The sequence below is a fragment of the Carettochelys insculpta genome, chromosome 11 (assembly GCF_033958435.1).
Source record: "Carettochelys insculpta isolate YL-2023 chromosome 11, ASM3395843v1, whole genome shotgun sequence".
In the NCBI taxonomy this organism is placed as follows: domain Eukaryota; kingdom Metazoa; phylum Chordata; order Testudines; family Carettochelyidae; genus Carettochelys; species Carettochelys insculpta.
Genome location: NC_134147.1, coordinates 26,100,103 through 26,347,379, shown reverse-complemented (window position 1 = coordinate 26,347,379; position 247,277 = coordinate 26,100,103). Strand labels below are relative to the sequence as shown.

The window sequence follows — 247,277 nt, the reverse complement described above, 5'->3', positions numbered from 1 at the left end:
CTTCAGTCTCCTCCATCCCTGCCAGGCTCCCCAACTTGCACCCCCCCCCATCCAAACTCCCTCCCACAGCCTACCTCCATCAACCCCTACTCCTCCAGCTGCACATAATGCCCTAGACTCCTACCCCTTATCCATACCACATCTGTGATACGTTGTCTCAACTATACTGTGGTCCTCCCTCCCCCACAAAATAAACTGCACGGCCTGTCATTCACGTGCCTCTTTAATTCAATAAGGAAGTCAATTCGTGCCTTATCTGACTGCTGGGTAATGGTGCAGTCAGCCATTCCTGCCCTCTTCTGCTTTCTCCACTGGAGAAACTTTCTTGGTGTGGACTACTTAGCAAACCTTCTGCCTTCAGCTTTTAAGCACAGCTTTGCACACCTGGGAAATAATTAAACTGTGGCCTAGATCCCCTTCCAGGTCTGTTGCTGCTGTGGGAAGGGAGCACACCCCGAGGCTAAGCAGAGGTCTGAGTGGACATAACTTCTTATCCTTGTAGCTCAGCCAGAGGCTTTTTCCTCAAGTAGGATTTTGTAACTGTAACACAGCAAAATGAGCAGAGACTTGTGCTCTCAGGTGCCAGGCACCCACCCCCCACACATGGAGCACACTATTTACCTATGTGTTCCCATCAAACAAATAGAACTGACTGTAGTGCAACTTTACTAGTTCTTACAGAACATGGTCTTCAGGGACTGTTTTACAACTTAGGGCACCTCTTCACTGCCTCTTGATCCAGCTTGTGGGTATCAGACCAGTGGGGTTGATCTATCATCTCTCGTGTAGATGGACTAAATTCACCCCCCCTACTCTCCCTTCAACTCTGGTACTCTACCAGAAACAGAGAAAGCACCTCACTTCTCAAATCTTATGTCCAATGCTCACAAATTTGGGGTTAAATCTCTGCCCCACCAGGCATATAATCTGGTCTAGGAAAGGAGTGTAAGAGAGCAAAAATGAAGAGACTTAATAGTAGGCAGCAGAAGGAAAGTCACTTACTTCGTCGAAGGGCTGTAAGTATGAGGGAAGTAATCATTAGGTGAAGGGGGAAAACGTGTCAGCAGTCAGAAGTTGTATGAAAGCGTAACAAGCTTTCTGGATTGAAGGGTCCTGCCAGGATCAGTTTTATGAATGACTGTGGGATTAACACAAAAAAAAAAAAAAAAAAAAAAAAGGTCAGCTCCTGCAGCCCAATGTTCCTGGCAATTAGCAGTACACAATTCTTTTGATTCTCTGTAAGTAACAAAGGTAGACATTTTCATTAGAAATTCTACTCCTTTCTAAGACAGAAGACTCTGGTGACCAGAGCACAACTACAAGAGAACAGAGGGATTTTTAGATAAACAATTGAAAGTTTCATGCTGCCTCACAGCCAGCAGCTAAATTGCAAGTACAGAATCCATAAAGGCTATGCAGAAGAGCATAGCTTGATTTTCAAATCACAGGTGGAGTCGTAGCCATGGTGGATAGAAACCCTGCAGAGATTTGCTCATTTTAGTCACTAACTTCAGTCCATTCTCCTAATGCAGCTCACTTTAATATATCACCGACCCAGCTTATGGTGGTGCTGTAGAACCACCACCTTTAGAAACAGGTCATTGATAGTTGTTTCCTTAGTCACTAGGGTCTAAATCCCCAAAGGTGTTCAGGCACCCAACTCCTGCTGTAAATCAGTAGGAGGTAGGCATGTAAATACCTTAGAGAATCTCAAAAAGGCAGCTAACTGATCCTCAGTTATTGGGCTATGATCAAATACTCAAGTATTCCAGCAAGAATGCCCTGATGTGGGCAGCAGCCTGTTTCTGACTGCATCATGATGCTGTTCTCTCATTTCTAGAATCGAACTGTTTTGCTTTTGGAGTTAAAATAGCTACGTTTACTTACTAGGCATGACTAGAGCTACTGGACACCATAAAAGTCTTGTTGTTTTAATAAGTTTGTGCTTTGAAATTTGATCAATATTTGACTTGTCACCTGGACCCAAATCTTGGCCCAGATGACAATGTACATTTTTGTAGCATTAAAAGAACACAGTTGGAAATTAATCTGTTTTAGAAGCAGTAGCCAATTCCCACCTGATAATTCCACCCCTTCCCTACCCCCTCTTAATGGAATTTCTCTTCTCCCATGCTGCTTCACAAAACGCTTCCTGCATATATGTGTGGGTACCCGGGTATAAAATGCTGCCAAACGCACAAGGTAGATTACAGGAAACTGAGGGAAAAGATTCTCTTCCCCCTTTAAGCAATAACCTTACAAGTTACTTGTATGGCTATGTAGCGCTCATAGATTCCAAGACCAGAAGGAAACGTGAACCTAATTCCACCACCTGTATATAATCAAGCATAGAACTTCCCCATAATGATTCTGAAAGCAGAAATTAAGTTTAAAAATTGTTAGTGATGGAGGATCCACCACATCCCCAAGGGTAAGTTGGTCCAATGGTTAAATTATTCTCACCCTATTTCCAGTCTGTCTGCCTGCCTAGCTTCAATAGCCAACCAAAGGATTGTGCAATACCCTTCTCCCTTCAGCTGAGTCGCACTTTTACAAAATATCCGATTCCTATATAAGAATTTATAGGCTAAGTCACTCCTTCACTTTGTGTGAAAGTAGCTAGATAATGATCAACTCAAAGAAATCAGTCAGGAATCTTTTTACATCCTTCAGTCATTATCTTGTGGTTCTTCTCTGAGCCCCCTCCCAATTGTCAGCATCCTTTATGAAACGGTTGACACCACACCTGGACACAGTATTATTGCCATGATAGCAAGTCAGAAGTGTAGAATTTCTCTCCTCCTACTCAGGATTTCATTTTTGCATCCCAGGATCACAGCTGTTTTGGTTAGAGCCACGCTGATGCTCAGCTTCTGAGAATTACTGCCCACCAACATTGTCAAACTTTTTAGTCACTGTTTTCCCATTCCATCTGGTCTAAATTCTTCGTTTCCGAGACAGACACTGATAAAACAAATTGCATGCTTGCACCCAGGTTATCAACTGACCCAGACTCTTCTGGATCAGTGACCCGTCATCTTATTATTTATTACTCCCTATTTTGGGGCCCACTCAAAAACTTCCTGTGGTGATTGTTTGGCACAGATCAAAGACCTGGAAGAAAATGGACGCTCAATAGCATATGGCCAAGAATCAAATTCCTACAGGACCCCATTCAAAATACTCCCATAAAGTACAGAAGGATGATTATGCTGATGTGGTTAAACACTTATTTAGTAAGTAAGGGAGGTGGCTAGAAAGAAAGCGACCCCTTGCTGATAAGGCTTTCAGCAGCAAACGTAATTGAGCTGCATAGAAGAGGCAGGTGGGTGGGCACGAATCAGCCTAAAATTACTTCACCAAGGGAGAGAACTACAATGTGCTCCTCAATTCCCAGAGGCCCTGAAAAGACCTGGTGCCACAAGCAACCCTTAGTCAGGGGCATTTACTACCTTACATTCTGGGATACTATTTTCATTGACAGCATTTACATTTGGCCCAAGCTTTTTGAGAACTTGGGCCTCAGAAACACTCTGGAGCACTTGAAATCCAGACAATAAGTACAATTAGGAATGTTTTCACCATCATTTCCCAATCAGACAAATGCAGCAAACTACTGGGCACCCCCCTCCCAACACACACAAAAATTTTCACTCTTAATAGCCTAAGGTGCCTACACAAACATTTACATTACTAACCCTAACAGCCCTTGCTTTAAGAGTGGGACACTGTCTTGCTGTTTCAGCTCTTAAACATAAGAAATTTCATGATGAAGAGTGCTAGGGTAACAGCCCTGAAAGCCATTGCACAGAGGAGCAGAACATGGATTAGCTCTTCATACCAGCCAGCCTTAACAGACCTCTCCTCCCTCCCTGCCAACACTTGGGATCCTCCAGTCTGCTTAGACCTTGGGAAATTGACCTGAGATCGGCTTCACGGCAACAAGAAGCATTAGCGAAAGGACCAAGAGACCAGCAATTTGGTTCACAGAAACCATTGAATAGAAAGTGGGGGTGGGACTAACATCTTTGCAGCAACCTCAAGTCTGCAAACCCATAGGTTATCCATTTCTTTGGAATCATTAATCCTCAGAAGCACCCAGATGCCACCACTCCAGCCATTTTCAGCAAGAGACACAGGTGGGAAGGTGGGCGGGGGGGGAAGAGGGCATAGTCTAACTTGAAGCTTCAGTTGTAACATCAAGCCCAATTTGACTCATGCACCTTAAGGATAAGAAGTGTGTGTGAGCATCTTTTTGAGGGGGTGGTTTCAGTTCAGATGGTCAGAGGTGCCATAAGAGGACTTCAGGGTAAATTACCACCTGTTGCACCTTACACTGTTACAGAGCAGCACAAGTGAAATTCATTCTGAGTACCACAGGCTACCAGTTAGAGTCATAATATTGGAAGATGGACAGATAAGATAGTAGCTTAAGTAGATTTGGAATAAAAGGTTGTAATAAAGTCATATTAATTAAATTATTTGACTAGTAGGGACAGATGGAATTTAAGTATATCTACAAAAATATATCCACAGTATACGGATGTCAAAACCCAGCTAATAAAGTCACCTTCTCTTATCAGATGTATGTTAAGAACACCGTGCCATCCACTGGATGTGAGACACAAGATAAACCAAGACTCTTTCCCAAACTGAAAACAGCCAACTAGGAGTCTAGTCTGGAACTTCTGACACTTATCTTGAATTTAAGAGACTTACGATCCTGCAGTGGGGTTCTGCTTTAATTGTTACCCACTCCCTTCATTGCCTGGTTTCCAAGTCTCATTCCTTCAACTGTTTGCCACAAATCTGTCACATTCTTTTGTGAGTGCCTTAAAACAGGGCCAGTTTAATTGGTGTTTGTATAGAGCCCACAATGATGGGGATCCTGACTGATGTTAGTGGAATTCAAATAATGGACTTGCCTAATATCTGCTAGTTACCAGGAGACTGCTTTCCCTCACAAGCATCCTCTCCAAGAGTGCTGGAACAATCTGCACAGAGACTCTGAACCAAACTGTGACCCCTGTATGTGACGGAAACCAAGGGGTACAGCAACTATGGTTCCCTTCCATGGCCCCACTTCTTTCTATTTCCTAACAACCCATGGATAAGAAATTCAGATTTACAAGCCCTGGCTTTCCTAGCTTTGCAGCATAATATTCTAGATATCTCCTGGCATATATACTGTGAGCTCTCCAAAAAAGTGTCAGAGGAAGAGGGTATATGAAACTTAAGTCTGTGGAGGAGCTGAATTTCCAGGGGAACTATGAGGATTGGGGGGGCGGGGGGGAGAAGGGGAGGAAAGGGGTCTCAGGACTCATGTGTTTCAGTCTAGCTTTGCTTGGTTTCCTTGCAGGTCACACCTTTGAGGGAAATTCAGTATTTTCCCCAGCAGCAGGGAGAAAAAAAAAATCTGGAGAAGTTTTACCTTGGTTCACAGACAGGTTGGGGGGGGGGGGGTGTCAGTCTGGGTGAAAAAGAGTAAATGTAAGTGCCCAAGGCTACAGGCAGGGATTGCTAGACTAGATCAGATCTCGCTCACCGCCCCCTGCCTTACTCTCTCTCCATGTCTTCCAGAAAGACAGGGTCTAAATATTGTACAAAGTTATATTAAAATATATTGGCCTGCTCCCTCAGATCTGACAGTTCCAATGCAAGCAAGGATTAGGAGATAACAAATGGCAAGTTTGACATGCATTCAATACAGAACCAGTTTAATCAGGTTTTGGGTTTGCATCGTTCTTTTCAGTATGACAAGTTCTGCATTTTCTAAGAAATACAAAGCAATCTCCTTTGAGTTGTACAGAATGCTGGTCCTAGAGAAACAAAAGAACACACAACACTAAGATTCACAGAGACATTTTAGAATCTCCATTCTCTAGACAGTAGTTTGTATGTAAAGAAAAATAATTCCCTCCCCATCCACCTTAGCATGACACAATGCTCACTTTACAGAAGGAAAAAAATCCAAGTTGGTCCAGTGCAACAGCAGTTAAGATACAGCTGCCCAGAAACAAGAGGTTTTCCCCTAGGCCTGCACTGAGAAGGGGTGAAACCACAGAACTGCCCAGACAGTACCATATCAAGTTTACCTCTCCATTATCACTAATCAGTACGTTAGTAACACACCTTTTCCACATTCTACAATGGAGTGAAAAAACCCTTCATAAAACCACTAACAGGCATCCAAATTCATCTACTCTAGATAATTACATAAATTGAGTTGGAGCCAGAGCAAGTTACTTCATCTACAAAATTAAGGGCTGATTCAATAGGTGGAACACATGCTACGTACAGCACAGACAACTGTCCATTGCACTTTGAGAAGATTATGAAATTCTACTGTCCAGCAGCCTAGACACTGCTGCATGCACATGATTCTATCAGCCTTCCACATAAACACGCTGTCCTCACAATAGGGAACAAGGTTGCTCTTCAAATTGATTTCTATAAGATAACAGCTACTACGTGTCACAGGGACTGGCGGGCTGACTTTCATGCTCATACGTTATCCAAATAGCCATTTAATAAACCACTACATTGACTATATATTTGTTTTCTGTAAATTATAGGTTTAAAAACATTAATCCATTAAGGAGGATTACAGTTAACAGAAGTATAATTAGCATTTTATTTTAAGAACCGGAAGTAGTGATGAACAAAAACACTGCATGTCATTATAAAGTGCAATTAAGATACAAGTGCTAAATCTTAATAAAAATAAGAGGTTCTGCAACAAAGGTATTGATCTGACGGGGGAGGAAAGAAGGGGAGAAAAAACAGAAGCTTCCAATCCTTGCCAATAGTAAACTCATTGTAATGCTCTTTTAGAATATTTTTGAGTGCACACTTTGCACAAAACTAAACAGGACCCATACTAGTGAGAAATGACTAAACGCTGCTAGCTCACTGAGCTCCTGAGCACAGCCAGGCAACTACAGTAAGGTGACTTCTCAAGAAGTGATTCAAAAGGTAATAAGGGAATCAAGTTAGAGCTCTGGCCACTGATATCTTAGCTTACATCACTAAAGACAAAAATTTTGCATCTGAATTACTAGTTTTGCCCCAGAAATGGCTCTTTTCACATTTGCAAAGATTCCTGGCTTGTTCATCCTCCTTGCACTTATAAGTCCATTTGTTGTTATCACATTTAAGGGGATGTGCAGCAAACAGCACGTATAACTGTCACCATCCTGAACTTCCCTACCTTCTACGTAGAGCAAGGTGAGAAATTTAGGTAGGTCATTCGTGCAAAAGTTAAGCAATCAGGAGAGACCACCTCTCACTCCCCAAACAACATCCAGGTACGATTCAAAGGAAAGGCATTGGGATAGTCCATTACATCCACAAACACAACATAAATAAGAGGAGCACTGCCTGACTGCAGTCGCCTCCTGCTTCAAGTGGGAGCTTCCACTGCGCAGAACCTTTGCGCCTAGTTACATTTTCCAGGAGGGAGAGGGGGGAAAAAATTATAAGAACCAATTCTTCTTCTTTCTCCAGAATGCTTCTGCCAAGGGACTGTGAGCAGGTCCGGAAAAACAAGCCACCCAACCCACAGATGATCTGAGACCAGAGCTGTTGACCAGCAACCCAGGAAGGACAGCTTTCCAGCTGAACAGCCCAAAAAGCAACCCAAGAGCACCAAGGACAGTGCTAGCATCGCGGCAAAGGGCTTTTTATATTTCAAATTCTGTTTCTTTCCATGCCTCTCCCCGGCGCTGGAGAGGAAAGGAAAGACGCACAGGCTCGTTATCATTTTGTAAGGAGACCCGTGAGCTCCCCGGCTGCAGCACTGCGAAGCTAGCAAGGGGGAGCAGAAGGGCAAGACCACCCTGGAGCAAAGAGGGGAAGGCGGGGGCCCGGAGTGGGAGAGCGGGACAGGGAGAGGATACCAGGGAAAGCCGGCCTTGGCTGCAGCGCACCGCGGCCGAGCGCCTTCCTGGGAACGCGGGCGGGTCGGGGGGGCTCATTTCTTGGAGCTCTGCGTCTTCTTGGGCAGCAGCACGGCCTGGATGTTGGGCAAGACGCCGCCCTGGGCGATGGTCACCCCGCCCAGCAGCTTGTTGAGCTCCTCGTCGTTGCGGATGGCGAGCTGCAAGTGCCGGGGGATGATCCGCGTCTTCTTGTTGTCCCGGGCAGCGTTACCGGCCAGCTCCAATATCTCCGCCGAGAGGTACTCGAGCACGGCGGCCAGGTAGACGGGGGCGCCGGCCCCAACGCGCTCCGCGTAGTTGCCCTTCCGCAGCAGCCGGTGCACCCGGCCCACCGGGAACTGCAGGCCGGCCCGGGAGGAGCGCGACTTGGCTTTGGCTCGCGCCTTGCCGCCGGATTTCCCTCGGCCGGACATGGCGAGGTGACGCGGGGAGGAAGGGCCGATCCCGGCACTGCCGCCCGGGAGGAGAGGCGCCGAGCCGGGGCCTGGAGGACACAACAGCGTTATCACGCGCAGCCCGAGCGGCTGGGGCCGCCACTGCACCGAGCCGAGCGGTGCCACCCGCTCCTAAGGGCCCCCCAGAGAGCCGCCCGCCAGGGCCCCAGCGTGCCCGGCCCCGGGGCTGCAGCGCCCAAAGAGGCCCAGCGAGCTAGGCCAGGCGCGGCCGTTACATGCCCTCAACCCGCGCCTGCCATTAAAGGGGACCCCACGAAATCCCAGCTACAGCCCGAGCGCTCACCGCCGCGCTGCGCCCGATCCGCCCTGCCAGACGCCCGTAGCTGCAATGACAATGATCACCTCAACCGCTAGCGGATATAAATCGAAGACCAGGCCGCCGGCCGCTTCCCATTGGCGGCCGAGAGCGGCGACCAGGCTCCCATTGGCGGGTATTCCGATCCCTGATTTGCATAGGCCTCGCAACGCCCTACGCTCGGATTCGGATGCAGTGGCAGCCGAGACGCTAGCCGGGCCGCCTGCAAAGGGAGTTGCTGGTGAAGCATATTAATGTGCAGCGACAGCGGTTGTGGGAGACGGGATCTGTGGCTGCCTCACAAAGCAAAGCGATGCACCAGCGAAAGGATATTTCTTCCCCTGCTTCGGCTATAGCTCTTTAAGCAGTCACGCAAGGCTTCTTTGGCCTCAGATCTGCTCGGGGAAGATCCTTAATGCTTGAGTTCACCTTCCGGTCCCTCTCCATAGGCCACTTCTTTGCTCGAGACTGCACGCTGCTCCAACTGCTCCGTAGCTCATTGCGGTGCAGTATTCATTATGTACAGTATTCCTTTTTTTACTCACAGATGAACCAAATATCTCTGGTATCAGAAGAGGGTGGGGATGCCACAGGCAAGAATTTTTTCCCTTCTATAATTACAGACAAGTGGCAGCGTAAATGACAGCTCCCGATTTTCACAACAGAGCTCCCTCTCTCCTCAAGCCAGAACCTAAGGAGGAAGTCACAGATTCTAATTGCAAATCTAATGCTCCCCCACTTTCTCTTTTTGAACACCAGGTTCCATAGCTTTAAAACTTTCACCAGGGCTACCATGAAGGGGAATTATGGATACAGCCTTGCAAACTTGCTTTATAGCCAGGGCTATTTGCAAGTGGACGTGAATAGCTGCTGATCGTTCTTCTAGATGCAGATCTGTATACACATTTTATATCTATGCAGGGATCTAAAGATGAACATTAGGACACACAAATGTGAAACACTTAAACTTGAACAAAATGTTTATAGAAATTTGCAAGAGTTGTGTCAGTGTTAAATACTCTAGGAATAAATACCACACCTACCTGGCTGTATGAGCCAAAGTCTGCCTCTCTTCTTCAACTGAGCTATTTTCATCCATCATGAATTCTGAATGGCTCTAAACTCCAGGCTTATACGCATGCTGAGCAGTAGAAGCACTAAAGTGGGTTGAAGCAAACCCAATGGTAGGCGAGGCAACTGGCGATCAGATTCCTTTATTAAAGTGACGAGAGGAATGCTTATGTTACCAGTCTTATCTGTAAGTACCATAGGTACTTGTCTTGCTGGTGCTGGAGGGATGAAGATCTTCTGTCTGCAAAGCAGGACTAGAAAATTGAGTTGTGGGTTGTTTTTTTTTCCCTAAAGATATGACAACATACTGATGCTGAAGACCACAAATAAAAGGGCATCCAGTAGATCACCGTCTACCTACTTTCTGAAAGCTGTACTCCACCCCAGGCCTCAGAGAAGCAAGTAGTCTCACCCTCTCAAATATTCTCAAGGACGATTAGCAAAATGCAGAGGATTCCATCTCTCTTGTTGGAGACCCCAGTTTTGGCAAGACAGGTCTGCTATCCAATAACCCTTGGGCTGTGCTTTACCCAAGCCCTTTTTCTGTAATTGTATCCCACCATTTCTAACAGATGTAAATTCATCACTGGGAGCCCTACTGTTCAGCAGCCCAACATCACATAGATGAACATGACACAATTAGTGGTTAAAATCCTACTTGCTACTGCTGCCACCACTTTTTCTCAGTCTAGGGCTCCCATTTTGCTACCATGAGTGGGGGAGCATGAAACTTCAGAAAAAGGCTAGTGGGGACATGACAAGCTGTCAGTCTTTGATTAAACCAGTGTCTGCCCTTCTAAAAAAAGGTTTTGTGTCTAACCATGCACATGCACAGAAAATCGCATTTGATTTCAATCTCCTGCCACTTTAATAAGATGAACTTTTTTTTCTCCCAAAACTAATTAGCTTTCTGGGCTCTCAGCAAAGAGTTTGCAAGCTAGGTTTTTATTTACATGTAAAAAGAAAAAAATCCTCCTCCCTGAGACACTAACACTAATAAAAACAATACATGTTTTCTGAGGTAACTGACAAAGATTCTGAGAATAGGATGGATGCAGAAGGTCACCAATGAGGAATTATATAGGAAGATACAGCCAAAAGAGAACCTGCTGCAGAAGGTTGTAAAACGGAAGCTACAACTATTTGGACCTATTTGCAGAATGAACGATGAACGAAAAAGCAAGACCCTAGTATTGACATAATGGACGGTTCGAATAGGAGACGCAGACCCCAAAGAGAATGGATAGATGATGTAGTAGATTGGTGTGGAGCTAGTCTACAGAAACTAAGCCACTCTGCACTGGATAGGGAAAGATGGAAGGAAATAGTGACAGAGGCATCAGACACCAACGGGCACTGAGCCCACGGTTATTGATGATGATGATAAACAGGAGTCGGAGAATTTGGGCCTGGAGAACTGGCATTTGGCTTGCAACACAAGTGCTTCATTTGAAGCACGTAGATGAGCTTCAGGGATCAGATGCTGGTACCAAGCATGGTCATTTAAACAAACTGATATCTCAATGGAAACACATTTGATTTGGAAACAGACAAGTTAAAAGGTGTTATTCAGTGATGACGTCATATACAAATACTAAGGAGAGTTATTTAGTGGTAACGCTTCCAGTGCTTTCCATCCACAAAATGTCCCACACATAATCAGCCCCTATGAATTTTAGGGGGAAGGATTATGCCCTGTTTTACAGTGAGGAAAACTGAGATAGAGGGATTTTGACTGGCCCAAGGCAATAAAGGAGTGAATATTAGGAGGAAGAATAAAATACAGAATTCCTGATTGCTCAGGACTATATTCATCTCATGCCCCCCACCATTAATAGCAACAGCAAATTTTAAAACAATTATTAAATTAATGCTTGTGACATTTTGCATAATCTCTTCTGTAATGCTTGCTGTCTACAGTCAACGCACTGAACAGGGGCAGCAAAGTCTTTCTACTAGAGAAGAAATCTACTTCTCACTTTCTACAGGTTGCTTGCTGAAGCCCAGATGGCCTAAAGGCAACAGTTCAAAGAATCACAAATGAAGTCCTCTGATTCTGCAATGATCTGGAATAGGTCTGAAAGTAAACAATTTTTTTTTTTTTTTAATCTTGAGAGACTTATGATGACAGTGATACGGAAATAGACTGCAGAACTGACTAGTTTACATTAAGCGTAGACAAGGTGAAACCCTGAATCCACTCAAACTACTAATCAGCCAACAGAAAACATTCCCTAGCTCCTCAAAGATGTTAGAAATGGGGCCCCAATACATTTCCTGGGAAAATGCACCAATGTAACAATAAGAATTTGATATATCTTGGATCCAGTTTGACAAGGACTCATTTTCTTGCGGGATGGATTTGGTTATCAATTTAATGGTATCTCACCCCACTCCTGTTCCATGTTCCAACGGCTGCTGCTCAACCACCCCTCCTTCCCCCAAGACTCTCCACAGCAGCTATGAAGCATCTGTGAAGCTCCCTTAGAACAAGGCAGTTCTGAGTGATGTCATCAATCTGCTTGCTGAGAATTTTTTAATTTGCAAATAAACTCTTACTTTTACAGAAACTTTATACAGTTAGAGTCTTACAGCTCAGTATACTCCTAGAAGTCTCTTTTTTCCCCAATGGTGAGGAAGACAAGCTACTCATAATACTTATGGAGTGGAGGATTATGAATAACAGGTAGAGAGACAGACAGACACCCACAAAGACACATCACAAGCCAAGTGTTCACTCTTTATTGTCTGGAAACTATTTCCAACACAGGTAAGTGATACTCTTCAAAGAGCTCCCAAGTGCTAAGATCTAACATTTGACTTTCACTTGTTCAAGTCCCAGACCAAAGACAAAAAATTAATTTTAGTACTTTAGAAGTACTTTACTGACACTCCAGTGAGCTACCTACTCAAAACAGTGATTGTTCCCTCTCTGGATCAAGGATTCAGAAAATACTCTTTTAATCTTAAAATCCTGTTAAGACAAAGATTGCACAAACAGTAGGGCCAAGACAAGTTTTTGCACACCACTCCCCACCAAAAATAAAGCTAGGTGTTATGGCTGCCACAGAAGACACATTAAATCCAGTAATTCCCAGAGACCTGCAGTCAAAGGTCATGCCAACAAATTACATCTCGTTTTTTCTGTGATACTGAGTACCTGCAGCTCTATTGATTTGACTTAAAGCTATGGGTGCTCAGTACTTCTGCAGTTTTTCTCTTTAAATTCACCAGTGTTGCTACTGCCAATGCGAGGTCTAATGCAGACCATGTGGTGCCATTTTTAGCACTGTTTCATGTTATACTGCTCAGAGCAAGGTTAGACAACACAGTTGCAAATACTGGTTCGTACCTACAATACAACTGGGGAATAGTTTTCAAAGAGCCCTTGACAATAGCACACTGACCCCATAAAGGCAGAAATGGGACAATGGGCATGGAAAAGGATTTAATGCTAAGGACACTTTTTACTTTCACCAGCAAAGCTGTAATAGTAATAAGGTGTTTTTCTCTTATACCCCACCCCACCCTGCACTGCCATAGTAGAATGCTTCCTCAGTTTTAAAAGGCACCTGGTTCATATGGCACTTGCTTCCAGAATCCTGAACATCCTCCTTTCCACATATGACAGGATCCCACTGTTCTGGAACTCTTATGCACAGGCCCATAAATGTTGCCATGATGACACAAAACAAGATGTTAGCCCAGAATTTCCTGGCCTTGGGAAAATGGGGCTATGTCTCTGATTTACTAACTAGTTTAAGACAGGTACTTCAGTTCATTTTTCAGCTGCAGAAGTTCGTGAGCATCAACACATCAAAAATGTTGGAAATAACCTGTACAAAACAGACACTATCTAGGAATTAACATGAAGGAGAACTATCTGAATACCACTGCAGAAAAGAATTCCATGTTGTTTTTCTGTTCTTCACCCAACAGGAGGAGCGTGGATTTGGTTTAAATGACTCTCTCACATGTATTTGATCCATAAGTGCTCCCAAGGCAAGTCAGTGCCAACCATGGCTACTGTGAAAAAGCTGGTGGAAAAAGCATTGCACTTTATATCCATCTTCCAGCTAGCGGAAGACAACACAAAGTTTTAAAAAAAACAAGCACTGCTCTCCTGAGTCAGTAAACCATCAGCATGAGGACAAGCAAAAAAACAAACAAAATATCACATCAGTGCTAGAGTTCAAATTTAAATGCTCAATGCAACAAAATCAGAGATGTCTCAGTACCAGTCTGCAGACTTTGACAAGCTAACATTGTGCTTGTACTGAGAACTGAAAAAAATCACTGAGTTTTGGGTTTCTTTGCACAAGGATCCCCCTCTTCTTGCTTCAGCCACTGGTGCATTAAGCCTGCACTGGTTCTCTTGGGAGTAGCAATCTGGATGAACTGGCTGGACCATCTGGGCATATCAACTTCCTCTTTTTTGGGGGACTTGTTTTTTAACCAGTCCAAAATCATCTTGCTGCTAGTACTGGCTTTGGTTTCCTGGGAGGGCAAATTAAATTGAAAAAAAAAAAATAAGAAGCACAGAAATAGCTGGTCATATAGACAAGACACATCAGAAAACGTCTACATGGGGTACCAATTCAATGCGCTGGATCGTTTCAGAATGGAGAAAGTGCACCAACCCCTATAGTAACACAGCCTTGCAGAGTGTTACCATGGAAGTCCCAGTTAGGTTAATCTAAATGCCATTCAGGATAGAATATACCATATTAAGCAGGGTGATCCTGGCACTTTGTTTATTTCTGGAAGAGCAAGAAAAAGAATGGGAATTCTTGAGGGGCCTTCAAACACTGCAGTGACCCTGTCCAGCTGGGGATGGATGGTTGCCTGCAGCCCCTTTTGGAGTTTCTCAGAACCATCCTGAATCAGTTAGAACAGGTAGCTCAAGAAAGTTACAAGACACACTACCTCATATGCTTAGGCACTGAGTGAGCTGCCAGCCCCAAATGAACAGCTAAAAGAAACATAGTTTATTCCTGGGCAAGAAATCAACCTGCAGTTAGAGACGGCTACCCGCTCCAACCTCCCATCATGGTGGTACTTCCCATACCCTTCCACTGGAGATCCCAGCCTTCCCCCTCCCATTCTTGAAATCCAACAAAGCCCAGAGAACTAGGTGCTACTGTCCCACCCCACTCCCCCATGTCAGCACCTGCACCATCCCTCCAAACCTCAGTCAAAAAGCAGCGGGCATGCAGTGCAGCCAGGGTGCTCATGACTTCAGCGCCAAAGCATGAGGCGGAGAGCACCGTGGCAGCACCCCCAAACCCAGCCACAGAACATGAGCTGGGCAGCACTGTTGCAGTGTCCCTGACTTCAGCCCCAGAGTGCAAGCTAGGAAATGCAACCACACTACTGTCAACCCCAACCCTGGACTGCAAGGTGGGCAGCATGGCCACAGCACCCACCAGCCCCAGTCCCGGAACGAGTGCCCCCAGCTCTAGCTCCAGAGCAGTAGGCAGGTAGTCCTGCTGCAGCACTCCCAATTGGAGTGCTAAGTGGGATGCCAGCTCTTGCCTCCAAAAGTCCTGGTGGTAGGTGATCCGGCCCCAACCCAGTCCAAGGATGTCAAAGGCCACAAAAACACCAAGCACTCACAAGCACTCTTGGAGTTGTGTACAGGGAGAGCCATGTAGCCCCTTGCCTGATACCCACTGCCCACAGATTTGTTCTCTTATATGCTATGCAAGGCTGGCTCTGGACCAATGGGACCTCATGTGGGCGGTTTTTGGCACCCTCCCTTCCATTTGTTAAACTTTTGAATACTGTGGTTTTTATTGCATTTTAGCCCTTTTGCAAATGTATCAGCATTGTGAAAAGGATACATCTGCATTCTAGGACCTGTAAATCTGCATTTACATTTTACATCTACTTTCCCTTTTGTCTCTAACAAAAGAAACCGCACCCCAAGTCTGGTGATCACTAAGTCCTGTATGCCAGGTGGTTGCCTGAGTCACCTGTTCCTAAGTCAGGCCTTCACCCATTCTACAGCCCCATTTTTTCCTCTGTAAAAGGCCCTTCTGGCCTGAACAATCTATGCAATTATGAAAATGGGGATAAGCTGTCTATACCTCAATGGCAGGATCAACTCATTAATGTTGGACATACGAGCATGGAATTTATTAATGGTTGTAACGAGCTGTGAAACCCTCAGCTAAAGAGGTAGACAAAAGACAAAGTACGATTCTATTTATTATTATTAAGTAGTATTTATGGTAGGGAATCCTGATTTGTGTTCATTCACCAGATCTCACCTTCTTCAGTTCCAAGTCAATGGGAGTGAGGCATTCTGGTGTATTGTTTCTGGAGTTGTTTACTATAGTGGAAACTGGGTGGAAAGCAACATTCTCTGTGGGGTGGATAAGCCTAAGGGCTTCCTGTGTTGATACCTCTGTAAAGTCCAACCATTTCCTGATGGCTTCATCCCCATCCAAGATAGCTGGCATCCTAAACATTGAAAGAGATTCAGACATCTTAAGACCATCTTAAGACACACAATTTATCTGCCATGTGACAGGACTGAATGATTTGGGTGCAAGCCAAACTAAGATCCAGAATTAACATAATCCTGACTTTAGCTAGATGGGAATTGAATGCATTGGCACTAACTCTTAGAATGTTAAGAACTGGCTAGAAGGCACATAGACCTAATATCTGAAGCCATTGGGAGGGACTAAGCAATACAATGAAGCAAAGTGTGTGCTACCTTCACCAAAGCAGCCTGCTTCCCTGGAGAAGGCAAAGGGTTCTGTCAATCACTTGGCAGGCCTCTGAGCAACTTAACTCTTTTTGCCACCATCTAGGAGGCAAACACAGTGATCTATGGCAAGAGCAAGATTCAATGACACGAAACAAGTAAGTAATGTTCTAATTTACTTGTCTAGGTAGAAAGAGCATGGACAAATTCCTGGCTTGCATGTTGTTACGCCTGCGCCAACAGGTGGCCAAAGGGAAGGTTTTCTGCCTTGCATTCCCCACTAATCTCTGACAACCTGAACTTTACAATCCACAACTACTCATTCTCACTTGCCTATTATGGATGGCACTTAAGCCTTTAGAAGCATCTACTGTGATGATGGTATAGGTGTACAATGCATCCCCTCCATCAGGGGGCTCCCAGCAATCAAAAATCCCAGCCATGGTGAGTAACCGCCAGCCTTTCCACTCTTCATCATCATCCTTCCTCTCTGCCTGGAAAAGAAATATACAGAATTATTACAATCTTGCCTAACCACCTTCCTCTGCTAGGTAATTTCAATACAAAGATATTTAAAGGCACAAAACACTGAAAATCAGAGTAGGTCAGCTACCCATGCCTTAATTGCTATTTTAATTACGTTTATTTCTAGGGATGGTTATTGTAAAACTTTATTAAGAGCTTTGTCTTACATTGCTATACTCTCATCCGCCTCCACACCACAGTCAATAAAAAACCCTCCACCAGTGCATTGCAAACTGTTACTTTGAAAAGTATTGTGAGGTCAGAGGAGAGGAGAACGGATAAGCAACAGAGCTGGGTAGGACCTTCCATGTAACCGATTACATTTCCATGAAAAAAATAAACAATGAGGGAAGAAATCACAACAGGCAGAAGAGTTTGAGACTATTCAGAACTGGGTTCTGTGAAATTTTGTGAAGGACCATTCAGTGGGAGCTCTGTGCATTCAGAACCTCTCAGGATCAAGCCTTAAGTCAGAAGAGTGATGGGAATCATACTATAGATCAAAAAGCCATGTGCAGCCTGCAGCTTTGGATGCACCATCACACTTTACAGTATTGGTTCCAAACACCAGAGAAGCTCATCTTTCTGCATTTCAGAACTTTATTACGTAGATGATGATTACATAACAGCACAACATCTTCCAGCACTACAGACACTGTCTTGCATCCTCTCTTTCCTCCTGCCTGGAAGTTAGACCTCACCAGCTATTCCAGATGCCCTGCCTCCAATATCCTATGCCTGAACCTCAATCATGAACACAACTAGTTTGAGCAGGAATTTATAAAATAAATGTTATTCTTCAGTATAAGCTAATTAATATTTTTAAATACTTCTAACTTGGCCTTTTCAAGCCAAAAAGTGCTATATCTTACTGCTGTGAATTAAAACAACATTGTTGCTGGAAATCCAGTACCATTTCTTGCTTGGGCTGTGGGAAGTAAATGAAATAGGGTTGCTTCTTTCCATTGTGCTGCTGCCATTCATAGAATCCATCTGCCACCACTACACAGCGCCTGCCCTTTACCAGAGGTCCCTTTGGGAAGAGAAGATTTGATCATGTCACAAATCAAAGCAGATGACAGCATGGAAGGTATTAAAAGAAACACGTTTGTTAGGGTGAGAGAAGGAGGGGAGGACACCGTCATCGTTGAAGTGTATGGAACATTTCTTTATAACCCTTTTCGTATGCTGTAACTGGCCCTCATATGCACAGTCCACAATGGGCTTCTGATCATATGAAACTCAGCTTTCAAGGTTCATGCTACAAAAAAAAGCTCTCAATGAAGTTAGAACATTATTATGTAGTTAATTACTGCATATGTGGCTTATGCATTGGAATCTGATAGTATCCCCTAATCACCATGGAATAAAAATGCAGTAATACATGGTGGTGGCAATATGACACATCCATACTAGCACATGATGTAATTATGGTAATTCCATTACATTCAAAAAGTATCAGTTAGTTTAACATACATTACTGTAGCACTCTGCCTATTCCCTTTCCTTAATATCAATGGGAGATAAGCACCACTCCACCAAAATTAAGTTGGGGGTGTTCTGCAAGTAATGCTCAAGGCAATTTTGGGAGTCTCTACATCCATGAAGGTTATAACTAGTAAGAAAGCAGTCCTTCACATTCTCACGTTCCATCCTTTAGAATTTGATAGTACCAAACAGCAAACCCACATTCCAGCTAAGGAGGACAGGATAAATGTGCCTATAGAGCTCCGTGTACTGCAGTTCAGCTGGCGTAACAGACAAGCTTTTTATTAATGCCAAGTACAATAAACACTCGAAATACATGGCTTCAAGTTGCTCTGTGGCCCCTTCCCCCTGCCTTCCCCCAGCAGCGTGGCCATCAGCCTGACAGCTGCCCCACTGGAGGGAGGCAGGGAGAAGGCTTTTAGCTCGCCTAGCTGCCTGCAGCTGGGAGCAGCTAGGCAAGCTAAAAGCCTTCCCCCTGTTTGACTCCAGTGGCACAGCTGTCAGGCTGACAGCCGTGCAGCTGGAGAAAGATGGGGGAAGGGGTTTTTAGCATGCCTAGCCTTCTCCCTGCCTTCCCCAGCCACATGGCTGTCAGGTCGACAGCCATACTAATGGAGGAAGACAGGGAAAAGCAGCCAGGAAACTGACCAGCCCTGGTAAGCTGGTCAGTTGCCTGGTCCCACAAGCAGAGGGGAGCTGGGAACCAAGTGGCAGCCTGGTTCCCGGATGCCCTATGCTGGTGGAACTGGGAAACTGACCAGCCATGTCTTCTGGCTCCTGCAAGCCCACAACTCGCACAAAACTTAGAGTTATGTGGGGGTTGCAAGAACTCAACCCCCACATAACTCGAGGGTTTACTGTAGTATTTTATTCCCAAAGCTTTCTTACTATAGAAAGAATGCCTTTGTTTTCTCCAGCCCGAAGCATATTTGAACCAACCAGCAGGTTATCTTCAGTACAAATACAGTAGGCCAAAATCTGTCTCCTGTTGGGTTCCTCCATTTCAATGAAACAGAGGCTAGACTGTTCAACGTGTCATCCAGAAAGATTTTATTTTCTATGCAACAGGATGCTGGTAGCTAATTCTTGTTAGAAAGAGGCTTCTGTCTGGTTCAAAAGTTATAAATAGCACTGTTTGGAGCTGATGATTAGAAAAATCTTTGTTCTTTCAAGTCTCATCAAATGCAAGATTATAAACTTACCTTGTAGGAAAGTTTCTCCATCATGGTATCGCTGCGACAGTTGGAGGTTTTATACTGCATTTTGGAAGGGTCAGCTTCTCTAAACCAGGATGGGACCAGTCCCCAGCGCATAGCCGCAAGGACACGCTCAGATGAATCAGCATCCTTTCACATAAGATAGAAAAAGCACCTCATGACAGTATAGGAGAAGACACCAAATTACTAAGCAAATCAAGCATTTTGTAGATTTGTGCCTTCTCCATTATATTTTGGAGACTAGAAACAGCAAACTCATCACTACAACTACTGGCAGAGAGCCTAACAAGAAAAAAGGAGCTTACAGATAACTTATTAAAGTAACACCTTACATTTTAAGAAGAATGGTTACTTTCTGATAAGAAAAACTTTTAGTTGCTGTTCTGCTAGTTCCTTTTCTTGACAATTCTGTCACTTCTATTTTGTACAAGTGTGAGAATATACTCAATGCTGACACAAGACTGCAAATGAAAAATTATCCAAAGGTAATCAGTAATTACAACTACGATGAGGAAGTAATTGAAAATATGCACGATATTATGCAAAAATGCTATTTTGAAAAAAAAAAAACACCACTGGGTATCAGAATCTTCACTATAAAATACAGTACTTGCATTTAATAATTTATTTTTCATTTTTATTGAACAATTTTATTCAGGGGGTCTACCATTCCAAGCATATTATAGAGTCTATCCTCCCAAAAAAAGTCCCAGCAACGTCATCATTTTAGGACTTTCTCAAGTGCAGTGAATAGATTCTTTAACTGTTTTATTTTAAAAAAAACTTTTAAAAGCTTACAAAAATAAGTTTGTTTGAATAATCAGAGCGCACTTAAAATCTAACCTACTTTCACTGTTCACATTTTTGCATTTTTTCTCAGTTTGGACAATGGAAACAGCCTGTGGGTTTCACTTCTGCTTCTAGTCAAATTCACTTTCTGATTTACAGGTGCTAGCCAAAATCTGTAATATTTGGGTGGCTAACACCACAGGGAAATGGTTTGTTAAAAAAACATTCCCAATGATCAAAACATTTCTATTGGCCTTCAGTTTTGAAAAGCCTTTCAGACCTACAAGCAGAACAGAAAAAAAGCAAAGAAAACCACAAACCTAACTGTTTCTGCTTCAGCCTTGCAGCTAACGTGTGTCATACTCTCCCCAAATAGAGAATAAGCATGGCAAGTAGCTTAATAAAGATGACTGAACAATGAGATGTTTACCCGTGTTCATAGTTAGGCTGCTGGTACGGCTGAGACCACTACCTATCAAACTGACCAATACTATCTTACTGTTTCCCTGTACTCCTAAAGCAGTCTGTAAATCCATCTGTTATCTCTGATCTGTAAGTTCCTTGTGACAACGACCAACCTGTTTTGTTACATATTTGTGCAATGCCTAGCATAATGGGGTCCTGATCCACAAATGGCCTCCTAAGCAATACAATAATACAGACTGAGGAGGAAACTAAAGACATTGGGTTGTTTATTCCACTGGAGGATCAAGATGGTGAGGAAGGTGAGAGAAGGAAGAAGAAGAGGAATGCAACCAAACATAAACATGAAGAGAGAGGCCAAGAAGAGGTGTCCTTGGCTTGTGACATCAAACTAGATGACATGCTTGATCACACCTTAGAAGATGGAGCAAAACAGCACTACTTGACTTTTGTCAATATGTGAAATACATTCAGTGGAAATCTCACAAATAATCAATATACATCATAATTTCAAGCATCATCTTTTTCTGCTTTGTGATCTCATCAGCTCTTTCCATAGAATTGTGGAATTTTGAGCTGAGTATTTAAGCAGAAAAGCAAAGAAGGAAGTAGTTTTCAAATGCTACACAGGTGTGTTGGTTAGCATAGCAAAGTGTAGATATTTTTAAACTTCATCGTTTAGCATTAACCTCTGATTGTCAGAGGCTAGAGATGGATGGCAGAAGACAAATTGCTTGATCATTGTCTTCAGTCCACCCCCTCTGGGGTACCTGGCACTGGCCACTGTCAGCAGACAGGCTACTGGGCTGGATGGACCTTTGGTCTGATCCAGTATGGCCATTCTTATGCTTTTAAGCATTTCTGGTTCTACAAATTTAACCCCTTGTAACAAAAACTAATTTCTGACATTTCAGCAGAAGTTAAAAGTTTTGTATCAAATTTGTCAAGTACAGTTGTGAAATATAGAGTTACCCTCCTTCAAACTACTAGTCATCGTACATGATGCACTATACTATACGCTGCGTATTTTGTTTTGCTTGATGGGTACCTTCTCAAAGTGTTGTCGGGAAACCAACACAGGACAGTTGGACTGGGGACTCTTGTTGTAAGAAGGGCTGTATTTATCAGCATCTCTCCATTCAGGGTGCCTTGTTCTTCCATGGCTATCCCGGTATGCACAGGCCCGACGGATGCCATCTGCACCCAGAGCGCAGGCTGTGCGCCCACACATTCTTCACGAGTTTCCTAGAGGAGGAGGTTATAACATGTTATGGTACAATAACCTCACATCTGACTCCAGGTGACAAACCATGATCACATTCCTCCTTCACACTGGATAAAAAGTAACAGCAAGGAAGCCCTGCTAGTCTATACACTATCAAAACAAAAAGCAGTCAAGTAGCACTTTAATAAACTATTTTGCTAGTCTTTAAAGTGCTAGTTGACTGCTTTTTGTTTTGATAGTGGCTAAAAAGGAGTGATTAACTATTAACACGTATTCCTCTAAGACTCAGTCCTTGTCCACTCTATGGCAAGGTCTCAGGACATACTAGAGTCCAAAGTGTGCTGGATATTGTGTAGACAAGCCCCTAAAACTTTTATAGTCTACATATACAATGAACAGATGAGCGAATAAGAGGCAAGTGACTGAATTGTCATATTTAATGCAGACTGCATAGTTCCACTGGGATTTTTAATGCTTGATTCTCCCATACCCTTTCCCCTGTTGTTCTTTCCCCCTCCCCTTTCCACTTGTTTCCCTGGGATTACTAAAGACTTCAGCAGTTAAATAACACTGAGTGGCACAAGGAAGGCTGCAAGGACATAAGCTCAAAACTACCTATAACTGTTACAAGGTGCTCTGATAATAGGAATTGGCTCCCGGAGGGGTGGTAGGGACAGACTGGTGTTGCTGCCCACTATATCCACTGAAACAGACCCTGGGGTACAGGCTGGCAGGAGAGGAGGCTCCTTTATTTCCTTGTAGGTACTGTAACTGTATTTAAACCTACAGAAATCAGTAAGATGTTGGGGCCCCAGTCAGCACAGCTCTGGGAAACATGACTGGGTCACTAGGTGGTCAGACTGGAGACTGGCACCAGGAGGAGTGATTTGAGGGCCTGTCCAGAGGAAGGAAAAGGGGGTCCCCCACTTGGGCTGAGAGAGATCGTGGAGCCCTGCCCAGAGAGAGGAGGTCAGGAGTGCTGAGCAGGGGTACTGTGCGGGGAAGGGAGCTGCCTGGCTACTTGCAGGGGAGCTGGGGGGAAGAGTCAGGGAGAGCTCCCTGCCCCGAGGCTGAGGGGCGTCTCCAGAGGGGCGGGCGCTCCTGAGGGGCACTGCCTAGGGGGCCCCATGGGAGGCTGCAGAGGGGCCCCTGCCTGGGGGTCCCCAGTGGTGGCATGGGGTGCAGGGCTCCACTTCCAGGGAATGGGGGGCGCCCCTCAGAGAAGTGCTGAGGCTCCGGCCCAGGAGGGCTCGCGGGAGAATGGGGGGTACTGGGAGGGTGGGCGCCGTCCGTGCCCGCCCGCGTGGAGCCCCGGAGGCAGAGGAGGCTGCGGGGAGCCCCGCCCGGGGTACGCTGGTCCCACGGCGGGTCTCCACCGGGCTCACCTGAGTCTCCCGCAGGCCGCTCCGCCGCTCGCCCGCCCAGGCCCCGCTCACCTCAGCCAGACCGCGGCTGCCGCCAAGAGCCGGGCGGGGGCGGGGGCGGGATCGAGGCGCCGCCTGTGAGTGGGCGACGAGGGGCACGTGACGGGGGTGCTGGCGGGCCCCGCTGCCGGGCACCGGAGGGCTGGGCTGGGCTGGGCTTCGCCGGCCCTGCGCAGAGCCGGTCCGCTCCTCCGAGCGTGGGCCCGTCCCTGGCAAACCCGGTTGTTGCGTGGGGGAGGGGCAGGCGTGGCACCCGAGGGAGACGGGACGGACGGAGACACCTGGCGCACCGCGCTGCCTGCTGCCGCCCGTCTCCCCGCCTGGCCGCACCTCCCCGCAACGTCCCCGGGTTTCGGCTCACTGCAGCCCCCCCTTTCCCCTCGCTGTATCACCCAGCCCCTGGAGGCTCAGGCCCGTCACAGACCTCGTCTCCCTCCGCTCGTGGCCCCCCGAGGGCTGGAGCCTATTGCAAACCCAGGCACCCCAGCACTGCCCCGTCAGCTGCTGGACTGGTGAGCGTTACAAAGCCTGCTTCGCTATAGGAGCTCCTGGCCCTGTGAACTGAGGCCCATTGCAATTCCACCTCCCTCTAATAAATAGCACAGCATCCCAAGGGTGGATTGCAGGGCACAGAGGTGACTAGCAGTGAATCAATCAAGTGGAAAAAAGAGGAACAAAGAACCAAAGTAATACATACTGAAATACACTCGAAAACCCATCCACAGCACTGACTGCCAGAGAGCCAGGCTGGAGCTGGGAATGGCCATAGCTGGGCTCTGGGCAGGGCAGGGAGGGAAAGCTGGCTGCTCTGCTGTAGGGCTTAATGGGCACAGCCCAGATGCACCCCCAGGAGCACTCTGTACTCATCACATAGTGCAGTGCACCATGTAATCCTGCATCAGCCTGGGGCAGTGAGCTCGTATCAAGAGCATCAGAGCAGGGGGGCCAGCCCAAGCTGGTGGGACAGGCATTCCGTCAGCTACACGTCAGGCAAAGCCCTTCTCAAATCCTCCCTTCGCAGCCAGGGTCCATGCCCGCAGGATGCACAGTCAGCTGCCCACTCAGCTGTGTGTTTTGCTGCAATTCCCCTCATGCTGCTGCAGGTGCAGCAAAAGGGGAACTAGGTGCACTCTGGTCTGGAAACACAGAATTCAATCTTCTAGCTGCCAGACTGTTGCAGAAGGTTCAGGCTAGCACCCGGCGTAGCGCAGGTGTGCATGCTGCCCTACAGTGCCCAAAGGCTCAGGACAAGGAGAGACACAGTTTGCTTTAAAGCAAAGGAAGAAAACCGCAATTGGAGACTCATGGAAAAAGCATGAGTAAGGGAGCAGGATTCTGAGTATTAGCAAGGGGTATGGTGAGTTCCTACCCCCACCCTCAGCCCCAATAAGGCAGTGGGAGCCATGAACAGAAGGGACAATGACATATTGGTGCTGCCCTCTATAATCGGTATGCTTTCTCTATAAAGCATGCAAGAGCCGCACTATGACAATTTCCCTGCCAGTTGCACGTGCCTTGTCAGTGTTACAGAAACTAGTTGCTGCAATGTCCCTTTAGGTCAATAATAAATAATTATGGAAATTCCAACAGCATCTTTTAATATTTTGTTTAATGTTACATTAGATGGTGACTTTTCCATTAAAAATATGGGCAGAATATACAGGTGCTAAAACCCGATATCTCTTCTGGATTCCCCTTGTCTGGCATAACTAAACCTCACAAGTTAACTAAAACAATTGCTCTAGAGAGGAATGACAATAGCTCTGGTTGGTAAATCACACAGTCTGATGTTCCATTTCACCATATAGCTTCTTCCATACTCAACACTCTAACTGGTCGCTTTTTGCAGGATACTACACCACACCAAACTCACGTAATCCTCCACCACTTACACAGTAGGCCTCCAGCGTTAGCTCTAAGAACAGTAAAGAACTCAATTACTGATAACTAGATGAATGTGAACAGCCAAACCAATTACACACCGTATGTTCAACTGATTTGCATGTTATGGAGACTGTCCATCTGACACAGTTGTGGAAATCTAGATGTAGACACTTACTTCCCATTCTTTGAATATCACTGCAAGCCAGCCATTCCCAATCTATTGTATTGAGGGGTAAATACTCTTGGAGATCAACCTGTCATTTTCCACCAAGATGGCAAAGGGAGGCAGCCAAGTTCTGTAGCCTGCTGGACAGGAAATTTTATTCTTTTGTTTATTTACCACACCCTGTTTATAGGGATCTTTTAAAGACACTAAAATATTAGCAAAATTGGTGATAATTAAAAACACACTAATTTCAGATTCCAAGTGACCATTTAATGGGTTTGATACACTATCACCATGATAGGAATTGTTTAAAAAAGGCTTCATTGGAAACAGAAGACCCCCTAGGTTGGACTGATTCTTCAGAGGAGTTTAAGTGAAACAATGCTTCCTAAAACCTCCTATCAAGGCTTACAAACAACACAATTTTAGTTAGAAAAACCCAGATAACTGCCCTAATTCTACTACTAATAAAAAACTGCTGAAGTGAATGTGATTCCAATTCAATGTCCAGAACAGAGGGCAGCAGAGAACCAAGAATATGTTCCCGTTGTGGACCTGTTGTCAGAAAGCAGTTTCAGAAAGTCAATTTAGCCAACTGAGGCCATGATTACATCCACAGGAAGCTCTTCTCCACTGCGGGCTGTGACCTGCATTGTTACAGTGTCTGTCAGGACAAGACGAGAACGCACCAAGAGGTCATGGCCGCCCCGAAACACACCTGGAACAGTGAAGAGGGAAGAGAATAAGGTGTCTGAATGCCATTAGTTCATCCATTAACTTCTAATGACAATCATGTGGCTAGAACACGGTCCACTCTGCAAACAGCATCAGTTGAACATTGTCCAAAAAATCTCCAATGCAGCTGAATAGTTGTACACACCACAGCAGTGCATTAAGACACCCAGATGAGTTAGTCACAAGTATAAATCCTTCAAAACCTCACCAAAGCAAATTAAATGCATACTTGAGACTCAGAAGGGGAGATACAAACATTTCTGATATCACCAGCAGTTACTCACCCAGTGTGCATCTTAGTTTAACATCTATAAATTACACTGAGTTTGTTACTCAAGTCTGCTTTACATCTCCCATAAGACAGAATCAGAAGAAGGAGCCTCAGGAAGTCATCAAATCCAGTCCCCTGCCCCCATGGGAGGACCAAGCACCATGTAAATAATTCCCTACAGGTGTCAGTCTAACTTGGTCTTAAAAATCTCCAGTGATGTAGATTCCACAACCTCCCTAGGTAATATATTCTAGTGGGTAACCATCCTGACAGTCAGGAAGCTTTTCCTAATGTCCAACCTAAATCCTCCCTTGCTGCAATTAAAGCCCACTGCTTCTTGTCCTATCATCAGAGGTTAAGCAGAATATTTTTTTCTCCCTCCTCCTTTAACTAATTTTTGGTACTTAAAAGCTGTTATGTCCCCTCTCTGTTTTCTCTTTTTCAGACTAAACAAACCCAGTTCTTTCACATTTCCATGATAGGTCATGTTTTCTAAACTTTTAATAATTTTTATTGCTCGTCTCTGGACTGTCACCCATTCCCTGAAATGGACACAATACTCCAGCTGAGGCCTAACAAACATGGAATAGAGTTGAAGAATGACTTCTTGTTTCTTACTTATATCTGTTGAAGCACAAGACTTCTCTGAGTTTAACCAGGCTGAGACCACACTTATCAAAGGAAGTATAGTTAAGTACTGTCAGGAACTTATGAAGTGTGTGCAGTCCTATCATTGACAGGTCAAGGATGCTCTCCTGGAGGCCTCGACTGAACTGTGCCATAAGCTGCACCCAGGAGATTGGGTCTATGTAAAGGTCCACCAGCGAAAGACTGCCCTAGAGCCAAGGTGGAAGGGCCCGTACCAAGTCCTTTTGACCACCTATACCACTGTGAAGTGCAAGGGACTGCTCACCTAGATCCACACATCCCAATGCAAACCAGTTCCAGCCCCTAGAGAGGTGGGTTCTGAAGAGGAGCACCACAGACCTGATACCGGAAACCCAGGTCCAGAAGTAGACAGGGATCAGCGCAGGCCTGGTACTGGCAATCCAGGCCCAGATGCAGACGAACCTGAGGGACCAAGACTATGGTACCGGCTGTGGCCCAGGAAATCTGCCAGCAATAGGTGAAGAAAGCTACAAAGTCCTGAAGAACGGCCCAATGGGGCTGGCCAAACAAATCCTGCAGAACTTATGTTTAGTTTTGTTTTTAATACCTAGTAGCTATAGTCTATATGGCTCAAATATGTTTATGCTTTTAACGAACCAAGTTTCCCTAGAATTTAACACCACAGATTGCTGGATATGTGCTCATAGCCCTGTACATTCAGAAGGAGGTGTCCCAATGATTCCAGTCCCACTAAATAAGACTCAGATGAATGTCACGTGGTTTGATGAATTGGGCCAGAATGACACATGGTATGATAAAGGGTTTCATGGCCTAGGATATGTCTGTTTAACTCCAGTTGGAGAATATTGTTGGACGTGCAATGGCACAGGAGCCTGGGTGGAGAAAAGCAAGTGCGAGATAAGCATTGTCCGAAATGGGGATTGGTATATAAATAACACCTGGGAAAAAGATAAAAGCCCTTTCAACTTTGGTATCTTTGGGTACTACATGCAGTGGATGATGAAACCCCAATGCAGTAAAGCCTTAACAGCTAAGGTCAGCCATTATTTCATATGTGGCTGAAGGGCATATAAAACACTGCCCTTAAATTGGAGTGGAACCTGCTATATTGGGGCGGCCTTCCCAGCCATTCGGATAGTAGACCGTCTTCCTGGTGGAAGGGTCCGTAACTAATACAGAATGGTATTGGGGAGTCACAACCCCAGGTTTGGGTGTGGCCTTTGCAATGAAAGAAGTACGGAGGCTGGAAGAAGCCTTTGAAAAAGTAGCTAATGCTACAGCCAAAGCCCACCAACCCATTGATAAGGAATTAGGAGAAGTGAGGCAAATGGTCCTCCAAAACCAGATAGCCCTAGATTATGTCCTAGCACGCAAGGGTAGAGTATGCGCTTTGGTGGGAAAGGAATGCTGCGTGTATATTACAGACACCAGCATGGAAATAGAGGAAGACGCCTCAGAAATTGAAAAAGCTGTGGTGAGGCTTAAGCAGGAGGAAAATTGGACCCTATGGGGTTGGTTGGGAAGTTGGGTTGGACACGTGGGAACTTGGATTCTGCACGGAATAGTATTAGTATTAGCAATAATCCTTTGCGTTTATTTTTGTTTCTTGTTAATCAAATGTTGTATTTCCTGTGCTCTAAAAGAAACAGAACAGGCTCTTACCAGCAGGGAAGCAGAGCTAATGATTTTAAGGCATGATGAGCAAAGAAAAGAAAAAGAGATGTATGTAAATACTTTAATGGACATGTATCCATGACATGGCTTCCCAGTTAGGCTTTTTAAGGCTAAAAGTGGGGAGTTGTGGAAGCCATCTTGTATAGAAGCCATTTCACATCCCTTACTTCTGCATGCACACAAGAGCCTGTCCTTTCCTTGACCTGTTTGGGAATGGCTGGGAGGATGAGCTCTAAGGAATGTGTTAACGAACTGTTTGGAGTTGGGGATCCAGCTCCCTTGTACCTGTTTTTCCTTGCTGATACTGGTTTCTCTTTGGAAAGTGATTTACGATTCTCTACCTAATTGCCTCTGACACTGGGCTTGTTTGTGTAAGGGTATAAAATACTAGAGTTAGCTGCATCAAGCAGCCTTGCTGGACCTGGTTTTACTAGTGCCCAGTTTGGCTCGTCTGTTGCCTTATTGAATTGAATAAAGCTGAATGCTAGCCACCTAAACTCAAAGAAGTCTTGTGCTTCAACATATCTCAGTTCATCCCATTCTGCAATCCAGAGACTCCCAAAAAAGCTGGGGTAAGAGCTCTCAGAAGATCACGCAGGGCAGTTCTGAAGTCAGTTCAAACCATATCAAAGAACTGGTTTGTCCCCAACCCCTACTCCCAGATAATTCTTCTGATCCCAAACAGTATCAGCTGCCCTGAATTTGGAGGGCTGAGAAGCACAACAGGCTAATACAGGGGTCAGCAACCTAAGGCGGAGTACCAAAATTTGAAGTTTTGACCTCTTTGTATGATGTAAGTGCCAGTGATACTTTCTGAAGTCCCAAATAGTCCTACTTACAACAGCTTCATTAATAAATAAGTTAAGATGAAGAGCTTTACCATTTAGGTGGTGGTTGGTAGTATTAGCTGGTATTTTGTTAAACAACAGGCAGCCTGGCTTTCAGCAAGGTCCTGGTTACATGGGGGGAGAGGGTGGAGCTGAGCTCCCACCTCACCTGGTGATGAAAATCAGCTTGCGAGCCGCTCTTGGTACCCCCACAGGGCGTTGCTGGCCCCTGAGCTAATGACAGTTACATGAAACTGTGACAACTGAGCAATAGGCTGTGCATCCTGAGCACTACTGTTCAGTCTCAAAACAGACAAATCCCTGTTCACGTCAAAAGCTGCCAAAAGTGCCACATAAACCGTGGGCACAGGTCTCGACAGAGAATCTCAACAGCTTACCTGCCAGGTACAACGTGTGAGAGTTCTTGTTGTCTGGCACTTTATCCGATCGCTCACAGGGCTGCATCCCCAGGAACTTCACAATATTACTGACTGCCTCTGTTAGTAAAAAATAACAGAAGGTCAGTTTTGTGGGTTTATTTAACATCACTAACAGCATCCAGCAGTACAGTAAAGCCCTTCCAATACAGATAAGAGATGTGGTCTTTGCCACCAGGGGCTTATAGAGTAGCTCTTCAGCACAGACAATGCCTCTGCAGGTGCTCAGACAGAACCCAGGTCTGTGAGGCCATGGTCCTGAAAGATCTTTGGACGTTAATACAATTCAAATAATAAATAATAATTCTGGATATGACAAAGAAAGGATGCGTGGGTAACAAAAAGGTGAGCAAGGAGGATGACCATGGACAGCATCAAGATGACGGCCCAGTAATTCAGCAAAGCTAGTGCACAATAGTGGCATAACTTACCTGAGGAGATAAAAGATGAAGGAGGAGACAGTGATTTAGTTTTAGCCTTGCAGGAGACATAAGTCTTCAGGAGGGATTTAAAATAGAAGGTTGTGACTTTGAGGAAGAGCTCAGGGAGGGTATTGCATGCGTTAGGTTGCATGGAAGGAAGCACAAGAATAGCCAAAGAGGAGAGACAAGGTGCAACAAAATTAAGCACTAATTCCCATCAGGAAGTGCCAATTAAAGGGAACAACATAAAACTGGGCCAAATACCAAAATTACCCCAGAAGCTGTCACCGCAGCAGACTTCAATGGGCTTTGAAAGAGGCCCAGATCAAGTATTTAAACATAAACAAGCTGAGTGTGAGGATGAGAAGAAGAGTCATTTCGGGATTCCTCCTCCCCATCTTCATTTTACCTCTGTGGTTTACTTCTCCTTCCGACCTTTGGGCCCTATGGCACAGCCTACCTCTCCTGTGCAAGCACAGCTAGAGTTAAGCCTGAGCCAAATTCTAGCTTACTGAAAAGTGTCTTGTGAAACACCTTCCTTCCTCACCATACGGCATTCCAGGTTCCCAGACAGTCAGGACACTCAGAACTGCAGATGCTTTTCCATCACCACAATGATCAAACCAACATGATTTCTTTTGACATTAAAAGCAGCTTTTTGTCATTAAAAGCCAATACAGTGCTCAATGGGCCAAACCCAGTTCTGTAGTGTTACAACAGATGCATTTGACCTTTTACAATCTTGCTCAAAAAGAGGTCTGTATTGGGTCTCAGGCATGAACTGTGACTCCAACTTCAAGGTGTACAACAGGAGGCCCAAAGGAGCCGCCAGCAGCCCAAAGGGAGCCATGGCTCTAAGGGTATGTCTACACTGTAACAGCGAGGTGCCACTCCCTGCATGGGCAGCCAGACTTTTGCTACTGCAGCTCTAGTTAGAACACAAAAAAACAACAGTATGGATGCTGCAGCGGCGGCCAGCCTCCCAAGCTGAGACGCAGGGGAGCAGGTGGATGTGGACTTGGGCAGCTAGCTCAAGTCACCGCTAGCACTGGAACACGTGCATTGCTCGCTTCAGCATGCCAACTTGAGCTGAGCTACTGCAAGTCTGTCTACCTGATGCAGTGCAGACATACTCTTAAAAAGTCAGAGTTCAGACTGGGCCAGTTGCAAGCAGGAAAATGCTATGAGTTTTGTGAGGGTCAGGCACATCCTTACCTTCCAATGTTTTAATGGTGGATAAAGTGAAGGTCTCTTCTTTTTCAAACTCATCACCCACTTCGTCCCAGGCTGCCCCGAAGTTTGGCTTCAGAACCCTCTGGATGTGATCAGCTACTGTTACCTCAATGTCTTCAAGCTGATAGGGAAAGGAAATTTCACAGAAATAAAGCTGTTCTTGCTGGGGGAGAGCTATCAACTTGGCTCATCACATTTACTTTTGATCACAGATTTTCTCAGAATTAGCTTCCTCTCCTCCTCCTGATTTACTTGAGCAATGTTATTTTGGTACAATCTGTTTTGATTGGGTATTGAAGCTGGGACAGCCATCTGCTCTTCCATGCCCAGGATTTTATGATGGGCTTTCCCATTCTGAACACAGCTTTCAACCCCTCAAAAGATCAAAATGCCTGAGAAAGAGGCAAAAGAAGGAAAAACACAAAAATAAACGTTAAACTGGAGACGTGGGCTTAGACTAATACAGGCTTTACATTTCTGGAATACTGAGAACGTTCTCTATATTCTATATTCTCCCCTGTGGGCCCCCCCGACTCCCCAAAAGTCAAGGGACTTACCATTGCCCCCTGGAGGAGCTAGAGCTGCCACACGCTCCTCTCACTAGGGGTGGGGCGCATACACAGACAGACGGCACCTGCATAGGCACCCCACCCTGGTAGGAGGAGCATGTGGCAGCTCTGGCAGTGGTTCCTCCAGCTGCGTGTGGCAAGGTGCTGCCAGCCATGCACAGCAAGGTCCCTCCAGCCAGATGCAGCATGCACGGTAGGGTCCCAGGGATGTTGCAGGTTCCAGCAGTTCCAGCTCCAGCTGCTGCAGTCTGGTGAGTTCCCAGCTTTTTTGGGGGGTGGGGGGCGCGATGCGGGGGGGGGGGCACTGGGACTGGGGGAAACTAGCAGGGGTGGGGGGTGGGTAGTAAACCCTCAGATTTAACGGACTTTTGGGATTAACAGACATCCCTCCCCTCATTAGTCCGGTAAATCAAGGCTTTACTGTACAGTGAGAGCCCCAGGTCCAAGGACTGACGCTGGAGTCATAACGGAGAAGGGCACATGCCTGCATTTGAGACTGTTGTGGTCTCATGTTTGGGAGGTGGAACTTGCCTTGCTGGATAAACTCATCTCTTCAGTGCATATACAGTGGAAACACTCAGGGGTATAATCAAAATATCTGCAGGGGTATAATCAAAATCTCTTCATACTTCTAGTTTAATTAATGGATGGACCATGGCTGCTATTTAAAATTGCTCAAATGCCAGAGCAAAAAGGGATGAGTGTGTCATATAACCTGGCACAGAGGAAGGTCAAGCTGTCTGCTCCTAGGATTCTCCTGCTGGTTGTGCAGAGGGGGAGAAGAGAGGAGAGGGTAGTGCTAAAGTCAGAGTCTTTCCCTGTTTCTGCACCCATTTCTGTAGAGCAGGGACTGTGGGGGAGAGGGAGACACACAGTGGAGCTGCTCCAATCTAAAGCATGGGTGGTAAGTGACACTCAGGAGTGCAGAGCAGTGTTGCGGGGGAGACAACAGAGCAGGACAGGTTTCCCTTAAACAGACAGAGGGTGGCTTCTCTCAAAAACTTGCCCAGCAGCAGACAACACACACACACTGTCACTGCACACATACGCAGTCTGTGCTACACACACAGTCAATATCACATATACACTGCAGCACACACTCAATCTGTGTCACAAAGTTTGTCTCACACACAAAATGTTTCTTTTTGATATTCACACACTCTTTGTAGGCCTCAGCCCCGACCTTTCTGCCTGAGGCACTGCCCCTTCTGGGAGCTCAGAGCCGGCCCACAACCAATACCGAAATCCATGGACTAGCCCCTTTGTGAAAATTATTGCCCATCCTGGTCTAGCTACCCTGCGTCCTTTGGAAAATCCTCACTGTTCCCTCTGCTTGGTTTCTGCAATCAGATTCTCAGCAATGTCTGGCAAGCAAGGGGCAGGGAAATGGAAGATCCAACAGAACTGGTTACAGTTCAGCCATCCTATCTTGTACTCCAACAGGCAAACAGAGCTACCCTGTGTGAAGTGACCAAAGCTTTTGGCTAAGCCCAAGGTAACTTCTTGCTCCCAATAAGCAAGAGAGACCTCAGCAAGATTGATTTTGTGCTCAAAAGCTCTATTGGATATAACTATTGGCCCAGACAGGAGCCCTTACACAGACTACTAATACAGCCCTTGTCTCACTGCCAAAAGGAAGGAGCCACAGTTCCCTTGCAAGTTCAAGGGCCAACAATGGAATTTTCCTGGTATTACAGTCAGGCTCTGGCCTATGAAGTTAAACTCATTCAGTGCAGGAGCTGGCCAAAACAAGCGTGCACTGATGAAAGCAGCTACTGTGTTCGTGGAGCCCACTGTCCTGTTTTAAGCACAGACGAGTTATCTTTAAAATCAAAAGCACTGTTTAAGAACAAAAGGAGATTTATTTACCCTCCTAAAGAGAGTTCTAGTTCATAAGAAGGCTACCCAGGTAGGCTAAGGTGTGGGTAACAACCATGCTGGCTTTTCCTGTGCCCTTCATTCTTGACGTGTGACACAGCATGCCAGCTCAGGACAACCCAACCTGAAGGAAACACCGCAGCCTTCATAAAGACAGAGGTCCAGTGTACCCAGCTGTGTGCATGACAAACACTTACAGGAAGATACTTCAGGCTACGTAGAGTAACCCGCCTGCCCATGCTGAGATTTTATACCTTTTTAGCTCAAAGTTTTATTAAATGTGTGTCTTGGTTCCAATAATCTGAAGGGCAGCAGCAGAGACCAGGGAAACTCTTGACAAGGAATTTGTGTCTCTGCATGGGAGGAGCTCCACACCCTTCTTCACAGGAAGTGCCTAAGCTTCTGCAGCCAGATAACATTTCAGAGGAATGGCCTATTGGTACACAAAAAACACAAAAGGAACAAAATCCCCTGGACCTCCTGCTGAAGGTCCACTTATCAGATCCTTACCACATACTCATCCTCATAGCCCTCATCATCCACTTCGCCGGTGTTCGGGTCACAATCCTTGACGGTGAATTTCATCATGCAGCTGAACGTACAGGCCACTGGGGAGGGGATGGCAAAGGAAAGGCTCACATTGGATTGCTCTTCATGTGTGAGACCATGGTACAGCATTCAAAACAGGAGACTGGACAAGTCCTGGATTCTATCCTCAGTTCTGCCACTGACTTGCTGTGTGAAGCTGAGCAAGTCACTTCCCTGCTCTGTGCTTTAGTCTCCCAGATGTGAAATGTATACGTTCTATTTATTTAGAAGAGTAAAGGGCTATTGATGCAGAGGGTTGTGAGAACTGTTTGTCAAACACTGAAATCCTCAGATTAAGTTCTATTATTCTCTATGGGACAATTTCAAACAACTTTAGGAATCCTCATTAAATAAGCCTCACTTCCCCTGTGAGATCCTAAGATACTACCTAGGAGTCACTTCGCCTATCACTGAAATGCTGTTGCCTTTGCATTGCAACACAGCAGCTGAGGAATATTCTCTTACAAATTCAGACAGGCAGTGATAAAAATGCCAGAACAAAGCAACTACCCAGTGAACAAAACAGGAGGTTTAGCGGTCATCAGTTGTGCTACTACACAGAAAACCAAATGAGACTGTGGCATGGAGAGAGGCTACTTTACCTGCTGATTGTTGAGGGCATAAGTGAGCTGAAGACAGCTTTACCCACTCTAGTAGACACTGCAAGTTCTATCTGTCTATTGTAGGCACTTATGTGACCCCTGGTTACTACAGTGTCCTAGTGCACCACAAACATCTCATAACAGCCTCAGGAGGTAGAACAGTATCATTATCCCCATTTCACACATGGAAAACTGAAGCAGCGACGCATTAAGTGGTTTGCCAGAGTCACATTAGAAGTCTGTGGCAGAGCAGGGGACTAAACTCCAGGCCAATGTCCTCACTACCACACCATTCTTCCTCTCTTTACAAGATGCCTGAGCACTCCCATCTTTCAGTCATAAAATCCATTAAAATCCATTAATGACTTAAAAGTTTGCGTCTTACTGAAGAGGAATTTTCACAACAGTCTTGAAAGAGAGGCTGCTGAACTCTCTTTTATATTCAAATTCAACACATTAACACATGGTTTGAAATGGGATGGGAATTTTCTGGGTCATTATAGGGGCTCTTTTGCATACATGGCTTAATCTAATTCTTAGACTCCCTCCCCCCGCCCTTCCCCCCGCCGCCCCTCTACTCTCCGATTTGCTCACCTTGATTATTTTTTTCTGATTGTCAACCTTTGAAAGGACCCTTCTTCCTAAACTAAATTAGGAAGAAAGGCGCTTTCGAAAGTGGGGTTTCCTTTGGAAGCAACCCTGTCTACAAAGCTATTTTGCACTTTGAAAGCAGCCCTTGAGATGCTGCGAGAGGCTGCCATTATGCAAATGAGACATTGAATATTTATATCAGTGCCTCATTAGCATTTTCAATCTGCTGTATTTACATGCCCCTTCCAAAAGGGAGGGGCCGTGTGGACACAGTCAAGCAGTCTTACTGGTGTCTGAGAAGAAGGGAAACAAAGGGCTGTGCAGAGCCTCACTCTGAAATGCTTTGGAGCAAGTTAACCTAGAAGAATCAAGAAGAATTCTTTAGGGCTGGGGACCCTTCAGAGGCCATACTGCACGGAGCAGTGAAGAAACACTGTACTTGGTGCTGTTGGATGATGTCTTCAATTACCAATGATAGTACATGGCTTGGAAATGGGCAGAGGATGTGGGGAATGGGAATAACAGCATGGTTATTTCAGGGGAATGGGAATTTGAGAACAAGTCCCTTACCGGCAGTGGGGTCCTCTTCAGGCAGTGCCACCAGTGTGTAGCAGATACCAGGCTGGTTATACAGCAGGCTTTTGGCAGGTATATAGCCAATGACCTCATAGCCCTCTGTGGGATCCATCTGTACTGTGACGTTCTCCAGGATTTGATCATTCAGTGTATTCGTACAATCGAACTACACCAGGAAGGAAAGAGAAGCAACAGCTTGAAGCCATTAATGATGGACACAATAGCATATCGCATTTCAGGCAGAGCACTTAGTCTGAGTTTTAAGGCTGACCCCCTTTTGAAATAACTGCTGCTTAAATGTCAAACTCTGTTCTGATGGATATTGTGTAGTCAAAGGTTTAGTTACAGCAGTGCTTCCCAAAATAATCTGGCCACGCAACACTTTTGGGCTTGAAATATATTGATGGAACACGCAAATGCTGGTGCAGGGGTGTTTCACATCAAAAAAACTGCCACACATAATGCTTAAAAGTTGATTTAAAAAGAGTTGGTTTTTTAAGTCTTCATTTTACAAGAACAAAAAACAACATGAGAAAATCATCTGAATGAACAACTTATGTCCTTCTGATAGAAAAAATGGTTAGCAACCCTATAACAAAGTATAAAAATTAAAAATTAAGTACAAACCCAAACCAAAACAAATATAACAGACAAAATAAGGACGGTTAGTTTTGTTCTTTTGTGCAGAAACAGAAAGGACAATGTTGTTCAACAAATGACTGTCCCTCCTTAAATCTTAAAAAAAAAAAAAAAAAAAAAATTATGAAAAGAAAAAATAAATTAGGTATGGGAAAATATTTTTAATTTTTATGTTTTTATATATTTGTTATTTTAAAGGAAACTAAAACAACTAACATTTGAGTTTTTTTAATGGGAAGAAAGTTTTTGCATCTGTTTTGGCATCACACATAACTATACTATTATAAATGTGTTATAAATATTAATATACCTACAAATGAACTCCTATTCAAAAACCTCAGTATTTTTGATAAACGCATAATTTTTATTTAATATTTAAGGAGGAAAAATATCACTAGCACCGAAATTTTTTCATGGAACATCTCTTCACATCGTGTGGAACACCACTGTTTCACGGAACACAGTTTGGGAAACGCTGAGTTAGAGACGTACCACATGGAAGCTGGCATTTCCGCTTTTTCAACTAAGAAGTTAAAAACTCCATGGGATTCAGATACCTCTGTAAACATTTAGTAGGAAAGGAAATTTAAAATAAGTAAGGGACAATGGCCTAGTGGCTCACTCGTAGCCATATGCTTGAGAGGAATCAGAGCTGGAACAGATTTATGAGGTCACATGTAGTCCATCTCTGGTACTGCAGTATTGTGTCTTAGTGCTTCATACAGTGCAGTCTGAAATGTCTCCGGAAAGACAACTTTCCATCACTTCCCCTGGGAAAGTATTCCAAGATCTTCTGGAAGGAAAGTTGGTTTGATATAGATATAAAATGGATGATGATAATGCACGTGTGTCTCTGTGAAGAGTTTTAGGAGCCTCCGGGGGAAAAACCTCTCAAAACCATTCACCTCTACTGCATATTACGAACTCAACAAGAACACACGACTAGGAAAAGACAGCCCAGAGGGTAATTAACATTAAGGAGATCATTTTTACAATCCTGTAGCAGCAGCCAACGCACCTGGAACACCATGTGGTTGACAAATGTATGCTTGGTGCAGCGGATCACATACTCAGTCTCTGATTCTGTAAGAGCCACAGGCTCTGGAGAGGACTTGAAGAGCGGGCCCAGACCTCTGAACTCTGGGACAGCTGCCAGTTGTTCTAAAACACAGTTAACAGAAAGAAACATTTATTTTTCAGAACTCACAAGAGCCAGGTAGCAAGCCTCATTCAAAAGTCAGAAGCAGCATTGTTTACCCTGCAAATTTGGAATCCCCTCCAGATGAGTAACATAGGAATTGCCATATTGGGTAAGTTTAGTAGAATATTTAGTCCCATATCTTATCAATGGCTAGTAACAAAAACTTAAGGAGCTATACTAGAAAAACCTGTTGAGAGCATTTGAGAGATAATCTGCCATCAGACCATCCCCTAATAGTAACTCCACTAGTCAGAAGTTGGCTTGAAGCACACTGGTGTATTCCTCTTTCATTAGAGTCACTTCAGATGGTGAAAGGCTACAGGATTTAGGCAGACCATCACTTCTCTCTGCAGTGGGTTAATGAGTGATGCCACATGTTCTACTTACCTTGGAATATTTCTTGCCTTGTCGCTGCCACTTTATCTGGCTGTTTGACTACAGTGACAGGAATACTTTCTGTACAGGCAGAAGAAAACCAGGACAGAGGAATTAACTGAGAGGATCACTAGCTCTCAGGCATCAGACATATTGATAAGGACTCTTTTAGAGTATGAAGAAACCCCATGTTTTATCTTCTTACAGACTTCTTTACTCTTACCCCAAGTAATATATTCTATTGTACTCAAAATCCTAACCTTAGAACAACAGTAGTTTCAATGACGATTATGCATGATTATTATTATTAGCAAGTGGATTAAAACAAAATCCTAATCTACGAGCAACTTAATTTACCAGGATGGATTTTACAGGAAATAAACACCCCAAAATTCAAACAAGATGGATCTGAACTATTCACTGCATCACAAAAGCTGGAGACAGAGATGTCCTGGAGGTCCCATCCACCCCATTCCCTGAGAGGATGATGCAATCAAAAAGCTTTAATATGGGAGAGAATTGCCCCTATTATTCCATGAGTACCTGTTCTTTGTTCTGAGATGGGAGCAGTTGCCAAAGGAACAGATTTCAGGTCAAAGGGTTTCTCAGAAGGTTCCAGGGTATACTGCTGCAGTGCTCTCTCCAGGCCAGGGATGGATACTGTCAAGCCTGAGGAAAGAAAGGAGAGATCACTGAAGTCACAGCAAACATCAACGCTGTTAGCTACTGAGCCAGATTCCAACTAAACCGCCTCCACAGCTCTCCTTTATTGGCTAGTGCAGTAAAACGCATAGATACCAAGAGCTCATGCACCTGACACACTGAATCCAGGCCTGCATTTCTGAAAATACTGTGAGGACATTTATGCAAATAATTATCATCCCCAGAGCAAACCTGGATTGCATTTGACAGTTCTATTGTAACCACATTCCTCAGGGACTGAACACAAGCCTCTCATGCACAGTCATCACTGTACTGCAGCCTGAGCAGTCAGCCACCCTACTAAAGATGTCTGAGCACATTTGGAAGGGATGGCTGAAATACATGTGTCCTTCACATCAAGAGAAAACCTACCAAATGTCTTCACCTGCCTTAACCATTCATCCAATTATAGGCCAATATTGACAGATTTATGACACTCTGCAGTCAGTCTGTTCTCTAGTAACCTTAGGCAATAAATTCAGCTTTAATTCTGAAAAGCTTCCACATTACCATTCAGGATATAGCCAGCATTGAGAGCTTTCTGCTTCTGCTCCAAGACACTTAGGTAAAACGTGGCTCTGTCTCTCACTTCATTATCATCATCCATCACACATCTGAAGGCAAGACAAAACCCAGCTGTGAGCACTGTGAACACATGCAGATAACTGAGATACCTTGGTGGCCTAAGAAACCAAAAATATGCACTGCAGAATAGTGCTAGTTGTGGCTCTAGTGATTATACTAATAGGACACTCAATTAATCAATAGTTCACATCCTTCTGACAGCCATTCTGGGCCTCTCCAATTAGTTTTGGACACTGAAAGCAACAGCAATATTATAATCTGCTATGGGAGGCAATGTTCTATATACACCCAGTAATGACTCTAGCATTCTGCACCCAAAATACTGTGCAAGTCCAGAGGTGTCATTATGTTCCCGCAAGTGGGTCAGGAGCTCCCATAGGTCAGGAAAATCCCATGTTTCTCCAAACATTCAAAGTTCTTAGGCAGAATCTCTGAAATGTTTGCTGGAACAGAGGGTAGACAGAGCAGCTCACCTTTTCAACAACACTAAGATGCTGGGTAACATATCCTCGTTCTGGGCTCCAAATTTAGCCAGAGCACTTACTGCACCTGTAGCAGTAGCAAGGAAAATGGGATCAGCTAGCAAAGAAAAACAACTGGAAATTCCATCCGTTCCGTGTTCTTACTTTAAGGCAATTGTTTTAGAGACAAAGGCTAATCTAATAGCAAAACACATTTTAGCTAATCAGAACCAGGAAGCCTGCTAACCAAACAGATGAAAATTACTCAAGGTAGTTAAATCCAAAGCAGACTGTGAAGAGTTACAATCAGATCTCACAAACCTAGGAGAGGACAAGAAGTAATGCATACTGTAAATCATAATACTAATTATGCATTGCTAATTTGCACCCCATAATTTTGTGTTATCATTAGGAAAGGTCTTGGACTCATTATGCACAGTTCTCAAAAAACACCTGCTCAGTGTGCAACAGTCAAAAAGCTAAATGTTATTATTTATCCCTGTCCTAATGGCTCATAAGACAGAAAATACTGTAATGCTACAGGTTGAACCTCTCTAATCCGGCAATTTATAGTCTGGCAACATCTATAGTCCAGCCTGATTTCAGTTAGCCAAATGTCCGTTTACCATGGGTATGGACAACTTTCCCACGGTCCCATATTTTGTTTACAGACATCAGACCTGGGTCTCAAGTGTTCTGTGCTGTTCCTTAGCTCTAATTACCCCAAATATCTTCTAACAGCCCAGTAGGCCGTGGAAGTCTGATCATGGTGCTAGACAATACTGACCTCCCAAATACTGACCCTCGGCAAATTCTCTCATTCAGCACCTGTCAGATCCTGAGGACGCCAAACTAGAGAAGTTCAACCTGTACTATATAAACCCATGCTATGCCCACATCTCAAACATTGACTATGTGCAGTTCTGGTCTTCCCATCTCAAAAAAGATATGTTAAAATCAGAAAAAGTATAGAGAAGAGCAACAGAGTGATTATATGAGGAACGATTAAAGAGACTAAAACTGTTCAGGTTGCAAAAGAGACGACAAAGGCGGGACATGAAAGAAGTCTACAAAATCATGAACATGGTGGAAAAAGAAATAGGAAGCGTTATTTACCCCTTCGTGGTACAAGAACCAGTGGTAACCCATGGAAATTAATATGCAGTAAGTTCAACAAACAAAAGGAAGTACTTCTTCACACAATGAACAATCAACCTGTTGCCAGGGGATGCTGTATAAGCCAAAAGTATAAGCAGGTTAAAAAAAAAAGAATTAAGTAAGTTCACGGAACCCCATGCTTTGGGTATCTCTAAGCCCCTTATTACTAGAAAATGGGATATATCACTGGCGAAACTGGCCTTTTCTGTTCACTGCCTCTGAAGCACCTGGCACCACACACTGTCAGAAGACAGGGTATTGGGCTAAGGTGGACCATTTGTTTGATCGACTGTAGTCATTCCTACACAGGACATACAGCCGGGGTGGCAAATCTTCCTCCACCCATTTCAACCAAAACATCAAAATCTGGCTCCTGTGTATTCCTCTCCATGGAGACCAGCATTCTAGCCAAGCGCTTACGGAGTTTTTCTTACTATGTACACAGGGTTGTTAGTGACTAAGCCAAGTGCCAAGTCATATTTGAACCCAGTCCACAGAGGTAGAAAGCAAGTGGATTAGCCCACTAAGATACCTTTATTTGAAGCTCAGTCACAGAAATGTATTCAACACGCATCTTTCTAGGCCTGCACTTTACCTGCACGGACCTCCTCGTGTTCCAAGACGACCCTGTTGTAGATGAAGCGAATGTATTTTGAAGGGTTATTGGTCTTGGGTCCTTCCTGCCCCAGTAGGTGGAGGATACGGGTGGCCAGGACAGTGAACTCGCAGTCCTCAATGAACTCGCACAGGTGAGACAGGCCAGTCTCTTTGCTCTCCGAGTTTTCCTCAATGATGCTGATGATGCAGTCCACGATGGCTCGCTTGTACTCAAAACCACCCTACACAGCAAAGGCCAGAGAGGAAATTCAAAGGAGGCCAGAAGTTTCTGGGAATGTTAATCAGCCAGGGAGGAATTCAGCTAGAGACAGACATCCATGACTACTGACTTTTAACCAGCATTTGAAAGGAACTGGGTAATAATACTTCTCAGCGCACAGGGCTGCTTTCAGCTACTTCCATACATGTACCATGCCCTGAAAATATTGCACTGATGGAACCATACTGGGGCCCAGCTCTTACAAATACGAAGGGGATGGAAGGCACACTGCAACCCTTAGTTTTTCAACGGCACATTGGTGTTACCTCTGTGCTTACTCAAGAAATGCTAATGTTGAAGGTCCCTGGGAAGCTCACTCCAGAGTACAATCACAAACACACCGATGAAAAAGCAAGCTTTAGAGAAGAACTGCAGCCACCAGCCTGAAGAGTTGACATCTTTTAAGAAAGAACCCATTTTCAGCAGCTCTGCTGGTTGATTCACTACATAAAACAATCGTAGCAGGAGAAAAACAATCCCTCCTCCCAAACCAGACATCCAAACATGAATCACAAAAGCAGTACATTAGGTATCAAATCCACCCCTGTAGGGCCAATAAAATGCAGTACATTAGGGTAGGAAGATAAAAGATCAATATTTCCCCTGACATGCCCTGCAACTGGTTACTACATACACATAAGATCACCTTCAGATGTAATTTATTCATGTTCACTTTGAACATCAGGGAATTAAACCGAGTTATGTCCTCTTCTAATTTATGTGCACAACTGTGGGTGCTCTGAATATATTAAGAGCTACAGGGGGTGAAAGAGTCATAAAACTGAGTGGTCCGAACTCAAACTATATTTCACAATTATACCAGCCACCCATGCACAATCTGTGCAAATGGAACATTTAATTTTCAAAGCACATAAGATGATTTGGTATGATCCAAAATGAGAGGCTTTAATAAGTGGAATATGATGTCATAACTGACAATGTTAATGCCAGCTGGGTAGCAGGCATATATGGAGTTCTGATTATTCAGAAAGGGTTTCAGAAAATCTCTGTAACAGTGCCTTCATGGAACTGTGTCTCTGAAGGCACACAGAGAACAGCTTCAGGAATGATCTCTTGTTGCAACAGCAGAGGGAGCAGAACTAAAATAGTTTTAGGTCATCTGACAATGGCTTTTTGACACAAGAGAAGGCTTCTTAGAATTTAATGTCAAAATACAATGGACAGAAAATGTTTGTTTAATGTTCACAGCCGTGTATTGCCAGCCGATCTCCTGTTACATGCATTTGCTTTGAAAGTCAATAAAGCCCAGCAGCAGAATCCCACTCATGCTGCAAATCAGATCATGGAAACACTGACAGTTTTTGATGTTACTTTGTAGAGAACTGTCACATATCAAGATTGTAATTTCTACTAACCATGCTTAGATTGGGATTGTAAGTTTTTCACCTGCTACACAGTACTTATTATATGGCATGCAGCACTACAGGGCCTCATTCTGATGGGGTTCTCTATGTGCGACTGCACTATTACTAAACAATAACCATACAAAGTAGATGGCAAGGAGCCTTACCTCTTCCCGGAGCATAGTGAAAAGGAAATTCATGAGGACAGCATGTTTACGTGGGTACTTCTGACACAAGGCACTGATGGCCTGCACCACCACAACCTGTACAGGTTTAGAAACACTGCATTTAGCAAGAAGAATTCTGACATATTTCAATTTGGTTTTTTTCTCCCCTCCACATCAGTTTTAAGATTGTGAAAGATATCGGACTGAGAAGCCCAGGAGACCACAGTTCTCCCTTACATCTACAAGACTGGTAGCATGCACTCGAGAAGCAGTCATAGTGATAAGAAGGGGCTCCTATCTCTGTGCACTGTTACTCCCTGGAGAAGGCTGGTAATGGGGCCCATCGGAATAGGGACTTAATTACAATGGGTGATCTCAGGAACAAAACCTACTAGTGGTGCCAAGTTATACAGACGGTGGGACAGTTTGGAGACAAGTCAATACCATCATCCCCTTGTACTCATGTCTCCAGCAGATCTGAAGCCAAAGCTCTGGAATTGAAAGTGTGGTGTAACCTGATGCGGATTTCAGAAGGCAAGTGTACACAGAGAAAGGCAAAGGCCCAGAACTGTCCCACCAGGAAACACCTTCCATACTTTGAACTCATCTGAGATTTCTGACATGAAGGAGGAGATCTGCTTCATGAGCCGGTCAATGCTGCTCTCACTACCAGTTTTCAGCAATGTGGTGATAGCCAGAGTAGCAATGCTGCGGTTGGAATCAGTCACTAGGTTCTCCAGGTCCAGGTTACAGGCAGTTACAGCAGATGGGTGCTTCATGGCAACCTAGTGAGGAGAAACAATGGAATTCACCGAATACACGGAAAGGGCTTGGCTGACAGAACAAACTGCTGTCTCCACCAATACAAAATATGTACGGTAGACAGTCACCCTCCAGGGGAGGTGAAAGCTAAATAAACTCCTAGAACACTGAGTCCTACCTTATTGAGGGTACGGACAGCTGCATATCTAAGAGCCGCCTTTGGGGAGCTGCAGAACAACTGAAGCACTGAAACACAGCATCGAACATGGAATTTAGAAACTGATGAACCAGGCATGCTCTACATAAAAGATTCTGATTCACGGTTAAGAGCAACAAGGAAGAGAAAATAATTGGAATCTCTCTGGATTTACCCTCTCAGAATCATAGGGACCCATAGAAGCGTAAGCTAGTCCAGTGGTTTTTCACATGTCTGCAGACAGGTAGGGGCCCACCGCTTATGTGTAAAGGGTCCATGAAAGGTTGTTGTTCCCATAGAAGAGTAGTGTTCAATGTGTGTTCCATGGACTATGTTTAAGATTTCCAAAGGGGACTACACTTCCATTTTAAATTTTTTAGGGGCCCCAATTAAAAAAAATAGGTGGAAATACATTAAGCTAGACCATGTCCCTCCTTTTCCTAACATCACTAGAAGGTGCTCAACAAGCCAAGATTTGGAAATATCTATCTCCATCTTCTAACTGATCTTCCCATTGGGCCTTTATTTCCACTGCCACTTAAATCCATTCTTTCTTGTTTCAATTTAAATCCCATTCTATTCCACGTGTTGTTGGCCAACAGAGAGAGCTGTTCTTGCAGATGGCGGTCGCCTACACACACCTTCCTCGGAATCCAAATCAGAATCCAGGTCTCTCTCAGAGCTGCTGGCACTCACAATGCAAAAGGATTTTTTGTTGCTGCTAATTAAAATGGACTGCATTGTAGAGACATGGAGCCTGGAACCATCCACACTGAATGCAATAGGGAAATAAATACTTTCTATAAACAGCAAAGATATACACAGACAACAGTGACATCTCAAAAAGCCCGAGTACTGACAAAGTCAGCAAATGCTGTTGCCATAGGACCACAACCCCTTTTCCCCCATGCCCCCCCGTTACACCCTTAAATAGCACTAGAATTACCAGACACAGCAGGTGCCAGCTCCTTGGCAGTGCAGGTAGGCAAATTAACAATGGCTGAAGCAGCTTCATAAACCACCATCTCATGTTTATTCCTTAAGCAGCTCTCAATGAAATCGAACAAGGGGCTGTCATGGCTAGGTGATAAAGACAAGAAATTAAGAGAAATGAAAAGGAACCTTAGGCACTCAGAGGACAGAATGGGCTGGCAGAGAAGAAATGGCTCGCAGAGCTGCTGGAGGTTGCATTTTATGAAAAAAATATAATTGCAATCAATCTGCAGGTAGATGGTTGTCATTATGCTGCACTAATTTGCATGGCAAGGGTAGAACTACGAACCCTCCTAGTTCGAAGCACAAACCTTCTCCGCAGTGAATGAAAGGGGAATTTCCATCAGCTGTTAGACAAACTGTATAGGACTCATGACAATCGACAGTGCAGTTCTGGCACTATCCAGCAGAGGGTGATGGCACCTACACTGTAGTCACTTATTTGCTATGGGACATAGTGGACCCCCTCCTGCCCCCGAGATATGCGCACTCAAGCTGCGCATATCGGGTTAATGCGACTCTCAGTGGGGAGGAAATGGCACCTAGCTGCTACGCTGGTCAGTTTCCTGGCTGACGCCCCTGACAGGAGCCAAGAGTCAGACAGCCGCCCCTGAGACCAGTGGGGATACTGCTCCGGACAACAACAGCAGCCAGACTCTCCTGAGAGGACCTGGGAGGCAGAACCAAGAGTCAGGCTGCTGCCCCTGACAGGAGTAGGGAAACTGACCAGCACATCAGCACTGGTCAGTTTTCCCTACCCTGTGAGCAGTGGGAGCCCAGAGCGAAGCTCTTGGCTGCCAGCCACTCACAGGAGACAGGAAACTGACCAGCGCTGCTGCACTGGCCAACTTCCTGGCTCCCCCGGCCAGCTTCCTGGCTCCCCCGAGTTGCATTAAGTTTGACTTATGTGGGGTTGAGCAAGAACGCAACCCCCTGGTAAGTTGGGGGTCTAATGTATGGAAAAATCACATGAAAGCTTTCAATGAAATGCAAGAACCATGCACAAGGGGGGCAGCATAAACATGGAAGCTAAAAGCCAGATCATCACACATCTGAATCAGGCACATAGTGTAGTTACAAAAGAAATGTGACAGGGAAATCACCTCTCCCTCCCTTTTTTGTGCTATCTTGTTACAATTAATAAAAGGAAAAAAGTTGCATGCTGTACGTTATTTTTAAGGTTTAAACCAAAACAGATAACAGGACAAGCCTGAAAAAGGACATTCCTCAGATCCCTCTTGTAAATCTTCTAGTGCCACAAAACAACTTCTTTACCTTCCTGCTTCTTCCTCCAGCAATTTGCTGGCCACTCGGATCATCATGCAGTAGGCAAAAGGCGACTTCAGGCCATGACGCATGAACTTGCTGAGCATCTTGTTGACTGCCAGACGGTCATTCTTACGCACATGGTAGAGTAAGCCAAGGGCATGATACTACATAGATTAACAAAGAAGGAAAGAAATGGATTCACAAACTATATGCTATGTTATTTATTAATTTATTCATCTATGGCTCAGAGACGTACAACCAAGCTTGAAGAACCCCAAATCCCCTGGCAGGGGAGATATCACAATCATAAAGTGGTTTTCTCAGGCTCATACATTGTAGTGCAGGTGTGCTGACCCCTGCAATTTGCCCAAATGCAGGAAACTGAAGTGCATAATTTGTGGTAGTGGGGGACTGCATTCACACCTTCCCCTGGAAAAACAACAATCTAGCACATATGTCTGAGAGTTTCTTACCTGCACCATGATATTGTCACTGGAAGCTGCTTCCTGAGCCTCGTTCACCCAGCGTTTTACCACATCAAAGCTGGTCTTCAGTAGGTGCTGTGGGCACAGAGTAACCATAAGAAAGGAACCCATCACGGTACAGGATACGCTTTGGGATTCACTGAGTCACTTTAAACAGCAGCAACCCCTACCTTCTCCTTGCTGGGTTCTGGAGAGAATGATATAGACCTACCTTGTAGGGGTGTTGTAAGCACTATTCCTCAACATGAATACACAAGGGAGAAAGGGAGAATCTTGATAGTGATGAGTTTATATTCCATAATAATGTCCTGAGGCCCAAATCAGGGTTGGAGCCCCACTGTGTGGAGTGTCCCACACTACCCCCACAACAAGGACTCAGAACTTGCCATCTAATTCCAACATTGTCTCAGTTAAGCAGTTTCAAATCTACCTTTACAGAAATGCAAATCATCAAACCAATTGGCATTTCTGCTTTCCCCAGTTCCAATCTCTCAGCTGTCATTAACAAGAGGAGGAAATATACACACACCATATTGGAAGAGAGACCATATGTCTAACGTCATGACCCCTCCACAAAGCTCCATATAAGCTTTCTGCCATGTGATCGCAAATAGGAGATTTCCAGGCAGCCAGGCTATTCCTACACAAACACTGTTGCTTAGTAGTTTCTGAACCATGACTAAATTTTGCAGACTGACATTCATGCTGTCCACAGGAGAAGTGAGCATTACAAGGTGCGTGAGTCAAAAAGCTAGTCCAGCGTGAATGGGCTCTGTAAGCTTCCTCCTCCCATCATGTCTGTTTCACAAATGGACCAATGCAGGCCTCCAGAGGATATGACTCCGCACTGTCGAGTGTGTCCTAATTAATTACATTTCATATTTAAAGAAAAAATTTCTCTTCTGAAAAGACAACTCACACCTGAACATATGAAAACACTGGAGAGCAGAGAACATGCTGCTCAGCTCCCAACACAGATATTTGCTTCCTGATTTAACTGGCCCGCACGCGAATCCCTGCAAGTGCATACACACCAGTGATGACACCAGAGCAGAGCTGGAAACGCTGGGCACCTTGTCCACAATTGCCTGCTTCATGTAGCGCTCAATGGCTTGCAGCATGGTACTCTGCAGAGAGGGAGAAATGAGAACCAAATCCTTTGAGCAGATATGAGGAAAGCTTCTGCAAGGGTTGCAGAGAGAGAGGGAGAGAGAAGCTGGAGGTGGGCTGCAAGGACATGTTGGGAAGGACAGACAGACATGGCCAAGAAGATAAGAGCCCAGCAACAGGAAGTCACCTGAGTGGCAGATGATACTTACGTCAGTGATTTGGCAGAGTGCTCTCACAGCAGGGCCTCGGTAATTGTCATCCTTCCCAGTCATGTCTTTGGTTAAACTGTATAAAGATAATGGACATTTTTAGCATTGCGCATTGTACCCTGTAGTTGAGCTATGAGAAGCACACATACAATGTGTGCACATCGCAACAGAGGGTCACTGGCTTTCAGAGCCAAAATACACAATAGGAGGGTAAGAGGATATGACAATGTTACTTTCAGCTTAGTCCTGCTCTGGTCAGGAAAGTTTGGGCACAAAAGGAAAGACAGAAGCCCTTATGCAATTGAGCCCACCCCAAGAGACCAAAACACCAGTGAGGCTACTTAACAGTTAAGAAATGAAGCATCTGGATTTCTTCCCTAACCATCCTGTCACTGCTCAAGGCAATGAGCTGTGTTTGGCACTAAACTGTGTATGGAGGTGGGGGGACTAACAGTCCCTATATACAGGGGCTGATTTCCAAATGCTGCAAGGGGGATGTACATTTGTAATTCCCACTGGGCAATCACTGGATCAGAGATGGTGTGTCAGAGAAGGCTTGGGCCTTACTAGAAAGGTATGTTAAGCAGCATCCAATTAGGCTAGAACAATAAAAGTCACATGGCTAAATCCCTGCCTCCCTATTTGGCAATGTAGTCCCCAGAGAACACTTCAAGACCTGAGTAATGTTAAAGTGCTCAGACAGAAAAACAAGAACTAAAAACAGCCCTTTACGAGAGAAGTTGATCAGACACCTTGGGGTGGGCACAGCTTAGGAACCCAGAGAGCCAAACCAATCACACAAGGGTCTGGCATACGGCATCTACTGCACTCTACAGTTCCCTTATATTATTAGGATTTCAATAGCCCCCTTTTAAAGCAAAAGCATTTCCTCAGCTTCATAACTGCCTGCAGGGAACACAGCTATCTCTAAGGTCGGGGAGAAGAGTTGTTGGAGGAACATGCAAATAGCAGTGAGAAGGAAGGCGCACTCCAGTGAGAACTCACCTACTGGTCACAATGATGACATCCTCTGCGATGCAGGACATCTCTTTGATGGTCAGGTAACACATCCTGCGAAGAGTGGGCTGGTAGGGAAAACAGGCAAAAGACCTCACACCCACCCTAGCAGGGTACTCAGAGTTGTCAACTCTTGTGATTTTATTGCAAATCTGACAGTGTTTGTCATTTTCCTTTAAGTCCCTGCTACTGGCACCAAGTGATTATGTGAGAATCTCAACTTTCATTTGGAAAAAAAAACAAAAACAAAAACGGAAGGAAGGGTGCTACCCTGACCCTAGTGAAGTCAATGGGGAAATTCTGACATTGACTTCAGTGGGGCCAGGATTTCAGCCTGTGCTTTGTAGTGTTCATGGTTATACAGAAAAGCTCGAAAGCATGACCTGAGGAAGCTCTCAGGGCTCAGAAACCAGAAGGCCTATAACAAGACTTGAACAACTTTTTTTTTTAAATCATCACATTTTTAAGCCAAATTTCATAATTTTTGAAGCCTGACTCACGATTTTTGAACACAACAGGGCTGGCAATACAGGTGCTCTGCTGACAATTACACCTTGTAGGGAGGCAACAAGTGTTTGCTACTGGACTGCTCAGAGCTGCAGCATCACTTGTCCAGTTGGCTATTGGGCTGGTGCTAGTTCTTCCCCACCCTTCAGGCTCTACTGCAGGCTGAAGTGCCTCAGCAGGGTGGAGGTTCATTTTATCATGGAGTGCACAGTGAGGCAGATTTATACAGAGTTTAGCACAGAGGCCCAAGCTGGTCATAGCCTTTAGGGTCTCCAACTGTATAAATGTTAAATATTAGAGGCAGTTAAGACGGAAGAGCCCAATGGCTGGTGAAGCCCAATGAGTCTGTCTTATCAGATGGTTTGGTTACACAGTTAGAACACATTTCATAAGGAAGAGCTGGGAATGAAGGGATGAGTAAGAAAGTCATGTTAGACCTGGTGACTCTCTGAATACTTTATGTGAGAGCACTAGCCCTTGAAAAGTTCATTTGCCCCCTTCCCCACCCCGCCCCCCCGGATGGGAAGGTTCCCAGCCAGGAAATGGAGTTGCCCTTTCCCTTCAATATATTTGTCTGTAGGTTGTACTAGCATTAGCTAAGGTGCTGTCTACCTCAATATGTAGCCTCAGGACCTTTATATGTGTTTCCCCTCTCACAGGAATCTCCCAAAGAAGTGCTTCTCTACATGCAGACTTTGTCAAAGCACACAATGGAACTTTTAATGCACTGCAGCAGAGTCCAGAGGGCAATGCATGTGCAGCAAGCTTGTATGCTCTAGAGTCACACCCCCTCCTGCCACACACATCTCCATGCAGAAAAGCCCCTAGTCACCAAAGAACAACAGGGAAAAACAGGGCACTGCTGAGATGACAGTAGCTAGGAACAGATGCACTTCATAGTACTCATACGCACGTGGGGAGCATGGACCAGGTGGTTCTACCCGGAGGAGAGCAGCTTGTCCACAAAGAGATAGCTCAGGGCTGAAAGTGAGGCTCTCACCAGCTTCACATCATGGTTGACAGTTGTACAAAATTCGCACATATAGGACTTACATCATTGGACTGGAACAGCTTGGTCATGGCAAAGAAGGATTCCGTAGCTTCCATCACACCCAGATGTTCCCCCTAGAATTGGCAAAGCCAGAACAGACATTCTTATTTATTAGAAAGCAGCTTTTGTACAGGCTACAGGTACCACAACAGTACACTATCCACAACAATACAGCTTAGGTCATCATGAAGTGAGTTGTTATCTTCCCCTGCTACACACACACAGTGTGCCTCAACTCTGACAGGGAAGGACCACCTCCAGTGCCCATCAATGCTAGAAATTGGCCTGTGTGGTCCCTGATGGGCTGCTGAAAGTGCTTTAAGTGCTGGCGTAGGTGGAAGACGACTTTACTCACCACTGTTACAGAAGCATGACAACAATTGTTAGCAACAAGCCAATTTCCAAAAGGGTGCGAAGGGACTCCACAGCCCATTCAGTATTCCATCTCAGATAACATGGCTAAAGGGCCAGTTAAGTCCAGACTTTTAAAACTAGTTATGTCTCTAACAACGCAAAATCCCACTAGACACCCACCTGTTTCTTCAGGTGCCTAAATACCTTTAAAAATCTGGCTCTTAGTACCCACTGCTATATGGATATCAGACCAGTAGGAACTGGATTTAGAACCGAGGTGGTCATCAAATAGCTATAAGTCACTAATTTCCAGATGCCACGAATCTGTGCATTTGCTTTTTCATATTGTCCATTCGCCAAAACTCTCTGGCCCTGGAGAAAGCGATAACTTACTTGACTTGAAGTAACATTTTATAAGGTACCAGTTAAAATTAGTAGGTCAGACTACTTTATAAAATAAAAATGTTTATAATCTAAAGCATTCCTAGCTTACATTCTCTCCATTACCTGGTTTATGAGATACAGAATCTTGGTGAGGATATGAGCGCATTTCCGAGGGTTAATGGGCGTCTCATTAAACACCCGAGCCTAGAAACAAACAAAAGCCAGAATAAGAGCTCCGATAGACATTCTCTGTGATTTATGTAACACATAACACATAGTATGAATTGAGTCATTGATGCAAGTTACAGACCAGATATTTTAGGACTCTTGCAGTGACATCAGACTTTTTTAGTTTACATTAAAAGAGATGCCCCCACTTTCTCAACAACAATCTAACTCATCCTGGATCTGAAAGCCAAGATTTGATAAAGGATCTGATGGGTCAAATTTCAATCTCACTAACACTCATGAAACCTCATTGTAAGTGGAAAATCAATTCTGTTGATGATGCCATGTACCAGAATAGAATCTGGTTTTCCCTCTCAGAGTGGAGTTCTTTCTGCAAGACTAATGAGAGCAACCAATCTTTTACTATTTTTATCACTGAAGTGAATAGCTATAACTCTGATTATGCAAGAACAGGTCTGCAAACTAAAAAAAGGCCTTAAAAACAGACTTTTTTCAGAGAAGAACCACACTTCATAGGCAAAGATTATCCAACAGTCAACCATAACCCCGCTTATTAATTTCCCCATCCTACTAGAATTTTAGTGCACCCCAGGCAGAATTCCCCTTTATGAGAAGAACTGAGATAAACTGGGAAAATCTATTCTTCCTAGTGACAAAAAAAAAAAACAACACATTTACAGTTTAACTCTTTTCATTATTATACAAACAGAATCCATTGTACACGCTACTCCTGCCCCAAACCAATGAGAGCTTTACCACAGATTTCAGTGGTAGCAGGATTGCTGTTTTCTAAAGATCTCTAACTTCCTACTTCAGAGAAGAGACTCTACCCCCAAGTATGTGCATATAAGATATGTGATTTTAAAAACTTACCTCTTGCAACACTGCACTTTTCTCCAGGTGCTGGAATGGATTGGAACCACCCCCTATAAAATAAGCAACAAAGGTGATCCTAGGAATTGTAGTGTGTAATAAGACACTAAAAAGCCTCCCTTTTGATCACGCCTTTCACACCTGCAGCTTAAAATAGCTTAAACATGAACTCACTTTTCAGAGACTTTTCCAAGAGAATTGTTCTTGGCATTACTTACTGGTCAACCTGATCCCCAAATCCATCTCACTGGGGGCTTCTCAGAGCTTCTCCCCACTTTGCAGCAGTTATCCATCAGTTGAGGAAGACTGTACAAGACTTCCTTCAGAACTAATCAAAGTTATTCCTATATGGGCCAAAGAGGGGTGCTGAATACAAAGAGTATACTGCTAGCTCTGGGAGCAAAGGAATGGGCCAAAAAATTAAATCCAGTGTACTAACTGCCACAGAAAACACTAAACACCATTATAAAACAATCAGACTTTGTCAGTAAACTATATTTTTGGATACACTGCTAATTAAAAGAAAAATCAGGCAGTGGAACTGGAAAGCCCAGAAAAAGTGTATTTAATTGTCTGATTTAATAAACGGCACGCTAATTTCTATAGAAAACCAAAATGGGCCTGGAATGATCAGAAGGCAAGAATACAATTTTAATCAATAGCTAGCCCTCATTAAGTGTTCATTAGTGAGCTACAGTCTTTCACAAGCTGACTGCTATTTATAAGCAAATTTAGGGATGTTTCTTACAAAGACTACTGGTCCCAACTTGGAATACTTCAAGTCCAGATGAAAATAGAGTAACGCACTCTGCTGCTTCTTATGTAAATAAGATGCATCATTCGTTAGGTTCAGAATAAGCGACAAAAACAGTACCTTCTGGGGAAAACCTTGAGGACGCTTACATGTTGGAGGGGAAAATAAGAATGAGACGTGAATATACTAGCATAAAATTCCAGTGTGGGCACGTGCACATCTTCCAAAGCAGGATCTGAAAAATCACTTAATTTTACTGGCAACTACACACAACTGACAGCCACTCCAGCCTTCTCTAGTTGTGATTCTAAAGTCTGCCACTCACAACAAAAATCACCATCAGCTACTTCACCTTTCCCTAGCCCATTTCATATAAGTATCTCAAAGCACTTTACATTCTTTGAGCTAAATAATTATCCCTATTTTAGAGATGGTGAAAACTGAGGCACAAATACATTAGGGGCTACACTTTCAAACATGGCCTCTGTTTTCGGGTGACCAACTTGATATGCCTTGAGTCTCATTTTCAGAGGTGCTCTGAATTTACTTCACTTTGTGTTGGCGGTGTTCAGAACCTTTATATGTCTAAAGCTGAGCACTCAAAATTAAGGAGAAGTCCTGTGGCACCTTATAGATTAACAGATTTTTTGGAGCACAAGCTTCCATGGGAAAAGACCCACTTCGACAGATGCACGTGGGTCTTTGCCCACAAAAGCTTATGCTCCAGTAAATCTGTTAGTCCATAAGGTACCACAGGACTTCTAGTTGTTTTTGCAGATACAGACTAACACAGCAACATTTCTGATACCTGTCACTCAAAATCAGAGTCCAATTTTGAAAATATACTCAGAAGTCACTTGACCCAGACCACATAAATCTGTAGAAGAATTGGTAGAGAACTCAAATACCCTGACTTCCAGTCCCAGGCCTGAGTCACAGAAATATCTTTTAATGATTTCAGGATTCCACATAGAATAGTAATCTATTGGGTCAATAAATCAAGGGATGAGCTATTGGATGTAAGGTTGAAAATGGCAATGTGCTCAGTGGAGTGTCATAACTATTAGCTTTAGGACTGTCGACTTGTGCACATGCAGAGAACTTGAATGGAAGAAGAAATGTGTCAGGATTCTAGAAATCTTCATTCACCACAGAAAAAGGGGATGAGGAATGACCAAAAAGGAGCAAAACAATTCAGAAGGCCTTGCAAACTGTCCAAGCAGCAAAGACAGGGTGAGTAAATGAGGACTATTATTAATCAGAGGGAAGCAAGGTGAGGTAGTAGAGCCAATGCCAGAAAATAAAGGACCACATCTTCAACCAACTTCAGCTATGTCTGTAAAGTTTGCATGGGCAACCAGATGCCCTGACAATGGCTGAGGATGCAATTAAAGAGACTCCTCTGAAGATATGGCCTCCTGAACAGTCATACCTTAACAAATTACTGGAGAAAAGATGCAGAGGAATCCTGAGACAAGGCCAAAATCTGAGCAAAGGGTTTAACATACATTAAAATAATAATAAATAATAATATAGTAATAAAAGACAATCTTGGGAGCTGCAGACATGCAGAGATACATCCCGGAGGCCAATCATTGGGATTATTTTACAATTGAATTACTAACATTATGAGAGAAACAACTTATATTATATTAACTACCCACCAGATAAAGGTTACATAATCACCTGAAGAAGTTGCTATGAGATACAAGTGAAAACCCAAATGTTTATCCAGATAGACTCCTGTCCAACACACTCAGTATTCAGCAGTGATTCTGTGTGGATCATGCAGCAAAGATGATACAGCCCTCTCCCTTTATCCAGACACTGTTTCTTTGCTGAAGAGAAGCAGCAGAAGGAAGAACTGAATAATTTGATGAAGCTGCTCCAAAACACCTAGAAGCTGCACCTGCGCTGCTCATTACAATGATCTGCAAGGGCCTGCAATGTACCCTTGAAAAGAACATTTTAAGTCACTTTGGGCATTTCAGAGCCACTGCTGCATCAGTCTTCCTACGAAAAGCCAAGATATGGGACACAAACACTACTGGCGAGTGCATAAGTCAGTTTCTAGGCTGCTTTGTGACACTTGGGTTGACAATCAAGAGACTTTTTTCTCATACATATGTTAAATAGTCACAGTTTTTTTACTGTAAGTCCCACACTAATATACAGAACACCTGGGGTTGCTGTGTCAAGTACAGGTAGTGCAGCTCCCTGGACTACTTCACTATCCTGAACTGTCCTCCTCTAATGGAAGCCTAATAAGACGTTTTTTTCCATTTCCAGATTCTTTGGTCCAGTCTCCTGTATGGTTTGGCACTGTGCAAATGACATAGATCAAGTTTGCCCAATAATCATTTTCACAATGCTTCCCCAACTCCACCCTTCTTTTTAGATTGCATCCATCTTCATGCCCCTAGAGCGCCAACCTCCCTCTTTTGTATGAGTGCATCAATATTTTACTCTACAGCAACTATCAGGACACCAATACTGTACACCACAGCAAACACCATCTCCTTAACTAACCACCTGCTTCACATTTACCCCAAACATCTTGAACAGCAATCTATGCATATGCATATGCACACACGCACAAACTAAATGCAACTCTAGGCAGAGATGCTGCCAATAAAAGGACACAGAGATGACTCCATAAACTTCCAATTGGTACATCAATCAGCTAGATCGGCCCTATATTTTTTAAAGCTCCAGGCATAAACGCCAGGTGGACCAGTGACTGATCTGGGGGGGACAGAGACAGGAGACAGGGAAGCGGAAGTTCCTCTAGAAGTGTATCTTTCCAGGTGCAGCTGTTTCCTCACCGCCCAGTGCAGCTGGCGTTGGGGTGGCAGTGCAGTGGGGGGTGGGGCGGATAAGTGCTGCTACAAATCAGGGGAAAGCAAGGTGCGGTGAAAATAAAGGCTCCCCACACCTTCAGCGGGCCTCCCACACGGCGCCAGCAGCCAGTGCCACGGAGGAGCGCTGTGGGCAGAGTTAAGGGGAACGCCTGGCGGCGCCTCACGAGCCCAGATGTGGGGGCAGCCCCGGAAGGGGACGAGCCCCGCGGCAAAGGGCCGAAGGGGGAACCAGAGCCCGGCGGCTCCGCGGGGAGGTTCCTGCAGAGCTCGGCCCCGCCGCGGAGGGAGGCGGGCAGCGGAGCCCCTGGGCTGGGCTCGACTCGGCCGCCCCCTGCCAGCCACGCACTCACCGGCCTCCTCATCCTTCTTATCAAACTTCTTCAGCATCCTGCCGGGCGGACGGGGGCGCGAGCCGGGGGTCTCTAGCCCAACACCTCCACTTCCGGCCGCAGCGCCGCTTCCTGCCAGCCTGTCACCGGGACAGCTCAGCCGGACAGCGCCGCGCACGCGCGTCCCGGCGGGAGGCTGGTCGGGCTGACGTGGCTGCCTGGCCTGCGGCCGGCCCAGGGCGGGAGGCGACAGTGCGGCGGGGCGGGGCTAGGGGAGGCCCGAAGACTGGGGACAGTGACTGAGGGGGCGGGGCAGTGACTGGGGGACACAGCCTGTGGGGTAGTGACTGAGGGGGGCAGGGCAGTGACTGGGATCGAGGCAGTGACTGAGGGAGGCACCGCCTGAATGGGGTCGTGACTGAGCCGGCCGTAGCGACTGCGAGGCAGTGGCTGAGGAGGGCGCCGTCAGTCGGGCCGCAGCCTCGGTAGTTAGCATTTCTCTGGGTGCAGGGTGTTTCCTGTGTTTTACTCTCCTGTCCATGCGGGGTGTGGGCCACAGGAGCACTGTTCCCTGTGAAGCTCAGCGCTATTAGAGGAAGAGTAGCTCCTTCCAGGTGTGGCACCTGGGGTCAGGTCAAGGCATCTGGTCTTCCCCTGGCAGCAAGGCTGAAAGCGGGTGACGTTTTCAGCTTGCAGCGAAGGATGTGAGAGACCTTTAAGATGTACACTGAAACTCAGGCTGTTGTGAAATGTTACCCCTCATCCTTTCTGCCCAACTCTAGAGGGGTCTGTTGGAGGAAAATGTTAAAGATTGGGGACATTATATGAAAATCCAGTGGGATTAATGAAAGCGCTTTAGGTCCCGCTCTCTTCTGTGGTAATAACACTGTGGGCTGTCTACTGCCACATGGCAGTTATCACTGAGAATAAGGTGTCTGCTGGGGTCATTTTTGCAGACCCATTGTGCCCAGTTCCTATTTTTTTTCCTATATGGACCAGTTAGCACCCCAGAGTGTTCTTTACAATCATATTCTGTTCTATGACAGTATTCCAGAATTAAAATCCAGCTGCTGCTGTCACAGTTAGATCTAAAGACATTTCATGGGGTGCAGTTCCCTTCTGAGTAAAGTTTACATTCCCAGTCAAGGTTTACATGAGGAAGAATAAATGTTTCCCACTCAGGATGTTAAATGGTTAACTGGTAAGCACACCAGTAAGTAAGAGGCTTATCATTACGCTTACTGGTTAACCAACCCTTTCTGGTGAACCCCACCCTTGGCTAGCCATGCCTGGGTGGAACGGTTGGGGCTCTGGAGGGCCTGAGTTGTGGGACCTGACCACTGTGCCTGGGCCCCATAGCTATGCCCAGGCAGGAGGCCCTAAGTTAAATGGTTAACCAGTTGTGTTGAACTGGTTAACTGTTTTAACATCCCTATATCCCACCTTTGTGTATTATAAAAAAATGCTTCCCTCCTCATGCTGAAAGTTGTAATCCAGGGCATGAGCCACATCAAAGCAGTAATTGCTTACTGCCCTGCAGCACTCCCAATAACTCTATGAGTGAGTACAACACAGAAAAATTGAACACCCAACAAAGACAGCATTGCAGCTGGTGCTATAGCTGGAATATTTTAGCTAAACCCTTCAAAGTGGAAATTAAATGCCATTTTTTAAAAAGTGAGAGTAATTAAGTATTGAAAGAATGTGTCGGGGATGTGGTGGATTTCCATCATTTGAACTTTTTTAATCAGAGCTGGATGTCTTTCTAAAACCATGCTCTAATTCAACCCCAACTAAGAGCTTTTCCAGTCCTGTCTTGTTCCCAGAAATACCACAGCTATTTCTTGGCATAATGAACCCGTCTACTGCCCACCCCCAAAATAGCAGTATGCATCCTACAGAAGGCTTTGCTCCTCCTATCTACCTTTTGAATAGCTCTAACAGTCTTCTGGGTTTTATCAGGATGGTTGCAGGCAAACAAGGAATAACTAGTAATATCTCACAAATTCATTTATATTATTCCTTTCCCCAAAAGGCAGTTTTCTGTGTTGTATACAGGGATCATTTCATCCATCACTAGGGTGCAACATGACAACTGTTGAAGAGAGCACAGAAACATTTAGCGATTTAGGAATACGATGAAGCATGCTGTGTCCCATGTAAACTACATGGGAAATTAATGAAAGTACAATGGAGCCCAGTTTGGCCTGGTCACCAGGCTTAACATACTCTCTTGTTTTTTTTACCTTGTGATCATTAATAACCAAATGATGTATTGACTTAAGTTTTACATTACATTTGAATGTATGGCACCTCTCTCCACACAGCGCAGTACCTGCTATCACCATTGTGGCATATTTGTTCAGTACTGACTCAAAGAGAAGGACATTACTCACTGAACCACTAAAACTCTACAGTGCCCTTTGCAGGTGTGCCACCAGGGACTAGTTCTGATCTAGTCCAGCCCTGCCTACTTGTGACATTCAAGATTTCTGAGTAGGGTCATTTTATTTTTTAACCAATGAGGGTGGTCATCCTGCAGTAACAATGAGCTGTGGATTGCTTTGTCATCTTTTGCAATCATCCTAACTTGGATTCAAAAAGCTTGCAGCAAGAGACTTGGTATATTATGAGTCTAACGACAGATCTATTTACTGTGTAAGTTAGTGGTGTGCTACCTAAAGTTGTCTGCTAGCGGTGTACTGTTTTGTTCTCCCACCTGATTCCCTAAGTCAGAAAGTGCCTAGGCAAAGGCATGTAGCTTGACACTAGCTCTGCTTTAATACCTGCTGGAAAAATATGTAATGAGAAATGTACTTACCGTAGAATAAGTAGTCCTCATAGAACATGGCAATGTCTGGGCTGAGCTCCAACTAGTTTGAGAACGGCTTCTCTTTCCAAATGAACTGTGCACTTTGTACCAGCCTCTCAACCCCAGCTCTCTGCTGTTATCTCAAAACCTCGCTGAAGACGTTGGAGTCAAGGTCCAGCAGGGAAACCTGACGTTTCACACTTACCCTCAACAGCATCTATGTCTTGTAAAAGTCAGCACTTCTGCTAGGTTTCCAGTCAGTGAGGGTACCCAGACAAGAAGATATCAGATGCAGGGAGCAGACCAATTGCTACTGTAAACTGGTACAGCTTTATTTCTTTCAGTGGACCAGTGTTTAGTTCTCTCACACTGGAGGTGTTATCCGTGAATTACCATGGCTTACCTTTTTATTTCCATACACAGATCTTGAATCTGGGCAAAGGTACCTCTAGAACCTGTCAGTGCTATACCTGGGTCAGTCCGAGAACAATAGTTCAAAGGCTTAGCACATTTTATCGTTTTGGAATGAAAACAAACTCCATGGGACCATGCGGTAACCTTAGCAACTCCTTGCCCTCTTCCTCCCACCTGACTCCTGGTCCATCAGTAAAACACCAAAGCCAATTTCCCTCTCCAGGTGGCTGATCTCAGAGATGACCTTCAGGCAACTTCATTTTCTTAAGGTCTTATAAATGTAAGGTGTTCTGTGTTTGGAAGGGTTGGCTTGCTTGTATAAAAATGCATGACTCCGTAGAGTGGAAGGGTCTTTCAGCATACTAAAGGTGTGCTGAGATGTGATGAGACAGGATCATCCAAAATGTTGTAAAGCAGGCGTGTCCAACCTGCGGCCTGCAGGCTGCATGCGGCCCTGGACAGCTAGTAATGCAGCCCCACAAGATCGTAAACTTTTAACATTATTATGTGATTTATATACATTAACTATATTATATATTTTGTATGCGGCCCAAGACTATCTTCACTCAATGCGGCCCAGGCAAGCCAAAAGTTTGGACACCCATGTTGTAAAGAAAATATATTTTAAAATGCTATTTTTTTTAACATATCAAATCTTTCTGCACATTCTTTACAGGATTGCGCAGCTGGTAAATAAAACTTTAAAGAAAAACATAATTGTATTTACTGTATTTATCAGAGACACAAATAGAGAGCAGTCTTTGGGGATTTTTGCAGTGTTGCTATGTCTTCAAATGAAACAATTGCCAAATTCCTCCAGGATGAAGAGAGGGAGAGGGAAATACATTAAAAGAAGTTTCATTTCCAATTTCCTGAAGATGTTACCTTTAAAACTTATCACCACTTTGCTGTATTGTCTGGAAAAAGCCAGATGTAGTGGGGCCACAAGAAATCATGCTATCCTTGCAGCTTGGGGTCTCACTGTAAAGAGAAATCTGTATGGACTGATTTCTGATAGAACACTGGTGTAAATCAGGAGTGACTCCACTGAACTTAATGGAGACACTCCAGTAGAAAACAAGAGAAAAATCAGGCTCCATCTATTTAAAAACACACATTCATTTTCCCACAACCCTAATAATATAGAAGATTATTAAAACAAACAATTCATTGTTACTGTTTGCTAACTTTTAGACTGTCACTTAGATTGGCGCAGTAAAACTCACCTCGCCAGTTTCACTTTCTGGTTCTGCAAATTCCTCCACTCACCTGGACTGCTGAGCTTGTGTTTCCAACACTATGGGGAGAATGTTTGTAAAAATAACTAATTCTCATTGAAATAGAGAGATAAAAACATTTCTGTGCATACCAGTATATGTGAAATTTATTGTTTTTAATAGGGGGACCAAACTACCTGTCAGTGATGTTTTTATGTTTGCAGTTATTATTTTGTTGACTGGAAGGGACAAAGTATTTACTGTAGCTCTTTGCCTATAACACTGATGCATCCCACACGTTTCATGTTCCAACAGAAGCCAAGATAATTATACAGAAGAGATACCTGCAGGAAGTTTTGGATTTGAAAAATGCTCTGTACGACACTAGCAAAAACTACACCAGAGACCCAGTTCCTTCATTTGTTTTTTTTTTATTCTTTGCCTTTTCTTTGGCCCCCCAACACTATAGCCTCTAACTGAATCAAACATGAATAATGTTATCCTCACACACAGGTAGGGAAGTAGTACTATTGGAAGCGAGACAAAGAAAAGGGATTGAGAGTCTTTTCCAAGGTTGCCGTTGGAGTCTGTAGAACAGCTGGGAACAGATGCCAGGACTGGTTTCCTGACTTCCCGTGTACAGCCACAGTTACAAGACCTTTCTTCCTCTGGATGGAGCTAACTTAGCTCAGCACAACATGTGGTCACTAGTATACAGTAAATTTATAAATAAGTCAAATTCTGAGACCCTTACACAGTTTTTAAATGAGTTTTCCTGAACAAGAACTGAATAAAAGCCTCAGTGTTTGGCACATTATAAATGTGACAGAGAAAGGATGCAGCTTGCCCAAGGTCAAACTGCATGGACAAGTAAAATTAGAATGTATGTGTATTTTACGAGTCCTACTTGTGGCTTGAGTTCTTGAATGTGACTCCCATTTCCTTGCATTTGCATCTACCTCTTATGTAGTAGTGGCAACTAATAGCGGTAGCAAAGCTATGCAGCAGAGACCTTGGATAGCTGTAAAAGTGGCTGAACATAAAGAGGCAGAGCTGGCTCCATCTGGATAACCAGGTTTCTGTGGACCACCTACCACAAGTGGCAAACCCATGCACTAGATCACATCTGTGCAATGGGGATTTCCAAATTCTGATGAAGCTGAGGATGGTAGTCTTTCTGAAATGGAACTAGATTCATTTTTTGCGTCCAATTTGTGCCATGAGCTTTGCATTGGCTGCTGCTTTGGCCTGCATCTGCTTAGCTTTGGCCAGCTCTATCAGGATTTTCAGGATATGTGTGGGGACATCAAGTGATAGGAAGAACTTAGTCCCAGGGATTCTCTTTTTGACACTAGTGGCTTTCTTGTGGCTGAGTGAAGGCAACAAGGAAAGCGTCCTCTTGGCTGACTCCTCCAGTAACGCCCAACATACTTCCTTGTGGCTGGCCTCATCACCTCTGCCATGGCGACTTCTGTTTGCTGCTGAAAGGCCCTTATCAGCTGCCAACTTCAGGATCTTGCTGTTCTCCGCGGTGTCGCTGGTTACTAAGTTGTCTCTCTCCTCATGGCTAGTTTGGGGAAAGTTTGCTTCAGTATCATAGATAGTCTGAAGTATCTCACTCCCCATTTCCTCAGAGGTTCTTGCTGGAGCCCAGGACAGAATCAGGAAGCTTAGTAACGCTAAGATTCTGTGGTAGGGCATCATCTAGGAAATCTGCAAATGAACATGCAGTGCACTGTCAGTAATGAACACGAGATATTCCATGGGAAAAAAAAATCAACTGGCTGTACACAGAAAGGGTCTTTGCACCTGTGATAGCCACATATCCTTGTCCCATATCTGCCTTGTGACATTCTGCAAAAGGGTGCTTTTCTTTTAACTTATGTTCCAACTCTGGACATCTGGGGATGCAACCAAGATGTTTAGTAGCACAGCAACCACATTCTATGTGCAAGCAGCTGGCAGGTGAATACTGCCAGGATATGCTCACAGATGTCTTCTTGTTAGTGGTGAGGGAAGTGATTTCTGTGTTTCCAATATGCCTTGGTAAAGTGCGTTGGGACCTTAGGAATGAAGGCATTAGAGTAATGTAAGATAACATGCGTATAAGATACAGAGAGCCAAGGAGTTAGTGAAGCATCATGTATTATATTCCTTCCTCACTTGGTCCCATTTCTGACAAGCCCCCTGCACAAGCGCTGCAGGTGGAGAAAGCCTCTCTGTCATTGGGGGGAACACACAGAAGGTGGGGCTCTTGAAGGTAGCTCCCATCTGGGATTTTGTCAGTTCATGACCTCCTGCGGAAAAGTAATGTAGCCTGGGGCTAGCCTCATAAATGCCGATCCTATGGGAGACTTGTACAGCACCTCCCCCAGGCCCCAAAGACAAGCATTTTACCCATTTCATACTTATTTTACCACTTTTATTTTCACCACAATCTTTCGAAAGCTTAGTGGCTTATTGGTGGAGGAGATTATTCCTGATTGGTTTTGCTCAGGTCATTTAGGCTGTTAGTTCCTTCACCCATTTATAACGTCTCCTTGTCTGACAAAAACCTGAAAGCAGAAAACGTGCCCCCTCGCAACCTCCAAACAGTCCTTCTTTTCCTATAAACCCTCAGAGAATTTGCATCATTTATTTCAAGGGTGAAAGGCAGAAAAGCCTCATCCCCATGTCCAAACTGCCACCTGATTCTAAATGCCCTGTAGTTCCCCTCCCTGACAGTGTATTGCTTACTTTGTAATTATTGTGCAAGATGCTATTGAGCCAAGTCTGTCTCCAACCTTTCATAACCTCTTCCCATCAGCAATTTCATAGTGACGTCCATGGCATTTCTAGCCAAAGAGGGTTAGAAGTTTGATTCTTGGCAACACTACAGATGATAGCGCTGGGAAGCTCTTTGGTGAGCATGGGAAGGTTCTTTACCTTTGGGCGCTGAATTCTGAGGAATGCAATTAGTCTGGGCAAGACTTCTGGGAGATTATGGGTTTGGGCTGCAATGGCTAGTAAGGTAACACTTGCATGGATTAGGCATTCTGGTTACCTTGTCCATTTCTTTGTGAGGATATTGCTAACTGATCTTCATGATACTGCTGCATTTTTTCCTGGTTAAAATGTTAGTTTCCTTTTCCGTTCATGCCCTTTATCTATTCAATTACCCAAAGAAATAAGCTTGAAAAACCTTGTCAGATTGGATCATGTGAATTTAGGGAACTTATCTTACTGGCAGAGTAACAAGCTGAATGAGATATTAGCTTTTTCCCATGTCTTAAAACTGATGATATTTGCTTTGAACAATAAATTGGAAATTAAAAATGTAAAGCTAACCATTTTTAGGCCCTCTCACCTCCTTGTAATTCATTCTTGATACCAGTTTCTCTATAATGCCATAGCATTTTACTTTTATTTTTTTCTCGGACAAAAGATAGTAAACTAAGGCACTGAGAACCTGAGTAATGTATCTAGAATCACAGGAGTGCTTGGCAGAGGTAGGACTAGAACTCAAATCCTGATTTCTAGGCACCTGCTATAGCTACCAGACTTCAGTGCTTCCTGCAGCCAAGCACAGAACATGGGTCTTGTTCCAGTCTCTTATGCTCTAACCACCACACCCCCCACTCCATACAGGTTAGCCACTTGCATTTTACAAGCTTGAACTTCAGATGATCCTCCACAACTGTAGCTATCCTCACCTTGAGCTTCTCTGGTCATTGGCCCAGGACCATGCGCAGCAGTCACCACCTATCCTCAAACTCAAGTTTGAAAAAGAATTGAAGCGACCTCATGCTATGGAAGCAGCCATGACCACAATCCATTGTATAAATGATTGCATCAGGAAAGATTCTGAAAAAGGTGGTTCCCTTACAAACATCTCATTAGGGAAAGGTTCCCTATCAGACCAGTATCAGAGGGGTAGCCGTGTTAGTCTGGATCTGCAAAAGTAATGAGGGGTCCTGTGGCACCTTAAAGGCTAACAGAAATGGTAAGAGGAGAATTCAAGACCTGCATCTGACGAAGTGGGTCTTTGCCCATGAAAGCTTATGCTCATACATTTCTGAATGCTAACAGAGAGGGGGCCGTGCTAGTCTGTACACTATCAAAACAAAAAGCAGTCAAGTAGCACTTTAAAGACTAGCAAAATAGTTTATTAGGTGAGCTTTCATGGGACAGACCCACTTCTTCAGACCATAGCCATTCTTCAGACCAGGTCTGTTCTGGTACGGCTATGGTCTGAAGAAGTGGGTCTGTCCCATGAAAGCTCACCTAACAAACTATTTTGCTAGTCTTTAAAGTACTACTTGACTGCTTTTTGTTTTCATACATTTCTGTTAGTCTATAAGGTGCCACAGGAACCCTCGTTGCTCTATCAGACCAGCTTTCTCATCAAGACCTTTTCCTAATATCAGGGTTGCATTAGTTCTTCTTTTAATTCTTTCTTTATTCTTCAGTTTAACAAACAGGGGCCAGTGGGATTAAATCTTCTTTGTACTAGATTGTAATGCTGCAGGCATATTTGTAGCTGTAAATATGTCACATTTTACATCATTGGTTGTGCAGCCTGAGCTCTCTCAATGGCTCCTGCTCAGACAGACACTCAAGACCGAGCACTCTTTCACTGAGGCAAGATGACTTGCTCAATAGTTAATCACAAGAATTCCTTCAAGGTGGATCTCCAGGCTAGACTGAAAGAAGAGATTAGATATAAGATTTCTATTTTCTGCCTGGTCTTACGAGTATGTTTGCCCAACATCGCGGGGCCAGAGCTAAAAATCACATCTGCTGATTATGGAAAACCAAACTTCTTATAATCGTTCTCCATTGAATCTTAAGCATTTTAAATACATGGCAGGAGCCAGGTGCCAGAGACACAAATTAAAAGCATACATTCTCTCCCAGCAGATCACACGCTACCACTTAAATTAGATCCTTAATTTATTGTAAAGTTTGAAATATCACCTTTTGCAGCAGAACCTCCTCCTGTCAGCTGTCTCCTCTTCAAATACAACCTCAGCAAACAAGCCACACTCCACTGAAGTTAGCAAGGAGAATGGGTGAGTTAGGAGCCTCTTGCAACAGCTGCCTCTGTTGTGGCCTGAGTCAGGGCAGCTTGCTGTTTTCATTCAGCACAGGACTCCTGGCTTTTCTTATCACCCCAGTGCTGCCCCCTCCTCCTCTGCTGAGGCTGGGAGTGACACAGCATGAAGAGGGTGTGAAGGAAAATTTTGCCTTAGTACAGATGAGATCATCTGTGGGGGGGGGGGGGTGCTTGTCCCCCTCCCCTGACTCCCAGCAGCACAAAGAGTGTTTCAGGGTATTCTGGGCCTGTGATGCAGCAGTGCATTAATTATTTCATATTTGACTATCAAAATGATTATGCCATTTAATTGAGTACTCCTGCTCCTGTCACCCTTGTTTAATCAGCTGGGAGTGGGGGAACCCATGCTAAACCCTCAGGGACATCTCAGTGCCACTTCTGGATGAGCAACATTCTCAGAAACCAAGTAGCTCATGCTGTAAAAGGGTTTCTGACTTTTACATGGTCTACTTTGGAGCAAGCAGCCTGGATCCTCCTGGCTGGGGAGATGTTGTGATAACGCACTGCTTGCCAGTATATCACACCTTTGGGTGCTTATCCCTCAGAAGGAACAGTAGATCACATGGCTCTAGCCCCTGCCATCATCACATCTCAATGGGTACAGAGTAAGCACTGCATGGAGGCAAAGGAATGGCCAGCCTGGGGGAACTGTGGGGGGTAAGAGATTAAACCAAAATCTTGTGCTGCTCTTATATGAGTAAAAGGCTTGCTAGAACCCCAGGGCAAGGGATGGATTCTTTTTTAGTGTGTCCACAAACTGTTATGGACCCTGCTTCAGCCTTTGCTCAAGAGGAGCTGAGTGTTCAGGCAGTGGGGCCGACAGCCACTGCAGGCCTGGGGGCAAAGTGGAAGGAGAGGCCAGGAGCTGGGAGGAGCTGTATTTGGGACAGAGAGATCTGGTTACTCTACTCACCTGGGCAGATTTCTGTGTGAGGCTCAGCACGGAGAGATGGAGGTAGTCTGTACACAGGCCCACTGGTGGGAGGGCAAAGGGGACTGTTGCCCTGGGCCCCTTTGAAATGCTGTGGAAGCACTCGGCCGCCGGGCTGTGCATGGCTCTGCGGGAGTGAGGTGGTGACCCAGAGCTGACTGCCTTTTTCCCTTGGCCTCACCCTTTCCAGGGTGGGGAGCTGGGCCCCCCCTCCCACTTTGCTCCAGGTCTGTGGGGGCTGTCAGCCCCCCTACAGAGTGAGATTTTGGTTTAATCTCTCACCCCCACAATTCCCCCAGTCTGGCCACTCCTTTGGCTCTATGCAGTGCTGACTCTGTCCCCACGTGTTGGGCTACACAAGAACTAACGTCACAGCACTTTACAGACATGAACAAATTTCTCCTAATACCCAGCTGTGAGGCATCCACAGGTGGCTGCTGTCCCCATGTTCTAGAAGCAGAAACAAAGCCGTAGGACAGGAAAGTGATGTGCCCAGAGCCACAGCAGGAGGCAGTGTCAGAGCTGGCAGTACACACAGGAGTCCCTTGATGCTTTGCTCGGAGCACTTTGCACTTACCCATAAAGGGAGACTCATAGTTTGCTGCTTTAGTACTTGCTAAAGGACCTGCCTGTCCTATTAGCCTCAAGCTTCTGGCAGCACTGAAGCAGCCATCACTGCCCTACTCTGCTGCCATGCCAGGCATGCCTCCATGCAACAAAACATGAGCTATATCCAAAAACACCTAAAAATAGCCCATCTCTGCCCAGCGTGGTCTACTGTGTGACTCTGGTGGCTGGGAAGCTGAGCCTGGCCCACACCCAGCCTGACCTGGGTGAGAGCTGGCACAGCTCAACCACATGCATCATTGCAACCATATCACTCAGCTCCTGAGCCCCTGCTCAGGAGCCACAGGGCCATTCCAAGATTCCTAAACACAACCCACAGTCCTCCAGGCCTAAGCCGCAGCACACGATTATTCACAGTCTCTGACAATGACCCCCAGCGAACACATGGCAGGAGGAACTGGCCAGGCAAAGCAGAGCCAGGCAGTCAGTCAGCTTTGTCTCACTGTGTATGACTGTGACTGTGACTGCTGTCACTGGCCACCTTTCAGAATTGCTGCCCTGGAGCTAGACTGACCCTCTGGTGGGCTCTGGATATGCTCAGTGTTCATTAGCTGGCCTCAGTGGCAGCAGGGCCGCCGGCTGGAACAAGTTTGGGGTGGAGGGAATGTGAATTTCTGCTGGTGAATGCTGCTGGCTTGATGGCAATAGAGAGTCATGTTTCCAAAGACCAGCTTACATCAGCAGGGCAAACGTCCTGTATCTACTCCCACTGGGGCTCAGCCCAGACCCTAGCAGGGCTCCCTCTACTGGTAAGTAGAGAATTCAGTCACACTGTCTCCTTGGGGCTGACAGGTGGCTGAACCTGCCAAGTGAGGTGCCAGTTCATGCCCAGTTGGTGGAAGTGGGTCTGACACCTGTCCACAACAGTCTTAAGACTCACCAATGCATTTGACTTAAGAAGCCAGAAGATGGCACCCAGCCACTGTCTGTCATTGCCAGACTGTGGTGGTACTGTTTGAAACTTGCCCACCTGAAGCCCATACAGTGACTGGCAGAGAGGAGCCCAGGTGCCCCACCCAGCCATAGTCCAGCAGTGAAAGAGGCTGCTCTGAGGCTGTCTCCTCACTGAAGCTGACAAAAGGCGCATTGTTTAGGGGGCTAAAGAACTCACCTTGCACTTGGGCTGACCCAAAAGGCTGCCTAGGAGAGGTTAGGGCTTCCTAGGCCTAAGGGCTAGATGAGGGTATGGCAGACCCAAGCTTTCTGATGGGCTCTAAGTCAATTCTGTGTCTGCTGCTGGTCCTTCTCTCTGGAGTCCTGGTGGGCTGTACCCTGACTCAGAAACCACCTCTCCTGACATGTCTGGCTGTGAGATCATCAATGTCTGGGGGGGTGGCATGTGGCTGATCAAGTGGAAGTCTTATCTCAAGGGAGCTAGGTGGTTTTGGTGGAGGCTCTTGGCTGTGAGCCACTGTCACAAATAATCAAGCTGAACATGAGTGTTCCAGTCATCATGGACTTATTTGTTGGGCTTTCAGAAAGAAATAACCCATGGAAGGGCCCAAGCACCACAGGTGCTTCAATTAACAATGCCAACTAAATGTCGCAGGAACTAGTATTAAGTGCAAGCTGTGGAGAAGTGACAGGAATTGATTATTGTCCTTGCAAGCACTGTTGTTCTAGTGATATCCATAATGGTGCCTATGTATTATAGAGACAGATGTCTTAGAAATGCGTACATAACCAGAGAAGCACTAGAAACATCCTGTTGGATTAGCCGGTCCATCTCCTGCCCACTGAACTAATCATTTGACTTAAGCATTAGATGAGGGAACTGGGATTTATGACTCCTGCATCCTCATGCCCCACTCAGCAAGCCACTTCACCTCTCTGGGCCTCAGTCTTCCCCTCAGAAACCCAAGGGCAGGACTTAAGGGAGTCAGCCCTGCACCCCCACTCCCTCACAGCCATACACAGTGCAGCCGCTCAGCATTGCCACAGCATTTCAAAAGGGCCCAAGGAAACAGTCCTCCCACCAGTGGGCCTGTGTACAGACTACCTCCACCTATCCTTCCATTCTCAGTGCTGAGCCTCATACAGAAACCTGCCCAGTTTATTAGGGTGACCATATCTCCCTGTTCCAAACACAGCTCCTCCCAGCGGGCATAGCCTGCGCAGTAGAAACTTAAAGGGCCATGCCCTAGTAGGCTGTGTTTAAAGTTAAGTGATCTCTCCAGAGCATGTCCACGCACAAAAAAGCCAATCAAAAGTGATCTGCTCTTTTAATACAGAGCAGCCACAGAGCCCCCTACTCCTTCAAAAGCACAAGCCAGAGATTGAAACATCTGGTGCCCTGAGGACAGCTCTTTTGAAAGAAGGGCCCTATGGTGCAGGTACACACAGCTCAGCCCAACTTGGATCAGCCCAGCAATGAAAAGATTTTAAATGATCTTCCAAAAGAAAATGTTTAGAGTCTCCTCAGGGCCCTTCTTTCAAAAGGGTTCTCCTCATAGCACAGCTGGCCTGGCCAGGCCAGAGTAGGCTGTCTAAAGTTAAGATCATTTGAGAAGACAATGCGTGTAGATGCTCCTCGGGGCCCTTCTTTCAAGAGATGCCCTCACAGCAACCTGATTTTTCAGTCCCTTGCCCATTCTTTTGAAGGAGCGGGTGTTATGTGGACACCCTGTGTTACAAGAGCAGGTCACTCTTTTGGTTCAGGTGTGGGCACACTCTTTCAAAAGAAGTTTTCAAAAGACTTCTTTCGGAAGGCCTTCTTTCCAGATTTCTGCAGTGTAGACATAACCTAAGTCGATGTCTTTACTACACTTTAAGTATCCCCATCTAAAGCAATTTAAGATTAGTTTCAGGCATAGAGAAGCCATAGCTGTAATATCTCCAAGGGAAGGAATGTACAGTAAACTCATATCCAGCAGCCCCACAACCAGCAGGTTGCCAGATATTAAAATATTCTGGATAATAAAGAGGTATACCTAGCAAGGCATAAAGAAAAACAAGATTAGATATTAACAAACATGTATCCAGAGTACTTTATATACTATCTGTAGCATTTTACTCTAAACTTATACTATATTTATTTCTGTTTACTTTCACTATACTGTACTTGAGAAAATGTAACTAAAATTTACTTAGTTAAAATGCCAGTTATTTCAGAGTTCTGGATGAGAGAGTTCATTTTACAAGCACACAGTGAAAAATACTGTAAACAGCAGGAAGCCCTCATCTACAAAGAAGCTTGGTAGAATCTGCGTTTTTTGTAAGATTTCAACAGTTTAGTATTCACATTTGTTCTTGAGCATTTCCCCTCTCACCCACCAATTTCTTGAATTTAAATTTAAATTTTCCCAGGTGCAGAGAGTAACCAGGGGAGGTCAGACCATAATTAAGGACAGTACATGTTGACATGCAAGAGCTTATAACCAGTAGCAAACATGGATGGTCAACATAATTGTCACAGTATTGAAGGAAACAATGCTGTCCAGCAGTATTTTGCTTCTTTTGCCTGGCTTCAGGCTTTGATCATCATGGATGGAAATTTCTTCTGTGAGTTTGGGGAAAATTGACACATTTAATGAAAAAACTGAACTCTTCTCAGACCAGCCATGACTAGGACTCTAGGACCTGACCCATTACACATATGGAAAAGCCAGAGCGGGGGAGGCATTTTGCATTTAATGACATCACCGCCACCAAAAAAGCATCCTATCCATGTACAACTCCCTAAAAGCCACAGACAGAGAGGGAGAACACCCTTCCAAGTCTATTAGAGATCAGACCTTGCCATGTTGATCTACTAATCCAGTGGTTCTTAACTTGGGGTGCATGTACCCCTTGGAGGTGCATGTCATGCCAGATTTTTTTAGAAGGTAAAATGTCAAAAACACAAAATCAGCACAGGCATGTAAGTACTACTACTTTGTTTTGTTTATTAATAAAAATAGAGATACATACCTCCTAAGGGAGAAAGGGACCTTGGGAGGTCATCTAATCCAGTCCCCTGCCCTCTTGGCAGGAGCAAGCATCATCCCTGGCATCTATTTGCCCCCTTCCCTAAATGGCCTCCTCAAGGATTGAGCTCACAATACTCAGGTTAGCAGACCAATACTCAAGCCACTGAGCTATCCCTTTCCTACCCCCATGTTGTTTAACATTTTACATTTTTTAAACCATTACTCTAATATACAAACATTTATTTTCAAGTTTTTAAGCTAATTGTAGTGAAGTTACCTTGCTACAAAAATACAGCATACTGCCACACCGCAGGGTATTTCTTGATGCATGTGCAGATGATCATATGGCAGTGCAGCAGCTTTGTTTGAATTCAGTTAGCCACCAGCTGTTAGCGCATTGGTTACAGTTGCCTTCCACAGCCAAACTCTGCAATGTCTCTGGGTAGTACCTGCATGTTTTTGGATGCCTACTGTACTATTGTGGCAAGTAATAAAACTTCTACATATATTTAATGTGCATTTAAAGTGTATAACCACCCCCTCATCCATTTTTGATAAGGGGTATGAGAACGTTTTGAGAACCAAAGGGGTGCAGGCTGCAGTAAAGGTTAAGAACCACTGTACTAACCTGAGGGACAGGTACCTTGGGTGGTAATATTTATATCTAATAATGGGGAGTAGGAGGAGACCCTCACTCTCTAGAGATGGGCACCATCTCCAAACCAAAGACAGGCACAAAGACACTGCAGCAACAGTAGGGTGCAAATGGAGTTACAGGACATTCACAGAGAGCCCAAGTCAAAGCTGTAGCCAGCAAATGCTGTGGGCCATGTCCAAACTACATTCCCTCATGGCATTGCTGGGGCAGTGAACAGCAGTGGCACACCCACACCCCCATGGGGAGAGACCAGTTGGTGCCTCACTGGTTGAGTGGCAGTGAAGAACTCAAAGAGTGGGCCTGAGACATCCTCATCCTGGAGCACAGAGAGCATGATGAAATCATCATCATGCTTCCCACCATTGTCCACATGACCATTATGTTCACCAAAGTCATCTTCATGGTCATCACTGGCATTCTCAAACCTGCACAGGGTGGGGGGGTTGGAAAGAATGATTAAGTCTCCCCTTCCAACATCCAGAGGTTTCTGTGCCTTCCCACCACATGGGTCCGCTCTCCCTCCCAACACAGGGCTACACCCTCTGGCACACAGGGTCGTCTATACCTTTTCCCTAGGCCTCTGCCCAGCACCAGCCCTCTTGCCCACAACTCCACATTCCCTGCACCCACACGCCCAAGAGCTCCCATCTCTTTGCCCTACAACCCCCCACCAGGACCACGCCCCCAGTCACTGCTGACCAACAGTCCCACCCCACCCCCAATGAGGTCCCCCAGCCTCCCCTACCGACGTAGGTGCTGGATCTAGGGGTGCATGGGAATGCTGCAGTACCCACTGCCTTGAAGTGGTTTCCAGCCGGGTTCAACAGCTCTCAGCTCCCCCGCTCTAAGAGCTGTTCCAGCCCCACTCCCTGCCCTGGACAACCCCCCAGGCCGCCCTACCACTCCCCACCTTCGGGCATCCGCCGCCCCCTCCCCCCCATCTTGGCCGACACCCCCACCGCCCGACCCCAGCTCTCAGCTCCCCCGCTAAAAATTGTTCCAGCCCCGCCACCTGCCCTGCCAGCCCCGCCTGGACATTCCCCCGTCAGCCTCGGACATCACCTCAACCCCCGCCCGCAGACCGCCCCCCCGCCGGTCTCCCGTCCTTTAGTCCCGGCAGCCGCTCCGCACTCACCGCGCCAACTCCCCACAGCCGCTCCCACCCACCTCAACGAACTGGGCCCGGCCGAGGGATTTAAAAGGCGGGAGGGGGCGGGATCAACGCGGCACAGCCGGTCTCCCATTGGCCTATTTATGCGGCACGTGATTCTCCGGGTCCAATCCAGACTCTGTAACTGCCCCCGCCTTCTCTTGTGATCTCAGCTGCCCCCCCACATAGTCAGCGGCGGGGCTGGGACAGGTGCCGGGCAATGCGGGGGCTCCTGTGGGGCAGGTGATGAGTCGGGCGATCAAGTACGGGACAGGGAGATACGGGCGAGCGGGGCGGCTCCTCCCGACTCCACCAACCCCCGGGGAGCCGGGAAAGGGGAAGCGGCAGGGACATGGCAGCCGCCCACGCTCCCCCCGCTTCCCGGAGGCGCCGGGAAGTGACTCCCGCCAGCAGCTGCGCCTGCACAGCTGCTGGGGGAAAAGGTCAGGGGAGGTTGGGCTCAAATACGGAACAACTAGTCCCTTTAAAAGTAAGGAGGGACGCCGGCATCCCTAGTACGGGCGGAGGGTCACCCTACGGCTGTCGCCTCCCCTCTTTGCAGAGCACGGAGAGTCTTGCATTGCTGCTTACAGGGCCTGTCGTGCTCCCCTGGCTTCCGCTGCTGGGTGTCTGGCCTTCAGCCAGGCTTGGATTCGTTTATGTGCCATGAAGAGTCTGTCCTGCTCTGCTAGCTGAAGCCACAAAGAGGGAGGGAGAAGGAAATGCAGGAAACAGAGGCCTTCCTCATTGAGTGCAACGGGCCTGGCAGAGCAGCTAAAATTAGCCTGAGGGCACTGATTCATATGAAGCATTGGAACTCTTGTACACAGCCACAGTTGCAGTGACACGGCATGTGCAGAGCCCCTTAGCATTGTAGCTCTCCTGTCCTGACTGATGGCTCAGTGGCTGATTTGTGGGCCCCGTAAGTCACATGCTTGGTGATACACACATCTCCAAGAGCTGGAAGGGACCTCAGAAGTCATCTAGTCCAGTCCCCTGCCAAGATGGCAGGACCAAGCACCACCCCTGACATCTATTTACCCCAATCCCTAAATGGCCTCCTCAAGGATTGAGCTCACAACACCAGCTTTAGCAAGCCAATACTCAAACCACTGAGCTATCCCTCATATGAGCAAGAAGTACTGCAGTGAGGAGTGGGCCCATGGTGCAGTGCTGGCTGGTTAGCTGGCTGCAACTGTAAAGACACTCCAAATGCGTAGCAAAGACGCCTCCACTTGGTAGTTTTCTGGGTGCAGAGCCATACTGTTCAAAAGATGAGGTGGGGCAGCTGCCCCAGGCCTGGTACTTTTGGGGGCCCCACGCTGGCCACCCCAGCTGTCCTATGGACGAGAGGGGGAAGGATTAGCTGGGGCAGGGCACTGCTGGTGGGGGCAGGTGGCAGCAGTAGCAGGGGGCACCTCCCTTCATCCTACCCCCACCAAGTGGTGCTAGCAGCTGCCTGCTCCACTCTACTGTGGCCTCCCAGCCTGCTGAGTGCTGCTTCTCCGTGGCAATGGAAAGGGGCCTGCCTGAGTGCAGAGGGGAGGCAGGAGACTGAAGGGAAGCAACCCTCTGCTGCTGCCATCTGCCAATGGGACATGCTCCAGGTAATCTCCAGCCCGGTTGATTGAGGAAGGGAATCAGGGTGAGGGCAGGGCCTGTGGCACAGGGGGTTGCCCAGGGCCCCACACCCAGGGCACTGGCCAGGAGGGCATTTGGGCCTGGGGCACTGTTGTTTGGGATGGCACCCTCTCTGGCTTTCTCTGCAAGAAACCCAGGACAACAAGGGTAGTGTTCTTACAGCCTGGGGGCTGAAGCCTGTGTGCAGGGAGGAGGTTACGAAGTGCAGGCTTGTTGGAGGAGCAGGGAAAGTCCTTGCTTGTGCTCCAAAGATAAGGCTGCACCAGTCTCAATTCTGACCTCACCTTGGGCCCCACGAAATGAAAGGAGGGAGCTTACCTAGTTCTTTGTTATTGGAGCATTGCTCTCAAATGCAAGATTGAATTCATTAGTTAGCTACTGAAAGGCAAGTTCCAAGAGCTGGCTCATGTTAGAGTAGAATGTGAGCACCACACATTTACAGGGGTGTGCTGTCATCATGGCACTAGGAAGCTGGGGCTTTTTATATGATAAAGAAAAATAAATTTAAGTTTGTGTTTGTCAAAACAAAGCGAAAAAGATTTAGACGGATTTTGTAAACAGCCTGAAGAACAAAGGTTAGTTGTACTTCAGGCCAACAGACATCGACGGTTACCCTTTAAAGAACCCCGGCCTTCCAGTCCTTTGGTGTCAGCAGCCCCTTTCCCCCAAGAACCCTGCCACTTCAGGACATTGGCTCCTGCCTCCCATCTACTCAGGAGTGTTAAGTATGTAGGACATTTTATTTATGCACTTGGGCTTTGCTTTTTCCTTTATAAATAACGTCAAACCATATTTTTGTCACCTCTGTTTTAAGAGCAGCACACACACAATGATTTGTATAAGTTAGCAAGTTGTTATCCCCATCTCCAAGCTTTACCTGCCTCAGCCCCCAAATCCACCCCCCCATCCTGCAAACCCACCCCATCCCCGGACTTAGCCCCTCTCAGCCCCAAACCTGCTCCCCATCCCTAGGATTAACCCCTCTCAGCCCCAAATGCACCTTCCTGTCCTCAGGCTTAACCCCTTTCAGCCCCAAACCATCCCCTGCCCCAACCCGCCTCAGCTGCCGTGCCCCAACCTGCCTACTGCTCCTGGATCTTTCTTGCCCACTTACTGATGACTTTCACTTTCACTTGCTACCCTCCACCTACACATTCTCAAACAGCTTTTCCCTATTTGTCAAAATCAAATCTAGAACAGCCTCTCCCCAGTAGCTTTCTCCACCTTCTGAAATAAAGTATTATCTCCAATACATTCCAAGAATTTGTTGGATAATCTGTGCCTTGCTGTGTTATTTTCCAAGCAGATGTTGGGATAGTTGGAGTGGAAAATAATTATTTCAGCTTGGTGAAAGGCTGTGAAGAAAAGTAGATCCTCTCCCACTTATCTTAAAATGGGGATGCTCACCAGTTAAAGGGACAATTGTCATTTGATTTTGCTGCTGTAAGGCCCAGTCCCTGGTCTGGCTGTAATCCATTGAATTCTGAACGATGATAGGCTTTGTCGGCTATTTCGCTGCTGCTGACTGAGGACGAGCGCCTGCTCCTAATCCCAGACAGAGGGCTTTCACTACTTTTCAGCCAGTCATAATAGCAAGCTCAGGCTTCCGCATCAAATTGGGAACACCTTCTTGGGACTCTTTAATGGCAGCTGGGAGTCTTGGCACGTCCTTGTTCCTGTCTGTTACAGGTCAAACCCCAAAAGGGCTGGACAGAGCAAGAGGCTCTGTGGCAGGGAGGGAGAGCTCTGCGCTGACAGACTGGTGAGCCCAACAGGAATGAGATACCACAAACTTTTATTTGCCAGATTTTGAGTTTTTGCACCATATGTCATGAGAGGCACTTGACAACATGAAAATAACCCACAATATCTTGCATCTAGATTCTGCATGAGCACCTCAACAGCAGGCATAACAACCAGCCTTGTACAGTGTGCACCTGAGCAAGTGGAGCGATAGACAGTAACAAACTCTGGAGGGTGCTACTGACCTGCCGGCTTTGTTTCCATAGCTAGCAGACTGAGCAGCTGCCAAAGCAAGAGAGGGCAGGAGGCTGGGACCCTTCTTTGAATCTAGGCAGGCAACCTTCCTATTGTCACTCTCACACAGGCCCGTCAATGAGGGGGGAGAGGGGTAAAGGGGCCTGGAGCTCCAGCTGCCATTGCCTAAGTACCTGCGGTGGCAGCTGGAGCTCTGGGTCCCTTTGGAACACCACAGAGCACTGTGCTGCCACTCCGCATGCAGCTCTGAAGCAGCATGGAGGGGCAGAGTTAACTGCCTTAAATCCCACCCCTTTCTCTCTTGGCCCCACCCCTTTCAGGGGCAGGGAGCTGGGCCTCCCTCCCACCTTGCCCCCGGCAGCTGCCGGTGCTGCTGCTGTCAGGCAGGGTGGGAATTTTGCCTCTCTCACAACTGTGGCAACGTGACACTGAAGTGAAATTCACCCCGGCTGTTGACAAACACGACCCCAAGAAAGATGCAAGGAACATGCTGGCAAGGCAGGTTCACCTTTAGCAACGACCCACAGCAGGGTCAGGCAGGCTCAGAGGTAAGGAGAATGGTGGCTTGCTGTTTCTAGGCGACCTTTATGGAAAAGCTGAAAGGTCCTAGAAGAGCGTCAATGGAACGCGGCAGTGTGCTGGATACCCGTGAAAGCACTGGGCATTGCCCCAGGCACGCCAGCGGAGTGAGCAATCCGTGCAGGCTGACAGTAGGTCTGCCCTCAGCTGGGTAGGAGAAAGATCTGATTAACAAGGTTCTTGTACTATGGCCCATCACCGGAACAGGGCTTCTCACTCACACCCACGCTTTGGGGATCTAAGCCTGACAAATTCAGAGGTGGTTGCTGAAGGCATTACCGCACCGTTCCAGCCGGCTGGGCCGGGGACATGGCACATCTGCAACTCCAGTATATTGCAGGTTCCTGAGGCCTGTGGCAGAGCAAAGACCTCAGAACTATGCTCTCTTTTGGAAAGAATATCACAAGTAATGGCTCAGCCCATCCAACTGCCATCAGCGTTACTACGTATATGGGCCATTCCCAGAAAATACAGTGGTAGACACGAGTCTTCCAGAGTCGGAACTGTAGTCAAAATGGAGATCCACAGTAAATGCAGTGAGATCACGACGGCGCTGCATAGACATGTCACTTCCTCTGCATAGTTCTGATTCTGCGCTCTCCAGCCAGGCAGCCTTTCAATAGCGAGTCGGCCACACAAAGCCAGGCACTTTGTATCCAGACTGGTAACACCAGGTGCAAGTCACTCCACAGGAACATGACCAGATGACTATAGAAACAATCTTAGAGAGCCACCGAGGGGCTCCCTCATTTCTGTCCAGTCAGTGAAATCTGACTACCGATGTTTCAGCCCAGGGTGTTCCCTTGTTAGTGATCATCTGCATCAGATTCTAATTACTGCAGCTGTAAATGACACCTCTCTTGCATTCAGACACGTTGTATACATATACACACACAAAGTGCAGCAATATATAGGTATTCTATATTCACCCCCCACTGGCGTGGTTTCAGGTGGGACTGTTGTCCACGCTTCCCTTCTCAGAAGAGCTGTGTAAAGACAATGGGAGGTTTGTATCATCACTTTACACAACTGAAAGCGCCCGTGCATATCCAACAGTGGCACGGTGATTTTTTGCAGGGGAAGGGTGATGGTATAAAACCAGCATTGCAAACAGACTTCACAAAGCTTTTTAAACACTGTACGATGGCAGGAACGTACAATAGCATAGCACCATCCTCAATAGTTCCCTGATAATTCTCATAATATGGTTCAGCACCGCTAGGTTAAATAAAAGCTTTGTTAAAATGGGTGTGGATCAATGTGCAGTACTCAGCCAGCTCCACACCCGTGCACACATATACACTTAAGCATGCTCTGGCCTTTGTTTAGGTTTCTTCCAATGCTCTTGCCATTGCTTGAGACTATTGATTACTGTTCAGGATTAAGGTGAAACTTCTTCAACTGATTTTTTTTTTTTTTTGGAGGGGGTGGGGGGATGTAGAGAATGTTTCTCTTAACAGGTTTGTTGCTCTTTCTCAGCTGTATTTACCCCACTCAGTGGCACAACAAGTACAAATGTTACAGCCTTACTCCCGATCAAGCCCCAGGCATGGAACTTGAGAGGTTAATTCAATTAATAACTAAATAAAAAATCCTGATTTTCCAAACCCCAAGTCCCTACATGATGTGAAATTTGAAAGTGATCCTGACCTGAGTTTGTCTGGAATCCAAAATTAATATTTACAACACCCTGATTTCTTTTCTTTAATCCGAGGTCCAGGATATTCCCAGAGACATCTGTAAAACTGCCTTTGCCTGGGCAGCCCAGGGGGCCAGGTGTTAATGTAATTCCCAGCTGCTTTTTGCTGACTGTAGGTTTGCAGCCATCAAATATATGGAGCTATACCTATCTCATAGAGCTGGAAGGGACCTTCAGAGGTCATCAAGGCCAGTCCCCTTTCCTCACAGCAGGACCTATCACCATCCCTGACAGTTTTTTTTTTTAATCTTATTTACCCCAGATCCCTAAATAGCCCCCTCCAGGGCAGGACTCACAACTGCAGTTTTAGCAGGCCAGTGCTCAAACCCCTAAGCTATCCCTCCCGCAGCACATGGGAGATGTAGCTAACCCCAGCATTTGGTGGAGGCCAGTGGGAAAGTGCCTTTAACGACTCCCTCCCACCACCCTTAGTTACTATAAAATGGCATGTTTGAAAAAAAGACAGAGATGATGACAAATGGAGCATGGAAGTTTGAGATACCAGCCAGAATCCTTCCTTTGGCAAATGCCATTTTGGAGCAGAACAGACTTCTTAGTAGTCCAGAGGGAAATGCGTGGGCCATCAGAAAGAGGCTGGTCTCCACTGCCAAAACAGTAAGGCCATATTTTGCTATTTGACACGATTGTCTCAGAGGGCTTCTGGACACATAGCTAAGAGAAGAGTTCAGCTGAGAATGGAGGAATTGCTTCTAGAGAAGAGAGTTTCCACATCTGGCTCTGGATCTTCCTCGAACCCGAGAACTGACATCTGGTCACTCTCTTTCGAGCTGTGAGGTTGCATGGCTAAGATGGATGGACTGCCCAAATGAGTTATGTTTCCTCCTCTCCGATATAGGTGAGGAAAGCACAGCCTGTATGTTCTATCACTCTGGCAGCCCCAAGGTGGAACAGCCACCAGCCCGACGAGTCCCCCACAAAACACAAATAGCAAGAGAAGTGAAAGCACTGCACTAAAGGAGCATTTCTTGGGCCTGGGGAAGGGGGAGGGGGCAGCTTGTACCAGGAAGCCAAGGTTCTCCCCTCTGGAGAATTACCATCATACGAAGTTTGGCCCTGAGCCCAGGGGCTTTGTGCATTTATGCTGCCAGTCACCACTCTGATCCCTGAGGGAGGGGGTTGCCAGTTCCACAGGAGCACTTTGGTGAGGTGACATTCCGGCTGGCTAGTCCATTTCACAAGCAGAGGCCCACAGGCCCAGGAACCAGAAACAAAGCGAGTAGCAATCAGAACTGCCTTGATCCAGCATATGCATTGTGTGTGTTTGTAGTCAGCATCAGTAAGATAAAAAGCTCTAATTCCAAGCCGTTGGATTTTTAGAGAGGTTCTAGGTTCCCCCCATTTGATAAAAATTTCACCTTAATTTAAAAACAACAATAACATAAAATAGAACCAAGAGGAGCACAACTACTCCTTACAAAATAGCACCACGGCTCTGCCCCGGGCAAGTTGGCACGGGGAGCAGCACAGCAGGGAGCAAAGATGGCAGTGCCGAGAGTCTCAGAGCAAATGCACCATCCACAGCTGGGACCTGGGGCAGGCCTAGGGTTGGTTCCCCTGTAGAGCCTGTCAGTGTCTTTCACTCAAAGGGCAGGTGGGGTCTTCTCTCCCTTTGGCCAGTTCCCCCTTGGACATGGAAACCCCACTAAACCAGGGCAGTTTACACATTCGTCTTCCCAGCTGATGTGTTGTCAGCAGCAGTTTGGACATCTGAAGAGAGGAAAGAGCAGTGAAATCAGACAAGTGGGAGTCAGGACCCCTTTGCCCCAGCATCTAAACACACTGCTGCTCCAGCCTGCTCCTCTTTTCACTACTTCCTGGGCTGAAGCAGCACCAAGAGACATTTACTTTCCTAGCTCTGCTGGCAATGGAGTAGGAACAACCTGGAGTGCAGCACTGCTGGTCCCCTACCTGCATCTGCCTGGTGCCTGCATTGGAGATCACAGTCCTCCTTGGTGTAGAAACGGTTGAGGTTCCCCCTGCAGCCGCTGTAGATGAAAGGCCGGCACTCTTCAACTTTTTGGTTATAGTACCACCTGAGTGTGAATCTGTTGCAATCTCCCTCGTCTAGGGGCAAGCTGCACGGGTCGGCTGGGAGAAAAAAAGAGAACAGACCAACTGATTAGGTTCCCTGGGGCTGAGAGAGAAAAAGAGATTGGGGCTTAGAAATCTGCTCTGACATCCTACCTCCCAAAACATCCATCAGAACACATTAGAATGTCTCTTGCCCTTCAGAATCCAGGGCGACCACCCAATAAAGAACAGCTAGAGAGGGACGGAAAGGAGCCAGCCGAGGCTGGCAGTTTATATGTGAACAGCAGACACAAACATTTTGCATTCATCACACCTCTGTGGAAAGGGGAAATTGGGGCATTCTTCCTCAGTAATTTAATGGTTGAATGCCAAGCTGATTCAGCTCTGGAAAGCATTGATATCTGCAGTGTATTTATGCCAGTGGAAAGGGATGAAGTGTTGGGTGTGCTGCACAACCATGTTTTCGAAAAAGCCAGGGAAGACACACTTGGCTGACTCACACAATCATTACAGAAAGACCACAGCCATCTCCCAGTAGACCCTATGGGGACCCACTCTCAAGACGGAGGAACAAATTTGTATAGAAATACAAAGCATGTTAGACCTGGGGGGCAAAGAGTTTGACACTTTTGGGCATCCCCTCTGGTCTTGGTCCCTAAAAAGAGATACCACGGTAAAGTTTTGTGCTGATTATAGATGACTTCCTGTGATCACAGTACCACATGCTTACTCTACACCTAGAAGAGACGATATACTCAGTAACTTAAGCAGAGCTAAATATCTCAAATATTTTTGATTTGGTAGAGATGGTTGGCAGATTCCTATAGATGAGGCTGCACAGAAGAAGTCTGCTTTCATCACTGACATAGCGCTCAGTTCACAATGTTTGGGTTCATTAATGCACGGGTCACCCCTCAGAGGCTTGTCAAACAAGTGTTATATGGTTCACAGGAGTGTGCAAGGCAAGGGCCTATGTCAATGAAATTGCAGTGTTTGGCTACAGTGTGCTGAACACAGATAGATCCCCTTAGAAATGGGCTGTCAAGGCTCAGAAAGACAGGCCTACTCAGAAAAGCCTCTACGTATCAAACTGGAACATCCAGAGTTCCTTATCTGGAACCCAGGTAGGGGGAGTTCAAATATCCTTGGAACCTTTGAAAGTTGAAACCACAGTAAATTGGCTTGTGCCCCAAACAAAAAGGCAGATCCAATCATTTATTGGTCTGACAAACTATTATAGGGTGGGGAAGGGGAATTCAGTGACATTGTATTGGCAACCACAGGTCTATGTAAAAAGACAAAGTCTAACACAGTTGTATGGACAAAGGCATGAAAAGAGGGTTCTAATAAGATGAAGAAAATCTTGTCTGAAAAGCCTCTTCTAGATCGTCCAGGTTTTGATAAAGGGTTTGAACTGTGAACAGATGCATCAGACCCTGGGTTAGAAGCTACACAGATACAGAGAGGGAAAAAAACAAGTAACAACCTATTGCTTTCTTGAGCAAGAAATTGACACCACTGAACAAAATTATTCTGCCATAAAGAATGGTACATGCAGTCGTGTGGACCATCAAGCAAGTTGAGCCACATCTTTTTAACAGGAAGTTCAGAGTTTTAAGAGTTAAGAATGTTCCTCTGTTGATTCAGTTAAACAAAATTAAGGCTCAGATTCCAAGCTTTTGCACCAGAGATTTATAGGAGAACTTTACATGGAGATGGTGTGCGTATAACAAGGGAGGGAAAAACACGGTAGCAGAGAACCTGTCTGGGAAAGTGGGCTCTGACCTGCTGCTTTCAGGTCAGCCATCCTATGGTGGCTTTGAAAGGGGAGAGGTCTGATGGAATATACTCCTATATTCCCAACCTGTGCATTATTATAATAATCTTTGAACAAAACATGCCTTGTAAGGTATAATTTGAAAACTCAATTTGCCAGTCAGTACTGTCCAGATAAAATGTGTTTGGCAACACAGTTTATGTGAAGTTATAAGCATGACACTACACACCCCATGCATCGCAGTAATACTGTGATGTGACTGCCATATAATTATGGCTGTTTCTGAGTAGCCGAGGTGGGAGCTACTTCAGAAGGGCATTGTAGGGCAACTTGCGTGGGGACATATGGGGACATAAAGGCAGCCAAGTTTCTGGGAGCTTTGGGCCCCTTTGAAATGCCACAGAAGTGTTGCTCCATCTCTCTGCACAACTTGTGAGGGCTGTGGTTGTATCTGGTGGGTGCCCGTCCACTAAGAAATGGACAGATGCCCAGCCACTCATTTCATCGAGGCTAACAAACATCCTTCAGATAGTGACAACTCCACTGGGCCAGGCTGGGCCTAGAACCAGAAGTGAGAGGCTGTGTAGCCTCACGTGCCAGCCAGTCCCCTGCAAGAATCACTCAAACAGCCTGACTTTATCAGATCCTGACCACCAGGTTAGCAAGGCAGAAGACCACATGAACCCAAGGCTGCCTCTTTTTCTCTGCTCCCCTTCCTCCCCTGCTCCCCACACCATCACCACTGAATGCGTGGGCAGGTCTTGTTTTCCTCAGAGCTCTCAGACAGAAACTCACCATCGCTTGGCATGCTGCTCTCTGTCCCATCAGCTTCCAGGCCCGCTTCGTAGTCCTCCATGGCGTAGACGTGCTCATACTCAGGGTCATGAACCTCATGCCCTGGAAAACAACCCCAGCCACATGAGAAGGGCCACAGGAAAAGGCAGGGCCGGGCGATAAGGCCAGGAGGATGGGGTCACTGGCAGTGTTCCAATTTTTTACATCCATGGGTGGAATAAATTTTGTTATATGCACCAAGACTTCTGCAGATGTGCACCCCGAATAGAAACACATGCTGCCTGCTGTGGGTGGCTGTAGGCACTCAGCTAATCAGCTGGGTGGCACCTGATTCCCTCCTGAGCGGCCACCCAAACGCTCAGCTTACAGGGTACACCGATCACTGGGCTTGCTGACCAAGCTGCATGAGACTAGGTCCCTGGTCATTTCTAGGATGACACTGGACCTTCAGCTTTGATTCTTGGAGCAGCTGATGAAAATGGCACCAGCCTAGTCAACGTGACACTGAGCTGCCCAGCTGGTGCATTGGCTTGTTTGCACAAAGGAAGCCAGGGCAGGTGAGCTGGCTGCACTGCCCAGTGCACCATGGGATCCCTTGCCTGAAGGTGCAGTGCCACTGCACAGGGGCCTGTGTGGCAGCAGCTGCACTAGAAAACAGGGTGCTCGTTTTACTGGAATGGATGCTGGGGCTGGAAAACAGATCCAAAATGTTCTAGAGCAGACACAGGGTGTGGGGCACAGGAGAAACAAAGAGTCTGTCACCCAAAAAGCTAACAAATAAACGGGGAAAGAACATGCTTTCTGGAGACATCCCTGCAAATCTCTCTGTGCCCTACTTCAGTGGGCCATCAGAGAAGCTGGGGAAGGAGCTAGAGGGAGGTTTGTGCCACCTTCATTGGATTCAATTCCAGTTTAGCTGATATTTACCCACCAACCTTTACAGTTTGCTGTAAAGCCACTGTGCTGTGACAGCCAGTCATTCAACCCTTCTACACACTGACCTGCACATTCCCATCATTCTCCAGACACAGGTGCCCTCTCTCCTTATCTTTCCAGCCCTGCACCTCTGAAACCACCCAGCCACCCTCCATCCAGTCACACATCATCCTGCACATTGACACAACTATTACATTCCCATACTCCTCCATGAGCCTTGTGACCTTCCTGCAGTGCCTATCCAAGCCATACACTTACTCATCAGCTCAGTCACTGTATATTGTTCCAGGAGCCTATCCACTCCTCCTGAGCACCACGTGCACCCCCAGCTGTTAGACAATCATGCCCTTTATTCTGCACATCACTCCCACTTGTCTGTCCCATCAATCAGCTGATCCCAAGGATATGGTGGGGTTTACCGACACAGCAAAGACATCCCTATATTTTCTGTGCCATTGCAAGAATTCAACAAGTAACAACACAATGGCCCGGTCACAGGTGTATTTTTGCATAAAGGTGGGAATAGATAACAACCTGCAGTTTCTGAGTTACTGCTACAGAAGGTGGTTATTGCAATCACATGGTGCTTGCAAGCGTAGGACTTGCAAGAGTTTCCATGGAGGACTCATGAAGACAGTGCTGGAAAACAAATACAATAACCAGACAAAGAGAGACAAGACTCACCGCCCTCTTCTTCAGCATGTGACAACTTAAGCACGGGGACTAGATCAGTGTTGGCAGATGGGAATGGCAGGGTGGATGGATAGTTGGGGAGAAGACCTAAGAGAGTTAAGGACAGTGCAGCCATCAAACAGGACAAAAGAATGACTCACACGGCTCCCCCTCCCTCTCGTAAGCCACAGGCCAATGGCTCTCTCAGAGCAGCACTGGCGATGTCCACTTCCAAGGCTGCGAACACAGCAGCTAGTCAAGGTGCAAAACCTAGCATTGCACGTGCAATGTAGGGGAGGGAATAGCCATTGAGAAAAGCACCACAGCTGGTCTGGTCTGGACCACCCTGAGGCCCCACCATTGGACACTGAACAACAGCACTTTGTCTACACCAGCCCTGTTCGGTGACAATCAATATAGGTGTATCCTCCTGCATCTGTGAGACACGACCTCCTGGAACATGGGCTGTGCAGAGAAAGTTGCCCTTCCTATTTCACTGCAAGGTAATGGCAAACCAGGTGGTAGACATGCCAGGAGGAGATCTGCAGGCAGGGGGCAATGCACAAAGGGAAACGTATTCTCTTCAAATTCCCTTCATCCTAACCACCCCTTCTCCTCTGTAGAACTGGACTTCCTTTGGGGTGTAGACATGCTCTTGAACACAGCCCTTGGTGGGTTAGGGTTTGAACCACATATGAAAACAACAAGGCAGCTGTTAGTCAAACACCAAGGGAGGACAAGACAGCACACAGATGAGCACAGCACAGGTCTTCCCAGATATGCGTCAGGCTCGCCCGTGGCTCTGGATGAGGAATGTAGTCACAGATTCTACACACAAATAGGAAGAAAACAAAACAAGCAGTCCTGTAGCACTTTAAAAAATAACAACATAATTTATTAAGCGATGAGCTTTCGTGGGACAGACCCACGTCTTCAGAGCTGGAAAATTCTGAACTTCCACCAAAGCTCATCACATAATAAATTATTCTGTTAGTCTTTTAAGTGCTACAGGACTGCTGTGTTGTTTTGTGAAGATACAAACTAACATGGCTGCCTCTCTGCGACAAATAGGAAGGTAACATAGGAATGCTGAGAAGTCTCTGAACACTACGCCTTGTATGAATGGCGCCTCTGTTACTCAGCTGATACTTTCTCCAGCTTGGTACAGGCTACTGCGTCTGGCTGGAAACAATGTGGAATTATCTACTGGATGATAATCTGTCTCTCTCCATTTGAGGACAGAGCCTGCCTGTCTCTGCTAGGAGTGTGTTTGGCCTGGATGGTTTAGAAAGATGCTCTGCTTTCTCAATCACCTGTTCTGCCGTGATCCTGATTTCCTCTGGCATTTCTTCCTCCTCTCCTGGAAGATTTAAGTCTGTTCCTTGCATGTGTCCCCCATCCTCCTTGGAGAACAATCAGGCATATAATTCATTTTGTGCTTGCCCCAGCACTACCTGCCTCTGCTTCACAGCTCTCCCTTGCCAAGCTTACGTGTCTGGCTGTTCCACTGGCCTCCCCTTCAGCTAGTTTGGGAGTCTCCATTTTTGTTTTTTTCTGCTGTTTCTGGGAACCTGCTGTGAAACCCTCTTTCTTCCCCTTTGCTTTCCCCACCAGCCTTCTCTTCCCCAACTCATCTCATCTCCCCTCAGCTCCTGAGCCAGACCTGACTTAGCCCTTGTGCAGGAAGGAATCTCTCCCTGGACGAGTCTGTCAATGTTTTTGTGCCGTCTTAATTCTCCTTGTTCTAGTGTATTTGCTACAGTGACCCCTTAGGCCTGAGTTGCATGGGTATTGTTCTTTTACAGACTTGTCACCACATATTCAGTGCCTCAGTATCACAAGTATTGGGTTCTCCAGGCACAACTACTCACAAGTTACTCTGCCCACCTGGCAGCCTGTTCCAAGCGAGCTGGGGAGAACCTCGCCAGACCCTGGGCCCAGAGAGAGGATGGGTGCTGAGACTTTGTTTGCTGTTCTTGGCAGATCATGTCAGAAGCCCTGTCTCAGGTGTGTGTGCGTGGGGGGTGGGGGCAGTTCTGCACTCTCCTTTTGCTGTTAGATGCCTGGCCACACCTTCCAGGAGCTCAGCTTCCAGACTGCACTACTGGCAGTTCTCAGCTTGGAGTCTGAGTGCTCCTTGCTGACAGGGATTTGCTCCATGGTGCTAACCCCACCGCCCCTGACTCACCCCTGACACCCTGAGTGCCACCAGGCTCCAGATCTTGCTGGAGGATGTTGCAAACTGCCCCATGTCACTCATCCCCTCTTCTGACCTTGCTGCCCCAGCTTCCATTATTTCCTGTCTAGCTCCATGACAGCTCCCCTATCACCACAGTCTCCAAGGGCTCACTGCCAAACCAGCATCTCCATAGGTCTGCCTCTTCTCTTCCAGAGGGGCAATGGCAATCTGCCAATCTGGCCAGTGCTACAGGGCTGCGATACCTGTGTGTGACTGTCCAGCAGCCAGGGCCATGCCTGCTACATATCTGGGAGAATGGGCTCAGCTCTGCAAGCTGGAATGACAGGGGTGTGCAAGGGGGTGCAAGAGCCAAGCAATTAGTACTCACGTGGTTCGGAAGAGAACTCCCCTCCGCAAGCTGTGTGGAGAGAAAGGGAGAAGAGAGGAGGTTACTCCAGGGAGAAAGCCTTCTCCAGCATCCCGGCACTGGGCACAGACCTGCCTGCCACCGAGTCAGGGAGGGTCAGAGTGGACTGAGAAGCCCCTAACACTTGCATGAAGCTGACACATACCTATTCTGAACACCTCCAGATTGGGTTGGGGGTGTTTCATGGCACATGCAACTTCCCCAAAAGAAGGGAAGGGGTGATGTTATTGGATTTTTAAATGAACAGGAAAAACACTATTGCAACCACTGTTCTAGGTTTGCACCAAATCTTGTGCCAAGTGAGGTGTCTATTGGAAGCCGGTGAGTCACTGGATCTGTTTATGATGCTTATATGATTGTATCAGTTTTATACGGAGAGTTCTAAGTACTTGTAGTTGAAGTTGTAGTCTCTGAGGCTATGTCTACACAGTGGGAGCTATTCCGGGATACCATGCCATCCCGAAATAGCTGCCTCGTGTCTATGCAATGTGCCTGTCATTTCAAAATATTATTTGAAATAACCGCCACACTATTCAATATCCCTGTACACCTCATCGCAGGAGGAGTAAGGGATGCCTCAAAATAGCGTTTTATATCAACATAAGATAATTGTGTAGCTTATTTCGCATTTAGGCTGTCGTGTAGACATAGCCTGGGAGATGACAATCAGAGACGTGGCACCAGGTAAAACACCACTCAACTCCAACGTACATCTGAGGAATTTGGCTGTAGATGTGCAGTCCAGGAGATGGCCAATGGCAGAACGCCCAATAAAGAATATGGACAGGTGACCTGCTCATGGACTGGCTCCACTTCCCCACACAGGGAGCAACAACGGATTTCCCTGCAGATGGGCAAGTGTATAAAGAGAACCCTGAAGCTCCTCCATTTTGTCTTCAGTCTTCAATTGAGCTCATCACTTCCGCAACATCTCTGCTATGAACTGAGCCTGGAAGGATTGCTGACCCATCCTAACAAAGGACATATTCCAGAGACTTTTAAGATAGCAGCCTATTGCATCTGCTGCAGCCTGCACCAAGCACTTTGTGATCGGTATATGTAATTTGATTGCTTTAACGATTTTGACACTCACCCCAATCGTTCTTTTTTTTTTTTTAAATTAATAAATCTTCAGATTTTTAGATTCTAAAGGATTGGCACAGCATGCTCTTTTGGTGAGATCGAAGTATATATTGACCTGGGGATGTGGCTGGTCCTTTGGGAATGGAAGAACTTGTGTGGTTTTGGTGAGATTGGTTTTCATAACCTCTCTCCCAGGTAAGGAGGAATACTGGTTGTGGCACAAAAGAAGCTAAAGTGTCTAAGGGAATTGCATGTGCGACTTCTTGCTGGCCCGAGTGGCAACAGAAGAGCCCTTTGTGACTGGCTTGATGTGCCTTGTAGTGGGGGAACCACAGTCTTGGGCTGCAAACAGCCTAGTTTTAGGCAATTTACCCTGGTTTGGCTTTCTTAGCTGTGCCCAGAGAAACCTCTTATATTACAGAAGGGGCAAAGGGACAGAGGGCTGAGGAGACAGCGAAGGGGACGATATGTTCTCCCAGGATCTGCTCAAGGAGTGTTGGCAGTGATAAGGAAGTCAGTCAGCTCAAAGTGGAAGGTGAAGCCTTGCTTACCGCAATGCTGACTCATCTCCTGTCTGACAAAAGCCCGGATCTCTTGTTCCTGCGGAGAAAACCAAGGGAATGAAGGGAGAGAGGGGAGACCATCTCTTGGCCAGCCCCCACCCCCAGTCTGCTTCAGCTGCTCTGGGGACTCCCCCATGTCCCCCAACAGTCCAACCCTTGAGCCAGACCTGGAGGGAAAGAGGCCTCCAGCCTGCCATGCAGGAAGCCGGGATTTGAGGGCCAGCCCCAGCCTCTGACTCCCATGGCCAGGGAACCATCCCCCTGCTCTGGCTGCCTGTGCGGTAGCACTGATGGGTCAGGACTTTAGAAGGTCTCTTCTCACCGTCATGCCAGGGTCCCCCTTCTCTCCTCTCAAGCCTTCGGGTCCTGGACTCCCCTGAGAACAAGACAAATAGGGAATCAGGAGATGCACTACACAGTCAGCAACTCCCCGCTCTCTGCAGAACCCCGTCAGCCCCAGGGAAGCTCTCCTCTTTGCCCAGCAGGGTGGGTTCAAGGTGCAGCAAATACCTCCAGGCAGAGTCCCGCCTTTCACCAGGCAATGCACATCCAGAGGGTCAGAAACATGCTTACGCACCTGATCTCCTCTCTCTCCTGGAATCCCAGGGACACCTCGGGCCCCTACAGTCGACTCTCCTGGGGGACCTCTTTCACCCTGCAGCAGGAACATATGCATTGAGACACAGGCTGGCAAGGGGAGTTCTAGAGTTGGGTCTCCCAGAGAAGGGTTGTATGCCAGAGAGGGATAGCTCAGTAGCTTGAGCACTGGCCTGCTAAACTCAGGGCTGTGAGCTCAGTCCTTGAGGAGGCCATTTAGGGATCTGGGGCAAATAGATTTAAACAAAAAAGGGCTATGGTGCTTGGTCCTGCCAGGAGAGCGGACTTGATGACCTCCGGAGGTCCCTTCCAGCTCTGTGAGAGGTGTATCTCCATATAGTTCCTGTTATTTTTTTGTAACTGATCTAACCTTCCCACCCACCCAAACATGCACATGCCCCAAAGGTCACATCCCAAGAGGCGGCTCTGAACAAGCCGGTACGCGAGACAGTCCGACTTAGAAAGATTTCTCAGCCAACTCCAAAATGTGAGACTCTTCTGCTTTCAGCTCCTATCCCCAGCAAGAAGGTCCCTGTGCCCTGGTCCGTGAGCACTGCACTCTGCATGAGCAATCCGACCTAACCAAAGATGCAGCACTGGAGAGAGACACCATGCACGGTGCCCTTGGGCTGGGTTTATGGCAGCCCTGAAGCTGATTGTGTGGGTGAAGGGAGGCTGTGAAATCACAGTGATCCACAGTACAGCCAGAACAAACTCATTTCTCCCCTGCATGGCGCTTTCCAGCTCAGGGTTAGCAGCACACCACAAGCACTAGTGACCCCACAGCCCGAGGTGAAGACATTCTCCCAGAGACACAGAGTGAGGCCACAAGACTGACCCAAGTCAAAGCGTGAGCCAGTGGCAGAGCTGGGAATGGACCTCAGAATCTGGCTCCCAGCTGCCTGCTCCAACCAGTGAGAAACACTGCCTGTCGCTCCCACCACCTCCATGCATCCCTCATGAAGCACCTTTCCCATAGATTCAGCTGATCCTGCTAACTCCCCTCTCCTCACTGCCTGCAAACGGCAGCCAGGTCCAGGCCCTCCTCACTGCCCTGGCAGAACTGCAATAGACAGGAGACAGCAGGAACTGCCTCCTCCACCCTGCACCTGCCAAGGGACTCCCGTGAGCTCACTCTCGCCCTTCAGAGGGGCTCACTTCTGAACGGTGCAGAGAAAAGAGGACCCCCTCCGGGGCTGGGAGCGCACTGGACTCGGGGTCCACTTTTGGTTTCCTTGTGGAATTCCAGAGGCAGCAGGAGACAGGAGCTCGCCACCTGCTGGCCATTCCGGGGGCAGCGCCGCACGGGTCAGGAGAGGTGGTTAGAAGCTGTAGGGAGACGGTCATGCACCCAGGGGAAGAAGTTCTTACCTTCTGCCCTTGCACCCCCTCAGGCCCCTTAGGGCCAATGCTGCCTGGTGGGCCGGGTGAGCCAGGTGCTCCATCATTGCCCCTAGGGCCTGGGGCGCCCATAATGCCTGGGGCTCCCTGAGAAAAGAGGCAGCAGTTAAGGAGGACACGACCCACGTAGGGCACTGCAACCTGGGAGCAGGAGAGACGGGCCCCTTGGTTTGTGAATACCTGGGGTTGCCAATACGGCACAGAGGCTCTTCCTGCCCTTCTGCGGGGAAGGTGCACGGGCACAGGTCAGCAGGAGAATGGCAGGTATTCTCCATTGGGCCTGCAGGGATGCAACTGCTGGGAGCTCTAACAGGGAGGGGCCCTCACTCCCATCAGTCCAGCACACCAGCTCTGCTGCGCCAGTCAGTGGGCAGGGATGGTGCTGAGGGGTTTCAAGTCAGTGCCAGGACCCAGGTCCTAGTTAGAAAATGACGGTTCTCCAGCTGGCTGGGCAGAGCCTTATGCTCGATAGGACACATCAGCTTCCAGTTCTGCTACCAGCCCAGCAGTCAACAACTCGGAGCGCCCATGCTCTGTCGTAACTGCAGCACGGTGTGGGGGAGTTGCCCAGCTCCTAGGCACTGAGGGACTAGCCCTGATCCCGCTAGCATGAGCTTTGAGGGCACCGGAGTCTGGCCATTCGCGCAGCACAACTCACCCGGTCTCCTTTCTCTCCCTGGTCTCCCTGGGCGCCCTGCTGACCATTAAACCCCCTGTCACCCTGGAAGGCAAAGCACAAGGTGGTTGCACTACGGAGATCTGGAGGAGGGGCACTGGCCGATTCTGGCTTTGGGGGGCTCAAAGCCAGAGCGCAGGGCCCGTCCTCACCCTTCTTCTGGCAGCCCCCTCACTCCCCACCCGGCACCCCTGCTGGAGAGCAAGGTCAGGGCACGGGGGCCTGCTCCACTCCACAGGCACGCCAGGCGGATGGAGCCAGTTGGGAGGCAGGGATGCCCATTTTCTGGGGCCTCCCAATTGGCCAGACCCCGCTGGCCCAGTTTGGCCACGTCACCACCGGGTAGGGGAGTCACTGTCAGGTGAGCTTAGGCCCCAGCTTTCAGGTTTGTACAGAGTCTAACAGCAGCTGGAGCAGAAACAAGTCCCACCACCTAGTTACCTCCCAGCACGCAGGACCCTGCAGGGTGAAAGTAACTTACATTTCATACAGGTGCTGCTGCATTGCAACACTCCCCCAGGGGAGGGTCTCAGTGCAGGGTTGGGGGCATTGCAGTACCACAGCCCTGGGGGCTCAGCACAGGGTGTTGGGGGGCATGTGGGGGAGTTCAGGGCAGGGGATGGGGATGTAGGGAGAGTGCAGGAGTCAGGGAAGAGGGGTGTGTGGGGGTGCTTGGGCTGGCTGGAGAAGTGGGGACTATGCCGCCCAGACACTAGCTCCCCCAGGGCTGGCCAAGGTCCATGCCACCCAAGCACTGGGACTGGAACCTGGGTGCACTCTGGCTGCACCGCTCAGGAGCTGTGGGTCCTGGCTGGAGCTCACAGGCGTACGGTGGCTGGCAGCACCCACATCCCGCCTCCAGCCAGCCAGTCTCTTACCAGTGCGCTGCACTGGCTCGCTTGCACCTTAGGATGGGTGCCACTGGCCCACTGGAAAGGGCTATCGGGTCATTTTAATGAGGCGGCTCTGGCAGCTCCAGTGTCACTGCAGAAATCCCATTGTCTGCACGGCACATAGGCACATGCCCTGGTGAGCTATTACGCAGCAGTCAGTGGGGCAGCGCCAGCCCAGGATTGGAAAGGGGCGACCAGCAATCTCATCCACTCCAAAGCATTATTGCTCCTTCGTCCCTACCTTGGGTCCCATGAGCCCTTCTTTCCCGGGGAGTCCTGGCGTTCCAGGCATGCCCAGCTCTCCCTGGGAAAACAAACCTGCTGTTCAGGCTGGCCAGTCCGGCAGTGCTCCCCACACATTGCCCCGCAGCCAGCGGGGCGCACTTACCGGCTCACCCTTCCTTCCTGGAAGTCCCATGCGGCCTGGAATCCCCGGCTCTCCCTACAGCGGATGGAAGGAGGTGTGGGTCAGCAGCAGACAGCAGGGCAATAGCAGAACCAGCCTGGACACTGATCTGACCCCTCCGTGCCAAGCTCCCACCCTCCTCCACACGCTGCTTTGCTGCTGGAGTGGTAGCTGGCCCTAGGCTTCCCAGCCCTGCTCCATGCCAAAGGAAGCCAGTCCCTGAGCAGTGCTCCAGCGACACCACCCAGCTCTGCCTGCCCTGGGACTCACCCTCCTAGGTCAGCACCAGGGGTCAGCTGCTCCGACAGCCCAGCAGCTCCAAAGGGGAGGGGTTGGGTCTCTCCCTGCCTTCCTCAGTCTCCTGTCCTGTCCACAGCTTGGGGCTTCTCACAGGCCTCCCCTCCCCTACACAAACCTTGCTGTGGCTCATAGGGCGGGTGCTGGTCTAACACGGCCCAGTTCCACAGCCCCACAGCCCCACAGACAAGGGCCAATTGGCTGCCCTGGGGGCAAGACTGGGCCCAGAGTTCGCTCCATTGGCTTCTACCAGATGGGGACTGAACCATCCCTATGTGCCATAAGGCTCTTCCCCAACCCCCCAGGCAGCCTTGGTTCCTGCTGAAGTTCCTAAGCATCAGCCATTTCCCCAGGGACCCGTTCAGCTCTGTGGGGAGCAGGGGGCTCATCCCTCAAAGGTGGCTCCACTGGCACATCCCAATGCACGGCAGTCCCACCTCCCGCTCGCCTGGGGGCTCTGCCCCTCAAGGTTCAAACACTGCTGCCACCTCTGCTGACTGGCTGGAGGTGGTGGGTGCAACTGTGCAGCCCCTGTGAGCACTCACCTTCTCCCCCCTATCTCCGTCCTGGCCACAGGCGCCTTTCGGTCCCCGATCCCCCTGCAGCAAAGAGAGGAGTTGCAACACAGCTCCGCGACCAGGGAGGCGGCGCTTGCCCGCGTCCGCGCAAACCCTGGGCAGGAGGCGGGTTTTACCAGCAGGGTCTCTGCTGGGTGTTGGGGTCAAGGGGGGGAAATTCAGGCCATCAAGACCATCGGTGTCCTGTAGCTGAGCGAACGGCCCCCTTGGAAAGACTCTACCAGGTCTGAGCTCATTCCCAAGGGCCAGTACGTGGCTTGGGGTTCCCCTGGGCCTGATCCTGAATTAAGATGGAGGAGGGAGGTTTCCTCTCTCCCCGAGGTGCTTGGCTTGAGTAGGCTGATCTGCCCGAGGGCCATGTCTGGCCCAGGCAGGCTCTCTGGGGGTGACAGACCACCAAGGGAAACGCCCACCTTAGGCCCTCGTATTCCAAACGGCCCCACGGCCCCTTTATCCCCTTTGGCTCCTGGGATTCCATCCTTCCCTGGCAGGCCCTGGAGAAAGAGGGAACAGCAGAGTGACCCTCAGCTTTGCTCCTGGGCCAGAGGCGAGAAACAGCAGCAAGGGGCAGTTCCTCACCGACTCTCCGGGGTCTCCCGATTCGCCAACTTCACCCTGGGAAGACAAACAGCTGGGGTCAGAGTGGGGCGCCCGCGGGACATGCGCACGCCTGTGCCAGCAGGAAGGGCCGCAGATGCCATGGCAAGCCAGTGAGCGCAGATGCTTATAGGCACACCCGCCTGTGTGCATGACCAACCTGGGCAGGGCAGTGCGCACCTGGAGTTATTCTTACCTTCTGCCCGCTGGGGCCACGTGCTCCTGGGAAGCCTGTGGAGCCCTTCTCCCCTTGCTCGCCCTTTCCTCCCTGCGGGTGGAAGCACGTGTCACTGCACAGCCTGGTCCGGGGGAGGCGGGGGGGCGGGGTGCAGAACCAGCCTTGAAATTATATTAAAAGGTCCCCAAATGGGAGACAGAAAACCTCCCTGATTTGCTGCCTCCACAGCAGTGACTCACTAGCCAGCTCTGCTGTAGGACAGGCTGATGCACCAGGTGCACCAGGAAAGGAGGTGTCCGGGGACCACTCTGCTGAGTGTTAGCATCCATTGCCAGTGGGACGGGAGGCTGGTGCGGGGCAGGACCAGGTGCCCCAAGCCACCAGCAGAGCACAACAGTGTTTCTTAGCCACTTGTTGATAAAGCACCCCTTTTTAAAACAAGCAGGAGAAGTACCCCCAGAACTTGTCATTTTCAGACGCACACATTTTTTCTACTATTGCAACACATTTGTTTAAACAACTTAATGGCAACTGCTTGGCTGGAAGAAATTGCCTCTAGGCAATAAACTCACCCTTGTACTTCTGATTGTGCAAAAAGGATAAATAAAAATAACTAGATGAACATAAAATAAATTGAAAAACCCTGAGCTAACGCACCCCCGGAAGAGCCCTACATGCCCCAGGGGTATACGAACCCCTGGCTGAGAACCACTAGAGTATAACACTGGTTGGGACCAAGCCTGTTTTGTCCCATCTCAGCCTGGTCCCTTGCAGCCTCCAGAGTGACCTGCTCCCCCCGCTGTGCCATCACCAGGCCCTGCAGCTCCAGCCTACATCCCTCCTCCTCCTCTCTCAAAGGCAGCACTCACAGCAAGCCAAGGGCACAAAGTGTCTATCTCCTATCTCCTCTGGCCAGCTGTGCTCCACAGTGCCCAGTCATCACAGCTCCTGAAAGCCTCCAGCGCACGAGACGTCTCCCAAGCTGCCGGGCGCTCCCATGCCCACCTGCCAGCTGCTCACTCACGTACCTTCTCTCCTGGGAAGCCTGGGTCCCCCTTGTCGCCTTTCTCCCCTTCCATCCCCTTCAGGCCACGGTCTCCCTGGGCAGGGTAAGAGCAGAGGATGCAATGTAGAGGGAGACTGACCCAGGGGCTGGGGTTCAGAGAAGAGCAGGACAGGAAAGCAGCCTAGAGGGGAGACTCCTGGAGTGGAGCCAGGTCTGTTTGGCTAAAGGGGTGAAGGGACTAGGGGGAGGAGGTATGCGGGAGAAGTGTCTGTCAGAATCGGGGGTGTGAACCCCAAGACCAAAGGAGGGGTCACATGGAGTGTGGACTGACCGCCAAAGCAGGAGGGGGTCATGCGGGGGCCCCAAGGCTGGAAATGGCAGCTAAAGGCTCAATAGCAGGAAACACTCCAGGCTGATAAATCGCCTCAAAGCTCCCTGAGAGCAGCTCACAGGGAGCACCTGTCTCCGGCCCCTTTTGGGGCTGAGCCGCTGCTTTGGGTTATAACTTTTGGTGTGGGCCTCCCCTTCTCCCGCACAGAAAGAGACACCATACCTGGCCCTCCCCTCAGGTTTTCAGGGTGGAGGAGGGCACGCGATGGTCCCTGGTGTGCAGCCAGCACTAGGGCGTGCAAATGGCCAGGAGCAGAAATCTGAGCAGCCACAGTAGATGTTAATGCTGACCCACAGGGCGAGTAGCTGGCTGAGGTGAGGCAGGGGTTGGAAGTGGCGTGGGACTGGCTTGAGCCCCTCTGTGTGTAGCTGGCCCAAGCTGCCTGAGATCACTGCTCAGCCCCCCTGAACATTCTTCCACGCTGCCGGGAGGGTGCACCCCACAGTCTGGAAACCTCTGCTCTACAGGGTGGGGCTCTTACCGGCTCCCCCTTGCTCCCCCGGACTCCAGCTGGCCCCTCTACAATGACGGTATCACCCTGGACATGGGTGGGGGGGAAAAAAAACACACACAGCAGCCAATCAGGACTCAGAATAAACCACCGCCCCATGCTGCAGTTGAGCAATCCCATTGGTTGAAGCAAGGTCATGTGCCCGAGAACCGTGTGCTGCTGCCCACAAGCCAGTCACAAGTCCAGCATCCCCTCCCCTGCCACGGCTGCATGGTTGACCGCTTCCCCATACTGCAGGGTAGCGAGAGCAGGTCCAGGGACCTACACAGCCCAGCGGGGAGAACTGCTGGGGCAGCCACTCTGGGCCACAAGAAGGGGTTACTGGTGCAGCCCCGGGGCTGGTGTGTGTCCGGTCTGGGCAAAGCTGATGCTGGCCGCTAGCATGGAAGGGTTCACGTGGGGACAGTGGAATCAGGCCTGAGCACCTGTGGCACAGGGGCAAATGGGGCTGCTCTGTGTGCTGGGGCTTTGCCAGCGCAGAATTCCTTTTCCTCCTTCCTCTCGGGACCGTGGCCCAGACGGTCCAGGGTCGCAAGGCAAATGGGCCTTTCTGGTGTGGCAGTGGGGGCTAGAGGGCAGCATGCGAGCCCCTGGCAGGGGGTGAATGGGAACTCACCTTGTCTCCTTTGGGCCCCATAGCGCCAATGTCTCCCTGAAAGGGAAGGGAGAGCGAGTCAGAAACGTGCCATGCACTGGGGCACATGGAGCTCACAACTGTCAGGCCCCATTCCCGTTACAGCCCATCAGGCCACTGCCAGGCCTGAGGGCCCCCTCAGAGCAGCAAGGAGACCAGCCAGAACCCTGCCCCCCCAAGGGGAAGAGAGTTTTGGAAGGAGAGCCAAGGGGACCACAAACCTAGGGCCCAGAGAGGCATAAGCAGGGGACTCAGGATCAGAGAGAAATGGGTTCACACCTGACTTTGTTTGAACTAGGAACTGGGAGAAAGGAGCGCTAGACGAACAGGCTCTGAGGCAGCTCCTGGTCCGGCAGCAGCCCAAGCAGACTGGGGGGTAAATCCAAGCCAGCTCTGGGCAATCCCCAGCCTGGTCCCACCCCAGTCAGAGTGGGTCTGTACCCTGCAGGCAGGTACTTACACTTCAATTGCAGCTGAGTGGAGTGGGGAGTGGGACAAGGTTCCCTGCCCGCACCCCGAGCCCCAGCCCCTCACCAGCAGGTGGCTTACCTTGTCACCTCGCTCCCCGCGGTTCCCGGGAGGCCCCTAAAGTGAAAAGAGAAGGACAGTCACTGGCGCCTCAGACATTCCCAGCCCCAATCAAAAGGCAAGGCGGGGGGAGGAGGAAGGCACTTACCGCAGGCCCACGATCTCCCTCCAGTCCCGGGCGGCCATCTTCTCCCTGCCGAGGAGGGAAAGGGCAGTGAGACAGAAAGCTAGGCTGGGGACAGGAGAGCTGGGCCCCGAGGGCCTGGCAGGCCGATTCCTTGTGCTGCCATCCTGATCCAGGGCGAGGGGCTGGGAGGCAAGGCCCCAGAGCAGCGACCTTGGCCTTGAGGAGGGTCCTGGGCATGGGATGCTTCCAAGGCCCAGCTGTGGGCTTTCCTCAGCCTCAGCCAGCACGTGTGCCACAGGGAACTCTGCCCAGGGGCTCAAAGGGTCTTCTCCATCTCTAACCTCCGAGACTGCTCCATGCCCACGCAGAGCGTGCAGTGTCCCAAAGCCAGCAGGCCTGGCAGAGCCACAGGGGCACTGGCTGTGCTCCCCACGCTGCGCTGCAGGCTGCACAGCCTTCTGGCCCCGTGGGATCAACCTGCACGTCCCCTGACGCACAGCAGTGCTGGTGAAGGGGTGGGTGAGTGGGGTCTGCACGCCGCAGCTGGGGGGAGGAAATAGGGGAGATACGTACCCGAGGCCCCGTGTCTCCTCGTTCACCTCTGGGGCCCGGCTGTCCAACCCGCACATCCCCCTGCAGGGCAGAGACACAGCATAGCTAAAGGCAGCGTTCTGCAAGCCATGGTCAGCGCTCATCCTGCCGACCTTGCACACGCTGCCTTCGTCGGGCACTACCCAGGCCCACCTGGACCAGCTGCCCCAGCCCCTGCCTGCTCGCTGGGACCCAGCTCCAGGAATCACTAAGGTCACGCTCCAGGGGACATGGCCCTGCACAAGCTGGCAAGCTGATGCGGTGAAGCCAGAGATGTGGCCTCTCCTTGCTGCTCTCTCTGCAGTCAGAGGTTTCCACATGGGGGCAGGATCTGCCTGCCACCTGCACCCCAGGGCGCTGCTGTCTGTTGGCTGCCTGCACAGGCCCTGGCTCTGCCTGCACATGCCCTCACACTGGGCAGCCAGAGCAGGAGCTTGCTTGCTCCTCAATACTGGCACTGTCTGCTCACCACAGTCAGCCCCCCACTCAGCCCATGGTGCCTGGCTCCTCAAAGCAGGCGGGCCCAGAAACAAGCGACTGTCCCAGAGGCATGAGGAAGGGAGCAGAGCAACCTCTGCAAATGAGTCAGACACACACAGCCGCATGTTGGGTAGCTCGGAGACATCCCTGGACTTTTGTCTGGCCACAATGCTAGCCCCAAAGCTGCACAGGGGCAAAACAGCCTGGACTCCTCCAGAGACCCACCCACAATGATGTTACTCAAAGGCAGCAGGGAACACCCACTGAGCAGGAAAAGATACTCTAGCTGGGGCCCTGGGAGCACATGCCTTTTACCCCCACTCCACAAGCCACAGGAGGGTGGCACAACAGGGGTTAAACCAGCACCTACCTTGTCACCCTTCGGTCCTGGAATGCCTTGTGCCCCCTAAAAGGAGAGAGACAGATCAGTGTGCCAGGCCCAGTGATGGGGCTTGGAAGGGATCCTTGGGGGTGGCTGTACCACAGGATACAGAGGTCAGTGCTACCCTGGTCACAGCTACCCCAGGGAGAGGGGTCAGACTTCAGCCATGTCCCTGTCTTACGCCCCTTGTTTCCCTTTCACTTGTCTAGCTCTGGGTAGCACCATGGCATAAGGTTAACCCAAGGGAAGGAGCAGGTATGCATCTGCCCAGACACCCCATCTTCACCCAGCACTCAAGGGAATAGTTCAAAGATACTCCACTGCCAGCCTCCCACCCGGCACTGACTCTGGATGCAAAGGCCAGCCGGCTCCAGTCCATGGCATAAGGGCGCCGGCACTGGCAGAAGCAAGAGGTTTGCCCATCGCCCAAAGGTGAACCCTGGGCTGGGGGTGGGGAGGCTGGATAATCTCACACAAACCCTGGGGGCTGTGTCCAAGTGATAAGCAAGAGTCACAGCTGTGTGCACAAGTGGCCAACGTGCCCCTGCTGGGGCAATGGCCAAGATGCGCTAGACACCAGCCTGCTGCTTCTGGGCCCGTGACTTTGGAAATCCCTCCCTTTGGAGCTGTTCGACATGGTATTGCCTTGGGTTTTCACAGCCTCTTCCCTGGCCCAGAGCAGCTGCCCACCACCCCCTGCCCTGTTCGTTTGCACTGCGCAGAGCCGGGCAGTCTGACTTCTCTTGCACAGTCAGGGAAGAGGCTCCTCCCAGCACTTTGCCCAAGGCTGTGCAGGGCGCTACCAAGAGACACGTTAGAGCAAGTAACAGCTGCATCTCCTGGAAACCACCCCCCACTTCCTCCTCCCACCAGGCTGCAACTAGCCCTGGCTCCCTCCCAGCTCTCTGTGCCTCAGGGGCCCAACACTCACTGCTGGCCCTGGGGGCCCCGGCGGCCCCGGTAATCCGGAACTGCCATCTCTTCCAGGGAAGCCAATCAAACCCTGGCAGGAAAAACAGCTGTCAGTCAAGGAAGGCTGCGGCCGCACCCCAGCAAAGGCCCAGGAGTGGCCGGGGCTGGAAAGGGAGCACAGATGAGGCCTCCCCGGGGCAAAGACGAAGCAGAGCCCTGGGGCATCTCCACCGAGCTCCACCACGGCAGAGCTCACACTCAGGGCACCAGGCGGAGGCAAGTGCCAGAGCTCTCAGGGACAGTGCAGCTCAGAGTGAGCTCCTGGGGGAGCCCGGGCAGGGAGTGGGGAAAGGACATTTCCCTGCGGGTGGGGGTCAGGGGTACTGCAGGGTCTCTGCATGGCCCAGGGCAGGAGCCCATAGGAACTATTTTGCTGGAGCACACCCAGCCTGGTCTGGAGAAAGCCCTGCTGGGGTGTGTATGGCAGGAGATGGGGGGACAGAACCAGATGGTCCTGCCTGGTCTTTGCCCTTGCTCCTTTCATTGATCCTTTGCACTCCCACAGCAGGAGGCCCTGTCTGCTGGCACCAGAGTCCATGGACAGGGGGCCTCAGGGCTCTGGCATGTGGCCGAGTGGACTCCCTGTGCAATCCGACTCCCCTGCACGCACCTCCAGGCCAGAAGCTGCCGGCCCTGCAGTCGTGCTGCTGAACCAGTCCAGAGGCTGAGCTGTAAGTGCTGTGGGGGTGTGAGAAGACAAGTCCACATAGCTACGCCTGAGCTGGGCCGGTTAATAACTGCACCTCTTACCCTCTCACCCGGAGGTCCTGGTGGGCCTGGCTGGCCATTCTCTGCCCTCAGACCCGGCTGGCCGGGGGTCCCTGCAACACCTGGCAAGCCCGGAGGTCCTGGTAAGCCAGGTAAGCCAGGGTCACCCTGCAGGGAAAACAGAAGGAGCCAGAGCTGCTGAACCTGCTGCTGGGGAAGGACCCCTCTGAGCCAGCTTCATGCCAGACTGCTGGGTAAGGAGCAGGGGCGAGGCTGCACACCCCTCCGGGGACTTCCATTTCAGCCTGGAGGGAAAGGCTGTGCTCCAGCAGGGCAGAGCTGGGCCCCAGTGGAGTAGTGACAGGAGGTGGGCTCAGTCAAACGCCCACATGCTGAGCATGGGCAGAAGCAGAGCACGGGATCTCAGGCCTGTACAAGAAGGCAGCCCAGAGGAGAGAGACTCAGGCTGTATGCAGAGGCTGGCTAGTGTGTCAGGGTTATGGCTGGCGTTGGAATGGCTAGTTCCTGCTGCTGGGATTTTGCTAACACTGAGGGCTGGGGGCTCTCCCTGCTGCGCATGAGGGTGGGGGATTTCCACTGGCAACTGGACGCTGAAGATCTCAGCTGGGAGACTGGTTGGAACCAGGAGCTGTGAGTCCCAGCTGCTCAGGGGACGCTCCCCTCTCAGCAGGAGCTGTCCAGCACCAGTGGTGCTGATGCCACGGGAGTTCTGTAAGCACAGGTCAGCCCGGAAGCAGTGAGGGGTGGGGTAGGTGGGGGACAGGGAAGGAAGAAAGGGAAATCCAACCCTTCCTGTCCTGCTTCTAGAGGCAGCTTCCCCCTTCCCATGTAGGGCTGCCCTGGGACTCAGAGAAGCTACCAACTAATGCACAGTATTCCTTGCCCTGGTAACAGGACTCTGCACTGGACATGTCCCACGCAGCAGGAGGCAGCAACACTGGTGGGGTCTCATATCATGTTTTAAGCGGATAATATGACCCTTCCAAGCAAGTGTCAACAACAGTGAGCAAGTGTCATTCGCCCCATTACACAAACTGGGAGACAGGCAGAGAGCCAGAGGCAGGAAGCAAACCCAGGAGTTCTGGTTCTCAGACACCTCCTCCCCACACCAATACTGCTGCAGAGAGGTGCTCTGTGCTCATGCAGTCTTAGCAGATGTTACCTTCAAACCTGGAGGCCCATCTTTTCCCGGGGGTCCCTGCAGGCCAATTCCAAGTGAACCCTGAATGGGGCAGATGGAACAGAAATGGTAAGTCACGTGGAGGGGCAGAGGGCTGGAAATGCGGGACTCAGAGGCACTGGGAGCGGACAGCAGTGAGAGACAAGCCCTTGCTAGCTACGTCCCAGCTGGCGACTGAGTGCAGTTCGTCTGTTCACGCCAAGCCTCCGCCAGTCCCTAGTGAGAAAGTGGCCACACCACGCGTGCCAACCCTCCAGCTGGCCCTGCTTATTGGCAGTCTGACAGAGCCCTGGGGCTACAGCCGCACTAAGGTAGAATGTCAATTTCTGATACGCAATTCTAGCTACGCCACCAGCTAGCCATTAGCGCAGCTAGAATCGATGCATCAGAATCGACTTTCTGACCCTGTGTAGATCGGGGCTCTTCAGGCTCATGCGGGCCCCCCTTACTCCATGCAATAGTGAGGAGTACCAGGAATGATGACCGAGCCCAGAGAGATTGATTGTGCTTCATCTTAACACACGCAGCAAAAATCAAACTCCAGAAGATGGACCACAGTGCAGTCTATCTGCTGGTGAGTGTAAATTCACCATGGGACACCTTAGGTCACTGCCACAGCCAGGAGCAGCGCAGTCTGTTACATTGCAAGCAGGGCCCGAATTGGCCCCTTCACACCAGCCTTTCCCCAGCTGGGGCAGGCCAGCCCGTCCCAGGAACCCCAGAGATACAGCTGGCAGGTGCTCCGGCTCCCAAGGGCTCCCCAGTGACCCTCCCTTCTTATTGCTACCACAAGCTTCCCTGCACCTCAGGCCCAGCACATGCACATGAGATGCCTGAGGGACACAAACCCGAGTGCAACAGAGAAGGGAATGAGCGCTGGGTCGGTGCTGGAGCCACCCAGGGCTGCCAACCCCTCCCCATTCTGTGCCTGACAGTGCATCTTGGGGATGCTCAGGCTCAGAACCCTGGAGCCCAAGTACTGGGGCTGCTACTTACCTTTTCTCCTTTGATTCCAGGGGCTCCTTTGGCTCCCTGTTAAAATGCAAGCACAGGAAACCCTGAGGGAAAGCGACGGCTGCACACACTCACCTGCACACCCGAGGGCACAGGCACAGTGTTGTGGCTTCTCAGAACTAGATTACAATGCCCCTTCGCTTGGAGCCACAACGCAGACATGCTGAGCTGCCCCGTGCTCAGAAGTTTACTAGGGCACAAGCCATTAGGGAACAATTCAAACCCGGAGTGGACATTGTGCCCAAGACAAGAAGCTGAACAGTACCCAGAAGGGCTGAATTTTCCCCAGCCTCTAACGTGGGCCTGCACTGCAGAGTCCTACCGTGGGGCTCCCAGTCTCTCCCAGCACCCCATCTCCATGGTACTTACATCTTCCCCAGGGTCTCCGGGCTCCCCTTGTCTTCCAGGCTCCCCCTGGCGGGAAGGAAGTGTGAGACTCACTGATGGGGAGTGATATGGGTCAGGTCACAAAGGCACCCTGACCCATCCCGGGGAGGTGGGCCAGGGCAGAGAGCAGGGGTGGGGTGCAGTTCCTTACCTTCTCTCCCCGGGGGCCTGGTAAGCCTCGCTCGCCCTTGGCACCCTGCAGGCAGAGAGCAGTGTTAGTGCTTGGTTTTGGGCACAGGGTCTGAACCAGGCCAGAGGAAGGGACGTGAAAAGCCAACTTACCGGTTCCCCCAGCAGCTTCCCATCCATCCCTCCAGGGGCGCCCTAGACAGTGGCACACAAGGGGTCAGCACCTCAGACACTCCCCTTGTGCCCCTCTGTGCCCTCACACAGCGAGCACCAGGCCTCCCCACCCCCTCCCACCACTCCTGGTCACCACAAACCATCGCTCCAGGTACTGCCTGGGACCCTGAGCCTCAGCTCAGATACTGGAATGGCTGAAGAGACACCAGGTAAACGGGCACTGGGCCAGCCAGAGCAGATGCAGCTCCTGGCACCGGAGCAAACACTGGCACATGGGCAGACTGGCATTGAGGAAGCCCTACAGCAATGGGCTGATTACTCACTCCTGTCTGTGCTGGCACCACCCTCTCCTTCCCAGGCTTTTAGTGGGCTCAGACACCAGTATTGTTGACACATTTGCAGGGCCAGAGCTGGGAAAAGGACCCCAGAGTCCTGGCTCCCAGTCCCCACACTGCCCCTCTGAAGCTTTCTGTGAAGATTTCTCCTGAGGTAACCCCAAGGTTCTACTTACCTTCTCGCCTTTCATCCCCGGAGGGCCCACAATGGCCTAGAGACAGGCAGGGGGAATACATATTTTTAACAGAAGAGTCAGACCAGAGCTGGGGGAGGGTTCACACTTCAAGGGCTGGGGTAGGAAATGAGTGAATCCCAGGAAGGAGGACACCAAGAAAGCACAATGCTAAGCTCCTTGGTTGGTCCATGGCACAGGCAGGGGGGATACTCACACCCCACCCCATGTGACAGGCTGAACCCCAGCTGTTGTCACTATTTTCTCACTGGGCGAGTGATTAAATGATCAAAGGCCCACCCCACAGGAGACCTGCATTCAGAACCCCTGCAGCAGACAACCTGGGGGCAGCGAGGGGTATGTGTACTCACCCCCTCCCAATCCACACCTCAGTCCTAGGTTATCCCACACACTCAGAGGGGAGCAGTGCAACCTTCCAGCACAGGCTGAAGGGTCCCGGCTACATCAGAGCTGGGTCCCGGGGGCAGGGAAGGAGAGCTACACCAGGTAGTCAGGGCTGTGAAGGAAACACTCACTCCACAGCCCAGGAGAAAATCAGTCCACCTGACCTCACCCGGCAAGACTGGCCTGAGCATGAGTCAGTCCCACTTTCAGAAGGAAACAGGAGAACTTCACACACACCTGTCCTGGGAGCCCAGCGTCGCCTGGCTCTCCTTTGGGTCCAGCAGGGCCTGAGGGTCCTGGCACACCCTGTCATACAATCAACACAACCATCAGGCTTGGGCTGAGACGGTCATGATGGGTGATGCTCTGCCTCAGATCCACACTCCCCACCCAGGACCCTTTGCCACCAGCAGCTCTCTTTCAGTAGTGGGGGAGAGGCCACAACAGGTAACCTGGCCAGTCACGCACGGCTGCTGACAGTCTGTTTGCGCACTGCATCCTGCACTCTTCCACACCGCATGCTGCCATGGAAAACCTAAACCGTGCGGGATTCCAAACCCAGCTTCCAGCGCCATTTTTAAATGGGAGGCACAGCACCCCCTGGGCTTCGCAGGAGATCTCCTGCGGCGCTCCCACCGGGCTAGAGTCACAGGGCAGCCAGCTGCACAGACAGATGCAGAACAACTCCTGAGCCACATGGTCTCCAGTGGCAGACACCACAGGAGCCAGGGAGGCTCAGTGCAGCAGGCGTGTGGCATTTCCAGCTGCTCTGGGGAACGCTCCCATCCCCCTTCCCACTGGAGCGCACTGTCCCAGAGGCACGTGCCCTGCTGGAATGTGTGCGGGACATACCATTTTCCCAGGCAGCCCCGGTTCTCCCTCCTTCCCTGGCACTCCATCTCTTCCCGGCACACCAGGCTTTCCCGTCTCCCCCTGGAAAACAGGAACGGAACAGCTGGAATCATCAGAGGTCGAGAGAAACACTCAGCACAGCCAGCAAGCACCTCCACAGCTGCCATCTCCAGCAGACTCCCCCCATCATGCCTAGCCCCCAGGAAAGGGAAACAAGCGCATCAGCTGTGCAAGGGGTAACGTGGCTCCTGCCCTCTCAGGCCCAGTTCTACCAAATGGACTCATACCCAAAGGCAAAGGTTGCCAAGAGGAGAGATGCCAGTGGCTGGGTATTGGAACAGCCATGAACAAAGCCAGGTGAGTACCCCCGCCCCCCCAATCCCATGGCAGCTGGGGCAATGTGCACAAGCAAGGCTCACCACTTGTCCTGGCACTCCAGGGGGGCCCTGTGGTCCCTGATGGGAAACAAACACAAAGGGATCAAAGGCAATGAAGGAGGAACTGCAAATCTCCCACCCTGGGCAGCAGTGCAGATGTTCCAACTCCGCCCCCTGGCGGCACCCAAATCAGAGACCTGCCCCAGCTACCTACCACAAGGCCAGGGGGGCCCGGGGGGCCCGGGAGGCCGATGCTCCCCTGGGGCCCAGGCAAACCCTGCAACAGAACAAAAGAGGCACGTGTTAGGGAGCAGGGGAAGCCTCTCCCTAGGGTAGAGCATCCCCCAATGACAGCATCTCCCCTCAGGCAGAGTCACTCTGCAGGGCTCCCAGGCATTGGCCTGTCTCAGGATCAGGACACACCAGCTGTCCCCAAAGGGAGGGGCCCAGCACCCCCATATGGGTGGCTGTGTACTCACTGGGTAAGGTCCCAGGTGTGCCTACGAGCAGGCCAGAGCCGCCCTGCACGGGGCTGCGCTCTGGGAGCAGGGCATGGCAGAGCTACTCACCCGAATGCTGGAGCCAGGCTCACCCGGGTCTCCCTGCAATAAAAGAGAGTCTGTTACAAACTCCTCCCAGCAGGGACAGCAATCCCAGACCCAGCTGCTGGCGCCCAGGATATTCTTAGGAATCAGACCCCCCACTTCCAAGGCAACGCCAGCCCCGACGGTCCAGAAGCCTGCACAAGACTGGAGCACAGACAGGCTTCCCCAATACCAGCTACTACAGGGCTGAGTACAGCAAATACTCATGGGCCTCTCAGGGCTGTGTGCCAGCAAGTGCTCCTGCTGGACAGCGAGCCAGGGCACAGGGTTGGCGAGAGACCAAGGAACGCCAATCAGGCCTGTGGAACGCCAACCATTTGCAGCTGGGTGTTCCCACCCGCCTGGCTATGGGGGAAGAGAGGGTGGTTTGGGGAGCTGCACATGGTAGTGCTCATGGTGGGATTTGCATTGATCCCCCCCGGTTCTGGTTTCCACCCTGGAAGCTCCAGCTATTCCTCTGGGAACTGAGCTGACTGGGGCTCCCAGGAGATACCAGAAAGCCTCCCCCTCAGTCTCCATAACATGGGACAATGCCACGTTGGGCTAAGGACACAGCCTGCCCCTCACACGCTGTGGCTACATTGGCCGGGGGTGGTGGAACTCCTAGGTGCACAGTACTGATGGGAGGGGAATCAGACCCTTGAAATCCTGGATCCAAGCAGGGCACTGGAGTGCTCCTGCTAGCACAGGAGTCTGCATACTCTGCAGTTCCACGGCCTCTGGCTGCTCAGGGGTGTGCTGGTCACCCATGTCTCATGTCTGGCCCTCCCTCAGCCCACATGCTCTGCCTGGACCTGGAGGCCTTCCCCAGGGGCACACCAGCCACAGCGACAGGCTCTGTATGTTTCACTGATCGGCAGTGCTTCCTCCAGCTAACACAGCTGCCGGGTGTGCCTATGGCCAGCACGGCTTCCTCTGGCCTGAGGTTCCAGCCTCCAGCGGATGGGAAGAAGCTGCTGTCCAGGACGTACCTTTATTCCTGATGGGCCCTGAGCGCCCGGTGGCCCAGCAAGCCCCTGCAAGGAAAGAAGAGACTTATTCCCACATACAGCTAGAAGCTGGCAGCGCCGCTGACCTGGATCTGGAGCACAGACACCGCAGATACATTCTCTGTTTGGGATCTGCTGCAGGCACAAAGCCCAGTTACCGCTCTGCGCTCCACATCGCCTGGCCCTGCTAAGAACACAGGGGACTGGGCCTCCAGCTGTGCAGGACGTCACTGCTGGCAGGCCCCATGGGGAGAGAGGGTGGGGAGGGGAGTGCTGAACAGAAATGTAGGTGCGCCTTTGGCAGCTCTGATGGATGCTGCTGGAATCTGGTTTTTGTGCCCTGTTTCCACTGTAAGCACGGTGCAGGGCCAGCATCTCCCTGCAGCAGGTTTCAGCCTTCTAGGCCCCGCTGAACACCACATTCCTGTCCACTGCCAGGAGAGAAACAGCTCTGACACTCACATGGCCAAGTGAAAGAAGAGGCAAAGGAAGCTGGAGGTACTTACAGCTGGGCCTGGCGGCCCTGGATCTCCCTGGTTGCCCTGCAGGAAAGGAGAGAGACCATCAGTGCTGGATGGGAGCTAGGAGAGTCTGATCCCCTCTTGCCACTGCAGAGGCCAGATGGGCCGACCAGCTTCTGAGTTTAAGAGTTTTGGTTGGATCCATATTCTTGCCAAAGGGCTGAACTTGGGACTCTGAGTTAGCCTCGTGTAACACCCCTGCCACCGTGCCACAGCCCCCTCTCACGGCCCTGCAGAGGGAGGGAAGTCGCACTCGGCAGGGTTGCACCCACACTCCCCACGTGGTGTTGCACATGACACGCCATATCTGGGTCAGCATGAGCAGCAGTGCAAACCCAGCCTGCTCTAGGGGGATTTACAGCGTGACCAGGCCCAGACAGTGTTTTAATTCTCTCACTTTCTGCACCATCAGCACTTCTTAACCAGCTCTGTACTGCACAGTCAGTCATTTTGGGCCCAGCTCTGGCACTGGTATCCAAAGTCTCTGAGTGCTTGACGCTTGCGCAGCGTTATTAGCCCCATTTTTCAGCTGGGAAAACTGAGGCCCAGGAACACATCAGTGACTTGTGTAAAGTTGTGAGCTAGCACTGGGATTACAACCCGGATCTCTGGATTGCCAGTCCCTGCTCCGACCTCCGGATGCACAAACTGTGAAAGGGTTACAATGCAGACTGCTGCCGAAAGCGGAAAGCCCCAGACTCTGTGCAGCAGGAGGATGGCTTTGCCACATGCAGAAGAGGCACAGGAGAGAGGGAGGCATCACCTACCGGTCGGCCTAGCACTCCAGGGAAGCCTGGCATACCCTGCAAAGAGGTAATTCAGAGCAAGCAAATTAGCAAGACCCCAGCCGCCCCTGAAGCAGCTGGTTCAGGCCCAGCCCCCCACACACACACAACATGATGCCAAGACAGAGCTGCTGCACAGTAGAGAGAGAGAGCTGGGGAAGCCAACCTCTGGAAGGGCCCAGCACAAATGACTACCATGGAGGGTTACTTACAGCCGGGCCGGGTGGCCCCCTAATACCCTGCGGGCCCTGGGTGGAAAGGAAGGACACAAAATGACAACACATGAGCTGGGAGCACAACGTCATCATGGGGTGTGCAGGGGCTGGAACCGGGTGTGGAGTGGGGGTGTTACAGCACAGGTAGTGCCCCCTGCAGGTTACTGCAGGTGGCCGTGTTCCCTAGAGCAAACGGGGGCTGTCTGGGGAGCCCCCCAGCTGTCTCAGTCAGCACTGGGCGCCTGTTCCAAGCACTCCTGGAACACAAAGGTACAGCACAACTAACAGAGCAAAGGCCACTGGCTCAAGGGCCCTTAGTCACATGCTGAAGTCCAGTCCCTCCTCCCTGCCCGGATCACATCTTGTCCTCCTGTGCCAGTGAAGAGCACATTGCCCGCCCACACATGGGCTGGAGATGCTCTCAGCCACGCCTGCTCAGCACCCTGAACCCCTGCCAGCCCTGGGAACTGTCCCTGCCCACCCCCGCCCCTGAGCGGCCAGCACCTTTCCAGAGAGCCCAGCTGTGGTCCTGGGGAACCCTGGGGGCTGGCATGGCTCAGGGGAGCCGCCCTGACTCGGTGGCTGAGAAGTGATGACCCTACACCGAACCCCACACCACAGGGACTCTGGCTCCTGGGACATTGCATGTAAGTAACTCACCTCTCCAAGGAAACTCCCACTGCTCCAGCCACCCCAAGCCCCTGTGCTCCCTTCCCACCCCCGCACACCCCCCACCCCCCGGACTCACCGGTTTCCCCTCTGGCCCAGCAAGGCCTCTTTCTCCTGGGAGGCCCTAAAGCAAACAAGGCAAGGGACAGACAGTCAACCACAGGCCCCAAGGGGTTAACGGCTCTTCTAAAGCACTGAAGCACCTCACTCGAGTCCCTGTGAATCCAGCCTTGAGCCCCATGTCAGTCCTGCAACGTGCCCCAGCCCCTTCATCAGTCCAGCCTCACCCCCTCAGCTCTGCCAATGTGCCCCAGCCCCCCCACCGCTAGCCCAGGTTCACTCCCCAGCTTTGCCCACACACCCCAGCCCCTGGGGTCAGTCCAGCCTCACCCCCAGCTCTGCCCACACACCCCAGCTCTGCCAACCAACCTCCGTCCCAAGCACAGCCTGCTGCTGTTCCAGATGTTTTGGTCCCCCCAGCTGTACTCACCGGGCTGCCGTCTCTCCCTTTTGCACCAGCTTCTCCTTGCTCCCCCTTCTGCCCAGCTTCACCCTACAGTTGGGACACGCAGCACGTCAGAAAACCCAGCAGGAAATCAACAAGACGTACCCTCCCCCTAGACTCTCTCCCACCCCTGGCCCAGGTTCACCTGCTAGGGTACCAGCCTGTGAGCTCCCTGAGTGGAGGCCAGAGTCCCTGTACCCCCTAGCGCCACCCAGCTCTTTGGGGAGGGGGACATCACATGGGCAACAGGAGGTCTTATCTCGGCCCAGCCCAGCCCAGGACTTTACTGGAAATCGGTAGGGGAACCGGCTCCCAGAGCTGCACATGGAGCAGGGCACATGCCACAGGACAGCCCAGAGAGCAGGTGCGCTCACTTGCTGCTGGGTTTCCGGGTAGGACCTACAGTATAACAGAGGCTTCTCCTTTTAGAAGGAATAACTCCAGCGCGATTGCGTGTGGAAGCTGTGGGCGTGACAGCCCTGGGACGGAGGTCCCCTCTTTAAATACCCAACAGGCAGGGGCCAGGTAAGCTCCCCACACACCCCATCACCTGCTGACGTGCTTCATACTAGCCCTGGAGGGTGTCTCTCAGGGATGCAAGTTCCCTGTCCTTGCACCACTCAGACCTTAGCCTGAGGATCTGCCATTGCCAGAAACAAACCATCCTAAGGGGTTACCAGCCAGCAGGAGGGCCCTGGGAGGGTGCCAGAGCCTGGATCCAGCCCAGGAGGACCAGCCCCAGAGACGTGAGCACTGGCTTGCTGAGCAGTGGTGCAGCCAGACAGAAGGACAGCGGGAGAGAGGCTGAGGGATCAGAAAGAGAGTCAAGTGGCCCAGGCAGGAGAGATCCCCCTAGTGCGCAAGACAGAATCAGAGAGGAAGCTGCTGAAGTGCAGGTGCCAGAAGACTTACTACACTCAGACCTTATCTCCTTTGGGTCCTCTCTCGCCATCCCCGCCAGGCTCTCCCTGCACAGGAGGGGAAGAAAAAGGGAGTGTCAGAAAGCCCAGGCTCACACCACAGTCAGCCGGTTATCCTGCTCTAACCATTGGACATGCTCCCTCCTAGAGCAGGCAAGGGAACCCAGGAGTTCTGGGAAGAACCTCCAGACCACGCTCCAAGCCACCCCTGTCCCCAGTCCAAGCAGACAGCCTTGCTGCCCCTGCGCCAGGCCAGAGCCCAGCTCCCGCCGTGGGTTCCATTCCAGCCTGCTGCTTTTCACCCTGGCAAGTGCACGGACTGTTGGGGCAACGAGACGTCACCGAGCGGGCGGAGTTGGCCGTATCAGTGTCTGTTCCCATGCTGGGCTGAAGGGACACACGGGGCTGAAAGGGGGACTCCTACGAATGCTCCCGACAGGAACCCTTTCACTTGCCTTGCACACTGCACCTTGCCAGGAGACTCTCTGAGCCTGCTGGAAGCACAGCAGGAATCTAGGCACATCCTGCTCCAGGCAAGAGTCTGGCCAGGACTCCCGGCTCACACCCCGGCTCGTGCGGCATGCGCCTTTAGCTCTCTGCTGACCTCAAAGGGCCTGGCACATCCCACGTGAAACAGCCTCTCCTAGCACACGCTGGTTACTGGGAGAGGAAAGAGTTACCAGCTCGCTTTCTGCAGCTCCCAGGGAGAGCTGGCGAGATGGGTTCAGTGTGCAGCGCTAGGCCAGACTATGCTCTCAAGGTCCCTTCAGGCCTTATGCTCGGAGACATGGGGGTACAGACAGGGCTCCTCACCCCTCCTCAGCACTAACCTTGGCTCCCCTGGGTCCTGTGGGTCCACGCTCCCCTGGAGGCCCCGGAAGGATCCCTTCCGCCACATGCACCTGGAGACACAAGAACACAGTGAGAGGCAGCAGCCCAGGGCCAGCAGCTCTGCCTCCAACAGCCCTGGGAGCCCCTCAGATCTCAGGGACTTTCCATTCTGTGTCCCACAGCAAGTGCTGGGCTCTGCTCCCGTCCTGGGTCTTCTACAGCGCACCTGCCCACTGCCCCCACACGCCCTGGGTCCGGTGTCTGTTCACCCCCTGGAGCCATAGGCACTGCCAGACCAGATCTGACTGACAGGTCCCTCTTCCCTGGGCCCAATGGACAAACCCAATGAGACATGGTGGGCAGCTGTGGAAGAACTGGTCCAGCCCCCTCCAGCCCTGGGCATGGAGACGCTGAGGCTGTGGAGCTGCAGGGCTTGGACCCCGCTGTTGTGTACCAGATCTAACAGAGCTGGGAGCCTCTTGCGCCGGCTGGGCCTGGAAAGCCCCTTTCGAGGTCACACCCAGAGTGCGGAGCTGAGCGTTGCTGGTGGCAGTTACAGGCCCAAGGGGAGGGACTTCCCGAGGCCCAGGCAGAGTTGCAGTGATCCTGTTCGACACAGTGGAGCGGGGAGCAACCCTGACCGGCCTCAGGGTCCTCCCACGGCACCTGCTAGCTCCTGGGCAATCTGCCCCAGCTGCTGTGCCTGGATCGACGGGGGCTGCACAGCGGCGCGCGCCTGCTGTCCTGAGTGGCTTTGGTCACCTGGCCGCTGCCTGCAGCAGCTTCACGATGCCCTGTGCCTGAGCTACCCGCAGAGCTGGAACTCACAAGAGCACTGGGCAGGAGGGGCTCACAGGCCCCAGGGCTGAGGGATGTGGTGTGTGGAGATGCGTGTGTAGGACTGGCCCTGTGTCATGCTAGCGCAGCCCTGGCCAAAGCAGAGTGGAAAAGGCTGTGTAAATCCAAGCGCCTCCCGGAGGCAGGAGACTGGGAAGCATGGTGCACTCCCTCCCTCATCAGCTCAGCACATGGCCTTCACGCCTCTCCCGGCCCTGGGGAGCAGGGGACTTGGACCCTTTGCAGATGGTCCCCAGCCAAACAAATCTAGAGCTCCATGTGCCACACCAACCTCCACATCAAACCCCTCTGGTCTCAATGGGCTGACCTGGGCCACACTGCCAGGGGCTGGGGGGCGACTCACTCACCTTGGGCCCTGGGGGCCCTGGAGGACCCTGCACGCCATCTCTGCCCTAAGACAAACAGGACATGGATCAAAGATGCAGACAATCCCCAAGATGCTATCCCAAGAGGGGAGACAACCCTGCCCCCCGGGGCGCCAGGAGAAGGCAGCCCAGGCCCACTGACCTGCAGCAGTACCCAAGGGGGCAACACTGGGAGGAGGGGAGCGACTGTCCTTTACGTGACTCTTGGTCTGTTCACGCCACCCGACTTTGGGCTGCAGATCACAGGGACTTTCCATTCTGTGCCCCACAGTAAGTGCTGGGGTCTCCTCCTTTCATGGCTGTGGGCACTGCCTCGGATCCCAGCCCTCCACCTGCCAGCCCGGCGCGCAGCACGGCGCAGATGGACAATGTACTGCCAGCACCCCCACGCCCCCTTTCCGCTGAGGCACATGTCAGCCAGCTGGGAGCTTCGCCATGTGCCCTGGGCAGTCCTGCTGGACCTCGGGTGGGACTACAAGAGGAACCACTGGACCCTGAATCATCAGTGACAAGCCTGGGGACGCAGGAGACAGAGCCCCTGCCCCGGCTCTTTGGAATCTAGCCCCAGAGCTGCAGGCTACATGCAACTGGCAGCTCCTGCACCCATGGAGCAACCCTGAGCCCCCTAGGTCAGAAGGCCCATTTCCCCCACTGGCCATCTCGGATGCATGCACAGGCACGGGCAACAAGAACTGCCTCAGATCCCACTGAGATCCAGCGCACAGCTGGTTTCTCCACTGCACAGCAGCGTTTCTCAGCCTTATTTTTTTTTATAAAGTTCCACTTCTCAAAAACCAATGTGAGTGCCCCCACCCGGACGTCTCTCATGCACCCGCAGGCACGTGTGCCACCGGCTGAGAAACACGGCCCTAAGGTAACCTGAGGTCTGGGGACAAGTACCATTCAGCCATTCCAGATTGCTGTCCCCTTCTCAGCATGCCACCCAGCTACACCTCACTTAAAAGCTACTTACAAAAACATGCACACACATCACAGAAGACGACTGCTGAAAACGTGCCGTCTTTCTACCATCTTATTGTCTAATGAATGAACTGGAATAGAAATATTGTACTCACGTGGCAGTGCAAGGCAGATGGAGCAGTCATTGTCTGAATGGACTTTTCGATTGCACTGACTTTGCGAGTGGGTTTTTTATGTAGTAAAACTAGGCCAATAGCTAGATGAGTCGATGTGCCCCTGGAGGACCTCAGTGTACCCCCTCACCCCCGGGCACACGTACCCCTGCTTGAGAATTGATATCACTGCTGCAGAGTGTAAGACATGGAAAAATGCAGCAGGCTGGAGGCCTCACTCACCGGCTCTCCCCGGTCGCCCTTCTCACCCCGATCCCCCTGCAAAGCAAAGAGCAGAGCTGTCTCAGGGGCTCGGCTCCGTTCCCACCCCACCGCCCACCAACAGGGCTCAGGAAATGCCAGTGAACAGGCCTGAAGGGGCCCCAAGCAGCTGGGAGCCAGGAGTCTGGTCACCATGCAGGAACTTTTCTCCACACAACCTTCTCAAAAAGGCCCATAATCCCCCGACTGCTCCCGCTCACACAAGCACCAGCTGGGCCATGGCAGGCAGGTACCACTACATCCTGGGGGTTGGCCCCCTCCATCCCCCTCACATCCCCTAGCAGCACCACGCCCCAGGACAGCAGCACAACTGGCCCCCACTGACCTTCCAGTCCTTGTTTCCTCTTTCCCAGGTCTCACTCACCTTCTCACCAGGCCTGCCAGCCTCACCGAGCTCCCCAGCCCGGCCCGGCATGCCAGGAATTCCAGGCTTGCCGGGTTCCCCTGCCTGGCCAGGCGGCCCCTGCGGCCCCTGCTCTCCGATAGCACGTCCCACCGGGCCCTGGGGGCCTGCAGGCCCTTGGTCTCCTTTGTCACCTTTGGGCCCTCTCTCTCCAGGGAAGCCCATCACGCCCTGCAGGAAGGACACAACTCAGCTAGTGCCAGGGCTGGTGCTGGCAGGTCAGGAGAAGCCATCAGGGAGCTCGTGCTTCAGGGTTGCATGCACAGGGCTGGAGATCGTGTGCTGCTAGCAGAGGGGAAGGCTTCCTTCAAGTACTGCCCCTGTCGGCAGGATTCAGCCCTGGCTGAGAGGGAGCCCTTTGTGGCCAGTGTGGAGTTCGGTCTCCAGCCAGATGGAGGAACAGGAGGCAGGAAAGTCTCGCTTGGCCTGGGGCAGCACCCACAGGCTCATGCTGCACTTGGTAACAAAGGGAGATATTGGCACAGGCCCTGTCTCAGGGCCTGGTGGGCAGCCCAGTCAGAGAACCCCAAGGCTCCTGTGCATGCAGAGACAAGGTTAACCAGCAGGGCCCCAGAAGAAAGCAGCCGGGACCAGACCTATGCACTGGACGGCCCCAGGGAGGGAGGCAGCTCCCCAGAGGGGAGATTCTCTCTGCCTCTGAGCTTGGAGAGACAGGGAACCAGCTGGATTTACTCCCAGTGTCCCCTGGAGACAGGCAGGGCTGCCAATGGGGTGGGGGGTTGGGGAGAAAGAGGGCAGCTGACCTGGGGCCCGGTGATTTAAAAGGGTCCTGGGCTCCCACCTGCCACTGCCTCAGCAGTGGCCAGAGATCACCACCGAAGCCCCAGACTCCCTGCTCCTGTCCTCAGCCCTGGAGACAGGAGACTCCAAAGCTGTGTGTGCAGCTCCTGAGTTGGGGCTGGGGCTGAGGGCCGGGGGCCTGCTGAGCTCAGGTTCAGGGCAACCCCAAAGCAGGGCAGGATTTTATTTCCTTGGGTGCTGGGTAAAGCAGGCCTCGCCCCCAAGAGGCAGCAGAGAGGCCCCAGGGGAACCCACCCCTCCACTCTGTTCCTGCCTCTGTTGCTGGTTCCACCTCACCTCTTTGCCTGGAGGTCCCCTGTCGCCTGGGTCCCCCCTGTCACCCTTCAGGCCTCTCCGGCGATCAGGGTAGGGCAGGAATGTATCTGCACTTCCATCATAGGCACCAGTGATCTCTCTGAGAGTGGCCATCTGAGAGAGACGGAGCACGGCCATCACCACAGCAGGCAAAGGAGGGACCTCCCAGACCCTGCGCTGAGGGCGGGTCAGTCTATCCAGGCCCTGAGGCCCCTGACAGAGGGACGACTGGGAAAGTCCCACCCCTGTGGTCGCACTAGAAGGGGATCCCCAACAAAGGCTGACACAGACACGCTGGGAGGCAGGATTTGCTGAGTGACAACCAGCAACAGGAGAAGGTCCATAGCAGGGACAGAGAACAGGAGGTCTGACCTCCACACTCAGGCGGCTTCTCCCCCGGCACGCAGAGCGCACGGGCTGCACAGAGCCTCCAGGAGTGCAGGGAGCTGCCGGCCAGAGCTCCTGGCCTCCTCCATCATTACTCCATGGCCCAGCAGCTGAGGGACCTGGGTCTTCTCTCTATCACCCCTCCCCAGGGGCACCAGCCAGGTTCTCAGCCTCCCCCCACAACGTGCTCTATGGCTCTGGCTTTCCTCTTGGTTATCCGTCCACTGCATCCTAGTGTCCCCCGCCCAAGAGTCTGTTAGCCCGGGCTCTGGTGTCCCCCATCTCAGTCTCCCCTGGCTCCCCACCCCCTGACCAGGCTCCTGCTGTTTTCCCAATGGCCAGGGACAGCATCTCCACCCCAAGCCCCAGGCTTCCCCTTCCCCCTTCGAGATGCCCTGTGAGCAGAGCTGGCTGGTGCTGTGCTTTGTACCTTAATCCCGTAGACTTCCAGGGCACGTTCGACATTCTACGAACAGCAAGGGAAAGACAATGAGAAACACAACAGCGGGCCAGAAAATGGGACACCCCCAGCCAAGGCTGTCGACCCCGGCTTCCCTCGCTGCCAGCTTCCAGACCACAGGGCCTGAACCCTCGTCCATCTCCTGCAGGGCTGAACTGGTCATCCCAGCAGATGCCTGGGTTATGCTGTGGTGGTAAGTGGTTCCCCCACTCTAGATCAGTGGGACTGGCCCCACAGCAACTTACCGAGACCGTCCCGGGTTCACCTCGCTGTCCAGGATCGCCAGGTCTGCCCTAGTCACCATCAGAAGAAACAGAACAGCACCGGATGAGCAGAGTTCTGCCCCCTGCCCCAGGGCCGGGTCACAGGGAAGGGCGCAGCAGCAGGAGTTGGGGGACTGTTGTGATGGCTGTGGGGGGTGGGGCAGAGCGCTCGCTTGCCGGTTAGTGTGAGAACACTGCTCACAGGTCACTACCACGCCCTCCCTAGGACGGCAGGTCACCCAGAGACCCAGGACAACCGCCTTCTTAACAGGGCCAGGCGCTTGCATGACCTCTGTGCATCCTGCCGCAGGCAGGTCCTCTCTGCAGCAGCCAGTCTCCTAACCCTGCAGCAGCATCACACTCAGAGGCAGCACGTGGCTGAACTACCCGACGGACTGAATTAGCCAGAGGGACGGCACTGGCATAACTTCTCCCCGCCGGGAGGCAGGAGAGCCCCAACACACCAGCTTAGCTGCCCACGTGTTCACTGGGCTGCCAGCTGACCTGCTAATGCAGAACCACCTAAGCAAAACTGTGGGGGAAGCCGGCACAGCCGGGGCAACTGGCATTGCCGGGGAAGGGGTTGGAACGGTGCAGCAGCGAGAGCGCCAGCTGGGCTGGGCTGCTGACAGGATCGGCAGGGGAAGCGCTGCTACTACAAGTGGCCTTGCTGGGTTGCAGAGCGGACGCAGGACCGAGAGGCGTGCAGCAGAGCTCCTTGGGGCTGGCGTGGCTGCATCGGCACCTCTCGGGGCACACCGCCTAGCAGTCCTCTGCAGCCGCCTGGGTGGGGAGGAGGCTCTCTTGGCAACGAGAGCGAAGGCTGCAGGGCACCTCTCTGCAGGGGACACGGCAGGCCCCAAATCACAGAGCACAGGGGGCCCTTTTCTGCCTGCCTGCTCCCGAGGGGCAGTGACTGGCAAGGGTCTGTCTACCTCAGCTGGGGAGCCGCTCCAGAGCCCAGGCGCCGCATTCAGAGGGGTACAGCGGGGCTGGCCAAGCTCTGGGTTCTTCCCGCACCCAAAGTGAACAGCAGCCAGGGAGGGCAGGACCTGGGGCTGGTGGATTGCCCAGGCAGGGCTGGGTACTCACCTGTTCTCCTTTAGATCCTGGCTCTCCTCGGTCGCCCTGGAACAGAGCCAGAGGAGTCAGGCGCCCCCTCTCCCCAGCACTGCACAGGAAGAAGAGTTCAGCCCCACCCCAGCTGGAGGAGCCCCCCTAGGTGGGGCTGGAGGGATACAGCTGGGGAGGGCCCCGGGGAGGAACAGTGCCAAGGTGTTGGGGGAAGGGCAACTCCCCCCCATGTTCCCTTCCCAGGCAGGCAGCTGAACAGGTGAGCCAGCGCTCCAGCCTCACAGGCTGCACAGCCTCAGCAAGCTTCCACTGTGAACCAAGCCTGGACCAGACCCAGCTCAGAGCTGGGCCCCCCCCGGCCTACTGCAAAGCCCATGGCAGCCCAGAGCAGGAGGGCAGAGCTCCCATGCCAGCCGCAGGTGGGCCTCGCTGCTCTCCATACAAATCTCTGGCGGAAGCTCCCAGCTCCTCCAAAGAAGACAGCCCAGAAGAGGACCGGAGCCATGCCCACCACTAGGCACAGGGGATGCAAGCTCAGTGAACTCCCAGGATTAACCCCGGACGGTTTAGAGGTCTGTGTTTGGGGCCTGCAAGCCGGCCCTGCTCCCAGTGGAGCCTGCCAGGAGGGGCTGTTCTCACGGGGCTGCGGAAACACTCACCTTTTGTCCAGCAGCCCCGGGGAGACCTGGAACCCCCTGGAAGGCACAGAAAGAATGTGAGTAGACCCTGCACTGGGCCAGCCAGGGGAGAGAGCAGCTTCACTGCCAGTGGGAGCCGGGGCCAGGGGGTGGGCACAGGCACGCCCAGGCCTGGGGTGTCGGTCAGCACTGAGACTGGGAGGAGAAGCCCACTCGAGATGGGAGGCTTCCTCTGGCCAGGGCCTTCCTGCGACAGGGAACAGGCTGTATGGTCAGCAGTCCAGTCCCAAGTCCTGCGGGGCTGTAAGGAGTTTGGAGCTGCAGCTGGAGAGGAACAGGATTTCCCCAGGGAATCTGAGAGGGGCCCGGGGCAGCCATGTCCTGGCATAGTGAGCCTTTACTCTGCTGTTCAGAGCCTGGTAGCTCTGAGCTTGGCCAGGTCTGTATTCCTAGCGCAGGCATGGCCAGGCCACCTAGTGGCTAGAGAGGGTCTGGGAGACAAGAGCCCGAGGCTCTGAGCTCAGTGTGATCTTGGGCAAGGGTTGTCTTCTTTCTGTCTGTCACCTGTAAACAGCCCTGGTGCGCTCCCTGCCCCAGCCCCAGCCTCAAATGACGGCAGGCACAGGGGGTCCTGACACACAGCTGGTGTTCGGAGAACTACTCAAGGTTACGCACCTGTCCTGGGGGGCCAACCTGCCCAGGCAGACCAGGGACACCAGGAGGTCCCCCGGCACCTGGCGCCCCACGATCCCCTCGCTCACCCTTGGGGCCTTCTCGACCCTGCCAAAGAAGAACAGACACATCGCCGTCTGGTGCTGCTTGGCATCAGCCTCAAGCTGCGGGGCTGCAGACAGGCCCATTAGCCAGACGACCGCAGAAAGGCCCAGCACCGCAAAAGAGTGCCAGCGGCCTGGTTTGTCAGCGGGGCCCCCGCCCCCGGCACCAGGTGATACCAGCTGGCAGCAAGCCAGCATCTTTTAGTGCTGCTTTAATGGAGGTGCCAGAAAGGAAGCCCCAGGAACAACCAGGCCCCATAAGCAGTGGAGTCCCTGAGGCCCAAGTCCCAACCTGACCGACCAGCATCTCATTATCAGGAGCTGGGGCTCCCTCTGCCCTTTCTGGCTCAGCTGAGCCTTCCACCTGAAGCCACAACTCAGACGGTGGGCACAGTTCCCCTCATACTGTGCATGGGGGGGAGGCCAGAGGCAGCCGCCTGCACCCCCCTGGTCTGCCACAGGGTACGAGGCCCCAAAGCACCGGAGAGCGATGTTGCACCGGGTCACTACCGGCCGCCCCTGCCCGCCTGTGGTCAGCAAGTTGGGAGACCCAACAGTCACCCCCAGGCGTGCTGGACGGGGTCTCTGCCACTGGCGCCATCCAGCAGGGCCGGGCTCCAGTGTGCTGGAGTAGTGGACAGAGGGAGGGGAGGTCCGAGCCTGTGCAGGCAGCACATGGGAGAGTCAGCCACCAGACTTAGACACAGGCAGCCCCTCCGTGTGTGCCAAGGTCCACCCAGGGCAGGCGGGGAAAGGGGTGAATCGCAGGTACTTACATCTCTGCCAGGGGCTCCAGCCTCTCCTTTGTCCCCCTGAACAGGAAAAGCCAAGAGAAGATGGCTACCTCACAGCCTCATTCCTTACCAAATGAGACAGCCAGGGCCTCGGGCAGGGCACAGCCACACTGGGCCCCTGCTCCACCCTCGTAGGGCAGGGACCGTCCCCTGGGCCCAGGTCTGTCTTCCCAATGGCCCTTCTACTGGAGCCAGCCAGGGCTGAGGCTGAAGTAGCATCAGGCCTCCCCTCCTCTGCCCACTGGGTGAGCAGAGCCACATGCTGGCATCACAAGGCAGCTGCCCCTCCCACAGCCAGACAGGCACAATGGAGCAGCACGTCAGCAGCAGGGGACTCTGTCCCCAGGGGCTCCCCGCAGCTAGGCCGCTCACAGGCCTAGCTAGCTTGGGGGAAAGGAGCCCTATAGCTCGTTACCTTCTTCCCATCTTCTCCTGGGGTCCCATCTTCTCCCTAGGAGGACAGAAAACAATAGTAAGGACCAGTCCCACACAGGCCACGCACAATGGGGACTGGGCACTGGTCAGGGGATGGGAGAGATCCCAGATCAGAGCATCACCTCCACGCTGGGGAGCACAATATGCCCCCTCGGGCCACCCAGCCCTCAGATGAGCCAGGGAGCCAGACTCCTGCAGGGCTTGTGGAGTTTGGGAAGCCCTTTGCTACGCCCCCTTTGACAGCCTGCCCCCGGAAGGGCCTGGCACATGAGCACTTACTACAGGGTTTGCCTGGGTTTGATCTGTCTGGGCACCAGGGCCTGCCCATGCTCAGGAAACCCTCTGCCTGCATCTCCAGTGCTCTACATCGTCCCATCCCCATCCCACTGCCAGGGCAGCAGCCTCTCGCCCAGGCCGGGCTGTGCATGTCAGCCCTAGCGAGCTGCCCTTTTCCAGCAGGGGCGGGACCCCTCACTCACATTCCTGCCATTCAGGCCGGGTTTCCCGTCGTCTCCGGGTTTGCCCTGGAAGGAAGCACAGGCTGTTAGCTGAGTGATGAGCCCTCCACAAACCTGAGTCAGTGGAAGGGCCCTGCCAGGCCCACCCCACCCCGCCCCACCCCACAAGGTGGCTGGAGCCTGATGCTGCAGCACCACAGGGCAGCAGCTCCTACAGGAAGCTGGGTCAGGTTTCCCGCCCCAGCTGGGAGCCCTGCCAGACAGCAATTAGCTGGGGCATCACACCCAATGGGGCAGGCAGATGCCTGCCACACAGCCAGATGTGGGGTAGCAGGCTGGGCTGAGGCAGTGGAAAAGTGAGCCTAAGGGAGCTGCTGGGAGCCAAGGGCTGCCCCAAACTCACCTGGGACGTCAGGGCGCTCTGGGTGAGCAGCCCCAGGCCTGAACGTCTCCCAGCTGACTTGAGACAGGCTGCCCATGGCAAAAGGAGGGGCCAAGGGGACAGTCAGCGCCCTGGGAACAGGCCACATGGGACACCGTGCAGAGAAGCCCCGACAGCGCCCACTGCTACTCGAAGCTGTCTAGGGAGCCCACGGACACTGCCCAGAGGAACTCTGCTGCGTGCGTGACACGAGGAAGGGACGGAAGTAGAACCCACAGTCGAAGAACAACCCCCAGTCCAGCATCCTCCCCCTGGTACTGTAAACAGCCACTTTGGCGACGGCCAGGAGGAGGCTGACGAGGAGGTCTCGGTGTGACCTCCTACAAAGGCAAGGTGGAGGTGGGCTATATGGGGCCCTGCCAGAGCAGGGGGTTGTTGCCAGAGAAGCTGCAGGGAACAGCCATCAGGGATGGCCAACAAATAGCTAAACTACTTACAGTCAAGCCTGGTGGTCCTGGGGGGCCAACAGCTCCGGGGGGCCCTGGCTCCCCTCGAGGGCCGGGCAGACCCTGCAACAATATGTCCGGTGAGAGGCAGAGCCCAGCTGAGTCAGACAGCCCCCACCTTGCTCACAGCAGACATGGAGGCAGCGGCTCAGCAATGAAGGGAGAAGAGGACTGGTGACTGCTGGGACAGGCAGTGCCCCCAGGCCAGGGACTCTGCAGGCTTAGAAGGCTCCCAGGACTGCTCAGGATTTCACCACACAGCTCCAGTCCTGGGGCCCTTGGGGTAAAGCATCAACAAGGGTCAGGGAAAGGATACAGGAATGGATGGACCCAGCGACAGGGAGGTGAGATGCATAGCTCGCCCAACCACTGCTTTGTTCTGGTGACTCCTGGGCCCATTGCTGCAGGGCTGCTCAGATACTGGCCTTGTGCCCAAGACTTGGAGGTACCCCAGGAAAAGTGGGGAGCAGATAAGTCCCTGGCTTGGTGCAACCCAATACCCCTTAGGATCAGGGGCTCTGTACTTACATCTCGGCCAGGGTCACCCTGCTTGCCTGGGTCACCCTAGAAAAACAAAAGAACATGGCTGCGATCTGTGGGGCTGGGCTCAGCCTGATGTTAGGGCCTGGCCGCCCTGGAGGGGTGCTGCCCGGCGGGCTCCAGAGAGGCCTGGCTCACCTCAAAGCATGAAAGCAGGAGAGGTCACCACCCCACAGGCACCTCTGCTAACAGCGCTACTAGACTCACCTTGAAGGGAGAGCAGCCAGCCAGGGACAGCCTGCAGCACCCCTGAGAGAGCCGGCAGTGGGCACAGGCAGGAAGGAGCACAGAGCACGGCACAGCTCAGGGACACGGAGCCTCCCCATGGGCACTGGCTCAAACCCAGCCCAGGCTCCCTCATCTGGGCTGGGCTGAAGTGAATGAGCTGATGGATCTTCCACCCAGCTCCTCAAGGGTGGGTGCCCACACTTCTGAGCCACCGTTACCACTGGCGTTAAGTGGTGCCCTGGTTTGGCACCTCTGCAGAGAGGCCGAGGACTGGGTGGGTCACCACAGAGACGGCACCTCTCCCCCTTTGTGGGGTAGTTGGGCAGCTGTAGGCCCACATACAGAGAGCCCCCGAGGGCCCTGCGAGGCAGTGCAGGCTCCTCCCTTCCTACCACAGCCCTCACCACTCAGACAGCTGGGCTGCTGGAGCCTGGGGCGGGTCTCCCAGGGACCTGCCCTGGCTGCTGTTGGGTGGTGGTTCTGGCAGGGGCAGGTCGCGCTGCCGGGGGATGTTACTTGGGTAGCAGGGCCTGGCGATACACCAGTTACCAACCCCCCTTGTGGGGAGCAGAGCCTCTCCTAGGCCCTCTGAGGGGCAGCCTCGTGCATGGGGGGTGGGATTCCCCCAGCCAGGCCACACCTACCCTTTGTCCTGCAGGGCCCATTTGCCCAGGTTTGCCGTCCTGCCCATTCCGGCCGTCCAGCCCCGCTGGGCCTCGGTCTCCCTGCAAGAGAACCAGGCCGTGAAAGCCTGGCACCAAAGCTCCCCCCATACCAACCTCCCCGAGAGCTGGCAGTGGAGGGCCCAGGGCACTGGGGATGGGGAGGCAGAGGGGCACCTCGCAGCGGCAGGAGCCCGGGCAGCTCCCTCCTTTCTCAGCCCAGCTCCTCCCTTGGTATTTTCAGTCCCACGCAAAAGGGACTGGTGCCAGGGGGTGGGAACACACACAGCCATACCCGTGACCAAACACCTCCCCGAGCCAGAACTGCAGCTGCGCTGCCCCCAGGAACGGGACAAACCCCCTCCACGCCCAGCTGCCTGGCCACTTCATCACCCAGCCCAACTTCTCTGCCCCCAAGGAACCTCCTTGGGCCTCTTCCCATGGCTGCCGGACTGGCAACGCTCTCCCCCACCAGGGCTCTGCTCCCCTCCACACTGCCTCTGAGCCAACCCAACCCCCCAGGCCTCATGCTCTGGTTTCCAGACCTCTCTTCTCCCCAGCCTGGGGCTCCCACCCCTGCTGCAAGAGCGACCACATGCCCCCACTCTGCTCCATGCAGATGGGCGTGCTGCACCCTGTACCCCTTACGCAGGGCTGCAGCCACAGGCATCCCTCCTCCATCCGTGGCATGTCCTGGGGGCAGCTCCACTTACTCGTGTGCTAGGACCCCAGGGCTCCCCTCCCCGGCTCCCCCCTCCCACCTGCCCCAGCTGGGCATGGGCAGATCAGGTACGTCACATGGAATTGAGGCTCTCACCTTCTCTCCTGCTGGGCCTCGGTCTCCAGGGTCCCCCTGCAGGGTACGAAACAGCAGAGAACACAGCTGGTCACAAAGCAAGCGGCAGAGCCAGCCAAAGCTCCCCAGTACTGGGGAACAGCAGGAGATCGGGAAGTGCTGCATCCCTCCAGGGCAGCAGAGGGAAGGGACCCAGCACTCACCCGCACTCCAGGGGGGCCTCTGGGGCCTTCGATCCCCTGCAAGAGAAGGGAGGCAGTTGTGCTCCACGGGTGTCAGGTGCAGATGGCTGGGCCCACTGCCCCCCACACAGGCCCCCCCCAACCGCCCTGCACCACAAGAATACCTGAGACATGGCTGTTATACCTGCATGAACTCTCCCCACACGCGTGCGCTCCCTAGAGGCACCACCCCCATGCTCCCAGCCATGCACCCTCCTTCTGCACCCCGGTCCCAGCGCCACAGGTTCCTCAGACCTCCCTCCCTAGGCAGCTTCCCCACACTCACAGCCCCCGGCAGGTACGTTCCCCTGCGGGACAGCCACTCTTACAAGGTGCTCCCAGAGCTACACCCAGCCCCCAGCTCCCTGCCAGCTCGGCTTGCAGAGGCTTTCCGCTCCAGGGCACTTCACATCCAAGCAGCACCTCCTGAGGCAGATACTCCCAGGCCCTGGCACCTACCCTCTCTCCAGGCGGTCCAGGTAACCCGGCCTCGCCCTTTGCACCCTTCATCCCATCCTCGCCGGGATCCCCTGGCTCCCCCTGAAATGGAAACGGCCCATCAGAGCAGACGCAACACGGGGCCACAGATGTTCCATGTTTTCAGGCCAGTGGACCTGCCGTGCAGCTCCCTTTCGACGGGACTGTCCCGTAGGCACATGCCAGGAGCCAGGCCCCAGGGAGCGGTGCCCCTGCCAGGCAGGGAGGAAGCAGTTCCACGCCGGGATGATTCTACTGTGCAAGCCTGGTCCATGTGGCAGAGCCCCAAACAGTATCAGAGGAGGCGGAGTGCGGGGCTACCGCCCGACCTGAGGCTTGGGTCCCTCAGCTGGGCTGTCCCACTCCTGCAGAGAGAGGGCAGCTTCACAGCTCCCATCCCACCACAGCTGAGCGCAGCAGGGTTACCTTCTCGCCTCTCTCGCCTATTCCTCCTCCTGCTCCCGAATCAACCTGTGGGGCAGAGAGAAGGGTCAGGCCCGAGGCACAAACCCAGCACAGCCAGGGCAGGGCAAAGAAACACTGAGCTTACAGTTCGTCCTGGGGGTCCGGCCGGCCCCTGTGGAGAAGGAGAGAGAGCAGCGTTAACGGAAGCCTACAGGACATCTGCACAGACAGAACCCATGACATGGCAGCACACTCTGGAGGAGCTGGGGCACCAAGCCCCCTAAACAAGCCCTGCCAGTCTCCAGACCTCCTCAGACATACTGCAGAACAAGAGCTTTGGGGGCCCCGCCCAGCAGAGAGCGCAAGCTCCCCTGCAGGGCTCCCCTAGCCAGGGCCAGCTGCTCAGGGAAGGCCTGGTGCGAACTCCCCACAGCTGCTGCTTTGCCCTGAGCTGACCCATCTCTGGTTCTGCTGAAACGTTGGCTTAGCTGCCAGCCATGACGGCCTGGGCTGGCTCCAGAGGCCCCCAAGGAAAGGTCAGACCCAGCTACCATCGCCTGAGCTTGGGAGACTTGTGCAGGGTCAGGGCAAGCACGAGAGAGGACAGGCCCAAGCAGCAGGAGCGCCGCGTGGGCCAGGGCAGATCAGCACCCGTACCGGTAAGCCTGTGTCCGTGTGGGGGGAGTGTGTCACAGGCACCAGAGAGCGTGCTCAGAGCGTACAATAGACACCCTGGGCCTGCAGCGGTGCCTCTTGGAGGATGACTGCGTCCCTATATGCCTGGATTTCTACTGCAGGTGGATTCTGGGGCTGCCCTGTGCCCTGATTGAAGCCCCCTGGGTATGACCTCAGGGGTTCCAGCCTCACCTTACTGCCATGCTAAGGGGAAGCGTCTGTGGTGGGGGTGCATGAAACGCCTCACTCGAAGCGGGGTGGAAGAGGGCGCGATTACTCACCGGTTCCCCACGGTCGCCCTTGGCCCCTGGCACTCCTGGGCTGCCCTGCCAGGAGAGAAGGGACACAGTGAGGGGAGGCGAGGGCCAGGCTGCTGGGGAAGGAGTGGGCTGCAAGCCAGGCACTTACGTTTCTGCCATCTTCGCCTGGGTCTCCCTGGTCACCCTTCTCCCCAGGGAGGCCACGGGTTCCTGGTTGGCCCTAGTGGAGAGACAGCAGGCCCATAGCACCACAGTAACCCCCAGGCTGGTGTGAGAGGCTGGCGGAGCCAGACCAAAGGGACAGGGCCGTGGAGAAGCTGGAGCACACAGGTCTCAGGGGTTACAGAGCAGGGGCCAAGCAGAGGCCCCTCCTAGAAGCCCACCAAACACGCAGTGATGGTTTGCTGCTGCCCCTACAGAACCAGGCTCCCCAGGAGCAGAGGGTACCCAGCTGCCAGGAGGTGGGCAAGGGATGGACGCCTTTCCAAACCCCACTGAAATGCCATTCCCCAGGCTCCACCTCAGTGGGCCTGCCTGCTGCTCGCTCTCCCCAGGCAGCTCACTGGGCTCAGTGGGGCCCGTTCTGCAGCTCCCCACTCACGTGTGCTCAGGGGAGCACGACAGCGAGAGCTCCCCCAGGGGGCAAGACTTTGTCCGACTCCATGTCCCCACTCTGGCTCAACAACCCCAGCTGTCTGTGCATCTCACATGCAGCCCCTCCACCCCCTCCCATCCCATGGGAAAAGCCCCTTCCCTCCCCTCCCCTCCCCGACTTACCCGGGGGCCCCTCTCTCCAGATTTGCCAGGCTGACCCGGCTCTCCCTGAGGGGAAAGAGAGGGAAGTGAGAGAACGGCAGGAGAAGCCAAGCGCAGCCATGTAAGGACAAGGCTCTTTTCTTCAACCGTACTGTAAGACTGGCAGCCAGGTGGGGAGGTCTTTGGCCTTCATCCACATCCAGATTAAAAGAGCAGCAGCCATTAGCTGCGAAGCTGGAAGTCACAGCCTCACATTCCGTCTAAATTACGTTAAAATGGTGTAATCTAGCAGGCTGTTAAGAAGCAGACCCTGTCCTACTGGCACCGGCGAAACGCACAGAGGTTAGGCTGTTAAAAAAAAGTTTCACAGCATTCTGTCTGACAAGAAGTTACTTATCAATAGCTGCTGCTGTGAAACCCTCCTTTCTTTATTGTTCTGTCATTACAGTCCCCACATCCCTACTGTCTGTATGAGCACTCTCTGGATCTCGAGTTGCTTCTGGCCGCTGTGTAATTTTGGGAGGTTACGGCAGTGTCAGTTACGGCACTGGGCTGTAAGCGGTTAGAGAATTCTGCTACAATATACTCAGGACTAGTTAGTAACATTTCCGTAAAATAACTGGCTCAAGTACGGCTCACCAGGACTGGATGAACTGGGGTCCCAAAGGAAGTTTTTAGGGAAACAACTCCAGGACACAGCTCCAAGATCAGAGCAACCAAACTTCAACCCTGTGCCACCGGAGTCCAGGAGAGGGACCTCCCCGGCCACTGTCTGCTTAGCCTTTGCCTTCTGGGTTTGGTGATTTTTAATAAGCGGAGGTGAAGTTGGTGTTACAACATGAGGTTCTTTCACTGGTAAAAGACCCTGCAAACCTGCAGAGCGAGGTTACACCGGAGCCCTAGGAATGGGTAAGGGTGGGTGCCCGAGAGTGTGTGAAGTGAGAGAGAGTTTTGTGCAGGTAACAGCCAAGTGAAGGCAGGGACCTGCCACAAAGTGACAGACGACCACTTACCGGGGGCCCCTCGTTCCCTTTCTCACCATGTTCACCCTGCAGCACACACGAGCCGGGCCCACAGGGAGAAAAGAGCGACCAGTTATCCTCCTTGGCCAACAATGTACAGCGCCACCCACGCAGCACCCTAAACACCTCGTATCCACAAGCCCCGTCTCCCAGCACACAGATCCAGTCCACCCCACTCCCACCACCCCCAGAACAGACCTCCCCGAACACACCTCCCCTCGATACAGACCTCCTGCATACCACCCCTCGACACAGCCCCCTGTACACACCTCCCCTCGACACAGCCCCCCCAAACACACCTCCCCTCAACACAGCCCTCTGAACACACCTCCACTCGATACAGCCCCCCACAGACCTCCCCTCGATACACCCCATGAACACGCCTCCACTCGATACAGCCCCCCACAGACCTCCCCTCGATACACCCCATGAACACGCCTCCACTCAATACAGCCCCCCCGAATGCACCTCCCCTCAGCAAAGCCCCCTGAAGTACCTCTTGGAACCCCCTGATAAAAACAGCCTGTTGATGTTGTCATGACAACCTGGCAGAGGGTCTCCATGGAAACCCCTGGATTTTGTAAAATCCCTGGGGCAAGAAACAGGCAGCAGGAAATGTCTGAGGCAACACCCAGAACTCTGGGCCCCAGAGCCCCGTCCGCCTGCTCCTGAGCACCTGCCACACGCCCCAGAGCACTGTCACATTACCTCCTTCCCTCGCAGGCCCATCTGCCCTGGAGCTCCTGGTCTCCCCGTCTCTCCCTTCTCCCCAGGCTCCCCAGGGTCTCCCTAGGCAAGAGGAAAACAGCCAGGCAGGGAGAAGCTGAGCAGGTGTCCAGCTGGCTCGTTACACCCCAGTCCCAGCCCTGAGAGCCCCACCCCAGCACCCACGTGAACAGCTCAGTACAAGGAGGGGCACCCCGCACTTACCCCACAGCAGCCAGCCAGTCGCCCCGCCCCACCCATATAAACAGTGAGTGCCCAGCAGGGCCTTCCCTGCCCCACACATAACACAGCCCAGCACCCCCGCCCAGAGAGCAGGCAGGCCTCCCCCACAGAGCCTCCATGCAAGTGGAGCAAGAAGAAGGGAACCCCTCCCACAGGGCCAGTCCTGAGGAGAGGGGCCCAGTGCACCCATCACAACCCCCAGGCAGAGGAGCCCCTCCCCCAACCCCACAGAGCCATTACCTTCGGGCCATTCTTGCCAGCGAGGCCAGCAGTCCCCTGGGGGTGCGGGAAGAGAGAGGCGGTTACAGCTCAGCTGGCTCCCTGTGGGGTCTGTGCCACCCCCCACGGGACGTGGCCTCGTTTTGTGGGGGAGGCTGCGGGACGGGGCCTTGGGGGTGGGGGGGGGAGGCTGGGGACGGGGTCTCAGGGGTCGGGGGAAAGGCTGCAGGACAGGGTCTCGGGGGTTGGGGGGGGAGGCTGGGGACGGGGTCTCGAGGGGAAAGGCTGCGGGACGGGGTCTCGGGGGGAGGCTGGCGCCATGGTACAGCACTCGCAGGGCCTTTGGGACTGCTCCTGGGCCTTCTCATGGTCAGCAGCAATAGGAACAGCCCCAGGGCCCCTCAGGGAGCCCCAGACAAGGCCGTTTCTTGCACACGGGCAGTGGAGTACAAATCCCAAGTCCCCCCCATCCTGCATAGGGCTGAGCCAGGCCCCCACGCGGATGGGCTCACGCCAGCTGCTTTCACGTCTCCCAGCAGCTCTCTGGCCCTTCACCCACCACTGCGAGGGAGAGAGGGGTACGGCCCTGGGGTGACAGGTGCCAGCCCACCAATCCTGGCCGAAAGGGCAGAGACTGAGCCACTCCCTCCCCAGAGCGCGATGAGTCCCAGGGACGGAGCCGAGTGGGAGCCCAGCCCCGTGGCCCTGTCGGAGATGCTGGGCATGGCCAGCTGGGGGTGCAGCCGCAACGCAGGCAAAGAGACTCACCCTGTCGCCCTGTTCTCCTTTGGGGCCAGGTGGGCCAGGGACACTGAATCCGGGGGGGCCCTGTGACAGAAAGCAAAGCAGCTCAGAGCGAGGCGGACAGGACAAGGCCTTTCCAGGCTGCTCACCCAGCCACACTGCGGTGCTCCCAGCCTGCCCCACAGCCATGTTACACCAGCCCCGGAAGGAAGGTGGCCCCTGAACTGCCCTTGGGGAGGGACGGATTCCATCTCCCAGAGCAGTGAGCTACACAGGTGTGCCGGGGAGAGCCCCAAGCACAGGCCCAGAGTTCAGACTCCCGAAGAGCCCCCAGGCCACGGCGCACTGAGCCACTTCCTCAGAGCAGCGGTTGGGCTGGAGGCTGTCAAGGATCTCGCAGCTCTGGGGGCAGAGACCTGCTCTGGTACTCGGCTACAAGAGCTGCTCCTCCTTGTCCCAGAGCGGTCAACCCTCCCCAGCACCCAGAGCTACGCTGTCTCCGCCCCAGCCGCACCCTGGCCCCTCCTGAGCAGGCTGCCAGCTGTGTGGGAAGCTGAGCCCCAAGCTGCTGCCAGTGAGCTGACCCTGAGCCCAGGCCCCAGAGGGGACAGGAGATGCTTTCATGCCCTGGGCCCCTGCTGTGCTGCCAGCCTCTGCCAGAGCTCCTGGAGCCTGGGCGCTGCCATGACGCCTCTGACAGCCTGAACCATACTCACGCGGTCTCCTTTGTCTCCTGCATCTCCCCGGGGGCCTGGGGCCCCCTCTGCTCCTGCAAGGCCTCTGTCACCCTAGAGTGGAGGAAACACCATCAGCCAAGTGGAGCTGATCCCCTCTGGACCGCAACACAGGCATCCCCCCGGGGGAGAGACAGACCTGCCCCCCTGCTTGCCAGGGCACAGGCGCCAGGCTGAGCTGAGGACAGGATGACGCTGAAAGGAGCCAGCTGGACACACCCCTGTGACCTGGAGCCCAGGGCGGAGGGGGTGGTAGGAATATGCCCGGGGTGCTGACAGAGCCACAGCAGAGCTGGTGAAGTTCCCACGCTGCTCCCAGCAAACCTAAAGCCCCCCTGACCCCAAGCAAGGGGGCTCCAGCCTGTTTGGGCCAGCTGCCTGTGTCTGCAGAGAGACGGCCCCACGGGGTGAGCTCCCCTGCCCATCAACCGGAGCAGCAACTCAGAAGCTCCATCCCATCCCGCGAGCGCCAGCTCCAGCTCTGTCACTGCTTCTGCTTTTAGCAGGCAGAAGGGGACAGCAGGCGTGAACCCCAAGCCCCTGAGGCCTGGCAGGTGCTGCAGGGAAGGCAAAGCCAGGCAGAGGGAAGAAGAGGCACTGAACGGAGTTGTGGAGTGGGGGAACGTAGGGCCTGACTCCTGCTATAAGGCAGTGATCAGATAACAGACCAAACCTAAGCTACCATGCAGAGGCCTCTCCCCTCCACCTCTGCGGCACCCCCTGGGTCTGGGGAGCACGTGCCTCCCTAACCTGAAACCCTGCCCCATGGAGCGTAACCAACGTGCAGCCTCCTCCCGCCCCTCCAAGAGCTCTCGCCAGCCTGCTCGCTTCCTGGGTCGCATCAGTCGCCATCACACTGCAGGCCCCAGCCCCGGGGCTGCATTCTGCCCTCACACACAGGGCCACTGGCGGAAGCGTGCGCATGTGCCAAGGGAGAGAGGCCCCTGGCATGCCAGCGCCCCGCACCCAGGCACAGGGCCGTTCTCAGTCACCTTCTCTCCTTTGATTCCGGCGATGCTGGAAGCCTGGAGGAGAAACGCAAGGAGAGAAACTGCTGAGACCCACGCACGGCTCCCCAAGGGCCAGGTCACCCCGAGAGAGCCCTGCCTTCCTTCATAGGCACTGCTACCTCCTGCCGCCACCGGGGGCAGCACTTCCGCTTGGCCCCCAGCGTCCACAGGCAGAGCTTTTCGCCCACCCCCCCGCAGAGGGCAGCACTCAGAAAACTGAAGGGGTACAGGAGATCCCTACCCAGAGCTGGGGGGTCCAGTAGGCAACACCCTACCCCCTGCAATGACCTATCTCTGCCCCAGTCTTCCCACAGCACCAAGGCTGGGGGTCACTGTCCCAGCAGAATACAGTGTCTTTCCCACTCCTGCGAAGTCCAGTCCCATCCTGGGGGCCAGGTAACATCCTCCTTGGGCCCGGAGAATGCAGCGACTGCCTGGCAGAGAGGAGGCCACTTACCGGCTTTCCAGGTTCCCCAGGAGCACCTCGATCCCCCTATGGGAGAGAACAACAAAGGCCAAGGGTCAGCCCCTGCACCCAGGGGACAGAGCCTTCCCCACAGGGGCTGCAGCCCACCCCACCCTGGGGATCACGAGGATGCCACCAAGGAGCCCCATGAGCTGAGGATCTCTCGGAAGTAGGTGTCTCTCAAAGGAAATCAAACTCCTTTCAGCTCATCCCCACGGTGAGCACACCAGCCCCTGCTCCTGTCTGAGCGCTGCCAGCCACGGGCCCCACCGGCCAGCAAGGGAGCCAGCTGCCACTCCTGGGGCATTACCATGAAGGGGGCGATTCCCAAGGGCACGGCACCAGACTGGAGGGTGCATTATTGATCTCTGTCGCCCCAGGTCACAAAGACTTTAAACACACAGATCCCCCTCCCCAGCAGCGCTGGGCACCCAGCGGCTAGTGCCAGAGTCGCAGACAGTGACACCAGCCAGCAGAGTGCTGTCACCCAGAGGAGTGGCAGAGCATCAGTGGTGCCGTTCTTTGTGCCCAGCTAGTGCAGACAGCACGTCACAGGGGGAAGACCCCTGTCTTCCGCCCTACCAGCCTCCCCAGTTGGCAGGGTGACAGGCTGGCATTGGTGCCATAAGCCCAGCACGTCACGCAACCTCCCTCTGCAGAGCAATCCCAGAACAGCTCCTCCTAGAAAGAGCCGCCGGGGAACATAGGGATTTTGCTAAGACCCAACAGCTCTGCCCACCCCCTCACCATCAGCAGGGATTCCCAGGACTTCTCTCCCTGAGGCCACAGCTCTGCCCTGGCTCCCTGGACTCCTCCTCCACCCTGCCCTTGCTGCCCCCAAGCCTCCACCAAACACCAGGGATGAATGTGGAGGGACAGCCGGGACGGGAAGCTGATCCCTGGTCTGTTGCATTAAGGACACTCCCAGTGTTTTCTGCCCTTCGGGCCAGACCTGGGAGAGGGCCATGGACAAAGGCAGCCAAGGGGTGGGCAGGCCCAGAGAAGATGCAGAGGGGAAGAACTCTGCGAGGTAGGGGCATTGCTGGGGGACGGGGAACATATCAGTGCAGCTCGGGGGCGGGCACTGTCAGCTCTCCTGCCGGGATGCCCCCCAAATGCTCAGCTCCGGGGCAGGACGCAGGCTGGGCCAAAGGGTCCCTACCTTCTCCCCTCGCGGGCCGGACGGTCCTGGCAAGCCCTGCTCCAGAGATTGGAGAGACAAGAGAAGCCTGTGAGAGAGCAGGTGGTGCCCTCCTCTGTCCAAGCAGGGGGTGCCCACCACCCCCCAGATTCGTGCCCCAGGCCACAGGCTGCCCCAGGACCATGCATGGGAAGTCCAGCCCAAGTCGCGCTCTTTGCTTAGGAGTGGGAGGGAGGACCCTTGCCCGCTGCACTCCCCCACTGACTCGGTGAGCTAAACCGAGCCAAGGCAGGGCAGCTACAGGAGGATCCAACAGTCGTTTCCACCCCTGTGTCCTCTCCAGGCATCCCCTGGGCCTGTCAGGCGCCGCAGAGGGGTAGAGGAGAAAAACGCCGCTCTGGGGCAGCCGGGGGCACTGACGCAGACAGCTCAGCACAGGAGCACTCCTGCCAGGCTCTCCCGCAGCGGGGCTGGCACTGCCCACTCACCTCTCTGCCGGCTGGGCCCATGCGGCCGGGGGCTCCCAGCTCCCCCTGCAACAGGAGAAAGCGCAGGGCTGAGCGCACACTTGGGATCACCACACACCTGCACAGCCCAGCAGGAGCCCCCGCCCCCACCATAGTCCCCTTGCTCAGCCTCCCCACCTCTCCTTGCGCTCTGCCCCAGCCCTGGCCATTCCCAGGCTGGACTCACACGCACTGCTTGGTCTAAGCCTCCAGCCAGCCCTCCCGCTCCCCGGAGCTGCGGCGCCTGGGTGGGTTTGGAGGAAGGGGACCTACCAGTTGTACAGAAGCTCCTGGCGCTGTGAGGGAAGCCTGGCAAGCAAGGATGCTGACCTGCTGCATGGGCGCCAAAGAAAAGCCACCCCCTGCCCCCAGCCAGCTGCCGTCCCACAAGGCTGAACAGAATGAGACAGGGTCATGAGTGGGGCTGACCCAGCTGCCCTGGCCAGGGCTGTCCTGCCTCCTGCCCAGACCCCAGTGATCGCAGGCTCTGGGCCTTGAGCCGAGCTCCGAGCAAACCTACCTTCGGCCCTTCCGGCCCAGGAGAGCCACGCTCGCCCTGCAGAGGAAATGGGAAGAAGACAGAGCATTTCAGCAGGGCTCCTGCTTGCCCGGGCCCCTCAGATAGCGCTGCCCCTCTCAAAACACACTAGGGCAGAGCACCCACCTCCTAGACAGTCCCCTGCAGGTGTCTGTACTACTGGCCCAGAGCGCTGAGAGCAGTCCCGCCCCTCCAGGCCAGACTGCATCTTTAGCACACCTGCAGACTGTGCGCCAGTCCCACCAGAGCAGCAACTGGCAGGCAGTGATGGTCACAGGGAAATCCCAGCCTGGGACAAGCTGCTCTCCCCTGTTCGGGGCTCCAGTTTTCCCTGTCTCTTCTGGGGCAGAGCTTTGGCTTGGAGCAGTGGGAACGGGCAGGGGCGGGAAAGACCCGGGTGCAGAGTGCCGACCAACGTTCCCTGCGAGCTGAGCGCTGGGGCAGCTGCCCAGGAGAGATTCAGGCACTGCCACAGCTGCCCACGGCCAGCAGCTTGCTCCTATTGGCGGTGCACATCAGCGCACGCCTCAGTGGGCACAGCGACATGTATTCCGCACGTGGATGTTAAAGATATGGGGGAACCCTGCTGCAGACCCGGGCCCTGTTCCAAGGGAGCCCCCTGGGGAGGCGGGAGCAGCCGCCAACTGCTCTCAGCTCAGGAGCCTTGCGCGTGGGGCCTGTCCCAACAGCGACAGGTCACCTGCTTGGTGCCGGGCTCTCCTCCGACTCAGACGGAATGTGGGGACTTGGCTGCCCTGCCTGAGGGCAAAGATGGGCCCTGGCCTATGCTCGGGCCGCACAGTACAACCCTGGGCCCCCGCCGGCTCTCACCTTCTCCCCGGTGGCGCCGAGCTCTCCCGGCTGCCCACGCTCACCCTGGCACAGAAGAGAAACGCACATCAGTGCTGGTGGGCAGGGGGACCACACCAGGGGTGGGACCCAGCTGTGGGGTGGGGGCAGCAGAGGCTTTGGCTCATTTCAGCCCAGTATTCCCAGGAGGCAGGCCCAGGGGGCGAGCAGCTGGCAGAGGCCTCCTGGGGAGCCCCCCCAGGCAGAGTGGATTGGAGCAGCTCCCCACTGGTGCCTTTGCTCCCTGGCACAGGAGCACAGAACCAGCTCGTGGCCTCAGCAGTGCATTGCCTCTTGCGGACTTCCCTCATGTGAGGCTGCAATGAGCCATCGACGACTGTCCTGCAGCCATTGCAGGCAGAGGGTTTCCAGCCAGGAGCCCATGCACCAAAGAGCAGGGCATGGGAGTGATGCCCCATCACACCCAGCTCCCCGAGAGAGCCCAGAGGTCCTGGGGCCAGCTTGGGCTGCTTGCATTATAACAATTCACACTCAGCGCCTGCTTCAGGGGCCTCCAGGCATGTTATCCCCACAGCCTCAGGACACAGACGCCTCCCCGCTTCACAGATCAGGAAGCAGAAGGCAGGAGAAGGAGATGGCCAAGGTCACGGAGCACATGACTGGCAGAACTGGGGGGCCTCATCCACCAAGCCCGACTCTGCCTTCACCGCCAGCAGGGAGCTCTCCCATGACCCACCTTGCTTCCTTGTTCACCTGGAGGTCCTCTGGGGCCCTAGGAAAGGAAAGCAAGAAAGTTACATCTCTGCGCCATCAAGCCCCTGGCAAAACCTGCTGAGATGTGCTGCCCTGGAAGCCTGGACAGCTCTCGGTGCTTGACCAGAGCAAGGCCTGAGCAGGGCTGTCTGGGGGGGCAGATCAGTGGCTGCAGAGGCTGGAATCCGGGACCCATCAACCAGCCAGTCCCTGGCTCAGCCTCGGAGCTCCTCGGGACTCCTGTGCACACAGGACTATTTCCAGCCCTGCTGTCTGAGCCAGGGCTTGAGCAGCCCCCAGCCCTGCGCCGGCTCTGTGCACTCCCAGCTGGAAGATGCCTGGCTGAGTGGGTTTTTAGGGCTGCCTCAGGAGCAGCCAGCTGAGTACCTGAGCTCCTCCTCCGGGGGCAGGACCTTGCATCCAGCCGGGGAGAGGCAGGGCTGGCTCTAAGGGAGACAGCCAGCAGAGGAGAGGCTGGCCCAGTGGGTCTCATGCAGGCTCTGACCCAGAGGCTCTGGGCTTTGGCCCACAGGTCTAACAGGCCTTTCCCAGCTCTGAGCACAGAGCCCTAGAGCAGTGCACTGTTCCCCACTCACAGGGCGAGCTGTTTGAGGCTCCCCGGGCCTGCAGGGCTCACCTCCTCTTAGGGGACTCACCCGATCTCCTGGGTCCCCTGGGCGACCCGGTGGCCCTGGAAAACCTTCTTCCCCTTCACCCTGAGGACAAAGAGCAAAGGAAGTGCCCAGCACAGGCAAAGGCAGCGTATCTCCGGGGAGCTCGTGGGGATCGGAGTCAGCGAGAAGGGCTCTCTGCGACCACACTGCTCACGGGCCCCTGTTCCGCCAGCCTAGCCGGGGGGATCCAGGGAAACTAAGCAAGTACAGGCCGCAGCAAAACCTCCGACCATGTGTGCATTGCTCTGGCTCAGGGCCTCCAGAGCAGAGGGGAGACCAGAGCCTGACCCCACAGTGGGTTGAGGGGTGGGGAAAGCAGCAGACCCCTCCTGCCTCCCACCTCAGCCCCTCCTCTTACCTTGTCTCCTTTCTGGCCTGGGGGCCCAGCTGGTCCCCGGGGCCCAGGGTCGCCGGGCAAGCCCTGGAGAACAAGAAAGAGAAAGAGCTGAGATCAACCTGAGCAGCACGGAGACCAGCCCTGACTGAAGCAGAAGCAGGGGCAGGTATCGTGCCCGCCCGGGCAGGGCCGGCACGCGAAGCCAGCTGCAGCGCCGGGGCTACGCTTCTCCCGCCCGGCAAGGGCCATTTCCCTGTCTGCGGCACTTGTTCTGCCCCTTCCCGACTCATGCCTCCCTCCTCACCCCGTCCCCCACCATGCTCCCCAGCCACCACGCGCCCCCGCCCGGGCATGGCAGCGGGGTACTCACCGGGGCGCCAGGCTCTCCTCGGGGAGGTACCCCATTGATCAGCCCCGGGGGGCCCTAGAGAGGCAGACACAGGGAGCTCTGATACCACATCACACGCCTCCTACCCCTCTCGCCCAGCTGTGCCCCCTGTGGCTCCACCCGCCTCGGGGAGTGCTCCTCGTCGCAGCTCCCTGGCTGCAGCGCCGCTGTCCTGGCACCACGGCACAGGACTGACTCACTGGCCTGTCGGCTCCACCGCCCCAGCCCCGGAGCCAGGTCACTTACCCGCTCCCCTCGCTCGCCTTTCGCCCCCTGCAAGAGGAAACATGCAGAGTTCAAGGGAGGCCTCCCAGTGCCCCTTGGGCAGCCCTGGGCACACAATGTTCAGGATACTAGGGGCACTCACAGCCCAGGGCTCCAGGCAGGGAAACCACATGCACAGACCCGATGCCCGCCCGCCCGCCCGCCCACCAGCAGCCAGCTCCAGGCGTCTGGCTTTTGTGTGCTCACCTGGCTGGGGGTGTGCGTGGCCGAGAGGCCACAGCAACACCGTGTGCAGATGGGAGAGGGGGAGAATGAGGCACAACCTGCTGGAGACAGTGGAACTGGGGGGCTGCTCAATTCCACTGTGGGGCCTGATACTCTGCCGCTGGGGAGGGTGTGCAATGGAGCTGCCGGGGGGAGGGAACACCGGGAGCCACATTGGGTGGGGAAAGGGCGGCCAGGCAGGGCCCCACCCTTTACAGGCTGGAGAAGGGCTGTCTTCCCTCCAGGACTGGGCCCATCAGCACTGGGGTGGCCAACCCACGGCTTGCGCCGCAGAGGCTCTGTGCTCGGCGAGATGCACCAGACTGCTCACCGCCACCCTGAGCGCACAGCCCAACGCCTGCAGCGAAGCATCTGGCTGCAGCAGCGGCAGCTCCAGTGAGACTCAGGCAGGGGGGTGGGGAGGGGATGAGAGGGGAGGGGAGGACGGAGGGTGCCTGCCTCTAGGGGATGGGTTGGAGCAGGGGGCCGGGGGCGCCTGGCCCTGGGGGATGGGTTGGAGCAGGGGGCCGGGGGCGCCTGGCCCTGGGGGATGGGTTGGAGCAGGGGGCCGGGGGCGCCTGGCCCTGGGGGATGGCCGGGGGATTGAGTCAGAGTAGAAGGGAATGCCCGGCTCTGGGGAAACGGGAGGGCATCGAGCCACACATTATGTATCTGCCACAGCTACTTTGGCTCGGCGTCTCTAAGTGCCTGGCTGCCACTGCACTAGCAGCTACTTCAGAGCAGCAGCCAGGAAGGGGAGCGAAGTGCCAGGCAGGTGGCTATGCTGGGCACCAAGGGCTGTGCTGCTCCCTCAGCCTGCCATGTGCCCCTGACACCAAGGGGACAGCCTCCCCCAGCCTGCCCCAGGCACTGCCGGAGGTTCCTGTGCAGACCAGACTCCTCCGTGCGCAGTCCTAACCTGAGACCTCGGTCCCCACAAGCCAGGGGAGTGGCCCAGAGGCAGGCATGGTTGCTGCGTGCAGGAGGAGGGCCTGGCAGGCACTGCAGGGTTGCATGGGGGCTGCTGTGCAGGAGGCTGTTTGGCTGCATGCACGGGGAGCGGGCAGGGTGTGCCTCTTATCTAGCTGCCCAAGCAGAGCCGCCAAACAGCCCCTCCCATCCAAGAGGGGAACGTACCTTGACAAACTCTCCGGCTGGTCCTGGTGGCCCTGGAGGTCCGATGGGCCCAAGAGGTCCCGGGTCCCCGACAGCTCCTCTAAGCCCAGGGTTCCCGGGCAGCCCAGGACTTCCCTAGGGAGTCGGAAAGGCTCCCTTGGTACTCTGTGCAGGGGAGCCAGGGCACCAAGGGCCGGGAGCTCTGGATTCCAGGGTGAGCCCTGCAGCAAGACTGTCAAACCCAAGTGGGCGCAGTCGGCGCTCAGACAGGGGGTCCATTGGGTGCCCACACAGCCCAGCGTGCTGCATGCAGACTCCGCTGCAGCATGAATGCGGGGCCCCCCAACCTCTGTGTAACGAGATCCCGGCAGACGGCCGGCTCACACCATGTGAGTGCAGCGCCTGAGCTGGAGGGCACCTGCAAGGAGTCCAAGAACCTCCGTGCAAGGCCTGGAGGGTGACGGAGCCAGGCAGGGCTGTGAGAGGGCTGGATTCCTGCTCATCTAGCACCGGGCAGCCTGTGAGCCCCTCAGACCTGCACAGCCCTAGGTGGAGGCAGAGCGGCCCTGGAAGCAGAGGGGTAGTTTGATTTTTAGACTCCTAAATCCAGGAAGACTCGGGGTGGCTTGGGGGCCAACTCTGTGCCTGCCCAAGGCCTGCACTTTGGCACAGCCACACCCCCAGCCCTCCCAAACTACGCACGTGCTGAGGAGGCCTGAGAGGGCTGAGCCAGCTGGGTAAGAACTCAGCCTGGATCCCCTCAGCGCAAGAGGGCCCCAATCCTTGTGCAATCAGAGAGTAACTCAGCTGCTCTCAGAGCCACTGAAGGGCTCCCAGAGGCTCACACCACGTGGGATGGGGACAGGCAAAGCCCCCCCCCCCTCGCAGTCCTGTTGTGGGAGCTGGGGCGCTTGCTCCTGTACCCCATAGGATGCCACAATCCAAACCCGCTTTCCACTACATACCGGACTCCCAGGCTCCCCTTTCCGTCCAGGCAGCCGTCCTCCTCCATTCACAATCGCTCCTGGCTCGCCCTGCACACAAGAGCAAGCCAAAACTCAGGGCATCAGCCCAGGCCCATACACGCGTGCCTCGGTTTCTCCAGGAGAGGACATGGCATGGTCCCAGCACAGTGACGAAAGAAGAGGGGAAGGCAGCCCAGAGTTATCAGAGTTGGACTCTAGCCAGGACGTGGGGGCAAACGAGCCAGGGAATGGCTAATGCTCACTACTGGCCAAGGACTCAGTTTTCAGACTTCTCTAGCAGCACAGCACCTGGCACCAGAAGGGGCACAGAGGTCACTGCAGAGCGACGCCTACTGAGGTGCTCACAGCACTCCAAAGCCCACGGAGACGCCAGGCCCTGGGCCGGCCCTGGCTCTGCTCCGGTGGGGGGGGTGGGGGCTGTGAGCCTGGGGTGAAGTGCATGTGATTTACAGGGAGGTGTTGAAGATGCCAGAACCGGCTCGTGGCAGCACGGGCAGGGCTGCAGGACCCAGAGCTCAGCAGGATCCCATTCACACGAGGTGGGAGGGATTGTGAGCCCCACACGCTTTCCATACAGCCCCCAGCTTGCCACCTCGGGACAGCCCAGCTTCGTGGGGAATCCAAACCAGCAGCACACTGGGCTGCCCCAGACAGGGAGCCCTTCCACCTACCGGCTCGCCTTTCTCTCCCCGCAGCCCAGGAGGCCCCACTGGGCCCTGCTCCCCCTGGAAGGCAAAGGCTGCAGTGAGCAGGGGCACACCAGAGCAGGGAGCAAGTCTGAAGGGGAAGCCGGAGCATTACGTACCGGGGCCCCTCGGAGGCCGGGAAGGCCTCGTCCGCCCTGGAAAAAAAACAAAACAAAGTCACACCTGGCACAGCAAGAGGCAGCCCTCAGCCAAGGGAACAGAGCTCTGCAGCCCAGAGCCAGCAGGCACGCGCCCTGCAGCCGTGCACGCACAGCAGGGTCACAGCGAGCGTCCGCCCCCACAGTGGGCCAAGGCCTGCAAGGGGATCCACGTGGGGCACAACAGGGGTAACGGGGGGCCCATTTCATCAGGCCTTCTGCAGCCCCCTCAACTGGGATGTGTCAGGCACTCGCTCCCTGTTGCAAAGCATCATGGGAAAGGGCGAGTGGGCGCGAATCACCCGGGGTAAAGCCTCAGTAGGGCCCAAGAGGAAGAACGAGGAGGAATTTCTTACCGGCTGGCCAGGGGAGCCAGGGTTGCCAGGGCGACCAGGGCTTCCTGGGATCCCATCCACTCCGGGGAATCCCTGGGAATGGAGAGGGGAATAAACCAGCAGGCCCCAGCTCTGCCGTGCTCCGGGTCCCCACCGCTCCCAGCCAGGCTCTACCCCAGATGGAAAATCCACCGATGGTCAAAGCCACCCAGAGTGCTGGCCGTGCCGGGGGCGCCGGGGAGGGCACCGGGACACAGCTCTGCCAGCTGGGGCCTGGGAGCTTGGCTAGTGGGCCCCCTCTGCCAGGCTCTGCCCCAAGCTCTCCTGGCAGAGCCCCACCCGGGCTTGCTTCTAGCCCCCCAGGAGATTCCCTGGGGCCGGGATCCCTCCTCGGTCCCAGTGCCAGAGCAACCCCAGAGCAAAGGGAGCTGTGACTGTTACAATCCCAGCTGTGCCGACGAGCCTGGCGCCCAGAGCCTTTTGCCCAGGGCTGTCGGTGCCACCAACATCCCTCTCACGCCTTACGCAGCACTGTCCCTGCCCCCAGAGCCTCCAAGAGCTGTACTACCCCTGACTCAGCACTGTCCGTCCCCCCGCACCGCCAACGGCCCTAGTGCGCTTGCCCAGGGTGGTCTCTGAGCTGCTACGCAGCACGCCCAAAGCACCAGGTGCTCGGTGCTGCGTGTTACTGGCACCCCGCACCGCCAGTGGCTCTAGAGTCTTGTGCCCCTAGTGCCCAGCACGGCCAAGAGACACACAGGCACGCCTGCCACAAGCTGCAACCAAGGGGCTCCGCAGCGGACATGGGACCCTCAGGGCGCCGGTGCCGAAGGAGATCCCAGTGGAACCAAGTGGATGTTCTGTCCCTACAGAGCAGTGCCCGGGCCCCTCCCCGCCGCGTGGGGCACAAAGGGCACTCACTCACCCGGTCCCCCTTCTCGCCGGGCCGCTCGATCTCACCAGGGGCACCCCGTGGTCCCATTGGTCCAGGGGGGCCCGGGAGCCCGTTGAGCCCCTAGAAAGAACAGAGCAGAGGACAATGATCTGGGGCCCTCCTGGGGGGCGGCACTCACAGTGGTAAGGGCACAGTCGGGGTCAGGGGGTCCCTCTGTGCCCAGCCCCTTGCAGCCACTCCTTGTCCTGCTCTCTGAGCCTCCCTAGGGAAGGGGCAGGACAACTAGCTGCCCCCAGCAGCTCTCCCAGGGCAGGCCAGTGAGGGCCCGGAGGATCTCGGCACAGCAGGAGGCTCAGGGTGGGTCCCTTGATCCCCTCCTGCCTGCTCACTGGCGAGGCACCGGGGATTGGCAGTAAAGCCCCAGGCCCCTCACACCAGCCCCCACTGCTCAGAGCCCCTGGGGCTGCCAGCACCCTAAGCCCAGCCCGTTCCAGGCACTCAGCGCCTGAGTGCAGCAGGAGCTCAGCACCCCCAGCCCCAGGGCCCAGCCCCAGAGGAAGGAGAGGGGGGTGTTACCGGTTGCCCAGGGGGGCCAGGCTGCCCCACGCTTCCTTTCTGCCCCTGCACAGAGAGACAAAGACAGGAATTAACGGCTGTTCCTGCTCCCACCGCGCAGAGCTTCTAAGTCCATCAGCGCAGCCACTCAACCAGAGCGCCCGGGCAGCCCCTGGGTGCGGCGCAGACCCCTCCCCCCAGCCCCGCCCCGCCCCCAGCAAATCCCCCAGTACTCACAGGCTGGCCGGCCTCCCCCTTCTCACCCTGCAGCAAAACAGCAAAGAGGCCAGTTGGAGCAACGCCGCAAGGGGCAGCAGGAGCATCTCTGCCTCCCGCCCCGAGGCCCAGCCGTTGCCTGGGGCAGCACAGCCCGCCAAGGAAAAGCCCTCCCCCAAGCCGCCCCCTCCCCCACCTGCCGGTGCCCCCTGGCTGGAAGCAGCCCCCAGCCTCTGCACTTACAGCTGGGGTGGACTCCGCTCCCAAGGACACCACCATGTCTCCCACCCCCCATTTACCAGAGCCCGGAGTCCTGTTTGCTGTCCCCCCTCTGGCACGCTCCCAGTGCCCTCCCCAGCTCTGCCCCCCACCCAGCTCACCCCGCCCACACCCCCCCAGCTCCACGCCCCTGTCCTGTCTGCAGTGGCTCTCCCGCCGCCCCGCCTGGCGCTGGCCCCCTCGGGGGAGGGAGCTGCCATGGTGCTGGCTGGCGCGGGGCTCACCTTGGAGCACTGCACCGTGCAGGGGTCTGGCTGCGGGAAGAAAGGGCTGCATTAGCTGAGGCAGCTTGAGACCCCGCAGAGCCCCGGGAAGCAGCACCCCACACCGTGCAGGGGGACCTTGTACGCCTGGCTCATGGACGTGCTGCCTGTTCTGGGGAGTGGAGAGCTGCCCCAGGCTTCAGCCACCCGCAGCTCCCTCTGACCCTCCCCACATAGCTCCCACCTGGGGCAGCCCCCGCAACCTCCCGCAGCTGCTCTCTCCTCTTACCTGGTCCCAGACAGTCACCCGGCAGAGGGCGCTGGACAGCCCGTCCTCCAGCTTGGCCAGGCCAGCACTCGAGTCCTCAGCGTAGAACAGCACGCGGGGGTCTTCTCCGGTGACAACACGGCGCAGCTGCTCGCGATCCGCCCCGTCCATGCCCACCGCCAGCACCTGGATCCCTGCGCAGAGCGGACGGGAGCCTCAGGGCAGCCAGGCACGAGCCCCTTGGGCCCGGCGCCAGAGGGAGGGGGAGCCCCACAGCCCCTCCCTGACGGCCACTCCCCAGCCCTCCCCCCATGGCCCCTCCCTTCCCACCCCTGTCTGCTCCTGCCCTGCCAGTGTGCCCTTCCCCCGCCCCAGCTGTTACCGGATGGGATAAGGGGAACGCTTGGGGATCCCTTTACAAGCCCGAACTGAATTCCCCTTCCACACTACGAATGCAGCGCCTGTCCCGGGGCAGGCTGCCGCAGGCCTGTGTGGCGCCTAGCCCTGTGGGCCTGAGGCCTCACAGCAACAACGCATCCAGGACAGTGGCAAGTGCCAGACGCTGGCACTGAGCAGCCAGCGACCCCACGGGGCAGGGATTCCCCATCTCGCGCTAGGATGGGAGAGCAGCGCTCCCCCAGAGAGCACAAAGGGCCGGGAAGGGGTGAGGCGGGGGACCAGAGCTGGCTGCTGGAAGGCACCTGGGTTTCATCTGCAGGCTGCTGGAGAGGGGTGACAGAGGGAGATAGATTGAGCCAAGGGGTCACCACAGCTTGGCTGGGCTCTGGACCACCGGAACGGCTTTGAACTCCAGCCCCCACCTGCTGCGCTCCAGTCAGACAACTGCCCTGCGGCGGGTGTGCCCCTCAAAGGCTCACAAGCGGCCAGGGCCAGGCAGGTCTCCATGGGGTGGGTCTCAGCTGGACTCACCAAGCAGAGCTCGTGGGTGAAACAGAGGCAGGCCCAGCCGACAGAGGGGGAGGCAGAGGGGCTAGCCCTGGGGAAGAGACCCCTGGGGGTTTGGCACACTGAGGGGCTTGCGCCTAGACACCGTTCCAAAGCTGGGGCGCAGCCCAGGGCTGTGGGTCCGGGGCACCCGTCTCACCCCTCCACCAGGGTCACACGTCACATCCCAGCTCCTGGGATCTGGCTCTCACCTGCCGCCTTGGCCTCCCTGGCTGGCCCAAGGACATCGTCGCCGGAGGGGCTGTCTGCCAGCACCACCAGCACCCCCGGCACACCAGGCCGGTGCCCTGCCCCGGGGCTCAGCATGTAGCTCCTGGCAAAGCTGATGGCAGCTCCTGCAGAGAGACAGGGTATCGTGACCAAGCAGGTTTGGTGCCTCCTCCATCAACCCCACCCAAGGCCCCGCCACCTGCATCTGCTCCCCTATCCCCACTTTCCCTACGCAAGGTTAAGTCCAGAGCAGGACCCAGCCCACCCAGTTCCCCTGGCCTGGAGGTGCAGAGTTCTTACAGTGGGTGGGGGGGCACCAGGCCCTGCTCCCCAGCTGCAGGAGAGGGGACGCTCATTCAGAGAGGAGAACAGAAGCTTTCTTAGTCACCAGGGGGTGTCAGCACAGAACCAGGAGCTGCCAGGGCAACCCAGCCCGGGGAGAGGGGCCCAGAGGGGGTCAGAGCCAGGGCCTTGCGCCTGTGTCCCTCCTCTCCCGCCAGCCGAGACTGCCCCAATTCCAGCTGCCCAGTTACAATTCAAACCAGCCAGACGCCTCCTCCCGCCTTTGTCCTGTTTCCCAGGCCAAAGGTGTCACCTGGTTGCCGAGGTTACGAAGGGCCTGGCGTACTATTGAGTAGCATGAGAAGCCATCACACCAAAAACAACAGGAAGTCCTGTGGCACCTTATAGACTAACAGTCCATCGGTCTATTAGCCCGTAAGTCTGTGAGGTGCCGCAGGACTCCTTGTTGTGTTTGAAGATACAGACTAACACGGCCACCTCTCGGAGACTCATCACAACAAAACTCCCATCGCCAGCTACGCAATGGCACTGTGCCAAGGGAAACTGAGGCACATATGAGGCGCTACTGCGGGACGGTGGGAAACAACTGCAACCTAAGAAGGGGAACAAAATCCCCACACTCCCCACTGTGTTACAAGAGTCTAATCCGCCGCTGCCCAGGGCTCTGGAGGTACAGGGTCGCCTCCGTCCCTGGGCCTCCCCCACAGCATTCTGCCCGCACCCCTTGGCACCCGTCCCCGGAGTCATGACCTCTCGAAGAAGCACGACTTCCAAAGCCGGAGCTGGCCCCCCACAGCCAGTAGTGGGGGTGGCCCCGGCTGCTGGTATGGTGCCCCTTACCCAGAGCGTTGCCGCTGGGCTCCTGGTAACTCATGCTGCGGATCCGCTCCAGCACAGTGCTCAGGTCACTGGAGTGATTCAGCAGGAGCCATGGGAGGCTGCGGTAGCTGTAGATCACCAGGCCCACCTGGGGCAGAAGGGGAGAGGTCAGCCAGGCCCCCGACATCACAGCCGTGAGGCAGTCCCAGGATAGGGAGGGGCCAGCCCCAGGGGAGGGGAAGGGGAGGGACAGGCTGGCCTGAGGCAGCCTCCATCAGGTGGGGAAACACAGGGTAGGTGAGCAGGCACGTGTCCCCCCACTCAGCGGGGAGAACCAGAGCCCTGCCCTCGGGTACCTGCGTGGCATCGGGGCCCAGCCGGCCCAGCCTGGAGACGGTGCTGGAGAGCAGGGCACGGACGGCCTCGGCGCTGTAGGCGCTGTCTCGGGTGCCATGCACCAGGAAGATGATGTCACCGCGAGCGTCCCTGCAAACTGCGCAGGAGGAGGCGCTGAGGGAGGCCACGAGGGGCCTGGGGCAAGAAGCAAAGCCCAGCCCAGCCCCCTCCTGGCGGGGTGGGTCCTCTGTCAGCCCCACCCAGGACCTCTGCTCTGTGAGGCCTTCCCCTGTGTGCAGGCTCCCACCCACTGCCCCACAGCCAGAGCTGGGGAAGCCTCTGCAGCTGCCAAATAGACCCAGCATGAGCTGGCATCTGGCTAGCCAGAGCCCCAGTCCCAGTAGGGCCCCACAGGGCAAGGTCCCAGAGCCCCGACTCCAACGCTCCCCATCAAACCAGGGGCTGGACTGGCCTGGGAGCCAGCCACGCTGGCCCTCACCTGTGCGGGTGGTGAGGGACGCCGCCGCGCCCCTGCTGCTCCCGAACAGTGGCTGGATGGTGAAGAGGTATCTGTGCCCCAGCCGCAGCCCCGACACCCAGTGGGAAGTGGCCGACCCCGGCAGTGTCCTCTGCATCTCGCCTCCCTCTGACCCGAACAGGGACAAAGGGCCTCAGCAGAGGGTCCGAGAGAGCCAGCCCCAGCGTGAGCCCTGCTGCCCATCCCCTCTGCCCAGCGCCATCTCCCTCGGAAGGGGGACTGGAACTGGGGCGGGGGGTCAAGGATCCCACAGCAGCGGAGACAGAGCCCTGTTTCCAGAACCCCAGGCTGGGCTCAGCCCTGCGCTCCACCTCCTCCACCCTGCCCAGACCCCCTGGACAGTCTCCACTCCCCCCAGGGCTTCGCACAGCTTGAGCCGGGACTTTGGCAGAGCTGGCCCTGGGCAACAAGGGCCCCAGGGCAGGTGTAGTTGTGGCCCAGCATGGAAGGGGGATTCCTGCCTCTTTAGGCAGCCATGGGGCACAGCTCCACCCTGGCTCGAGGGGTCCCCGCCATTGCTTGCAGCCCGGAGGCGGCGGTGCTGGAGACCTGTTCGTTACCTTGGGGCAGCTGCCAGGTGAGGAGGTAGCCGCTGGCCCCAGGAGCCGGAGTCCAGGCCAGGCTCACTGCATCCTCCCGCGTCTCCGTCACCCGGAAGTCAGTGACTTGGCCGAGAGGCACTGGAAGGGCGGGAAAGGAGCAGGGGGTGTAGCGTGTGCCTCCACGAGGTGCCCACCGAGCCCCACCAGCAGCAGAGGAGGGCAGCACGGGACAAACCCAGCTAGCCGGGCAACAGCACCGCTCCACACTTCACCCCAGGGCGGGCCCTGGCTCCAGGCGCAGCTCAGCCAGGCGGCAGGACTGGGCTCCCCTCAAGAGAGGCTCAGACTCGAGTTCAAACCCCCTCCCATGCCCGGCCAGCCCGCAGCGGTGCTCAGAGGCTCCCTCAGGCCCTGGGCAGGCTCCACGTACCAGTGCTGGCAGTGATGCCCACAGCCTCGCTCTCCCGGCTGCCCACCAGGCTGGTGATCCGGATCTCGTAGCGCCCGCCCGCCTCCAGGCCCTCAATGTCGTAGGCGTTCACGCTGGGGGCGAGCAGCTGGCTCCTGTCCGGCCCGCCTGCCCCCGGGAGAGGTGGGGTTAGACGGGGAAGGGCGCGCCAGGAGCGCTGCAGGGCGGGAGGGGAAGGAACTCACCATCTGCCGGCCTCCAGCTCAGGCGGTACCCAGTGCTGCCCGGCACCGGGCTCCAGGTGAGGCGAATGCGCTGCTCCGAGGAGTCTCGCACCTGCAGGTTCCCCACGGGAAGGACGGGGGGCCCCTGCGCTGTGGGGTGGGGGCAGCGACATGGAGGAGTTGCCTCAGAGAGGGAGAGGCCGGGCTGCGGCTGCCAGGCCGGGTGCGCACAGCGGGTCCCCATTGGGATCTGGGTGTCCTGGCCCAAGGAGGGGAGCGCGGGGTTGGGTTCCTCAGCTTCCCCTCAGGGCTTGGAGCGGTCCTGGAGGGGCCGGAGCTCGGCCACGGACGGGGCCTCTCTAGACCATGCTTCCCGGGACAGGCTGGCTCCTCGTCCCCCGACACAGGCTTCCTCACCCCCAGATCCCAAAGGGCCTGCCCCCCAGCTCAGGCCACAGCCCGGAGAGCATGGAGCAGATGGGTGCTCCAGATCCCTGCTCACACCCTGCTGAGAGGATACTGCCCAGGCCCAGGACCCCCTGGCAATGGCACCTCCCCCAGGCCCAGACTGGGCCCAATGGGGATCCCGGCACCTACGCGTGGTGACGACGATGGAGACAGGGTCACCCTCGCGGCTGTCGATCAGTGCTGTGACCTGCACGGTGTAGCTGACCCCACCCTCCAGGCTGGGGATGTCAAAGGAGCTCGTGTCACCAGAAACCAACTTGCTGGACTCGGTGCCCCCTGCAAAGGAGCAGAGGGTTAATGTGGGCCCTGGAGGGGGCAGGGAGGCCAGCCCTGGTGCCTGGGGGTGAGGAGGGCACGGCCAGGCCAGAGGTGCTACAATAATTTCTCTAGCGAGGGCACCAAATGCCACTGCCCCGAACTGCAAACCCCATATAATGTGGAAACCCCGACAAGACTGGGGTGCTGCAGCACCCTCAGCACCACTTGTTCCAGCTCCTATGGGCAGAGAGGCCAGCCTCGCCCCAGAGCCAAGGGCAGGGCCAGCTGCCGGCAGGGAGGCCTCACCCCTAGCACCTGGATGTGGAGCAGGGCCAGGCCTTCCACCAGCTGGTGATGACAAGCGACCCCATCTCTTCGGAGAAGGGAGCGACTGATGTCGTGAGGCCCAGCTCCATGGAGCGTGTGGCTGAGAGAACAGCAGAGAGAGGAGGTGCCAGGGCTGGAGGCAAAGGCCCTCTGTCTTTCGAACACAGCAGGAGCGGGGTGATGGGAGGTGCAGGCCAACACAACCAGGGGGCCCCCAGAACTCCCGCCACAGCCAGGACAGAGGTTTGGGGCTGTGGGCACTGCAGGGATCTGGCTGGTAACGTTACCATCGTGCCGGCTCCACGCCACCCTGTAAGCTGTCGCCCCAGGCACGCCGACCCAGCTGACCCGGACGACGTTGCTCCTGGACGAGAGGACCCTGAGGCTGGAGACCATCCCCACCCGCTCGGGAGCTGTGACAGAGGGCAGACAGGACGCCTGGGTTATCAGCACCGCACAGAGCCACCAGGGACAGGGGGAGCTGCACCCGGGCTAGGCCAGGCCTCACCTGTTCTGGCAGGGACAGTGACAGGGCTGCCTTCCCTGTCGCCAATGAGAGCCGAGACCCCCACGACATAGACGGCCCCAGCCTGCAGCCCCTCAATGGTGAAGGAGGTCCTGTCGGTTGGCAGGACCCGGGAGAGCTCCCGACCTGGGGGCAAGAAGCAGGAGCTGCAGGCGTTGGAGTTCACGGGCTGGGCAAATGTGGGAAGCCAGGGCCCAGCTAAGCTCTGCGACCGGGACACCTCAGGCCAAGATGCTGGGGCAGCCAGGGAGGACCACAGCCAGCTTGTCCTGGCTGCACATCGTCCCATGGAGTGGACACTTCAGCAGCTGCCATCTGAGAGACCCACCAGCCTGGGGGCAGTGGGGACCAGGATTCCAGTCTGTGCAGCAGGACAGTGGCGACACGTACAGAGAATGATGGGTCAGCCAAGCACCAGCCATTGACTGTGGCACAGCTGGACCATGCCCCACCCTGCCTGCAGCAGACTCTGGGCTGCAAACCTCTGGCTGCAGGATCTGCTCTGTGGGGTGCAGCTTATTCCCAGCTGCGGCACCGCCAGCCTAGCTGGCCTGAGAACGGGATGGGACAGCTGCTCACCCCATTCCAAAGGCCCTGCAAGCTCTGGGCTGCCAATGAGCAAAGGGGACCCTGTCGCCGGCTCTAAGCAAGAAGCCCAGTCTAGACACCGCCCACCCTGCTCTAACCACTAGGCCATGCTGCAGGGGCAGATGGGTAACGAGGGCACACTCAGGGCAAGGAGCCAGTCTAGGAAGTCGCAGATCAACGGCCCAGCTGAGGCCGCATGCATTCAGTACACCTACCATCGCTTGCCCGCCACGTCAGCTTGTAGCCAGTCGCCCCAGGAAGCCCATTCCAGGTGACACTCAGCTGCTTGGGTCTGATCTCGGCCACCCGCAGGCTGGTGACGCTGCCCACAGACCCGGGTTCTGCAGGGCCAGAGCTAGTGTCAGCTCGGACCCAGTCAGCCCAGCCAGGGGGTGGGAACAGATGCTGGCACTCGCCAAGCGCTGCACACCCAGAGCCTTCCCTGGGAGAGCTGGGCTGTTCAGTCCATGTGCTGAGCCAGCCTGGTGGCCCCCGAGCAGGGTCCCACGCAGAAGTACCCAGCCAGGCAGCCGCAGCGGCAGGCCTGCTCTCCCGGCTGCCCACTGCTGCCAGACGAGACGGCGCTGGGGAGGCAGAGCCGGGGGACACCAGGCAGCACTGCAGAAAGAGGCTGGGGCACCACTTGCCCATGGCCTGGTCAGAACAGTCCCGGCAGGGCCAGGAGATCGAGCCCTCGCCCAGCCCGTGGGGCTCCTGGCACACCCCTGCTGCACGGCTGGAGGCCCCAGTGGAGGGGAAAGGGCAGGGTGGGGACCTGTTTTCCCAGCACCAGGGAGCGTCCTTGGAAAGCCCACAGGTAGGAGCTCGCAGGGAAGGTGGGGGGGTGTCTGTCAGCTGCAGGGAGTGTGAGTGTGGTGGGGCTCAGCATTCAGCAGTGAGCTCACCCACGCTGCAGGTCAGAGCCCAGCAGGGCGTGGGGGGCCTTGTGCTAGGAGTGTCAATCCCTTCGCCCCCAAAAGGGCTGGCAGGGTGCCGCAGACCCCCTTGCGTCGTGCACTGGGCACCTGCAGGGAGCGGGATCTCCCCTCCTTTGCCCGCCCCAGCCGCAAGGGCCCCCGGGCGTCACTCACCCGTCTGCGAGATGGTTCCGGGGGAGACCGCCTCCCTCCCGTCGTACAGCGTGTAGAGGGTGATGCGATAACTCGTGCCCGGCTGCAGGCCTGTGATCTGGTAGGTGTTGATGTTGGTAGGCAGGGACGCAGTCTGAGGGGGCTCTGCACCTGACAGCCAGAAGGGGAGTGGGGGGAGGCACTCGTGCTACTTCCCAGCCCTGAATCTCAGCACCTCCCCAACCCTCAGTCCTCCCAAGGATCCTGCAATGGCAGCTGGCCCCCCCCGAACCTCTTGGCCAGTGCGTAAGCCAGACCTGGAGCCCAGATGAGCCTGTGGAGATCAGGCATGGGCTCCGTCCCCCTGCAGGGCACCACAGCCTGCCCTGGGGCTCTGGCCAGCTTACCGAGGGCTCTTTGCCACTCCAGCCGGTAGCCCCGGGCATCATGGACGATGTTCCAGGACACCTGGATGGATGTTGGACCCAGAACCAGGGTCCTCTGGGACTGGGCCGGGCCCGTTTCTAGAGGGAGGAAAGACAAACAGACACCCAGGCTGAGCTCGGCAGTGGGAAGGTTCCCAAAGGAGTCCAGTGCCCACCGAGGGGAAATATTTGGGCTTTCACATCCATCGCCCAAGCTGAGCCCACGGCTGGGCCCCTGCCAGAGCCACCCTCTGGGACATGAGGCCTCATCCAGCACCATCACACAACTGTCACTAATTACTCCCTCCCCGCTAGGCGGCACCTCCCCCCCAGGAGGGTCCTTCCCCGACAGCTCAGGGGGAATCCGGCTCAGGCCCTGCTCTGGGTGGGGTTCAAGCTGCAGGGCCCCCAAGCAGAGGCTGTACTGGCAAGAGCGCCGTGATGCCCGGAGAGGCAATGAGGAAGGAGGGACAGCAGGTCTACTTTGTGCTGCCCCAGCGGCTCGTCCCGTTGGCCCTCTTGACGGACTCCGAGCACAAGCTCTTGGGGGCTTGATCTCTCTCCATTACAGGGTCACGGGTGTGTATTTGGCACCACGCAAAAATCGCTTCTTGCCAACTGCCAAGGGAGGTGCACCGGGCTCAGGGGATCTGCTGGGCCTGGTCTGCATGTTCTAGTCCCCCCAGGAAGGCCATGTGAGGTCACACGCAAAGCCAGTGTCTTCTGACAGGTCTCCTGTGACTCAGGAAACGTTTCCGCCTCTGGCTGCTGACGGGGAAGTTAAACATTGGCTGCTTCTCCCTGGCTCTCCTCTCTGCCGGCAGAGCTGAAGGCTGGCACAACAGCTTCAGAGCCGAGAAAGTAACAGGAAGAAGCAAACAGCAGGCCGGGAGAATAAAACTTGAACCCCTAGACCAAAGGTTTCCTCTAAGCCAGCGTCAGGCGCAGGCAACACCCGACAGCCTCTGCCCAGGACGCCAACGGGCTGTGCGCTTACTTCGTGAACGAGGGGTCTCGCCCCAGGTTTGGCGGGAAGCACACGGGGGCGGATCAGCCACCTCAGACGGGAGGAGACGTTGCTCGTGAGGTTACCTAGAAAGCTGGTGGTGATTTTGGTTTGCATGGAGCCGCTCGCCTCCGATACCTTTACTCACTAGCACAGGAATCACCACTCTGAGAACAGACCTCTCCTTGTTTCCACTCTCCACGGACCTGTGTGCTGTGCGGCCGGCACTATGCTGGCCCTGAGCTTGGCTTATGCTTGACAGTGCCTGAGATGCAGCAGGCCTGGTAATTCTACGAGTGGCCAGTGGAGGGCGGATGCACCGCACACTCTGAGCGCCCAGGGACCAGCATGTGCTGATTGCTACCTACAGACCGCAGGGCCTGCGGGGACCTGGAAGGCGGAGCCTGGGGGCTGCCAGTGGCTGCTGATCCACAGCAGCACAGCTGAGACTTGGCTATGCCAAGGGAAGGTGGCTTGAGGGGCCTTGGCCCTGGGGAGCATCCCAGTCTGCAGAGTTTGGCACAATGGAGCCCTGACTGGGGCCTCTGGGCAGCACCACAGCACAAATGCTACAGGTGTCCCAAAAGCCACCGGCTTCTTGCCCCACCCTTCAGTGGCAGAAAGCTTCTCCCAGGGCCCTGCACACACCTGTTCTTCTCCGAATGGAGGCTGGGGGCCCCTCCGCTTGCCCGTAGAGCGGCGTGACCGTCAGCAGGTACTCGGTGTCTGGCCGCAGCCCTGTCAGCAGCTGGGAATTCTTGCTGGCATCCACATCAGATTTCTGAATGTCCTGGCCTGAGATAATCCAGAGCAATAAGGCTCAAGGCACCATTCCAGGCCACGTGGTCACACCTGGGTCTCCACACCGCACCAGACCGACAGCCCCAGCAGCCTGCTTCCCCATCTCCTGACTGCCTGCATCAGAGGCATGCAGTGAACCCAGCACCCCTGCCTCCACCGCACAGCACACCAGGACCATAACAAGAGTGGGGGCAGAGCCTGGGGCAACCCCCACCCAGTGCCCCAGGTGCAGAGCCCTGGGCGCCAACCCCCACCCAGTGCCCCAGGTGCAGAGCCCTGGGCGCCAACCCCACCATACCATAGCCCCCCCCCCAGGCTCCCTGACCCCCTCCCAGAGCCGCCAGGCTGGGGATTCCCTGGGGCAGGAAGTGGGTGGCAGACAGTGGCAGCCTCCCTCTGCCTCCCGCGCTTCCCACGGGGCGTTCCACCACACCCTCCCCGTCCGCTGAGCCCCACTTCTCCACAGGGAACTGGGAGCAGAGGCCTCCCCAGCCACCTGCGGAGAAGCAGGGCTCAGTGGGCGCGGCATGGAGCAAGCTGCCATTCACGCCGAGTGGTGGGAAGCCGAAGGGAGATGATCCCCTACTGCCAGTGCTGTCACAGTAATCCCCGCCCCCCCATCCACCAGGCAGCTGCTGGGGGCCCCCCAAAAGCGCAGGGCCTGGGGCAGCCACCCCACTTCGCCCTATGGATGGGACAGCTCTGCAGCACACCCTGGCTAGCCTGGCACCCAGCTTCTGTCCCTGCCCCCGGCCACGCCTCGGGCCCATCTCATCAGGGTTTGGATTCTGGGCAGCCAAAGGCCAGTATCTATCCCAAGACCACCTGCCCCTGCGCCTCCCCGCCTGACCCCTGCAGCCGTGTGGCTCGGTCAGTAAAAGAACTGCCCACATTAATAGCCAAGCTGGGGTGACTGAACAAGAGCACCCCGCACGGCCCCCCCCACTCCCGACACACGGGGCCCAGCCCAACCCATCCTCCACAAATGGGAGTTCTGTGCCCAGAGGTTGCACGACTGGCCCTGAACCTGTGGCCCAGATGCCTGGGCCTTCCCGGTGGGACTCAGCAGTGGGCTCTGTGCAGAGCTGGCCGGGAACTGCGCAAACCCTGAGGCGCCTGGGGAGGGTGTTTGGAGGAACACAGGGACACCTTTAAGTCTGTGATGGGGCCTGGCTCTCAGTGTGTCTCGGGGCAGAAGCAGAGATCTTCATTACCCCCGGAGTACCCCAGACAGGGACAGAGAGGCTGGCACATGGACCCCCCACCCCATCCCCAAGACGGTCAGGCGCTGGGATGGGCACAAGGCCCGGCAGGAGAGCCTGTACGGATCCACACGGCCTTCAGTGCAGCAAGGAGCCTCATCACCTTGGCCCCCTTTGCACACTCCAGTCCTCCCCTCCCAGCTGTCTTCCTCGTACCCCCTGCCCTGCTCCAGCATCTCTGCCACAGGCCTTTCTCCTCTGCTTCCCTGCCACTTGGTTCCCTCCTCTCCTGGGCTTCCTGCCCAGCCTCCCGGCCCCCTTCTCCCCTCAGGATGCTGCCTCTTTCGCCTCCCCTCCAGCCACTCCACACGACATAGTTTGGGACCCATAACGCACCGGACTGCACGAGAGTCCTGTCCCATGGGACACAGACTCTTAGCGCTTGCACCACGGCTCAGCCTGCTGGGTCCCCTACCACCCAGCCAGGAGGTTGGCAGAACTGTGAACTGAACTCTGGACACAACACCCTGCCACTGGCGTTAGGAATGGGAGAGACCACTAGTGAGACAGGCAGACTTACCGGAGGGAAGCCCCCAGAAGACCCGGTATCCAGTAGCGCCACTCACACCCTGCCAGGTCACCACCATGCTCTGCTGGGAGACATTCTGAACAGACAGCTGCTGCACCCCTTCCGAACGCACTGCGGGGAGAGGGAATCCCACAAAACACAGCCAGACAGATCAGCCTCCACCAGGAGTCCAGCCCAGCCCGACTGCCCTTCTGCACTGCCAGCTCACACAAGAGATGCAAGGGAAATAACCTTAACTCTGCCCCTAAGTAAGCTCAGCTCCTTCACCCGTAACCTCAAAATATAATACGCCACAAAGTCTTCAGGAAACGCAGCCTGAAACGATGTCCGTGCACTGCACAGACACTCACGCATCAGCATAAAATAAAAGTCCACGCCCAAGTTATTTTCAAAGTCCCTAGAGTGCCTGCAGCGGGGGCGGGGTCAGAGGGTTGGGGCTGAGACACACCCAACCAGCCCCTTTCACCTGGCTGGTGGTGGTGTCTCTTTTCTGTGCAGTTTTATAAGACGCAATCCCATTAACCTGGCTCAGTGGCACCCCAGCCTTGGCTCAAGTTATGGGAAGGGGGAGCTGTGTAACAAATAGGGTGGCCCTAGTTTGGGAGGAATTCTTGGACGGACAGACAGTGAGACAGGGGCTCTCAAACACATGGCAGGTGGAGAAACATCTGCTGAAAAACCAGAACATTGCAAGAACACGACAAGCGTTTTGCAACTGAAGTTTTTATAAAAGGAAAACTAAAAGTAATTTCTGGGCAGGAAAACACCCACCCCGATGCCTTTTGTGCAGCCGCAGGCCCCGGCTGCTGGCGCAGATGGTACTTACGGGTTCGGCCGGTGAGCTGAGCCGGCGCTGCCACTCGCCCCTGGGAGATGGGCTGAAGGGTGACCACGTAGTCAGTGCTGGGGCGCAGGCTGCTGAGCGTGACGGACACCGCGTTGGCCCCCAGGCTCAGCTCCTCTGCCTGAGCCTCACCTGGAAGGGGCACAGCCCGCAACGTGTGAGGGGAGCCTGGTGCCCCGGAGGACTACTCATTGGAAGCCCAAGGGCTCTGGAGTGGCAGGACCCCAGCCTGGCCTCAGGCAAGCTGCCAAATACACACTTCAGCCAGGCCTGTCCCTCCTGCAGGAGTCAGCACTGGCCCATCCCCGCGCCCCAGGTGCATGCAGCGCAGAACACACTGGCCCTTGCCCTTTTGCAGCAGCACAGCTCAGCCGGCGCAAGAAGGGGGCAGGGCTGGGAAAAGGGGGCCCCTGGCAGCCCCTAGCAACTGCCGTGAAAGAAGGGGGAGCCGTCTGGGCACTCTCCACCCTCAGTTCTCAGCTGGTCCCCTCGGCCTGGCACTGGGCCTGGCAGGGCACTAGCAGATCTGAAGAGCTCTGCCGCGTTTCTGCGCCCTGGGGCCAGCCTTCTCTGAGGGGGAGACGCACCGCCACAGCAGCTGGGTGCGGCCACACCCAGGGCGAGGCCCCGTGCGCTGGGATAGCTGCAGGCGGGGGACGGGCAGCTCCAGGTGCAGCTTCCTACTGACTAAACCAGGGGTGTGCAAAGTAGGGTGGGCTCCCTCGGGGGGGTGCGTGAAATTTTCACAAGGGGGGCACAGCACGATCGGCTGCTGGGTCTCAGGCTCATCCTGCTCATCAACAATGTGGAAATCTGGTATTGTTTGTACGTCTGCGCCTTTGCATTTCTACACCGATTATTAGCGCTTTACGTTCTACGTTACACATGCTGGAGGGCTGGGCTTGTTTTTCAGATGAACATAACCGCGTCCCTGCCGGTTTGGATTACACTGGGCGGGGGCAGAGGGGCTGCTGACTGCAGGGCCGAACGGGGCCCTGACGTAAAACGTTTGCTCACCCCTGCACTAGACAGAGCAGTAGGTCGCTGGGGAGGAGAGGGCACAAAGCCATTTCGCTCCCCGCCCAGACCCCAGCAAACACACGGACCCCTGTGTACACCCCCAAACCTGGGCACATACGTTGCTCACACACTGAGCCTCAACATACCTCCACCTGTAGACCCCCAGCACACACGGGACCCCCCTCCCTGGCACACCCGCCAGCCAGCCCTGTGCACTGCACACACCCAACCGGGACTCACACACAGCCTCTTCCGAGCACACTTATGGCCACTCCCTCACTTCCCCCCTACCCCCACCGCCCCATGCGCACACCCCTGGCACACGCCCGGACCTCCACCCCAGACACACCAACCAGCCCTGTGCACTGCCTGCTGGCCTCAGAACACGCGCCAGCCCCCTTACCACTGCCCCCCTCCCCTATACATGCAGGTGGCACAAGAAGTACCTTGGTCCATACATCCCTCCACCTCCCAGCACACAACACGAGGGCTGCTGGGGGCCCCCCCAGCACAGTCAGCCACCGAGGCAGGAGCTAGGGTTGCCGGACATCCCGCAATACACGGGAGAGCCCCGAAACCCTGGCAAGTCCCACGTCCCCAATTTACACAAAAATGTCTGGCGGGACGTGGGACTTGTCAGGGAGATTCTCCACCCTGGCTCAGGGCCTGCAGCTGGGGCTACCCACAGGGTTTGACATGCCAGCTGGCTCCCAGCTGTGCGGCTGCGGGGCCCCTCGGCACCCCATTGTGGGAGAACTTATGTGAGACAGGCAGCCCTGGCTGGGGTCCCACGGGTAGGGCTGCCTGTCCCACGTAAGGTTTCCAAATTCCAGCATCCCCAGCAGGATCCCACTCTCACCTACATGGAGCCTGGGCTGGGCTCCTGCCACACCAATGCCACACCCCATATCACAGACAGCCTGGCAGTACCTCCCACACCCCTCGGGCGCAGCCAGCCTCAGGCGTGCTCTGCACTGACCCCAGCCCAGCACGGCCCCCCAAGGGAACAGGAGGCCATTCCACTGGCTGTGTCTGCCTGCTTTGGAGGAAGCCCACGGCCCATCTGCCTCGTGGGGTTTGTGGCTACTCCCAAGCGGCTTCACAAGGCGGGGGCGGGGAGGGGGACGTGATGCGCCAGAGAGCGAAGGGAGCAGAGATCCACACGAGCTGCTTCTCCTCCAACCCTCCCACCCAGCTCAGTCCTGGGGCAGCGGAGAAAGGCCTGCCCAAGCTTGGCCTGCCCTGCCCTCCTGGAGTGCAGCCAGGCTCCGCACCCTGCATGGGAGGGACAAGGGTCTGCAGCCAGGCTGGCTGGCAGCTCTCCCGTCGGGGAGAACACATCCCTGGGGACGTTCCCATGTTGCACAGCCTGTCGCCTGCCCTCACCTCGGGCCAGGTAGGTGATCCGGTAGCCCTGCAGGTTCTCCAAGGCAGCTCCCCAGGCCAGCCTGAGGAAGGATGGCCCAGCCTCCACCACTCGGAAATTCAACACTCCTGAGGGGGCCTCTGGAAGAGAGTGGGCAAGGCCATCACCCTCCCACTCCTGTCCACGGAGCACCCGCCCCCTTGCACTTGGTGCCAGCAAGAACCAAGCCTCCACCTCTGCCCAGGAGCTCCTCAAGAGGCACCCTGAGGTGATGGGTGGTGGGTCATTAGCCCATGTGGTGTAGGGGTGTCAACGGTCCAATCACACAAACTCCAACACCCTTGTCCTGCCTTTATCCCCAAGGCCCACCCCAGCCCCACCCACTTCCTGAGGCCATGCCCACTGCATCCCCCACCCCGCAGAAGGGGGTGCAGGCTCTGGGAGGGAGTTGGGGTGCAGGGGGTTGCAGTCTCCGGGAGGGAGTGCAGGCGCTGGGGTGCAGAAATGGGTGCAGGCTGCAGGCTCCAGCTGGATGGTGTTTATCCTGGGAGATTCCTGGCTGGCAACGCCAGGAGGGTGGGCGACCCTAGTCTGGGGGCCAAGACCCAGCACAGGGGGAGCGCCCTAAGACTGCCACACTGCACGGGCAGCAGCCTTGGGGCTCTGAACACTGGCTCAGGGGCTCCCCACACGCAATCCACCTCTCAACCAACACCCCAGAGCAAACATTATTGTGGGACACCCAAACCCTGTCAGCTGGAGAGCCCAGGGCCCAGCTCGGCAGGGGCGTGCCCGCCCCATTGGTCCCAGCCAGGCAGGGAGACCAAGATGGTGGCAACGACAGAGTGAGCACACGGGGGGCAGCAGGGAGTCGCCCACTCCCTTGGGAAGCCAGTCACGGGCACGAGGAGTTCTCCTCACTCCAAACGGAGCCAGAAGTGGAGCCAGCAGCCCTGTCCCATCCTTGGGCGATCTCACAGACATTCTGCTCCCCAGCCTCAGCCCTGAGGAATCGGGTCCTGCCTCGTAACAGGGCCCACCCTGGGCACCGGCCCCAGGACAAGGTAGTCACCCTCGCCCGCCTCAGGCCAAACTCCGAGCACACCAGGCTGCCAGGTGCTCAGGGGGCTCCTGTATCTGGGCAGGCAGATGGGGGTGGGGGACAAATGCACTGCCTGGGAGGGGTGTCACTCACCAGTGCGCCCTTTGCCAGAGACCGACTCGCCGATGCTGTTGGCGTACTGGGCGGTGACAGTGACCAGGTAATCCGTCCCTGCCCGCAGCTGGCGCAGCACCGTGCTCGTCGCCCCAGGGCTCAGTGAGACCTGTCCAACAGCACCCCAAGGCATCACTCTTTCAGCCTCCCTCCTGACTCGCACCAAGCCCCTGCTGGGGTCCAGAGGGCACAGCCCACCGAGCTGGGCCTGGAGGAGCCGGTGGGCTCCACGTGGGGTTTTGCGCCGTTCCCTTCCCTCGGGGTTTGGGGTCAGAGCAGCTGCCAGGAAGAGCCAGCAGGCTCCGTTCACGCACAGCGCAGGCCGCCAGCTGCACACACCCCTTGTCGCAGGTTGCACAGCCTGAAACTCCCCCTTCCCCCGCGAGGAGGCAGCTCTGTCCCATTGGCGCTCTGCTGAGCTGCTGGGCTGGCGCCTCCGCGGACACAGCTGAGAGGGAAGTGCTCACCTCTTGCATCTCTGCTGTCACTTGCTGCCCCAGGCTGGTGAGCGGCACGTACTGGACTTTATAGCCTGTGACGGGGCCGCCCGCCGCGGTCCAGCGGATGCTCAGGGCGTCCACCGCGTGCTCCACAAAGACCAGGCTGGAGGGGCCGCTGTACACCTGTGAGCCTGAGGGGAAGGAAAGTAGCAGTCAGGCCGTCTGCTGGCACCACCCCCTGCCCGGGCCTGAGACACACACGGAGCTGCGGCTCAGAGTCCAGCTCCCAGCTGCCCAGCACAGGGAGCCCCTCAGGGCCAGCCAGCCTTGGGCACTGCGAAGACCAGTCACGGAAGAGAATCATGTTCCCACACAGACGTTTTTCGACGGGGGGGATAAATTCAGCTGGGCAGGGCAGTGCCGTGGGGCCAAAGTGAACCAACCCAGGCCCCCAGTCAGCATCCTGTCCCCGCGACACAAGGCTGCAGTGCGATGCTGGCGCCATGCCCTATGCACCGAGATGGGCCTCCAGGACAGGGGTCATCTCCAGCAGGCCTGCTGACAGGGAGGGAGCGGTAGGGGCACCGGGGCACCCACCTGGGTCCCACTGGTTCAAAAAAGGCCGGGGCTCCCAGCTGCTGCCAGAGCCCTGCTTGGTGCACTCCAGCGGGCTGAGGGCTGGCTGGATACAGGGGTGAGGCATGTCCGGGCGGGGCTGGCTGGGGTGAGTTAGTTCTAGCCCCACCCCTTCTGCCCAAGGCTCCACCCCCTCTGGGGGGGGGCACGGAGCCGGCCCCTGCACCTTGCCCAAGGGCCTGGCGAGGCTGTCAGCCCCAGTGCTCTCCAGGACGACCAGGCAGGGTGAAATTTAACCCTTCCACGGCAGCACCAGAAACAGCTGTGACAGCCAGTGCCCAAGGAGGGGCACAGCTCTGTGCAGACAGGGCCCCGATGGCGCTGGCAGGGAGGCCGCTGCAGTCCCTGGGGCTGTAGTTGTTTCGCAGTTAGCGGGGGGAGAGGGGCGCTGCAAAGAGCAGAGAAGTGATCCGGCACAGCCAGAGCTGAGCTGGCCTGGGGGGCCAAGAGCTGGAGCTGCCACACGCCCCTTACCCGTCTGCAGGACCCCTCCGGCGCTGGCGCACACCCGCCGAGACACCAGCGGCAGCAGGGTGCTCAGGATCTTGAAGTCATTGACATAGAAGAAGTAGTCCTCCGTGGGCGTGGAGGCCACACTCATGAGCTCGGCGCGGTCTGCGTTCTTGATCCCTGTAGAGGGTGGGAAGCTGGTGAGCGGACACCAGGGTCTCTCCTGGGGACAATTCCCAGCTCTGCCTCGAGCTACGTCCCTCTCCACCCGCTGCTGGCACAGTGGCACCCCCGCCTTTACTCTCCCTGGGCTGCTGCTACAGTGCCCAACGTCCACAGCCAGCAGCCACATGCTGGGATGTCGGGGCCCTTGGTCTGCCCCCCAGTTCTCCTCCCCTGCACTGGCCACTGCAAGTCAGAGGTCCCTCCACTCACAGCCCCGCACCATCCACTTCCTTCCTCATTGCAGGGGCTCCCGCTCTCATCCAGCAGCTGCACTGGCCCAGATCACCTGCTCTGCCTTCCCCCCCGAGAGCCCCTGGATCAAAGGGGCACCATGGCCAGGGATGGGAGTCCGGAACCGCCTGGTGAAGGCAGAGAGACCCCTGGGCTCCCTAGGGGCACTGGAGTCACTCACCCACAGCAAAGACCTTGGTGCCCTGAGCCTTCAGCTTCATGGATGGCTGCTTGGTGTCATCCTGAGACTTGCCGTCGGTGATGAGGATGCAGACCTGCCAGGAAGGGGCCAGGGCATGTCAGGAGGGGGCCGGCCAACTCCACGCCAGCTGCGATCAGAGCCGCAGGGCCCACCTCCTGCAGGAGAAGGCCAAAGGCCAGCGCCCCTGGCTGGCCCAGCCAAAGCCCAGCAGAGGCGAGACATGGACCCCAGGCGCAGGGTCTGGAGGAGCTGCACTGGGGCGCAGCAACCAGACAGTGTCGTTGGACTGGAGCCTGTACATTGCTCGCTCTCTGCCGTCGCGGAGCACGAATTGGAACTGGAGAGATTTTACTTACAGAGGGGTTCCAAGGACATAGCAACCCACCTGCCACCAGACAGCCAGGCTCCAGCAGCCCCAGCTCTGCTTCCCCCAGCACAGCAGGGGCCGGTGACTGGGCCAGCCGGGGCCACCAGCCTGCTCTGGCCCCACTGGAGCTGAGCCAACGGGCCAGCGCTTTGCTCCCAGGTGCCCCGGCCGTGGCCTAAGCTGCTCTCGCTGGAGGTACCTGTGGGACCCCGGGCCGGATCTGAGCGGGCCCAAAGAAGTTGTCAGCGATGTACCGCAGGCCGGCGCCTGTGCGCGTGTTCCCGCCCTTGTAGCTGAGCTGCTGGACGGCTCGCTTCACCTCCGTCCCGTTGGGGTGCTGGGAGAACAGGAACTCGACCCTGGGGACAAACACAAGGCCAGGGGATGGGGGCCAACCGCAGCACAGCCAGCTCCAGCACAGCCCGCGGGCTTCCTTAGGGCAAGCTACCAGGGCACCTGCAGGACCTCTCTGGGGGGAGGGCCAGTCCCTGTGGATCCCTAGGGTGCAGCTCCCCAGAAGCGAGGTGACGGCACACAGGGGAGGAGATATGCAATGGGGCTCCCTAGACCGTGCACGAGGGGCTGCAGGGGCAATGCGACATTTTATCCTCCCCCTGCCCAGCCTGGAACAATCAGGTCCACGGACAGAGGGGCAAGGGGGCAGATGCTCTGGGCCCCCTCGAAGTGCGAGCAGTGCTGCCCTGTCACTCCTGACTGCCCTAGGCTCCACCCCTTCTGCCTTTGGCCCCGCCCCTTCCAGGGCACAGAGCTGGGCCCCCTCCCACTCTACCCCAGGGTCCATGATGGCCCTGCTGGGAACAATAAAGGAGATTCACTGGCTACGACAGGGCACTGAGCACAGCAGTCATGGGCGGAGGCTGGGCCTCCTCTGCAGCTGGGGATGTCAGGAACCTGCCCCCAGCAGCACCTGGCCAACGTTAGAGCAGACAGCTGTGGGGCCACCCCCACAGGCCCTCCTGAGCTCCCTGGGTGACTGGGACCCCAAAAGTCACCCCCAGGAGCACAGACCAGGGTCCCACTGGGGACAGGGCTACAGGAGCCTTTCCCAACCCATGGGCCTGCAGAGCAGCCCAGAAGCGCCCGGGCTCACCTGGGGTCGTCACTGTACTGCACTGCCCCGAAGCGCACCGCCTTCTCGCCCACCACGTGAACGAAGGGCCGGACCAGGTCCTCCATGAAGGCTCGAATCAGCCGGAAGTTGGCCCTCCCGATGCTGGAGGACCCGTCCACCAGGAACACGATGTCGGCCGCATAGACATTGATACACACCCCTGCAACGTAACCATCAGCAGCAGGGCTGGCTCTCTTGGCTCTAACGTGTGCCGGCCAGCAGGAATGGTTCCAGTCATTCCGCAGAGGCTGAGCCCTTCCAGCCTCTCACCCCACGAGCCCACGCTGCTCCCACCGAGCATGCCAAGACAGCCAGGATCCATGAGTCAGCATAAGGAACCTCAAGGCCACCGGAGACAGGTTCAGCGCCAGAGGCCATGACAGCCCGTCCCTCTAATACAAAGAGTTCTAGGGCCCAGCCGGCACGGGGCAGATGGGGCCAGCCCCAGACAGGGACTGGCTATCCCAGGAGTTTGCAACCTGTGGCTCCAGAGCCGCACACAGCTCTTTAAGGACTTCTTTGCTGCTCCCAATGCTATAACTGCAAAACTGTTTGTTTGTTTTTTTTTTTAAAAAAAAGCCTGATTATTTTTGATCAATAGTGAACATTTAAAAGCCCAAAACTGAACAACTCTAACTAAGTAGCAAACAATATGTGATCTCAAAATGTTGGATAGAGCCCCCTGGTGTCCTCCAGAGCGAGAGAAGGTTTGGGAGTGAAAGTCAGGAAGACAGCGGGACAAGCACACACGTGACGTGCGAAGAAACAGAACGTGTACAAAGTTTGCGAACATCCTGCAGTAAACGTATCACGTAGTAAAATCATTCAAAAACAACCAGAAGTCCTGTGGCACCTTATAGACTAACAGATATATTAGAGCATAAGCTTTCGTGGGCAAAGACCCGCTTTGTTAGATGCATGAGTAGGGGTTCCAGAGGAGGGTATAAAATCATTGTGCGTGTGCTGTTCTTAAAACAGGGGTTACAAAAAGTATCGTTTGACGGTATTTATTAAGGACCGTCTCGTGTTCACACGCATTACGGCTCTTGAATTACTGAGTTTTTTTACCAAATTGGAAAAAATGGTTCTTCTTGCTATTTTGGTTGCTGACCTGTGACCTATCCCATGAATACCACGTTCATGGTCCATTTTGGCAAATTTCAAGGTCATAGGATCTTTAAAACAATAAATCTCATGACTGCAAGTATTTAAATCTAAGATTTCAGCATGTTGTAATTGTTGGGGTCCTGACCCACAAAGCAGTTGAGAGGGTGGTTACCAGGTTATTGTAGGGGGGTTATGGCACTGCTACCTTTACTTCTGCGCTATTGCTGGTAGCGGCTCTGCCTTCAGAGCTCAGCAGCTGGAGAACAGCGGCTGCTGGCCAGAAGTCCAGCTCTGAAGGCAGAGCCACCACCAGCAGCAGCACAGAAGGATGGGATGGGATGGGACGGGATTGCCACCCTTATTTCTGCACAGCTGCCCACAGAGCTGGGAGTTTAGTCAGCAGCTGTCACTCTCCAGCTGCCCAGCACGGACAGCAGCAGTACAGCCAGAATGGAGACCGGGCTATGGTACGGCCATCTTTACTTCTGTGCTGTTGCTGGCATGGTGCTGCCCTCAGAGCTGGGCACCTGGCCAGCATTACAACCACTGCTCTCCAGTGGCCCGGCTCTGAAGGCCATGCAGAATAAGGGTGGGAATTTAGTGACCCTCCTAAAATAACCTCATGATGCCCCATGCAACTCCCTCTTGGGTCAATCTGGGAAAGGCTGACCTTCCCACAACGCCTGAATAGCACAGGGTAAAAGCACACAAAAGGCCAGATTTCACAGTCCTTGCTGCGTGTTTCATGGCTGTGAATTGGTCAGGGCCCAACCCATGAATACGCAGCTGGCTGGTGGGCTGACAGCTCCCTCAGGGCCCCGTGATCAGGAGCAGAGAACATGATGGGATACCAGAGCAGCCCAAGAATGGTGGAGAACAGCCAATTTGTGCCACCTAAGTTCACACAGCAAGAAGCCAAGCTGCAGGCAGCCGGCCCAGCCAGAGACAGCGGCACAGAGGCCAGCCTTGAGGCAGCCAGGGAGCGGGGTACCCCTACCCTGGGTCATCCCCCTGCCCTATCCACTGCTCTGTCAGGCACATGGGGACTTGGGGAATCACAAACCATTCAACAAAATCTGTGTCCTCCCCTTCACCCCCTGTGCACCACCCTCCAAGCCCTACACTCCCGCATGGCCAGGGCTCAGACCTGCCTGGGCAGTCCACCAGCAAGTGCGTGCTGGGAGGAGACACCAGGTCTCAGACCGCAGGGGACAGGCGGAGATGGGAACAGCCCGAATTCCCTCACCCACCTAAGTACGTGGGACAAATGCCCTCATCCTCCCACAGGCCAGGCCTGTTTCCGGCAAGCACCGTGATGGTGCCATAAGTGGGCCCAGCCCCCAGCCCTGACTCATGTACCACCCTGCCCCCCGGGAGAGCTCAGCACCAACCTTGGCTTCTTTTTTGCGCCATAACTGGAGCCGGAGCCAGCAGCACAGCCAGAAGCAGCACCCACCTTCTCATGGTAGCAGCCTGCAGGACACAAGGAGAGGGAGGAGCTGAGAAGGGGAGAAGCGGGAGGGCTCATGCCTCAGCAAAGCAATGGGGCAGGAGAGGGGGAGTGCAGGGGTACAGCTCAGTTCATGGAAAAAGCCCCCAGGCCGTCCAGGCACCTCGCCCCCCAGCAGGGCTTGCCCCACCACGCCAGTGTCCAGGCTCTGAAACACCCCGGTGCACACTTACGCAACACCTCCTGCAGGGGCATTTTTATACCGTCTCAGTAACACCGACGGTCTCTCTAAAGATCTAGCCCAGGCCTGAACTGTGCTAAGCTCTGGGCCTCACTGACCCCTCATGGCAGCAAGTTCTCCAGGTTCAGAGGGTTGGAAAGCGTGTCCTCTGGTCAGCTCTGGACAACCTCGCGTCATTCCCAGCAGCAGTGCCACATCCTCTAGGCTGAGAACATCGAGAGCAGGTTTCTTCAGCCCTTCGGGGCCGCGTCTCACATGGCACTGACAGTTTCATTACAGCCTTATGAAGCTTCCCCATGCCCGGCCCATCCCCACCCCTCACGGGCAAGTTTTCTGTAGCGGCTTCTGAGCAGACACATACGCTGAGGCAGCTCCATGACACTGCCTTGGTAACTGGTAGAAAGGGCTCACCAACCGTTTGTATTTCAAATACCGGGTCACCAGCCACACGAGCCTGAGAAGCAGCCAGGGACCACGCCCCTGTTCCTGAACTACAGCATCTCCATCGTTCCACCCTGCAGTCGGCTGCCTTTCCCACCACTGCGTCCTGTAGCCAGACAGAACCCCCCTGCTCTACTCCATCTTGCCCCTTTTGGTGCCTCTGAGCACCAAGCACAAAGAAACAGCACAGCCTTAGAGTGTTTGAAAGCACAGATGCGCTTGTCTCAAGCCCAGTCTTCTCATGCTTCAAAACACAGATGTGCTATGTCAGTATGACCCTGGACTGAAGAATACAGACAAGAGGGCTAACAGGCTAGCTGTTGACCACAGGGCCTCAAACTGCCCTTGGCTGGTACTGATAATTGAAACGCCCACACAACTGTCCCAGAAGAGGAACCTCGCACCCCTACGAAAGAATGTCCTGTTTTAATGATTTAGTTCTCTCTACCTTACAAGTGTCAATTAAATTGCAACTGTCTTGTAAGAACTGGTGTCACAAAGACGAACCAGTACAATTGGTATCTTTAGATAAGGAAGAATGTGCGTGACCCAAGGGGTATAAAGAAGGGCCCGGCAGACCACTCTAACTGAGCTCCAATTAGCTATACCTGCTGGTCGGGTAAGGTCTTTGCCTCCCGAGGACCCAGGGGATGCCCTCCTCGCCTTTTCTTCCTGAGGGATTCAGTGAATGACGTTGGCTACTCGAGGAGTCGAAGGACGCAGGGGTGAGAATTACACCTGCAGTGTACTTTTGTGCACATTTAACAGTAAGAGCTCTTTAGGCTGAGGCGTCTGGTCCTCAAATGAGTAACCTTTCACTTGTAATCTGATTGGTATACCATATGTATCATCCTACTAGTAGTTAAGAAGATAGAACAATAACCTTGTAACTGTTAAGGTTTTATTTCTGCTTTTAATAAACAGTAACCATTTAAGTTCCAGCCTGACTCTTTCCAGTTACTGTAACTCGGCCGAACACAAACAAAGAACCTCAGCTGTTTGGCTATTTCAGCCTGATCAGTGGTAAGGTGCAGTAAAAGCTGAGCGCTGAGTCGTGCTGCCTCCATGGAGCAGACTCTTGGGGCACCCGTCAGCCTCCCTGGCTGCCCGCTGCGAAGGGACTGTCTGTCCTAGGAGTTAAAGACTCGGGTGGATCTCTGGGGCATCCGTCAGCCACTTTGGCTGCCTGCTGCGAAGGGACCGCCGGTCCTAGCAGTTAAAGACTCGGATGTGATAAAGCTCACAGACCACTCATTACCCAGCCATCGGCTAACAGGTCCTTCCTGGGAGATCAGCACTGAAAATACACTCCAGCGGATGCATTAATGCTTGGTTACACTGAGACCCCCTAGTCCTTGCAGCATATTATCATGCAATATTGTCCTCTAGCCCCTGCCCACACCTTATGCACCCTGCCATCCATTTGCCTTGCCTGACAGCCAGCACTCTCAAAGCAGCCCACAGCCATGTCCATGGCTTTTCCCTGAACTGCCCCAGTTTGTTTAGGGCCCAGCAACAGGCCTGATTCAGCCAAATAATCCCCTGCAACAGACATGAACTCCCTCAAGCCAAAGGGCAACAAGCTCAACGCTGTTAATCTGTGGAACTTGTTGTTGGAGGATACCGAAGTGGAAAGTAGCTTAGGGAGATTCCACTAAGGGTTAGACATTGATCTGAAGAAGAAAAAGATGTGCTGTGACACCAGCTGGACAAAGACTGCTTCAGGGGCCACTGAACCTGATGCTTCAGAAAACAAAGTGATTATAGACTCATAGAACACCGGAACTGAAAGGGACCTTGAAAGGTCACCAAGGCCAGTCCACATCAGGTCGGGTAGGTAAATCAAGATATCTCCACCCCGGGATAATACTGTACACTTATTCCGGGGCCTGGCTGGGGAAGGGATAATTTCTTTTCAGTCAGAAGCACCATCCCCTCTGGCCTCTAGAAAAGAGCAAGAAATGGCCTAGATGGACCTTCCCGCCTCCCTTCCTGCGCTCAGACAGGCGAGGCTGGTACAACCTCTCCCATGCCTCTACAGCAACACAGGAGGGAGCTAAATGCCACCGAACTGGCTGGTTTTTGGGGGTCTTTCACGGGTTACTCTCTGAGCTCGCCCATGCCCAGCCAAAGCAGCGCAGCGAGGGAGCAGGACTGGCAGCACGCAGATGGGGGGAGCCTGCAAGGGGACGAGAGGAGACCACTCCTGGTAGCTTTTGCAGCAGTTTTGAGAACTCCCCTTTCCCCTAGTGCTTCACCCCAAGGGGGAGAACAGAGAGGGCTGCAGTGGACATCGTTAAAGGCAGAGGGGCTACAAGCTGACCCACCCCAGCGCCTACCAGCCCTCTCCCCCACCCTACCTCAGGCGGCAGCTCTCAACTCATGCCCCTTATGGAACTGCCATAGCTTGAGCTGCACACAGTGTTGCACCGGCCTGGCGAGCAGGGGATGAACCAGTGCAGCCCACGTGGGCACACTCCCACTGGATTAGCCTGGTGTGAGCTGGACTCGCACTTGGATAGACTGAAAGCCGCAGCCAAAGCTGCCCCAGTTTAGCTGCAGCCTCCCGCAGCTGTTGGCAGGTAGGACTGCAGCCTGGGGATGAGCCTGCAGACCGCAGCAAGAGTGCAGCCTGGCCTGGGAGGAACTTCCCCTACGTTGCTTCTCTCCTTGGCTTTGAGTTCAGAGCTGGGGAGCAGCAGCATTTCCTGGGAGCTGAGCGCTTGGGTGGCCGCCCAGGAGAGATGCAGGTGCCGCCCAGCTGACTGGCAGAGCGCCCACAGTGTTTCTATTGGTGGTGCACATCCACACAGGCCTTGGCGCACATAACAAAATCTGTTCCACCCAGGGCTGTTAAAAATTAGCGGGAATGCTGGTGAATGGCCTGGCTGGCTGAGACTTGGGCCTCAGACGGGGCTTTCCCACCGCCAGCTCTCCAAAGAGGAGCTCAGCAGCGCAATTACCCCCATTGCAGAGGGAACGGACCCACAGGGAGGCAGGGGTGGCACTGGGAACTGAAGCCAGGTCTTCCTACCACCCACTGCTGTATCCAGGGGACTGTGCTGCTTCCCTGCACAGCAGCTAGCAGCGATGCATGTTTTCCCCAGCATCCCTCTGAGCCGGTGTGCCTCAGCTACAGCCTGCCAGGATCTGCTAGCCAGGAGTTTGTTCTCTGCATCGCAGCCCTGGGCTCCTTCCATCTAGAGCAGCCTGGGCCGTTCTGCACAGAGCCGTACCAGGGAGCTGCCTTGGCAGGGCCCAGGGAACGAGTCAGATGTACCTGGGCTGGGTTATTGCACGTTGCAGCGGCTTCATGAGCAGCCTGGAGCGCTGTGCACATGGCGCCATGCAGAACAGGGAAGGCAGGTATTGGCAGAGGCAGCCAAAGAGGAGGGGAAAGTTCTCGCAGCCAGATCTGCGAGTGGCAGACACGGAGCTGCCTTCCGACCAGGGCCTGCAATCCAGGCCCACCAAAGCGCTGCAGCTGGCCCAGAGTTCGTTCATTAATGCTGGGGGCTCCACTCCTCTCGCCCCACAGCTGGTGAAGCCCAGATCCTGCCCCCAGGTGCACAGCTGGGGCAGCAGAGCTGTCAGCGCTGAGGGCAGGAGCGATGGGAATGTCCCCACCAAGCTGCACTGGCCGACGCGCCCGAGGAACCGAGTTTCTCAAGCAATGCACGTGGGGCTGTTGCTCCTCCCTCTAAGGTGCAGCTGGAGCAGGGCAGCCCTGAGCCACCTAAGGAGGCCCACAGCACCTTCAGCAGTACTTGCCAATGGGACAGAGGCACTGCCAGGGCTGAGGGCCCACACGTTAGCCAGCCCCTTCCACTCCTCTCACAGCAGTCCTGCTCCCCTTCTGCTCCCAGCAACACCAAGCAGGCACTTCCCCTCTCGTGTTTGCCACCAAGTGCTGAGCAGACACCAGTGGGGCCAAACTGCTAATCGAACAGCTCAACCCAGAGAGGCCTGCTTGAGCGGCTGGGCGCCTACAAACCCACCCAGCACAGACAGGGCAGGAGATCGGATGCCTCCTCCTCAGTGAGCTGAGACAATCTCAATGATCCCAGCCAGGGGAGAGTCCAGGCTCGGTTACGGATCTGGGATCTGTCTCCCTGATGCTCCCATTGACGTCATCAGGAGCTGGGTGGGGGGACACGGCATGCAGGAGAGGGCAGCGAGCGAGGGGCAACATTCAGGTGGCAGGGCAGAGGCACTGTTTCCCTCCTGGAGTCTGTAATCAGCAAAGCAGCGCTCCCCGTTCCAGCCCCAATGCAGGGGCGGGGGAACCTCCCCAGCTTGGCACAACTCTGCCTCTGGTAAGGAGAGAAGCCAAGTTTCAGGAAGGCGCTGATGCCCCGGCAGCGGGAAGAGGAGAATGGGCAGCAGGGCAGGTTCCCCTGGCAGAGCAGATACCACTGCACACCCTCCACCCCACGGCAGCGAGCGAACAGCCCCACGCCAGCCGCTAGCCTCAGGCCTTCCCGCTTCCCAGCAGCAAGGTCCAGCCAGGAGGTGCGAGCCCAGGAGTGCAAGAATGCAGCCGTGGGCACACGCTGATCAGCCCCTCCGCGGGTGACTGGCTGGGTGCGGTCAGCGATGTACGAGTGCGAGCACGCACTAGTGTGTATCTCTACGACTGCGACTCTGCAGCTGGGATCCCTTGGAGCCTCACTTCCTCCCCTTCGCCCGCTGCAACGCTCTGCTAACAGATCCCAGCAGACGTCCTTCTTGCCTGTGCCGCATACCCAGGCAAGGTGGAAAGTCAAGGCCAACAGAGCCCGAGAGCTGCTCCAGACCCTGCGCAGGAGGAGTGCACTGCTGCAGAGGGCCTAGCCCTGCGGGGAAGGGTGTGCACAGACCCCACCTCTTCTGCCCTCCAGCAGCACCGCTTCCCCGTCTCCTCCGCTGCCGGTGCCAGGGCCAGCTACTGCTTTGCCTTCCCGCCCTCCTGCCTGCACTCGGCTTCGCCCCAGCCCTTTTCCACTCTTGCCCATGGAAGCAGGTCCTCAGGCTTCTGCCCGGCGGTGCTGCCCCATCACCGTGTACTCCCCCCTCCAGCAGCTGATCCCTAACTGCACGCGGAGAGGTGCCCCCGCCCCAAAGGGGAACTGCGTGGGGGGTGGGACCCCTTTGCTGGGAGGATGCCGGACATCTCCCCGCAATGGCAGGGCAGAATGGCACCACCAGACCGCCTCCGTAAGCCACGGGTACGAAGAGCAGGGTGCCAAGCACTGAGCGTTTGCCGGTCCACCACCAGCAGCCCCGGGGACAGACCCACAGGGACTGTGTGGCCAGGCTGCCCTACACAGGGCACAGGCAGGACAAGCCCCGAGGAGCCTGAAGTTCTGTGCCCGCTACGGGCTGCAGGCATCGGCGAGTGCGCAGGGTCTCAGCTCGGCTGCACTAGGCAGCACAGCTGGCCTGAAACAGGGCCAGGGCTGCAGCAGAGGGCAGCTGCCTGAGTGAGGGCAGGAGGGGACAGGACCCAGCCCCTGGCCCACAGTCAGTCATGGACCTCATCTCTCCTCCTCCCCCCACCCAGCTACCCCGGGAGGCATCGCCCCTTCCTGCCTCCCCAGCCCCGGTCGCCGGGAAGCAGCTCTCCGGCCATGCCCCGGGGCACGGAGCTCCAACAGGGGGCGCACTGGCTGAGCCTCCCCGCCCACGGGGAACTGATCGGCCCTGGCTGTCCTGCGCCGGGAGCTGCAACTCGCCCGTCCAGCCTGGCGCCCGCGGGGACGGGACCTGGGCATCAGCGGCGGGGGCAGCGGGTGGGAGTGACCCGGGGGGGCGCCGAGAGCCGCCCGGCTGCACACAGCGGCCCTGGCCACTCCCGCCGGCCCAGGCCCTGGCAGCGGCGCGCGGTTACCTGCTGCCCCGGCGCGCTCCGCGAGGACCGGCGCTCTCGCCCCGGGAGGTCGGGCGGGGACCAGGCGGGCTCGGCTCCGGCCGCGCGGAGGGTCCCGAGAAACGGCTGCCCGGGGGCCGGTCCCTGCCTCCTTCCGGCTCCTGCCGCTCCGCTCAGCTCCGCAGCCCCCCGCCGGCCCCAGCTTTTGGGCCACGCGCTGCGGGCTGCGCCCCCTGCTCCCGCCGCAGCCAATGGCCTCCCATGTGCAAGGGGCTGCTCCCCTCCTGGCGTGTCAGGGCGCTGGGCGTGGAGCTGAGCCGGCCACACCCGAGCAGAGCCTCCTCCAGCCGGGGCCGGGGCCACCCTGTGCTCCGCTGCGGGCAGAGGGGCCTTCCAGCCAGCAGAGGGCTGGGATGGGACGCAGCAGGGGCCAATGCAAAGTGCTCCGCTTGGGAAGTCTCACAGTACAAGCGGGGAAGCCAGGGCCTAGGCAGGCGTACAGCGCTGCGGCGAGGCAGCTGGGGGCGCCGTGGCCCACCCGCTCCATATGACAAAGCGGCGGACATGCCGCACTTTAAAGACAAACAAAATGATTTATTCGGTGATCAGCTTCCCTGGGGCAGACCCACCGCTTCAGCTCGAGCTCATGGCCCATACGGCCTGACACGTCTAGTACAGAGGACCAAAACAAACACTGCAATAAAAACTAAAGTCCTTGTAGTGCTGGAGGTAGTTGATGACTGCTGCCCTCCTTCGATGCTGGTAATTATCTCAGACGGGACAATTAACATGCCCCCTGCCCTCACCCCTTTCCTTCAATCCTATTTGATTGGTCAGTTTTTATTGCTGTTTTTTTTCTGTCCTCTGTATTTACAAATGTCAGTCAGTCAGTACTGGACGTGCTATCCCTCTGAAGCAGAGCGTCTGTCCCAGGAAAGCTCAGCATCTGATAGATACAGAGAGGGAGCCCTGCTAGTCTACCCACTATCAAAACTAAAAGCAGTCAAGTAGCACTTTAAAGAAGATGATTTTGTTAGTCTTTAAGTGCTATATTTCTGCTGCTTTGTTTCGTTGGAGGACAGACTAACACAGCTACCTCGCTGGTACTATTCAGCTAAATGTGAGTCAAGAGCGTGACACTGAGGGGGGAAAAGCCAATGTGAGTCTGGGCTGCAGCGCCAGGGGAGTGGTAAGCAAGACCCAGAAGTCACTCTTCCGCTCCACTCTGCACTCATGAGGCCACAGCTGGTGTATTGTGTCCAGTTTGCCCCCATTCAGGAAGGGAGTGGAGACGGTCCGGAGGAGAGCAATCAAAATGACTAAAGGTCTAGAACCACAGCCTGTGATGAAAGGTGGAAGGAGGTTAGGTTTGCTGAGGTTGGAGGAGAGAAGGCGGAAAGGGGAGGCAATAGCAGCTTTCAGTTACCTAGAAGGGTGTTATAAGGAGGAAGGAGAAACATTCTCCTTAACCTCTGAGGGCAGGACAAGAAGCAAAGAGCTTAAATTGCAGCCAGGGAGTTTGGGGTTGGATATTAAGAAAAAAACTCCTGGTCAGGGTGGTTGAGCACTGGAGTGAATTGCCTAGGGAGGTCGTAGAAGTTTAAGAGCAGGTTAGGGATGGTCTAGGTGGTGCTTGTTCCTGCCCTGAGAATGGGGGGGCTGGATGTGACGACCTCTGCAGCACCATGATTTTATGACAGCATGAGCAGATGGCAGCTACTGGAGGCCACTTCAGCTGGTGGAGACTGAAGGTCACTGCCAGGGGGTGAACCATACAGGCTGTGGGAAGCAAAGCTGGGGCTCAGAGCTGATCCTCCTTCAACTAGACCACCCAAGCCCACCCACAGCAGGGGCCCCCACAGGCAGGGCTGGCCTCAATACACTCAGCACTCCCCTCCCTCACCAACACCCTCCAAAAAAGCCCATTGGCCAAATGAACATTTTCCAGGAAAAAAATTCCCTTGGTTTGAAATGTTCTAGATTTCACACTGAAAAATGTCCTCCTCTCCCCACAGGCAGAGAATTACCAGTCATCTGCCCCTGTCCCCCTCACATTGCCACCCCAGCCATCACCTAACAAGGACACCCCCAACCCTATCAGCTGGGCTTCAGCATGAGCCACCACTGGCATTCGTTTTGCCAAAGCACCTAGGTTCCTGCCAAGCTTGGAAGCCCATTAGGCTATTACAAGGAACCGTAAGGAGAAACCATTCTCTGCCCCCAGGGCTCCCCTAGGGGCTCTGTGCCCAGGTCATGAGAAGGCTGGAAAGGCCCCACTTGGTCTCAGAGCAATTCCCAGGTCCCTTTTAAAGCATTTCTGCCCTGGGAGTGTCCACAAAGACAACTGAAGGGCCCAGGACCCACCAGACGAGACAGGCTATTTCCATCACTCAGGCAGCACTGGAGGTTGATTCTCCCTTGAGCTGCCATTGGATCATGTGACCAACCCCTGACTGCTCCCACTCTGCAGGCAGCACCGAGTAGAGGGTTCTGTGTGGCTAAGGGCCTGGCCTGCTCCAGAGGGCAGCCTGAGCAGGGCTGAACCACGCTGCAAGGGGGAAATGGAACCACAGAAAGGCTGGAGTGGTTAAATCCCATCCTCTGGCTTAGGTCCTAGCTGTGACTTTGGGAGCCCGGTGATATCCAGCAGGAGCTAGCAACATCAGCCATGCTGGACTGAAGCATTGACCTGCAGGGCTTTGCTGTTCCTTTCCTGCCTGGGGTGTTCTGGGAGCCTTGGCTCACATGCTCAGACCTGTTCAGTCCCCGGAGAAGTGAGTCTCCAGAGAAGTGTCTTCAACAAACAACCAGCAGAATGGCTCCAGCACTGCACTAGGAGATGATCTGGGATGACCACCAGAAAGAAAACAAACAGGAGGTGCTGGGGCTCCCAGGCTGTCCATTCCCAGCAGTGTGCACACTGGCCAGGAAGCCAGGCACCCCGCTTCCCTGCATCCCTTAACAGTGGCCACACATGGAGACCAAACCAAAGGAACAGCTTCTTAGGTAATTTACCGTTAACCCCTGGAACTCACTGCTGCTAGATATTACAGACGTCACAAAGTCCATTACAAAACTGGAGTAAGCACAACCAGAGTCAGGCTACCCTTGGCTCTGCAGGGCAGTGCAGGGCAGGGAAAGCTAGACTAGACAGTTCCCGTGTGGCATCCTATGGAGAATGGTGCCATGTTACTCTGCAACCAACTCTGGCCATCTGAGTCCCGGATTCTTAGCTTTTGGAAAGGCCAGGGGTGGAGGGAGACCAGAGATTGAGATTAGCCAATGAGGAGGGCATTGTGGAGCTGTCCTGAGGTACATGGCTGACCTTGGGGCCCCAGAAGGCATGCTTAGGTTTCCAGGCTCTCCCGCTTGCATTAGTCTTATCAGGATCCAAACTGAGAGGCAATGGGCAATGGAATTCCCAGCTGGGCTGGGGTAGTGATCCAGCCAGTAGATACCCTGCACTGGCAGTACCAACCCTCCCTGCTCCAGAAATAGCTACCAGAACCCTGCAGCAGGCTGTTCTGGGATGCCCTGCCCATAGAGAAGCCTCTTCTGGCACCAGCAGCTAGTGGCTGGGCTGGGTCTGAGGCAGGAGGGCTTGAATCTTTTCTCTGGCATGGCTGGGAATGGCAGCTACTTTTGGGGCTCCTCCTCTGCCCCAAAGGGTAACCCTCTGCTCAGCCCTCCTCCCCACAGAGGGGACTTTAGGGCCCCCTCAGATGCTGTGTCATGTTTCCAGTTCTGTTACCTCCCCTCCCCATGGCGTCTCGCTGCCTGGGGTGCCCATCCCAGCACGGCAAAAACACAGTGGCTTCTCCCCATGCTACTAATCCCACCCCCCAGTTCCTCTACCCTGGGACCCCCCCCAGCCCTGCCAGTGCCCCTCCACCCACACCCAGCATGCTCCCTGGCTGTCCCAGCCCCTCTCGCCATGCAGCTCTGACGGTTCTGACCGTCCTGTCCCATGCACGCAGGTCTGGACGGGGGCTGTGTCCCACGGTGCTGGGCAGTGGCTGAGATGGAAGCCCTTGGCTGAGAAACAGCTGTATGGGAGCCACGCCTTCCCAGCAGGTACCAAGTCCCCTCCCTCCTGCAGTTATCTGGTTTACCTGTGTCCTGGCCCCTTCCCTTGGAGGCGCAGATCCTGCAGGCTCAGGCAGGCCCTTCCACACCTACAAGAGTGACAAGCCTCTGGTCCAGGTGCACCTTCCAGCTGAGAGCGAGGCCCCCTTGCCCTGAGCAGCATCTAACAACCCCGGTGCCAATGCCCCTTCCAAGCTGGGTCCACGGGCTGGTGCCACCCTCTGGGGGCCTCCTTCCCACGCACACCCTGAGCAAAAATGCTTGGGGGGTGCCTGCCCCTGGGCTTCTGCAGCACTTTTCCAGGCACCCAAGTTCAAAGGAGGGGAAGGGCTGCCATCTCCCAGCTCCCTCTTAAAGGCACAACATCAAGTGCATCCCCAGCCACCTCATTAACTCCTCTTTGCTGTGTTCAGTCCTTTCCCCCCGCTAGTTAGTAAGTCCAGCGCTGGGGGCCTTTAGCTGCCCTTGGGGGCTCTTGGCAGGCCTGGCTCTGGGTGAGCTGGAACAACTGCACATACACTGCAAATCAGGGCCACCACCACGCCCACCTCCCATCTGTCATCCAAACGGGAGCAGCCTGTCTAATGAAGGTGGGGCAGCCTGTCCCGATTCGAAGAGGGGCTTCGTTAAACAAGGAGCAGAGGCAGCTGGCTAGAGCTCCCCTGGCCCCTGGAACACAGCCAGAGTGGCTGATTCCCCAAGAGAAGAAGTGGCTGGATGCAACGGCTGAACCAGCTCAGAAATTTGCACCTCCGTCCTGGATGGCCCCAACGAGAGGGCCCACGCCCAGCAGCCGAGCGCCTCTCTGCAGCGTCACCTTTACCTGTGCCCCCTGGCCCTGCTTGGAGACGTGCTCCAGGCCCAGGAGCTGCTCTGCTGGGAAACACGGAGGGCATCGCACCTGGGGGAAGGTGTGTGTGCCAGGAGATGGGCCTCATGCCCAGGGCATCCCAGCTCCCTGTGGAAGGGAGCTCCTGGCCAAGGGCCGGTTGCAGCTGTGAAAACACCACTCAGAGCTACCCTGGGCTCTGCCAGCCACATGGGCTCCAAGGAACCGGAACGGGCACGTGCCCGTGCACAGCCGGAGCTTAGTGGTGGATGTCGCCGCATGTGGGGGGTCACCAGGCCCTGCACCCCATCCGCAGTCTACACAGCTCCCCTTCGCCTGCGGAAGAGGCTTTGTCGTACCTGGATAGCAACACTGCAGGGTGCTGCATGAGCACACAGCACAGAGGAGGAGCTGGGCCTGCTCAGGGGCCGTGTCACGACTGACTCAGACCCCAGGCAGAATGGCCAGAGGCTGCTAGCCCAGGCCATGCCCACCTCAGCAGCACCGCCAGCCCCTCCGCGCCAGTGGCATCCCTGGTCAGCCCAGCAGCCCCTCCAGGCCAGTGCCCGGCAGTGCTAGGCCAGGCCGGGGAGCAACCTCGGCTAGCAGCAGCAGCAGCGGCTGAGGAGGGCGGTGGCTCTGAGCGGAGGATCCCTGGGGAGCCGAGTGCCTGCTCTTCCTGCATCACCCAGCCCACAGGCAATGGGGCGGCGTAGCGGGCGGCCCATGCTGCTCTCCGAGTCACCAGAACAGATACCGCGTCCTAACCCCGAACGGTGCCAGGACAGGAACCCGGTCTGCGGCCTCCAGGCCCAATGGCTCCCTCCTGCAGGAGGGAGCGTCTCAGCAGGCCCCGCTTTCCCCCGTGCCCCCTCCCATCTACCGTGTTCCTCCAGATGCCAAGGCCATGGGGGCGGGGGTGGGTCTGCGTCCTCATCAGCTCACCCCTTCTCTCTCCCACCCCCTCTGCCAGGCATGTCGGCCGCCGCGCAGCCGCTCTGGGCTGGGATACCTCACCGGGACAGGAACTCGAGGAATCTGCCCACAGGCAGCTCGCGCTCCTCCCTGCTCCGCAGGCCCTCAGCAATGGGCCTGCGGCACGCGAGCCACCCACCCCGAGCAGGGCAGCTACTGGGCAGGCACAGGCACTGGCACCGGCATCGGCCCCTCCGTCAGCCCTGGCGCTGGGCTGTACGGGGTTGGAAGATAGCTGGGTATGGCAGCCCGGGCCTCCCACGGAGCTCGCAGGACCCTGCCGCACCACAGTCCTGCCTTAAAGATCCTGAACTCCAGCCCTGAACAGCTCCCCCTGGCTATCCTACCCCCGGGCCCCCCGAGCCCTGCCAGGGCCCCCCTGCTATCCTACCTCTGGGGCCCCCCCAGCCCTGCCAGGGCCCCCCCCGCTATCCTACCTCTGGGGACCCCCAGCGCTGCCAGCCCCCCCCCCGCTATCCTACCTCTGGGGACCCCCAGCGCTGCCAGCCCCCGCCCCCGCTATCCTACCTCTGGGCCCCCCCCCCAGCGCTGCCAGCCCCCCCCCCCGCTATCCTACCTCTGGGGCCCCCCCAGCCCTGCCAGGGCCCCCCCCCCGCTATCCTACCTCTGGGGACCCCCAGCGCTGCCAGCCCCCCCCCCCCCGCTATCCTACCTCTGGGGACCCCCAGCGCTGCCAGCCCCCGCCCCCGCTATCCTACCTCTGGGCCCCCCCCCAGCTGTGCCAGCCCCCCCCCCAGCTATCCTACCCCAGGACCTCCCCCAGCCATCCTACCCCTGGGACCCCCTGCAGACCTGCCAGGTCCCCCCATCTATCCTACCCATGGGACCCCACACAGCCCTGCCAGCACCCCCCTACCCACCCACCAACCCCCCAGCTATTCTACTCACACAACTTAAGCAATGACAAGAAGGTGCTAAGCTGTCAGAGTGGGACAGCAGGTAAAGGGGGGTGTACCCAGAACAAGTGGGGCAGGAGGGGCCCTCAGCCCACTCACACCGGGTACAGAAAGCTTCTGGAGTCATAATTACTGGTTACTGCAGAGCGAGGTGCAAGGTGAGAAAACAACAGGGACCAGCAGAAACACGAGCTCCTTTTCTGCAGGGATTGCTCACCTCCTGGCACCTCCCCTGGCCAGAACTTCCATCACCCCTGGCTCATGTGGCCCCCCACAGGCTGCCAGGGGAGCTCTCCACCCTGTACCACAGAAGAGAACTAGCAGCAATAACTCCCCAGGACCCCTAAGGCTGTTGGGAGTTGGGTACATGATCAGCTTTCCCCACAGGTGCAAATAGGCTGTGTGTCAACTTCAGCTACTTCCCTCCCTGCTCACGGCCAGCTGGGTCAGGGCTGGCAAAACTAGGTAGGAAAACCTAGCAGCAAGCAGACAGGTGTTAAAAATACCTCCCTAGCAGTCGCCTTCTGCCTGGCAGGCCTGCTGCCTTCCGGTCTGGCTGAAACACAGCCATTCGCACCTCCGTCAGGACTTGTGCAGCCACTGCAAAGAGCTAGTGACTGGGTCAGCGGGTCAGATGGCTGTCCTCCCGCCCCCATGTGCACGAGTAGTGACTGCAGGTGCACCTGGAAAGCATGCACTTGTGCTTACCGTGGGTTGCTCAGAGCAGTGGTATGCCCAGAAGCCTGATTTGGGCCCATTTTTGCACACCTGTTTGGGAAATGGGACCTACAGCCCTGGTAACTGCATGCACACCTGGCCAGTGAGACAGCGAGCTGCAGGCCATTGCTGAGATTGGGCATGCAAAGGCCTCAACCACGTGCACCCATCTGGCACACAAAGGCCCGTGCACACTGACAAGGCACAGCTCCCTGCACCCAGTGCTCTTGGAGGTCAGGGGACTGTGGGGACTCTGACAGGACAGCAGGGTAGGGGACAGAAGGAAAAGCTCCTCTTTTCCCCACCTCTCCATAAGGCTGGAGGGCTCCGGGGCCATTTGCTAGGGAGGATAATTCCAGGACAAACAGCTCTGCGTGCTGCCCTGCCAAAGGCTCAGACCAAAGCCAAGGGGGTGAACTCCAGGCCATTTCCCTGCCACCGGCCTTTACAAGCAGAGCCAGGGGGCCTGTGCAGTCATGCCCAAGCTTTCCAGCACATTCTTCCTTGCAGCAGCAGCAGCAGCAGCAGCCAACCTTCCCACCCACTCACTCCCCAGAGCAAAGACACCCCAACCCCTGCCCCCAGGCCTGGCCAAGACTTGAGCAAAGTCAGGCAAGAGGCCCAGGCTCCTGTGGGACAGTGGCTAGTGACTTTCTGCAGTGGAATGGTTGCCAGCGGGGAAGTGTGGACAACAGCAGGATGCGGGTTTGGCCTGGCCTCAGACACAGCCTCCCTTGCCTCTGCCTCTTATCCAGCCTGCAGCGAAACTCTGCCCTTATTTCTGGCCTGCAGAGAATCTCCCGCCCCAGAGCAGAGCCGACTGCCTGCCCGCTCGGGGTCACACCGGGCCCCAGCTCTTGCAGGAGGGCTGAGCAGCCCTGAGAGAGGCGGGGCCATGAAGGGAGCACTTATGGGCGTACCAGAGAGGCTCCTGGGGGGCAGTGGGGACGTTCTGCAGTGCCCGCCGCTGGCTGAGCTCTGCCCTCGCTGGAACCAAGCAGGTTCCCTCTGCCCCAGAGCGCAGGAGAGCGCGAGCCGGTCTCGTGTTTCTGCGCGCAGGCCCCGCTGGCTGCGGGCCGACCGGGGGTGGGGGTGCCGGTTGGCAGGCTGAAGTGCGACCCTGTGCAGACAGTGCTCCAGCGGCAGTGCTGGCCTCTGAGCAGCGATGCTGGGCCCCCCAGCCATGCGTGAGCAGTGGCCTGTGCAGCGAGTGCCTCTGTCTCTGGGGTGCAGGGATGCTCTGTGGGGAGAACAGTCCCCTAGCACCTCCACAATCAGGGCGCTGCCTGGCCGGGTGCCCTGAGCGTACAGCACCCAGAAAACAGGGTCCCAGGCCTAGCTGGGGGCACTTGGAGCCACGCTGGTGGAGATGAATCTTGGCCTGTGAAGGCAACGGCATCCTGGGTCCTTGCACTCCTACTGCAGGCTCAGAGCAGTGAAGGCAGGGCTGCCTGAGCCACAGGGTCAGAGCCAGACACTGGCTGGCTGCAAGCTGAGCTGAGCTGGGGGGCTGGGGAGGGTAACACTTTAGTTCCCTCCTGCAGCCTTGGGATCCCTGGTGCTCTTCTTTTCCCTTGCCACGGACATGGGCATTACGAACACTTACTGTCCGGCCGGCCTGCAGCCCTCCACCCCCGGGGCTCCTCTTTGCCCTACCGCGCCCCCTCCCCGCTGCAGCATGGCACAGCCAGCAGGCACATGCAGCGCCTCGCTGGGCTGGGAAGGCAGCTGCCCCCCTCAGGGCTTGCAGTGATGCCGAGAGAGTCACGGAAGCCGGGCTGAGGGAGGCCCAGCTCAGACGGTGACTCACGCCAGGCGGTGGGGCTCATGCACGGGTGCTGTGCCAAGGCAGCTCTCGGCCTGGGATCCCCTCTGTCGGGCAAACGCCGCCAGGCCCCAGGCAGGGAACGGCCTCAGTCACCCCCAGCCGAGCTCCAAGCCTTGCCAAGGGCTGACACCACAGGTGGGAGGAACCGAGCGCAGCCACAGAAATAGCAGCTGGGAAACTCTGGCCTGAACGGTGCAGGCTGAGTGGGGAACGAAGCCCTGGGCCAGGGCGCAGCCCAGGCTGCAACTCTTCCAGACACACCGAGACTCCTTATCCATGTGCTCCAGTCCCTTGAAATTCCCTATCCTGTCCCCGACCCCAGCCGCACGCTGTGCAGGCAGAGCCCAGCTCTCAGCTGTGGGGAGTGGGGCTGGAGGGGGCACCCCTCCTTGCCCAGCTGGCAGTAATGCTATGGGACAGAACACAGCAGGGAGCCCCTAGTGCTCTGCCCGCCTGCCCAGTGCACTGTGGGGCCACCCAGCTGGGACAAAGGGGCCTGGAGCTGCCCCACGCTCCAGGTTTGGGTGTTTGGGGCAGAGCCAGTGACCAGGAACCCCAGGCACTGCACAGGTGGCTCCCGGTGGTCAGCTGCAGCACTGCCTGTTATGGGGAAGGGCAGCACTTCCCAGCAGTGCAGCTGCTCCAGGGCAGGTGCTAGGTGGCCCCTGAACCACGTCTCGTCTGCCTCCCCTGGAAAGGGGGTGCCCGTAGTGGGGAGAGGCTGGGGAGGAAGGGGCAGTGCTCCGGCGGGGCCCTTAGACACCCTGGGCGGGTGGGGAGGCGATTCCCCACTCACTAGCACGTGCTGCACAGGAGCGGATGGTATTGGCTGCAGCAGGAGACCAGGCTGGTGGGCCAGTGACCTGCTCTGACATGGCAGCTTGTCTCTCCCCAGCTGGGCTTAGCTGCACCGTGGCCCAGAGTTGACTGGGGGAGGTAAAGTGACCTGGTCTGAGGTCGGGGCAGAGGACGTGGGGAGAGCCACAGGGCCCGCAGGCGGGTGAGACGTGAGCTGTGGAGTCCCTCCTCTGTCGAGGAGCTTGTTGGGACATGCCCCAGGAATGTCTCCAGGGCGCTGCCCCACCAGGGCTAGCTCACCGCTCGCTCTGCTTGGAGCAGGCCCTGCAGGAGCAGCGGCTTCCCGCCAGTGGATGCCAGCTTGGAATGGGGCAGCGCCTCTGGAAAAGCCCTGGGCTTCCCGAACCGGCTGCTCCCTTGGGCAGCCGCAGTCTGGTGGGGAGAGTGGGAGAATGCAAGCCACACACCCAGTGCCTGGCAGCAAGGGCACAGGCTGGGGGGCAGGCTCAGAGCTGCACCAGCAGGAAGGGGAGGCTCCCCTAGACATCTGCAAGGCTCTCTCCTTGCACCCGGCCATGGAACAAAGCACAGGGCCTGCAACCAAGCAGGGGGTCCCAGCTCTATCCTGCTGCACCACTGAAGCTCTGGCCCAGGAACAGCTGGCTGAGCCAAGCGCCCGCATGCAGAGAGCTCTGCTCTCCCTGAGGCAGGGTGGGGAGACTGCACAGCGGGTGTGTGGCTCCCTGGCGAGGCGCTGCCGGCCGGCGGGGGCACAGGCGGTGCCGGGCCAGGAGCGTGGGTAAGCCACGGAAAGAGCCATCCTACAACGCAACAGAGGGGACTGCCAGGAAGCAGCCACAGAGGGGGCATCTGAGCCCCTGGCACCCTGCCTAGGGGACACCACACACCTGGCACTGGCTGCAGCCCGTCACCAAGCAGCTAGGGGTCTGACCCAGCATTTGCCCCGCCCTGCCCCCAGCAAGCCTTGCCATGTTACTGCTGCTGCTCAAGCCAAGGCAACATGCCAGGAGCGGCTCTCCCCCCTCCAGATCGAGGCCAGCGCTCTGCCGACGTGGTTCTGTGCTCAGCCCCCAAGCGGGGTGAGAGGGCGCGAGGCACCGCTGAGAGCTGGGGGAGTTTTAAGGTCCCTTGGCCATTCCCTGGCAGGCCTAGCCCCTGGGGACCCTGGGGGGAGACCCTCCCCAGCTGGCACTTCCTGGGAGCTGGACACTGCTGCTAAGCAGTTTTCCTCTCAGAAACAGCTCAGGCTGGCGCTCCAGAGGCAGGCAAACCAGCAGCCTGGGAAGGCGAGCCAGGGGCCTGTGCTGCCAATGTTACCCAGGATGCATCAGTTGCTGTTTGAGGTCAGCCAGCTTGGGGCCACCAGAGCACAGGCCCCTTTAAGCAGTAGCTACCCGATTCCCACTCCAAGCGCTTGCACTAGAAGGGGACTATCCTGAGAGGAGGGCTGCTGCCGGATGGAGCGGGCTGCCAGGAATCAGGGAGGCAGCTGGCAGGCTATATCCAGGCCCTGGCAAGCGCGTGGGGTCCCTGCTCCGAACAGCCAGGCTGCTCTCTGCTCCTGATCGGTGCCTCAGAAGCACTGCCAGCCAGCGAGGGGGGGCAGGAGCCAGCGCTCGGCACAGGCCTGGCAGAGCAAGAATAGAAACAGCCATTGCTTGGGCAGGCGTTGTCCAAAGCTCCAGGCCAGCGACCCCAGCCGGGACACCCCTGCTGGCTGGCCATGTGGGGCCGGGTTTGTGTGGCCCTGGGCACCTCCCCTTCAGCAGGCTCCAGCCGCCAGCACCCTCAGCTGCACCAGCAGGGACTGCCACCCCAGCCCTGCGCCAGAGCTTGCCAGCCCTCTGGGCATGCGGGCGAGGGATCTGAGGGGGGCTCACACACCTGTGCTGGGTGTGGCCAGGCCTCCCTCTCCCTTCCCAGGCTCTGCTTCGAAGCAGCACCTGCCCCCAACTGTCCCCAGAGCCTGGCAATGGTCCTTCCGCCATCCTGGCCTGACTGCAGCCAGCACAGCACCAGGCGCTGAGGGCTGTGCTGGGGCGGATGTTTGCGTCTCCTAGGTAACAAGCTAGCCAGGCCTGGCACTGCTCTGTTTCTGCCTCCCACTGCCCGCGTGCAGGCTGGTGCCTGGCCTCACCTCGGGCCGGACTCAGCGTGCTGGGTGGGTGCATGCATTGGGCGTGGGGGGCTGTGTTCTGGGCCAATGCCCTCGCCGTTGGCTTCCATGCTTGCTTGATGAGGGATGTGCGCGCCGGTCCCTGCGCAAACAGCTGCAGAGAGGTTAGCACCGGTGCCCACGCCCTGCAGCGCACGCCCACGCCTGTGTGTGCCTGTGTGCAGGAGGCGGGCCGGCATGAGGGGCTGCAGTGTGTGTAGGCAGGTAGGAGGGCCACGTGCACTGCTCTGGGCAGATTTCATGCAGCCCCCCACCGGGGAAAGCGCTGCCTTGCTACCCCCTGCTGAGCTCAAGCTTGGCACCAACCCCGTAGCAGTGAGCCAGCAGCCCAGATGCAGGGCAGAGTGAGATGCGGAAACCGGCCTCCTTGTTCAAGCAGCCAGCCCATACAGAGGCTGCTGGTGCTGCTGTGCCCAGCTGGGGTGCAGACCCTGAGCTCCCTGCCAGGAACTGCCTGCGCCACCAGCTCCTGCGGAGAGCCTCCCTGGGCAACTGGCTCCCTTGTACGCCAGGCTGAGCGGTGGGAGCTGCTCCCAGTGCAGCAGAGCGTGAGCACGCAGGTGGCGAGGAGGGCTCCTGCGGCCCACCGGGAGGCGAGGCAGCCCGAGCACCAGGGCCGGGGGCGGGGGGGTGCCAGTGCCATGTCTGGCCCCCTGGGCAGGATGGGCCCTGCTGCAGCTGTGCCAGGCCGCCCCTCCGTCTGGCGCCAAGCGACCCGCGAGGGACCACCCAGGCAGCTGCGCAGCGGGAGGCGCAGCCCAGAGGAATCCATCATATCAACAAAGCGGTCAGGAAAGCTCTCCTCCCCCAGCCGGCTCCCCTGGCCCTGTGCTACCTCGGCGGGACGAGTGCTGCCGTGCACGGGCGGCGTTGTTTGCCGCAGCTGTTCCTGGGGCCCCGTCTGGCTCTGCAGGGCGAATGGAGCTAGAGCAAGGCTGGCGGCACGAGAGCGGAAGGAGGAATGGGGGGTGGGGGCACAGGCGGACACCACAGGGCTCGCTACCCCCCCCCCAACTGCCGCCGGGCCCTGGCACAGTGCACCAAGCGCAGCCTTTGTCTGCGTTCCACGAGGCTAAGGCCCCCCAAGGCACGGCGCTCCCTGAGGAGGCCACGGGGCCAGCAATGCTGTGAAAGGGGCCGGGCTCATGGCAGCTGGTGCAGCTTCTGAGCAGCTACAGCCTGCGGGGCAAGCAAGGTGCCAGTGTGGGCTCAGCCCTGTCCCAGAGTGGCCCCTGAGAAGCATCCGCTGTCCTCTCCAGCTGAGTCTGCCTGCCAGGGGCCCGCTGTGCCGGCTGGGGACACGGCCACCTGCCCAGGATGGACTGAGGCACTCGCACCTTCCAGGCAGGCTCCGTGCCGGCAGGGCCCTGCGCACAGGGAGCAGAAACTCGAGGGCTTCCTCTGCGCCAGTCAGCACCCACGACAAGTCCCCCGGTAACGTGGCCATGCGGAGGCCCGACAGCACCGCTGCGGCTGCCCCGTGGCAGATTAGAGCAGCATCCCGCCCGAGGGAGCAGCAGCGGCCGCGGCCTGCTGTGCACTGAGGGGGATCCATGCCGCAGGACCCGACAAGCCAGCGTTGTGCAGTGGCAGCCGGGAGGTGAGAGGCTTTTAGTCGCCTGGTTAAGATGCATGCGTTTCCTCCTGGCCTGTAGTAACACCAGGTGGGTGCCTCAGTTTCCCTAGGCCCCCACAGCATCATTAGGCAGTTGCTGATGGGAGTCGGGCTGTGATGACTTCTCACACTAGGGGGCCAGGCTGTTTGTAACCGAGGCAACCAGGCGACACCTTCTTTCCCTGGGAAAGGGGACAAAGGCAGGAGGAGGCGCCTGGCTGGTTTGAATTGGAACTGGGCTGTGGGGCTGGGGAGTCTTGGCTGACTTAGCAGGGAGGAAGGAGGGGCAGAGCCCTGGCTCAGGGAACCCCCTGCTGACCCCTTCTCCCCAGGCTGGGTTGCACCGACTGCTCCTGGTTCTGCGCTGACAAGTCTGTTCTCCCTGTCGCCTCGGAAACCTTCTGTTCTCCCTGCAGAATGAGCGTCCCATCTGCCTGCAGCTGGGGAGCAGGGCCTGGTCACCCCCCCACTCCATGACATCATGCGAACGCCCCCACCTGCAAGTGCAGGGAGTAAGGGCACATTGACAGACGTGGTTTGAACATGCGCCCCGGGGGTTTTTGAGCCGCTACCGCACATCCTGCCTCCTAAGCCCTTGGGCAGCAGTGACCGAGCCCCTTGGCTTAGCAGCACATGGCTGGTACCTAACACCCTCTGTCACGGCTTGATCAGCGCACCCAGGCCCTCTCCAGCCACGCGCAAGCTAGAAAGGGCCCAGCTCCGCCTCTCCTTCCCGATGTGCTGGGAGAGGGATACGTTCTGTACCAGACGGGCAGGTCAGACCCCTGCAGATCTGCAGGCAAGGTGCAGCAGACTCTGCTCGCTAGCACTGATAACTATGACTAACAGCACTTATCAGACCATAAAAGGGAAACTCTTGTCTCCAAAAGGCAGCTTAATTAGCAGCCTGGAGGGCACTTTGGCATGGCTTGAATTAAAGCGGAACAGACAAACCCTGTCTCGCAAGGCAAGCATGCTCTGCAGGCCTGTTTTATGGGCGGCACAGGGTGCCAAGCCACTGGCTCCTGTCGCACGGCACAGGCATGTCTTTGTGCCCCACTGGCTGCCATGCAGGGAACAGAGCTGCAGGGAACTGGATGCCGATGGGGGACTGACCGATCAGGGGGAACGGGGCGGGGCAGGACAGGTGTGTTCGCAGAGGGCTGAGACATTGGCTCAGTGGCTGTGAGATTTTGTTCAGGGTCTTGGGCGCAAGGTCCTGGGTGAACGTTGGTGCTTATAGAAGTGAGGGTGTAACCTGGCTGGCTGGAGCCGGGCGCAACACACAACGCTGCTGGTGGCCCCTGCTCCTGTACACCACTATTCTAGGGCTCCCCTCCACCTCGGCTGATGCTCTCCGTCTTGTCCTGCAGGTCCTGCTGCTGTTCCACTCCCCAAGCTCCCTGTGTGCAGAGCCCCGTCCCGCTCTGCAATTGCTTTGCAGCCCTGACTGTTCAACTGAAACCCCCTAACTCACTGCGCACAAGGCCAAACACAGATGGGCAGCAAGATGTCTGGGCTTTCTGGGTGCAGCCTTTGACATACGAGACATGCCCTGGAAGCTCCCCTCTCGGCTGACAGCAGCTGTGCCCCGGAGTAACCCACTGACCCCCCACAGCAGCAGCACTGCATAGCAGGGGCTCAGCTCACCAAAGACTAGGCCTGTGAGACTCTCCTGGCTGAGCTCTCCAGCAAGGACCGTGCAGAGGGGCTGCAAGGAACCAGGCAGGGGGAACACAAGGGAGAGGAGATCTCCGTGATCCCTGCAGCCAGGAAAACATGAATGAATCCAGATGCAACTGCAGACAAGCATCAAAGTGCTCATTCATTCAGCCGTGTGTAGGCTGCAGCTCAGTATCGGCAGAGCGTGACTCAACACGCCTCCTGGCTGAGTCAGGGGCCGATAGCTAATTCCACAGCTGGGCTCTGACAACACTGTCCCAAGAGCTGCATTCCTGCCCGTCCTGTGTAGCCTTATCAGCGCTCGCACGCCCAGGCCGCTGGTGGCAAATCTCAGGCCCCAGCCAGCCACCCAGCGCTCTCCTGCAGGGCCCGGGGCAATGAGCCCTGCTGCTCCCTCCACAGGCCACAGCTTAGCTGGCCGCCTGCCCCCTCTTGGCTTTCCCAGCCAGGGCCCCTCAGGGAAGTGACACCACCATGCTGCCTTGCCCTTACATCTCAAAGGAGCCCAAAGGCCTTCCAGTTGCTCCCATCCCAGTACCACACGCCCAGGAGGGAGCTACGCCCTGCCAGGACCTGGGAGTCTGGAAGCCCAGGGCCTCAGGAATCCATTTCCATCAGTGGGGCTCAGGCCTGAGGGCAGTAGTTTATGGCCCATGCTAGAGATGGGAACTACGAGGGGTGATGCCAGCCTGCCCTTCCCCTGGGCTTGGCTGTGCTCCTCCCAGCGTGGTGGCCAGAGAGCCGGGATAAGGAAAGCTCTGGAGAGTTAATAACTGACTTTACAGTGAGGTCTGGGTGGGCGCATCAGATCCCATCCCCAGAGTCACAGGGAGGCACCAACTTCTCACACTCCTGCACAGCCCAGACAAGGGAGGTGGCCGGAGCTGCAGATGCCTGGCAGAGCAGTCCAGGGACACGGGACTGCCAACATGCAGGCCCTGCCCTGCGTGGAGCGGTAGGGTTAGCAAGGAAGGGAGGGTGCAGGATGCGGGAGCCCTCAGGCATTCAAGGCCATCCCTTTGCGTGTGCACCAGAACATGGCCAAACACCCCTTTAGATGACTCAATGTGCATCACTGCCGTTCCAGCTCACACCCAGCTCTCCCAAAGGGAAGCCTGCCCTGGCCAAGCCAGTAGCTGAGCTCAGCTCGGCCCTGTGGTGCTGCAGGCAGGTCTTACACCCAGTGGGGCTGGGAAAGGGGGCGGCAGTACAAAGCAAGCCAATACAGCTGATTGAGAAAGCAGGCGGCTCACAGGAGCTGGGCAGGGGGGGCGGGGGGGGGTTGTTCTTCCTCTGGTGCTGTGGGTCTGGCCCAGCTGATGGATGGCCCACATGCTTGGCAGTGGTGCAAGCAGGGTCTGTGAGAACGTGTGTGCACAGGGGAGGAGAGGACGCTGCCTCCAGGATAACCCCAGCACCAGATCTGGCTTTCCCTGCCTTTGAAAGCTGGATGAGGCTGGTCAGCTCCTTGCTTGGTTCACATGGCCTAAGCCAATGCTGAGGAGCAAGCCTGCCTCCTGTTCCCTCCAGCACAGCACAGGGCCCTGGCCCAGCTGGGTACCCTGTGTGAGAGACTGCAGAACTGTACACCGCTGCCTCGAAGGCTGCTCCAGCTCAGCTTGAGATTCCTACCTGCCTCCAAAGCCCAGCAGTGCGTGCCATCCCTCTTCCCCTTCGCCCATCTCAGGCGCCAGCACTCACCACAGCTCCAGAGCACGGGGCCTTGGGCTTGGCTCAGGGGATGGAGAATCACCTCTCAGGGCAGTTCTGAGGCAGGGCCCATGTGGGGGTGGAGAGTCACACTGTTCCCTTTGCCAATACCTGAGCTGCTGGGTAAAATCCAAGTGGCCACCAGAAGCAGCTGGCACCTGTGAGAAAGCAGAGGGGGCTTCTCCCCAGGCAGCTTTCCCCGAACAGGGGCAGAAGGAGCTGGTCCCCCCTCCTCGAGGCTGCTTTCCGGTTCGCTCTGCACCCCAGGCTGGGGAGCTGCCACGGACCATGGTGTGTGTGTGTGTGTGTGTGTGTGTGTGTGTGTGTGTGTGTGTGTGTGTGTGTGTGTGTGTGTGTGTGTGTGTGTGTGTGTGTGTGTGTGTGTGTGTGTGTGTGTGTGTGTGTGTGTGTGTGTGTGTGTGTGTGTGTGTGTGTGTGTGTGAGGAGCATTGGTGCTCTTTGACTCGGTGTGTGACAAGCAGAGCTACCCATAAGCCCAGCTATTATGGTGCTAGTGGGCATGCCAGGAGGAAGGGGAGGGTGCACTAGGCCTCCTGCTTCACCCCATGGCACGTCGGGGGAGGTGAGAGAGAGAGGGAAGGACACCAGGGAGTGGATGGCGCTGAGAAGGGGGGTGCTGCCCTCCCAGGTTAACAGGAGCTCCGCAGCCACTGGCTGTGCACAGAGAAGGAACGGCAGGCAGAGTGCTGAGCCTGGGAATCTGGAGCCGTGCTCTGTGCAGGGAGCTGCTGCTCGGCTTGTTTGGCCTGCAAGGGTTCCAACAGAGCTCTGATGATCTTATTCCGGGTCCAGCTATTCTTCCCCGGGAGTCTGGCAGTGGGCAGCCTTCCAGCTGCCGGGCCCAGGGCTGGGGCAGGCCCACGGCGGAAGGTGAGGCTAGGTACTAAGGCTCTTATCGACAGCTTTCAAGCGCCAGAGCAGCCTCCGCCATCCCTGCCCTAACTCCACTCTTGCCAAGTTACAGAGGTGGTGAACTTGGGCACCCAGTGCCAGGCTCCCTGGCACCAGAACACCAGGGGCAGGAAGGGAAGCACAGTCACATGACTTTTGTTTCTATAGCACCTGCCCTTTGGAGACAGTCACAGCATTTGAGGAGGGACTGAAATAACACAGTTCCTTGTAATTTATAAACAAATCCTCCCAACCTTTCTGGTGAAGAGCCTGGAGTCCAGCAGCCCTGAACGCCCACACAAACAGGAAGAGAGGGAAGGGTAAATGGAGGCAGGCCAGCTCTCTGCAGAAGCCAGGTGAGCAGGGTCATGCCCTGGCTGGAAACCAGGAGGCAGCACCGAGGGTTTCTTCTTGCATGCTGATTGCCGTGCTAAAGGGACTGCTGCTCTTCTAGAGCAGAGCGCTGCCCTCTTTTGTTTGGTCCTGAGGCAATGCTGGGTATCTCCAACTCTGAAAATCCAGGGATCAGAGGTACTTGGACCTCTTGCTAGTCCACACCCATCCCCGGTTCCCACCAGCTACAGCTTTCCAGCATGGTCATACACGTGATGTGGGAAAAACTCCCATAGTTCAGTATCCACACAGACACCCCCTCCTCCGTAAGTCCCCCACTTCCTCCCCACCCCACCCTGAGTGCCTCTGTCCTGATCTCTGCAGCCTGAGAGCAGCATTCACTCTCTAGAACCCACCTGAGCTTGGCACTTCTGCACAGTTGCCCAGATGATGGCCAGTTGCTACCAGCCATGGTAGCTTTGGGATGCAGAACCCTCCTAACCACTGACTGATCTCACAGCTAGCAAAGTTGCCATGAGCTGGTTCTGGCTTTGGACTGCTACCAGCTTAGGCTGCATTCACACCGGCCTACTAGAGTGAAGGAATGAGAGATGGAAGCTAAGACCCCTCAATCACCTTTTATTACTGCTTTACAGATCTGTGTCAAATGGTTCAGTGTTACCATATTGCCACTGCTCAGTCATGCACCCGCTTTTCCCGCAAACGGAGCTCATGATCCACACTGGGGAGCCAGTAACCCAGTAAAATCACTTCTGGGCCCACTGCAGCTTATGCTGATGTGACGGGTGCGGTGGGATGTTACCCCGTGTGCTGATCATGCCGCTGACATCCACCTTCTTGCTCCCTGGGGCTCCCAACCACCCTGTCCTGCTGGGACAGGTCCTTTGGGCTCCCCCAGCAAAGGCACAGAGCTGGGGTTACCATGGCCTTGCAGAGCAATGCAGACCCTGTTTAACCACAGCTCTGGGTGGATGCAGTTCTAGGGCACAGCACCCAGGAAATCCATCCCCAGAAGGGATCAAAGACTTACATAACTGTCCCTCTGCATGTGCAAAAGATTTGGGCAGGGAGGACTCTTTAGGTAAGCCCCCTTTATCAATGAAAGGGAGATCTACACAGTGGCAGCCCTCCCTAGGTAATAACAAAACGAGTTTTTATTAAGCACAATGCTTGGGTTTAAGTGGCTATAAATAAAATAAAAACAGACAAGTCAAATTGAGTTACCAGCTCAAACAAAAGAGAAAATGCACACAGCTAATTCTGTTCTTGTGAGCTCTTACCTGAAACAGCTGTTTCTGTATCCGGTGACATCTTCAGGTCAGAAATTATCTTACCTTGACCTGGGTTTCCTGTAAAGTCCTCTGCCTTTCTCCGGCTGTCAGGCAGTTTCCAAGGCAAGCTGAAGTCCAAAGGTGGAGGAACCCCAGGGCCCTCCCTTTGTGGAGGGAATTCCATTATTCTCTGTGTGTAACAGCATGTTCCAAGATGGAGACTGTCACATGAGTGAAAGCACCTGTCCTTGGCCTTTGCAGGCAATCAGCCATTGCCTACTCACTGCTCTGAACTTTACAGCAAAGTTCTCCAGATGGGGGCTGACACCCATGAAAGCCTTTATGCGTTCATGGTATTAAGTTTGCACCAAATCTTCTGCCCAGTGGGCCAAGTGAGGGGGTCTAAAGAAAGCTGGTCGTGCCCTGACTCTATTTATGCTACTTTTAGGTCTGTGCCATGTTTCTCTATAAAGTTATAGATATTGGCTCTATATCTGTATTAGAAATGTTTTAGTGCTGATTCACAAGGGAAGGGATGACCACCTCCCCAGTCAGGTGACCTGGGCTGAATAAAGGAACAGAGACCTGATATAACACCAATTCCACATTTTATGGAAATGGACTGGGACACGCTGGCTAACGCAGTGACCAATGTCCATCACAGGGGAAAGACCCATTTTTAAAAAAGGTAGCTCCTTCCTTGACCCCCAAAAGCCTGCAACGTGGGCATCAGCCCTAAGAGCACCTGCTCATACAGAGAACTGAGTGCCTCACGGTAACAAATTCATTGCAAGTCCTAATTTACATACATTAACCAGGGGCTGTGATGACAGGCACTTTAGAAAGCAGCTCAGTGGTGAGCATAGAGAGCAAACACACACACACACGCGTCTGAAAAGGACAGCCCTTGCACATCACTGTTACAATGGGGCACTTGACAATAGCTGAGGTGAGCATCCCCAGAATGCTGTATATCTCGGAGAACCCCTTGGGGACAAAGTATTTTTGATGGAGGGGGCATGCTTCTTTGTAGCAAGGCTCCTTTTCCATCCAGACCAGAACTTGGCATTTTCACATCCCTACCTTTCCAGTTAACACACGGCATTGGGAAAGAGGATTCCTACCCACAAATCCAGCTGGTTCCCATTACTATGGTAGTCATTTCACACCTCAGCAGCCTAGAAAAGAACCCCTCCTCCGAACCTGAGACAAAGCTTTTATGGTAATTACACCATCAAAACAGCTGGAGTACTGGCATAAGGTGGCAGAGAACCAACCCCTCAGGTTTCCCACAAAAGGCTCGGTCTCCTACTCCCATCAAACGAGACACAAGTATGCAGCAATAACCACAGCTGCCCCTAGTCCTGTAGTGATGGGACCTGGGCTGGGGGTGTTGAAGGGGATTTATGCAGCTGACATGACAAGGCATGTGCCAAGTGTTCTGACTTTGGATGCTGGTTCTTCTCTTGAGCCTTCAAATTTCTGGAGGGTTGCCCATGCAAGGAGAAAGGACCTGCCCTGCCCTGTCCTACCTGGGTGTATCTCTGTCGGTTGCCATGGGAATCCCTCCCAGATACAGCCCCATCCAAGATGACCTCATACTGCCACAGAAGAGGCAGACTGCATAATCCCCCCTCAGCTGTTTCGCCAGCGGCATGTCGACTGCCTGGCTGGGATGCAGGTCTTTGGAGAGCCATCTTTCTGTCCTTGGGGCATGGTTGGCAAATTCATCCCCCTGGCAGCCAGCTGAGCTGGCACAATTGTTCATCCCTGCTTACTTCCCCGCACTGGAGGAACTTGAATGAGTCCTTCACTGTAAAAATATGAACCTATGGTCTATACAACCAGACCAGCCCAACACCTTCCCTGGCAGGAAGCCGATGCTGAATGGTGGGTACATGGCTTGCAACAAATGACTGGACCCAGACTGGACTTCTGTGCTGGGGCAAGAACCCAGCTAGCCAGGGAGAGGGATCGCTTCCCCTGCACGTCTGACCCTCTTGGGGTAGAGATCTCCATCATTTCCCAAAGCAGCAGGCAAACCCTGTTGCTTTGGGAAACGATCCAGCTGTCTTCAGAGACACCTACAGAAAATGAGGACCAGGGACTAACTCATGTGAGATTCTTCCTGGCCTGAGCTAGAGTTGCTCTAACTCATCAGCAAAGACTGGAACCCTGGAAATTCACATACCAGGCTCATATATGAGGTCTCCTACTGAAGAAATCCATGGCTCATGCTCCTGGCCTTTCAAGCAGCTGCATGCACTAGACTGCGCTGTGAGATGTTTATATTACAATGTCACAATAGCCCTGCCAAGTTCCGCACATCTGGAGTCTCAGTACACAGAGCTGGGGAAAGCAGGTCTGGGAAACACAGCAGCTCTAGGAGTGTCTTCTGCTCTGCAGCACTCAGTACCCCAGGGTTAAGCACATTAGTACTAGAGCCACATGGAGCCCAGAAAGATGGGCAATGCATCAAAAGAGACAGTGATTTAAGAGATGCTGTGATCTTAGAACCAGGATGCTGGAGATTGCTGACCCTTCTTGGGTTTGTCTAGGCTCCGCATCTCTAGGGACAGGCTGCTCCTGTGAACTTGGAGTCATTTCTACCCCCAGCTGAGGGTTCATAAGGCAGAGGCACACACTAATTGACCCAGCATCTGCACAACTAAGGCAGGCAGGGCTTTATTTCCTGCTAGCCGATTTAGCATGCCTTGCTTGGGTCCTTAACTCAATTGTTTGGATTTTTTATCTCCAATAAAAGGAAAATGTACATGCTTTACTTAAATGTTTTTTTGTTGAAAAACTGTTATTTTTATGAAGTTAATTTTTATTTCTGATTTCTTTAAACAAGGATTGTTAAAATTTGTCCATTTAATTTTTTTAGTAAAATTTTAAATAGGAATTCCATCAAGTATTTTTTTTTTCCTTCATCCCCATAACCTCTCATCATTTGCTATGTTTTAACAAACAAGGGCTACACAGCAGTGCCTCGATTTGTGTGAGCGGTCCATTCCCACGCACCCTTGCGTAACTCGAATTGGACATAAGCTGCGGGGTGGCTTTTTCCCTGGTGGAACGCACGTTCTGCACCCAGGGAAGCAGCAGGTGTACCTGGCGTTCCTTTGGAAAGGTAAGTCCTGGGGCTGTGCGGGGGGCAGCTGGGAAGGGTTAAGCCTGCCAGTGGGCTGGGGCCATGGGACGGGGCAGGAGGAGTTAAGGGCAGCAGAGGGAGCAGGGGTGGAGTTGAGCCAGAGCCACGAGGGGGAGATTTGAACTGGGGCTGGGGGGCTTGAGCTGGAGCCGGGCACAGAGGGGGCAGCTGAGACAGAGTCACAAGTATGGGTGGTGAGCCAGCAGGGGGCTTGTCCCGGAGCTGCACGTGAGGGGCAGTGAGCTGGAGCCACAGCTGGGTGCGGAGGGGGTAGGGGAGGTTGAACCAGGGCTGTGTGGGGCCAGGAGCGTTAAGCCAGGGCAGGGGGAGCACGATTTTGAGTTAAGCGCAACTCATAAGGGCTCATTTGGAGGGTTCCCGGGCGTCAGTTTGGGTTCTGATAACATTTCTTCCTAGTTTTAAAGCCTTATGTGATGGGGTTCTGGGGTCCCCAAAGCTCTGCACCCTGTCCGCAGGCAGGAGAGTCTCTCACTCAGCAGGAGAACAGCGGGTTTATTAGCCGACAGGACACAGCATCGTACAGAGGAGTCAGTACCGCAGGCAGAGACAGCCAGTCCAATTCATGTTGGGGAGAGGAGGCCCCGAGGGGCCCCCAGAGCTGGGGCCTGGCCCCCTCCTTTGTCTCTCTCTCTCTCCCAGCCCAGACTAACTGCTTCCCAACTCCCAGTTCCAATTCAAACCCCTCAGGCTCCACCTCCTCCTTTGTCTGCAGTACAAAGGTGTTACCTGGTCATCAAGGTTACCCTCAGCAGGAGCCCCACACCCTCTGTGAGTCACTCACATACACACAGGTACCCCCCACTCCATCACACCTTAAGCATTGGTGTAACTGAGAGGGAAAGCAGCACTCCTAAATTTCTGCTTTAGTTCTTGTGTCAGGCAGGGTGGGGAATTCCCAGCCTATGGAGCCAAACCACGAGCTGCACCCCAAGGCTCAGGGCTCCCCACCATAGCATCCAGGCCACAGCAGGGTGGAGGGGTTGGAGCTCAGAGCCTCACGGGCTGAATCAGGTGAGCTGGGGCCAGATCCAGACCACGAGCTCTGCTTGGGGCAGGAAGTGGCTCTCGGCTCTGCTGGTGGGTGCTGCTGTTCTCCCAGTTGGGGGGATGAGAGAGAGAACAATAGTGGCCTCAGCACCCTGCCAGGAAGCTTCACATTCCTGCTGCGGTGGGCTGGAATTGGCTGGCTGCTGCTTGTTGTATTAATCGAGCTACAAGATTGCAAGTGCTTGTGTCAAGGAGCAAATCACTAGCCTAGCCCCTCCCCCCAAGAGGAACAGTAGCCACTGCTTCCTCAGCCATGTCCACCTTCTTCCCTTTGGGCAGCTGCCCCCCAGCACCATCTGAACAGCTCTAGGGTCAGGGTGGGCAAGTACTCCAACATTTTGGGAAGCAGTCAAGGGCTGCACCAGAGTTTGGGTGCAAAAATGAGCTGGGGGTAGGAGCCTGGGGTGCAGGCGTGGGGCCTGAGAGGAAATTTGGCAGAAGGAGAGGGCTGTGAGCTGGGGCAGGTGATTAGGGTGCAGTGTCGATGCAGGGGAGGATTTGGGCCTCAGGGCGGGGGGATGTAGGAGAGAGTACAGGGTCTGAGAGGGGGTTATGACATGGGACTGGGGCAGGACGCTGCAAAGGGTTTGTGAAGCAACCTGGGACATGGGGTTTGGGTGCAGGGTCAGACAGGGGTAGGAGTGCAGGAGAGCCACCTGAGAGAGGGCGCAGAGTCTGGCATGGTGTTGGGATGCAAGAGGGGGTGGGGTGCCAGAAGCAGGCTCTGGCCAGGAGGCCCTTACCTAAGTATCTCCTGCCTGGCAGCACTTCCTTGCCTGCCAGCAGCCCCAAGCTGCTTCTGGCTGGCTCTTCCACATGGCTTTCTGCTGTGAGGGCAGAGCATCTGTGTGCACTGCCCCTACCCCTAGTAAAGCCTCTCAGCTCCTATTGGCTGGAAACCTCCCCTAGAGAAGAAAGCAACAAGGAGCAGCTGGCTGCTTTGAACAGCCCTGCACCCCGCCGGGGGGGGGGAGGGGGCAGTGGGCAGGATTAAAGGGCTTGGCAGGCTGTATCTTGCCTGCCTCTGCTCTAGGGGAACTGCCCAGGTGGAGACTCTCTCTCTGAACGCTCCCCTGTTGTGCCTGTTCCACCCAGGCTAGGATCTACAGAACGGATTGTCCTCCCTTCTGCACGATCAGCTACAACCTCGGCTCCCTTCCTGCGCGCAGCGCCACTGCCAGAGAACGGCTGGCTGTGTCACTCAAGCTGCAGGATGGCAAGAGAGTCTTCCCCAGGAGCACAGCATGCCTCTTGCTGCTGGCCACTCCCCGCCCCAATGAACCTGACAAGTCTCTGGGATCCTAGCTGTCCCTTTGACATGAAGGTGAATGTCATGAGAACACAAGGCCGCCACATAGGAGCATTTCCCAGCCTGAGAGCAGAGATCACCAAGCAGCCCCAGCTCAGATGCAACGTGCTAGAGCCCCTGGGAAAGAATCATCCCTCCAGTATCCACTCTGGCCAAACCAGGACCAGCCTACAGGGACTGCAAAGCAGAGATCCCCAACAAGGAATGCTCAACTGAGAGAAAGATCTCAATGTGAGGCCTAGGGGAAAAGGTGGAGAGAAGCTTGCACAGAGAAGAGGAGAAACCAGGACCCTCTGCAGAGAATGTCTGAGAGCCCATTATTATCCCCTTCCTTGGCCAACAGTAAGAATTGAGGAAAGGCAGATACTGAAACAGACTCTTGCTTTTGAGCTACGAGCTGTCCTAGCTCCAAAAAAAGTACACCAGGACAGCTCAGCTGGTGGTCAGGCTTGAGGAGGTCCCTTCTTCACCTCTCCCTCCTTCAAACTGCCAGACCTTCTATATGAGCTTTGCTTTTTTCCCCCCCCCAGGACCATTTTGGCTCCAAGCAAACCTAGGCGACTAAATCTGTCCCCCATAGCCCAGAAACTGGGAACATTCCCAGGACTAGCTCCAGGGCCGATTTCTTGCCCCCCCCCCTTTTTTTTTTTTTGTGTGCGCGCTAAGGAAAAGTGTGATTTAGTGACTTGGCGCCCCAGGAGTGAGTGGAGTTGCAGGTTCCTAGGAGTTAATGGGTCACATGGTGCATTACTCAAGGTTGTCTGAGGGTTGCACAGGTCAGAACATCATCCAATACCTCATTCACAGTGATGCAGTCAAGTGCCACACAGCTCCTAAGGAGAACCCTAAGGTGAGGAATTAGTTTGTTCACTCCAAGAGAAAAATGGGAACAGGACAGACCTACAGCTCCACCTAGGTACTAACATGGGCTTCCTCACCAGAGTGCCTCAAATCCACAGTGTATCTCCGAATACCCCGAGGGGTAGCAATGTATAATCCTCATAGCACAGATGGAGAATGGAAGCACATTTGGCCAAGGTCTCTCAGAAAGCCTGGCTGAGCCAAGAAGTGAATGCAATCTCCCCTCCACTAGCTCATCCTTTTTGGCCTCCAGCTCACAGGGCAGGGCCCTGTGCTGTGCAGTGCTGCTGCCACCACCTGCATTACTGAGTTAACCATATTAAGAAAATAGCTGCAATAAAGGTTTATTGAGCAACAAGCCAGCTACATTTGGGTGGCAGCAGAGCTGGCTTTCCCCCTGTAATTGCATGAGAGATCTCACACTCATCAGTCTCCCTCTTCTTTCCACTACTGGCTTTGGCATGACCCTCATCCCATCAAAAGCTGCTGGCTGCATGCCATGGCAACTTACACGTCTAGTCACAAGACTCCAGGAGCCGATGGGGACCAAGGGAGGGATGGCACACAGGGAGAAGCTATTCCTTGGGCCCCACCCATAGGGTGGTTATAATTCCGTTACAGTACTGTCCCTGCTGCCACACTGGGAACAGGAATTACGCTTGGAGCAGTAGCCTTAGCTCGAATTGCTCAGAGGACCCTGGCTACTGTAGTCAGGCCATGTTTGAGCTTGCAAAGCACAGAAGACCTGTGCTCCTATTTTAAACCCTGTTTGTATCTGAACCAATTGTAAGTGTGCTAAACACTGGCCCCTGTAGGCCTGGTTCTTCTCACCACAAACATCAGGAGTGATTCTCCCGTCGCAGCAGCAGAGGGAAGTTGGTAGAAAGTACAGAACCCAGGGACGGAAGGACAAAATCCTCTATTATTTGAATGGGAACAGCAGTCAACAGCTTCAGGGTTCTCTGAGGACAGGCACAGATGTGCATTTATAATTAATATCAATAGTAATTTCCAAAGGGAGATAACTGAGTTCAGGTAAGGCAATTACAGACATCTGGCTGCTATGGACTAACGCCTGGCAAGAGACAGATATTCCAAAGAGTCAGGTCTCAAATATCAAAAGGAGCTGCTTGTTCCAAAGGCAGATCCACCCTCCTCTGGGGATCAGGATTCTGGTCTTCAGTGTTCATAGCTGTTCTATGCACCAGTGGGTGGAAAACACAGACAGAATACTGCATGCAGTTGTGGCTACCTCTGAATTTGCTTGTTTCCTAGCAAACCACAGCATGAAGGAACTTATTTCGACTGGTATTTCTCAAACCTGTTTAAATCAGGCCCCACTTCTTTGTGTGTCCTCTGTTTCATCCACCCATCCGTAGTACACATACCACCATCCAGCTCTGAAGGCAGAACGGAGAGCAGTAGCTGCTGGCTGGACACCCAGCTCTGAAGGCAGCACTGCCATCAGCAACAGCACACAAATAAGGTAGTTAAATGGTATTTGTCCACATCATTCGGGGGCTGCAAGCCTCCAGCCGAGGTACTAAGGGAGGACAGTCTGAGCACCAGGCTTTCAGGCATCCTCTTTATTCCCCCTGCCTCCTGGCTGTACTCACTTAAAAAAAAAAAAAAAAAAAAAAAATCACAATACACTGTTCCCACGTCCCTTGACACCCTCCCACACCTCCCCAGAAGACCCATCCCATAGTTTGGGAGCAGCTGATTCAGAAGTACTGTTTAATTAAATTACTGCAAAAAAGGGGGTGGGGGAGAGAAGGGAACTGTCTACAAGTGTGTGAAGGATGTAAGCACCACAAAGGCAGCCTGGTGAAGAATAGAGGAAGGGGCTGTTAGAGCAGACAGAGCAGGGGAAGTTTAGACCGTATCAGGATAACATTAGCAGCACGGTCCCGTAGACCGAACAGCAAGGCAAGCAGCTAAAAAAGAAAAAGAAAAATCATTAGACTCATTGGAAACTAGACTGGTCAAAGCCCCGCAGAACAATCCTGCATTGTCCGGGAGCTGGAAGACAAATTTATTTATGGCAATGTTAGAGAAAGTGACTTGTTCTACAGCGTTTCAGCTCCTTCCTCTGCTCACTACTGCTGTCCCAGGCTTGCCCCCTGGAACTAGCAGGGGGACAGAAGAGAGGCAAGGCTCTCACGCTTTCGAGCTGCATTGGTTATGCAAGATGTTTCCAAATGTGGATTCTCCCAGATGAAAGCTGCCCTGACGGGGCAGCACAGAGCCATATCCTGTGGCTTATGAACAGTAACAGGGACCCTGCCAACTGGACCAGAGTTCCAGAATGCCCAGCAGTGAAGAATCCACAAGGCAGCTCAGTGAGCCACAGCACTCCGCTCTGCAGCACAGCACAGCACAAGGCAGTAACAGGCATCCTGCCAACTAGTTCAGAGCTTCCCCTCCCCCAGCACGGACGAATTCAGATGTCAAGTACATTAGGACCTGAATACTCAGCAACCCATTCTGAACCCTCTTGTCCAAGCAGAAATCCAGTGCAAGCCAGTAGTGGGAGGATTGAATTCCTAACAGTGTACGTTCTCAGTAACAACCGTTCCCGTGTTTTCTACCAGGCTGATTCTGTCTAGAGCAGTGGTGGGCATCCTGTAGCCTGTGGACCCCCTGGCTGCCCTGCTACCTGCTAAGCCTCTGGGGGCCACTCTTCCTGGCTCCTCCCCCTCCCTGTCAGCATTTTTGGAACACTGTCAATTACCTGATTTGTGCTCCATCCTCACCACCCCCCACAGCTGGAACACGGCAAATCAGCTGATCGTGGCTGTTCCAGCTCTGGGAGGGAAGGGGAGGAGCAGCAGAGTGGAGTAATAAACGTGCTCGTAAAGTGCTGGAGGGAAGGGGAGGGAGAGGTAAGCGCAGGGGCTCCAATGCGCTGCTGTGCAAGAGGTGCCTGGGGGGAGGAGGGGCAGCAGGTGACACCCCAGTGGGCCACAGGCTGCTGCAGGGCACTGAGGTGAAGTAAGGCCACACATGCGACTGCCTCACAATTAGTGGTTGCCCATTGCTGGTTGACAGGCTGCACCCCAAGGAAAAAGGTTAGCTGTGGTGAGTAAATCCTTTTACTTCCTTTACAGCTAGTGGGCTGCTCAAGACAAACATTTCTAAAGCTCTGATCTCCAAAGCACGGAGACACACTGGGGAACTTAAGAGACAAATTTGGGACACTCTCCTCTAGTAACTTTCCTGGTCCAGCATGGACAAGTGTGTCCCAGAGCCAGTCGACAGCAGCCTAGGCAGAGCAGCAGACAGGGCTGGAGAAGAACTCCAGTGCCTGATGGTGCCTGCATAGCAGCCAGCAAGCTGGTGGGGGCTGGAGCAGCAGCCAGGGCCAAAGCAGCACTTGGCAGCCTGACAGAGGCCAGGGCTAGGACTGGCAGCCCAGCCAGTAGGGGGGCATTTGGGGTGGAAAGAGCAGGAAGGGGCAGTGGTCGGAGGGTCTGGAAGCAGGGTTACATAAATGTATTCCATCTGCCTGCTGAACAGCTGTCTCCCACCAACTGCAAGTCTTGCTGGCAGCATCAGATTCAACAGCTCACCAAGCCTAGCCACAGGGCAGATGCAGTAAGGGAAGGCAGCAAAGAGGATTAGGATCTAATTGCAGTCATAAACAGAGGTGGAATTGTTTATTAGTTCCACAAGGTTTCAGGCAAAAGGGAGCATGTTTTTAAATTTGTTGGGCCTTACATACATCTCTAACAAGCTACAGCTTGCAGCAGCAGTTTCAGAGCAAACTGCATCAAGAATATGTAACAGTTTCAAACTTGCCCTAATGTGTGCACGCGATGAGATTGGAAGCACCGATTTCCATTAAGAATCCCAATTCAGCACAAGCGACTTAGCTCACTGGACAAGCTATAAAAGTTCTATGACCAACTCTCAGACCCTTTTACATCCTAAGATCCACTTATCAGGGTAATGTGAAAATCCAATTAATATTTATAGCCACAGAGGTCGGGAGAGGGAGGAACTTAAATTCCAATGTTTTCTGTTTAAAGACCAGACACAAGGAGTTAGTGCCACCTTGTGGGAAGTAATCTGCATTACCATTGTCCAAATTGTTTCTACCAAAAGTGCATCTGTGGGTCAAACACTTCATACACTGGGATCAATGCTGATGTTTTAAACTCAGAACATCCTGAAGAATTTGTTTAATTTGCTCTGAAACTAGTTTTAATTTTTGGAACTCCCAGCACACTACAGGCAGCAGTTATTGGAACAACTCAGAAGTGGTGTTACCATTTTGGGTCTGTCCATACAGTCAGCTTTCCAGAGATATCCTGTGAAAGATGCTGGATTGACAACCCAGGAATTCAGGGGCTAGAGAAGACCAACTCAGATATAGGAAAGAGCAGAATAAGCTTCCTCCTCAACCCAACACAGACTCCAAGTAAGAGTTCAGTCACCGTGGTTCAGTCAGTTCTTGGCCTCTCAATACAGTATTAAAGACAGGACTAATCATTGGTGGTTTGTCCGATGTGGACATTTGTCTATAAGGACCCAAAAAGAATCATTAAATCATTTCAGGCAGAACAAGGACATCAAGTTTTGATCAACACTGACTTAGCATTTAGCCTTCACCCTCAAGATGAAGGGTTCTGAACCTCTTTCCCAAGCTTCTGTGCCATCAGACGTCCATTTTACCCTCCTTTACAAGTAGGGCTAATGCCCAGAGGCTTGAGTCAGATCAGTGCCCTGGTACCAAGCACCCTGCATACACCCCAAAGAACTGTACCACACTACTGCTGATGTTCCCACTGATGTGGTTCATGTACTAGGGGTGTCCTGACAGCTTTATTCCAGGTTAAAGAACTACTTGTACTAGAAATGAGAGCTCGGAGCTAAAGCGAGGGTGGCACATGTGCGCACACATACCAAGCAGAAATTGAAAACTCAGGACGGCTGGTGTGTGCACGCTTGGAAGTAAGGAGGTAAGAAGTGAGCTGAGAATATAAAGCCACAATTTCACTATGCAAAGAATGAATGGACACAAGTCAGACACCCAGAACAGGAACATTCACAAACTAGTTGGAGAGCACTTCAGTCTCTCAAGTCTGTTACTACATGCCTGGAAAGTTGCCATACTTGAGCAAAACCTTTCCAAAAACAGACTTCAGTGTGAAACTGCAGAGCTACAACTCACGCAAACTTGAGACTACCAGACTGGGTCTGAATAGAGACTGAGGGGCTAGCTTACTACAAAAAGTAGTTTTTCCTCTTTTAGTATTCACATCTTCTCATCAACAGGCCACATCCACCCTGATTGAATTGACTTTGTTAATACTGATTTGCTACACTGCAATGTAACACCCATTTTTACAGGTGCATATACCTGCCAACTGAAGTGTCCATTTCACGCAGCTGACGAAGTGGGTTCCAGCCCACAAAAACTTATGCCTCAACAAATGTTAGTCTTTAAGGTGCCACAGGATACCTCATGATTTCTGCTGAAACAGACTAACAAGGCTACCCCTCTGAAACAAGCCACAATTTCAACCTCTCGCCAAGGCCAAGCTGTCTGCTCTAGTGATACTACTGTTCATATCCTAGAACTTACGTGTAGAAGCTTTGTGTGTCTGACGCAGGAAAGAGCAAAAGAAACATGAAACAGTTACGTTTCCTGGAACAGCACAAGGCTACCACTCCCCTTATGTGTACTGCCCAGTGGATAGCAGCTCTTCACTTTCCCTGTCTTTCCTAGGCTTTAAATGCTGATGCTTGCTGGGTAGCAGCAGAGCAGACAAAGTCCTTTCAAAGACAAGATTCCAGTACAATTTACTCAGAACTAGAAAAAGAAAAACTAAGCAAACCCTTGGGTGAAGCCATTCACTCTGTGCCCATCAAGAAGGTGCCAGTGCAAGAAGGAACTGTACTGACGGAAGAATGAAGATTAGAGACACTTCTCCTTTTGTTTTAGACTGGTGCTGCAGAGCAAGAGACCAGTGTGACAGGTATCTTTGCATGCTATAGCGGTGACCAAAACAGCACACAGAGCATAAACCCAAAGGCCGGGGAGCTGGGGGGGGGAGGGAACCCCCCCCCCCCGCCAAAAAAAAAAACAAAAACCACACACATTTTATATTTTCCTTAAAGGGAAGAAGGAATCCTGGAGGATTTACAGAAACTGACAAGAGGCCTGAATCCCAGAACGCAAGAGTCTTTCTACATGGCCCTCCTGAACAAACCCCAATCCAGACCTACAGTATCCCCATTAGTCTTCAGCCACTTCTGTGCCATTACATTTGTCTGCAAAGATGCAAAGAAAGAGCAATGACTCTAGGCATCACTTACTCAAACAGTATTACAACCCTGCGATCATAGCTGCATCTTCACCAGTGTTAATGCTAGTTCAGTGTGTCACCAACTTGGAGGTTCATCAAAGAACTTCCACGCCCCACCTAGCCACCAGTAGCACTTTGCCATAAACACCCCTGAGAGCCAACTCCATTTAAATTATATTTATTTGGCTCTGTTTGTTCCAACAGTTAAGACAAGTGTTTGTACAATGCTTACAGCAAGGTCCATCTTGCCACAGCCACACACAAGACACTCACACACAGATCCACCTCTTAGGAGCCCCTGCCCAGACCAAGACGTCTCCATTTTGCAAGGGCACAGCCTAGAAACGGAGCCAGTACATTGCGCTGCGGATCCGGTTGTAGTCTGGGAGCTGTTCGATGGGACCTGAGTGAGCAGAGGAGAATTAGTCATTTAGAATAAAGTGAAGAGATCCAACATGAGTTTCTCAAGTCTACTGCGCTCTGATCAATGATGCCACTGCAGACTCAAATCCTCACATGGAAACCTTAGTCCAAAAGTAGGAGGAAGCAAGTCTATAGAGATTTCAAATAGGCTGGGGTTAACATTACTTCTTATTTGCCTTGACTCATTTTTTCTATGCAAGGGAGGGGATAGATCAGCAATTAGCACATTGGCCTTGTAAACCCGGAAGTCCGAGTTCAATCCTTGCAGGGGCCTTTCAAAGGTCTGAGGCAGGTTAGATTAAAATAAAAAAAATCTGTGAGGGATGGTAATAGGTGCGGCTGAGAGTGCAAGGGCCTGGACTCAATGACCTTTGAGGCCCCTTCCAGCTCTGTGAGAGAAAGGGGTATGTGTGTATACATATAAAATAGTGCTCTCCCGGCCCTTTGAGGGCTCAAACTTAATCCTGGAGATCACTGTGCAGAGGAGGGGAATCTACCAGGCAGTTAAGGGAGGAATGCTGCTTGGACAAGCTTTCCCAGGGGAACATCATGACAGACAGGCTAGAGAGCACTGCAAGGAGTCAAGCCCACTAACTCCAACATGAACTGATGACACCACAGAGTAAAGAGATCACATTTGGCAGGCACTGATGCAGTCTGTACCCTCAGACTGAAACTCCATTGTTAATCACATTTCTGTAGCCTGCAACTGGGCTAGGGGCTGGCCATCAGCCCAAAGCCATTGTCTTAGCATCTGTGCCCAACTAGGGTTTTCAGAACATACTTCAGCATATCTGATGCACAATGGCTGGGGAGACAGAGACATTACCAGGAGGGTAAATTACAGGGAGAAAGAAGCCAAAACAAACTGCAAAATATGGATGCAAAAGGTTAACTGTTAACTTGTTACCTGGTAAGCATCAGGCTTACTGGAATGCTTAGTGGGTAACTGGGCATTTCCCAAACCCTGCTGGACAGCCAGCTGTGTCAGCTTAGAGCAGACCCTGGTAGTATTGGGCCAGCAGGTGGGGCTCCAACCATGGTTACACTAGAGTAACCCCCACTACTCCTGCCTCACAGACCTAGTGAGACAACAGCCCTGTGCCAGCCCATCAATGGTTAGCCTGTTAAATAATATAATTTTACTTGTTTAGCCAGTTAACTGTTTAGACTGATATTTACATCCCCCTTACAAAATATGCAGAAAACTGCCAGAGACCTACCAGTCACCTTCTCCACTATGAACAGAAACTCAGCCCCCCGGCTGTCTTTCAATTTCTGTACCTGTAAACAGGGTCACTCACCTACTGCTGCAACTGCTGGGCACTTGTCATAGATATATTTGCTGCAAACCTCCCGTACCATCTGGGCATCCACAGCCTAAAAGGTAACAAAAAGAGCAGGCGAGGAATCAATTCCTCTTGGAGGACATGCACAGCCCACGTCAGTCTATAGAACTAAAGTTTCTCAGGTTCTCTGTTAGGTGTAGTGCTACACAAAATGCCAGAGATTGTACACACACAGGGCCAGGTGATGAAGTTTCCTGTCATGTCGCTTTGGTGTGATTATACCCACTGTATATCTGGCTGGGGTTTGAGTATCAAAAGAGAGGAAGTTTGACAAATTGACTTTGGAGTTAAGTTTAAGAGTTCCACATGAGCCAGCCGTTCTTGACCAAAAGGAAGAATCAGCACAAAGAGGGCTTGGGGGGGTGAGGGAGGTGTCTTTGGGGGAGATCACAAACACCTATGAAAGAATACTTATCCTCTCCCAATATTATGCTAATGTTGCCATCTCAAAACTAAATGAATAAGCAAAGGAGAACTTTAAGAACCAGCTTTCTGCAGGTCAGTAAAATATTAAATGTGGAATCGCTTAAGCTATTTTAGTTCAGGGTTCTAGCTAGAGAAGTTCTGATGGCATAAACTCACTGAGACTTTTCCTGATGAAGATATATCCTGGCCATCTCAAAGGATATGGATTCACTCAAATGAGCCCAAATCACTAATGTTACACTTGAGTCACTTAACACATGTTGTAGCACTTGTCTACAAGGGATGAATCAGCATCTAGACATGGGGTACTGGAAGGTAAGTGTGACAGCACCATAACACTAATATCGCCTTAAATTTGTTGCTCTCACTGTACATTTTTCAGTTCAGCAATGATTCCGCCTTTGACTCACAAGGATAAACAGCCTTAGATGCAGGTTTTATGCTCAGTAACAAACACTTGGAGTAAGTTTAAGAGTGCCCCAGTATGAATTGATACATACAGCAATTCTGGCATCCCACTCAGCCAAAGTTATACGGCGTCCATAGTTCAAGAGATGACTCCCAATATTTTCACATACAGGCGTGGTACCTGGAAAAGATGTAGAGATGTCTTAGGAAACACCTCATGTTTTGACCAAGAAAGCCAAAGGGCTTCCAGTACATCATATCTTACTTTTTTCCCCCCTCAACCGTGCTTAGGCAAGTGACCCATACAACTCCTTAGCCAATTGCCAAAAAACCAGTTGTCACATTCTCCTTCAATGGGCGTTCCCAAGTAGTTCCAGTGGGGCTAGAGAAATGCATTATGACTTCCACCTCTGTGAACCATGGTGCACACCTCACTCAGGTCATAACTAAAACTGATTTCATGGTCTCAACCTTGTCTTTCACAGGCATCACAAGGACGGTGCCTAACTTATTTTGGCACTGCCACCTTTATTCACGAGAGGCCCAGGGATAGCATGGCGTGTTACAGACTAGGCTTCAGAACTGACAATGCTGGGGTGGCATCTTAAGACAGTGTCTCAGCCCAGGTCAGGGCTGAGCAGTAACTTGGCATACTGCTGGTCAGCAGCACTTTGCTTTCAGCCAGAGCACCTCCTCTCCAGGAGGGTCAAAGCTTAAAGTTAACACACATACATAGCGGCCATCCCTTAGAATATAACGTACCATCCAACTGAGCCACCAGGGCATTCCGTAGGATGTTCTTGGCTCTCTTCACCTCCCCCTCTGTCGCACTGGTGCACAGACGCATCCTGAACAGCAGTCAGAGAATAAGGGGCTTTCAAAGACTTTCCACTAGTACAAGATAAGCAGCAATTACGTCCCCTTTCATTCATTTTTAACAGTGCCCCTCGATTTTCAACCTCTTAGACAAAGTGAATGCTAAACACACCATGTATTGTTCAGAGTGGCTATGAACTCAACAATACGTAGCACAGAAAGCTGTCTGGAGCAAGCCACTGAAAGTATACGTAGAGCACACACGGGAGGGATGACAAATACCTTATCGAGCAGTCACAACTGGGAGCACCTCAGTGATGTGTCACTCCAACTTGGCAGCCAGAACCAAGACAGCAAAGGAACCTGGGCCTGCTGCAAACTCTTAGTCCTACTGTTATGAACTTCAAATGCTCAACCTCTGCTGCTAGGGTTGCTAAGTGTTGCAAAATGGGAGTCAGCCAGTACGCAGGGATTGCAGTTACTGGGGTTTCTGTACAGTTTGGTAGGTTTCCTTCAACTCTTACATCCCATTCTAGCATCTAGTTTCTCTTGTCTATTTCAATGGTCAGCTTCTGGGTACAAGGGTTTCCTGCTCCATATGAGCAGGACCTAGCACAGGGGGCCCCAGTATTTTTTTTTTTTTTTTTTTTTTTTTTGCAGACTCTAGGCAACTGCTGAAACACACATAAGAATGTGAAGTCCCTCTAACCTGGCACTGAACGGTCCCCAACACTAAGGTATTTACTTGTCAGTTGAGAGGATTGAGACTGAGCACTGGGTATCACCAGGTTATCTTTCCTAAGTGTAACAAGATAGTGGACAGACTACCTCAGATGTTTTGGCAAAGACAAACTTGCTTGGGGATATGAGGCCTCAACATTAGAACAACCTCTAACATCCCAACAAACAGGGACCACCATCATCATTCAGAGAGGTTGGGAGATAAAACTAGAACAGTGGGTGAAATTAAGGCACAGGAGTATTCCAGCAGGATCTCAGGAGTCATTTCTCTTATAGTCTGAGGAGTTTCTTCACAAGCGAAGTTGTGGACATCCCATGGCTAAGGGTTAACACGAGACTTCAGAAAATACAGGATCCTTCTTGACAGTTCATGAGTTTCAACTTTGTTCGACAGAAGCTCTCTACTAGATCTAGCCTCTATAATAGGAGCTGACTACACACAGACAGTCACACTTACCATTCTCCCTGTGCAAAATGCAGAGTATCTTCTACGTTCAGAGGTTCAGAAACAAAATAGAGTCCAAAGAGGCCTGTGTCAGAGTAGCAAGTGTTGAAGGTCTGGAAGCTGTGACAGAGCTTATTCTCTGATGCAATTGTAGCCAGCCTGCTGGACTGATTCTGCATATAAACAAACATCCTCAGTGATTCGAATAGTCGCCTTTTCTTCGACAGCTCAAATGCCTCCCCTGAGGTGTGTACAGGATCAGAAGAGCAAACAAGGTAGAGAATACAACAGGATGCCATATGAGGTGGTCTCAGGGGATATTCCAGACTATGACTTCAGGCATGACAAGCTTTCATGGCAGAAAGTAGACGGTACAGCTTGCTGAAGGCTCTTACATCTCACTAGACTTCTCTACTTTCCCAGCACTACACAATGGAGGTGCTACTTAGTATCATTCCCAAGAGCTATCACAAGGAAGATGGGGGCTGCTGGGAGTTGGTGGCCTTGAACTAGAATGGATTACACTGCAGGCACGCCCTGCCACAGGGAGCTTCTATACAGAGAGAGATGTACATTGGATTTTAAAGAGGTCCTCACCATATTGCAGTCATAAGATGTGCTGGTGTCATAGGGATTCATATTACCCTACCTTGATGACATACCACCAACTCTAAATGAACAGCCTTTGTGTCGCAGGACAAGTATAGGGAAGGGATATGCAGGGCAGAAGAGGGAGCATCTCGCTGGGAATCCCCCACTCAGTCCTTCTCCAGACCTGAAGATCACTGCACTACAGACAGCTCTCTAGAGAGCTGGCCAGTACAATCTCATCACCCACACATCCAGCCCAAGAGATATCCCAGATCAGCCCCAGGTGAACATTTCTACACTACCTTCCAGATACACAGGCAACCCCCATTTCATGGGAACATTTCAGAATTCCACATTATATGCACTACCTTCCTGCTCAAGAAGGTCATAATGTTAAACCACTGCAGCTAACGCCCAGTGTCATTCTCCCAAATCTCTTACCTTACCACCCAGAAAGGTCTGGTCATAGTGCCCTACGATCGCGTTAGCTAGAAGAAGGGGAATATTGTCTGGATTGGACCATCCTGGCCCTTCCACTGCAATAGCAACATGAGCCAAGGGGAAGGCATCATCTCTGACACGGATCTGAAAAACATCAAGGGGCATGGGAAGAGCAGAGTGAACACCATGGCTGCCTCTCCAGGGACTTATGCAAAGGATGGGTTGATAAAATAGGGGATCTGGTGCTGTCACAGGAAAAGTCAGCTAGCGTGTCACCTGTAAGTTCCTGTATGTAATATGCCCATTGCATTAGCAGATGGGTCTGGTTTCTAGACTTCATTGTGTCAAAGATAAAAAGTACTAGCCTCAGCAAGTTCCTTGGGGTCATACTTACACCCAACACATTTTTGCAAGACTGGCAGAGCTGCGTGGGGTTTTAAGACTAGTGCAGCAGAGCCTACTGTAGGGCAGGACGGAGGTGCCATCTGATCATACAAAGAGTTAAGATACCAGCTCACTGAGAGATTTCACGCCCCAAGTGACCAGGGGCTAATTTCACAAATGTGTGCTTTGTACGCAAAGCAATCAGCTTCTGCCAGGAAGCATTTACCTCGCTCCCAGTGAAACGGCAAGGTGAGAGGATAGGCACTGCATCCTCCTTGTATTGAAAGGGAACTCCAGCCAAGTGCTGTCTGGCAAGATCTACCAGCTCGTCATGGGAAACACCTGGTAAAGGAAACAGAAGGAAAAAGATCCATGTAGCTGCTTGAGCCTTTGAAACTTAAGAGAAATAAACTGATGTCCTGTACTATGACAGGCCAGAGCCCCAGATAATCAAAGGCACCTTCGAATCTACAGTTCAGTTTTAAGATACCAGGACTTGCTAAATTGTTGTTTCTCAGCTGTGGCCACCATGGCTGCCCTGTCTCCCTTTGGAGTCAGAAATGCTAGAGAAGTGGTGTCCAGTAAGATTTATCCCAATCACCACCCAACCTCCCTGCTCTCCACAGAGCCAGGCACCAGCTCCCACAGCTGTGGGCGACTCACCACAACCACTGTGGCTGGAAACGCGTCCCAGGCCGCCCCTCCAAACTGCCGGCCCCATGGCTGGAGCCGTGCCAGCCGCTGCCGCCACGCGCTTTTCCCACAAAGTGGTGGGGCGCATGCACAAGTGGAGGGCGCTCCACTTGCCATACCATTGTTCCTGTTCACCATGTGTGGTGAATAGCAGGCGTATTGGACCCAGAGCGCTAGAGGAACAGGCAGCTGGTGTGAGTCTCCCACCTTCCAGGGGTGGGAGAGTGGAGACTTGGACTTCCCACTCCAGACCAATGGAACAGGCTTGAGCCCCCAGCACGCTACTCCCCCGCCATTGCTCCAGCCCTGGACTTAAGCTGCCTGGTAGCAGGTTCCACCCCCCCACCCCACAGTTCTGACAACAGGCCCCCAGGATCCATCTCCAGGTGCACTGCAGCAGTTGCCAGCCCCGGCTCATCATCTTCTGTCCACTGCCCCTGAGCCCCACTGCCTCCTCCATTTCCAGACTTAGCCAGCCCCATCTTCTCACTCCCTTTGCATCCTACAGTCACAGGGCAGCAGGCTCTGGTCCCAAGCACCAGAGTTTTGGGTACCAATGTTGATTTCATTGCGCTTGGCACTCTGCCTCCTCAAATCTCCCCTCTCCCTCCAACCCGTCGCCTCCAGCCCTCACTGTCTCCCAACCCACCCCATCCATCCAGGGCTTAATTTGTCCCCTAGCTTGCTGAGGCTGAGCAAATCAGCAGTGAAAAGTTATATTTGTGTATGTTTGTTAATACTGCTCTTAACTGCCTCCCAGCCAGTTAAATTTGCTTCTGTGAAAAAGTGACATAAAACAATCATACTCCTTATCAACTTTGCACAGCAGCAGACTTACCAGCTACAAGCCAAAGGAACAATAAAAGATTACATGTAAAGCAGCTTAGCTTTGTTTTTGTTCTGTTTCGGTCCAATAAAAGACAACTGTACATTTTTTATTAATGAGTTTGCCAAAAATCCTTATACAAACGCACGCTTTGGACATGTGCACAAATACTCACGTGACATTGAGTATTTTAAGAAAAAATATCAGAGCAGCCACAAGCAAAGGCTGATGACTGCACTCTGAGGCAGCTAAAAATGTATTGTGAGAATCCCACAGCTAGACTCCCAGGAAACTAGCACTTACCTCCAGCAGCTGCCAGGACCATGCGCGGGGCCTTGTAGTGGGTGTCAATGTATGTAGCTAGATCTGCACGAGTCAGCTGCCTAAAGAGTATACACAACATTTTAATATCTCCACAATGCAGCAACGGAAGACCAGGGTAAGTTGCGAGTGCTGGTGGTCAGGAAGACAGGCTCTCAATGCAATGGAGATGAACACATTCCACATTCCCTTGGTTACGGTAATAACATTATCTGGGAATCTGTCATCTAGCCCTCCATATACCATGCTCTGAGAATTGGGAATAGGTTACTGACCCTTTCCCTTCTCAGTCTCTAGTTCAAATTCAGCATGTATCAGCTGTGACCATGAGTAATTAATCTCAGTTGGCTGTTGACAAGGGAGATGACAAAGATGCTAGGCCCTTGAGCAAGTGGGGGGAAGTGGGAGGTAGTTCCATGCTCCCAGAAGAGGCAGAACAGAAGGCAACTGACCCTCAGAGCCTTCCAGATCATGCTATCCCCACCTCCCCAGGTAGCCTTAACAGCTGCATGGAGCAGCAGCTGGAGCACCAGGCCCCTTTAGCCCATCAGGCCCCCCCATCAGCAGGCCTGCCTTTTGAGCAGACTACTGACATGGGGTGATAGCTATTGCTAATGGACAAGCATCTACAGTCAAGGCCATCACCATCCTGGCACGTCATCACAGACTACATTTAGAGAAGGCTGCCCTCCTGACCTAAACTGACAGCCCCTCTAGAGAGGGCTGAGGCACAAGGGGGGAGAATACGAAACAGACTCTTATGTAGCACTGCTCACACCAGGCCTATCCTTGGGCAACAGGACTTTAAACTCCGGAACTGACCATACAGTGTCAGTCACCAGCAGTGGGAAGCAGAGTCAAGACAGAAATTCCATGTCTCAGATGAACACATCAGACATGTACGGCACTGGGTGCTGCAGGCCAATGGCTGGGGCTGGCTTTCTTGTGCAAGTACTTTTGTTGCCGATGTGCTTTACTGGCAAAGCCCTTTCCACTCTCACTGCTCATGCAGGTCCCCTTTTATCAAATTCAGTGATCCATAAAAGGAACCCTATGCTCCCAAGAATTAAGCACATCAGTGGAAGGGGGACCTGTCTTGGATTGTTTTCCAGATCTAAAAGAGCAGGTTGGATGCTTACTTTATGTTCTCCGTGGTTCCCTCGACAGTGCGGCTCAGGGCAGTGCCTTGGAAAGCAGTAGCATGAAGATAGTCAAAGGTTACATCTGTCAAATTGCTGTCAATTTCCTGCAACTCCTGAAGGATGGTGGTGCGTTCCTTCTCTATCTGAGAATCCTCCAGGCTGCAGTTCTGCACAATGTCAGCCAAAATCTCGACAGCTACAACACACACATACACACTTTCTCAGCAACTCCTTTACCTGGCCACTATGGAATGGAGCAGGAAACTGAAGACAGGCCAATCTGGAGAAGGAAAGGGGGTGGACTGGAATACTCTGTGCCAAGACTCAGAAAAGCAGGAATGTAGGAGACCAAGATGAGACAGGGTATGGGGAGCAAAATGAGCTAATATCCTAGCCACTCATCTAGGTTCAAGGCTCTGTCAGGTCACAAAACAGATACAATGCATTTGTTTTGATATACAGAAATCCCCACATTAAAAATCAATTCTGTTTGGCAAAACAATTTGCTTTCCTGAGGCATTATAGAACTGGCACAGGAACAAAATAGCAGTTCAGAGGGCCGATACACAGGCAAAGCAATGCGCGTTCCCAAAACTGGAAGAGCAGAGCATGAAGAATGTCAGGAATAAAGTGTGTAAGACACATGTAGAAAGCTTGCTACGTCTATGGTTCATAATAGCCAGTAGCAAGGGCTGTTAATGTGGGCAAACTATACATCCCAAAGGGCAGCTCACCTTCTCAACCACATACGAGTCACTCTCATGCACTCAAATTATTAAGACCCTCTACAGATCAGTAGTGTAGTAGGGCACAAAGGCTTATTTTGGAAGAACAGGAAGCTGAAGGCTTGAGCTCCATTCAAAAACTACATCCATCAGTTAACGATTAAGGATCTAAAAGTGCTCAGATTGTCAGGGAACTAATTGAATGATGGCATTAGGGTCTCTGCTTTTCTGACAGGCACCTGATAACAAGAGACAACAAAAAATGTTTCTCTGCCCTCAGGCTCTCGATCAGAGACCTAATCATCCAATGGTCACACTACCTTTGGGCAGGTCTTTGGACAGGGCTTTCACAAAGTAGGCAGTCTGCTCCCGGGAGGTGTAACTGTTCAGGTGAGCACCCATACTCTCCACTTCCTTTTCAAACGTGGCACAAGGACGTTTCTTTGTGCCCTAAAAGAAAGAAATGTTAACTAGAAACTGGCCAGGTTGCAACCTAACAATGAAAGAACGAAGTAAGGACACACAACTTCACAAAACCCAGGGCTCCATTATAGAAGCAGCTACATGTAAACAGTTTCAATCCAGCAGGCTGCCAATAGTACCTATTAATGAGGAGAAATGAAATTTTCAGAAGGCCCGAAACACGCTTGTCATCTCCCAGTGAGGCTGATCTCCCAGTGAAAGCTACTACACAGCAGGAAGGCCTGCTTGCACTAAAAGTGCTGCTGAGCAAACAGCTGCTTTATCAGCAAAGCTACAGACTGTCAGCCACAAGCAAAGTTCTGTTATTTACAGCACCGTGCATCTAACATGGGCTCAATATGAATAAAAGTTTTCTACACAAGTTTGTCCAGTAAATGAGTTACCCCCAAGATAAGCAGCAAGTCTCTAACCTGTCACATATTTAAATTGTGAGCAATATGTCCTTTGCCGCAAACTACATGAGTATCAAAGCAAGAATGCTTCATTTTCAGTAATCTTCATATTAAGGGCAATTTATATATACATAATTCTAGATAAATAAAATTTCTGATGTTAGGGTTATATAAAGTGGGCATTTTTTAAACACAAAAGTTGCAGGTTCCCCCTCCCCCTTTTCCCCAGTTTTAAGTGGGCTAAATTCATATTGTTTAAAATAATTTCCTGAACTTCCAGAATAATTCTTCAGTCACAAGGACCTCTGCACACTCTTCTTGAATTTAGCACTGCCATTGATGTTCACGCTACTGACTGGGCAGTTTGCTGTTTAGAGCCATTTAATGCTATTACATGACCAGCATATGAAACACTACAGAGAGTTAGGTGCACAAATCCCATGAGCAGTGGGAAGACTAGAATTCCCTGAACATGGACTAAAAGTCAGTACAAAGATTCAATTCATATTAATAGATAAAACGTCTTTTTAAACAGAGGACAGAGCTTGAGCTTTTATTTTGTCCTTATAAGGGGCTGTTTTAGGTACATATTGGATTCCATTGTAATATAAATGGTCCAGATGAGTATTGGGATCCTATTCTGCTAAGCAGTAAAGTCAGTTCCTGCTCTGAAGAGCTTAAGGCCATTTTCCTTTCAAATTTCACAAGGATTATGTCCATGCTTTGGTGCCCACATATCTAAAGCAGCAGTAAGTGGGAAAAGTTGAATTTTGTAACATGTTTTTGACCCACAGAAATCAGAGCCCTATGTGACAAAGTCAGACACAAAACAATAGAGAGCCCAGAGTGATGGTTTGATCATAAGTAGAGAGATGAGGTTGATTCCCATGAAAATTACCAGACCTTATACATCATCTCACCTTGAATGCCAGATGTTCCACAAAGTATCCTGCTCCATTGTTCTTCTCACTTTCATAACGGCTACCTACCCCAATCCACACACCCACCTAATGAGAGAGAGAGAGCAAGCAGAACAAACACAAATAGGAACTACAACTAACAATACATGCTGGGTTCCTTGCCGATAAGTGTAATACTCGGAGTTTAAGACAACCCCAATGCTAGAAGCAGGACAAACTACCACCAATATTGCAGGGTTAGTACTGTTTCCGTTTTTCAAACAAGAACCAGGTCTATTTATTCCACATACTATGCAACATAAGACAATACTTTTAACCTCAAAGATGTATTAATTCAGGGGTCAGAAAATTTTTTGAGGTGGAGTGCCAGTATTTCACCTTTTGACCCCATGTACCATCTGAGTTCTGATGATACTTTTTAAAGCCATCAATAGCCCTACTTAAAACAGCTTCATTAAAAATTAAATTAAGATTCAGCACTTTATCATTTAGCTGAGGGTTGGTAGCATTAATTGCTCTTTTGTTAATCCACAGATGGCCTGCCTTTGAGCAAGCTCCCGGCTGCATGTGGGAGAAGGGGCGAGGCTGAATCCACACCTTGCGTGCTAATGAAGATTGGCTTGCTTGCCACTCTTGACATGCATGCCAGGGGTTGCTGACCCCTGCATTATGTAATCAGTGGATGTCACAGTTAAGTGTAGTAGTAGTAGGCATCCTTCAGTCTGCATAGACTATGGATCGCGCCCTTTAAAGTTTTAGTTGAGGACTTCATTTACAGCGTCTGTTGTGACTATAAAGACCCACACGAGAGTGACAGTCCTTGCTGCATCTCTTGCAGATATAGTGGGTGTCTGGCAAGTCCTTATTGTGCTTTCTGTGCGCTCGCTTCTCCTCTGCTAGCTGTAAGTGCAAGAAAGCCTAAAAACATATGAATGGGCATCACTGGAGTTTTGAGATATTTGTCTACTCATTCCAAAGCAAGTTGTGCCTTTTACTTCTACTCCAGTTTGCCCAGAGTCACAGGCAGCAAATGGCCGAATATATGCTGCTAGCCTTGGTTCCAACATGGGCTGGTCTTCTTTGAAAGACCAGTTCATTACTGGAATGGAGTTAACAGTGATTTTAAAAAGGATGTGAAATCTTCCCATACTTACTGTGCATGTAGGCTGGCCAGAATCCTCTGAAGCCACACGGAGACCGTTGTCCAAAGAGGTAACTTGCGTCTCTGGAATGTTATGGAGTGCCTGGGCGTAGGTAGCTGCACTTCGATTTCTCAAACTCATCCAGGCTGGCTAAAACAAAACCACCCACACTATACTGCTAAGCCACCAAAACAGAGACTGCCAAGAGTCACTCTCTGGGGCAGACTTAAGTTAGCCCAAGAAAACAGTTTCACTTGCTAAAAACTTTCCCACTGTAGGTCCCTAACCAGTACTATATAGTTTAAAAGATAAAAAGTGCCATATTCTTAGATCTCTGGGTACATGAACACTATGGGGGGAAGCCCCCAACACCCACTACAAGTTACTGAAAAAATATAAAAGACTTCCATAAGCACACTTAAACATGGCTCCTCTATTCAAAATTTGGTTTGCGTACCATGTCCTGAGTGCTGATCCTAGCGAATCTCAGAATCTAAGACTTATCAAACATGGTTAAGCACCAGATTAGTCTCAGCCTCTAAAATTAGCAAAATGCTTTCACTGCCTAAACATGGTCTCTCTTTTGGCAAACTAAATAAGAAGGATGAGAGCAATCAAGAGGGATCAAGGCAAGCCCCAGAAACAGGAGTTTGAAAGTGGTCCTATTGTAAACCTAAACAGATCTTTTTGCAGGGAATTAAGCACATTCCAAAATCGCAATCTTCACTATGGGTCTCCAGTACTGCTCTGCCCTTCCTTCCTATGCTAACACTAGGGACAGATCAGTACCATGAGCTTAATACTGCCATGTTTGGTGCATCCCTACTTGCCGAGCACTCATCCCACACGGCGGATATATCTTGGTAGACACCTAGTGAGCGCAGAGTACCACATCCTCTCCTTTGCGCCAACACCACAACGGAAGTTATACGCCGTTCCAGACAGTCGCGCCCAGCACCCCCGCGCCGGCCCAGACCGCAGGGAGTCGTCCCCCCCGGGCACAGCCCCCCCCGGCCCAGAGCGCAGCGCCCCGTCCCCAGCCCCTGGGCCCTGACCGCAGCGCCCTGTCCCCTCCCTGCTCTGGGGAGAGTCACCGCGAAACAGGCCCCCGCAGGGAACGGCCCGGGCCCGGCCCTCCCCACCTCTCAGCCCCGTCCCCCTCGGGAGCCAGGTCTGGGCCGCCACGTCCCCGCGACCTTCGCACCGGCCCGGGCGGTTTGGCCTGCACCGGCTCCAGCTCCCCACCCGCAGGTCCGAAGCGCGCGGCCACTCACCGAGCAGCGGGGTCCCCGCAGCAGGGCTCGGCCCGCGGCACAGCCGGCCCGACACACAGAGGAGGCCGCCATCTTGTCCCCAGCTCACCGACACCGAGGTCGCCGGACCCGACTAGACCGAAAAGGACGCATGCGCGGGAGGACAAAGCAGGGAAGTAAGGGAAAGCGCATGCGCAAATAATCACTGGTTGGCAGGGGGATACGCATGCGCACAAGATGCTATCGTGGGGCAGACCCTGGGACAGCGGGTATAGTCTGGCTGAGACCCTATTGCGCCATCTGTTGGTGAGAGGCCGGTGAGCCTGTTCTCACCTGGGCAGAGGGCTGGGTCCTTAACCTCACCTGGGGCAATTCATGGCTCCTGCAGATTTCTTTGCTTCCCTGCGGAAAAATGTTTTCTGAGGGGTAGTAAAGGGCAGCTGCAAGGGCGGACACACTTCCGGACCCAGCAGTGCAAGCCAGGTGCAGAGCAGCTGGCACAGACATACAATCAGGGCTGGAGGAAGGGGAGATGGGCAAAGACATGGAATTTAAGAGTGGCTATAACTGTAAGCTGATGAAATGGTTAGTAGGGGCATGGATGAGAGACTAGCACAACAAATTACTCATTAACAACTGACAGAGCTGCTTTGTGTAAAAACACATTTATTGAGAAATGCTCATGGATGATTGGGCTTTCAGTCAGATCATGTTCTAAAATTAAGTCCTGGAAGTGCAACATGAATACAGGAGAGATGCTGATTAATTGTCAGAACTAATTCCTGCTTTCTGCCAACCCCTTTAGAGCTCTAACAGTCTATTCAATCACTAAACACATTTTCTAGTTCCTATATTTAGTAGATGCATTAAGCCGTAAAGATCTTCAAAGGAAACAGAGGGGCTTGGGCACTTGAAAACATTTTGCAGGGAACAATTCTGTCCTGAGCAGCTAATGGACTGGATAATCGAATATGCTTTTTCCCTTTCTAGCACTTATGTTTTTCTGATTTTCTCAAGCACCAGGAAAATGTACTGACAATAAATAGTAACCCATACCTCTCTGTCCCTGAATGTACCTGTATATTCACACCCTACATGCATGTAATAATCTTTGTGCAAAATATGCCACGAGGAATCATTCATAAACTAACAACTCATTAATCAATGTCATAAAGTGAACGTAGCAATGTGATGTGGGAAGTTCTGAATATAAGCTGATGTTCTGACTGATGTGTGTTTACTGGACAAATCCGAGGAGTGGGTAAACCAGTTTCTCAAAAACAAAGGACCAAATAACACCTCTAGCCCAGGGTCATTATAGTTAATCAGCAATCACTGGTCAAATGGCCATTCTTTGGCAATGAAGATGGGCAACAGCAGACAGATTTGCATTGTAATCAATACCATGGAATCTCTTTCACCCAAAGAGCTCATGGTTCCATCCTTTGAGCTGGAAGGAATTCATGTAGGGGTAACGGAAGTCAAAGGGGAAGAGAGAAACTTGCAAGATAGTCTCTCTCTCTCTCTCTCTCTCTCTCTCTTTGAGCTGAGGAGAAAAAGGAACCAACCTTAGGAGTCTGAGAAGGACTCTATTTGAAAATTTGGTCAAGCCTGGTGCTGGGACCATTTGGTAAGAATTTATCTTAAACCAGGTCTTTTTAAATTTTACTTAGATTCTAGTAAATGATTTATCTTTGTCTCTTGTAACCATTTCTGACTTTGGTACCTTTAACTTTTCCTCCCATAAAATCTCTCTTTATAGATAAATAAACTAATTCTGTTCTTTATTCATGTCTAATCCATGGTTGTGTTTAGCTGGAATGACCAAACAATTCAATTTAAAGTAGTAACTATTGTACATTGACAACAGGGGCAACAGACATCTAAATATCTGGACTGTCCAGGAGAGGGCTACATGGTGCTGATTGTAAATTTTTGGGAGAAAATTCTGGACAGCAAGTGTGTTGGGGTCACCCTGCAAGTAAGGTTGGAGTGTACTGGCAGGCTGTTGCTACACACAGAGCCAAAGGCTGTCACCTACATGCTGTTTGCAAGGGGGCCCAAGGTCACAGTTACAGCACAGCACTCAAGCACGCAAGGTTGTAGAGCTTATGGGACAGCCCGTTACTGGTCTGGCTTGCACATCAAAAAGTGGTACTCTTATCTTAGTGTTCTCACTCTAGAACAAGATCTATGCATAATCACAGCTTGCCCCACCTGGCAAAGTTGGATTTTGCTCTTAGTTATTTTACCCATAAAGTTGGAAATCAGGGAGGGGGAAAAGTTCAAAGCAGCCTCCAGACTATAGGCCAGTTCAGTATTCCTCCAGGCAGGGAGTTTTACAGTCAATAGCACTACTGCTCTGGTTCCATAGAAGAGCATCATGTCATTAAACAGTTACATGGAAAAGTCTAGTGCAGCATCTCACCAGTAATATTTCCCTCAAGAAAGAAGCAGACCCGCACAATCAGCCAGTTCCTGGTTCAGAGGACTCCCATGCACAGAAAATCTTGTGTCTGAAGATAATTCATAAACTCATGAGTTCCCAGATCTGTGTCTGGAGAATATTCCCAACAGAAGGAAATTTCATGTGTGAGACAGATTTCCTGTCTGTCCAGTAGCTAAAGTGGGTTCCTAAGGGTAGAAGATCTCAGGTCTCCCATATCTGAAGATGCTCAGCAGTAGGAGATCTTATGTTTGCTAGATGTCCGGTGGCAGAGAATCCCATGGCACCTGCCCTTGTAAATACCAACCAGCTCAAAGAGTCTCCTGGGAACCTGTCTGGGTGGGTTCCTCTCACCGGTCATCTGTTCAGCTTTCGTGGACAGTAGATGCTGTTTCTGGTGACTACAATTTAGTGCTGGAATAAAGCTAAAAAGTCAAATAATAATAAGAGATTGGTTTGGTTTCCCCAACTGCCTGGAACAACTCCACAGTCCCACAGCTTCCTGCCCACCACCCACAGGCCCTGCACTGTGGTGAGAGGGGGGTTCAGTTCATTAACATCCTTCTGTTCATCAGCCAGCCAGGGTGGGGAGGATCAAGAGCAATAGGATGTGCTCTTAGCTCTGATGGGTTTGGAAAATGGGTCTCTCCCCGCACAGGAGCTGGGGTTTTCCCCCTCCAGATCTCCCAGCCCCATCTGACTCAAGGGTTTTAGGGCACACAATTGGTTTCCTTGCATAGTACAGAAGCCCAGAAGACCCTCTCAATGGGATAGTGGCAATGAAGGGGTCTGCTCAGAGGGCTGCAAAACTGCAAAGCAATTGAGGAAAAGCGAGGAGGGGGAAACCAGCAGATGCAGAGGAAAGAGAGCACATCGCTAGGCCAGGGCAAGCGGGGAGGGCACATATGCTGGCACAGCTGGGGGAGTGAAGCACGCTGACCTGAAACTCGCAACAAAAGCAGCTTTGACACCTGTAGCCCTGGCGGACTGCCAGAGAGACTGTTTTCCATAACTGAAGTAGAAAGTATGTGCTTACTGTGACTGCCTGTGGCATGCTCTGCCCCTGTCTCCTGGTGACATAGGTGACGGCATCATGCACTGAGGCAAAGAGGTGGTGCTTGGTGATGGTTTGGCTGAAAAAGTTGCCTTTTTCCAGCTGGTCAACAACAGAAGCTGGGGACAGAAGAAGGTGGCACAATAACACCAGGATATCCTCCAGTGAAAGCACAAGCACTGGCTTATGCGCCCAGTGTCGACCCACACCCACCCAAACACACATTCAGAACCATCTATTTTCTTCACTGTTTGCCTGCAGAAACCCTGGCTAGGGGAAGTGCTGGCAAAATTCCCTGAGCTGGGATTCAAGGAAACAGGAACACTCACCTGAATGTGGTCTCCGGTCTAGGGTGTAAAGAGACTCTGGCATTGCACCTCGGGAATTAAGTCTGCATGCAGATGCTGTGGCTGATCTTCCGAAAGGAGCTTGGGAAAGATTCCCCATGTATATGCTCCAGCTCAAATTCAGCTCTGGCAGAAGCTGGTGCAGCTCGTGTTAACCTCAGAGGGCTTTATGCCAGGGCTGAATATGGTCCTTTACCTGGAATTTGAACTAGCTGTCATACTGGATTTGAAACCAGTTCAGAGGGCATTTTGCAGCTGTGTAACTTCTGAGGCTGGTGTGGTGTGGTGTGGAGGGGAGAGAAGAGGATGCATAGGAAGGTGAAACCAGAAGCAAGAGCCTGAATCGGCCCCAAGGGAGGGCAGATGGGGATTTCAGTGTGACCAGGTACATTCTCCTGAACAGAAGACTTGCCACCAAAGGGAAGGTCTATGGCCTTGCGGTTCTTGAGCCTGGAGGCCTCCTTACCATGGCAGCCAGCAAAAAACACGTCCACTTCTATCTCCCGGAAATCTCTGAATATCTGCAATGGACAGAAGCACAGAGAGATGAGTCAATCCTTTCCGCAGACAGCTGTCCCACAGGGCCATGCCCACCAGCAGCAGAATGGGCACACATATGAGGTCACTAGCCAGCTGTCCCAAACAGCCTGAGCTGTCTCCTGGCCCCACTTTGAGCCGGCTGCTATTGGATGCTTCTGACTGGCAGCCGATTGCCTGTGGGCTAGCAGGCTGCATGGAAGACAGGTTAGGGATGGGAAACATACTCTGCATCTTGATGCCCAATTGACAGCTGACAGACCTGGGCTGATCAGGTGATGCAGAGGATGTTAAAAATGCCAGCCAGCAGAAGGGAGTGGGTGTGTATGCTGGCGGTAACAGTTCCTGCTGACGCAGACAGCAGTGGCTCAGTGGGAGGGGTGTGGACAGGTTGGAACCAGTGTCTGGTGAGATTTCACCTGAGCCAGTAGTTGAAGAGCAGCGCTGAGGCACTCCAGGGCTGGCACTGGGTGTCTGAAAGCTCCCACTTGGCAGAGCTCGGGAGGAGGGTCCCCTGGGCAGCTCTGCCTGGGACATTTTACTGGCCGTTCCCCTTACATTCTTTAGGATGTTTATGCAGACGGTATCCACAAAGTTGACCGAGGAGAAGTCCAGTATGAGGGAGTGGAGGTCGGGCTTTTTGAGACCCAAAGACTCCAGGGTGGGTTCTTTGAAGGCTTTTGGGGCATCGCTGACTTCGGGCTCCAACTCTGCCATGGTTGCATTGGAGGCAACCTCTTCAGGGCCAGATTCACTGAAATCACTCCTGGGCTCCTGCAAGGAAAAAAACAGCACCCCCCCCGCCACATCAAATGAGACGAGCCATTTCTCAGGGACTGATAGCCGAGGAGCATCCAGCTGACTGCGCTGTATCAGCGGAGATGCCAGCGAGAAAGAAGCTTGGAAAATATCTATTTCCACTGGTGAAAAACTGGGCTTTGAAAGCAGATGCTAAACCAAGGCCCTGACCCCAACTGATGCCAATCACCCCAGCACACGTCAGCGCATAGTGGGAGATGCCTAGGCCCTAATTTGATGCCGCACCTCACATACTGGGACATTCCACTGTGTCAGGCACTCTGGGCACAGGGTGAGTGAGGCTGAGGGGTTTTAAAGCTCAACATAGAAAAATACCTGGGTCTCAGTCTCCATATCAGTATCAATAAAGCCAAGGTCATTGCTGCTGGGGACAGAGGCCTCTGGGAGCTTGGAACTCATTTTCTGTTAGCAGAGCCAGATAGGAACAGATGTTACAAAACAGTTGGTACAGCAAAACAGCCTGCATCACCCCCCATGAGGCTTGCCAACCCCGCCACAGTGGTTTGGGACACCACAGATCACAGAATTGAAGCAGAGTCCATTATCCAGTCCCTGACCATGTCCACGTCAAACGAAGGGGCAAAACAGCCAAACTGAGCAGTTCTGGAGTAACTTGACAGCAGGGGAGGTTTGCTCCTGAGCCCAACACACGGTGATTGTCTTTATCCAGCCTAAGATTTTGGTTGCTGTTAGGAGTGCCCTTGGGCATTGACAGGGGGCTGTCACTGGGCTGTCTGCAAGGACGGCTCATTGCCTACCCCTCCTACCCCCATTCTCTCCATGTACAAATATTATCATTACTCAATTTTTTCTGCACCAGGCCCACTGTAGAAGCTTCTCGGGCACCTCATGGCTAACATGCCACCTGGAAAAGTGACCATTTCTTCAGGAGATGCAGTGGATAGAGACCTGGACCTGGGTTCTATTCTTGGTTCTGCTACTTGTGTGCTGAGTGACCCAAGGTGAGCCACAGCTCAGTGCCTCAGTTTCCCCAGCATAAAATGGGAATAAGGATCTGACCTCTTCTGCCAAGTGCTGTGAGATCTACTAATGCAAATGGCTATACAAGAGCTAGGTATTCCTTCTCTTCAGTCAGTTTTGATTGATGACAGAACTTTAACTCACCCTGTGACAGCATAAGGTCCCAAGTGGCCTCTTCTGAGAAAATTTGCCTTTTGAAAGTCCAAATAAATTTGGCCAACTGAATCTCTTTTACTTGCTCTGTACTGGACAGACTCAAAGGATTCTTGTGCATTAAAGAGGCCTGGTTTTCTCTGCAGATGGTATGCGGGTCTGTTCCCATCCTATCATGTTCAGGTAGTGGGCATATAAGTCCCTCTTTAATTATTTGTCCTGGCACCAAAGTTAGGCTCATTAGTCTGGAATTCCCTATGTCATCTTTTGCATGTGTTTTTAATATCCCCACTCAACAAATGCTAGTGCACCTGTGGCTCCTTAATAATTAACACCAGCAGCCTCCTCCCCAACCTCAGATACAACTCCAAAGTCAGGTAGTTGGGTGCCTACTGGCTCCAATTAGAACACAGGCTCAGAAGCATTCACCAGGGCCAAGGCTTGCCCTTTGGTTCCTTTGTCGGGAAAATGAGTCACCCATAGTGTGGGTCCATCTTTGATTCTAAACAAAAGGGGGAACTCAGACAGTTCTGTCTAGAAAGAGGAGTTAGGGAAAGAGAAGTGGGAACAGGGAGGAATCAAGAGCTTGGAAGAGAGGGTCAGAATAGAGAAAGAGGAGACAGAGATGTGTAAGGAGAGAGAAGGGTGAGGATATGGATGGACGAAAGGAGAAAGTCTGGAGAGCCCCAGAAGGAAATGTTTGGCAGAGTTGAACCTCCTTCTTTGCCTCTTTCTTCTTCTCCTTCTCCTGCTGCTTCTCCTGTTTCTTGAGGGCTTTCTTCTTCTTCCCAATAAGGTAATCGACATTAATGCCACTCTGCAAAAGATACAGCTCCCTGGGATATGAAAGCCACCAATACTCTAGTAACCTGCTGCCTCCCAGCCCACTTCCCAGGGCATGGGGCAGAGAGTCCCTGCAGTGGTTCCTGAACAGCTCCAGAATGGAGCGCTCTCTCCCGACATCCTTTTCTTGGCTCCTGGTAACAGGAGAGCCTGGAATACTGGTTAACAGAGGGAGCAGAGCCAAGGAGCAGGACAGGAAGTTTGGCTTGCAGTTAGTTTGGTGGCCTCGGACTGGGACACTTGAGGTTCAATTCCTGGCTCTGCTATGAGGTGCCTAGGTGACCCTGGGCCTGTGCACCTCAGAAGGATACTGTGAGAAGAACTTTGCTGGTGTATGAAGTGCTCCATTACTATGAGGATAGGGGCTGTATTAGCCTCTTGCTAGATCCACTACAGAGGAGGAAGGGAGAACCTGTGCACCATAGCACGAGAGCAGCAACGCTCAGGACTGTGGAGCTGTGCTGCTCTCCCAGCTAGACTGGAGAGAGCCTGAGGTGAGCTCCTGGCCAAGACCCAGAGATGAAGGCATAGGGAAGAGTCAGCCCCCAGCCCACCTCCAGAGTGTGCTATGTTAGCCCATTTCTGCCCCTGCCTCACCTTGTCCTTCAGGGCCCCAACGTACAGCTCAGCGTTGGCAAAATAGATGGGGGCAGAAGAGCGGAAAATCATCACGCCTGGTATTTCCTCAGCCTGTAAAGAGGGTTGGGGGAGAGGAAGTTGTGGCATGGAGGCTGCCTCGAAGGGGTGGGGATATGAGTGATAGGGAGAAATGAGGACACTGCAGAAAAGCAAAGCCCACTCCCCTGCAACATCTCTGGGCTTTCTCTTGAGCCCCTCCTCTCCATTCTCCTGCTGCTCCACCTCAGGTGGTTGGAACAGCCTCTCCCAGAGCTCTGACAGGGTCCCACCTCTGGCAATGCCTGCAGCTGAACTGGGAAGGGACCTGGTGCCCAGCACACTCACAGCGCTCTGGAAATGAGGAGCTCTGCCACTCCAGCAGGAAGGGAATGTAGCACTCGGTCCCTGAAGGCCAATACTCACAGGCACCTAGCAGTGTTCCCTGTAAGCAGAGCATTTGGGCAGCCACCCAGGAGAGCGTCTGGTGTCACCCCGCTGATTAGCAGAGCTTCCACATATGTTTCTACTGATGGCGCACATCCCCTTATGCCTTGGTGCACATAACAAAATTTATTTCTCCCATGGATGGAAAAATTAGAGGGGAATCGGGGAGGGGATAGCTCAGGGGTTTGAGCATTGGCCAGCTAAACCAAGGGTTGTGAGGCCAATCCTTGGGGAACCCAATTAGGGATCTGCTGCAAATAGATTTTTAAAAAAAACACCCTCAGGGAATGTGCTTTGTCCTGCTGTGAAGGCAGGGGACTGGACTCCATGACCTGTCAAAGTCCCTTCCAGCTCTATGAGATAGGTATATCTCCATATAAAAACCCCTGGTGCCTAGGGGACAGGGAACCCCTGGCTCCTTCAAGAAAGGACAATACCTGACAAAAACTTGAATGCTTTTACTCTTGGATGTGCCCCATCTCGGCTTCCCTGCTTGCTCATGGCAGATTTAGCCCCAGTGCCCTGGTTTGCTTAATACGTTGAGCAGCAAAGGAGCTGGGCCATCTGCCTCTGTGGTCCCCTCTTGCCACTCCCTCAACTACCTCACCCCCCACTCGTACCTTCTTATAGTCCACCACGTCTCTGTAGATGTTTGTGTTGGAAACCTGCCCCAGGACAGAATAGCGGGGGCTGAGGGGAGACACAGAAAGAAGGTGCGTCAGCAAAGGCTCCATCTGTCCCACCCTCTGGAAATGATGTTGTGCCTTATACTTAAAATATTGCTCCAGGAGACAGTCCAGTGACCTGGTGGTGAGAACATGGACAGACCCATGCTGTCAGGGGGGCGGTGCTAAACCAGGCCAGGGCCTTGTGTGTGCCCACCAGCCTCCACCGGGTATGGCTTTGTCCCATCTATGGGAGGTGAAGTGGGCAGGGGCACAGAATTCATAGCTGCTTTTCAGCGAATGGGCTTCTCAAACAGTGCTGATGTCATCAGCAGCTCATATGCGCCCATTAGCAGCCCCTTCTCCCCCCTGCCATGAGTATAGCCCCCCCACCCCACACACGAGTATACAGACAGGGCAAGGGACTACTGGTCATTCAGTAGCATTTACTGGCGCACGAAGGGAGGCCTGTGGTGTGCTAGGACAGTGGTACTCACAGCTGGGTCCGGACGATGACAGTGAGCAGGGCAAATGCCACAGAGACCCCCAGCCCCATGTCTAGGTTCAGCAGGAGGGTGGCCACAAAGGTGACGAGCCAGATGAGCTGTAGCAGGCAAAGACAAGGTAAGGGCTGGGGAAGGGGAGCAGGTTTGCAGTAGACACTTGCTACTTTGGGGCAGTGGCCCAGGAGCTATTTTTAGGGTGGGGGTACTGAGCTGTGTCCCCCACCCCCATCTGCTTCATCCCTCACAGCCACAGGCTGAGGTCACTCCGAAGGTTGCCAACTCTTCTGAACCAGCTGCCATTGCCACTAATGGTGTCTGGTATGTCCGGAGCAGGAGAGCTGACAACCAAGCCATGGCTGGGGTAGCTGCAGAGCCCCAGGCTGACAGCAGAACCCCAAGCAGCAGCAGAGCTTCCAGGAGGGGCAGCCTGGACCCTGAGGACAGCAGGTGGTGGGATCCTGCAGGAGCTACCTAGAGGCCATGTCCCAGGACTGGTGGAGCTGACGGGGGGCCAGCCTCAGGATGCAGGAAAGAGGGGTGCAAAATCTGGGCATGCTGCAGCACCCTTGCAAGCCTTACTTCCCACACCTCAGCTCTGCTGTGCTGTTTTCCAGTGCACTGGCCATCGCTGCCAATGCTGATGCTGCCTTGAAGTCCCAGGGAGAGCTGCACTGTAGGATCTTCATAGGAGATGTTAAAAGAAGGCCCTGCCTGCCAGTCTCTAGTGGGAATCCCGGGTGGAAGTTAGGGATCCCGGGCCTAACCCAGGGACCACCAGTGTCCTGGCTGACATCCCCAGTTTGCTAATCTGCACCCTCCATGATGGAGAAGCTCCTGCTGAGTGCAGACTGGCTACTGTGTTTGCCTGCAGAGTCGCTGTGCTGCTGGGATAAGGTGCCCTGGTCGGAAGCCCATGGACCCAGCAAGGTGGGCTTGAGCCACGGAGGTCAGACCTGGACCCAGACAAGCTGGGTTCCAGGTCAGGCCCAATGCAGAAATATGCCGGTGCTGCGAGATCCAGAGTCTGGTTCTTGTGGTTTGCGGCTCAGCCAGAGTCCCACTCTGACAAATTTCTATGGCCCTAATTCTCTTCTCAGTCAGTTCGATCCTGGGAAGGAGCATCCTGTGGGAGCTGCCATCTTCCTGGCTCCGGGGCTGCCAGAAGCTGGGTCAGCCCCCCGGGCAGCACAGAGCTCTGCTCTTTTTGTGCCATTCAAAGGCCAAGCCCAAGGGAGCTCGTGTCAGGGGAGCCAGGCCCCACGGAGCCCAGGCCTGTTCCTCACCAGATCGATGATACTGGACCGCCACAGCACGCGAAGGTCTGCGAACTGCCTGAACATGCTCTTCAGGTTCACAATGATGATGGCAGCTAAGATGGCCTGGAAGAGAGATCCCCCAGCTGTAAGGACATGATGGGTGCTGCAGCGCCCTCCCAGCAGCCCACCGCTGGAGGGGGCGTTCCCACGAGCGCCTGCCTGCACAGAGGAGGGCAGCCCTTCCCCATTGCTCTGCATGGGAATGGCCCTGAGGGCAGGAGCAAACACTGAGGGAGGACACTCAGGCTTTGACCCAAGCTCAGGAGTGACTGGGCCGCGGCCGGGAAGCTGCTGCTAAGGAGACACTGAGCTGTCAGTGGAAGGTGAGGTCTGGGGGCACCCCCCTTTGCAGAGACCGTGGACTCCAGCTGGATTTTTAAAGGCAGGAGGAGGGGGCCGGTCATTACCAGCACGTGTAACTATGGGCACTGTGGTGCTGGCAGGGGGACGGTAGCCACCTGCAGCAGTGCTAGCTGGACTCCGGCAGGAGTCAGGATGGGAGAGTTTCCCTCTCTGCCACCACATCACGCAGCTGGTGGCAGATTTACGGATGCGTCTCTCTCCTCCCGCAAGCGAGGCTGCAAATGCTGGATAGCACTGGAGGCGGGAGGCTGTAACAGAGGCACCAATGGTCTGATCCAGCGTGGCAGGGGAGGCTACTGCGGAGAGCGGACCAATTAAGGGAGCCCCCTTGTCCCTAGGTTTTTACAGTACATTGTCTTTGATCTAGAAGTGGCGCTCGCCCTTAGCTGTGACGGGGCTGGAGACTGGGTGGGACTGTCTGGAGGGGTGAAGCAGGCGGGCAGAGGCAGGCGGGGTGATGCAGGACATACTTTGGGCAGGTCTTGGAAAAGCTGCCCAATCTTCAGAATGATCACTAAGATGACAAGCGAGGCGATGGCCCCCGCCACCTGCAGGAGGGAGGAGAGATCAGAGAGAAGAGCCTGCCATGCTGGGACCACCCAACTGTTACGTCTGAGGTCGTGGGTGTCACGCTGACCCCAGAGGGAGCACGCGGGGTGGAAAGGGGATCCAGGCGAGCTCAGGCAGGAAGGCTGTTTGGCCACTCACCCAGCATGTTCCCATAAGCCCTCCTTGATGTCCCCATCTGCTCCGCGAGTGCTGGAGCAAGTGACAGGCAGCCCAAGCTGCGGGTGGGAGTGATTATTGAGAATTGCCCCACTGCCCCCAGATCTCTGCTCCCAGGGGAGCAGCAAAACCAATGACCTGCACAGTAAGTCCCCGGCTCACACAGTTAATTCGTTTCGAAGATCACTGTGTATGTCGAAAGCCACGTAAGTCGAGGAGGGTTGGGGGCCCTGGGTGGGGGCAGGGGGGTTAAGCCTGGGGTGGGTTAGGGCGGCAGAGGTGGTGGGAGGGTGCAGTTGAGCTGGGGCTTGCAGTGGGTGGACCCGGGCAGCAGGGGGATGGGGCAGGGGTTGAAAGCCCTGGGTGCAGGTTGAAGCCAGAGCCCTGTGTGCTGCGGGGGGGTGGTATGAGCTGGAGCCAGTGGGAATTGCGCAGGTTAAACAGGGTGAACTGGGGGGGGCAGTTAGTTGGAGGGGGTAGAGCCTCAGGCACCTGCAGCAGCTGACAGCTGGAGCCCCTGTGCGCATTGGCGACTGACAGCCCAGCGCATGCCGGGGGGTGAACTGGGGACGGGGATGTTGCATTGGCGGGGGGCGGTTAGAGCCCCTGCACACACCAGCGATGGCTGACAGCTGGAGCCTTGTGCGGGGAGGGAAGCGGGGGCTGCGCGGGGAGGGATTGAGCCAGGAGGGGGTGCACGGGGGTGCACCAGGGCAGGTTGCCTGAGTGGGGGAAGGTTTGGAGCCCTGCGCACAGTGAGCCAGCCCCGGGGGGGGGTTGGGGCTGGGAATCTGGGGTGGGGGTTGGGGCACAGGGGCTGGAGCCGGGTCTGCAGGCATTGGAGGGGAACCCCAGGCCTGCAGCTGGAGCCCCCCACTGGGGGGGAGGTGAGCCAGGGCCCATGGGGAGTGAGCTGGGGCCATGGGGGCAGGGGAACTGTGGGGGTTGAGCCAGTGGGGGGTTAACGGGAGCACCACACTGCGAAGCAGGGGGAAGGGGGTTTTACCCTGCCTGGATGCCCATGGCAGCAGGCAGCTAGGTGGGCTAAAAGCCTCCCCCTACTTTCCCCAAGAGGTGCGTAGTGCTGCTCTGGGAAGCCAGGCAAGGGGCTCTTAGGCTGCCTGGCTGCCCGCTGCTGCAGGAAGCTAGGCAGGCTGAGAGCCCAGCAGCTTCACAGCATGTGAAACTTGCGTTAAGGCAACTTTTGCGCAACATGGAGCTGCGTAAAGCAGGGGATTACAGTATGAATCGGGGTCAGCCACATAAGAGCAGCATCGCGTACTCTGAGACCTCACTGTATCCATGTATCTATGGATCCATGTAACTCAGACCCATGTAAGTTGGGGACTTACAGTAACTACTTCTTTGGTCTGGCAGCTGATCCGGCCCATGAATGGTGGGGAATTGCTGCCCACTCTCACCACAGCTTAACACCCCTCACCTCAGCTCTCCAGAGCCCCTTCCTGGGGTTTTCCCTGCCAGACTGGAGAGGATACGGGAAACTTCCTTGCCCCATCCTGGAATGCTGCAGGGCTCCTCAGCGCTGAAATTAATAAGTGCACCAGCTGCACGGACTCACCTGACTGTTCCCTCCAGTGGTTTCCTGAACCAGGCTCCGGGACATAGAGCAGGCGACGCTGTAGCACTGGAAAAAGCCACCCACGAAATTACAAATCCCCAAGGCTATCAGCTCCTGCAAGGTGCAAAGCAGTGCCAGGGTCAGAAAGGGCACGGAGGTGCCGGACCTTGCTGGGCAGAGCAGAGCCCCGAAGAGAGGGGCAGGTGCTGCCCAGCTGCAGATTCCTGGGGAGTGTGGGGGTGATGACTAAAGCAAAGAATAAAAACAGGGAAGAGAGGCTGGAGGGCAGAGCCCAGAGCATATCACAATCCTCACCTGGCTATTGTCCACCTTGTAGCTATGCTTCAGGGCAAAGATCTTGCCCAGGGAGATGCAGAGGGCACAGCCCACCACTGCGATGGCAAAGGCATTGCCCACCACCTGCCCAGCGTAGCTGAAATTGGGAACCACTGGGGATCTCATCCTGCAGCCAAGAGAAGGGCAACCCAGCTGGAAAGGAGCATTCCTTCCAGCCCAGCCCAGCCCAGCCCAGCCCAGCCCCCGGCACGGCCTCACCACACAACACCCAGTCCACGGAGGCTGCAGGAGAAAAGCTGTGCCCATGACGAATTGCCAGCTGAAGAGCCCAGGCTACGTCCTCACTCACCCACTGGGGATGTCACCCACAACATCAATCCCAAATGTGGTCTTCAGGCTGGCTCCATAAGAGATCCCTGTGGAGATGATGATCTGAAAAGAAGGGACAGCGTGAGACAAGAGCATCCCAGCCATGCAGCTGCCCATGGGCCAGCTAGAAAACTGCAGAGGAGGGCAGGTGTCTGCTCAGGAACCTCCTCCGCAGGGTCAGTGAAAGGGGCCAGCCGACCTGGAAACCCAGATGGGTGGGCAGAGCCTGCCAGCAACTAAGTGCCTCTGCCAACCAAGGGAAGAGCCCCAGAGCCCAGAATCAGCAGGAAGAAAGGAAAGAAGCTGGCCCAGGTGAAGGGTTTCAGGAGGGGACAGGACAGGGTCAGTGAGCAGAGAACCCCAGCCAGCACCCAGGGCCTGCCACATGGAGCAGCCTAAGGCAGCTTGGTCTCCACCAGCCATTTCAGCCAGAGACAAGCAGGGGCCACTCAGGTCTGGTTGTCTGTTTGTGCTGGGCAGGGGATAGCAGTCTAGTAGGAATAGAAATCATACACCATCAGCAGGCACTGGCAGCCTGGGCCACATTTAACCCAGGGACTGGCAGATGGAAGGCGACAGGGCTGCCCCTCTGGGCCCCAAATGCAGTTGTCACGCCCAGGGCCCATGGATTTGCTGGCTGAGATACCCAAACAGGGAGAAGTGATAGTCCTGGCAGCTAATGTAAGAGACCATCAGCAGCCCTCTGTGTCTGGCCCTAGAGCAATCCCTGAGAGAGAAGAGTGCTCTCCTGCAACCAGCGCCTTTCCAACGGTTTGCATGGGTGACCTCTTTCACACAGCAAGCCTCTGCCTGTGATCCTGCCCCCTTACTCATTAGAACTGGAGGGAGGATTCATATAAATTTAAGGAGGGCTCAGGGCTATCAGCCCCACGGAGCTCACAGCTTGCAACCTCCATGTAACCACCTTGTCACCATATTAGGGGTCACAACCTCCCATTAGCAGAGCCCTCCCTTGGACAATCCCAGGAAAATCTCCAATAGACAAAGGCCCCTCCCTGGCCAGCCCCAGCACAGACCCACTCTGGGAAGCATTCTAGGGAAAGTGGGGCTTGTCTCTGGAACACCAGCCATGAGACGAAGCCAAAGCCTGGCCTGCTTTGGGCCCTGCTGCCTGGCGTACCCGAATGTCAAACCCTCCCAGCCACACCAGAAGAGACGAAACACTAGCCCAAGGGAGGAAGGGACAGTTATTAAATAACTGGTGCAGGCACCCGGCCAAGAGCTGGGCCTCTGCTCAGTGTGGGCGGCAGCCTCCCACACGGGGAGCCACACCTGGGCGGGGCGCTCTGGACTCTGTACATGCTGCCCTTACCGTGATGAGTTCTGTGGGGATGGGCATGGGGAGCTTGGAGGAGAATCTGTCATTCAGCATCTTGACAGCCAGCATGGCAGCCATGGCAATCAGGCTAGTGACCAGGGTGCCGACGTTAGTCTGCGGCAGCTTGCTGCAGATCTTGGCGAAGGCCTACAGGGAGAGACGAGACCCTGATACAGAATCTGTTCAGGAGGCAGAGCCCCAGAGTGGGGGGTCTGCACTGGATGCACCCCCTGGAACCAGAGAGCATCCCCAGGTGCCATGGTCACAGCGTGGCTCCAGCTGTGCTATCCATGGGATGGGGATCTGTCCCCCCCCCACCGTGCATATTTGGCAACTTGCACAAAGTGGGCATTAGAGCAATACCAATTTAGAATGAACACTCATAGGGGGCTGCTGCTCTGGCCACGTCCCAAGGGAAACCAGCCCAAGGAAACCCCACCACCCTCTGACCCCAGAGAACATTCAGGGAGCACCCCTCTCCTGGGAGTTCTTGGGGAATCTATGGAGAGACCCCCTATAACTCAGCACAGACCCCCTTAGCCCTGGTCTGACCCCAGCACAGGCTCCATTAGCAAACACTGCACCCCTGGGAAAGCAGCAGGGCTGGGTTCTTCCAAGGTTAAGAGGAGCCAACCGAAAACACTAGTGGCAGCATCAAAAACCCTGTAGGGCAGATTCCCTGTGGGTGTGCATGACCATAGCTGCACTTAAGCCAAAAGGCCCCACTGAGGCCCATGCAGCTATGGCCATGGGCATCAGCTGAGGAGCTGGTTTAATAACATATGCTGAGCATGATCCCTTTCCCTGCGACTAAGGTCTGTCACACGACCAATCAGCTGCCAGCAGCATGGGTTGGGACCCAGCTGAGGAGTTGAGAACAAATACAGCTTTTTGCCCCTATCAGATGTGCCTTTAAAAAGCAAAACAAACCAGCAGTCATGCGGCACTTTAAAGACAACAAAAAGATTTATTAGGTGATGAGCTTTCGTGGGACAGACCCACTGCTTCAGATCAATAGCATGTCCAGTACTGACTGACATCTATATAGTACAGAGGTCCAAAATATTGCAATAAAAACTGTCAAACCAAATACGTGGACTGAAGGAGGCTGGTGAGGGATGGGGGACATTAAGTGTCTTGCCTGAGATAATTACGAACATCAAAGGAAGGGAGGCAGTCCTTATAATGCATGAGATAATTGCTGTCTTTGTTCATACCAAGTGTTAATAAATCAAATTGGAATATGAACCCCAGTTCACAAATCTCCCTATGTAGTCTGTTTTTAAAGTCTCTTTGTTGTAGGACACGTATTCTTAGGTCTTTAACAGAATGGTCCACTCCATTGAAATGCTCACTGACAGTGTATTGAGATTCCTGATGGCTGCTCTGCGTCCATTCATTATTTGGCAAAGTGTTTGCCAAATGTACTTGTAGAGGGGCATTGCTGGCACATGATGGCATATATAATATTGGTCGAGACACAGGAGAACGAGTCCTTGATCAGATGTTCCTTTACTTTGTGCCAGTGGCTTTCAATCAGTGTGCCATGGCACACTAGTGTGCCCTGAAAACTGTCTAAGTGTGCCATGAAATTTCATCAGTGTCCCCTTGCCATGACTCTTTGCAGCTGAAATACCGCTTCCCAGCCTGAAACAGCTGGTGGGTGGTGAGACTGCCCCCACTCCCTGCTGAGTAAGCAGGAGGGAGGGAGGGCAGGACCCTGTTGGAGCTGGGATATGGTTTAAATGCCAAGAGGTGGCTCCAAAGGGCTGGTGAGGAGGGTTACTTGTCTACTCAACGTGCTCGCTGTCTAAAACGGAGCATTCTGGGGTGGATTTGAAACATTAATGCATTTGGTCCTTGTTCAGCTTGTTGTATGCACTGCTATGCTGCAAACCTCTCTAGTAAGACTCTAGCCATAGCTGGCATAAGTAAATATGATGTTTGTGAGCAATCGGTTCACCTGAAAACAGTGAGTGTGCCATGGACAGGGGTCTACAACCGAAATAGTGAGAAGAGACATTTTTTTTCAAATTAGGTTACAAAAGTCAATACTTCAAGAGCAGCAGTGCAAGTGAATATGAGACGGCTCTTAATAAATAACGTCAAGCTGTATCCTTTGTCACCCCTATTTTAAGAACAGGGCACACACAACGATTTACACTAGTTAGAAAGTTAACCTACCACCATCTCCGGGCTTTACCTGCCTCAGCCCCCAAATCGACCCCCCAGCCCCAAGCTTCACCCCCATCCCACAAACCTGCGCCCCCACTCACGTTTAACCCCTCTCAGCCCCAACTCAACCCCCACAACCCCAGGTTTAACCCCGTCAGTCCCAGGATTTACCTGCCTCAGCCAATGAGTTTCATACACTGCCATGGCTCCTCCATGCTCTTCACTTTCCCCCGCCTCTTTCTCTGCATGGCTGCGCAGCTCCGGCAGGGCAGGCTCGGCCTCCCCTCCCTCCAGTTCTCCTGCAGTTTGACTTACCCGACATGGAGCCCTGCCGGCTCCCCGCCCCCCACTGGAGCTGACTGCTCCGCGGTTCCGGAGGCCGCCACTGCTTAAACAGAACAACTGAATGCAGCGTTAACTGTGGGCTTTGTTTAAGCGGCGGCAGCCTCCAGAGCCGCACATGGAGTCAGAAGCAGCTCCGGAGCTGCAGGTTGCCAAGCCCTGGCCACGGAATCATTTGTCTCATTGAAGCGTGCCGTGTTACCGACAAGGCGGGGAACCGCTGCTTCTACCCATTGGCTAGCTTGACCATATGTGAGCTCTTCATTCAGACAAACTCCCATTAAAGTCAACCAGAATAAAACTGTGGGAGGACCCCAGTCGGTGGCCCTTATGAATGTCTGTGGGCAGCAGTATATCTTGTTACCGGGGTTCCCCAAATGGTGCACAGCTGTACTAATGGCTCGTGCAGGCGCACACACACAAACCTCGTGTCTGAAAATGTTTTGTAATGGGAGATGTAGAATTGGCACTGGAAGGTTAAGTCCCCCTCCCTCTCGACACCCGCCCTAGATGGGCTCTACTTACAATGAACATGGATAATGGCCCTGACTGCTCAGGCACCTCCACCCCGAAGACATACTTCAGCTGGGAGACCAACACCTGGATGGCAGCGGCTGTGGTGTAGCCCCGCACCAAGGGCTGGGAGAGGTAGGTGACCACAAACCCAAACTGCAGCAGCCCCAGGGCTATCTGGAAAGAGACCCAGCAGAAGGAGTTGGCAGCCAGCTCTCTCTCATAGGGTCCCACCCCGATGCCAGCCTGGAGAGGGGAGGGTGGGGTATAGCTAAGATCAGGGTCACCTGGGGCAGAGCTACAAGGCTGGGAGGACAACGATGACTGCACGGCTGCCTGTCTTTCCGTTTCCCTGAGCAGCAAGCAAAACACTTGCATTTTTTGCCCCTCACAGCAGCCCCGGACTGAACGCCCAGCACTGCCCCTGCTTGACCTGCAGGCTCTGGGAAACACGGCCCGGATGGGCCAACCCAGGGCAGCCCAGCTAAAGGGCTGTGGTTTGGGCCCAGGGCAGTCCATGCAGCAGAGCGCACAGGGACGGCAGGGTGGCACAGCGACATCTCCAGCACTTGACCAGGTGGTTGTCCCAGGTAGCGCCTGAAGGGCGGGAGACAGTGCAGACAGAAGTCTGATGTGCTGGGCAGAACCTGCAACCCCTGGCTGGTGGCACAGAGTGCATAGCAGAAGGGTGGAGAGCAGAGACCTCATTTCATGCACTGTGCAGGCTGCCCTAGCCACAAGCAAAGCCTGGCTCAGCCTCAGGGAGGGACAGCATCCACATTCCTGCTCTGGACGGGGTTCACCAGCATTGCTGGGACCAGTGAGGCCCTGTGGGTGAACTGGGAGTACCCAGAGCAAACATCACTCACTGCTGTGAGCCCGGCCTCTGCACTGGGGTCAGGACGGACCCGTCAGGAATCCGCTGGGTGGCATTTCCCCGAGGACCAGAGTAAGTGCAGCTTGTGCCCTTCCAGCAGGGCCCAGTCACGGGGAGATATGCTAAGCAGCAGGGCTGGTCTGGGTGCTGGAGGCGGAGGAGGAAAGCCCCAACCATGTTGCTGACCTGCCCCGGGGGGAATGGGAGCAGCTGAGCCCAAAGGAGGAGGACGCATGAGCCGCTTGGCATAGGGGAAAGAGCTGCTAGAGCCTCCAGATTCAGGCCTGAATGTGGCTTGAGGGGGGCTGGATGACATGGCCCTTTCAGCAGTGGCTCTGTCAGCATCCCACGGTGTGCGAACCAGCCCCCCTCCCAGCCTCTGGAAACAACCCAGCCTGGATCCTGGCCCCTCTCCAGCCCTGCCCGAGCGCCCCGCCCACCTGGAAGATGCCCACCAGGGAGGTGAGTGTAGCCACCAGTTCCACCCTGGCACTGTCTCTCCTCGCCACATTGAGAACTGTCTCATTCGTGCCATTGACTGGATCCATGAAGTTGCTGTTGGGCACCAGTGAGCCTGTCAGGCTGCCAATCATGACAGAGATGACGGCGAAGGGGCCTGCAGGGAGGGATGCAGGGTGAGGTCACGGGAGCCACCAGTTCAGCCCTGTGTCTGGCAGATGATGCGCAGCCGAGACCTGCCTGCCCTGTATCTCCTAGGAGCCGGGTGCCTCTGCTTAGCACTGGGTGGGGCCCTCCGGCAGCCAGCACAGCCGCACCCGTTGGTACCTGGCTGCCAGGGACAGTCTGCACTCCCTGTGCAAGTGCCCCCAGGGGTGCCTGGCTGCTGGCACAGGAACTGCGGAGTGCTTTGGGTGGGCAGAGAGCGCCGTGCACGCGCACCTCCGGCCAAGCAGGCAGTGGGGGGTCTGGCAATAGCCCCAGTCTGAGCTGTGTCTGCTGGGGGGATCCTGCTTTTCATCTGCTACGCTCCTGGCTCTGGCTGCTTCTCTCTCCTTGGCAGTACAGGACTGCGAGGTCCTCACAGGCCCCCATCCTGGGCACCCCCAGCTCACCAAAAGCCCCCCCCGCCCCCCATCCTGGGCACCCCCAGCTCGCCAACAGCCGTCCCCGCCCCCCATCCTGGGCGCTCCCAGCTCGCCAACAGCCACCCCCGCCCCTCTTCCTGGGCGCTCCCAGCTCGCCAACAGCCACCCCCGTCCCCCCATCCTGGGCGCTCCCAGCTCGCCAACAGCCGCCTCCGCCCCCCCTTCCTGGGCGCTCCCAGCTCGCCAACAGCCGCCCCCGCCCCCCCATCCTGGGCGCTCCCAGCTCGCCAACAGCCACCCCCGCCCCCCCATCCTGGGCGCTCCCAGCTCGCCAACAGCCACCCCCGCCCCCCCTTCCTGGGCGCTCCCAGCTCGCCAACAGCCGCCCCCGCCCCCCCTTCCTGGGCGCTCCCAGCTCGCCAACAGCCACCCCCGCCCCCCCTTCCTGGGCGCTCCCAGCTCGCCAACAGCCGCCCCCGCCCCCCCATCCTGGGCACTCCCAGCTCCCTGTTTCTGCACAGCCCCCCCAGGTGCCGAACTCTCTGCTCACCCACGGAGATGTGCCTGGATGTCCCAAACAGGAAGTAGAGGAGCAGCGGGTAGAAGGCCGAGTAGAGCCCATTGATAGGGGGCACCCCCGCCAGGAGCGCATAAGCCAGACCTGAGCACAGCAGTGCAGGCAGGGAAGTCACTTGAGAGGCCTCCCTACCCACTTTCCCAGTATATCCCCCCAGCTCCCCGCCACCCGGCCGGACACTTCCCACTGATTGCTGCCGCCCCCCACTCCCATACACACCACACCGAGCTCCTCACCCTGCCCCTGCACGCGCGCGCACACACACACACACACACACACACACACACACACACACAGAGCTCTTGGCCTGCCCACGTATACCCACCCCTCAGTTTTAACCCAGCTCCCTGCCAGCACAGGTACAGCATTTGGCCGCCAGGGGGCAGGGCCAGGGACGATGCAGTTGCAGGCAGTCCCAGGGCAGAGGCTGCGGGGGGCTGTGGTACTTACCCTGGGGGAGGTGCATGATGCCCACACTGAGCCCAGAGATGACATCACCAGGCAGCCAGTCTCGGACGGGGTACCGGGGCAGCCAGCGCAGGACCGGCAGGACGCGGTACAGCAGGGCTTTGGCAGAGGCACATGAGCACCTGGCGGGGTGGGGAGCCACGCCTGAGGAGAAAGGTCTAGCTCCTCCAGAGGCGCAAGGGCTGGAGCACGGAGCTCTGGGCCTTTGCAAAGTCCTCCCCTGCCCGGGCCGTGGGTCTGTTCCCTCAGTAAACGTGCTGAGTGTGCTCTGAGCTCAGCTAAAGTCCAGCCCAAAGGCCCCTCCCACCCCATGGGTCGCCGAGGTCCCCCAGTGCCTCCCTCCGAGGGGCCCCTCATTCGGAGCTGGAGAACCAACTGCAGCTTTAGAATGGGGCTGGGTCCATGTGCAGTGGTGGCAAAGGTCCAAGCAGGTTACTAGCTCAGGGCATCACTGGCCTGTCGGCCCCCTGCCGGGGGGTTAGCAGCCTGCAGCGCTCTGCAGCCGGCTGGCACTCGGCCGTGTGGGGAATCAAGGAAGGACAGGAGAGAGGGACGGGCCGTCCAGCCAGGCGAGGGCAAAACAATCTGCCAGGGTTGTAAAACCCCATCAGCAACCCGCCCCTGCCAGCGCTGCCCCCTGGTGCCACTTCCCGCCCCCAGCCCCACGCCTCGCCCCCGCGATGGGAGCTGTGCTAAGCACCACTACCTTATGTGCGGGAGCCTGCTGTGGAAAGAAGCTGGTGGAGGCCGGGTTCTCAGTGCCATCTCCTCCAACTTGGCCTCGCTCAGCACCTCACTGTCAGCCTGGGACACCCGGGGGGGGTGCTGCAGCTCGCTCAGCTCCATCGCCACAGCACCAGCCCCACCAGCACTCCTGGGCCACCGTCAGGCTGAGAGGAGAAGCAGGTTAGGCTGGGTGCCGGCCCTGCTACTGCCCCGGAGCACAGGCGGCCTGGCCCACGCTCTGCCACCCCTTCCTGGAGACTGGTTCAAGCCTGAGTCCCTCTGGCACAGCACCCGGCCCCTGGTGTCCCTCGGGGAGCTGCTCCCTGCCAACTGCACAAGCTGCGTTGGCTCCGCCACCCCAGAGCAAGCTGTGGCCAGAGTCTAAAGCTGCTGCAGGATCCAGTGGGGAGGTGTGACCTGGCACACGCCCACGGCTAGACTCTGACCAAGGAGCCAAGGGCAGGCCCAGCCTGTGGGCGCTTCCAGCAGCCAGGAGGGCAGGAGAGAGCCAGGACTCAGTGGGGGTTGCCAGTACTAGGGGCAGCACAGCAGAGACCCGGCTGCCTGGCTTGCTCTGGGGACACTGAGGCAGGGCATTCAGGAGCAGGAGCCCTTGGAGCAGCCCTAGGCCACTAGCAGTGGAGCTATGCCCAGGGCTCTGCCTCTTTAGACTTCCCTGTGCCTTATGCCCAGGGGAGCCTAAGGCACCAGGATTCGGGGGCTGGGAAGAGCTCCCTGTCCTGAACCTGGGCCAAGATCTGCCCCCGTTGGAACACTGCAGCCCAGGCCCTGGGCCACACGGCTTCCTGGCACGCAGGGCAGCAGGCTGGAGTCAGTACTTTTCTGAGCCCAGCCAGCTCTGCCTGCCTGGTCCTGCCTGGGCCTCGTTACCTCACGGCTAGCAGCTTTGCAAAGGGCTCTGCTGCCCTGGGTCCTGCTGGCTGAGCAGGAGCAGCAGCCGGACTGGCAGTACTGCGAGGGGGCTGGCCCTGGGCAAATCCAGAGTGATTCTGGGCCACACCCTGGCTGCAGCATGGGCCCTACACTCAGCATGGGCCCTACACTTTGCAGGTCCTGGCCTAGGGGCAGGGGCAGGGCACTAAGTATTTTCAGCTCTTCTGGGGCAGAGGCTGGGCCGTCAGGGATCACTGCATCCTGAGTGCAAAGGCCGACAGCTATGGGGCTGCTCTGTCCAGCCTACGCCAGGGACAAACCGCGATTGCTGAGCGGCTGGGAACAGGCTCCCTTTCCCGCAGCCAGCCCAGCACCACGGGCCAGGCTCCTGCTGAGCCCGCCCCTGCTAACTTCGCGCTTTTCGCGCCGGGGTTTGTATGCTCAGCAAGAGTAACTGACTTTCCAGGCTCAATGGGCAGCCAATGGCGGGTTCCCCATACGCTCCACCCCCGGCCTCAGACACACCTGTGTGTGCGCCTACGGCCGCTACCCCCTCCTCTCGGACACGTGTGTCCTGCTGTGTGCCTACAGCTGCTACCCACTCCTCATGGGACAGCTGCGTGCCTACACCCCCCCCATCCTGCCCTCATAGCTGTGTACCACTGGCCACTGCTCCCCTTCCCTCACGTACACGCATGGACAACTGTGACCCTATATCTGCCACACTTGGCCCTCAGCTTCATACTGATACCCTCTGCGCCAACACACACACAGCTGTGTGCGTATGCTCTCACCTCCACACACGCACACCCTCCCCCCACTGTGCACCTCTCCCCTGGCCCCCCGACATGTGCATACAGCTGTGTGCCCACACCGCCCTCTGTCTGCACACACAGATACACCCGGGGGCCCACATACCCTCCTCGCCTCGCCCATCAGAGCCAGGAAAGATTTTGAACTGCCAGCTCTGACAGAGCTCAGCCTGGGGAGAGGGGCGTTTCCATGTGGAGCCGTAGGCTTCTTGCAGCCCCAAGGCTGATCAGCTATTTCCCTCCCAGCCAGCCTCGCCCATTGACAGCTGAACCCCTCGGGCCCCTGCGACTTGCTGCAAAACCCTCCTGTGGCAGAGTCTCAGGGGCCAGGTCTGTAGACTGGGGCTCCCGAAAGTGCTTGGGGGACAAAGGTTTATTTTAAGGGAGGTTTTAGGGAAACACTGTTTCTCTCAGCAGGTTTTGTACGTTCTCCTCCTGGGCAGATTCCTGCCACCCTCCCGGGCGCGGCACCGTTCTCACACGCTTCAATTTAATGTTTCAATTGGTGCAGAAGGCGCCTTACGACACAGGCGAGGCCGTCGCCCCCTAGGCTCACGGCACAGCGGCCCTGCCCAGCTCTGAGAGCCCCGGAGGGCCGGGTTTCAGAGCCCGGTGAGGACAGCTGTGCTGCTGCTGTAGGCTGGAGTCGCTCCTTGCCCCAGTGGGCTCAGGGAGGGGCTGCTTGGTTGCTCTGGCAGAGGCCAGGGCCCAGGTGGGACACAGCACAACAGCCTCATGCTGACGGCTCCTCCACACACAGGCCCACCCCCCACCCTGGGCCTTTTGCACCCCATGGAGACGCTCCCTGCTAATGGGGCGGCCTGCCCCCACGACTTGGGATGTAGCCCCATAAGCACCAAAGGGGCATCCCCACGCCCAGCAGTGCTCTGCGGACTCTCAGCTCAGGTTTTTGGGAATCCGGCGGTGCTGAGGCCAGGCTGAGCTGCTCCTGGTGCTTTGCCAAGATGGCTGAAATAACTCCATGGCTGGGTGAGGTGCCCCGGCCAGCTGCTGCTCTCGCCCTTGCCCGGAGAGACTCTCCTGCGATTGCAGGCTCTTACCTGGCAGGAGCTGTGAGCTGCTGTGCCCGGCCACCCACCAGCAAAGTGTGCACTCTCCTCCCCACCATTCATACTGGCCTGTGATCTTTCAGACCACTCCCACCTCCCACCCAGCTGCGCCTGCCAAGAGGGCACCACAGCCTCCTGTGCCAAGAGGTTTAAAGGGGCAAACCCTGGAAGCACAGGTGCCAGGCCAGGGGGGCTGGGTGGACAAGCAGGCCCCAGGAGGGCTAGGGTAGGGGCCAGCTGGTTCTCTTCAGGGGGTCCTTCCTGGAATCCCTTCCCACACTGCACAGCCTCCCACAGGTCTGTGGCCCCATAGCACAGCCGCCACTCGGGTGGAGCTAGGAAGCTTACCAATGCGGTCCCTCCCTCGGTCACAGGGTAACTCTGCTGAGCACAGCCCTGTGCTTCCAGGGTAGGCTGACCAGGCTTCCTGTTACGAGAAGCTTTGTCTCATCTACCCGCCTGGACCCTGCTTTCCTCCCAAAAACGTGTCCTGGTTTTCCACACCTGCTACCAGGTCTCTCTTCCCCCATGCTGCCTGGCTGGGCAAAGCCCCAGGGTGAAATGTTCCCATCCACCTCTTCAGTCCTCACTAGTAGCTGGGCCTGGGGATTGCCCTCTGCCCCTGCCAGATCCCGTCTAAGAACCCTTCCCCTGGCGTGAACGCTATTCATACCCACTGGGAGGGGCAGAGATTGGTAGAAGCCCTGGGAGCTGCCTGAAGAGGGCTCCTGGGAGGTAACTTGTATGTGTCCTACCCAAGTGCCAGTAGCCTCTGTCGAGGGCCATTCCTGTCACAGCTGTGGGAACCTCGCTCCCAGAGGGGGGGAGTCTGGGGCAGCAGGAACCTTGGGCATTGCCAGACCAAGCTGGGGAATGTGTTGCAGTCTAGGGTCTCTCACCCAGAGACCCTGGGCACCAACCCCTTCCTGTCCCTCAGGCAGTCAGATACCAGACCCACAGGGCTTTGTAGGTTACAGCCAATGTCCATAGGACACTGTTGCCATTACAGAGCACAGCAACCCGGTTTCAAACAGCTCCCCAACCTTGCAGGCCTTGGCTGTGCTGCCAGCTTAACACACGTCCCTAACTTCCGTCCCCTTGTGCCTCCTGCTCTGCCAGCTCCATTCCCTGGCACATCCTCCAGCAACCCTGCACCTGGGACTACACTCTCCCATGCTATGCTGGGGTGTAAATCCCTCCTGAGCCTGCAGACCTGCCAGATCCACTCTGCACAGGCAGCCCTCTGTTACTGCTTAGCCTTCTCCTGGGCAATTTCCCCCCAGGCACCACCAAGGTGTCTCTCAGGCTTTGCAGACAGACCCCTGGATCTCCCAGCACCCGCTTGTGTTTCATCCAGAGGTGACCCACACCAGTGGGGGAGGGATGACAGAGAGGGGGCAGAGTGAGGGTACCTGGCCTCAACAGTTAAGATCTGGAAGGGCGCATGACCCTGGTCTGACATGGGGAGGGCTCACTTGGTGATTTCCAGTTC

At 54.0% G+C, this 247,277-nt stretch overlaps 6 protein-coding genes and 1 long non-coding RNA gene across 7 annotated transcripts; all 7 read right to left on the bottom strand.

Annotated features, from left to right (window-relative positions):
• Positions 1-6,575: 6,575 nt before the first annotated feature.
• On the bottom strand, positions 6,576-8,761 carry LOC142019160 (histone H2A type 2-B). Its single transcript, XM_075005658.1, has 2 exons — positions 8,679-8,761; positions 6,576-8,424 (listed from the first exon to the last, which is right to left on the bottom strand). Exon 2 carries the CDS (start codon positions 8,351-8,353, stop codon positions 7,973-7,975), a length of 381 nt encoding a protein of 126 aa, XP_074861759.1. The 5' UTR covers positions 8,354-8,424; positions 8,679-8,761; the 3' UTR covers positions 6,576-7,972.
• Positions 8,762-12,483: 3,722 nt separating this feature from the next.
• Positions 12,484-23,628, bottom strand: HMCES (5-hydroxymethylcytosine binding, ES cell specific). The gene is made up of 7 exons (XM_075005189.1): positions 23,529-23,628; positions 21,967-22,163; positions 19,692-19,835; positions 17,915-18,034; positions 16,810-16,970; positions 16,034-16,226; positions 12,484-14,258 (listed from the first exon to the last, which is right to left on the bottom strand). The coding sequence occupies exons 2-7, from the start codon at positions 22,147-22,149 to the stop codon at positions 14,055-14,057; spliced, it is 1,005 nt and encodes a 334-aa protein (XP_074861290.1). The 5' UTR covers positions 22,150-22,163; positions 23,529-23,628; the 3' UTR covers positions 12,484-14,054.
• Positions 23,629-25,158: 1,530 nt separating this feature from the next.
• Positions 25,159-57,689, bottom strand: COPG1 (COPI coat complex subunit gamma 1). Its single transcript, XM_075005291.1, has 24 exons — positions 57,544-57,689; positions 53,579-53,631; positions 52,640-52,720; positions 51,781-51,852; positions 50,209-50,288; positions 49,204-49,279; positions 48,919-49,011; positions 47,873-47,959; positions 47,406-47,563; positions 46,084-46,217; positions 45,120-45,187; positions 44,776-44,964; positions 44,180-44,275; positions 42,367-42,610; positions 40,626-40,701; positions 40,078-40,181; positions 39,409-39,534; positions 38,878-38,946; positions 38,308-38,450; positions 36,645-36,816; positions 34,804-34,901; positions 31,829-31,967; positions 30,153-30,251; positions 25,159-26,335 (listed from the first exon to the last, which is right to left on the bottom strand). The coding sequence occupies exons 1-24, from the start codon at positions 57,578-57,580 to the stop codon at positions 26,205-26,207; spliced, it is 2,625 nt and encodes an 874-aa protein (XP_074861392.1). The 5' UTR covers positions 57,581-57,689; the 3' UTR covers positions 25,159-26,204.
• Positions 57,690-63,497: 5,808 nt separating this feature from the next.
• On the bottom strand, positions 63,498-67,122 carry LOC142019166 (uncharacterized). The gene is made up of 3 exons (XR_012647003.1): positions 66,922-67,122; positions 63,775-63,866; positions 63,498-63,678 (listed from the first exon to the last, which is right to left on the bottom strand). It is a non-coding gene; the product is annotated as an uncharacterized LOC142019166 (long non-coding RNA).
• A 10,637-nt stretch (positions 67,123-77,759) lies between these two features.
• On the bottom strand, positions 77,760-188,266 carry COL7A1 (collagen type VII alpha 1 chain). Its single transcript, XM_075005943.1, has 118 exons — positions 188,049-188,266; positions 187,142-187,646; positions 184,815-184,946; positions 182,809-183,187; positions 179,201-179,326; positions 167,776-167,857; positions 165,257-165,478; positions 164,345-164,504; positions 163,758-163,851; positions 163,145-163,300; positions 162,062-162,225; positions 161,574-161,703; positions 160,399-160,518; positions 157,975-158,124; positions 157,140-157,259; positions 153,147-153,296; positions 152,271-152,396; positions 151,450-151,593; positions 151,229-151,354; positions 150,486-150,632; positions 149,910-150,038; positions 149,686-149,832; positions 149,274-149,393; positions 148,675-148,821; positions 148,196-148,332; positions 147,861-147,987; positions 146,699-146,842; positions 145,563-145,735; positions 145,295-145,324; positions 144,813-144,839; positions 144,597-144,641; positions 144,051-144,140; positions 143,147-143,218; positions 142,752-142,787; positions 142,618-142,671; positions 141,926-141,994; positions 140,982-141,181; positions 139,602-139,628; positions 138,989-139,051; positions 138,613-138,672; positions 137,957-137,975; positions 137,225-137,269; positions 136,376-136,411; positions 135,838-135,882; positions 134,200-134,235; positions 133,725-133,757; positions 132,715-132,786; positions 132,023-132,082; positions 131,276-131,311; positions 130,796-130,876; positions 130,079-130,114; positions 129,087-129,131; positions 128,458-128,529; positions 128,331-128,375; positions 127,520-127,546; positions 127,396-127,440; positions 126,952-127,032; positions 126,475-126,510; positions 126,293-126,328; positions 125,458-125,538; positions 124,574-124,609; positions 124,037-124,108; positions 123,179-123,223; positions 122,680-122,715; positions 122,247-122,282; positions 121,370-121,474; positions 120,716-120,751; positions 120,075-120,110; positions 118,965-119,012; positions 118,690-118,725; positions 117,855-117,986; positions 116,718-116,927; positions 116,315-116,350; positions 114,981-115,025; positions 113,775-113,846; positions 112,948-112,992; positions 112,010-112,072; positions 111,599-111,643; positions 110,618-110,653; positions 109,836-109,871; positions 109,312-109,356; positions 108,305-108,337; positions 107,950-108,012; positions 107,778-107,813; positions 107,359-107,439; positions 106,744-106,812; positions 106,105-106,140; positions 105,573-105,614; positions 105,442-105,486; positions 105,273-105,317; positions 104,886-104,921; positions 103,872-103,931; positions 102,731-102,856; positions 101,940-102,011; positions 100,997-101,032; positions 100,129-100,188; positions 99,577-99,621; positions 99,450-99,485; positions 98,883-98,918; positions 98,237-98,293; positions 97,387-97,458; positions 96,377-96,448; positions 96,163-96,198; positions 95,997-96,077; positions 95,551-95,604; positions 94,691-94,744; positions 94,544-94,606; positions 93,392-93,454; positions 92,704-92,820; positions 91,313-91,390; positions 91,058-91,111; positions 90,724-90,772; positions 89,051-89,080; positions 87,797-87,886; positions 86,496-86,591; positions 84,876-84,977; positions 82,181-82,360; positions 77,760-81,979 (listed from the first exon to the last, which is right to left on the bottom strand). The coding sequence occupies exons 1-118, from the start codon at positions 188,264-188,266 to the stop codon at positions 81,930-81,932; spliced, it is 9,921 nt and encodes a 3,306-aa protein (XP_074862044.1). The 3' UTR covers positions 77,760-81,929.
• An 18,858-nt stretch (positions 188,267-207,124) lies between these two features.
• On the bottom strand, positions 207,125-221,042 carry UQCRC1 (ubiquinol-cytochrome c reductase core protein 1). Its single transcript, XM_075005227.1, has 13 exons — positions 220,905-221,042; positions 219,643-219,780; positions 218,489-218,575; positions 217,014-217,143; positions 215,966-216,164; positions 214,809-214,888; positions 213,213-213,328; positions 212,603-212,746; positions 211,583-211,743; positions 210,331-210,416; positions 209,661-209,749; positions 208,690-208,765; positions 207,125-207,365 (listed from the first exon to the last, which is right to left on the bottom strand). The coding sequence occupies exons 1-13, from the start codon at positions 220,974-220,976 to the stop codon at positions 207,301-207,303; spliced, it is 1,443 nt and encodes a 480-aa protein (XP_074861328.1). The 5' UTR covers positions 220,977-221,042; the 3' UTR covers positions 207,125-207,300.
• Positions 221,043-221,535: 493 nt separating this feature from the next.
• On the bottom strand, positions 221,536-243,129 carry SLC26A6 (solute carrier family 26 member 6). The gene is made up of 20 exons (XM_075004886.1): positions 242,990-243,129; positions 242,266-242,405; positions 241,789-241,899; positions 240,633-240,808; positions 239,328-239,492; positions 236,280-236,432; positions 234,927-235,009; positions 234,596-234,743; positions 234,281-234,394; positions 232,446-232,523; positions 231,580-231,675; positions 230,288-230,394; positions 229,746-229,815; positions 228,661-228,753; positions 227,936-228,037; positions 226,402-226,488; positions 225,826-226,041; positions 225,197-225,251; positions 224,366-224,502; positions 221,536-223,754 (listed from the first exon to the last, which is right to left on the bottom strand). Exons 1-20 carry the CDS (start codon positions 243,127-243,129, stop codon positions 223,731-223,733), a joined length of 2,295 nt encoding a protein of 764 aa, XP_074860987.1. The 3' UTR covers positions 221,536-223,730.
• Positions 243,130-247,277: the final 4,148 nt, after the last annotated feature.

Excerpts from the sequence above, each read along its gene's own strand:
- LOC142019160 (XM_075005658.1), bottom strand. The coding sequence starts at position 8,353 with ATGTCCGGCCGAGGGAAATCCGGCGGCAAGGCGCGAGCCAAAGCCAAG.
- HMCES (XM_075005189.1), bottom strand. The coding sequence starts at position 22,149 with ATGTGTGGGCGCACAGCCTGCGCTCTGGGTGCAGATGGCATCCGTCGG. Across the intron at positions 19,836-21,966 it reads CCCGACAACACTTTGAGAAG|GATGCTGATTCATCTGAGCG; the intron begins GTACCCATCAAG and ends CTTATGTGAAAG. Across the intron at positions 16,227-16,809 it reads TTAAGTGCCATCCATAATAG|GATGCCAGCTATCTTGGATG; the intron begins GCAAGTGAGAAT and ends TTCAATGTTTAG.
- COPG1 (XM_075005291.1), bottom strand. The coding sequence starts at position 57,580 with ATGCTGAAGAAGTTTGATAAGAAGGATGAGGAGGCCG. Across the intron at positions 40,702-42,366 it reads ACACGAGGAGGTCCGTGCAG|GTGCAGTAAGTGCTCTGGCT; the intron begins GTAAAGTGCAGG and ends CTACTGCTACAG. Across the intron at positions 38,947-39,408 it reads CATCTCAGAACAAAGAACAG|AAAGTATTCCTGTCACTGTA; the intron begins GTACTCATGGAA and ends CTGCCTGTACAG.
- COL7A1 (XM_075005943.1), bottom strand. The coding sequence starts at position 188,266 with ATGGATCCCCCTCAGTGCACAGCAGGCCGCGGCCGCTGCTGCTCCCTC. Across the intron at positions 113,847-114,980 it reads CAGGGCCCCCAGGGCCCAAG|GTGCATGTGGCGGAAGGGAT; the intron begins GTGAGTGAGTCG and ends TTGTGTCTCCAG. Across the intron at positions 84,978-86,495 it reads ACATGCTGAAGAAGAGGGCG|GGCATGAGGTTCATGACCCT; the intron begins GTGAGTCTTGTC and ends GTTGTTTTCCAG.
- UQCRC1 (XM_075005227.1), bottom strand. The coding sequence starts at position 220,976 with ATGGCGGCCTCCTCTGTGTGTCGGGCCGGCTGTGCCGCGGGCCGAGCC. Across the intron at positions 218,576-219,642 it reads CTGGCCAGCCTACATGCACA|GTGGGTGTGTGGATTGGGGT; the intron begins GTAAGTATGGGA and ends CTCTCTCATTAG. Across the intron at positions 217,144-218,488 it reads TGGAACATCTGGCATTCAAG|GGCACAAAGAAACGTCCTTG; the intron begins GTGAGATGATGT and ends TCTTTCTTTTAG.
- SLC26A6 (XM_075004886.1), bottom strand. The coding sequence starts at position 243,129 with ATGGAGCTGAGCGAGCTGCAGCACCCCCCCCGGGTGTCCCAGGCTGAC. Across the intron at positions 239,493-240,632 it reads CCCTGGTGGGCATCTTCCAG|ATAGCCCTGGGGCTGCTGCA; the intron begins GTGGGCGGGGCG and ends GTCTCTTTCCAG. Across the intron at positions 236,433-239,327 it reads GGCCATTATCCATGTTCATT|GCCTTCGCCAAGATCTGCAG; the intron begins GTAAGTAGAGCC and ends CTCTCCCTGTAG.